Source organism: Lithobates pipiens, unplaced genomic scaffold (assembly GCF_037356315.1).
Source record: "Lithobates pipiens isolate NorthernLeopardFrog02 unplaced genomic scaffold, aLitPip1_a1.2 Scaffold_18, whole genome shotgun sequence".
NCBI classification, from domain to species: domain Eukaryota; kingdom Metazoa; phylum Chordata; class Amphibia; order Anura; family Ranidae; genus Lithobates; species Lithobates pipiens.
In genome coordinates, this window is record NW_027507758.1 from 339,574,840 (window position 1) to 339,863,197 (window position 288,358).

General features: G+C 43.0%; 2 protein-coding genes across 2 annotated transcripts; both read right to left on the reverse strand.

Annotated features, from left to right (window-relative positions):
* Positions 1–20,349: 20,349 nt before the first annotated feature.
* On the reverse strand, positions 20,350–64,600 carry LOC143986713 (CD109 antigen-like). The gene is made up of 32 exons (XM_077485116.1): positions 64,527–64,600; positions 64,160–64,320; positions 60,358–60,476; positions 58,105–58,338; positions 56,805–56,844; positions 55,858–55,945; positions 54,854–54,947; positions 53,892–53,994; positions 53,690–53,799; positions 51,996–52,181; positions 51,557–51,652; positions 50,233–50,295; positions 49,871–50,053; positions 49,549–49,695; positions 47,634–47,663; positions 45,501–45,552; positions 43,904–44,000; positions 42,440–42,557; positions 42,029–42,142; positions 38,547–38,771; positions 36,815–36,965; positions 34,947–35,123; positions 34,206–34,287; positions 32,943–33,174; positions 32,507–32,678; positions 30,080–30,273; positions 28,837–28,992; positions 28,598–28,663; positions 26,427–26,563; positions 26,131–26,281; positions 25,057–25,159; positions 20,350–20,824 (listed from the first exon to the last, which is right to left on the reverse strand). The coding sequence occupies exons 1-32, from the start codon at positions 64,598–64,600 to the stop codon at positions 20,628–20,630; spliced, it is 4,152 nt and encodes a 1,383-aa protein (XP_077341242.1). The 3' UTR covers positions 20,350–20,627.
* A 20,148-nt stretch (positions 64,601–84,748) lies between these two features.
* On the reverse strand, positions 84,749–216,766 carry LOC143988098 (CD109 antigen-like). The gene is made up of 33 exons (XM_077487381.1): positions 216,650–216,766; positions 204,499–204,653; positions 199,819–199,847; positions 196,625–196,855; positions 194,786–194,911; positions 190,028–190,070; positions 189,593–189,680; positions 180,091–180,181; positions 170,352–170,454; positions 167,508–167,617; positions 151,689–151,913; positions 149,189–149,284; positions 147,562–147,624; positions 135,907–136,086; positions 135,624–135,776; positions 132,745–132,774; positions 128,665–128,734; positions 128,018–128,120; positions 122,467–122,584; positions 115,313–115,426; positions 114,979–115,197; positions 111,298–111,448; positions 109,822–109,998; positions 108,580–108,661; positions 104,497–104,728; positions 102,131–102,308; positions 96,932–97,122; positions 96,018–96,170; positions 93,919–93,984; positions 92,375–92,508; positions 87,834–87,984; positions 86,465–86,567; positions 84,749–85,476 (listed from the first exon to the last, which is right to left on the reverse strand). The coding sequence occupies exons 1-33, from the start codon at positions 216,721–216,723 to the stop codon at positions 85,271–85,273; spliced, it is 4,245 nt and encodes a 1,414-aa protein (XP_077343507.1). The 5' UTR covers positions 216,724–216,766; the 3' UTR covers positions 84,749–85,270.
* Between the last annotated feature and the right edge of the window lie 71,592 nt (positions 216,767–288,358).

The following is a 288,358-nucleotide window of genomic DNA, read 5'->3' on the forward strand; positions in this document are numbered from 1 at the left end:
TTCCTCTTGGAGGCCAGGAGGGAGAACAGTCCAATTGATAGAAAGGATGAACCACCGCTCCAAAGTAATCCTCGAGTACTGAAGCTCTGTCTCCTATTGATGAGCCCCAGGTGCCGACCATTACACACACCATGAGCAAACAAGCAGGACAAAACTCTGGATAGCCGCACACTGGAAAAAGACTTGAAATCCCATCTTTTATTGAAACAACGTGGGTCACATCACAGAATCAAAAAATCCACAGCAAATGAATAACAGGGTACAGGAAAATTCTGACGCGTGATAGCTATGAGTAAGCACTGATTACGGTGCGAACCGCGTCAACATTTTCCTGTACCTTGTTATTCTTTTGCTGTGGATCTTTTTATTTTGTTTTGATGTGACCCACCTTGTTTCAATTAAAGATGGGATTTCAAGTCTTTTTCCATTGTGCAGCTATCCAGAGTTTTGTCCTGCTTGTTTGCTCAGAGAGAACAGTCCAGTTGTCCCCGTCCATTGTTTCAGTCTAGTTGGGCATCCCATAAACCCTCTACCCCATCCAAGTTATCACTCCTAATAAAACAACAAAACCAAACTCAAAGACGGTTCCTTGTGTCTGGATGCGAATGGAAAATGCTTTTTGCCTGGCTGTGCAGGAATTTGAGATGTAGTCATCAGCAGCCCCTGCGGGGGTAGTGCTACATATGGTTTCCATGTTATTTGATTTGTCAATTTTTGACCAACATTAATATGTAATTTGCTTACCAGGTACTTCCTAACGTATCAGAATTTCCAAAGGCACTAAAGAACCATCATAGTGGAAACAAAGTAACTCCCTCTGGTAACCTGAATGTGTAGGAATACAAAGTGGTATTAGTATTAGGGCATATAAAAGGTGCTTATTTCAAAAGATTATGCAAACATCAGTAGCCTGGGACTGTAGAATCCCCCATAGACCAAAACATGTATACTGTATATATAATATTTTTTTATAAACTACAATCCAAGCAGATCTCAGCATGTATATTTGACCACGTCTTATTTCCATGTTAAACAGTGTATTTGTGGTAAAAAATTACTATTTTTCGCACGATATTTGTGCAACTGTTTAGTATATTTTCAGTATAAAAAATACAAAAATGTATTTTAATGCACACAAACATAATCTAAAACCCATTTTTTTGTCAGATAAACAGATTTGGTTGCCGTGAGTAATTGATACCAAATATAGGAAGCTTTAAAACTGTATGTGTCTGTGAAGTGGTGGGAACCAGTAAATACAGTATCCAGAAGTATCAATAGGTGATACTTTTTTTTTTACTTTTAGTAATGCAGGGCTGTAAATAGCCATTTATCAGGTTATTATGTATCATTACTGCTAGGTAAAACTGTGGCCATCAATTGCAGTCTCACTGTGCCCATTATGAGGGGTTCCCACAATTCCTGTACTGCGTTCCCGGGTTTGTACACCTGCTGTGCTCATTATGAGGGGTTCCCACCATCCCTGTGCCAAATTACAGGGTCTGTACACCTGTGGTGCCCGTTATGAGGGTTCCCACCATCCCTGTGCCAAGTTCCCAGGTCTGTAACCTGATATGCCTATTATGAGGGGTTCATTTTGTTTATTGAAAATCTTACAAACAACAACTTATATACAATAAAACCATAATAAATAAATAAAACATATTTACAAAATAATTGAATATAATTATAAAAAACAGAAAGAACAAGAACAAAATAAACAGTGCAAAACAAATTGCGCATTACATAATCCCTATGGGAGAGCCAGACTAAGGAACATCACCGTCACCATGCACGTAGCCTTTTATCAAAATTATATTGGATCTGAAAATCTAGGGGAGTAAAAGAAGAATACAAAGAAAGCCGCACACCCCGAGATCAACAGGCAGCAGCTACAGAGCCCTGATATTCCTCCACGCCTTTATCCAGGCCTCCTGCTGCCACCTGTCTTTCTTAAGACCCCGAATCTTCCCAACCTCAGGCAGAATGTTCTGCATCACCACTTACACAGGGAGGATTTTACTCCGTAAGGATACCTGACACCGTGCACTCCACATGAAATAACGGACTACTAAACTAACTAAAAAAAGTGTTTCCAAATCATAATCCCGACGAGTCTGGAAAGCCCCATACACCCACTCTGCATAACTCATGGGGGAGAAAGGGTATACTCAGAGCCCTCCCCACCCTCTTGTACACCTCTATATTAAAAGGGCACTGAAGTAGAAAGTGATCCATGGACTCCACCACTCCTCCACACTCCACTCTCGGGCAGCCCCGATCACTCATGGAAAGAAACTTCAAGTTGCCCTTCACATATAGTTTTCCATGAAAGGCAAGCCAAGCCTGATCCCTAAACTTCATTGGGATTCTCTCCAAATTAATCAACCGCAAACCCACCCCCAAAACCAGGCTTGGGCAATCCCTCAAGGCCAGTGGCTCGCAAAAAGCAGAGCTCATGATCCGCTTCTCAAGAAGTTTCCTTGGAAGAGATCTGACTTCTCCTGCCGTTACTTGCCACTGCCGAAGCTTTTTCAAACACGGGGCAACATAAGCTTATCATGCTTGACCCTCAGGCTTTTCACTGGCCCACCATTTTCCCAGTCTCGCAGAAAGGGCCTAAACCAGGACTGGAAAATACCAACCCACCCAGGCGGTCTCTCTGCCAACATGTTACCAAGATTGTACTTCACAAACATCAGAGAGAAAAAGACTACAGGGTTGATCATCCCTAGACCACCCTCCCGCCTAGAAAGGTAAGTCACATTCCTTTTGACAAGGTTTATTCTGTTCCCCCATAACAGCTGGAAGAAACAAGTAGAGACCCTGGTATAGAGAGAAGCTGGCAAAACGCAAACAAAACTGACATATAGAAAAATTGGAATCAGGTAAGTCTTGATCAGATCAACCTTTTCCCTCAAGGAAAGCTGCCAACCTTTCCAGCTTGCCACCTTGGCATCGGCATTCTCCAGCCTGTTCACCCAATTTGCATGACCATAGTCACCTGGGCCAAATTCAATGCCTAGAACTCTAATTTTTTGCTGGGGCTCCAGGAAGTCATCCGGGAGAACAAAGCTCTCACCTTCCACGCCCATCCAGAAAGCTTCACACTTGTCCTGGTTGACCTTTGAACCTGATGCCTCTGAATACTGCATTATCACTGAGACCACCTCCTGCGCCTCCCCAGTCCCAGAGACAAAAACAGAAACATCATCAGCATAGGCCACAACCTTCAAAGGAGGCTCACCAGCGATGCCGATAGGTACCCCACACAATGGCCCATTCTCCAGCCTTCTAATGAAGGGGTTGATTGTAAATGCATATAACAGAGGACTCAATGGGCACCCCTGACGCCCACCCAAGCCGACCACAAAGGGTTGCCCGACCCAACCATTAACCAGAGGAAAGCTTTCAGCCCCTTTGTACAAAATCTTGAGCCAATCAATGAAACCCCCCCCAAGGCCATATCTGCCAAGAAGGAACCATAAGTACTCATGATTAACCCTATCAAAGGCCTTAGCCTGATCCAATGTCAGCAAAAATTTACCCCAACCAGCAGCCCTACAACACTCCAAGGCCTCCCGGATGGCTAAAACTGCTGAGAAAGTGCTTCTACCTTGGACCGAACAGTGCTGGTGGTGGGATAACAAACTGCCTGCCACTGGCGATAATCGCCAAAAAAAATCTTTGCCAGTATCTTTCTATCGACATTAAGAAGGCTAATGGGGCGCCAATTCTCAATCATCGAAGGATCTTTACCCTTTGACAGAAGGATCACTGCAGATTGCCTCATGGAGGGAGGGAGAGAACCCTCCTGCAAACAGCTATTAAAAACCCCCGCAAGGTAGGGAGCCAGGATCGTCTTAAAACACTTTTTTAAAACTCAGCTATCAACCCATCTGGCCCTGGCGTTTTCTTGATGGCCAGTTTATCAATAGCCTGGACTACCTCAAACCCAACATCCTTGTCCGATCAAGGCTCCTTCCTCCCAGGAGATCGGCATAGTATGACCTAACCACCTCCAGGATCCCTGACCTAGACTTTGTCAGAGAGCCCGTACTGTCCTCAAGGCCATTGACCGTCTTAACGGCTACGCTCTGTTTACAGTTCTGGTAAGGGTCAGGCAAATGGTATTTCCCGTAATCCCTCTCCTGAACCAAAGAGGCGTGCCGGTCATATTGATGTCTCCTAAGGAGGAGCTTCACCTCAGAGATCACCCCAGAATCTCCTCCATTCGAAACAAGGCGGTCAAGTTTCCTCCGCAAACGCTGGTAGGTGATATACTTATCTTGCTGCTTCTTTCTTCCTATGGCCTTGAAAAGCCTAACAGTCTGCTGTTTTACAAGCTCCCACCATTCTGACTTGCTGTTGCAAAAGTCTAGGATCGTTACCCGTGCTTGAAAAAAATCCTCAAAGGATTTTCTTACTCTCTCGTCTTCCAGGAGGGCCGAATTCAATCTCCAGATACCCCTCCCCCTAGGTGGCATGTCTGAGGCATTCAGAGTCACAGATAAAATACAGTGGTCAGAAAACTCCACTGCCCGACACACAGGTGCCGAAAAAGCAGAGTCTCCCTTTAAAAAAAAAACTATCTATCCTACTCTGACTACTACCTCTCTGAAAAGTGAACCCTGTGCTGTCTGGGCAACGCTTAATGTGCGCATCCACCAGACCTGCTTCCCTAACTATCGCATTGAGAAAAAGGGTGTCATAGCCCAGCTTATCTCTGAAACCTCTCCTGTCTTTAGACCTAGTAATGCTGTTAAAATCACCTCCAAAGATAACCTGCTGGGCCGTAAAAAGAAAAGGTTTAATCTTTGTAAAGAGGCATTTCCTGTCCCACTTCGTCTGGGGACCATAGATGTTAATCAGGCGCAAGTCCTGCCCCCTTCCAGAGACGTCCAAGACCATGCATCTCCCAATCTCTACCTCAAATACCCGCCGGCATGACCCGCAGAGCTTGTTCCAGGTCCTTCAATTCAGGCCTCAGAGCTGGTCTCTTCTTGCTGAAGACTTTAGCACAAATCTGCTTTTTCTTTTTAAATTCAGATTTCAAAGTTACCAACTTCTCCTCTTCCTTCTCAATCCACTTCAGCGTTTCCACAATCCTCCGTCTAAAGGCAGACAGAGATTCATCCTTCCTTGGGCCAGGCCCAGAATCTTCCACATGCTGAGGCCTATCCACTGTTGTGTCCCCTTGACACAGTTCCCGGGTTTGTACACCTACTGTGCCCATTGTGAGGGGTTTCCACCATCCTTGTGCCAAGTTCCTGGGTCTGTAACTTGATGTGCCCATTATGGGGGTTCCCATTATCCCTGTGCTGAGTTCCCGGGTCTGTACACCTACTGTGCCTATTATGAGGGATTCCCACCATCCCTGTGCTACGTTCCTGGATCTGTAACCTGATGTGCCCATTATGGTGGGTTCCCACCACCCCTGTTCTAAGTTTCTGGGTCTGTACACTGATGTGCCCATTATGGGGGTTCCCACCATCCCTGTACTGAGTTCCCGGGTCTGTAATCTGTGCCCATTATGAGGATTCCCACCATCCATGTGCGGAGTTCCCGGGTCTGTAACCTGATGTGCCTATTATGATGGGTTCTCACCATCCCTGTGCCAAGTTCCTGGGTCTGTAACCTGATGTTCAAATTATGGGAGTTGCCACCATCCCTGTGCTGAGTTCCTGGGTCTGTAACCCGATGTGCCTATTATGAGGGTTTCCCACCATCCTTGTACAGAGTTCTTCTTTACAAGTGTGGTCTCAGATCTGGGCATTCCTCTTTAGGAGTCCAATCACTGACTGACACCCTTTCCTTCCCAGATTACTTTTTATCTCTTCCAGACTGTTGAGCAGCTCAGTACATTCTCTGCACTCATTTAAGGTGTAGATTATTCCTTTTTAATTTCATTCCTACGGCCACCTTAAATGAGTGCAGAGAATGTACTGAGCTGCTCAACAGTTTGGAAGAGATAAAAAGTAATGTGGGAAGGAAAGGGTGTCAGTCCGTGTTTGGAATGGTCAGATCTGAGACCGGAGGTTTCAGGATGTGAGCAGCGAAGATCTATGCAAACAGAAGATAGTGAAGGGGAGGGGGATTGGTGTGATAGGGAAGTAAAGTTGGAGATTAAAGAGGAGTTCCCCTTAAAAAAAAAAAATGAAAAGTCAGCAGCTACAAATACTGCAGCTGCTGACTTTTAATAATCGGACCCTTACCTGTTCCAGGGTCCAGCGTAGCAGGGGAAGGAAGCCCCGCTCATCCCCCCTCTGCTCGGCGGCACCGGCATTGCAACTGTGGGCACCCGAATGTGGCTTCACAGTTGGGAACCCACTGCGCATGCGTGAGCGGCGCCGTGCGTCGTGATTGGGCATGCAGTCATCTGGGACCTGTCATGTGTCCCAGATGACTGACAGGAGGGAGGGAGGGAGCAGAGCTGATCCCTTCCTGAATTCCGTCGGGAAAAAAAACATCTGAGATCTTTCAAACGGAAATTCCACTCGTGTGTACGTGGCACGAGAGCAGATTCTCTATTTTTTGGTCCTACTGTAGATATAGGCTACACTGGATGCAAAAGAGTGTATATATATATATATATATATATATATATACAGGTCCTTCTCAAAAAATTAGCATATTGTGATAAAGTTTATTATTTTCTGTAATGTACTGATAAACATTAGACTTTCATATATTTTAGATTCATTACACACAACTGAAGTAGTTCAAGCCTTTTCTTGTTTTAATATTGATGATTTTGGCATACAACTCATGAAAACCCCAAATTCCTATCTCAAAAAATTAGCATATCATGAAAAGGTTCTCTAAACAAGCTATTAACCTAATCATCTGAATCAACTAATTAACTCTAAACACCTGCAAAAGATTCCTGAGGCTTTTAAAAACTCCCAGCCTGGTTCATTACTCAAAACCGCAATCATGGGTAAGACTGCCGACCTGACTGCTGTCCAGAAGGCCATCATTGACACCCTCAAGCAAGAGGGTAAGACACAGAAAGAAATTTCTGAACGAATAGGCTGTTCCCAGAGTGCTGTATATAGGCACCTCAGTGGGAAGTCTGTGGGAAGGAAAAAGTGTGGCAGAAAACGCTGCACAACGAGAAGAGGTGACCGGACCCTGAAGAAGATTGTGGAGAAGGACCGATTCCAGACCTTGGAGGACCTGCGGAAGCAGTGGACTGAGTCTGGAGTAGAAACATCCAGAGCCACCGTGAACAGGCGTGTGCAGGAAATGGGCTACAGGTGCCGCATTCCCCAGGTCAAGCCACTTTTGAACCAGAAACAGCGGCAGAAGCGCCTGACCTGGGCTACAGAGAAGCAGCACTGGACTGTTGCTCAGTGGTCCAAAGTACTTTTTTCGGATGAAAGCAAATTTTGCATGTCATTCGGAAATCAAGGTGCCAGAGTCTGGAGGAAGACTGGGGAGAGGGAAATGCCAAAATGCCTGAGGTCCAGTGTCAAGTACCCACAGTCAGTGATGGTCTGGGGTGCCATGTCAGCTGCTGGTGTTGGTCCTCTGTGTTTTATCAAGGGCAGGGTCAATGCAGCTAGCTATCAGGAGATTTTGGAGCACTTCATGCTTCCATCTGCTGAAAAGCTTTATGGAGATGAAGATTTCATTTTTCAGCACGACCTGGCACCTGCTCACAGTGCCAAAACCACTGGTAAATGGTTTACTGACCATGGTATTACTGTGCTCAATTGGCCTGCCAACTCTCCTGACCTGAACCCCATAGAGAATCTGTGGGATATTGGGAAGAGAAAGTTGAGAGATGCAAGACCCAACACTCTGGATGAGCTTAAGGCCGCTATCGAAGCATCCTGGGCCTCCATAACACCTCAGCAGTGCCACAGGCTGGTTGCCTCCATGCCACGCCGCATTGAAGCAGTCATTTCTGCAAAAGGATTCCCGACCAAGTATTGAGTGCATAACTGAACATAATTATTTGAAGGTTGACTTTTTTTGTATTAAAAACACTTTTCTTTTATTGGTCGGATGAAATATGCAAATTTTTTGAGATAGGATTTTTGGGTTTTCAGGAGCTGTATGCCAAAATCATCAATATTAAAACAAGAAAAGGCTTGAACTACTTCAGTTGTGTGTAATGAATCTAAAATATATGAAAGTCTAATGTTTATCAGTACATTACAGAAAATAATGAACTTTATCACAATATGCAAATTTTTTGAGAAGGACCTGTATATATATATATATATATATATATATGCTAGACTTACTGTATATATATAAGAGGGCCAGTATGGTGGCCCGTAATTATGGGAGGAGCCCGGAGGGTATATAATCAGACCACCCACAACGGTCTGTGTCGGTTCCAGTGCAAGGTACTGCACATCAAGGGGCCGACTCTTGATGTGCAGTACCTACCCTCACAGTCGACTATCTGTGCGTCCAATCGCAGGTGCACTTCGGCTTCTTCATTCGTGGTCTTCGTCGGCGGTTGCCCCTCATGGTCGCAGATAAGTAGTATCCGAATCTTTTCATATCATGTGCAAACTTGCGACTTATCATGCTTACTATCCTGCACCCCTTTCGCAAAACCTACCTCTGAGTTGTTGACACTCATGTCCCGACATCTTTCGGCACAGGCATAGTACATTCGTAAATTCCTTCTACCAAACATACGATTCATTCATAGATCCAAGCCTCCGAGTCGCTGTCGGTCGTTCTCCAATATCACTCGCCATAGGCTTCACTAGTTATAAGATTCACTGTTCTCATCCTTTTTTGAGATAAACAGGTATTGTTTGTATGGGTTTCTGTGGCTGATTGAGGTGTAATTAAACCCACCTGATCTCTTTCCTGCACTTGACTAGCCTGGGGGGATGGGTGGTTGATAGGTGTTTGGTTTCACAGTAAGGAATGGCATACACTCTACAACCAATTCGTATCAGATACTCCTTACTGCCAATTTATATCAGATTCATCTCATACATTTTTTAAGCTGATTCGTGTCAAATGCATTGCACAGGCTGACTCTGCCAACTCACTGCGTGTCCACGTAGTTGTACCTTTGAGATCGGTCGTATATCTTCATCGATTGTCCCACGCTCGGACCGCTACACACTCGCTGTTGCAGGTAGGACTTTGTTGTTACCGCTCCTCTAAACTCTAGTAGTTACGTTATCATGTTCGTTTATCATGTTCGTTTTGCAAAAAGTCGCACTTACGCCACCGTAAGTCTTTCTATGTCATCTTTCATGCATTTCATGCTTTCTACCCAACGCGGGTTTACTCGAGCCGTTCACTTCACGGCGATGCGGTCAAATCCGACATTCAAGCCCCTTACTCACCTCGCGTCTACGGCCGATTCGAATCTAGACGCAACTTCGCTTCTATGTTTCGGATCCTTGGCAATCACAAAGCCCCTTCAACCGCCATCACCATTTAGTTGATTCGAACCCAGCCATATCATCGGCAATATGGTCAGATCTGTCATACGAGCCCCGTAGTCACCTCACATCTATGGCCGATTCGAATCTAGTCGCAACTTCGCTTCTATGTTTCGGATCCTCGGCAATCACAAGCCCCTTCAAACCACCATCACCATTTAGTCAATTTAAACCCAGCCATATCATCGGCAATACGGGCAGATCTGTCATACGAGCCCTGTAGTCACCTCGCATCTACGGCCGATTCGAATCTAGTCGCAACTTCGCTTCTATGTTTCGGATCATTGGCAATCACCAGCCCCTTCAACCACCATCACAATTCAATCAATCCGAACCCAGCCATATCCTTAGCGATACGGTCGGATCCCATATATGAGCCTCACAGTCGCATCTACGGAGGATTCGAGTCTAGTCACAGCATCGGCGCAACGATTCCAGTCCTAGCCAAACGCAACTCTAACAACCAAGCCGAATCCTGTTGCATCTCCAACTCAAATGAGTCAAATCTTTCACAGACTATTCCATAGCTATAACCCAGTTCAAACTAGTCACATCGACTGTACGAATTCAGCAGTACTTACGTTTGACTTTCTCAGTCTATCCATACATGATCATACACAATTCTCTCCACCAATTTGCTCAGTGTTGCGCACGGTCATTCCTACATAATCACATTTCCTCTATAAACCTTTTCTTTCGCCTTTCAACAAAGCTCCTTGCAATCGCTGCAAGCATCAATGCAATGGCTCAAATACGGCCACTCATCTCCAGTAGCAACACGGCTGCTCTCCTCATTCCTACACACTTATAATTTAATTTATAGATTCAAATAAAGCTGCTTTCTTGCAATCGCTGCAAGCATCTCTGCAATAGCTTAATACGGCCACTCATCTCCAGTAGCAACACAGCTGCTCACCTCATTCATCCATTCATTCATTCTCACCTCATAATTCAAATAAAGCCGCTTCCTTGCAATCGCTGCAAGCATTTCAGCAAGTGGCTCAAACTGCCACTCATCGTCTCCAGTAGCAACACGGCTGATCATCATTTTCTCTGTCGCTTTCCCCTTTTTAGGCCAGTTAGAACACCAGTCAGTCCACCCTGCACCAGGTTTGGACAGTATCTCCCAAAAAAAAACAAAAAACCCATTGTCGAGGGCTTGCATCTTCACCAGGGGGCCAGCTTTGCCCCAAAGAGCTCTTTGCAATCCCCCTTGTCAAAACGAAATTCTCATGTCACATTACTACAGGCTCCCGGTCAACTCAGTTCTCGACCCAACCAGTCAACTTCACAACTAGTGCATAAAGTCAGGTGTTTAGTTCAAGGGGATTCCCCCTTTCTCTTAAACACTCTTTCACTACATATTTTTACTTCGCATACAGAATTTGACCTGCTCCTGAGGCGTTAGCAACTGTCACATACTTCTGTGCACTTCACTCTGTTTTCGAAGCACAAGCCTTCAATACGCAGACAAGGTTGCCTAATCTTCATACTTGCTGGCAGTGCAAACATTAGTAGACCGAACCCACGTCAATTAACTACAGATCGCAACATTCCTACTTATTATACCAGACTTCAGCTACCCACACCAGTCCGCCCTGGGGCACTCTGGTTCATTAGTCTGTGCCGAGCACAGACTGACACCCGAGCTATCGGTTACCTAGCCAGTCACCTCCTGGCTCACCTCGGTTGTCACGCATTCTTTTGAGTTTTCTAAAGTCACACTCAACAGCGCTCGAGCGCAAACCAACTGTCACTATGGCTGTCGTTCCTTGTCCTATTCTTCTTGTTTCCTTCCGCCTTTCATCTTATCTACCCAACGCAACTATCCCCTCCTACCTTTGCAACTTACCTCAAACATACGCACCCCCCCTTGCTTTTTTTTTTTTTTAACAACACGGTTGGTTTTATTGAGAAGACAGAACATAGCAAGCAATATGCATACATCTCAGCAGACTGGTACAGCACAGAAGTAATCCAAAAATACTATAACATAACAAATGAGCCAGAACAGCAAAATTGCACATGAAAAAGAAAAAGGAGTGTGCCTATACAGCAAGCTCACATACAAACCCCCAACATACCCATTCCAAAAATACCAGTACGGAGGAAAAAGGGTGGGGGGTGGGGGGGGTGGGGGGGGGGTTAGGGGAGGCTCAACTTCAACATTTCAAGAAATCAAAACTGTTCCACCCAAGGTAACCATACCCGGTTAAACTTCTGCGGGCACCCTCTTACCAGGTAAGTCAATTTGTATAGGGGGAGGACAGCATTAACCGCAGCATCCCACAGTTCCACCGTAGGGGGAGAGGACGATATCCAATGCCGAAGGATCTCCCTCCGGGCGTAAAACACCAGGAGGGAGAGCAACAGCTTACTGTACCGGGGACGCTGTTCATCATCCTGAATCCCCAGGACGGCGAACTCAGGCGTCATAGGAATCGTCAGTTGCAGGCGAATGTTTATACAGTCAAAAACATCCCTCCAAAACCGAGCAATTCGGGGGCAGTCCCAAAACATATGCAGAAAAGTGCCTTCAGGGTAATGACACCTGGGGCATTCCGGGGACCGATGAGGATAAATTCTGTGCAGCCTCTGCGGCGTAAAGTATACGCGGTGTAAAAATTTCGTGTGTATCAACCGGTCCCTAGAGGAGACCAGCAGCCGGGACCCATCCTCGAAACACTCCTCCCAATCCTGCCTATCCAAACCAGGGATGTCCGCCCGCCACTTGTCCCAGAGGGTATTCATCCTAGGAGAATCGGAGCGCAACAGAACCTGATACAACGTGGTAAGGGTCTTTGTGAGAGATTCCTGCGCCAGGGCATCCTCTACGGGGTCCGCACACAGCACAATAGGCCCGGGAAACTGTGCCCTGGCCGCATGTCGCAATTGGTAGTAACGAAACATCATGAACCCAGGAAGCCCCGATCTTTCCACTAAACTCCTAAAGGGCAGTAAGGACCCCTCGGCATAAATATCCCTGAGGGTCCGAATATTGTATCGGGCCCACAGCTGTGGGTCCGGAATCGACTGGAAATGGGGGAGACTCGGATTACCCCACAACGGAATAAAGGGCGAGTATCGGTCTTCCCGAAGAAAACGCCTTCTAGCCACCGCCCAGGCCCGCAGGGTCGTCGCAGTAGCCGACGGGAGAGAACGATACGCCCTAGGACCCCTGTACACCAGATTCCCGAGCTCTCGCATAGAACCCAAGGCCGCCGCCTCCAGTCCCACCGCCGCATTATCCCCCGACTGTTCAAACCACCATCGCACCGACACTAAAATCGCCGCCCAATAATACACCTGCAAGTTCGGCAAAGCCAAGCCCCCGCACCTGACCGGCAGCTGCAGGGTAGCTCTAGCCAGTCTAGGGGCTCTGCCACCCCCCCCTTGCTTTTAGTTGATGCCATGTCGCAGGCAGACAGTGAGGACTTTGCCTCAGCCCTGCCATCACCCTTTACGGGCTCAGCAAGCGGCAGTTTACAGTCTCACAAGAGCTTGGACCAATAAAAAAAAAAACTCATAGCAGAACGGTGTCGCAGGAGTAAATCCTACCCTGCCGCAGCCAGGAAAACAAGCCTTTAGGCTACTGTTTCCACCGCCAGTGGCACCCCTTCCAGGCACCACTTCAGTCTATCTTCTTTGCGACTACTCAGCGGCACTCCTGGGTAACCACACTGTCAACAGCAGTCGCCGAAGTCCAAGCAGAGTGACAGCCCTGGAGGTACGCCCAGCCGTGCCCCTACCAGCTCCAGTCACCACCGTCATTCCCGTACCTTCACTTACAGATACACCCAACTTCTGCACCATCATCTTCCCTGCACACCTTGTCCTAGCAGGGCATCTAGGAGGACATCTTGGAGGACAACGATGTTAACTTAGCATCCCTCCTCATAGCAGTACACAACTTGGCCTAGAACAAGTCATATTCGCAGGGAGATGTCTCTGTCACCCTGAAGGCCAGAGACCCTTTATTTAATCGCAAGCTCACTGTCACAGAGTTTGTGCTGGCCTTGGGGACAGTCAGAGACATGTTAGGCAGAGCAACCCCAACAGGAGGGTAGAATTGGACCCGTATCTGCATGCAGCAGGTCACAAGTACGCAGGGTGCCCATCCTTTGACTATCACCGCTCATTTTCAGCCAAGGCAGCAGCCAGACTCAAGGGGATCCTTTACCTCCCATCTTTTAGTGTTTCTCTTCCAGGTAAAGACCCTGACTAAATCCTTAAATTAAGATGTGCCAGCTATAGCAGATCTGCCCATGGGAGTCGAATTTCTCACAAATTGGAATAGCATGCCAATGTGCATTCCCTCAGCATCTCTCTCTTCATCTCAGGTAGTCATGGTCACCACAGCCTCCACAGGTCCTCGCCTCAATTTTTGGCCAAATTGGGTTTATAGGGCCATGGCCGTCAGAAATCCTCTTGATTCCTGGGTTCAGTTAGTCCTCCTCTTTGTTCGACCTGTACCCCATTGTCGCAGCAGCTCAAGTCTGGTGCAACAACTTGTCAGGACAAACAGTGACGTTCGCCACAGACAACCAAGCCACAGCCAGCATTATGAATAAAGGAGGTCCTAGTAGCCTGCCATCGTGGCCTTCCTGCGCAGGCTGGTGCCACTATCCCCACAGCACCAATCTAATGTCCTCTGCGTCCACATCCCAGACTAACGCAATAATCTGGCCGACGCACTACCCGTTAACTTTGCTTCGTTATTTTTTGCAGGAACCTGGAACCGACCCGACCATGTCTCTTATCCCACACTGGTCGTAGCTAACCTCGGATTCAAACAACACTTTCACGACGCTACCTGCCTTATTAATCTTTCACTATCTCACAACACCCTGAAGGCCTACCGGGCAGCCTAGAGGTTCTATGTAAGGTTACTAGCCTCAAACCCCAGAGCAATACCAAGAGTTCTCCATCACATCCTGGTCTTCATATTATGCCACCACATACAGTTGGCATTGTCACACAATACCTTAGACCCCACTCAGCTGACATCCAGTATTTCATCCCTATATGAGATCCTAACAAACCGTCTTGTTTGCCGCCCATACGGTCAAGACCATGTTGTGTGGTATTCACAGGCAATGACCCCAAATCAGTATCAAACGGCTACCCGTCACCAGCGCCATATTCCGAGACGTGTCTTTCATCCTGTCACATTCCCCTTTGGCTAAATTCAGCCTGGTCGTTCAAGCAGCCATCTACCTGGCTTTCTACAGGCTTGGTTTCCTGGCTGCGGCAGGGTAGGATTTACTCCTGCGACATTGTTCTGCTATGAGTTTTTTTTATTTTTTATTGGTCCAAGCTCTTGTGAGACTGTAAACCGCCGCTTGCTGAGCCCGTAAAAGATGATGGCAGGGCTGATGCAAAGTCCTCACTGTCTGCCTGCGACATGGCGTCAACTAAAAGCAAGGGGGGGTGCGTATGTTTGAGGTAAGTTGCAAAGGTAGGAGGGGATAGTTGCGTTGGGTAGATAAGATGAAAGGCATAAGAAAACAAGAAGAATAGGACAAGGAACAACAGCCATAGTGACAGTTGGTTTGCGCTCGAGCGCTGTTGAGTGTGACTTTAGAAAACTCAAAAGAATGCGTGACAACCGAGGTGAGCCAGGAGGTGACTGGCTAGGTAACCGATAGCTCGGGTGTCAGTCTGTGTTCGGCACAGACTAATGAACCAGAGCGCCCCAGGGCGGACTGGGGTGGGTAGCTGAAGTCTGGTATACTAAGTAGGAATGTTGCGATCTGTAGTTAATTGACGTGGGTTCGGTCTACTAATGCTTGCACTGCCAGCAAGTATGGAGATTAGGCGACCTTGTCTGCGTATTGAAGGCTTGTGCTTCGAAAACAGAGTGAAGTGCACAGAAGTATGTGACAGTTGCTAACGCCTCAGGAGCAGGTCAAATTTTGTATGTGAAGTAAAAATATGTAGTGAAAGAGTGTTTAAGAGAAAGGGGGAATCCCATTGAACTAAACACCTGACTTTATGCACTAGTTGTGAAGTCGACTGGTTGGGGTCGAGTACTGAGTTGACCGGGAGCCTGTAGTAAGGTGACATGAGAATTTCGTTTTGACAAGGGGGATTGCAAAGAGCTCTTTGGGGCAAAGCTGGCCCCCTGGTGAAGATGCAAGCCCTCGACAATGTTTTTTTTTTTTTTTTTTGGGAGATACTGTTCAAACCTGGTGCAGGGTGGACTAACTGGTGTTCTAACTGGCCTAAAAAGGGGAAAGCGACAGAGAAAATGATGAGCAGCCGTGTTGCTACTGGAGACGATGAGTGGCAGTTTGAGCCACTTGCTGAAATGCTTGCAGCGATTGCAAGGAAGCGGCTTTATTTGAATTATGAGGTGAGAATGAATGAATGGATGAATGAGGTGAGCAGCTGTGTTGCTACTGGAGATGAGTGGCCGTATTAAGCTATTCCAGAGATGCTTGCAGCGATTGCAAGAAAGCAGCTTTATTTGAATCTATAAATTAAATTATAAGTGTGTAGGAATGAGGAGAGCAGCCGTGTTGCTACTGGAGATGAGTGGCTGTATTTGAGCCATTGCATTGATGCTTGCAGCGATTGCAAGGAGCTTTGTTGAAAGGCGAAAGAAAAGGTTTATAGAGGAAATGTGATTATGTAGGAATGACCGTGCGCAACACTGAGCAAATTGGTGGAGAGAATTGTGTATGATCATGTATGGATAGACTGAGAAAGTCAAACGTAAGTACTGCTGAATTCGTACAGTTGATGTGACTAGTTTGAACTGGGTTATAGCTATGGAATAGTCTGCGAAAGATTTGACTCATTTGAGTCAGAGATGCAACAGGATTCGGCTTGGTTGTTAGAGTTGCGTTTGGCTAGGACTGGAATCGTTGCGCCGATGCTGCGACTAGACTCGAATCCTCCGTAGATGCGACTGTGAGGCTCATATATGGGATCAGACCGTATCGCTAAGGATATGGCTGGGTTCGGATTGATTGAATTGTGATGGTGGTTGAAGGGGCTGGTGATTGCCAATGATCCGAAACATAGAAGCGAAGTTGCGACTAGATTTGAATCGGCCGTAGATGCGAGGTGACTACAGGGCTAGTATGACAGATCTGACCGTATTGCCGATGATATGGCTGGGTTCGAATCAACTAAATGGTGACGGCGGTTGAAGGGGCTTTGTGATTGCCAAGGATCCGAAACATAGAAGCGAAGTTGTGACTAGATTCGAATCGGCCGTAGACGCGAGGTGAGTAAGGGGCTTGAATGTCGGATTTGACCGCATTGCCGTGAAGTGAACGGCTCGAGTAAACCCGCGTTGGGTAGAAAGCATGAAATACATGAAAGATGACATAGAAAGACTTACGGTGGCGTAAGTGCGACTTTTTGCAAAACGAACATGATAAACGAACATGATAACGTAACTACTAGAGTTTAGAGGAGCTGTAACAACAAAGTCCTACCTGCAACAGCGAGTGTGTAGCGGTCCGAGCGTGGGACAATCGATGAAGATATACGACCGATCTCAAAGGTACAACTACGTGGACACGCAGTGAGTTGGCAGAGTCAGCCTGTGCAATGCATTTGACACGAATCAGCTTAAAAAATGTATGAGATGAATCTGATATAAATTGGCAGTAAGGAGTATCTGATACGAATTGGTTGTAGAGTGTATGCCATTCCTTACTGTGAAACCAAACACCTATCAACCACCCATCCCCCCAGGCTAGTCAAGTGCAGGAAAGAGATCAGGTGGGTTTAATTACACCTCAATCAGCCACAGAAACCCATACAAACAATACCTGTTTATCTCAAAAAAGGATGAGAACAGTGAATCTTATAACTAGTGAAGCCTATGGCGAGTGATATTGGAGAACGACCGACAGCGACTCGGAGGCTTGGATCTATGAATGAATCTTATGTTTGGTAGAAGGAATTTACGAATGTACTATGCCTGTGCCGAAAGATGTCAGGACATGAGTGTCAACAACTCAGAGGTAGGTTTTGCGAAAGGGGTGCAGGATAGTAAGCATGATAAGCCGCAAGTTTGCACATGATATGAAAAGATTTGGATACTACTTATCTGCGACCATGAGCGGGAACCGCCGATGAAGACCACGAATGAAGAAGCCGAAGTGCACCTGTGATTGGACGCACAGATAGTCGACTGTGAGGGAGCTGAGAAGAGTCGGCCCCTTGATGTGCAGTACCTTGCACTGGAACCGACACAGACCGTTGTGGGTGGTCTGATTATATACCCTCCGGGCTCCTCCCATAATTACGGGCCACCATACTGGCCCTCTTATATATATATATATATATATCAAATACACTGCCACTAACTGAATAACCTACCTGCTTAATCTAAATCACACTGTGTAGGCAGCGTTATATAGTGTGGGGCGTGGACTTAGTCCCCCTGAGCCATGATTGGCCAAAGCTGCTTTTGGCCAATTAATTCTCTCTTAGCAGAGGGCGCTGGGATTGGTCAAAGCATGCAGGTTAGGTGCATGTTTTGGCTAATTATCAAACAGCAAAGCACTGCGATCTAGCATTGCATTATGGGGTATTCCACGGGCACTCGAATTTCCCGCGAGCGCCCCATAATGTTCGTTCTTTGACAAACACTCGATGTTCAAGTCGAACTTATGTTCGACCCAAACATAAAGCTCATCCCTACTGTCACTACAAGGTAAACCCTCCCACAACATCTATCACATGATTGAATAATTCAAGTGAAGCACTTTCACTGGATTGAACAGGGGAGGAAGCCCTGGGTGTACAGGGTATGTCCAAAGTATTTAGTCCAAGCGTTTTTAGAGGTACACGACATTTCCAAAGTCTTTAACTAGCTAAAAAGTTATATGTCCAAGCATATATTTTTCTAGTTTGATTGTGTTACCTATTTTCCTATTTTAACCACTTGCTTACTGGGCACCTAAACCCCCTTCCTGCCCAGACCAATTTTCAGCTTTTAGCGCTGTCACTCTTTGAATGACAATTGCACAGTCATACAACACTGTACCCAAATTACATTTTTATTAATTTTTTCCCACAAATAGAGCTTTCTTTTGGTGGTATTTGATCACCTCTGAGTTTTTGTTAAAGAAAATTAAAAAGCCTGAAAAATGTTTAAAAAAAAAAATACAAAACCGTTTTATATTTTGTTAATAAATTTTGCAAACAGGTAATTCTTGTCCTTCATTGATGTACGCTGATGAGGCTGCACTGATAGGCACTGATAGGCTGCACTGATGGGCCTCGATAGGCTGCATTTATGGTCACTAATAGGCGGCACTGGTCGGCACTGATGAGGTGGCACTGGTGGGCACTGATAGGTTGTATTGGTGGGCACTGAGAGGTGGCACTGATGGGCGGCACTGAAGGGCATTGATAGGTAGCTCTGAAGGGCACTAATAGGTGGCACTGATAGCTGGCACTGATGGTCACTGATGGGTGGCAGTGATGGGCACCGATGGGTGGCAGTGATGGGCACTGATAGGCACTGGTAGGTGACACCGATAGGCAGCACAGCTAGGTGGCACCGATGAGGCACTGATTGGCATCACTGGTGGGCATTGATAGGTGGCACTCGTGGGCATTGATAGGTGGCACTGATTGCTGGCACTGTTATGAACTGATGGGCATTGATTTGTGGCACTGTCAGGCAGTACTGGTTGGCACAGATAAGACGGCTTCTCCTCTTCGGGACAGATGTCCCTTGCACAGAAGCCGGTGATCAGCTTTTTACGGATCTTCTGTTTACATCACGTGATCAGCTGTCATCGGCTGACAGCTGATCATATGGTAAGGGGCCAAGATTGACCCCTTACTCCAAGCTGTGATCACCCGAGTCTCATTGACTCGGTCATCATAGCGCACACCACCCGTACCCTCCTGGTCCTGGTATCTCCCTGCTGTTTCTGGAGCGAGCGCTGCCGAAAAAGACCGAGCAGACTGTACTGTGTACTCAGCTTGGCTCGGCTTGCAGTCCCGCCCATATTGGGCGGGACTGCGAGCCGAGCCAAGCCGAATACACAGTAGAGTCGGCTCGGTCTATTTCGGCAGCGCTCGCTCCATAAACAGCAGGGAGGCGGAACTACGAGCGGAGCCGAGCAGACGGCTCGGCCTTTTTCGGTAGCGCTCGGTCTTTTTCGGCGGCGCTCGCTCGGTCTGTCTCGGCGGCGGGATATTTAAACATGGGCAAGGCTGCAAACGGCGCTGGGCAAACTGGAAATGACACTGACAAGCTGCAAATGACACTCTGCAAGGCTGCAAACAGCGCTGGGCAAGCTGCAAATGATGCTGGGCAAGCTGCAAATGACACTGATCATTCTGCAATGATGGACAAGGCTGCAGATGCACACTGATAAGGCTGCATTGACGGGCATTTAAATGTAAGTCAAACACTATAGACAGGATACAAGATAGGGTTAGAGGCTATGGGCATGGTACAGAAGATGATCAGAAACTACAGACAAGGTACAGGAGATGATCACAGACTGGGAACCTGGTACAGGAGATGGTCAGAGACTGCAAACATGATTTAAGAGATGGCCTGGGATTGTGAACATGCAACAGTTGAAATTCAGAGACCGTGGACATGCTAAAGGAGTTGTTGGAGACTGGGGAAATGCTTCAGGAATCATAGACTGGAGACTGGAGATATATTACATGAAACCACTAAAAATTATTGTTATAACAGGGCAATAGGGAAATAAAGACCAATCTCTGCAGGGGCACTGAGGACCACACAAAAAGTGCCAAAGAGCTGCATGTGATCCCTGGGCTGCAGGTTGGGCACCAGTGCCAAAGACAGTTAGATGTATGAAACAACAAGAAAATAAACAATCTGGCAATTTATTCATATTGTCGTTAGCAAACAAACATTACAGCAGATGAAAAATCATTATGATTTGCCTTTTGTCTCTGTTATTTAACATATAAAAATAAAAACACTTATCAAAAAGAACAATAAATACATACATAAAAACAAAATATGCTCTGTAAAATGCCCAGCATCCTTTTGGCTTAGAAGTAATTATAAGCTTAATTAGACAGTGAAAGAGACATCATATCCAGGGCATTGAGGTGTCATGGCTGGTACAGAATACAGCACTACCTATTTAGACTTATAGGAGTATATATAGGGGTATAAGTTCATACATGACCCAGTTAATGACTTGTCTAGTGTCAGTGTTTCATTGGTGATATTTACAGAACTTGGCACAGAAGAATCACAAAGAGCCAAAGGATGGACATTGCAGGTCTGTAAACATTACTTGTCGCTGTCTGAGGTTTCACAATCACTGGAACATTTGATCTGCACAGAGTACAACTTGATCCACAGTAGTCACAGGATGATATTTGACTCATGGTTAGGGAATTGTATGTTCTTGTTGCTGTCATTTCTAAAAGACAAAAAAAGAAATATTTTTAAGAAACACACACATTCAGGGACATGTAAACCCTAACTGAATGACATGTAGGGGGCTATTAGTCGATGCTTTACTCAAGAGTCACACATTTTTCAATTGGATTGTCTAAGGTGACAGTTGTTGCATATTGGTAAATAGATCCCTTAGTTCGCTAAAACACTATGGGGGCTATTTACGAAAGTCAGATCCACTTTGCACTACAAGTGCAAACTACAAGTGCAAAGTGCACTTGAAATTGCACTGAAAGTGCCCTTGGAAGTGTCGCTGTAAATCTGAGGGGTAGATCTGAAATCAGGGGAAGCTCTGCTGTTTTTATCATCCAATCATATGCAAGCTAAAATGCTGTTTTTTAATTTCCTTGCATGTCCCCCTCAGATCTACAGCGACTTTACTTCCAAGTGTACTTTCAGTGCAATATCAAGTGCACTTTGCATTTTTAGTTTGCACTTGTAGTGCAAAGTGGATTTGCCTTTCGAAAATAAACCCCTATATTTTAAACAATGATCACTGTTTTTCATTAGATACTTTTTTTAATTTTTTTATCAGCACTGCTGGTCTCCTGCAGTAACATTGGGTGCACCCCAATTGTAATGCTTTTATGTTGTAACAAAAATTATTGCAGATGATAGTCGTTCCTATATTCATTTAAAAACACTGAAGCTAGTTATAAAATCACACAATCCACAGTATTTCTGTGTTATATGATGCATTTCGCCTTGTGAAGTCCACAACAGTGGCTTTTTAAATAATGATTTCAGTTACAGGATCTAAACATGCGGACTATGAATAATCATTCAGTAATCTTTGGATTGATAGACAATTAAATTGATAGTTAGTGCAACTAAAAATGGCCAGATCATTTAGCTGTATAGGTATACCTTTTGATGACATTCATCTATGTAAGTTCTTTCATATAAATGATTCCCTATATTCAGTGAATGTTTGCTAGAAAATCACACCTTTCTTTAGACCACTACTCTATGCCTATGGGCAACTTAATCTATACAACAAGCAATGCTACCAAATTGGGATTGAAACACAAAAGAAAGCAGTTTAAAAACATTATACTGGTGGTACCTACAGTACCTCTTTTTAGTATCGACTTAAAACAGAATCTGTAGTGGGATTTTTATTAAACCCCCAATAATTATAAGTTAATGATCAGTGTACAAGCATTCACAGTATCTGAGAAGTGTCTGGAAATCTTGAAGAATGCTGTGGAAGGGCTACCTGATAAAACATAACACATTTACATGATTGGAAACCATCTAAACTGCTGGATAAACGCTTTTATATTTTCTATTGGCAGTGTTTGTTAGGCATGGAAGCAGTTCTGAGCGGCTGCTGACCACAAAATGCTGCAAAAGGCTGCAAAAAGTATACTAGCGAAAACGTGTTGTCCAAAGTATCACCTTCCAATTGTAATCTAGCAGCAAACAGAATGTGACTGGTTGTTCTGGGCCACAAGTAGGGTTGCCACCTGTATGGGATTCACCCCGGATAGTTCGAATTTTGAATCATGTGTCCAGGTTTCAGGCGGACTGAAACCCGGGCACATTATTGAATTCAGACCAGGCTGTGGCTCCCCAAGTAACTAAGATAGTCACACACAAATCTGTTGCCATCCGAGAGCTGCAGCGGCCATCTGGTGGCAGGTTTGGCATCACTAGAGGGCAATGTGATGATATCAGGAAGAGTAACCTGGCCACACCCACCATTCATTGCCCCACAATACTACTCTCCTTGGGGCACCGAAAGGTGTCCCAGGCCGCTAAAGTGTTCGGGTTTGGCTTGAAGAAAAGGTGGCAACCATAGCCACAAGAAATGTCCTTTTTCACTCTGGGCCACAAGAAATGTCTTTTTTCGCTCTGGGCCACAAGAACTGTTTGTTTGTTTTTCGCTCTGGGCCACAAGAATTTTTTTTTTCACTCTGGGTGACAAGAAATGTTCTTTTCCGCACACCTTTTTACATTGAAGTTCCTAAGTGACAACTTGAAAACGGATCTGCTTTGTTTATTATTATACATGATTTATATAGCGCCAACAGTTTACGCAGCACTTTACAATGTATAGGGGGGACAACAACACAATCACAGTACAGTTCAATACAAAAGGTACAGCAGGGCTCTTCTCGTAGAGCTTACATTCTAAAGGGAGGGGGTGGTGGTACAAAAGGTAATAGCTTCAGAGAATGATATGTTGGGGTGGCTCGGGGACAGTTAGGTGGGTGTGGGATAGGCTTCCCTGAATAAATGAGTTTTCAGGGATCTCCTAAAGGTAGACAGGGTGGGGGCTGATCGGACAGACTGGGGAAGGAAGTTCCAGAGGATGGGAGAGGCTCTGGAGAAGTCTTGAAGGGGAGCATGGGAGGAGGCAACAAGGGAGCTAGAAAGCAGGAGGTCCTGGGAGGAGCGGAGGGGACAATTTGGGCGATATCTGCAGATGAGGTTGGTGATGTAGATGGGGGCGATGTTGTGGATGGCTTTGTATGTTATGGTTAGCATTTTGAATTTTACACAGTGGGGTAGGGGAAGCCAGTGAAGGGATTGGCAGAGAGGGGCGGCAGTCATGGATCGATTAGTGAGGTGTATTAGTCTAGCAGCAGCATTCATAATAGACTGAAGAGGGATAGCCTGCTAAAAGGGTAGGCCCTTAAGGAGATAGTTGCAGTAGTCAAGGCGGCAAATAATCAAGGAGTGAACGAGTTGCTTTGTGGTGTCATTAGTCAAGAAGGGTCGAATTCTGGAGATATTGCGGAGGTGAAGACGGCAGGATTTAGCCAGTGATTGGATATGGGGGCTGAAGGAGAGGTCAGAGTCAAGGATTACACCCAGGACCCTGGCATGTGTGGGGGGACCAATGGTTGTGTTGTTGATATTAATGGTGAAGTTTACGGGGGGAACCGTGAAGGAGGAAATATAAAAAGCTCAGTTTTAGAAAGATTGAGTTTGAGGAAGTGGTGTGACATCCATACTGATATGTCATTCAGTAAGTTTGAGATCTGTGAGGAGATCGAGGGGGTGAGTTGAGGAGTGGAGAGATAGATCTGGGTGTCGTCGGCATAGAGGTGGTATTGGAAACCATGGGAGGTTATCAACTGGCCCAGGGAAGAGTTATAGAGCGAGAATAGGAGGGGCCCAAGGACAGAACCTTGGGTTATCCCAACAGAAAGAGGAAGGGGGGCGGAGGAGATGGAGTTGTAAGGGACACTGAAAGTGTTCTGAGATAGGTAGGAGGAGAACCAGGATAAAGCAGAATTGCGGAGGCCAAGGGAGTGTAATTTGCTGAGGAGGAGTAGGTGGTAAACTGTGTCAAAAGCAGCAGAGGTCTAAAAGTATGAGTATGGAGTAGTGGCCATTGGTTTTAGCAATTAGTAGGTCATTGGTGAGTTTTAGTAGGGCAGTTTCAGTAGAATGTTGTGGGAGGAAGCCAGACTGTAGGGGGTCGAGAAGGCTGTTGTTCATGAGGTAGAGACTCATTTGGTCATGGACAAGGTGTTCAATGAGCTTGGAGGCAAATGGGAGCATGGAGATGGGTCTTAAGTTATTCAAACAGGTGGGGTATAGTAAGTTTAGCTTAAAAAAGACTCCCGAAGAAAAAACATTAACTAGGACCTGCTTTTCTGTTTGTCAAAATTTTTGCAGCTTCTGTCTACCAAAAATCTGTGTGTGTTTTCTCTGTTTCCTTCTTATCTTTTTTTTTTCTAGCACACTGAAAGGCTAAGTCCACATTTTATTTTGTGATTTATGTTATACCCATATTTAGGGTTTAACATTAAACATGGTCAAATACAACAGCCCTAAAACCTTCCTTCTTATCTGAATTGAGAGGTGATTTTTTTTTTATTAATTTTTTTAATTTTTTATTAATACATGAAAATACTACAAGTCCTATATCCTACTGTGGCAGGTGGGGTATGTGTAGAAGGTGACAGCGATCCCTCCTGCCTCACCACTCTTTAGTTCAGCCTTACCTCTTCCAGCCAGGTCTGTAGCTCCTTATGGATTTGAGGCTGGAGGATAGCTTTGCAAGAACTGATCATGGGTACAATGCTCTGCGGATTTTAATCACTGCCAAATAATTATTAAACGCAAACCAATCATGAGATCAGTGTTGCTGCACTTACTGTGTTTTGTAAAAGGTGGGCCTTTAAAGTTTTAAAACAAATATATAATCTCAGAAATAATTAATTTGATAGCACCTACCTGGGCTGTAATAGTCATAAACTTTAATAACTGCATCTTTAGAACCCGCTACCATGGCCAAACGAACCATTGGAATTGATATACAAAGCTTATCATTGGTCAGCTGGAAAAAAAAATATAGAGAGAGGATTGAATTTATTTATACACAAGAATATTTTCAAATAAAGACATTCCATGGTAGTTTATCATGATCTACTAAAACGAGCACTGGTAGATTTTTCTCCACCAGAGCACATCTTCATACCATATAGCAGAAGAAGTACAGCCACCAAACCAGAGACCACAGATGTAATTTTAAAGGCTCTAACGGGCATTTGCCTTACCCCCTGCTTATTGTGTGCAACCAACATAGGTAAAAGTTTAACTAAATTATGTTAAACTATTTTTTCTAAAGCTGTAGTATTTTATGTTAAAAAGCATACTAGCTATATATACTTGTGGCCCTTAAAGTTTCAGCAATGGTACAGTCATTTTGAAAGAGTGAATTTATGACAAAAGAGAAATAACGTGATGGAGATAGTTAAAGTGGTTGTAAAGGCTGAATGTTTTTACCCTTGATGCATTCTCTGCATTAAGGTAAAAAACCTTCTATTGTCAGCCAAATACTTACCTTCCTAACAGCAGCAGCACTGCTCTCTCTCTCCCTTCTCACTGGACTCAGTGAAAGCAGGGGGAGCCATTGACTCCTTCTGCTGTCAATCAAATCCAGTGACAAGAAGGTGGAGGGCGGGGCTGAGCTGCACTGTGTGTGTCAATGGACAAACACAGAGTGGCTTCGGGATTGAACCCATAGAAGAAGTGGCTTCCTATGTTGGCACCAGGAGAAGAGGAGGAGCCTAGAGTGCCGACGGGGGACCCCAGAAGAGGAGGATTGGGGCTGCTCTGTGCAAAATCTTTGCACAGAACAGGTAATATTTATTATTATTTCAAAAAAAAATTTTTTAACTTTACAGTCACTTTTATGTATATAGAATAATGCTTTTTTTTATGTCCTGTATATACTGCATTTAACAGGCACTTCTGGCCATTTTCTGATTTAAATAAGATATATAATTAATTTATTTTTAAACTTACTGAGTCAAAATACAGATACACTCTGTCTTCTTTTGGCTCCACCAGTTTCAGAGATGTTGGTCTGGTAAAATCTTCAGTTTTCAGTGTGAATCCACTCAGGAAACCAACATCTAGAAGTGCCATACCACTCTCATTTCCCATTCCCTGGTAGCTGTGGGCAGATACAAATTTATATATTGTAAATAATAAAGCAGCATTAAAACTCACATAACCATGTATTAAGTAATTCATACAATAGGTCCAATTATGAGAAGCTCCATACATTTAAATTATAAAAAGTGGGTGATCTTCCCTACCTTGTACATATGTTCACAGAGAGTACATTAATGTTGTTTGTATTTTCTACCACATTTACATCTAATGTGAATGCTTCTGTCACTGGAGTGTTTCTTCTGCGCCTCGATAATGTCTTCCTGTTGTACAGTACATTAAACTGTAATAAAATATCAAGAAACATGTCAGGTACTGTAATATAATCACAACTTAAACAAAACAATATTTCAAAATGCATTCTCCTGTCAAAATATGTTTAATTATATGAGGCTCGATTCATAAAGCTTTATCGCTGGTTCACACTGCAGCGCTGTCCAACTGCAGTACAAATCACATGCGATCTCTGTGCGATGTGATTTCAGCCATATAGATAGTATGGCTGAATTTGCATCACATTCGGACCAAACTCACGCAGGACCCTTTTTTGGTCCACAGCAGAATCAGATTGCATGGGTGTTCACACCCATGCGATCCAATTCCTGTCCGAATTTGCAGTTCACACTGCGATACGCAAACTGATTTAATTAACTTTAAATTGACACTCCCAGCAGTTTGCATAGGGCAGTGTGAACTGATGCCGGGAGACATGCGATGCGGGAACCCGCAGTGGATTCGCAGGATTCCCACCTCACTGCAGTGTGAACCAGCACTTAAAGTGGAACTAATGTTTTTCCATCGCAAACTGCGAGCAGGCAGACTCTTTATTGCAGAAGATACATGATCGTAATGTTCTCTGGCATGTACTGTAAATTGGAGTTGTGAATTGAGCCTAATGTGTGTAAATTGCCAACAGTACAGAAATAACGTAAGAAGTTTGAAACATCCCTGAAGAGCCTAGCACCTACAAACAAAAATGCAGTCTGAGGGAGACAAGACTAAAGCCCCATACACACTATCAGATTTTCTGCTGATTTTTTCCTTCAGATTTACCAAAACCATGTAGTAGAAGGGCCTGTCTGATTGCATACACATTGAACCTCCTAAGGTTTGACCTCATATTATATGGTTTTGGTAAATCTGAAGGAAAAGATCTGCAGAAAATCTGATAGTGTGTATGGGGCTTTAAGGAATGCTTTTTCCTGCCTGCAGCAGACTGATCTCATCTCAATCTAGGCAAAATCTGGAATTTAAGGACTTATTTTTAATAGCAAGAGCTACAGTATTTTTGAAAAAGATATTGTGGCTGTAAGTGTGACATGTCGTCAATATACAGTGCCTTGAAAAAGTATTCATACCCCTTAAAATTTTCCACATTTTGTCATGTTACAACCAAAAACATAAATGTAATTTATTGGGATTTTATGTGATAGACCAACACAAAGTGGCATATAAAATTGTGTGGCCTGCATTTGTATTCTGCCAATTCAGTCAATACTTTGTAGAACCACCTTTCACTACAATTACAGCTGCAAGTCTTTTTGGGGATGCCCCTACCAACATCTAGGGTGACATTTTTGCCAATTATTCTTTGCAAAATAGCTCAAGCTCTGTCAGATTGGATGGAGAGCATCTGTGAACAGCAATTCTTGCCACAGATTCTCAATTGCATTTAGGTCTGGACTTTGACTGGGCCATTCTAACACATGAAAATTGGTCCCACTAGATTTTAGTTAGGGGTATCAGAGTAAAGGGGGCTGAATACAAATGCACGCCACACTTATCAGATATTAATTAGTAAAAAAAAAAATGAAAAACATTTATCATTTTCCTTCCACTTCACAATTATGTGCCACTTTGTGTTGGTCTATCACATAAAAGCCCAATAAAATACATTTAAGTTTTTGGTTGTAACATGACAAAATGTGGAAAATGTCAAGGGGTATGAATACTTTTTCAAGGCACTGTATTTATGCAGACTTCTAAAGGTCCACTTTAAGCTGGGTTCACATGTGTGGGTCTGGTTTCTGTGCATAGTATGGTATGGTTTCCATTCAGCGATTCAGGTGCGAATTTGACACCTAAATCGCCGGACTGAAAATCATACAGGACCCTTTTTTAATATGCACCGCAACCACCCTATATATATGCGAACTGGCCCCATTGAAAACCAGTATGCTTCACATGTTATGTTAATTGGATGTGGTTCAAAATGCATTCGATTCGCATTTATGTGAACCAAGTCTTAGCTGAAATGTTTAAATGCAGAAGAAGAAAAAAATACAAAAAATGGGCAACAAGTTACAAATGATTTTACCTGTACAATAGCTACTCCTCTTCCAACAGCAGTGGCATTGACTGACAAAGGTCCAGAGACTAAAATCTAATAGATAAGGAAAATACCAGAATATTATCTCACAAACAAAATAAATTAAGTTCCAGGGGACAAATGAACAGTCATGAGAGCACATTACACTAGTTGATCATTTAGAATGTATTAACATAATGTAGAAAAATCATAACATTCTATTTACTGTAATTAAAATTCATCCCTACCTGCTGTCTGTGTAGCAAAAGTAAATTGTCATTGGTGATATAAAATTGTTCTGGAATTTTCACAGTTGAATCAGAAATAGACACAGTAAGCGATGAATCCACAGGGGAAAATAGCTCCAAAGCCTTGCACAGAGCCTGCAGGGCCACAATTGTATCCTGTAAAGTCATAAGAATGAAATATTTAGCATATTATGAATAAAACATGTCTGGTTTTAATCTCGCACAACCAAATAAAGTGATTGTAAAGGATTTTTTTTTTTATTAAAAATATATATGTTATACTTACCTGCTCTGTGCAATGGTATTGCACAGAGTGGTCTCTTACCTCCACTTCTAAAGTCCCCCCGCAGGCACTCTCTGCTCCTCACAAGCTGTATGCTAAGGGGGTAGCTGTGTGTGTGCGCCCCCAAGCTAGGTTGTGTGCATCCATAGACACACACTGCACTGGTAAGCCACGCCCCCACCCCTCCTCACAGGAGCTGGACTGACAGCAGCAAGAGCCGCTGGCTTCCACTGCTGCTTGTGTCTCCTGTGAGACCAGGAAGAGGGAAGTGTGGTGCTGCAGCTAGGACAGCGCTGAATTGGTGAGACAACTTAGGTAATTGTTTATGAACTTGGATAGGAACAGGCAGAGGGTTTTTTTTTTACTTTGTTACCCTAACACTTCATATTCCTGATATGTGCCTGCTGTATTATGTACTTGTATGAGAAAGTATCCTGTTCTCTTTGTATTGCTTCCTTTATGTGAAATCCCTGGTGTTCCTGCTAGCCCCCCTGCTTTCCTATTTAAAAAAAAAACTGACCACACTTAGTAGGAGAGCACACCGTGATCAGTTCAATAGCTATGCTGGGAACTCAGCCTGCTCTCTGCCCAATGATCAGACTTGTGCTGACACCCGCCCACTGCACAGCCATTCACTAGGAAGCTAAGTGTGCTGCTACTTTTCCTCCCCCAGCTCTTATGCAGCTGGGGGAAGAGAACAGAAAGAATGTGATCACTTAGAAAAAAAGGAAAAGAAAGCTATTTATAACAGTATGCAACAGGGACGTACCGCACCCCTGCTGCGAGCCGCATCCGTTCGGAGGTGTGAACCCAGCCTCGAAGCAGTTTAGGAACAGTTTTTTTTTTTGTTATTTCAGGATAAAGTTTTTAACTAAATGAATACAAGTTGACAGACTGCATCATGAGATTTTTTTTCCCTTTTTTTTTAGACCTTAGTTTCAATTTAATTTACATTTTTACCTGAGTTGATCCATAGCCCCCAAGAGAGCTCTTTTGTTGGGTCAGCCATTTTAGCACAGGAAGAACATCTAAAAACCTCCTCTGTTCAATAAAGGAAAGCAAGGCATAAGCTGTAGTTTCAATATCTGTTGTTCTTGGCTTCCCGTAGTAATTGGTTGTTGTTGCAGATGGTGAAGACCAGAACTTCAGATCTCCTAAAGAGTGAAATAGTTTTGCACAATGTTAGTACTCTTTATATTTAATAATACATAGCTGGAGTAAAAGTGTTAAAACACACAAACATGCACACATTCAGGCATTTTGCATGGGCTGTGAATTTTATTCCGAGCTAACGTAATTCATTTAATTCTGAATACAGTAGTAAGGGATTTGAAACTCTGACAAGTTTTTATTACTTTCTTTTTACACATAGCGGAATTTTCTCCTAACATCTTATCACAGTTACAAATATTTTCTGACCTGGAAATGAGATGAAATCTCCCAGCAATAAAAGTCTGTCAGAGCTTTCCTTCCACACTTTAATAAAACGCTTCCCTTTAGAAAAGCTTTCTCTCACTTCCTGTCCTGGTGACTGAAGGGTATTCAGGAACTGAAAGACTCTACCAAAGAAAAAAGCATCCGGCGGGGCCCTGGGACGTTAATGTTAGTTCATATTAGGTAGTGAGAGGAGGAAACCTATTCAGAGATCTCACTGGCTAGGTTTAGGCTGCTCACAAGAGACAAGGATACCCTCTAGTGCAGTGATGGCGAACCTTGGCACCCCAGATGTTTTGGAACTACATTTCCCATGATTCTCAACTACACTGCAGAGTGCATGAGCATCATGTGAAATGTAGTTCCAAAACATCTGGGGTGCCAAGGTTCACCATCACTGCTCTAGTGGCTACCCAACAGGTTACTGGAAAAAAAAACATGTACCAATAGAAGGAGTGCTGGACCAAATGGTAGGAGAGTCAAATTTGGACCAAGTTTCCTGCTAATGGTACATGTGTTTTTTCCAGGACCTGTAAGATGACAGCAGATGGAAAAGTACATGAAAACCAGTGCTTGTATGAATTAAAAAGGAGCTCTGGTGTATTTATTTACTACAGGTACTTATATAGCGCTGTCAATTTGCACAACGCTTTACATCAATATTGTACATTCACACCAGTCCCTGCCCTCCTAACAAAATCATTCCAATAGTTTTTAATCGCAGAGTTCTTATATCTTAATATATATCCTGTTAAATTATTTTGTCTCACTGTCTGAATCTGGAAGGCTTGCTAATGAAATAAAAAAAAATGTAATCTTAAAAACTAAGCTACCATAAAATTTTGATGTTTGGGTTCACACTGGAATAAGGTCATTGGGGGTCTGAGTAAGCCATGTTTTTCCGTGCATACCAAGTAGATGTATTCTGAGGAAATCTGACCATGTTCTACAAGAAATGATTGTTGTTGGTATGGATGGCCCACAAAAATTCGATTTTTTTTCTTGTTTACAAATGTATATGTGGTGCATGTTTTTTACCAATTACTATATAAACAGGCCTTCACGTGTTCTATGTAAGTAGTCCACAAATGCAGTAAACACAGCTCTTATCTGTATGTTTATAATTCTCCTTATAGTAAATGTAGAGTTAAATAAGATTCCAACTATATAATGTGGACAGCAATCCATCAGAAATCAGTTTAGAGAGGACTGATGATACCAAATTTCTAATTACCTTCTATAGCTTACGGCACACAGCTGCCCTTTCAATCAGTCTGAGTGAGGAGGTGGCAACAACCATAATACATATAATGCAAGTGACATTTCTAATGGCTGATTTTGCTATTCTGTAACAAGGCAAGTATATAAAAAAAAAAAAAAAAGATTGCTAATGTATTCACTGCTGGAGGGTTGTTGTCCAATCAAAACTGAATACAATAATAAAAAAATACAGAGTAGAAACAAAAAAATTAGCAACCACCCTAATTGCAGCTTATTTTACTAAACACACATATATCCACCCAAAGGTCTTGTGATATTAAGCTGCCTTTCCATTCAGAATAAAGTAAAAAAAGACTTTGTATAATGTACTTATTTCAATACAATTTACTATGGGGGTTATTTACGAAAAGGCAAATCCACTTTGTACTGCAAGTGCCAACTACAGGTGCAAAGTGTACTTGAAATTGCACTGAAAGTGCACTTGGAAATTCAGTCGCTGTAAATCTAAGGGGTAGATCTCAAATGAGGGGAAGCTCTACTTATTTTATTATCCAATCATGTGGAAGCTAAAATGCTGTTTATTATTTTCCTTCCCCTCAGATCTACAGCAACTTTACTTCCAAGTGCACTTTCAGTGCAATTTCAAGTGCACTTTGCACTTGTAGTTTGCACTTTGCACTTGTAGTGCAAAGTGGATTTGCCTTTAGTACATAACCCCCTATATGTAATTACCTGCAGTGATCGCCATTGAATTAAGCTTGTCCAGGGCAGCCTCTGCTTTGGTGCTGTTAGCCAGTGATAAGGCATATGCAACAACTGACAATGTATAGGTAGTGGGAATTCCTTCATCAAATTTATTTTCAATATATTGAACAGCTTTCTGAATGTTTGTGTTGTAGAGTTGCTATAAGAAAACACAAAACAAGGAATTGTCACAATAAGAAAAATGTTTATCAATCTGTAACAGGGACGGTACTGTTACTTGCAACAAATCATTGTGAATAAATAATCTCAAACAGATGAAAATATAATAGGGTGATAATGCAATCCAGTGCATAAAAACAATCTAACAATAAAACTAAATGATGTCAAGATAACTTCATATGGGAATATATTTTTAATTTACCTATTAAAAGTACTTCCAAGCGTATGTGCATATAATACTTACTCTGTATTTGTCATCCTCCAAAAGTGAGGTCAGTATGTAGGCAGTCAGTGTGACTGGACTGTCCAATCCTCTTTGAAGTGCCTTGTGTATCACCTGCCCAGGCTCAACAAATACACCAGTGGTCATATCCTGGTACTGAACAAACCACCGTGCCATGTCATCTAAGACTGAGGGACTTATGTATATAAATTTCTGAGCCTGAAGGAAGCATCTAAACACAAAAGCTGAGAGCCTGGGGGAAAAAGAAAATACAGAGTGAAAATTAATAATATATTAATATATACTGTATAATGGAACAAAAATTATGTTAAAGAGGAGCTCCAATCAAATTTGTAAAAATGTAAAGTCAGCAGCTACAAAAACTAAAAGACTTTTAATAAACAGAAACTCACCTGTCCCAGGATCCAGCACTGTGCTCAACCGGGCCATTATCACCACCCGTCTTCAGTCCCCGGCATGTTAACTGTATGCACCCCCCTATGACAGCTTGTGGCTGCACGGCCGAGTGCCCACTGAGCATACACGATCTGCATTGCGCATTGTGAATGGTCCCAAAGTATTTTGGGAGCTGTGACATGTCCCAGAAGACATGGTGGGGAAAGGGAGGGGGGAGGATAACTCAGATCATTTGGTCCCCCCCTCCCCCCAAAAAAGTGCAATTTCTTAAAGAGGAACATGAGAGGAGGCCTTAAAGTGCAACTTCCCCGTTTGGGTAAAGCTGAGCTTTAAAAATACAGATGAATAAATTAAAGCAGAGCTATAGGCAAAACGTTTTTCTTTTCTTTTTTGGATGGAGCAAGGGAGGATTATAACCCCTGTCAGATTTTTTTGCCATCTAAATCCCATTGAGGAGATTTACCTTTATTTATTTATTCATAGCCAAAATAGGAAGTGAAAGGAAATCCCTGGAACTTAACGTAATCTCTTGGTGCACCCCAGGTCACCAGACTTAATGTGCAATTGGAAAATGTCCCCTCTATTACTTTTCTGGGGACGATCCTGAAATTTGGGGCTTTCACTTTCATTGATAATGGTAAATGAGACAAATCAAGAGGTACAACTCTCTAATGGGGACAAAGACAGCAATAAAAACTGTCAGGTGTTCTAAACCCTCTCCCCTCTATCCAAAACTAAAACAAAAAAAATGTTGTCTTTAGTTTTACTTTAAGAATAAGTTTACAATTAGCATAGTTTTAACTGTAAGTGCAGTATTATCACACATAGATTAAGACATTAAGATGCATAAATCATTGTACCACTCACCATGTGCTTCCAGAGGAGTCAGTATTTCCAAAAGCACTGAAAGATCCATCAGATCGCTTATATGTTAATTCCTTTTGGTAACCTGCAAAGAATACATCCATTGCTTTATTTTCCAGAAAATTTGTGTTATTACACAATTTAAATTGCTACTCCGGGAATTTACAATTTTCTTCCATGTAATCTAATCAAGAAACTGGTGTTTGAGAAAGTGTGCAATGTGCCATGGCTATTTTGTTGACAGTCTCTGCCAACTGATCCATCTTCCATTTTTGACAAAATATTCTAGATAATGATATCCACGCTTCATTTTCTTGTTTCTGATGATCATTGCAGTGTATTATTTTTTTCATAAACATCATAAGCACCATATAGTCCATTACTTCTGCATCCCCTGCCTCCCTGCTGGCTACAGACTGACAAACAAGAATGGCACCTGACCACTTTTTTGTGTGTTACATCACCAGTCACTGTAATTAAATAATAATTGTATGTTCATGCACTGGCATGTGCTTGTACTACCACACAGATAAGCTTTCTGTTCCCCTTAAGCACCAATATGTGCTTCAAATGTGTAGACTTCACTATGGCTAATTATATATGCCAGCTTCTATGATATGCTAGTGACCCCGACTTTCTCAGACTGTAACTTTTATATCCACTCAAAGTCACTGCTGACAATAAAATACAGTCATGGTATTTTACTCATCTACATTCATTTATTAAAGGCAATTGTGATTTTACCTGTATGCATGAAGTCTATGGATCTTGCTCTGATATCTTCAGTTATCTTTTTAGATGCAATTAAATATTGTAGAATATATATGTTTGGTGCAAAGTGGATCATGTTTTGCTCTCCACATCCATATGGCAGGTTGATAAGTGACTCGAGACCATTAATTGAAGACACAAGAGGATCCCCTGAGTAGAAGAAAACACAGAACTTGAATTTCATTATCCATAACTTATGCATATGGTCATCGGTTGCCTCATAGGACACACGAGAATGTGCTTTGCTTATTCTCTCAGGCAAATCATAGACTGTAAGCACTGAAAATTGTTCTTTCATGACAGAATCTCCTATCCCAGGTAACACTAAATGTTGCTTTTTATTATTAAATATTGATCAGAACTATATATCAGCAAAACATGTTCATTATTCAGCCTTATAAAAATCAACCATCATCAATAAACTATTTTACGGTGTTAAACTTATAAAACCAACCAATATCCCTGTAAAGCACTATTATGGCCCAGGCTGTATGGTTACCCTATGCACAAGTGATTTCTGCAATTGTTTTGTACAAACTCAACCCTTCACCAAAAGGATTACATATTTACTATACGAAAATGTACTACTAGGGTGGCATGTATAGAGCTCCTATTAGCCTATGAAGTGCACCAAGAAAGACCAAGGAATAGCAGATGAAATAATTATGGTATGTTCCATCCAGGGGCGGACTGACAACTCATGGGGCCCCCAGGCAATAGGAGATTATGGGGCCCCCAGGCAATCAGAGATTCTGGGGCCACACAGTAGACACAAACATACACACACAGTATACACAGACATATTTCTATTGGCTGAGAAGGTGCTGGAGAGGTGGGGCAGCTATAATCTCAGGATTTTTAGACCAAAAGGATGTCAGTAAGGGACATTTCAGAGACAGATGTAAAAAAAAAAAAGCACACATTTTTACATACTGTCCATGGTTTACTGAGGCTGGCAACCCTGATGGGGCCCCCTAGTGGCATGGGGCCCTCAGGCAGTGCCCGCATGGCCCAATGGTCAATCCGCCCCTGGTTCCATCCATGAAGAGTTTTTTCTTCATGGCTTTTTTCCCCTACATCTTTTCTACTATAGCTAGAAATGCGTTGGAGAGATGTAGCAGAGAAAAGGAAAGCAGTGCATGTTTTGCTTTGGAGATGCCCATTTTACTCTGCTGCCCATTCAGAAAGTCTTAAGGTGAATACGGCCCTTATTATTATTATTATTATATAGGATTTTAATAGTACCAACAGATTGCATAGCACTTTACAGAATAGAAGGAAACAGAACAGTTACAATGCAATTCAATACAAGTGGGATCTGAGGGCCTGAAGTCTAAAATAAAGGATCAAGTGATACAAATGGTAATAACTGTTTGGAATGAGTTGATGGAAAAAGTAAAAGTACAGTTTACTAGTGGGTGGGATAGGACTCTCTGATAAGGTGGATTTTAAGGGATTGCCAAAAGGCTGAAAGAGTAGAGATAGCCAGACAGGTTGGGGTAAGGTGTTCCAGACAATGGGAGAGGCTTTAGAGAAGTGCTTATTTTACAAAGAGGCATGTTCATAAAGAATTTTTAAATTCCTACTGAAAAGATGTTAAAAACAGTGTCAGAACTATGGATTGGTCTGGTTGCACATACATCAGCCTCACTTTTTGGTACTAAAAAGATCTATTGTCCTTTGAACATTTGCTGACTAACTAATTTCTTGATGTGTGCAAAAGTGCAAATCTTTCACTCAAATTTGGACAAATGTCCATCAAATCTGACTAATTCATCAAAAACACAGCTGACAAAATCATTCATCAAAAGGAGAAGCTAGTTTTAAAGAGCAAAACTTACCAACCACTGTAACAAATGCTTCCTCACTGCCTTGTACCACATCACTCGGAAAATTGAATGAGAAGTACTTTGATACTGTTTGAGTTACATTTCCAGAAGCTGCGAGGGGGAACAGTTCTGTCTGTGTATAAAAGTACTTCATTCCTTCAGCCTATAAAGAAAAAAATGTTAATATAACATGTTTAGTAGTAGTGGGAGGAGAAGCAGCGTTGCTGATACAGCATGTTTCAGACTTTGTAAAGGAAGGTTGCCCGTGCATCTTACATGGAGGGCTGCTTTGTGGAACAGTATTGGTTTGGGAAGGCTGGGGAACCCATGTTGAAACTAACTTTAACCTACAACCTGATTGACACACAATTTATACCAGCAATTATAACATCCATTTTTATTACTGCTCTGTTTGGAAAGAATGTTTCTAGGGGTTCCTTGAGCAATGAGCAATTTCTGCCTGTCAGATAAGTTTCCACTGAGACCATTGATCTTTTTAGCTGTCTGTAAGGGGGGGATTGTTCCCAATGACTATGAGTTGTAGATATATTAATCTTTAACAGGGTTCCTTAAAGTTATTTCAAGGGTTCCTCTGTGTTGAAAAGGTTGAGAAAGACTGTTCTAAATGGATGCTGCCATATCACAAGCGACTGTGTGAGTGCTGACATCCTTGAAGAGTCACCGCTGACATTTTCCATGTCTTTTGTTAAAAACCTTGCTAAGGTGAGTTGAATGTGTCTGTGTACATTTAAATAATCTGTGATACAATTTATTTATATGGTCCTGCTACTCTAAACAATGCAAACCCATAGCTCAGCTTTCATGTGACCTCTGCAGAAAATGTAAATGCAGTGACTGGTAACAGACAGTCACACAAATGTGGTGAGGGAGGGCCACAGAAAGGGTTGTGGTTATGGACCAAGGAGGTTGAACACGTTTATTTAACTACTTCAATACATGTCACTTTCACCCCCTTCCTGCCCAGGCCATTTTTCAGCTCTCAGTGCTGTTGTACATTGAATGACAATTGTGCATTCATGCAACACTGTGCACCCAATTGAATTTTTAATCATTTTCTTCACACAAATAGAGCTTTCTTTTGGTGGCATTTAATCACTGCGGGATTTTTATTTTCCACTAAAAAAAAGACTGTAAATTTGAAAAAAAAAGAAAAAGTTTTTCTTAGTTCCTGTCAGTAAATTTTGTAAATAAGTAATTTTTTTCCTTCACTGATGTGTACTGATGAGGCTGCACCGATGGGCACTGATAGGCTGCACTGATGGGCATTTATGAGGTGGCACTTATCGGCACTGATTAGGTGGCACCGATATCCGGCGCTGATGAGCACTGATAGGCAGCACTGATAGTTGCCACTGATGGGCACTGATATGCGACACTGGTGGGCACTGATAGGTGTCGTGGATGCCACTGATGTGTACTACTGATGGGCACTGAAAGGCAACACTGACTGGCATCACTAATGGGCACTGTTGGTGTCACTTATGGGCACTGATTGGTGGCACTGATGGGCACTGATTGGTGGCACTGATGGGCACTGGGTGGGTTCTAAATAATGGAGAACACATACAAATATATTCAGTGCATTCAGAATTTATAATATAATATTCAATGCATGCTTTACCAACTAAAAACAAACCATTGGATATGAACATATGCATAGGTATATTTATTTCAACTTGACGTTTACAGTACATTTCTAAGTTATATTCATGATGTTACATACCTTAACTAAAATACTCTGGGTTAAAACATCTGAAGCTGTTTTTGATTTTGCTTTAACTGTGAGGGTGATGTTACCAAGTTCCTTTGGCTCTACTGGAAACAGAACAGTTGTTACACCTTCTCTTGGAACTATTACATTCTGTTGGCCAGATACCATAGGTGAAGAATTATTATTATAAGGCGCAATTATATTGAAGGCGATGTTATTTTCCAAAGTTACTAGAACCTGTAAACACATGAAAAACATTTATTATTCACAATAAAAAATCCAACAATATATTTTTCACGTATTTGCCCTTTATGCTCTACATAATACACATATGCAATACAGATCGTAAACCAAGAATGAATATGTTTGTACATATTTTGTGATTTATTTATTTATTTATAGCTACTGTATGTTTTTCTCATGGTTGAAATATTAAATTAAAGCAGAACAGTTATGAATAAGTTGCTTGTGCAGTTTCTCTTATAAATGTATTTGAATTTTGCTCCTATTTACCAATGTTTATTGGTTTATGTAACTTCATAAGAATGACAGGAAAAGGGGAAAGGCAGTTTCTTGCACCCCCTTTTCCTCATGGGAGAGTGGCGGGAGTGTCAGTTTCAAATTCCCCCTGGGGAGCCTGATGCTCTCAGGGGGAACATTAGTAGGCTCACGTGGCTTAGGGAGGGGTACAGGTGACCTCTCCTAAGTCATGTGTAAATGCCCGGGAAAATCTAGTTTAAACCGGTCAGTACTAGGCTAGTTAGGGCTATAAAAGGGTGTTCCGTAGTTAAGCGGGCTCATTCGCCTCAGAAGAGGAGCTGTGGTGTTCTCTCCTGGAGTATTATTTACCCTGAACAAGCAGTCTTTTCTGAGGCCGGAAGATGAGTCTCCTACGGAGGCTAATAGAGCGGGCTGGTGAGGATGGCGGGGAAGCCTGGATCCGCCAGTGCTTAGACTTACCCCGCTCTTTGTGTCAAGAAGCTCCTGTGGGAGCCGCAACTAGCGGCAATGATCCTGGGCTAGCATCGGCCGCAGAAGAGCGGCAAGTCGTGAGAGCCCGGGAGCCCGCACAACACCAGGAGGAAGTTGATGCGGAGATCGCGGAGGAGGAGCCGGGCCGATGACATAGAGGAGCCACCCCCACTCGTTTGAGTGAAGCAGCGAAGAGGCGGCGCATTCTGCTCCGTGGTTACTCCCCTTTCACCCTCGCTCTGCTGTTTCAAAAAGAGCTGGTCCTTTTCAGGACCGTAGCAGAGGAGTGGCCGGCGACGCTAGAGGTGTGTCAGTCAGCAGGCCTAGAGACGTTCAAGGAAGAAGAGGAGCATCCAGAAGCAGCTCAGTAGGCGTGGCTAGGGGCAGTACTAGAGGCAGGATGGAGACCGGATCAGAATCATTAGAACTGGCTTTTTCACAGCAAGCACAGTCATCTCCAGGGCAACATATAGCGCCACCAGCAAGCGAAGCAGGGCCTGCAGTCAGGCCTGCTATAGTCTCACCTACGAATGAATCATCTGTTGATAGGAACGCCCAAAGGTCCACTTTGGGAACTTCTCAGCAGTAAGGTATGAGTGAGTCATCATCTAACCTCTTACTTTCTAACATAGCTGAGATGCTATCTAAATTACCAAAAGAACTAAATGCAGGAAATAGAAATGAAAATCAGCCTATACAAAATTGTGCTGTTTTGGCTAATGATATTTCAGCTCTTGGTGTTTGGTCGCCATCTAGTGGTATTTCTACTAATTGCGTTCAAGTTCCTCCAATTAATTCAGATTTAGGTTTTTCTTCTTATAATACTGCTAAATCGCAATATTTACCTGAGACTTGTTTTAAAGAGTCTATTCCATGTGAGGTTACCCCGCTAGGCTATCGTTTGTCAATTTTAATCAAAGAAAAAATTTGGCGGGCGGAGTTTATTGACATTCTTTCTTTACTTCCATCTACTAAAGATTTTATTAACAAAACAAACAAAAAAGATAATGATGATAGACGTAGACCTGTACAAAAATATTTTAACAAATGGTTACAGGCTTTTTGTATATTTTCAGGAGTTTTATGTGAAAAGTTTCCTAAAAAAAGTGCAGGATTGTTCCAACACCTCAACATTATTATTGAAGCTTTTAAAAACTTTGGTGGAGTTGCTTGGTATAATTATGACAAAGCATTTTGTCATAAATTATCCGTTCATCCTAATTTAAAATGGGGAGTTGAGGATGTTAGCCTTTGGCTAAATCTTTTTCTACCTCAAAGACCAATTTATACCAAACAAATCGTGAATCTGCAAGTCGCAAGCAATTCCGGATATAAAAAGGAATCTGGTTCAATTTTAATGACAGCCAGTGTAGATGGCCAAATTCATGCAAATACAGACATGAGTGTGCTTTCTGCGCCGGAACTCATTCAGTGTCCAAATGTTTTATAAAGATGTCCGCAGCAAATCAGCAGTCGGGGAGTTTTCAATAAAGCGTCAACGCCAGTGATTCTACAAAATATGCTCCCATGGCTCAAGCTATTTCCAGACCGGTTAAAGGCTCAGCTTCTCATTGAAGGCTTTAGGGATGTTTTTTTATTACCTATCTTTTCTGGACAGGGATGCAGTTGGGTTAGTAATTTGAAATCAGCAGAAGAATTTCACAGCATAGTTTTATCAAAAATGAATGTTGAAATTTCAGAAGGTAGGGTAGCAGGTCCATTTAGTTCCCCTCCTTTTAGTGATTTTAGGATTTCCCTGCTAGATATTGTTCCAAAAAAAGAAAAATATTCCTTTAGAAAAGATACATCATTTATATTTTTTGCTGCACTTAGAGTGTCTGAGCTGGTTTCTATAAAAACATCAGAAGTTCTTATTTCTAGTAGGTCACTTAGGATTTTGAGGATACTTGTCTGCTGGTATTTATTTATTTAAGTTTTAGTCAACATTTCCGGCCTGCTGTCCCATGATAAAACAGCTACAATTGATCTTCTGAAAATGCAGGTTTCCTGGGTATTATGCTGATGAGCCAGAACAAGTATGCAGGTCAGAATTTCAATTTATTACTGACTTCATTGCCTATTTATGTACTGAAGCAAAGGATCGGTATGACAGATCATTTGCTTTTTCAGAAAGATGTCAGCATACTTCATCACAGGTTTCATATACAGCTAAAACAAGTGATCTATGCCTTGCCTACTTTTCACTTTCCAATTTTCTACTTCTAGCATTTTCCTGTTTTATCCATTAATATGTAAAGTTGATAGAATTTTACATTTATTTCATGAAAATAATAATAGATTGAGTAATCCATCTGCACCAACAACTGCTATAAAGCATAAATAATTAGTCTTTTCACAATTTCTATCCTTTCCCTCTACCAGATGTCTGAAAAGTCTCATAATTCCATTCTGCATGGACATTTTGTTATTTATTTATATCTTTGTAAAATAAACCCAACAAGCATTAGGCAGGCAGGATTAAAGCAAATATTCAAAAAATAATACAAATGAGAACCCCATACCTGTAAGTCTTCATTTAAAGAATTTTTCAAGGTAACTTCCACAATAAACTGTTCCCCTCTTATGACAGAATAAGGCATATTCAATGAAACCACAAAAGGTTTGAATACTGATATCTGTAAAATCAAGGAGCAAAATATATATAAAAGTAAAAAAAAAACATGGGTGGTATGGTAATGAACAACATGTGGAAGGAAGTCAACCAGGGAACAGGACCCTCAGCACTACTACTGTATATGTCAGAGCTTTCTCAATAAGAACGATCCAATATTCAGTTATAATGATATTGACTGTAAGTTACAGCAGATGCCTGCACTTCATACTTTTTTTAAGTGTCAGTAAGCATGTCAATGGCAACTAATCGAAGCTGATCCCTTTTTTAAACATCATGAAACTGCAAAGAAAATAATTACCTCGGCAGGTTCCTCGGCTACTCCTAGTCCAAGATTTTCAGAAATAACAAAAGCAGTGGCCACATAAGTGGTATTCACATCAGGTACAGTTAGTAGAAAACTAGATTGCAAGCTTGAGCTGTAAAAAAAAAATTAAGTTAATTATCTAAAGCACAGTAAATGATTACTATATGTGTAACAAAGTAACACCTTAGAGCAGGGGTGCCCAACCTTTTGAAGAGCGAGGGCCACTTAAACGATTTGGTAACCGGTCGCGGGCCACAATGAGCAGAGCAGGTGTCTGACAGGTCCATGCAGAGCGGACACAGACACAACCCACTCTACTCTATGGGTCCTCCGATCCGCCCTAATGGAAGGGGATTGATCCCCTTCTGTTTTTTATTTTTTTAGCGAATCAGATTGGAGGTAGGCGGGTGTAAAAGGACACAAATCTGTTTACATTTGCCGTTTCATAGAGGTGAATGGAGGGCTTGATTGAGTCGGACCGATTGTGTGAAAGGGGTCTTTCACACTAATGCAGTGCAGTGCACCTGTGTCTTTGCTGCGGGTTAGCTACACTTTTCCCTAGACTTCTATTATATCCTACAAGTGTGGTGCACTTTCTGAAAGCTCACCAAACCCGCAGGTAATAACAGAAGTCTATGCCACAGTACAGGTAACCAGAAGGTGCTCTGCACCTGCGGATCAGTTTGAAAGCAGCCCAGTAACCACTGCGCAGATATGCCCATATATACACTGCAATTTTAGCAATAAACTGACCTTTAATAACAGTCTTCCATTCAGGTATCGCCTGCTGTTTCTGTCCCCGGCAGAGTGCATTTGGTATCACTCTGCCTGTGGCAAGAGACGGTGCTGTACAGGAAGCATCAGCTTATACAGCTCTGCTCCACAGCTGCTTGCTTTGCTGGCTTCATTAACAACACGGATGCTCTGGGATGGCAGGTCTGCAACCCATGATCTGGGCTTGCCAATCTGCCATCCCACAAAAGGAGATCGCGGGCCACATCAGAGGGTTCCGCGGGCCACATGTGGCCCCCGGGCCACTGGTTGGGCACCCCTGCCTTAGAGCAAGAAATATGTGGTGCATGTTGTTATCTTAATGAAGGAATGCCATGTTTGTGCACCCCAGTGATTTCTGATCCCCTACTAAATGCCCAGATTTCTCTAATTTGGGGGTAAGAGCTGTCCTCTTGGAGCTAAATCTGCCATTCAATAACAGTTCCTCTATAGCAATTAAAGATGCCCTTATTGCTTAGTGAATGGATGGATAGATAAGTGGCATTAGCTTGGAAGTAGGTTTCACTTCCAAGGCAAATATGTACAGGTCTTTAGTTAAAGACCTGGATTCATAGTGATAGGCAGAGGATTTGGTATTAAAGCTGTAGGCAAAACAAAGTTATTGATGTTACTCAAGAACTTTTATTGTAAAAGTTTACAAATAATGACAGGTTCACTCTAACATACCTTATGTTGGTCTCCAACCAAATCCAAATGATTGGAAATGCAGATTCATCTTGTCTTGGAGTAATCTTAGTCTCCCTTGCAGCTCCAGGAGCTAAAACTAAAATGAATAAAATGGTCTTTAAAAATATTTAGCTCTTTAGAAAGCTCAAAAAAATTTGAACTACATTAAATAAACATTACAGTAGTGTCACCCCATACCCACTGCTTGGTAAGTGGGATCTGACGAATCCATTTTCTTTATTAATACAGTAATTCAAATGCACCATTTGCTTTTATTTTGTTTCATGCTTTTGTCACATTTAGCATATACTGTGTTTTGGTCTCTTACATTATCCATAGAGACTAGATTGTGGTCAGACGTGTAGGCACATTCTGATCCCCCTCAGACACCTGAATATGTTGGCAGAGGCCTAAACTAGGGTTGCCATCTGTCCGGGATTCACCCAGATAGTCTGGGATTTGAATTGTGTGTCCAGGTTTCAGACCACCTGAAACCTGGACACAATATTCAGAATGGACTGTGGCCCCCCAGGTAACCAAGTACCACAATCGCTGAGTGCATAGGTGTGCACATGGGCCTCATCACCATACACAGACAGGAGAGGAGAGAGGGCTTGATCTGATCCTCCTCCTCTCACCCCTACTCCTCTGTCCGCCCACCCATACTCTAATTCCCGGTATTCTATGCCTTAGGAAAGGGATGTGTGGGCTGAAAGTTTGAAGCTCAGCAACTCAGCTCAGTTACATTGTGGATGAAAGGTGTTGATGCCTGAGCCTCCATCCTCAGATGAGTGAGTTCTCCATCTACTGTCTGTGAGTGAAGTCTACCCCCTTCCCTTACTTCTCTCTCCTGCCTCCAAGCGAGTGAGTACACTAAGGTAAACAGTGCCCTGTGGACTCTGATGTAAGGGGGACTTTGGGATTTCTAATATAAGGGGAAGGCTGGGAACTCTGATGAAAGTGGGAAGTTTGGTGGGCAGAAACTCCCTTACATCAGAGATCCCCTTTACACCAGAATTCATAGTGTTCCCCCTTAAAAATAAAATTGCAGTGCGCCACTAAAGTGTTCAGGTTTGGCTTGAAGAAAAGATGGCAACCATAGCCTAAACACACACAGCTTGGGTGACCTTTTTGTATTTAGCCTTTGCAGAAGGAAGTGGCAGGCACACTGAAGACACACCGTCACTAACATTTCAGGGGAAAATAACATTCACACAAGATGATCTTATTCCCTTAGATGCCCTGTCTGAAGTTGCCTGCAAGTACTTCACAGACATGAAAAGAAGGCGCAATAGATCTTAGATACATTTATATAAACACTACTCTGCTTGAAATATTATACGTATACAATATATAGTTATGCAGTTGTGATCAAGTTAATACAGACTAATACCCTTATGCTATGTGTGTCTTTCAGGTGGACTAAAAGACATGGGTATGAAGCCAACACAACATAAATCCATACATCTGTAGTAAGCATTTAAATGCACATTTACATTGTAAGCTGTAATTGAAATGCGTATATGTTCTAGAGGCAAAACCGAAATATTACATTTGCTTGCATATTCCTTATATTAAGTATTGAATAAAAACTTACAGGGTGGTCTTGGTCTATAAAGAAAAGCATCAGTCAAACCAAATGGAGCACCCTGTTAAGAAAAATGATAGAGTAGTAAACATACTGAATGGATCTATTATAATTATTAGGCCGTCTTCACAGTAAAATACTTATGGACCAGTACTTAGGACATAAGAGTAAGGGGGTAGCAATAAAATATAACACTTACAATTTAGCTTCAATTATTTTTGCATTACAACCTTTTTAGACTAATGTATAAAGCAGCAAAGATGAAGAGAGAGAGAAGGTTAAAGCTGATTTCACAAAGGAAAGAATTTGGAAGCAGTATGTTCTGTCGCATATTGTTTATACGATTTGTAATTCTGTTCAGTTTGTTTTTTCATCCAGGTACCTCTGACAGAAAGCACAGTCAGGTCTGTGGCCTCAACTCTTTTTAGGTGCTTTTACAGCCAAACGACTGCCTAGAAAGCTTGCTTGATTTAATTTGTGAATGAATAGAGTTGTGCACATTAACAGTCTGATTCAACATTTGGTTTGTGTGCCTGCCATGTTATTGAAGGCCCATAAGGAGTCAATCAGAATGAAGAACAAATACTTTTCAGACATGTATAAAGACATGCAACAGTCTGCCAAATGGCCTTTGAAGCTGGTTACAGGAAATAATCCAGGGGATTGATTTACTAAAGTAAAATAGGCTGTTTACTTTGCAGGAAAATTTGCACTTTGCAGGGGAATTGTCCCCAGATCTTATTAAATGTGGTGCAATTTCACTTTGCAAAGAGTTCCTAGTCATGTGCATGGAATTAAAAAACAGCATTCTACTTGTACATGATTGGATGCTGGAAGTCAACAGATCTTTGCCTTATTTACTAAACTCTAGTGGAAATCCCTTGAAAAGTGCACAGTCTTTTTGCCTTTGGTATATCAGCCCAAATAAGTTACCACAGGAAGGATAACCTCTGCACATCAACCATTTGAAACAGTGGCCTCACCAGAAACCATTACACATCCCTCTTCTTTATGCCAACTTGTTATTTTTTAAACTTTGAGGAAGGGTTCATTTCACTGTTACCAAGAGTTGCCAAGGCTTTCTGAAATGCCCAGTAGACACTAGGAAAACAGTGACTAAATGCCCTACAAACAGTGAAAATTCATTATCTACATTGTTAACACAGCATGAACATAGCATTTTCTGATTCACAATTAAAGTGTCATTAAACTCATTAAAAGCTGTCAGTACATGCTGCATTACATGCTATTCATACTTACTCACTATGAGATTTATTTCCTGTGTTCTGCAAAAAACCTGGTTGATCCTACTGTTCACTGTTCCTCCCTCCTTTTCTGCAGCCTGAGATGGTGTAGACCAGCCATTGCCACATTTACTGAGCATGTTTCAGTGTTAGTTCCCTTCTAAGCTGTTCATTTTCTCCTTTTTCTTATCTGTGCAACCCACACGACTATAGAATCACACATGTGGGCACAATGGTAAATGGCAGCTCAGTCCCTCCCTCCTCCTCAATACCCACCAAAAAGCTAAACGCTATTGGAGCAAAATATATGTCAATTAATGGAGGCATCACCTCCCTGTAATTCTAAGCAAATATAAAACGATATATACACAAGTTGTATGGGCATGAAACAGGCTGTGATTGGCAGAACCTCCCCCTAGATAGCACACACCATGTTTTTGAACAAAAATAATAAAGATTTGAGTTCAAATACATATTTTTATGACAATTTAAAACATTTAACATATTTATTCTGTATATTTTCTCTGTATTACATTTTTTTATATATGACCAGCAGCAGAGGGCAAGAAGCTCCTTTCTTTTTTAAATTAAAATAAATACAGTGCCATCTCCCATATCCATAAAGAGAAGTGATCATGTAAATTAAACAGTGTGTGTATTGTGTCACTTTAAGTGAATGGTCAGGGACCAAACCCTAACCTTCTGACCGGACAATAAAAGCAGCAGTGCACTGATCATGTTACACCAATGCTCATCTCCATAGTGTCAATCCAAAGCAATAGAACCCCAACTGAGCTCTGACTCTCCCTCTGTAATTAATTGCAGTTCATAGGATAATAGAATAGTAAAATGAAGAGTTAATGCTTGTAATGTTGATGTTAGTGTTTGTAGTACTCACCATATTATATGAATTTAGCTCCTGATAAACCTAAAAAAGAAAAACAGATTACAGATTAATGGTTTAGAGCAAGAATCTAAAACCTATTTGGGAAAAAAAAAATACAATCAATATACATATTTATATTTTTATATATATATATATATATATATATATATATATATATATATATATATATATATATATATATCACAAAAGTGAAACATCCCTCACATTTTTGGAGATATTTTATTATATCTTTTCATGTAATGACACTTTGCTACAATGTAAAGTAGTGAGTGTACAGCTTGTATAACAATTTAAATTTGCTGTCCCCTCAAAATAATCCACAACCATTAATGTCTAAACCGCTGGCAACAAAAGTGAGTACACCCCTAAATAGAAATGTCCACATTGGGCTCAAAGTGTCAATATTTTGTGTGACCACCATTATTTTTCAGCACTGCCTTAACCCTCTTGGGCATGGAGTTCACAGAGCTTCACAATCCATGTCCTTAGTCTGCTTGTCTTCATCAAATTGCGGGCTTTCTTGTGCATCATCTTTAGAAGAGGCTTCCTTCTGGGATGACAGCCATGTAGACCAATTTGATGCAGTGTGCGATGTATGGTCTAAGCACTGACAGGCTGACCCCTCACCCCTTCAACCTCTGCAGCAATGCTGGCAGCACTCATACATCTATTTCCCATAGATAACCTCTGGATATGATGCTGAGCATGTGCATTCTACTTCATTGGTCGACCACGGTGAAGCCTGTTCTGAGTGGAATCTGACTTGTTAAACCACTGTATGGTCTTGGCCAGCATGCTGCATCTCAGTTTCAGGGTCTTGGCAATCTTCTTATAGCCTATGCCATCTTTATGTAGAGCAACAATTCTTTTTTTCAGATCCTTAGAGTTCTTTGCCAAGAGGTGCCATGTTGAACTTCCAGTGACCAGTATGAGAGAGTGAGAGCTATAACATCAAATTTAACACACCTGCTCCCCATTCACACCTGAAACCTTGTAACAATAACAAGTCACATGACATCGGGGAGGGAAAATGGCTAATTGGGTCCAATTTGGACATATTCACTTAGGGGTGTACTCACTTTTGTTGCCAGCGGTTTAGACATTAATGGCTGTGTGCTGAGTTATTTTAAGGGGGCATCAAATGTACACTGTTATACAAGCTGTACACTCACTACTTTACATTGTAGCAAAGTGTAATTTCTTTAGTGTTGTCACATGAAAAGATATAATAAAATATTTACAAAAATGTGAGGGGTGTACTTTTGTGAGATACTGTATAAACACAGTGTATGTGTGTGTGTGTATATATATATATATATATATATATATATATATATATATATATATATATATATACATTCTTAAGCATTATTGTATTGTATGTTTAAAATACTATTTATACTAGTGCTAGCCCTATATAAGAAAAAATTATGAGATGTTGTAGAATAAAATAGTACTGGTTAGAGTTCTTTTTAGAAAAGCCAGCATCCCCTACAAGATGAGTGTCATGAAAGCCCCTTGTGTCAAATGTTTAATTGCTAAAGATAAAATAATTATATAACCATCAGTTATATTTTACAGTATATTTTAATGCTCATGATAACATGTCTAGATATTATACTTTCATGCTGGGTTGTTTTTTGTTTTTTTTATTTGGCTAGTGCTTTACTGTCACTCAATTAATTTGTTTCCTATATAGCTCATTTTCAGCAGGGGTGTGTATAGAACAGTATAAATAATCTATAGATACACATCTCAAAATATTGCAACATCTTACACAAAAAAGAAATAAAGAAAGAAATGTATTGACCTGTACTAAAACTTATATTCAAGCACACAGAAGCCATTATAAAAATGTCCTATTTTAATACTGTATATCAGCCCTGTTATGTTCCGTCATACTTACCCTACTTGTTGTTAAGTCATTTTGTCTTTTTGTGGAACTTTTGTCAGCAATGCACAGTCCCACCAAAGAGCGAGAATCTTCCACATTTGCAATCAATGATACCTGTTCCAGTGGTTTAGCTGTGCTTTTACTCCAAGATAGACCCAGCTAAAGGATGAACAGAAATAAAAATGTTTTATCAAAGTATCAACTACAAAGTGGATTTAAATCTTAAAACTTCATTTGATTAATAATATTTTAAGATTTGAAATAATATTTAACATTTAAATAATGTTTTACTATTTTAAGTTTTTTTTTTTGATATATTTTGCGTTCTAGTTACCTTTTGATTCAATGTCCCCTTGATATTGAGTGTTTTCGAAATCTGCATGATTTTATTATTGTCCTTTCCAACACTAATCATATACACCAACAGTTCAGCAGTGGGAGCCCAAGAGTTTTCTGGTGTGAGGCTAAACGTTGTCCTGTTTTTCCCAGCCACCACTACCAATCCTTTGGATACAACCTGCAAAGGAAAAAAGCATTTGGTAAATTTAAATATTAAGCAGCATTGGAATAGTTATATTATTTGATACATGATCATATGCATGAGGCATTTTTATATAAAGTATAATTTTTCAGCAGCAGTAGAAAGTATGTTGCCCTTCTAAGGACATTCTAAATAAGATTTGATCACATACTTACTGTGTAATAAATATACTGAACTTTCACCTGGACATCAACTTGTACTTCAAATGGTATTCCAACCTATATTAAAAATATACATATATTTACATTGGGAAGTATTGTGTTTTACCTTTACTTTCATGATAAACATACTATAAGGGCCAATTCATACCATAGAAACGCAGTCCAGATGCATCTTTGATGTGTTCTGGTGCAATTTTTTCCCTCTTTTTTTCTTCACCTTAACCTCCTTAGAGGTAATCCCAAGTGTAGCTCGGGGTGAATTTTCATTACCAAAAGCGGCAACCCTGAGCCACACTCGGGATTACATTGCAGGATCCAGGCAAACTTATTTACTCCCCCAGATCCTGCAATGTCTCCCCGCTGTGTATGCGGGCTGTGTCCTCCGCTTGATCTATCACTGCGCCATGTTTCGTTCCCTGCAAGCATCGCTAGGCATGGGGACGAAGCCGGGCGCCAAATTCAAAAAGTGCACAAAGCATAACACATACAGTACACTGTTCTTTCTGCCTGGAAACTTGAGAATGTCCATAGCAACCAAAAAGTGGCCCTTTACGTCAAAAGCAGTTTTAGACCAGAAATAAAACAGCGATAATAAATTAGAATCACTTGCAGAATTGAGCGATAGTGATTTGTGGGGAAATTCATCATCAAAACACTAAAACTAATGACAGCTACAATTCTGTAAATGAGCAAATTTCTGTGTTTTTGAGTTGATTACATTATTGAATAAATGTTATTCTTATATTATTAGTTGTTTTAATTATTTATAGTTATTTATTTGTGTTTCAAACTTTATCATACCCGGGATGTCTACCAGACTCTTGTTTGGACAGATTTAAGTGTGTTATTCTTAAGAATTACAGGCCTACAATATCAAACGCCATTGGCTCCCGCTGCTGCCAATCAAATCCAATGACGCGGCCACCGGGGGAGGCGGGGCAGAGTCCTGCATTCGGCATCTATGGATGCCAAATGTTGGACTCAGGAGCTCTCCCTCAAGGTAACCCCCTGGGAGAGTGCTTCTCCCAGGGGGTTATTTGATGCGGTGGGGAGCCGAGACAGTCACAAAGGAACCCCAGAAGAGCAGGATCAGGGCCACTGTGTGCAAAACAAGCTGCACAGTAGAGGTAAGTATAACATATTTGTTATTTTTAAAATAAATTACCTTTAGTGTCACTTTAAAGATTTTTATTTTCATTTCTAGTTTTGAGATTAGCTAGCAGATATCGATGCTTTTATAAGCTATAACAAAGCTTCTATTATTATGTAATTGTTTCAATGGTAGAGAAAAACAAATCAAACAAAAAAAAACTATTACCTTTAATGTTGAATCTGGTGTTTGAAGTCGTACAAGAGGATTGTAGGAAAATACATTATTTGTGGTGTAACTTGAGGTCGTATTCTGGTACTTAGCCTAAATAACAAAAAAAAAGAAAGTTTATAAATGATTTAAAACTGATACCATTCAGCTGCTATCTAATGACTAAGAACATGTACATTATTAAAGCTTATCTCCAGCCAAAATATATTTCATTTTAAGTAATATGGTGAATTGTTAGAAATCTTGTCAGTTTTTTGTTGCAGGATTTGTCCCTCATAGAAACATTTTCCTCACTCCCTTTCCTGTTTTTTCATGGATATTTATCCTAACTTAGAGGTCAGGTAATTATAGCATATATCATATAATATTAGGGAAAATAATTAGACCTAGAGATACTAACTTGAAAAATCTTTTTTGTTATTAGTTCTTTACTCACCTTAATATTTATATAATTTATTCCACGTACTGATAAGTAGACTGGAAACTGCACAGTGATAATTCCACTTTCTGGGATTACATATAGCCGTTGAACTGTCTCTGTATCAGAGGTTATGTTAACTGTTACCATTTCCTGCCTTTCCTGTTCAGTTAAGGATTTTTTGTCAATCCGTTGTATTTGAATCTGTAAGAAAAAGCATGTATATTTGTTAGTCCATGCATAAATTGTTTGCAAATGTGCTCCTAAATATGTGTTTGAAATATGTGGCTGCTCTTATAATTCCAATAGGCTCTGGGGGGAGATGGACGATTTTTAAAGTGGTTGTAAACCTCAGACATGAAATATGAATAAAGCATATCCCTCTATAGTGTGTACTTGTCTCTGTTCCTCTGAGCTGTGTGAAGGGAGTGTGTACCTTCCCACCAATCAGCTCTCAGAGCTCTCCTCACTAAGCTCTGCAGAGACTTCAGTTCTCCACCCCCCCCCCCCCTTTTTCTGAATTCTCAGACAAGCTTTAAATATTCAGCACTTTGAACAGATGTAGATAAGACTGCAGATAAACAGATACAGCTTATGTAGGAGGATTTGTTTCACCTCTGTGTATCACCTGAGGCCAGTCACTTCACTGGGTATATGTGAGGGTTTACAACCACTTTAAATAAAATATAACATTCCTACAGTCTGCCTAAGCATTTTGAATCAAAGTGCTCCTCCAGTTTTCAGATCAAACTGAAAATTATATAATGTGTAATATATATTGAGGATATTTATTGTGTAGTATTCATCCAGATTAAAAAGACCTGGCTATATTCTGAGACATGAGTGTGCAGATTCACTTTACATGATTCAATAATTTTATTGAATCGTCACACATTTTATTTAGTGAACATATTCAAATCCTTAAATAAATCCATCCTAATGTTTATATACCCAAATGCCTGCTATGTTTTCTAGGCTTCACATGGGCATTCAAGCATTTGAATGATATGCAGATTACAAAAAACGATTTTTTATTACAAAATGCTAAAAGAGTTTTCTAGTAATATATTAATCCCTTTAAGACATCAGTACGCATATATGCGGTGGCAGGGCAGATTGGTCTTAATGCCTGGCTGCCACATATATGTTGCTGTCTTGTTCTAGGATGGGCTTTATCAGTGCCCCAGGACTATAATCGAGCTGTCATGGACAGCTAAAGGTCCTACTATCAATGATCAGGAGCTGCTGGGAAAGGCTACTGAAGGCATCATCACTGTTTAGCTGATCACAGTGCTGCATTATGAATCCTCCCATTTGCCTCAGGTATAGCAGCTCATTTAAAATACCAACTTTCACCAGCATAAAGAGGTTAATAGGTACTTATGCTTAGGATAATGCGCATACAGGTTTATAAATATGCCATCAGTACCTATTTAACTATAAGAAGTACTGACCATTGGTAATATAGTGGATTTAGAAACAGTGTTTGTTAGCCAGCAATGATGCATGTTTATCACCTCCTTTTTGATACACTCTATTTTCACTGCTCAGCTTTGCCCTTCCCATTTCCTAGCCTAACTCATTGCAGCAATAGTCAGTTCATGTACAATCAGGTGAGCTAATATATTTTTCAGCCATTTGTCATGGCCAGTGTTGAAATTGTCAGTAGCAGTGCAAACATGAGACAGCACCTCGATTTTGTTTTAACCTACCTTAGCTGTGAAATTTCCGCCAGGCATGAATGCTGGATTTTGGTCAATGAAGTTCATTTCATACTCAAAATTTGTTACCCATATAAAGGATGATGTTTCTACTACAATACCTATATAAAAAAAATTAAATATTATAGAAGCATAATCATACTTTCAAGGCAATTGATTAAAAGAAATACATTTATATTTTTATTCAGTTTACCTGAGACTTGATCTGTTACTGAAGCTGTTATATTTATTCCTTGCAGATTTACAGCCTTTTCTATTTCGGTGTATGGAAAACTGAAGCTTAAAGATCCTGAGATCTATATATAGGAATACAAAAAAAAACAGAAATGTGACATTCTAAATTGTGGATCTTATTGACTTATGTAAACACTATGTCATTTTGTGCCCTCTATGCATAAAATGATATTTGCTGATTATAGTATAGGGTCGGTCAAAAAGTAATAGTCATAAACATAAAATGGATAGTTGTAATACACATTTCAGCAATAAATAGATTATAGGTGATTGAGATATACGAGTGCCTGAGCATTTCAGTTTGATAATCTCTAAATCAAAAAAATAATGCTATCACAAAAAAAAAAAAAAGATTCCTGCCTTTGTTATTACAAACCGATACTGAGCCTGGAGACTTCACTCTAACCTTGATTGAAAGTTACTTTTTCTTGTCTTTTCTTATTGACAACCTGATTATCAGTTTGAAGATTTTTCTGTGCTCATAAAACTGTTGTGTTATAGTTTTTTTTCTCCAGTTAAAATTTTTGATTTTAATTCGATTTTTCGATTTCAGCTTCCTCCATGGCATTCAGTCTTCTAGGAGAAAACTGTTAGCATCAGCATTGCAGGGGTCCACTGCTCACTGATTCTCTGGTCACTGGCCAGTATACCTGTTGTGGCAGGCTGATATAATTTGAGTTTGATAGCAACTCTCTCATTTATTTTTTAGCTAGTCATATTTAAAAAAAAAAGCCCTATTGTTATTCATGGATATACACTCTGTAAAATTTGGAAATAAAAACATAAACAGGCATATTTTAGTTTGCATGATACCTTTTGGCTTGTAGTGGGGTGTTATGTACTGCATATCCATATTTATATACTTAGGAAAAGGATAGGAATACTGATATTAAGTTAACAAATAGAAAACCATGAACATACCTGATATGTTTCCTTAACTTCACTTACATCTTGACCATATGAAGGCTTAACTGTTAACGTTAAATTTCCTTTTAGTGGTTTACTAGAGTAATACCTGAATGCAAAATACAAATGTGAATATATGAGATGCATTGGGATTAAAATAAGATACATGTTCTGTTTTCTTACATTTCAACAGATTCCTCTTTACCTCTAACATTGAGTAAGTAAATGTATTTAAGTAAACACTGACTTCTTTTATAGCAATATAAAATGCACACAAAAGGCCATATCACCCTCGAAACATGGAGGGAAAGAGAGGAACATATCCATAGCAAATATATAATCCGGGTCACCAAGAAAATGAAGAAACTGATCTTGTCACATCACTTAAAAAATAAACCAAGCAGCTGTTTGTTTACCTCTAGGATAGTAAACTGTTTTATCTTGTAAAATAACATTTTAGGTAGGGGCCCTAATTAGAGAACTGTTCCTAATATATTGGCTTGGTAAATCCTAAGAACCAAATAGCCAGTGTACCTAATTATTCTAACTGGAGCCTATGTATTTTACTGTATCCGCTTCATTTGGTCCTTGTTTTAGCACAGTTTTTTTTTGCCTCTGTTTTGGCACTTTGGCACATTGTATTCTCAAGCCAAAATGTTTGTCGTTGTTATATTCTGGAATGGATTTTTTATAGTACGATAAATTGTCCATATGATGTTTTTAAAGGTTTGCAATACAATATTCTGATGACTGTGGTTAATACATGTAAGGATATTATTCAGTATATGAATTCCTTTTTTATGTTACATGATTTTACCTTTATTTCTGCTGATCTGCAGGTAGAGGTGACAGTGACTGGGGTTGGGAAAAATGAAAACACTGCCAGGGGTTCTTCAATTCTATATAGCCCTACTGATCCCTGGCTACCAACTTGCGCTAATAACTATGAATGGCCCTGGTATAACCACACATCCAACAACTTAAATGAAAGGGACAGAGAGAGAGAGAGATTGGCTTACTTTGCTGTAACAGTACCAGTCAGGTTGAGCATCTTGGAAACAACATAAAATTGTGGAGCATCCAGTGTTACAATAAATTTTGGTAAGTCTGCAAAAACATGAGATATCAGATACTAGTTATTTATGATCTATTTAGTTAGCACAATAAATAAGAATTTTACCATTGTATAACAATTTGTAACTCTACATTGCACTGCCTATATAATTGTTTAGTTTACCGTATGTACAGCGTAATGAAAATATTTTTTGGCTCACATATATGCTGTGAGTGATGATGCAAAGAATAATCATTACATTACTACTACTGTTATGATTATGTTTGTATATTAAATAAAAAAAAAATGGTAAGTTGTGTGGACATGGCCAGATTATCAGTACTTATAGACCCAACATCCCATTGTATGGAAAACTGAGAGCAAAGGTAGAAGATGCAGGACTTTTTAGGTGCATAGACAGATAATTAATCCAAGCATTTTTAAAAACAACATTTATTTAATCACAAAAAAATTAAAAACATTTGTACAACCATATGTTGTCATCTATCAAATATGGAAAACATTTTTCTTAATCACGCTTATAATTCAACATGTTTCACCATTCCATCTTCTTCAGGAAAAAGCCTGGTGAAATTACTAGTGACTAATGGCAAAACATGTTGAATTATAAATGTGATGAAAGAAAATGTTTGCCATATTTGATGGGTGACAACATATGGTTGTACAAATGTTTTGAATCTATTTTCTGTGAATAAAAAGACAATGCCTCTTGGTCACCAGTCTAACATGGTTTAACCTAGCGTAGTTATTTTAAATAGTCCCAGGTTGTTACAAGAGCACACCCTAGCACCATATATATTTTACCCGAGAATTTAAACTATACAAATGTGCATTAATTACAAGTCAGAGGCATCGGAAATAAACGGAGCTCTAAAATAAAATGATACTTACCATAATCTTTGACAAAGAATGAAGTAGAGAACACATTGCTCTGCAATTTAGATAAAAAAAAGAAGAAAAAAAAACAGAATTAAGCCACAAATATAACTGCTTAATTTAAACCTCTTTAAAATCAAACATTGGGGCTGTATTGCCATAGGTAATGGTACCACTACTGGTATATTCTGTATGATTGTAAAAGTAGCTATTGGACGGTTTACCTTCTTTATTTTAATCAGAACTGCTTTTCAACCCCATACAAAGTAATAGGGATTTAAAAGCAGTTGGAAGAAGCTCAGCAAGGAGGCCAACGGTAAACCTCAATTTTCAAAAAGATCTCGGAAATGTCTTCAATTCCCTAAAAGCATGTGAATTTTGGTATCCTGAATTAACCAAATTTTGAACTCTATGACTACACATGTCTCTGAATATCATGTAAAAAATGTTTTGTTTACTGCATAGCCTTTATGTTTTTAAGCTTTCAAAAATGACCACTAGTGAGCATAGTAAGTAGGATGTTTCTGACGCATTGATATCAGTGAAGACAACTGATTTTATCTTTTTTGAAAAATTGCTGTGTAATGCAGCAAAGCAAAAGATCCTGAACAATTAAATCACTGCAAATTGTTAGTAAGCCATATAGATATGGCTATGAATCTATATCACAGTTGGATGATATTGCTAAAAAATTGATAAAAAAAACCCGTACAGGCATACCCCACTTTTAAGTACACAATGGGGTTTATTTACTAAAGCTGTAAAGTGCAAAATCAGGCTCACTTCTGCATAGAAACCAATGAGCTTCCAGGTTTTATTACCAAAGCTTAATTGAACAAGCTGAGGTTAGAAGCTTATTGGTTTCTACGCAGAAGTGAGCCTGATTTTGCACTTTCCAGCCCCATTGTGTACTTAAAAGTGGGGTATGCCTGTACTACTTTAGGACTCTTATCAATGTTCTGTTTTCCAAACACCAAAAGTGTTTCTTGATTATTTTAACATTCATGTTTATTGGGATTTTTCAGTTTAGTTGTATAGTGAATGAGATACAAGTGTCTACTTACATAAGATTTTGCTCGAATGGTCCAATTGCCCGGAAAAGGGGTCCTAGTCAGAAAGAAATCTGTAGATGAAACTCCCAGGTCTAATTTCATCTTTAACCATTGTTGCACAATATTGGTGTTGGGATCCTTTCATTATGTAAAGAAGAGCAAAAATCAATAAACCAAATGAATATACAGTATTTCTATGATGAAGTGTCTGCAGATTATATTTTTTTTAAAGCTGCATGTGATAGACAAGTAACAATGCCTACCTTTATCTCAAGGTCCACATCTCCATTGTAGGGCTTCAAGTCGCGACTTACAGAAATCACTCTAATATGGACAGTTTCTCCAGGACTGTAAACATCTTTGTCAGTTTGTATAAACATGGACATCTTCTTTGTTAAAATCCCTATTTGCTTTTGTTCTGTAAATACTAACGTACCCTCGACACATCCATTCACAAGCAGTAGATAATTATCTGAAGTAGAAGAATTTGCTGGAATCTGCAATACACAAATAAATATTGCACAATTTGAAATTTTGAGTTGGTCAAATATAGATCTTCTGTCACTGTGCTTTCCTTCATTAAAGCGGAGTTCCACCCAAAAGTGGAACTTATGCTTATTTGTCTCTTCCTCCCACCGGTGCCACATTTGGGGAAGGGGGAGCGAATACCTGTCTTTGACAGGTATCCTGTTCCCACTTCCGGGAGCCACAGTCATGGATGTTGACGTCACCGCTTGGCTCCCTTCTCCTTCCCCTGCCACCAGGCGAGTAGGAGAGAGAAGCTGAGCCTCGCGCATGCGCAGTAGGATTCCCGGCGTGAAGCCATAAGGCTACACTGCTGGGTTCCCTTACTCGCAATGGCGACGGCAGCACCCGACAGCTGATGAAAACATCAGCTACGGTGTCAACTTCGCTGGACTTCAGGACAGGTAAGTGTCCTATTATTAAAAGCCAGCAGCTGCAGTATGTATAGCTTTTGGCTTTTCATTTTTGCAGCAGTAGGCGGACCTCCGCTTTAAACTGACCATATGTGAGTCCATTTCTTTTCATTCAGCAAGTGGGTTGAATGAAAAAAAACTGACCCAATCCACATATTTAATGTGGATGTGGGAATCCTTCCCGCTGTATCATTGTATTCTGAGAGCGGGGAAGTCCCGCTGTCAGAATGAAATGATCAGAGCTGCAGCTGGTTGGCTGCAAGCACTGATTAAATGGAAATATTCCAGCTGGACAGTTAAGGATAAACAGGAATGGCCAAAGTTAGATCGAAATTCAGCCAGTGCCAATTGAATCAGACAAATTTCAGTCCATGTATAGCCAGCTTTACTCTCCAGCACCTGTGATGAAAGGACTGCATAGTCTTCTAATCTACTTGATTGGAGTGATACTAAACTCTGATTTAAAAAACAGACAATTTTATTAAAGTATGTTTTCTTAAGTCAAAAAAATTATAATTTTTTTGCTCTCACCCTCCTCCACTTGAAAAAACACTCAAAAAAGCTCAAATAAAGACTCTTTAAAATCCTTATGCTCCATTGTGAATGCAACCTAAGATAGGAAGTGTGTTACTGGCCGGATCACCAGGGGAAATATAGACAAAGAAACCTTAAAAAGAAAACGAATGCAGCCACCAAATCTAAGGCTGCATTCACATTTCACAACTCTGAATTGTGGGCAGAATAGCTGCAATTTTGCCCATGATTCCAAATCACACTGCAACTGTGGCAAAACGTAACACATGTGTTTAGGTGCCATTCATTTTTAATAGCGTCTCAAACGCGGTGCAGTTTATCGCAATCCACAAACCACAACGTGTGAAGCTTGTTCTCCAAAAAGGAGCAGGAGCTTCTTTGGTTGACAAGTTTCATGTGATGCAGCTTGCCGTATTTGCCCTGAGATTCTGCCGCAAAAAATCACAACAAAACTGCCCCAGTAAAAATGAATGCCACCTAAACATGTGTGTTGTGTTTTGCCACAATTGCAGTACAATTTGGAATCTCAAAATGCAGCCTAATATAATTTCTACTTGTCCTTTCTCAAGCTATGCCTACATAGATGATTTTTATTCGCAATTGGCTGACTAAATCTGATTATACACATTAAAACACGTTTGCACAATCAGTGCGAGAGACTATATTGGATATAATTTGAAGAACATAGAAAATATAATGGATATTTAACAGAAATGGAGTAATAAGATTGTAAAGTGAGTGGCTAGCTGTAGATTGTGCTGATTGTTTTTCTCACATTACAAAACTCACCACACACGTTGCCATCTAATTGTACAATTTCCTTTAGCTAAACCAGAAACTTTGTAATAAAAGTGCCTGCCTGATTGGATACAGTTTGGTTGGATATATTCAACTAGGTCCTCACATATTACATGGTTTTGGAAAATCTAAAGTAGATTGTACAAAGATTGTATGGTCAGATTGTACGGTATAAGGTGACCCCGAAAGATTGTCAACTGCTAAATTACAAAGTGATATTTCATGGTTTATTAGCAGTTAATTTACTCTATAGATTTGAATAGGCAATTGCTCATTCTTGAGACTGTTGGATGATTTTCCCAAATTGAAGTATACACCTGCAAGCTTAATCCTATAAAAGTCATACAAAATATCCTGCAATAGCACTAAAAAGAGATAATAGAACTCATTTACTAAGGAGTTGAGAATGTTCACACAAATTAAGAGTGACAATTATCTTCAATAATCTAATTGGTTTAGAAAGTTGAAGGGAATCTTTTTTTGTGTGTGAACATTCTCACCGCCTTTAGTAAATCAGCCTCTTTATCTCTATAAAACATTTAAAGGCTATATTATCATTGAAGCCCTAAGCCTTAATGTTACACTTTCTTGTAAATAGAAAAACCCTGTACACAACTGTTTATCATCTTATAAGTCTAACAAATACGTTAACAACCTAAAATACCCTTTTTATTCAGGCAATAATCCTTTCATGTTACTAACACAGTATGGAATTTGGTACTTACTGCTGGAATAGAGAGTAGGTCAATAGAGTCTGAAAAGAAAAAGAAAAACTGGCATCAGTGACTTTGTTAATGCAAAGTGCAATCACTAAATCCATTGTGTAGTAATCTGTATGATTCAATCACATTTCTAAAAAACAACTGTCATATGAAAAAAAATGATCAAAACTTAATTTATTATTATTCTATTATTAAATCTAATCGAGTAAGCCTGATGACTTTGGACCCAGCGTTAGATTTACCTGTCTACTACAATTAAATGTTTTAAGAGTCCACTCACCTGTGTTTCTTTACATTCCATAGCTGATTGTGTGTAAATGTGCACAAATGCTCCTCTCATCAACAATTAGTTCAGAGGAAACATGTCTTTAACCACTTGACCACTGGGCACTTAAACACCCTTAATAACCAGACCAATTTTCAGCTTTCGGTGCTCTCGCATTTTGAATGACAATTACTCAGTCATGCAACACTGGACCTATATGAAATTTTTGTCCTTTTTTTCACACAAATAGAGCTTTCTTTTGGTGGTATTTAATCACCGCTGGGTTTTTTTTTTTTTGTGCTATAAAAGAAAAAATACCGAAAATTCTGTAAAAAAACGAATTTTTCTTTGTTTCTGTTAGAAAATTTAGCAGATTAGAAATTTTTTCTTCATAAATTTTGGCCAAAATTTATACTACTACATATCTTTGGTAAAAATAAGTACAAATTGGTGGATATTATTTGGTCTTTGTGAAAGTTATAGAGTCCACAAGCTATGGTGCCAATATCTGAAAATTGATCACACCTGAAGGACTGACGGCCTATTTCAATTCTTGAGACCCTAACATGCCAGAAAAGTACAAATACCCCCCAAATGACCCCTTTTTGGAAAGAAGACATTCCAAGGTATTTAGTAAGAGGCATGATGAGTTTTTTGAAGTTGTCATTTTTTCCCACAATTCTTTGCAAAATCAAGATTCTTTTTACTTTTTTTTTTTTTTTCACAAAATTGTCATATTATCAGGTTATTTCTCACACACAGCATATGCATACCACAAATTACACCCCAAAACACATTCTGCTATTACTCCCGAGTATGGTGATACCACATGTGTGAGACTTTTACACAGCGTGGCCACATACAGAGGCCCAACATGCAGGGAGCGCCATCAGGCGTTCTGGAGCACCCAGGACAATTCTGACATTTCTCTCCTACATGTAAAAATCATCATTTATTTGCTAGAAAATTACATAGAACTCCAAAACATTATATATGTTTTTTTAGCAAACACCCTGGAGAATACAATGGTGGTCTTTGCAACTTTTTATCTCGCACGGTATTTGCGCAGTAATTTTTCGAATGCTTTTTTTTGGAAAAAAAACTGTTTTGTGCTTAAAAAAAAAAAAAACACAGTAAAGTTAGCCCAATTTTTGCATAATGTGAAAGATGAAGTTACGCTGAGTAAATAGATACCTAATATGTCACTCTTCAAAATTGCACACGCTCGTGGAATGGCGGCAAACGTCGCTACTTAAAAATCCCCATAGGCGACGATTTACATTTTTTTTACTGGTTATATGTTTTGAGTTACAGAGGAGGTCTAGGGCTAGAATTATTTCTCTCGCTCTAACGTTCGCAGCGATACCTCACATGTGTGGTTTGAACACCGTTTTCATATGTGGGCGGGACTTACGCATGCGTTCGCTTCTGCATGCGAGCACATGGGGACAGGGGCGCTTTAAAAAAAACATTTTTTTTTTATTGTTCATTTTACTTTATTTATTTTAGTTTGACATTTTTTTCCCCAAAAATAATTTTTTTGATCACTTTTATTCCTATTACAAGGAATGTAAACATCCCTTGTAATAGGAATATGGCATGACAGGTCCTCTTTACAGTGAGATGTGGGGTCAATAAGACCCACATCTCACCTCTAAGCTGGGAAGCCTGAAAAAAAAAAAGATTCTGGCTTTGATCGTATTAGCGATTCGGTAGAAGCACCGGAGGGCGGAGGGCGGCGGGAGATGTCTATGGCTGGGTATTGCAGGGTATCACCGACTATGGCTGGGTATCTCAGAGCATGGTGTTGCAGAGTACTGCGTTGCAGAGCATTGCAGGGTATTGGCGGGTGTTGCAGAGCATTGCAGAGTGTTGCAGGGTATTGGCGGGTGTTGCAGAGCATTGCAGAGTGTTGCAGGGTATCGGCGGGGGTTGCAGAGCATTGCAGAGTGTTGCAGGGTATCGGCGGGGGTTGCAGAGCATTGCAGAGTGTTGCAGGGTATCGGCGGGGGTTGCAGAGCATTGCAGAGTGTTGCAGGGTATTGGCGGGTGTTGCAGAGTGTTGCAGGGTATTGCAGAGCGTTGCGGAGTGTTGCAGGGCATTGCGGAGTGTTGCAGGGCATTGCGGAGTGTTGCAGGGCATTGCGGAGTGTTGCAGGGCAATGAAGAGTATTTGCAGGGAATTGCAGAGTATTTGCAGGGAATTGCAGAGTAATGCAGAGTATTTGCAGGGAATTGCAGAGTAATGCAGAGTATTTGCAGGGAATTGCAGAGTAATGCAGAGTATTTGCAGGGAATTGCAGGGAATTGCAGAGTAATGCAGAGTATTTGCAGGGAATTGCAGAGTAATGCAGAGTATTTGCAGGGAATTGCAGAGTAATGCAGAGTATTTGCAGGGAATTGCAGAGTAATGCAGAGTATTTGCAGGGAATTGCAGAGTAATGCAGAGTATTTGCAGGGAATTGCAGAGTAATGCAGAGTATTTGCAGGGATTTGAGGGGTTAATTTTCGGTGAGCAGCGATGTGGGCACTGCAGATGCAGCCCACATCGCTGCTGACACCGATCTCTTCCCCCTCCGCTGTACCGATCGGTACAGAGAGGGGGAGGGAGGAACCGGCGTCATAACATGACGCCGGCTTGTTTACAAGTGATCACTCCGTCATTTGACGGAGCGATCACGTGGTAAACGGCCGCGATGAGCGGCCGTTTACCGTGATTCGTGATGCGCCGGGTCCACTGGACCCAGCGGTCACGGATGCTCTCGTGTGCGCGCCCCAGGGGGCGCGCGAGAGCAGAATTCTAGGAGGCCGTTAATTAACGGCCTCTTAGAGTTAAACAACCGCCCTGATGCCGTTAATCGGCAATGGGCGGTTGTTAAGTGGTTAAAGAAAAGGACTGTGCTTAAAAGCGCACTTAAAATATTACAGAAACACGCATAAAAAAGAATATAAACACATAAAAATTGTGAAAGCGCATAAACTGCAGTCACGTTTTTATGTGCATTGTAGTGTGAATGGGCCCTAAAGAAAAATATGTTTTATAAAAGGTATTCCAACTCACCATTACTGATAATCTTGTATGCTTGGACAAGAACATTAAAACCAGCTGCAATTCCTGCAGTCACATTTATTTCAGAGTACTGCTCTCCAAACACGTGAACAGCAAGGGTTGTATTCACACCAGGAATAACATACTGAGGTGCAGTAATGTAATACGATGTCCTGCAAAATAAAATGGATTTCGATTTATGTTTTACTAACAAATATATTACAAGCATGTTGAATTTTAAATTGTACAATGCCTTTCCATTTAGATTTGAAAATTACCTACTGTTGTATTTCATTTTTTTTTTCTTAGTTCAAAGTGCAAAGCTAAACCACAGAGTATACAGGTAATTGTACAAATAAATCACATAGTCGTTACTTACCGTGCATTACAGGTGAGTAGATACAGTGACAAAAGGACAATGTGCCTCAAGATCTGAGGCCTTAGGTTGAACATCTTGCTCTTTCCACTAAAATGGCCAAGTCTGAAAATAAATGTGCTACAGAATGATGTGCTCTTAAATCCTAGAACCTTTTATATATCCTTGGTGGGAAGTTTAGCCTGGGGGCAGTACAGTACCACACTTCCTGCAAACAATTAACACAAGTACAGGGCCTCCAAGCTTTGTTGTCTATATTTCCTGACAGTTCTTTTAGCCAAGTGTCTAGCGAAACCTGGCTTCTCTATGAGGTGTTAAAGTGTTTCCTGTCTTTCCAAATTCAAAACAATGTTAGCCCCCAAAAGTGATTTAAAAATGTAAAGCTACCCATAATTTTAGAGTGTGTTAGACCATGTAACAATCAGGTTACTCACAGGACTAACACTAGGCATAAACTACCAATGGGGCGGGAAGGGGAGCAGGTAGCTTGATTCTGATAGCAGCTTATTAGTAGGGATAAGAAAAATAGCAAAATAGATTTTACTGATTTTGCCTTTGCAAAGGAACATGAAAGGTTTCTTCAAGCAAATGTCACTTATGCAGTCCAAATAGTTACATTTGAGGCTAATAAGGACAAATATTTTATTATATCTTTTCATGTGACAACACTGAAGAAATTACACTTTGCTACAATGTAAAGTAGTGAGTGTACAGCTTGTATAATAGTGTAAATTTGCTGTCCCCTCAAAATAACTCAACACTAGGGATGAGCCGAACACTCCCCAGTTCGGTTCGCACCAGAACTTTCGAACGGACCCCAAATTCGTACAAACTTTAGAACCCCATTGAAGTCTATGGGACTCGAACGTTCGAAATTAAAAGTGCTAATTTTAACGGCTAATATGCAAGATACTGTCCTAAAAAGGGTTTGGGGAACTGGCTCCTGCCCCAGGGGACATGGGTCAATGCCTAAAATGTTTTTAAAAATGGCTGTTTTGGCAGGAGCACTGATTTTAATGACGATTAAAGTGAAAAAAAAAGTGAAATATTCCTTTAAATATGGTGCCTGGGGGGTGTCTGTAGTATGCCTGTGAAGTGCCACGTGTTTCCCGTGTTTAGAACAGTCCCTGCACAAAATGACATTAAACGGAAATAACATCATTTAAAACTGCTTGCAGTTTTAATGTTATATCTGGTTCCTGCAATATAGTTGAAAATCATTGCAAAAAATGGCATGGGTAGCCCTCCCTGCCCATTACCAGCCCCTTTGGGTCTTGTACGCATATTAAGGGGAACCCAGTACCCATATTAAAAAAAGGAAATGTGTGTGGCCCCCAGGCCCTATATACTCAGAACAGCAGTATACAGGCGGTGCAAACAAGACAGGGACTGTGTAGGTTTGTTGTGTTAAGTTGAATCTGTTTGTAATTTTCAACTGGTACAAGTGTAGCTCCAGTCAAAAAAACTATTTTTAAGCTTTTTGGAAAACATAGGGAAGGGTTATTACCCCTGTATAATTTGTTTTGTCGTACATCTTTTTTCATCTCACTTGCTGTTGTCTCCTTCCGTTTGCAAGTAGGAGATGTTTGTAAGTTGGATGTTTGAAAGTAGGGGCCTGCCCTATATGCTCTGCAGAAATGGCGGAACAAGGTGTTGGTTTTGCCACAACATTGTAAGCCCTCAAAGTGACTCTTGGTGGGCGCTAGAGCGCCCTGCTGTGAACGATTATATTAAGAATTGTGATTACATGCCATTGTTGAACAGTGGTAGAAAAATTGACCTTTGGTGGTTGTGGTGCTGGTGCCACAACACTATAAGTCCGCACAGTTACTCTGGGTGGGCACAGAAACGGGCCCTCCTGTGAAATATTATATCAAGAATTGTAATTACATGTCCCTGTTAAACAGGGGCAGAAAAATTGGGCCTTAGGCACTGGTGCTGGTGCCACCACACTGCAACCTCTCCCATATACTCTAGTTTTATTGCAGGAATTAGCCCTGCTGCAAAGCATTGCATCAAAAATTGTAATTAAACGCCCCTGTTAAACAGGGGCAGAAAAATTGGGCCTTAGGCACTGGTGCTGGTGCCACCACACTGCAACCTCTCCCATATACTCTATTTTTATTGCAGGAATTAGCCCTGCTGCAAAGCATTGCATCAAAAATTGTAATTAAACGCCCCTGTTAAACAGGGGCAGAAAAATTGGGCTGATGGCATCACCCAAAACCAGAAATGTTCTTCCAACATATCAGCGAAGGAGGAAGAGGATAGACAATCAACATAACAGGACAGTCACTCAGCATCAGCATAGGCAGTCTTGAAGGGATGTGATATTTCAAAAAAAATTATTTGGTTACATCAGCTTCAGGTGCTTGGTAGCTGTGGGTGATCCAAGACTGATTCATCTTGATGAAGGTCAGTCGATCAACTGATTCGGTGGACAGGCGCACCCTGTGATCGGTAACAAAGCCACCAGCAGCACTGAAGGTGCGTTCCGAAAGAACGCTGGATGCAGGACAGGCCAGTAGCTCAATTGCATACTGTGCAAGCTCTGGCCAGTGATCCATCCTCAAGACCCAGTAAGCCAGAGGATTTTTGGTGGGAAAGGTGTCCAAGTCTGACCTTGCCCCTAGCTATTCCTGCACCATGTAAATCAGACGCTGGCGATGGTTGCTGGAACCGATCATACCTTGGGGCTGCGGACTAAAAAATTGTCTGAAAGCATCAGTCAGACGGCCACCTTCTCCACCGCTCCTTCTGACCGATGCCTCAGCAACACGTTGTCCAGGACCAGGAGTTTGTAACCTCCCAGTCTCTGGGAACGCGTTGCACAGACCTTTCTGCAAGGCCTCCCGGAGATGTCTCATCCTCTGCTCCCTCTGCGATGGCAAGATAAGGTCGGCAACCTTACCCTTGTACCGTGGATCAAGGAGAGTGGCCAGCCAGTAATGGTCCCTCTCCTTGATCCGAAGAATACGAGGATCCTTCAGCAGGCTTTGCAGGATCAGGGAGGCCATGCAGCGTAGGTAAGCTGAGGCATTCGGTCCGGACAACATGATCCGCAGCTACCTCCTCCCAGCCACGTACAAGTCCACGTGTTTCTTGGGACTGTAAATCATCCCTACAAGACTGCTGTTGCTGATGCTGAGTGCCAGCCTCCACCTCCATGCTGACACAATCATCCTCCTCCTCCTCTTCCTCCTCCTCATCCTCTTCCTGTGTGATGGGTGGCACAGCAGGAACACTGCCTGGATAAAGGGGGCCTTGAGAGGCAAGGAAGTCCTCCTCTTCCTGCCTCTGTTCTGCCTCAAGTGCCCTGTCCATTATTCCACGCAGCGTATGCTCCAAGAGGTGGACAAGAGGTACACTGTCACTGATGCATGCACTGTCACTGTTCACCATCCTTGTGGCCTCCTCAAACGGTGACAGGACAGTACATGCATCCCTGATCATGCCCCACTGGCATGGTGAGAAAAAACCAAGCTCCCCTGACCCTGTCCTGGTGCCGTAGTCGCACAGATACTCATTGATGGCCCTCTGCTGCGTGTGCAGCCGCTGCAGCATGGCCAACGTTGAGTTCCACCTGGTGGGCATGTCACATATAAGGTGGTTCTTGGGCAGGTTCAACTCCTTTTGGAGCTCAGCCAGCCGAGCACAGGCATTAAATGATCGGCGGAAATGCACACAGACTTTCCTGGCCTGCTTCAGGACATCATGTAAGCCGGGGTACCTGCCCAAGAACCGCTGCACCACCAGGTTAAGGACGTGAGCTACACAGGGCACATGGGTCAGTTGTCCCTGTCGGTGGGCGGAGAGGAGGTTGGTGCCATTGTCGCAAACCACCATTCCTGGCTTAAGCTGGCGTGGCGTCAACCACCTCTCGGCCTGCCCCTGCAGAGCTGACAAAACATCCGCCCCAGTGTGGCTCCTGTCCCCCAAACAAACCAGCGCAAGCACGGCATGGCATCGTTTTGCCTGCGTACTTGCGTAGCCCCTGGAACGCCTACGGAGCACCGCTGGTTCTGAGGACAGAGCACTGGAAGAGGCCATGGAGGAAGAAGAAGAGGAGGGGGTGGAGGAGAGAGGTGTGTCACAACCAATAGTAGCATTTTAAAGGTGTGGTGGCGGAACAACCTCCAACACTACTGCACCTTGTCCTGCATCCTTCCCAGCTGCCAGAAGAGTGACCCAATGGGCTGTGAAAGACAGGTAACGTCCCTGTCCATTCCTGCTGGACCATGAGGCAGCGGTAATATGCACCTTACCGCTGACTGCCCTGTCAAGCGAGGCAAGGACATTGCCTTCCACATGCCGGTAGAGAGCCGGAATCGCCTTCCGTGAGAAAAAGTGGCGTTTGGGGACCTGCCACTGAGGAACCGCACATTGTACAAACTCACGGAAGGGGGCCGAGTCTACCAACTGAAAAGGCAGCAGTTGAAGTGCTAGCAATTTAGCCAAGCTAGCATTCAACCGCTGGGCATGTGGATGGCTGGGAGTGAACTTCTTTCGCCGGTCTAGCAGCTGGGGCAGGGACATTTGCCTGCTATAATCGGACGTGGGTGTACTGCTAGCAGAGTGCCCGGAAGCACTTGGCTGTGACACACCTAATTCTACACCTTCATTCCTCTCAGAGCAGGTTTCAGAGAGGACTGAAGGTCTAGTGGGGTTGGAGATGCCAGCTGATGAGGAGCAAGGAGAGGTCCGCTTTGTTCTTTGGTGTGGGTCATTGAGGTACGCTTGCCAACGAGCTGCATGGTAGGTCAACATGTCTGGTCAAGCATGTGTTGCTCAAGCGGCTGATGTTTTGGCCACGCGAGATACGCTTGAGACATATGTTGCAAATAGCAGCGGTGCGATCTAATGCACACGTCTCAAAAAAGGCCCACACCAAAGAACTTTTAGAATAACGCGCAGAGGCAGCGCCCTGCACAGGCGGAGCTCTGCGGTGTGATTCAGTCGGTGTTCTGCCCCTAAGCTGGCCCCCGGAGGGCATCCTGCCTCGTTGGACATGTGCCTCCTCCTCCTCCTCCTCTCTCCTACCAGGCACCCACGTGGAATCAGTGCCCTCATCATCCCCTCCTTCTTCATCACTGTAGCAAACCTGGCAATATGCTGCAGCTTGTGGAACATGACTGCCAGATTGCTGTCCTTCTTGAGCATCCCCTCTCTCTGCATTCACGCTACTGCCTTCCTCTAGCTGAGTGTCATCATCAGAGCCTACAAAACACTGGGCATCCTCCTGGAGCATGTACCCAACACTGTGCTCAAAGAGTTCAGGAGATTCCTCAGGAGGACGTGGTGGTTCTAGGGAAGGAGTCACTGATGATGACATTGAGACGAGGGAAGACGATGCGTTGGCAGCTGCTTTGCTAGTACCCTGAGACTGGGTGAGAGAGGATGAGGAGGATGAAGAGGGCTTGGTCATCCACTCTACCAAGTCGTTGGCATGTTGCGGTTTAACATGTCCAGCTACCGAAAAGAAGGACAAGCGTGTCCCATGGCCACGTGCTGATGACAATGCACCACATCCACGACCAGCACTGTTGTCTCTAGACACAGAGCCTGCTTGCCCTCTTTTATCGGCTCGCGCCTGTCTGCCTCTCCTTGCTGGCCTCATGGTAATGGCCTGAAGGGAGTTGGGTAGTGTATATTGTGCTGGAGGCACACAACACCCACTAACTCCTGCAGATGCCTTTATTATAGAACACCAGAGATAAAGGGGTATACTGTAATGGAGTCACACAACACCCACTAAGCCCTGCAGATGGCTCTATTAGAGAACAGCAATAAAGGGTAGATACAGGTGTATATTGTGCTGGAGGCACAAAACACCCACTAACTCCTGCAGATGCCTTTATTATAGAACACCAGAGATAAAGGGGTATATACAGATGTATACTGTGCTGTGCTGGAGGCACACAAAACTTCCAATAACTCCTGCAGATGGCAAGTGGGCTCAAATAGAGAAGAGCTATGTAGGTGGATATAGCGGTGTGTACTGGGTACAGAGCACACAGACAGCACGCACAAGCTCCTAACACTACTGACTGCAAGCTCTATTATAAAAGATAGATCACTAGCTATATAGGTGAGGTGAATATAGCGGTGTATACTGCGGTCAGGGCAAGCAGACAACAACCACTACAGAAGAGCAAGATCGAAAATCGACCGATAACGATCGGTGTATACTGTGTTGAAGGTACACAGAACACCCACTAACTGCTTCAGACGCCAACACACTACACAAGGCCGCCGCGCTGGCGGCCTTATATAGTGTGGGGCGTGTACTACACAGCCTGAGCTATGATTGGCCACAGGCATCCTGCCTGTGGCCAATCATGGCTCTCCTCGCTGCTGGCGCTGTGATTGGCCAAGCATGCGGGGTCACAGTGCATGCTTGGCCAATCATGAGCCAGCAATGCACTGCGATGACGCAGTGCATTGTGGGCCGTGAGCGCCACACGAATTTGGCGCGAACGACCAATAACGTTCGTAATTCGCTGTATGGGCGAACAGCCGATGTTCGAGTCGAACGTATGTTCGACTCGAACACGAAGCTCATCCCTACTCAACACACAGCCATTAATGTCTAAACCGCTGGCAACAAAAGTGAGTACACCCCTAAGTAAAAATGTCCAAATTGGGCCCAATTAGCCAATTTTCCTCCCCGCTGTCATTTGACTCGTTAGTGTTACAAGGTCTCAGGTGTGAATGGGGAGCAGGTGTGTTAAATTTGTTGTTATCGCTCTCACTCTCTCAAACTGGTCACTGGAAGTTCAACATGGCACCTCATGACAAAGAACTCTCTGAGAATCTGAAAAAAAGAATTGTTGCTCTACATAAAAATGGCATAGGCTATAAGAAGATTTCCAAGACCCTGAAAGTGAGATTCAGCATGCTGGCCAAGAGCATACAGTGGTTTAACAGGACAGGTTCCACTCAGAACAGGCTTCGCCATGGTCCACCAAAGAAGTCGAATGCACATGCTCAGCGTCATATCCAGAGGTTGTCTATGGGAAATAGATGTTTGAGTTCTGCCAGCATTGCTGCAGAGGTTGAAGGAGTGAGGGGTCAGCCTGTCAGTGCTCAGACCATACGTCGCACACTGCATCAAATTAGTCTGCATGGCTGTCATCCCAGAAGGAAGCCTCTTCTAAAGATGATACACAAGAAAGCCCGCAATTTGCTGAAGACTAGCAGACTAAGGACATGGATTACTGGAACCATGTCCTGTGGTCTGATGAGACCAAGATAAACTTATTTGGTTCAGATGGTGTTAAGTGTGTGTGGCGGCAACCAGGTGAGGAGTACAAAGACAAGTGTGTCTTGCCTACAGTCAAGCATCGTGGTGGGAGTGCCGGCATTGGGGAGCTACAGTTCATTGAGGGAACCATGAATGCCAACATGTACAGTGACATACTGAAGCAGAGCATGATCCCCTCCCTTCAGAGTCTGGGCCGCAGGGCAGTATTTCAACATGATAACGACCCCAAACACACCTCCAAGACGACCACCCCCTTGCTAAAGAAGCTAAGGGTAAAGGTGATGGACTGGTCAAGTATGACTCCAGACCTAAACCTTTTTGAGCATCTGTGGGATATCCTCAAAAGGAAGGTGGAAGAGTGCAAGGTCCCTAACATCCACCAGCTCCAGGATGTCGTCATGGAGGAGTCGAATAGGACTCCAGCGGCAACCTGTGAAGCTTTGGTGAACTCCATGCCGAATGGGATCAATGCAGTGCTGGAAAATAATGGTGACCACACAAAATATTGACACTTCCTTCCCAATTTGGACATTTTCACTTCACTTAGACATTAAAGTGGTTGTAAACCCTTACAACACACTTTGACCTACAGGTAAGCCTAGATTAAGGCTTACCTGTGGGTCCAAGAAATATCTCCTAAACCTACACGGAGATATATGCCAAAAAACAGGCACCGCTGTCTACGGCGCACTGAGCGCGCCGTGGTCAACGGCGATATGCCGCGAGTGGCGGCTCCCGTACGCATGTGCAGGAGTGACGTCATCGCGGCTTCGCCGAACGACAGCGACGGAGCAGCGAGACCCACCGAGAAGATGGATGCGGCGGACTACAGGGGACAGCGGTGACTTCGCTGGCTCAGGTGTCAGGTAAGTGACACATAATGGACTATGGACTATGTGATGCATAGTAGTCCATTATGCTTTACCTTTGCAGGGAATGAAAGAGGAAGTAAACTCAACAGGGTTTACTTCCTCTTTAATGGCTGTGTGTTGAGTTATTTTGAAGGGACAGCAAATTTACACTTTTATACAAGCTGTACACTCACTACTTTACATTGTAGCAAAGTGTAATTTCTTCAGTGTTGTCACATGAAAAGATATAATAAAATATTTACAAAAATGTGAGGGGTGCACTCACTTTTGTGAGACTGTACATATTTTTAGATGTATGGAGGGTGCTGAGTTTGATATTAACGGACACGGCCTAAAGTGTTTCCGTGGCTAAGGCCCCGTTCACACCTGAGCAATTTTCTGCTTGAAGCTTGCAGCACTAAAACGCTCAACAAGCCAAATCCCTTTAATTTCAATGGCCCCCTGTTTACATTTGAGTGTTCTGTCATCTGAAGCAGAACACATGAAGATCAAAAAAGTACACAAGCTTTGTTTTGGCAGATTACAAGCATTTTTGGCCCCAATAGATGCCTGATTTGAGAGTTTTACGAGCGTTTTCTACTCAAATAGCAGCTCTCCACCCCTAATTTCCTCTCCCTATCCTCCCCCTAGTGCTTTCTATTGGCTAAACAAAAATGTCTGAAGCTGTAAAACGCCTTTAATTCCAAAAGTGTGTACCCCTCTGAAGACCTGTTCGTGCCCACAAAAGATTAATTATATGCCTTTAATATTTATGGTTATGCCATTTTTTTAAATACAGGCAAAATAATGCCCCCACACTTCCTGTTTAAACTTTCAGTTGGGAGGGTAATGCATCCTGTATTTGTGTTCTAGCTTGGCACATCTTATGCCAGTCACATCACTTCCTCCTGAGATAATCCAGAACTTAAGTGGGTTGGCACTGGCCAGAAATGCAGAGTGTTCCCTTCTGTGACATCATGCAAAGGATTGTTTTTAATGGAGTTGTGCTTTTGGACATGATAAGGCTGCTCTGAGGATGTCTGTATTATGGTGAAACAAAGGATAAACACCTTGTTCTCTTTAATATGAATCCTACATCCCGTTTTATACCTCATAGAGTGGGATTGGGATTTGTTGTACAGTTGCTCTTTGGCTGACTAGTGGCTCTTACACTCCATGTCTCTTACATAATACATATTTAATGGCACAGCACTATTCTAGTTGCAAGGTGGGTAACCTTGTTCCAATTCTTCTGATTGAACTGCATCAATGTGAAGCTTGGAGGCTGTATACATTACATGTTCCACTATAGTATATAAAGCCTCATTCAAGGTAATATAGAGATAGGGGTGGGTACCATGGTCCTAATTATGGATATTGGAAAATAGGGAAGTGCTTGGAGCTGCTCCAAACATACTCTATAGCAGTGTTGAAGACTATCTCGGTAGCCAAGGATTGAACCAGTTAAAAATAAAAATTTGAACAAGTTATTAGAAAATAGACAAAATGTTAAAAACAGTTGGTACATCGGTACATACACTGTGCACATAGTACCGTGCACAGTAGTGAGAACAAGTAGTGGACACGTAGGTCCAGGTACAAGAAGGCTTAGATGTATATCCTGACGGAGTCCTCTACATGTTTTCGCGGTTTCTACTGCTTCTTCAGGAGGGGCCAGTCAAAAACATCTACATCAGTAAATAAAGTTTCATAATTGAACAGTTATACAAATTTCAATATTAATGAGTTTGAATGTAACAAACTCATGAGTAACAATACATAGTAGATTAATATTGTTCCACTATATAGATATAGCAGCTCTGAAGGTTATTTATTGTCAATATAATGCATGGTATATTGCAAAGCTGGCAATTGCAGTTATCATATGGAATTGGATTATTTATTATACCAAGCTGTGATGCATATTTATATATGCATGCATGCTGGACTCGTTGGCAGCTAGTTTGCATACACAGGACTTGTTTTACCTTCAAGCATCAGCCTGCGTATCTGGTTGGTTGCAGCTTTACTGATAGCCATTTGGCAACATCCCACAGAATAATGCCACATGATGAATTATAGTTCCTTTTGAAGTTTCTATCTGCTCGGTTGGGATTGATATATACTGTTTTTCTACAGTCTTGAATGAGAACTGAAAGCTGTATTTGTATTCATACAGTGTTCTCTTTGAATGTTATTTTCAATATCACCAATTTACTTTATGCATTGATTTTGGGACATTTGTCTTTGATGACATGAACCTTTCACATATAGTCAACAAAATTTTCTTGCAAAATTTTTAACTCTACTGATACAATATATTTCATGGATATGTAGTTGGGTTGTTGAATAATAGCTGATGATAATGTTCTTAATTATAGTGTAAACTGGCATATATTTTATTTCTTTTTCATAAGTCTTCAGTTCCCTTTTTAGATGCACATATTAATATGAATATGACTTATCTTTCATAGGCTTCTATTGTTGTCTATGTCCCATTTGGAAAAACATGAAATAGGAGGAGATGGGAAATTCCACTTCGTACAACTGTCACTAGAACAGGGGTTCCCATAATGTTTTGATTACAGCTGTAATATTTTTGAATTCCCCCCATTTTCTGTTCCTAATGGGGACACAAACATCAATATAAATCTACCTAAAACTAACTTATTTATAAGGCAGTGGCGGCCCATCCATAGGGGGGGCATGGGTTGCCCCCCCCCCAGGCCGTCAAAAAAATAAAATAAAATAAATAAATAATTTTTTTTAATCTGGCCCTTTAAAAAAAAATACAAAAAAAGGTCCTTAAGTAAACTGTGCTCAACGCCGGACACAGTGCACTTATGGGAAGTGCCACGTTTATGCAATCACGAGATTGCAGACACGGCGCTTCATTTGTGAAGTTAAGAGTAGCTTTCGCCCGGCGCTTGTAGTATCTATTACTACGGCCGGGTGGTTTGATTGATGTCCGAGTTTGATGTCACTTCCTGTTTTCTCCCTCCCATTGCGCCCGGGAGAGAGGAAACAGGAAGTATGAGGAGGGGGAATCGCCGCTGCCAGTGGAAGGAGACATTGCAGGACACAGGATGGGTGCATTTCATGGGACACAGGCTGGACACAGGGACACAGGCTAGCTGCATTTGGTGGGGCACAGGCTGGACACAGGGGCACAGGCTGGCTGCATTTCATGTGACACAGGCTGGACACAGGCTGGCTGCATTTTATGTGATGCAGGCTGGACACAGGGACACAGGCTGGCTGCATTTGATGTGACACAGGCTGGACACAGGGACACGGGCTGGCTGCATTTCATGTGAAACAGGGACACAGGCTGGCTGCATTTTATGTGACACAGGCTGGACACAGGCTGGCTGCATTTCATGTGAAACAGGCTGGACACAGGCTGGCTTCATTTCATGTGACGAAGGCTGGACACAGGGACACAGGCTGGCTGCATTTGATGTGACACAGGCTGGACACAGGGACACAGGCTGGCTACATTTTATGTGACACAGGGACACAGGCTGGCTACATTTCATGTGACACAGGCTGGACACAGGCTGGCTGCATTTCATGTACCACAGGCTGGAAACAGGGACACAGGCTGGCTGCATTTCATGTGACACAGGCTGGCTGCATTTTGTGGGACACAGGCTGCATTTTATGTGACACAAGCTAAATTTGATGTGGCACAAGCTGAATTTGATGTGACACAAGCTGAATTTGATGTGACACAGGCTGCATTTAAGGAGGGACTCTGCTGAGGGGCACCTGATGTAAGGACGGACTCCACTGGGGACATCTGGTGGCAGGCGACGTGGATAGTGACACGCTCAGGGAAATTCTGCTCCCACTGATTCTGCATTATGGTGAGTTGAATGATTTAATTTTATATTACAATGTAATACTATAAATAATGCACTTCAATCATCCTGACACCAAAACAACCGTGGTGCCAGGATGATTAAAGTGATTAAAGTGCTAACACCAGGTGTTTTGAGTATCTTTATCTGCTGATTGTTAAACTTTCTAGAAAACACATATTTCTATTGTTGTGTAGGATCTGGGCCTGCTGTCTCTCCCTCTCCCCCTCGCTAACCACACCACCTAAGAGCCGTGCCCACTATATTGCTGAAACCATGCCCATTTTCACCAAGTGGAATGGGTCAAAAAGGAAGGGTGGGGTCTGGTGCCCCCCCCCCCATCCTAAAACGTCACCAGCTGCCACTGCTATAAGGTATGACATTTTTAAACAAGAAGTATAGCCAAAGCTATTTTGCTCACTGAAGGCTAAGAACTGAACGGTCAGCAGTCTTTGATCACTCAGTCTTCTTAGTCTTAGAAACAGCGGGGGACAAATGCAGCATCGGATGGATGCTGCATCCTCCTGCAACCCATACTTCTCTTTTAATATGCAGCAGGTAGCAGGTGCACTCAGTGGGACTTAGAAGCAAGAATTTCCTTTTTTTTTTTTGTATGTCAACATTTCAGCAGGGTGCAATCCAACTTTGTGAAGATAAATTCAATAGTGACGCACACAGGTTTAAATTCTTTCACCATCCCCCAAGTATTATATCACTAAAATGAAGAAAGTGTATGAAAAATCATTTTAAAAACATTTAAAAAGCAACTAGAACTAGAGATCTCTACTATAAATGATTGCAGGTCACATGCAATATTGTGAAAATAAACAAAGACGGAAGAGTCAAAAGTAAAATGGTGGCAATCAAAGCATGGAATGCTAGCAAATGGTAAAATGGCAAAAGTGCAGTGTTGCAATATACAAGTTATCAGTGATGGAAGTTAACTTCCACTTTAACACACTGTTCGGTCCACAGCATTATCCGGAGGCCTGCATGGGATGGTACAAAGGGCAGATTTCCTTGGTCGGCTCTTCTCTTTCTTTTGACAGGTGGCTTTTGGAGAAATCTCCCCCAGCAACAAGCTGCCAAATGGACCGTTTTTGCAGTTTGGTTTTTGCACCCTACGTTCGCCTATAAAAAACGGAGTGCACCTCACGCTAAAGCTACCTGAAGAGGACCATGACCGCACTTCCACCCTCCTCCCCCTTTTTTCTTGTTATATTGTTTGTAATGTCAAGGTGTTATTTAGTGTGAGTTTGTCTTCCAGTCCAAAGTCTGGAATAACATGGTTATCGTATCGATATCTGATATTTGATCATTCTGTTGAGTTTAAAGTGGTAGTAAACTCAGCCAGCAGGAATTTAAAAAACATAAGAGCAATTGGTTAAGTGATAACAATGCCAATCACTACATCATGAGAAGAAAAATCTTGTATTAAAAGTGTTTTTTCCCTTATTGTCATTTTGTAATTTCTTGGCTGAAGCCTGCGTCATCTTCCGTCCCCTCTCTATGAAGACAGCCGTAATCTCACGCATGCACAGTATGAATTAGCCAAGTTATGCTCTCTCACGCTACTCTTGGCTTGTCCCGTGATCAGAGACAATGTTTACACCCCTTTGTGACGTAATAAGTCACTTGGGGTGCTGATGGGCTCTTGCAGGATAGAATGCCTCTGACAATGGATGACGTAGACACTGCATTGTTCAGAAGGGATGGATGGCACAAAGATCATGCTGTAAGTCGTGGCTATAATGTGCATGCGCCGGTGACGTCATTAGATTGAAGATCCTGCGATATGGTGGAAGGGTATGGGTAAGACAGATAGTGAAGGCAACACCTACTAGTTTGTTTACTAACTATTTCAAGGGATTAAAGTAGAAATCATGAGTTTACTACCAATTTAAAGTTTGATGTGCTGAGAGATGGATTTTTAGTTATTTTGATTGTTAAATTTTTGGTAACCCCTTAAATAAACACTGTGGCCATATTATGCCACTTAAAACATATATTGGTGTCCGTTTCCTTATTTTGTATTGCTGCTTTGTGCTGTCCCATGCACAATGGTAAATGAGCCCTAAAGATTTGTGTGTTCACACTAAATATGAAAAAGCGATCTATACAATTTAAATAAAAATTGTAGCACAAAAGTAAAACATTCTATGCACGTACCATTGAGATGACACTGCATGCAGCAAACTATGCACATGCAATCTCCTGGGTGAATGTAAACCTAACATTTAATAGGTAACATATTTATTTTGGTTTTGGATAGAGTGGAGAGGGATTATAACACCTTTCATGTTTTTTTTGTTTTGTTTTTTTGTGTGTTCTGTGCCTCTGTACGGGATATTCACCCTGTCTATTGGTCACACTTACCATTATCAGTGAAAGTGAAAAAATCCCAAATTATGTGTTGTCGCCAGTACAATAAAACAGGGGAATCTTCCAATAGTGACACTAGTTATAGTAACCCTGGTGACAACCAGAGATTTCGTTTAATTTCTTGTTATGAGATAGAAAGTGAAGGAAATCTCCACAATGGGACTCAGATATCAAAAAACCTGAAAGGATTTGCAACCCTCCCTTATTCCACACAAAATTAAAAAAGTGTTTCATTATAACATTTATTTTACTAATGTACTTGTTTTTCCACATGAAAGGTTTTGTTGTGTGTATCCTGTATATTACACAATGCTAGAGACATGTTAGTGTCAAGGCAAAAGTGAACAGCACATGAATAGTTGCAAATGCTTGTGTTTTGTTGATTATTGTCTACAGAAAATAAATATGATAACATGGTGGAACCACGGTAGGTGTAAGTTTTTATTGTATTCTGAACATAGCTTCATTGACAAAGAGTATGCGAAAGAGAAATGCAGGTTGTACCGGAGAGACCTGTTTATTAACACTTGAAAGAGCTGTTAATGGTGGAAAGTGTAAGAGAAAATCCCTCCATCACAGTAAGTAAATACTTTTAAAGGATGCTGGCAACTTGAAGACATAAATGTTTATAACATATGAAAGCAATAAACTGTTTTAAAAAAAAAAAATCTGCAAAAATACATTCTAATCATTGAACCCTGCGCATTACTATTATCACAGTACAGACAGCTTTTTTGACACACTAATTTACATATCAACTTGGAATTTTATTTTCCAAATACATTGGCAAATGTTTTTGTGAACTAGAACCAATCATTCACTAAGGCTACAGCTACATGGGCAATTTTAATCTCTTGCTTTTGAAAGATATAGCTACTTGCCGAAAAAAAATGCCTGATACATAGGGGTTGATTTACTAAAGGCAAATAGACTGTGCACTTTGCAAAGTGCAGTTGCATTCTTCAAGTGCAGTTGCTCCAGAGCTTGGTAAATGAGCAGAAGCTCTGCTGATTTCCATCATCCAATCATGTGCAAAAATGCTTATTTTTTTTTTTCATTTTCCCTGCATGTGATTGGGTATTCTTTGCAAAGTGAAGATTTATCTCATTTACTAATCTCTGGAGCAACTTCACTTGCAGAGTGCACCGTCTATTTGCCTTTAGTAAATCAACCCCATAGAGTTACATTGGAGATTTTTAGTAGCTCAGTTCTACTACTAAAATTGCTAGCAAATAACTGCTTGGAGTAGCAATTAATTATCTAACAGGTGGAACAAACACCCCCTACTGAATGGGCTACATAAGTAAGTAGTAGCAGTAGTATCTTGCAGTGATCACACCATTGGAGAGTTTTGTGAACATGTGCGGTTGATCACAACTACATACTACCACATGCGACTTGTATAGCTTACTCCATAGGGAGCCACTTGTTCCATCTGCTTAGAGCTCAATTGTTACTTGCAGAAATAAATTAATATCAATTTTGGAAACATGACTACATTAACCACTTCAGCTCCGGACCAATAAACACCTTAAGGACCAGAGGTCTTTTTGCAATTTCGCACTGCGCTGCTTTAACTGGTAATTGCGCGGTCATGCAATATTGCACCCAAACGAAATTTGCGTCCTTTTCTTCCCACAAATAGAGCTTTCTTTTGATGGTATTTGATTGCCTCTGCGATTTTTTTTTTTTGCGATATAAATGGAAAAAGAGCGAAAATTTTGAAAAAAAAAGATATTTTCTTCTTTTTGTTATAAGAAAAATCGAATAAACTAAATTTTAGTCATACATTGAGGGCAAAATTTATTCAGCCACATGTCTTTAGTAAAAAAAATGTCAATAAGCGTATATTTTTTGGTTTGCGCAAAAGTTATAGCGTCTACAAACTAGAGTACATTTTCTGGAATTTACACAGCTTTTAATTTATGACTGCCGATCTCATTTCTTGAGGTGCTAAAATGGCAGGGCAGTACAAATCCCCCCCAAATGACCCCATTTTGGAAAGTAGACACCCCAAGGAAATTGCTGATGGGTATGTTGAGCCCATTGAATATTTATTTTTTTTGTCCTAAGGGATTGAATAATGACAAAAAAAAAAAAAAAAAAATTTTTTTTACAAAAAGTTGTCACTAAATGATATATTGCTCATACATGCCATGGTTATATGTGGAATTGCACCCCAAAATATATTCCGCTACTTCTCCCGAGTATGGCGATACCACGTGTGTGGGACTTTTTGGGAGTCTAGTCGCGCACGGCACCCCGAAAACCAATCACCACCTTCAGGATTTCTAAGGGTGCAAATTTTTGATTTAACTCCTCACTACCTATCACAGTTTCGAAGGCCATAAAATGCCAAAATAGCACAAAACCCCCCAAAATGACCCCATTTTGGAAAGTAGACACCCCAAGCTATTTACTGAGAGGCATGTTGAGTCCATGGAATATTTTATATTTTGCCAAAAGTTGCGGGAATATTACAAACTTTTTTTTTTTTGCACAAAGTTGTCACTAAATGATATATTGCTCACACATGCTATGGGCAGAAGTCAAATTACACCCCAAAATAAATTCTGCTGCTTCTCCCGAGTACGGGGATACCACATGTGGGGGACTTTTTGGGAGCCTAGCCACGTACGGGACCCCGAAAACCAAGCACTGCCTTCCGGATTTGAATATAAAATGCTATAAAAAACAAACTAACCAGAGTCACCCGTAACACTTATACGGTGATCAGTGGTGAAAGGGTTAACTAGGGGCAATCAGGGGGTTCAAATTTTTATTAGGTAGTATATGGGGGTCCCTGGCGCTATATAAAAACCTGACGGGGAACCTAAATAACTAACTGGCTAACCAGCGTCACCAGTGACACTTATACTGTGATCGCTGGTGAAAGGGGGTGAAAGGGTTAACTAGCAGCAATCAGGGGGTTAAAACCATTATTGGGTAGTATATCGGGGTACCTAGCGCTATAAAAACCTGGCGGTGAACCTAAAAAAATAACTAGCTACCTAGCGACACTAGCGACACTGATGCAGCATTCAGAAAAATTATCGCTTAGTGACACTGGCAAAAGGGGGTGAAAGGGTTAACTAGCGGAAATCAGGGGGTTAAAACCATTATTGGGTAGTATATCGGGGTACCTAGCGCTATAAAAACCTGGCGGTGAACCTAAAAAAATAACTAGCTACCTAGCGACTGTAGCGACACTAATGCAGCGATCAGAAAAACGATCGCTTAGTGACACTGGCAAAAGGGGGTGAAAGGGTTAACTAGCGGCAATCAGGGGGTTAAAAACATTATTGGGTAGTATATCGGGGTACCTAGCGATATAAAAACCTGGCGGTGAACCTAAAAAAATAACTAGCTACCTAGCGACACATGCAGCGATCAGAAAAATGATCGCTTAGTGACACTGGCAAAAGGGGGTGAAAGGGTTAACTAGCGGCAATCAGGGGGTTAAAAACATTATTGGGTAGTATATCGGGGTACCTAGCGCTATAAAAACCTGACGGTGAACCTAAAAAAATAACTAGCTACCTAGCGACTGTAGCGACACTAATGCAGCGATCAGAAAAACGATCGCTTAGTGACACTGGCAAAAGGGGGTGAAAGGGTTAACTAGCGGCAATCAGGGGGTTAAAAACATTATTGGGTAGTATATCGGGGTACCTAGCAATATAAAAACCTGGCGGTGAACCTAAAAAAATAACTAGCTACCTAGCGACACTAGCGACACATGCAGCGATCAGAAAAATGATCGCTTAGTGACACTGGCAAAAGGGGGTGAAAGGGTTAACTCTAGGGGCAATCAGGGGGTTAAATCTTTATTGGGGGGTGATAGGGGGCTACCCTGGACCTAACACTAACTGTCCTGACAGTTTTTACTGTCACAACTGACACTGAATGCATTGATCAGTAAAGAAATGATCAATGCAATCAGTGACACTGTGACTGGGGGGGGAGGGGGGGCGGGGGGGGGATCGGGGGGCGATCGGGGGGGGGGATCGGGGGGGGTTTGTGTGCCTGTGTGTACCTACATGTCAGTGTAGTGTTGGTGCACACTTACTTTTACTCTTCTCCTCGTAGTCCGGTCAAAAAGACCGCCCCGAGGAGAATGACATCACTTCCTCCTTCCTGTGTAAACAATACACAGGGGAGGAAGCTTCTCATTGGCCAGGAGCGATCCAGAGGGGGTGGCCGAAAACCAACGGCCATCCCCTCATCACGGAGCGCTCCTGGACCGAATCGGACCGCCGTAACCAGCGGGAGGGGGTCCGATCGGACCCCCCACCCGCTGGAAGGCAATCACGTAGATGTACGTGATTGTGCCTGCCTGTGCCATTGTGCTGACGTACAATGGCAATACGGCGGTCCTCAAGTGGTTAAGCTACTAGAAGCCTGTAGTTAATTCTCTCAGTAGCAAAAGGTTAAAATCACCTGTGTAGCTTAGCACTTAGTGTTAAGTTAAACAGGTTAACATCAGTAATGAATAATTGCTGGACTTGTGGTTTTGTTGAAGAGTACACAAGCAATCTTAGATACCTATCTGCCATTGAGCCCTGGTCCACACTGAGTGCGGGAATGAAATTGGGCACGTTCAGCTGTACTCGCCATGATTTCAGTCCCGCATGTCGATCCTGATTTCGGGGGGGAGATTTCAGGGAAATCTGTGTTGGTTCTTGCACAGATGTCAATGGAAATCGCACCCCAAAATCGCCAAAAGTAGTACAGAAACGACTTTTGGAAATCGGTGTGGAATCGCACTGATTAGGACGGTGCCATTGCTGACAATTGTTGCTGATTTGGCATGCGATTTGACATGTCAAATTGCATACCAAATTGCACCAATATGAACCAGGGCTTAAGGTTTTAACACCCAGTTAGAAAATGATCACACTTCATTCCATGCCCCGTGATAAGTGAATGTCTTTTACCATAGCATGATTGTAACTGTCTGTGTTGCTTAGCCCTTACATTTATCTTACCCTACTTCGTGAAGATAAAAAAGTTCATTTGTAATAAAAATATTATTAATATTTTATTAATGTATCTTATATTGTATTGCTATAGGTCTGGCACATTTTCCTACAGCACTGAACCATTCACATCAGTTTCTGTCCCACAAAGGAGCTCATACTTTAAAGTCTCTACTACTACACACATACATATACACTACAGAGAAGGTTTTTGGGTGGAAGCTAATTTATTTACTTAAAGGATAAGTTCACCTTTTAAAAATAAAATAATAAATGTGCATCTTTTGCAGTTAAAAAAATGTGCATTTATTATTTTTTTACTTGGAGTCTGTAAAGCATTGCAGCAGATCGTGGGTGCCAAGCAAGACTCCTGCAGACATGTCAGTGTATTTGTCTGCTCGTACCTTGTACGGGCAGGCCACACAGACACACACTTACAAGAAGAGGCAATGAACTACCAGAGCACTCAACAGCGTCATGGTAGTTCATTGAGAACTACAAGCCAACAGCCACAAAGGCCTTATTTACAAACAGTGACAGCATGTACCCAGAGAAAATGCCTGCTCGCTGTCACTGGGCAGCAGGGTGGGGGAGAGACTGCAGCTGCTGGAAAATGTTAAATGTTCCACCATAAATAAGGGTGGAACATCTAACATGTTCCAAAAGGTGAACTTATCCTTTAAAGCAGTATTAAACCCAAAAGCAAACATTTATTTTATTGCAGCTTACACATTCTTAGCTGTACTGGCTGCATTTGTTTTATTTTTTAGGCTTTATTACTTCTATTTTAATCTAGTGATCCAGCTAGCAAATTGGTTGTTCTTTAAAAGAACAAGCTCTCCAGCAGAACATATACATTTACATGTATTACACTTAATACTGGAAAGGTGGTTAAAATGATCAGCCTTTATTTATTCATGCAAAGTCTTTATCCCAAACGGAAAAAAAATACTTTTGCTGCAAATGATTCTAAAGCGTTTGGCTTAAATTTGTTATTGTGTTCAAATCTGCTAATACATTTAACACTACCCCGCCCCAGACTGACAATGCTGCTGCCTACTGTGAATCCTGTGCTTATTCATCCAGAGCTGTGTCTCACTAATACAGGTAGTGTGTTACTGGCCAGATCACCAGGTAAAAACGGAGGGAAAAAACAATAAAAGGAAACTGATGCAGCCACCACATCTAATGATTGATAAGCTGCAATACATTACATTTTTGGTTTTGGGCTTAATACCCCTTTAATCTTATCTTTGTATTGCAAGATGAAACCAGAGCACCAAGAGAAAACCCACACATACAAACTTCATGCGCATAGTGTCCTTGGTGGAAATTAAACCCAAGAAGACTAACAACCATAGGTGCTAATTACTAGGCACAGAGCTAAGACTTTCCATGTTTCTATTGTCTAAAAAAGATAAGGAAGAAAAAACATAGAAATGCAAAGCAGGAAAAATGTAGGTGTGTGGGCACTGTTGGCTGGTGGTCTGACTGGCGGGTTGGTTTGTTTTACTTCCACATTTGATCTACATTGAGTGCAGTTGGGTGCACAGAAATCACAAACTGATATCTTTTTCATTGTGGCCGAGTTATATGTTCGAGTTACAGTGTTCCCTGTAAAGATAAGGAAAATCAGATTATGAAAAAGAAGATGAAGAGCTCATTAGTCCTAGCTTCCTAGCTTACTCCATATTTCCAAAACATTGCTTAAGTATGCAAGTTGGTCTTACAATCCAGGCTTTCTAAGTACAGGGTACATACAAACTCGTTCATATTTTGCTTTGATAGCTGAGCATCACTATGCACTACTATAATGTCTCAGGAATCTCAAGACATTTCATAGCTAGTAGCAATCACATTCATTATTTGGATGTAATTAATTCCTACTGACTATATCATGACTTGGATAAATCTGCACATACATAGAAGACATTTCATAAATCTGCCAATCTTCCTGGGGCTTGTGGGCTGCCATAGATGCATATTCACCTTAGCTACCTTAACTTTTTCATATAAGAGACAACCAAACATGGTGCTCCTTATGCCGCGTACACACGTATCAGACTATCTGGCGGACTTAGTCTGGTGGACAAACTGCCGGACTGGCTGCCGGACTTTATGAACGAGCTACCTGCCCACACACGGTACTTTTGCGGCGGACTAGGTATGGCGGACTAAGTCCGCCGGACTATCCGCCGCTCTGCCGGACTATCCGCTGTGCTTTTGAAATGAACGGGCTCGCCCACACACACGGAGGAAAGTCCGTTCATTTTGTTGATGAGGACAAGGGCCTCTTCCCGACAACCCTGGCCGTTGGTTGTCGGGGTCTGCCTAACCCTAAAATCACACTCCATATCCTAACAAATGACCTAAAGCTTCATTGGTATTGAACTCAAATTCTGCGAGGTACTACACAGTGTATAACTGCACATAGTTACAGTATCTTTCGATTGTCATGCCTACCAACCAACAATAGCTTCATAATAATATGTCCACTTATAACAAAACACACATTTCGATGATACTTCATGACATCCATTTTGCTTCAATCTAATAAGACCATGCTCTTAATATTTACAATGTTGCAAATTTGAGCACTTACTTGGGCTGTAATATTCAGTCATTTTAACTGCGGCATCTTGACTCCCAGCAACACTGGCAAAACGGACCATTGGAACAGACACAGTGAAGGTATCTCTGGTCAGCTAAACAGAAAAAATACAAATTTATGGTGAATTGTTTTCATACTTGATAAAATTGGTAAGTGGTAGTGGATTTTAGACTGCTAGTGGTTTCATCTTTGTATTATTCTTTCTTGTCTCTAAGAGGCCTAAATATATTGCAGGTAACACAAAAAAAAAAAAAAGCATTATTCATAATTCCTTTACTAATAGGTAAAATTACTGCTCAGATTATGTGCAACTTTGCAGATAAGTCAACAATCAGGTATGTGGCCTTTAAAAAAAGATATGGTTTCTCACAACTAACATAGATCAGATGTTCAGCTTCTAGGTCTCATTTCTATATTGTGCTGTAGTCAAGCTGTGTTATGATATCTACATTAGCAAGTAGTATTTTTACTTAGTAAGCAGATATAAATCAACAGTAGAAATTATTTCTACATTTACTGAGGCAAATATTTAAAACCCAGGCACAAATGGTTTATCACTAAACACTTAGCATTTATGGCAATAATTGGCTCCTTTGTAAAGTTCAGTATTAAATCTATATTGTTACTATCACTGTTAAAGTGAATCTAAATCTGCCTAAAATGTTTCTTAGGCGATAACAGTGGTGAAGCGTAGACACCCTGCAGTGTCTGTAAATACCTGTATTAGGCAGGCCATACATTATAAAAAAAAATAGTTTAACCACCACGTTGAACAAGAAAAAATGTGCTGAATCCCTCACTGTGATGTGGACGGGGGAATCACTCCTTCAGTGCTATTGTGTTTTGGCAATGGGGGAACTTTCCCTGCTGGCAGAATACAATCATCAGTGTTGTTAGCTATAGCCAAAAAAAAAACAGGTGGGTTGTTCAGAGGTCGACTGAGAGGTGAACTTCTGTACAATCAGCCTGCCCATAGACGGATCGAAATTTGGCCAGTCCCTGCTGAACCGACTGAATTTTGATCCATCTATGGCCGACTTAAGTCTTCAACATCGACCTCTGTATGGCTGTGTAAACCCTTGGACCTTAGTTGCAGGCTTTACATAAGACCTTAATTTCAGCCTAGATCGAGATAAAACCCACTCTCCAGTATTGAGGCACATTCCTTGCAATTCAACTGTCAAAGGGCAGTGCTTCTACAGACCACTGATGTCCTAGCGTTTGATAGTTGATTGACTTGGGATGTTAAAGATGACATTCATATTGTGTAGGGTATAATAAACTTTACTTTAGAAATACTGCTGTTAGTGGTAAACTATATCCTTTATTATTACTATTCTTTCATGTAGTTGTAACTTACCGAATTTAAATACAGGTTAACTTTATTGTCTTTAGGTTCCACAAGTCCAATTTTTTCAGTTGTAGGGATACCTTGGTTGCTTAGTTGGAATCCATTCAGGAATTCAACCTCTAGAATCACCATACCAGTTTCATTACCTTCTCCCTGGTAACTATGAAGAAAAATATTATTATAAGTGATCTGCGCACAAGCATTTAGAGTTAGATAATCAAATCCACTGGGTGAAAATCAGACACTGATGTCACCGATTTCAGTGTGATAACTGCATGAACAGCCTGTCCACCTTAAAAGAGAAGTATGGGTTTCATTTTTTTTGCTTACATCTATTCTATGTGAGCTGTTGAAATCTAGAAATCTTCCTAGCTCTCTCAGAAGTGCCTCCATTCTGTTAAAATCAAGCTACAGACTTTCATACAGTGTAATACCAACAATGATCTGGCTCTGGAGTCTGGATCCACCCACTTCCTTTCATCTTGCTTGATTAATGTCGGCTCTCTGCTCGTTCATCGGACTTCACAAAGCATAGCTGCCCCTACCTCCTCCTTCCTCCTCTGCAGCATGTTCCGATCCTCAGACAAATCCAGCAGAGATAAGAGGTAAGAGCACTTCAGTCAGTGACTAAGGTAGGAGAAGTCACTGATAGTAATATGTAAAGGAGAGGTACATACACAGCACTATCTACCAGAGTACCAGAGTGAAAACAATATATTTGTAAAGCAGAATACACATATGGATGTGACAGCACACAGGCATTCCATGCATTACTGGCATAGTAAAATTAAATAAAATCAGAGATAACATTGTGAATTAATTATTTCATTGACTATCTGGATATTTATATGAGACAATAAAACCTTCCATTCATATCTACTTGTATTTTCATACTGAAGCACAGAGCTCCTCAGACATGGACAGAGCTTTGCTCCCCCATAATTGGTGTATTACCTAGTACCCCTATATCAGTAATGTTCCCTTCATTGTAAATAGAATATTACAGGATCACATACCATACAGTGCCATCACATACCGTACAGAGTCATCACATGCCATACAGTGTTATTAAATGTTGTACAGTGCCATAATATGCTGTACAGTGGTCATCACATGCCATACAGTGTCATTACATGTTGTACAGTGCCATTGCATGCCATACGGGGATGGGTATGATAGGATTGTATAGGAGTACAGGGGATGAGGATGATGGGACTGTACCCCCATCAAATAATTCCCTGCATCTATTACCTTTTGTACCACCACCCCTTCCCTTTAGAATGTAAGCTCTATGAGCAGGGCCCTCCTGTCCCTTCTGTATTGAACTGTACTGTAATTGTCCTGTCCCTCCTCTACATTGTAAAGTTCTGCGTAAACTGTGGATGCTATATAAATCGTGTATAATAATCATCAAAGCTCAGGGGAGAGGAGAGCTTGCTGATAACAGCCAGGGAAAGGTGAAGATTCCACTGCTTGTATCACACTGTCTCTCTGCTTCTGGGTTTTAGCTGGGGACATGGTACCATAGAAACAGAGGCATGTGAAGGACGTGCTCGTTCTAGATAGCAGCCTGGGTGTGCACTTCATCACCAAACACACCCACATGTCCTCCAGAGGGAGGGAGTGAAAGAGAGGCTGGATTGTGAAGCTGTAACCACCCCCTAGAAACTCTTGAACTGAAAAAAAACTGTTAGAGGCTGATTCTGGACACTTCAAAAGATTATTCTCCAAAAACTAAGGGGCTGAGGAAAGAAAGAAAGGCAATGCAGGTATGAAGGTAGCATGCACTACCTATTTTTTGCATTCTCATACTTCCCCTTTAACCTCAAACGAAAGCAGTCCCATGCAGCAGGTGTGCAGGCTGGTATTGCAATTGGGAGAAGGTAACAAGCATGTGGACCCTTGCTTTGTGAATACTAGACCAAAAGCCCTTCTGAATCATGCAGATGCTTTAGAGATGGGGCCTCAAAATACATTCCTGCTGCAAACAGGAGTGGGGCTCTTCTCTACTAGAAGTATTTCAGAAATGTTTGCAGGAATAAGATGCAGTCCCTGTCAGTACCAATTTGATGTCCCCCCTCCTATTCAATGTAGACTTCCCCTCAGTGCTTAAAGAGTAATTCCATTTTTCTTGAAAAAAAAATACATTCTTCTCTGGGTGATCTATGTATATTACAAGGATTTTAACAAACGGTATTGCAAATTCCTACCTCTTGTTATGCTGAAGGAAATCCCTGTGTGTTTGTCTGTGTCCATGTAGATAATTAATCTAATAGTCGTTTCATAACTATCAATCACCTGCAGCACCTGCAGGGCTCTAATGGGGAAAATACTGGGCTTGCATTCCTTTAGTCGTGATTTCCTATTAGGAGTATTTCACCAAAAATTAAATTTTTGTTACAGAAGATGCCTGGTATCTTAGTGCGGACTTCTGGGAAAATTAGTAAGCCAATCACACAAGCAGGAAATGATGGGCTTTCTGTAAATATTCAGTTACAGAAGACCTCCAGGTAGTCATATTGCATTGCATTTTACAGAACATTACAGAGCTGCAGATTGAAAAGGAAAGGCCATTTTGTAATAGCATTACAATATGACTTGAGTCACAATTGTATATGTTATATTATTTTTTCTTTATTTGCTATTTTTTTCACAATGAAAGTGGAGTTACCTTTTAAGGTAACTTATTTTATTTTATTTGTTTGGGCTAATATAGCATAACACAATGGGTGAGGGAAATTTTTTTAACCACCTGTGCAAATGCATACAGCCTGATATTTAAATGGCAGTGGACCTGCACAACTGCAATTATATCACTATGGCAGGGCTTGACAAATTTGCTTGGAATGTAGGAGCCAGCTAAAAAAGTTAGGAGCCAGGTCCATGATGGCGATCCGGACCTGTCCCTGGCCTGACATGGAGACCAGTGAGGAGAAGATAGCGCCCCCCCCCCCACCCCCCCCACACACACACACACACACACACACACACACACACACACACACACACACACACACACCAGGTCATTGCCCATAGCTCTTAGAGGGACTCTTAGAGGGACTTTTTTTTTTTTTTTCAAATGACGATTTTTTTTTTCAATTGCATTTTAGTGTAAATATGAGATGTGAGGTCTCTCTGACCCCAGATCTCATATTTAAGAGGACCTGTCATGCTTTTTTCTATTACAAGGGATTTTTACATTCCTTGTAATAGGAATAAAAGTGACACATTTTTTTTTTTTAAAAGAACAGTGAAAAAAATAAAAATAGAAGTTAAAATAAGAAAAAAAAAATAATTTTAAACGCGGCCTGTCCCACTCGCATATGAAAGCGGTGTTCAAACCACACATGTGAGGTATCGCCGTGATAGGTAGAGCGAGAGCAATAATTCTAGCCCTAGATCTCCTCTGTAACTCAAAACGTGCAACCTGTAGAATTTTTTAAACGTCGCCTATGGAGATTTTAAAGGGTAAAAGTTTGTCGCCATTCCATGAGCGGGGCTCAATTTTGAAGCGTGACATGTTGGGTATCGATTTACATTAACTTTCACAATATGAAAAAAATTGGGCTAACTTTACCGTTGTCTTATTTTTTTTATTAAATTAATTATTTTTCCCCAAAAAAGTCCACTGCACAAATATGGTGTGACAGGCAGTATTGCAACGACCACCATTTTATTCTCTAGGGTGTTAGAATAAAAAATATATATAATGTTTAGGGGTTCTAAGTAAAGGGAAGGAGATAGGCAGGCAGGGGAAGCTCCATTAGCATTGCTGGTTGTCATACCAATGGCCACCTCAATTACCGCCGCCGGCAGCATGGCCCGACGCGATCATGCCGGGGGGGTCCACGGAGACAGGATACCCCCAGCTGTGCTGCCCCAGGCGCCAGGTCGCTAATTCTAGTCGCAAATTTGACCTGGCGCCCGGGTTTTGTTGAGCCCTGCACTATGGGGTTACCAGCCCATTTCCTTTTTGAGCCAGGCTGGTTTGATGGTAGTGGTATAATTAAGTGCCAGTACATTTAAACTTCAACACATTTCACATACCTCCCAGATATATGAATATATCACTTATTTGTATCTTTTGCCAAATATTTTTTATATTTAGGATTAGCTTTTGGCAGAAAATGTGTATTCTAATTCTTATTATTATGGCCATTTTACAAATTCTGAGATTAAGGGTAGATTCACACCAGAATGCGTTGCGGGAAAGGCATGTTCCATATGAGTTTCCTACACAATATTCAAAAGGCACTGTCTTTGCAATGTGCTGCAGATGCCAATACATTGTTAACTGCACCCCAGACGCAGATTGGAAACGCAGATTGCATGGTACCGCAGTACAATGTGATTTGGCGCAACAAGTTTTATGCACTGTTTTTTGTGCGTTCCGGTGTGATTTGCAGACTATTAAAATGAATGGGTGTCCAAATTGCACTGTAGGGGAGCACACAGGTATGAGGACAAAGGCTTTAAAGTTTAACATGTGCAGTAATTTTACAAACCTAGAAGTGTAGAATTAACATGGATCTACAATTGAAGTCTCTTACCTCATGCTTACATCTACTGTCAGTTTGTAAATATCATTTGCACTTTCCTTTACTTTCAGATCTAATTTGAATGCTTCTGGCACAGTATCTCTCCTGCGCCTTGATGGTGCCTTCCTGTTATATGCTACATTAAGCTGCAAAGTAATAAATGTATTAATGAATAAAATAAATGTTATTTCAAACTGTCAGTATCTCTGTTTAAACAATATTTTTATACAGCTGTCTTCATTAGCAAGGATGTGTTAAATGTTAAAGATGTAGGGCTGGAAGGCACTACATTGCTAACTTTGTTACTCATAATTGTAACCAAATCTTCCTGCAATGTGTTAAAGCAACTTTAACCACTTTCAGACCAGACCAATTTGCTGGTCAAAGACCAGACCACTTTTTGCGATTCGGCACTGCGTCGCTTTAACTGACAATTGCGCGGTCGTGCGACGTGGCTCCCAAACAAAATTAACGTCCTTTTTTTCCCACAAATAGAGCTTTCTTTTGGTGGTATTTGATCACCCCTGCGGTTTTTATTTTTTGCGCTATAAACAAAAATAGAGCGATAATTTTGAAAAAAACGCATAATTTTTTACTTTTTGTAATAATAAATATCCCCCAAAAATATATAAAAAAACATTTTTTTCCCTCAGTTTAGGCCGATACGTATTCTTCTACATATTTTTGGTAAAAAAAATCGCAATAAGCGATTATTGATTGGTTTGCGCAAAAGTTATAGCGTTTACAAAATAGGGATAGTTTTATAGCATTTTTATTAATAATTTTTTATTATTTATTTTTTTACTAGTAATGGCGGCGATCTGCGATTTTTATTGTGACTGCGACATTGTGGGGGACCCATCGGACATTTTTGACACATTTTTGGGACCATTGTCATTTATACAATAATCACTGCTATATAAATGCAGTGATTCCTGTGTAAATGACACTGGCAGTGAAAGGGTTAACCAGTGGGTGGCAGTGTAGGGGTTAAGTGTTCCTAGGGGTGTGTTACTAACTGTGGGGGGGTTGGGCTTTCATTTAGTGTACACTGATCTCTGCTCCAATCACATGGAGCAGAGATCAGCGTCACTAGTTGCTAGGCAGAATGGAAAAATGTTGTTTAAACAGCATTTCCTCCATTCGGCCGCTCCGTGAGGATGCCCGCGGCGATCGAGTCCGCGGGTCCCGCGACCGGACTCACGGGGGTCCCGACCAGCGCGGGAGCGCGCCGCCGCCGGCGCGCTCCCGATGGCACGGCGGCAACGAATATTGGACGTACATGTACGCCAATATGCCTGCCCGTGCCATTCTGTCGACGTACATCGTCGTGCGCTGGTCGGGAAGTGGTTAATTATCTTGAAGGGCCTGATTCATTTCAAACTGTAATATTGAGATAAATCTACTCTATTAAACCCACCATTTTAGGGGCTTTGTAAAAAAAAACTTCATGTAGGTCCTGCATTATATTATTTCCTGTTTAAACAAAACTTTTGTAAAAATACATTCACTAATGGAAATTAAAACAAACATGGGATACTACATTTAATTCATACCTGAACAAGAGCTAATCCGTATCCAACAGCAGTGGCAGTGACTGATAGTGGTTGGAAGATTTCAATCTGACAGTGAAAAAAGATTATTAGTTAGAAAATTGATCGACTCCCTTGTTTTGGTGTGTGAATTGCCATCATCCCTTAACAAACTGACAGAAGAAAAAACTCGAAAGTGGGATTTTTTTGTCAATTTAAACAAAAAATATATATAGAAAATATAATTTTATTAATACAAAATGTATAAAATTCTTATGGAAGGAACCACAAGAAAACCATATGTAAACATATTACAATAAAATATACAATAGTGAACAGAAGTAGCAAAACAATATTTTTTATGATATTAGGATTTGTTGCTACTTCTGTTCACTATTGTATATGTTATTGTAATATATGTACATATGGTTTTCTTGAGGTTCCTTCCATAACCATTTTATACATTTTGTATTAATAAAATTATATTTTATATATATATTTTTTGTTTAAATTGACAAAAAAAATCCCACTTTCGAGGTTATTCTTTTGTCAAAAGATTATTAGTTTGTTAGAATACCTCAAGAATGGGACTTTATCGGCAATATAAACCAAAAAATAATAATTATCTTTTTATAGATATACAAAAATGTTTATTAATACATAGTCATAAAAACATTATAATAGTGATTGTACAAAGAAACAATCTATATAGTGCAATATGTGAGTTGTAAAACAACGAAGAGCGGCTTATTCCAACGCGTTTCGAATGATACATACGTTTTTTTCTTCTTCAGGGAAGCCACTCTCTGAAAACATGAATATCAAAAAATACATTTGTTCAAAAATACCATTTAACTAAAAATACCATTTAACTAAAAATACATATATACAAAAATGAAAAATATTTTATGCTGAATAACTCACATCTCCACCCCCTATAGATTGTTTCTTTGTACAATCACTATTATAATGTTTTTATGACTATGTATTAATAAACATTTTTGTATATCTATAAAAAGATAATTATTATTTTTTGGTTTATATTGCCGATAAAGTCCCATTCTTGAGGTATTCTAACATGTTGATGTATCAAGGGATTATGGCAATGACATGCTATTTCATATGAGTCTATGTAATTTCTAAAAGATTATTAGTTTACCTTTTTCAGGTTTCTAAAGAAAGCCAAATTTGAAGGCTATCACTGCTGACTTCTCTTTATGAAAATGTCAGGGGCATTTTTACTCTTATGTTTTTATAGTGTGTTGCGCTATAAGCATCGCTTTATTGTAAGTGTACATTTGGCAGAGTGGGAATAAAGTATATATTTTTTTACAAAACAGTATAAGCACTATTGTTTGGCAATTTTTCATCACTTTATGAAAATGGATGAATGACATCTGGATTGAGTATACCCATACATTGGAGCATAGAGGAGGGGTGAAGGATCCCATCTATGGAGACATCTACCTTGGTCCCAAAAGGACAAAAGTGCTTTCTGACCAAACTTAATTGTGAGAGTACACCCGGTGGAGGGGGAGCACCATAAGCACATGATTAGGAGCACAGCACAAAATAATTAAAAGAAGATATAGAAGAAATAATCATGAAGATTTTTGAGCACTTGTTTTCTTGTGTTTTTTTTTATATTGGACTGCGCATATTTTTTAAGGACTATATTTGTTTATGTCTATGGACATCATTATATGATTTTTTTTGGGGGGGGGGGGATTAATTGTGATTGCCAACTAGAGATTTACGGATTATAGTATTCCTAGTACTTAATGTTAGGAGGATTTCTGATTTAATTTGGGTATTCAATTGGCAAAGTGTGGCTCACATATAATTTAATTACATTTGTAATATGTGCGATTAGTGATATAGCACAGATATCACAGCAACTTCACTTCCCACCATAAAACTGTTTGCATCTCATTCTGATAGCAATGATTTTTCAATCAGATCTGAATATATACCAATTAATTGTTTCCTTGTTTTGTGAACTGACTGGAAGTTTGTCTAATTTTTGATGGATCAGATAAAAAAAATAAAAAATCATCTTGTCTTTAGCCAGCCTTACAAGCTTTATTGTGTATGAAATCTATTTGAAATGTTTTTGTATTTACCTGCTTGCTTTGTAATGCTAGGAGGTTGGAGTTGACTTGGAAATTTTTTGTTACAAATGAACCTGGTCCAGTAACAGTTACAGCAAGAGATGTTTCACCTGATCGCAGAGCTGCAGCAAACTGGGATAGAGCCTGCAGAGCCATTACAGTGTCCTTGGAGAAAACAAAAATTCCATAATTAAAGCATATGGAATTTGCTGAAAGTTAGCAGCATACAGAATCGAACTATAAATAATTAGTATCATTTACATTATAAAGGTAATATCCAATGTTTATCTGAACAATAAACTTTTTTTTACAAAGTGAAAAAAAAATGCCTATAAACTAATATAACCAAAATACAAATAACATTTAAAAAGATATCACCTCGACCCATGATGGCAATGTTGCCCAAGGTTCAAAGCAAACCTGAATTTTTAAATACTTGCCTAAACAGGCACTGTCAGCTCATAACAGGTATGTCAAGTTGATTGTTAATCTATGCACCTCAGAGTCCTCAGAAGTGAAGATCATATGATATGGGTACTGGGGAATGAGTGGCATTTTTGAGCATGCCTAGAGTGAGTGACAGTTCAAGGACAGAGACCCCACTGACAATGGAATGTGCATAGCCCAGGGGAAGGTTCCTGGCGAGCAGGATAAGCACCTGTCTTGAGGAAACATAACAGTATCTAGGCCAGCAACACAAGGCTCTTCCCAGCAGCACTATAGTGCCATCCTGGTACACAGAAAATGATCACCACTCCAGTGGATGCCGTCCTCTGTTAATACAGGCTCAAGCCTGGTGACTCTATAAATACCAACTGCTATATTGCCTTATATTAGTGCCTCCAAAACCTTTTTTTTTTTCTTTACCACTATCCTATATACAATATACAAAATAAATAACAACATCAATAATTGTGTGAGTGTACCTGGGTAGAAACATAACCACCAAGTTGGTTTCTCTGCTGGCTAAGCCACTTCATGACAGGGATACCATCTGCAATTTGGTTCTGTCGCTGGAAGGAGAGCAGTGCATAAGCTGCTGTCTCAATATCTGTAGTCCTTGGCTGGTAGTAGAAGTTGGCTGATTCAGAAGGTGCAGACCAGTACTTTATGCTTCCTGTGTAAATAATGCATAAATTGTACTATAAATAGATCTAGAAAATGAGTTACTTTGAAGTCAATGTTGTAAACAGAATGATGCAGTGCAAGTTACAATTATGTAATTATGAATATATATATATATATATATATATATATATATATATATATATATAAAATCTATTTGCATAGCTGTATGCCTGTAATCTATGTGCATGTAGTACAAAGTACCATATTTATCAGTGTATAACACGCACAGGCGTATAACTCGCACCCCAATTTTAGAAGGGAAGTTTAAGGAAAAACCTACATTTTAAATAAAGAACTTTGAAGCAAAATTAGGGTCACAGCTCATCAATACACCCTGCTCAGTGCCCATCTGCAGCCATTAAATTGACGAACAATGCAGCCTGTTCAGTGCCCATTTGCAGCCTCACCTTTCCCATCATTGCAGCCTCGCGGGATGTTGGATTATCCATGCTGCCCTTGAGGGAAGAGGAGGAGCGAGTGCCGCTGAATTACACAAAGCCACGATCTCCTGTGTACCCGGCGCTCCGTCACTCACAGTCACGCTTCCTGGCTCTGCTCATATGATAGACAGAACAGTGGCCCAATGCGGGGCCAGGAGGCGTGGCTGTGAGTGACGGAGCACCAGGTACACAGGAGATTGTGGTTCTATGTAATTCAGCGGCACTCGTTCCTCTTCCCTCAGAGACAGCAGGGATTGGTGTATAACACGCACCCACGTTTTCCCCCTAATTTTAAAGAGAAAAAAGTGCGTGTTATACATCAATAAATACAGTAAATTATATCTGAGTGCTTCAAAGCATACAGTATGTGATAGTCTACTTGGTGGGATGACTTTAGCTTGAAAATTTTATTACTTTGCAGTTACCAAAATTTGTTATGCATTAGTGACATTTCCATTTTTAATTCTGGACGAAAGCTGACTTACTAAAAGGGACAGAGCTCAGTGTAACTCTTCAGGGCAGTGTTGCCAACCTACCAGATTGAAACTTACTCACACGACACCTAAATTTACTGGCACAGACAAGTTTTTACTGCCATTTTCAAAAGTTAGTTTTAAGTGCAAATTTCAGTATTTAGGCTACAAACAAATACAATATGCAATTAGCGATGTTATTTAAGGTAGATATTAACCTCCCTGGCGGTATGATTATTTAAGATTTTAGGTGCTGAAAGCGATACAATTATTTTGCATGAAAATTTGGTGTTTTATATTGTAGTCCTGTAATTCTTAGGAATAACTCACTTAAATCTGTCCAAACCAGAGTCTAGCAGACATCCTGGGTATGATAAAGTTTGAAAAATAAAATCATAAATTATAATATAATAAATAATTATACCAAATAATAATATAGTAATAATAAAAATGATTCAATAATGTAATCAAATCAAAAACACTGAAATTTGCTCAGCTGCAGAATTGTCACTGTCATTACTTTTCAGTATTTGATGACGGATCTCCCCACAAATCGCTATCCCTCAATTCTGCAAGTGATTCTAATTTATTATCGCTGTTTTCTAGCTGGTCTAAAACCATTTTTGATGTACAGGGACAGTTTTGGTTGCTATGGACAATCTCCAGTTTCCAGGCATAAAGAACAGTTTTTATATTATATAACTGCATACAGGACACTGGGCAGACCACTAGGGACAAAGGGAATGTGAAATTATGAATAAAAATGGTGCTGCGCTACTGCCGTGAAGGTGAGAGCTCAGAAGGATCCGAAGATCAACTCTGGCATAAATTCAATTGAATATATATATATATATATATATATATATATATATATATATATATATAAAATCAAAATACCAAAATACACAATAACTATAGTAGAAATAAACACACAGGTGATAAAGAAATAAAATATATAAAACTAGAAATACCAGGAATCAATATTAAACAATTCATATAAAGCGCAATAGTGAATAAATAAAAAAAAGAATTGTGAATATGTATTGTGGTATATAAGTGGTGTAGTGGGTAGTCACCTAGCAGTAAAAAGGGTTGCTGGTTCGAATCCCAACCAGGACACTACCTGCCTGGAGTTTTCATGTTCTCTCTGTGCCTGCGTGGGTTTCCTCTGGGGACTCCGGTTTCCTCCCACACTCCAAAAGACATGCAGGTAGGTTAATTGGCTTCTGTCCAAAATTGGCCCTAGTATATGAATGGGGACCTTGGATTGTGGGCTTTTTGAGGGTAGGGACCGATGTGAGTGTGTGATGTTAAGGGAAGGGATAGGGACAATTGTAGACACTCACTCAGGTTGAACTGGATGGACTGATGTCTTTATTCAACCTTACTAACTATGTAACTATGTAAAGTGCAAAAAAACACAGTGTCACATAAGGTGCAAAAAAATATTATATAGCAATCAATGAAAAGTCCTCTAATTATTGATAGAAGTTATTCATCTGTGCCAAACCAAGTGATTACTGCCAAAAACATCTAGGGTGTTCACCAACCAGTGTGTGAATTCAACAATCACCTTACAGCTGTAAGGTTAAACAGCGTAAACAATAACTCCTGGAATGGATGGAGAGAAGGGAACACACAATCCAGCAATGTCCAGTTCCTCTAATCATGACACACAATCTCCGTGGTGAGAGTACTCAGAAGACAGACAGGGAGCCGGCCATAGTGTAGTATTTTTTTAAACCCAAATAGTTTATTAAAAAACACAGGCTACTCACAAGTTAAAAGAAGTAATTGCACATGAAAACAAGCGCTGAGCGGCCCGCACGTGCGTACTACGTCACTTCCGGTGTCCTACGCGTTACGTCATGTGCCTTGTGACTTCAACTGGGATCTGAAACTGGGATGTGAAATTATTACATACAGCAATGTAATCTTACAGATTACATTATACTGTATGTAATGTGTGTGTTTCACTTTTTGAATTTGGAGCCGTTCTCCATCCCCGTGTGTCGCAACACTCGCAGGGAAAGGAGATCGGCTCTATGATACATCAAGCGGAGGACGAGCTGCTCACACAGCGGTGGGACATCGCTGTGTGATTCTCCAGGGGAGAAGGCAAGTAAACCCTCCCTGCATTCAGCGATGTGGTCCTGACTGGCTTGGGGTTTTCGCTTTTGGTACAAAATCTCCAACCTGAGCCAGACTTGGGAATACCGCCAGGGGGGTTAAGGCAAAAAACAGATTTCCTATTTTATTTTCAATACAGTACACAAGTAGCTCAGGAATAGGAGGGCAAGAAATTTGAATGGGAAGGAACATGAAACTGACTCTCACAGTGACACTGACAGCAGACGATGATGACACTTCACCGACACAACATGTCCCCTCCTGAGTCACAGTGAGTCCCTCTCCATGCCAGGTGATCCCTTCAGTCCACTCCAGTCCAAACAGCACCGACAGACATGCTCCCGGCTAGCCTTGCTCCCGTCCCGCAGACACCCTCATGAGGCTCCGGCCTCTCCGCTCGGCCACCTTGCACGATGACATCACACGACATACTCAGGCACTGCTTCTGCTAGACCTGCTCCCCGCCAGTGTCACCCAAACACACTGTAGCAGGCACTCGACTGGTCTCGGACGACTCCATACCATAACTGTGCATGTGCAGTTCCAAGCCAAACGTCACAGCGTATTTGTTACTGGCAAACTTTTCCTGTCACTGCCATTTATTGGCAGGAGAAAAGTGCCTGTTTTTTACTGACTGCCAATAAAAATATGGTTGGCAAAACTGCTTCAGGGGACCTTTGGATCAGTTTCGGTTTCAAGTGTTCCGAGGCTTGAACTTGAAACCCAGGACTTATGGTACTTTCAAAATACACACACAGGCAAAGGGAGCAGCTCCTACCCCCAAGACAAAGCTCTGCGTCATATAGATAGGCCCATTCCAACAACTTCACATTTCTAAACACAAAAACCCATTAGGTTCCAAGTTACTGGGTAAAGTGCCCACAGCTCATTCATCATGGACACAAGGTCAATACTAGAGTTCAGTTTCATTATCATTCCCTCCTTCCTATGCTTGGCACTTATAACTCATTGTCCAGCCCTAATAACAGAATGTCCATTTCGGTTTGGCAATCTTCTTAAACAGAAATTAAAGTTTACTTTTGCTAAAAAGAAGTCGGGGGCCATTTTTCCAATAATAAAACAAGGGTTATCTATTTCTGTGCAAAGCCTTCATTCAACGGGGTAAATGTTTATCTCTGTTATTAAAATCAGTGCCCAAATAGTCTAAATAAGAGTAAATAATTTAGCCCTATTCATTCCCAACATGGGCTTCCTTCTCCCTACAGTTTTTTTTCTTCAAAGTTTATTTAAACAAGCTGAACTTAGATGATTGGCTACCATGGACAGATTCACCAGATTTTGCACTCCCAAGTTTTATTAAATTAACCACTTTGTGTTTCAGCAAACCGAATGTTATTCAATTTGGGATTATACCTAAAATAAAAATGTTTGCATAGTCATTGATAAAATTGCTGTTCCTTCCTGCCTGCCTCCTAGCCAACCCTGTGTAAATCTCAGGTATAAGGGCTCACAGAAAATCCAGCCATTCAAGATAAAGGAGTGTATTTCACATCTTTACATTTGTATACAGTATCCCATGCTGTAGGGACTACCTGGGGTGTGCTTAAAGTTAGCTTTTATATATAAACAGAACCAGCAAACATTTAAGCAATAGTGCACTGTGGTCTATTCATTTTGCAGCACAGTGCAATGCACAACTGTGTACAGTGTATTTAAAAGAAAGGTCAGGTGTGGTTTGCGCCTGCACTGGGGTGCAATGGCAGCCTATTTAGCACAGCACACCTTTACATGCCACTTAATGCGTTTGCATTACTTCTGTACGTAGAAGTACACTTGGCTATATGCTAGCCTTGTTCTTATTTATACAAGAAATCGCAGCTCTGTAAAAAGCCATTCAACCTAGATGAAGTCATAAATGGCTACATATATGGCTACATTTATTACAATTATCATCTTATCCTAAAAGATTCATCTTACCAAACCATTTACTTACCATTAACTTGATTGGTTGCCCTGGAATTAAGCAGGGTTAGAGCAGCTTGAGCTTTTGTGCTGTTAGCAAGTGATAATGCATATGTAACAATTGACAAGGTGTAATTGCTGGTAATTCCTTCGTCATACTTGCCCTCTAAATAGTTCACAGCTTTCTGAACATTGACCTCATAAAGATTCTGAAAATATGAATATACCAAAAAATAATAATAATTTCCTATAATCTTTTGGAGAATTTGAAACATTTATTTGCCCTTCTAAAATATTGTATTCTTACAAAATAGGATTCTGCTGTATGTGGTACCATTTTATAAGTTTTTAATTCACTCTTCAGCAAAGCACATAGTACAGTACAACAGAAAGTAGTGTGCCAAACATGGCGGATCAATATCAGTTATAAGGTACATAACAGTAAGAGCAATAAAAAACATTAAAGCGGGGTTCCACCCTAAAAAATTTTTACATATTCACAGACCTTTGATAACATAAAGAAACATTTTGAGAATTTGTTTTCTTTATACTTTCCAGAAACCCCCTGTTGCTATGTAGTGCTCCTAATCTGCCACTTCCTGGTCCGCGGAGCTCCTCGTCACTTCCTCCTTCGCATGTGCTCCTGGGAAATGCGAGTCATCATTTTCCAGGAGTCTGTGGGCAGTACTTCGTGTTATTCATCGACAGGAAATCATGCGATTAAAGGAGGTTGCCATAACAATGGGACGGGTCCTTCCTCTGTCATCGCCCGTTGTTATGGTGACTTTCCCAACAATCTGCGCTATGGCCACCAGAGAATCACACATGCGTGAGATCGAGAGGTGCATGCTGATTACTCAGTATGCCACTCTCCATCACTATTCCCAGAAGAGGTATCAACTGGGCTTCACATGCCCACAATCATCATGGCAATGGCCAGAATACGATTTACTAAATTGCGAGTTTAAAACAAATATATTATCAACATCCACAATCCACAATTGTTTTTAATGTTAATAATGCATTATGCTCATATATCAGAAAAAAAGAAATGTGTCCGGAACTCCGCTTTAATGCGCATTTGGAACCAGGTAATTTTATATCTGAATACAAGGAATACTCTAGTGCAAAACAAGGCCCCTAGAACATTTAATTCCTAACCACACCGAAGGGGAAAGGGTGGGGATAGAAGGTACAGGGACTGGTGCTCATCTAGAAAGCTGTGGTAACATTTTTTAACGTAGAATAAAGAATACTGTCAACTTTGCAAATAATTTATAGTGCCTTATTTGTTATATTAAGCTTTTATTGTTTTTTTAGATGCCTATCATGTCCAATGTCTACAGTCATCAGTTAAAGTGTATCTGTAGTTCAGACTTTCTTTGGCTACAGTCGGGACCAGTTAAAGCCCCTGTCAATTTTATTTGCTGTCTGTGTACACTAAGGCTGGGTTCACACTAGTGCAAATTGGATTCTGATTCCCCGCATCCAATTCTCAATAGCAGGAGATTGTGACCGTGTCTCTATGGAGCCGGTTCACTTATCTCCACAGCAGCTCCGGTGCAATTTGCACAGGAAAGCTCTGTGTCTTTTGGTCCATGTCAGGTCTGAATTCAGACAAAAATTTGGGCTTAAATCAGAACTGAAACGGTGAACGAGGACGCTCGGGACTCCTGCTGTGAGCCGCAGCATGCTCATATGTGAACCCAGCCTTAGGGAGATTTTCTTCAATCCTGTTCTGGTGACAATGCTAGTGGCAGGAAGCACATTTTGCCTAGTGATACACTCTAGCTGTAATCTAACATAAGTATATTGTTATAAAAAGTAGTATATTTTAAATCTGAGTACAATGAATAATGTGCAGCTTATGCAGACTAAGGTCGGCTGAGCAAATATCTTTTCTGTGGTTGCAGGAAAGAATTTTCTTGATTCCCCCATCAACAGAGAAAGTGCTGACAGGGGAATCCCTCCTGCTGGGCCATTGTCTTCTCCCAGAGGGGGAAGCCGTCCCTCCTGGGAGAAGACCATGATTATTGCTAGTGGCTATAGCAGTCAATAGTGATAATTGCAAGTGAGTCCGGCATGCTAGTTGTACCCAAGTTGATCGATTGATCAACTTGGTACATTCAACCTGCCCATACACAGTTCGAATCTCAGCCGGTTCCCGTGTATGACCTGCCTTAAACAGTAAAAATGGAACATATTTTCACAAAGCCCTGCCTTTCAGTATGGATTTTGCATTAGTTACTTAAGCAAGGTTACATCAATGAATATCGGTTATGCATTGATTTGTTGCCTTGTATTGAAATGTTAAAATGTTATCTTTAAACTTAGTTAATATATTTACAGAGATGACAAGAAAGCCATTTTATTTTATATTTTAATGTGCTTGCTTACCCTGTAATACGGATCTGTTAACAGTGAGGTTAGAATGTAAGCAGTGAGGGTGATGGGACCATTGAGCCCACCCTGGAGTTCTCTGTGTATTACTCGCCCGGGTTCAGAGAATATACCGCTGTTCATATCCTGATGCTGTATTAAAAAATTTGCTGCATTTTCTAAGATGTTCGAATCTATGTATATAAAAGGCCGAGCTTGAAGGAAACATCTGAATACAAATGACGTGAGCCTGCAAAAAAGAACATCATTTATATTGGGTCAAAAAGTGAGGCAGAAAATGACTTGGACTTTATACACACACGCACACGTATTTGGAAAGATAATATTTAAATATCTACAGCTGTTTTTGAAGACCGTGGACTCATTCACACCAGAGGTTATGCCTGGCATACCACCCTTTTTCCTTTGGGGGGGGGGGGGGGTTTATTTAAATGTTTGGGACAGTTAAAAAAAGTTCTATTGGCCACAGTATGGTGTGATGTGGTGGATTGGGTCGCTGTGCTGGTAAAAAGTATGCTGTATGTAGTATGCACAGTAGTATAAACTGACATGATGGGGGAAAAGGCTTTTTTGCCTTGTCTTGCATTGGCAGTCTCAATGCACTTGATATGAATGGACCCCGAGAGATCTTGAATTTTGAAATATTTTAAAAAGCATAGAAAACTTGAACAACAGAGATTAAAAATACTTATTTGAAAAATATAGACAAAGCTTAGCACAGATCTTCCTTTCTTTCCATTTTACCAAAACAAGGATTTTGTGAAGCTCTATTTTTGTTTAGAAAAATAATTAAAACAATGCTCTTACACCTTAAAATGGTACCAATAACTGGGAATGCCCCCTGTAAAACGTATGAAACAAACATATAGGCACATTATAATAATATATTTATCCTGTGAATAATGTATCACTGTTTCTGTACCAATGGAATGTAATTACTGGGTATTGACCTGTGCAATCTCAATTTCTTGCAATGCTATTGTGTAAATAATTCTCTCTAGGTCAGTCAAGAAAACTAAAGCTGGCCATAAACTAGCAGATTCTCAAATAAATGTTCGTGCAAAATTACTTAGTATAGTCAATGACTTTGTGCATGTCATTTGAAAGTACTTTATAATTTTGTTTGCATTTAACATTCGATTATGGAATAAATGTTATTTCCCGAATTAAGTCATTTGTTCAAGAAAAAATTTCCATTCAGCTCCTTTGATTTTTTTTGTAACTGCAGATGAAAATGATTGGAGGAGATTTCACCATCACTAATCTAACAGACTTTCTAAAATGAAAAATTCCCAACAAAATTCCACTAGTTTATGGCCAGTTTAAGAATGGTAAAACTTTAATTTTGTTAATAGTGTAATCCAATTTTACTTACAGAGCACTACAAAATTAAATATTATTTTATGAGAGTTTAAAGAGGAAGTAAACTTTGCCCCTCAGGTGCCGTTTTTATAATAAACCAGTATAATAAAGTATTTCAGGCCTGCGTGCTGGAAATTTATCGTCCCCACCTACAAATCACACACTGCTCAGCGCTTGAGGATTTAGTTTTAAAAGAAAAATGTAGCAATCTTTAGACTAATCCTTATGATTACTAAATGATTCAATCAAATAAATAAATAATTAATAATAGTAGCTGCTGCTTGTTAAAAATTGCACTTCATATAAAATATATACATAAAAAATAGATAAAACTTCAAAGAGTCCACAATTTAAATATATATATATAGCAGCGCTCAATATACAAAATCTTATTCAGATGTTTATTTATTCAGATATACATTTGTGAGATCGTATTTATTGTATGTTATTTAGCTACACATCGGGTCCAGTAATTTTGCTTTATGGTGACTGCAGAGCGACGAGAAATCCAGATCACAATAGGTTAGTCTGGGCGGGTTTTGGCCCTTGTCACTCTCAGTGAATACCCGCTTTCATTGGTTCCCGGTGTGTATATTTATCATCTTCCGGCGTGGTGTGTTACTCCCTCGAGACGAAGTCGGAAATGACGAAACGCGTCAGGGCGTAACACACACCGGAAGTTTCGTGTGCGTTCCAGTGACTCGATCGTGAACTAACCAAGGTACCAGGAAGTAAGCCGAACGTACAGAGCGGTCGTTCGCGGTAACCGAAGGGGCTCACCACGAGTAACACAGGCACAGTACACTTATCCTATGCGATTTGTTTGAATATATTTGGTATGCCTATTTTGTATGGGGGGTCTATAAATAAAGGTTTTTAAACAGTATCACGCTATGTCAGTATGATCTTGTTTCCTTTATGAGTTTTGGACCACCCTATTATGGTGACATCAAGCGACCAAAGAATTTAAAGTTTTGAAGGCTCCCATATCTTTGATTTCCCACGACTAAAGAACTCAGTGATTTGGTATATTGAAGGCTCATATATCCTTGATTTTCTGGTGAGTGCATCCCCTTGGGGGGTTTGTATTTGAGAGCACATAAGGTGGAAAAACGCCAGGTGGAAAGTGGTTTTGATCTCTTTTCTTCTCTTCACGCGTTGGACTCTATCACCATTCTTTCAAGAGCACATATGAACAAACATCTGAATAAGATTTTGTATATTGAGCGCTGCTATATATATATATATTTAAATTGTGGACTCTTTGAAGTTTTATCTATTTTTTATGTATATATTTTATATGCAGTATAATAAAGTATTACAACATAATCTACAGTATAATAACCCCCATTCGGGTTATTTACTTTTTTCCAAGCAGTTTTAGAATCTGTGCTTCCTGGTATAAGCCAGCATCCATTTTAAGTATGGTTTTCCGAGTTTGCATCGTAATATACTTCTGCCCTCTCTTCTATTCCTAGCTGTAACCTCGCACATGCTCAATGCTTCCTTAGCCAAGCCTCGTTCTAGCTCCGGGATTGCTATGGCAACCGTGCCCCGCTAACACAGCAGACCTGTTCTGACAATCCAGGTCACATGGGTATCAGACAGGTCTGAATGGGGCTAAAATCTTGTGGTATCTTGGCGCAGTGCCGCAGAGAGGGGAAATGAAGGAGACAGATACATATTAATGGACTAATGGCACAAACAGCATCCCGTTAATCAGGGAGAATATGCGTAAGCGCAAGTGACTTCAGTAAATAGAACAGGATCAATAACAAGCAAACGGAGGAGGTATAGTGACATCTACACACAGCGATTTGCAACTTTTTCACTGATGATTACGGTAATATGGGCTAAAGTTATGTAGAAGGGCTTACAACCACTTTAATTATGTTTTAGGTTTGTATGTTTAGTACCCTCTAGTATGCTGGGTCAGGGTTACTGCAAGTCAGGCTGGATGGCTTCACAGAGGCAAGTCTCTGGTAACTCCCCTTGGATCTAGAAGGTTGGAGAAACTTTTGGATGTTAGCAAGCAGAGGCTGTTCTGCATACTTGGCCAATCCCCAGGCAGAATGTCCTAGCAGGGTGGCCTAAAGAGCATCAGGGAGCACAGAGAACCGAGTGAGTACATCAGCACACCCAAGGATTCACAAGGGGAGAGACTGCCACATGTAGCAAGCCTTTCAGGAGGTCAGCGCTGTGCTTAACCCTTCCTATCCCTTGCCTTAGGATATTTCAGAGCAGCCAGGGGGGCTGGTGGACAAGTAGCCAGAAGGGCTGGCAGTTCCTGCAGGCAGTGGAGCTGGAAGAAGTTCTGTAGAGAAGAGGAGAGAATCCTAAATTCAACTTACAATATATTGTGCTATTTTTTAGGAGCTGAGATCTCCTAGTCCTCAAGGGACTTTTTGCTTTTGATCATTAAGGACTGTTTGAGGCCAGGATTTTGTACATAGGAAGGAAGTTGTCCCCATCCATTGTTTCAGTCTAGTTGGGCATCCCATTACCCCTTAACCCCACCCAAGTTATCATTCCTAATAAAACAACAAAATCAAACTCAAAGACTATTCCTTGTGTCAGGATGCGAGTGGAAAATGCTTGTTGCCTGGCTGTGCAGGGATAGGAGATTGAGTCATCAGCAGCCCCTGAGGGGGGAGTGCTACATATGGTTTCCATGTTATTTGTCAATTTGTGACCAATAGTAATATGCAATTTGCTTACCAAGTACTTCCTACTATATCAGAATTTCCAAAGGCACTAAAAGAACCATCATAATGGAGATAAAGTAACTCCCTCTGGTAACCTGAATGTGTAGGAATACAAAGTGGTATTAGTATTAGGGCATATAAAAGGTGCGTATTTCAAAAGATTATGCAAACATCAGTAGCCTGGGACTGCAGAATCCTCCATAAACCAATACATGTATACTGTATATATAATATTTTTTATAAACTACAATCCAAGCAGATCTCAGCATGTATATTTGACCACGTCTTCTCATTTTCATGTTAAACAGTGTGTTTGTGGTAAAAAAAATTACTATTTGCCGTACGATATTTGTGCAACTGTTTAGTATATTTTCAGTATAAAAATTACAAAAATCTATTTTAATGCACACAAACATAACATAAAACCCATTTTTTGTGAAATACACAGATTTGGTTGCACTGAGTAATTGATACCAAATATATCAAGCCTTAAAACTGTGCATGCCTGTGAAATGGTGAGCACCAGTAAATACAGTATCCAGGACTATCAATAGGTGCTACTTTAAAAGCCTTTACAGGTCATCAGTTTAGAGTTAAAGCACAGCCATACACTTCAATTCTTTACATCCAAGGAATGTGGCATTGTAGCCCTTTTTTTATCTGAAGTTAACACAATATTACACATGTAATCAGGGATGTGCTTGCTCTGCGGTGCACCCAGCATTTCAGACAGGATTTTGACAGCTCTAAAAACTTAGCTGAGCTCTTTCAGATTCAGTGATCAAGAGCAGATCTGGGAGCAAATGTTCTCTGGTCTGCTTCTGCTCTCCATTCTGTCAGAACTTTCATTGGATTAGGCTCCCCAGAGGAGGGAGAGTGCCCTGGAACCACGCTGGCTGGCGTAGCAGTGGGAAAGGGGAAGGGATACATTTGCTTTTACATGGAAGCTGAAAGAAGCCCGTGCCATACGAGGGACATTGGACCATAAAAGAAGAGGTAAGTATTGCTGACTTACCTCTCCACTTTAATACTACTGACTACTGAGGAAAAACGTTTTTTTTTGCATCATATGCACTAGAATTGTGACAGGTTTTACTACACGGAACCTCTATTTTCTGAAAGTGTTGGGTGAGAGCAAAGACTGGGCATCATTAGAAATAACCCAAACAGAGAATGACTGTTGTATTCACAGCATACTTCAAACTTTTACTTTGTTTTACTTTTTTTGCGTTCTAATTACCAATTGTCATATTACCTTGTTCCATGAATTTTATAGACGTTTCCCTTATATTTTCATTGATTTGATTAGTTGCTATTAAGTACAGAAGAATATATATATTTGGTGCAAAAACAATCATGTTTTGCTCTCCACAGCCATATGGCATAGTTATAAGTTTGTCAAGACCGTTTATTGAAGGTCCAAGAAGATCTCCTGTTGAAACACAAACAAATATTTGGATTAATACCAGTATTATCTCAGTCCCAATTTCAGTTTCTATATAATGTACTTCAGTGAGTAATTAAAGCAACATACAGATTGGCTCCTTTCATCTGTGTCAAGCCAAGCTGGCCATAAAAGTAACATTTTTCTGTGCAATCAAATGAGGATATGGCTAAACAAACAAGTAAACATCAAAACCATGATTTTGAAAGGTCTGTGTCCAGAGGTGATCATCTGCTATCACTGAACCACCTATTATATGCAAACACCACAAAAAGCTGCTTGTATTGTTAACCTCCTCTAGCTTTGAATGGGGCTTCACACCAGCAGCTAATCACAGGGAACCTGGCTGAGTCTCCCGTGGATAATCACAAAGGGCCCCACTAGCAAGCGTGAATAAGTCCCAATGATCGGGAGCCAAAAGAACCAATGAATGGACCAGTGCCTGTATTGTTTCTCCTTTGCAAGGGAAAAAGGCACCTTGCATATTTTTCTCCTTGCTAGAGGGAAGTCTGTAAAAAAATAAAAATAAATAAAGATAGATTGACTAGATTAGGGCTTGATCTAGGTTAGAATTAGTGTAAGTGCTGGCGTTAGGACCAGTGTCAATGTTAGTGTCAGAGTTGGTCTTAATGTGTTTTGGTTAGGATAAATTATTGTTTGGTTGCATTTACCTTATTTGGGGTCACATGATTAGTGTTATACCAGCCACCTGCGAGTGGGAAGAGTTTGGGTACCATCAGGCATCCCCCAAAGGGTATATAGATGGCAGACTATGCAGGACTAAGATTTGCCTCTGAGGAAGAGCCCCCCCAAAACACGTCAGCATTTTGAGTGTCTTCTTGTGGTCGGGACTCGCACAGTGGACCAGGTCATGCAGGACATGGTTTTATTACTTTGATAAAAGGCATCACAAAAGGTAATGCGCAAGGCTGTTGCACCCTCTGTTCTTGTCTTTTCAATTTGTTTTTTGGGCTTCCTTAGTCCTCGGTTACCAATATTTGAGTAGCTGAAGATCAGTGTTTCACTATTGCCGAAACATGTAAAACACAGAACCTCCACAGAGATGCCTACCTAATAAAATGGTGGGAAATAAATATGGTCACTTACTTGCTCCTTTTACAATAACATAAGACAGCCTGAACTATGTGACAGATGTGCAAAATTTTTAATAAAGGAAACAAATTCAAGAAATGAAACAACTGTTTATGCAGTCAGATGCAGTCAGCTACTAAAAGCAGCAAACATCCTAAAAAATTTTGATGAATCGAAAAAACAAGGAATTCTTACCAACGACTGTGATAAATGCTTCTTCACTACCTTGTACCAAATCACTGGGGAAAGCAAATGAAAAGTTCTTTGATACTGTACTAGGTGCATTGGCACTACCACGAACATCAAAAAGTGCAGCTTCTGAATAATAATTCTTCACACCTTCAGCCTTTGAAAAATAAAATATACAAAAAAAGAAGCATTATTTCAGGAGGCATGGTTAACATGTTTGTACATATCAGATGTTTTTAAAGCGGTTGTATACCACTGGACTTTTTTTTTCTTCCTGCAAGGTAAAGTCATAATGTGCAAGTATGCATTGCATACTTGCACATTATGTGAAACTTACCTTAAAACGAAGCTGTTCCAGCATCACAATGTCAGCGCTGTTGCCTCTTCCATTTTCACCCGTCTTGCTTCCAGGTTTGCAGGCTTTGGCTCTGTTCTGTTCATGGCACAGGGCTTGAAAGGAATGGCACTGGTGGCCGTTACTTCAGAGAGCATGCACCAGTGATGTCACTGGCTGCGTGTAATGTAAATATCTCCAAAACGGTACACGTTTGGGAGATATTTATACTACCTATAGGTATGCCTTATTATAGGCTTACCTATAGGTAAATGTCAGCATGTGAGTTTTTTCCTATGATTTTTACCTACTTATCCTTGGATTTGTGGAACTACTGCAGTTATCAGAGGATTATTTCCCCAGATGCTAATCAAGTGGGATGGGCCGAATGTCAGGAGTCATTGACTGGTTAAAAAAAAAATGTCAGACATTTCGCCCGTGTGTATGTTAGCAGGTCTGACAGTCAGAAGAGCATGCTGGAGAACCAGTAGCTGACCGACTCCCGACTGGCCAATGGCTGAGAGAGCTTACTGGAGTGTTCTAGCGGACTGCCATCCCTTGTCAGAACACAACAGCTCAGAGTGGGGATCGCTGTACTAACGTTGGATCATTGATAAGGAGGCTCCCACCTGAGCTGTAATTTTGTTTTTTGTTCAACCCCCTGGGTTGAACGAAAAAAGACTTGGTGTGTACCAGGCTTAAGGCTGTAAAAGCTATAAAAAAATATATGTGACCTATCACAACTGTGGTTAAAGCAGTGACATGTCTCCATCAATAGTATATAGCATGTGAAAAGGGGAGAGAGGGGACTTTGCATGAGGCATATCAATGTGTATGATACTTAGTGAATTGATATATCTATCTGTAAATTGATTAGTGTACCAGTCCCATAGGGTAGTCCATGATTTGTAATAAACATAATATATCAGTAATAATCATAACAATATAATGCAATCGAAAAAGATGAACATATCGAACATGTAATATAATATAATAAGGTGTTGAAAACAAATATTTAGTGGACATAACTGCTACAGTCAATACAGAATGAATAGTTGATTCACGTAAAATACAAAGCATATAAATAGAATTCACATGATATATGTACAGGCAGTAGGTAATATTGATAAATAATATCATTTGGGCGAGCATGTCCCGGCACCCTTGTTTCGAAACACAACGCCTTTCATGGCATTATAGCCAATCACCAGGAGTGAGATGCACAGTATATGATAGTCAAAGCCCATAGGCTATACTCAGCCTTTACGATGTATTTAGGTGGTAGCCTGGGATGAGCTGTCTCACTCTGGGTTGAGGCGGAGGACCCCCCCCCCATGAGAACGAAAAAAAGGACCAAGAGGGGGAGCAGCCAAGAAGCAGGCCAGATCATCCACAGCATGATCCCATGTGCTATGTGTGCAAATTGACATGTACCAAAACTGAGTGATGTATGTATGAAGTGATGGAAGTCCTTCCTCGTGATGAGATCATGTGCTGTAAAAGCTATGTTTGCCTAACCTGCAATAGGATAGGCATGCACTTCTGGGGAGTGCACTTCCTTAAGTGTGGTGAAAGGAATACTGTTGGAGAAAAAGTCTGATTGATAGAAGATTCATTGGGTGTTTTTTGCGATCTGGGACATGTTTTCTTTATATATACAGTTTTACAGAACTTTTATTGGGACTGTTTAAATATTTTGTTATTTATATGAACACATGATTTTTATGTTTTATGCATTTATATAATATTTAATTTGTAGTTTTACACCAACATTTTTTTTTGCATTTTGTGTTTAATTGTTGATAGATGAGTGCACACAGTTTTCACTGATTACTAGTTATGTACCTGTAGGGGATTTTGGGTTCCCACTGTCTGCATACAGGTTCATATTTTTGGGGGGTGATTTTAGTATAGCAGCTGGTTGTGTTGTATCAATGTTTTGAATATTTTTTTTTTTTTTACACTGTAGAGTAGAAGGGTTGATTATTATTAATCCACAACCATTAAGTTCCTTTCACACAATGGGTCTGATCAGGTCAGTTTTTCAGTTAGACCTGTTCGGACGGTCTAGTCACCCCTATAGACTGGCGGGTGTAAACGGACTGCAACAGAACAGCCTGCAGTGAAGGTGCCCTAAAGGAAACATGAATACATATGCTGCCCTTGGTGATATCGTTTTTTAATGGTCAGGCTCCAGGGCTGTATATCCAGCTTCACTTGCCAGTCAATTTTTGACTTGTAACAAGGATACAGGATAGGAGTCCAGAGATTTCAGACTTAGTTGGCTGCATGCATGTTCTAAGTCAATAGCTTTATAGGTAGTGAAGCCAGAATGATGATGATGACCGTTCAAAAGTCTACATTTTTAAAGTCAGTAAAGTCAGCTCCTATATACCTATCTATAGATGAGTGACTAATGGAAGATCTAATAGACCAATAGAATAAATGGCAGAAATGTTTACTTTTCCCAGGATAATAGTACAGTGGAACCTTGGATTACGAGCATAATCCGTTCCAGGAGAATGCTTGTAATTTAAAGCACTCGCATATCAAGGCGAGTTTCCCCATAGAAGTCAATGGAAACAAAGATAATTTGTTCTGCATTGACTTCTATCGCATGCAATACTGCATGTGGCCAGAGGTGTGGGGGGGGCAGAGAGCCTCGGAAATACTCGAGGACAACTCGGCTGAACTTGGAAAGGCTCGGAAACACTCGGGAACGGAGTATTTCTGAGTATTTCTGAGTGATTCCGAACATCGCTCTGAGTGTCACTGGCGCCCCCACATCTCTGGCCAAATGCAGTACTGCACTCCACATTAGCTTGAATTCTGCTCGTTTTGCAAGACAAGATTCGCAAACCGAGTCAGGATTTAAAAAAAAAAAAGTTGCTCGTCTTTCAAAACGCTTGTTAACCGTGTCACTCATTAACCAAGGTTCCACTGTAAACTAGTATGATAAAGGTCCAAAGAACCACGTATCAGTTCACTATATTGCAGAGTGGTAGAAGTCTATCAAAAACAGGTACGCCCTCTGTGGCAGTACTGCCCCAATAGGGAAGTGCTACACTTTCTTTTAAGGATAGTGCTTAACAAAGGAATTTGGTATTTAGGTATCATTATAAGGGTCAAACTGTAATTAAGAGAGAATCTTGGATCATAGGAAGACAATTTATGTTTTTTTCCCGTATTATAGGTAACAACCATGGGTATTAATGGAAGTCTCAAAGAAATGATAAATCTTTATTACAATGCAATACTAAGCATATCAGCCACACAGTGTACAATATATAAAGTCGCATAAACTATATTCAAGGATATTCAAGGTTCTTTTTAATACCAGGATTATGACTTACCCTTACTACAAAATATCGGGTCAAAGTAACAGTTGCTGCTTTTGAAGTTGCTGTAACAGTTATTGTAATATTGCCCAGTACTTTTGGCTTTATAGGAAAGAAAACAATAGTTCCATTCCTTTTGAGGATGGTCACATTGCGTTGTCCTGCTACAAAGCCTGTGTTATTATTGGCTACAATTATGTCAAATGAATTGCCAGATGCCAGTGCAATTACAACCTGAAACACATTAATAAATTGGGTTAATATACTTCATAATTAATATGACCCTGCATTATTAACATAGCTAAAAAGCAACTTGTCACAAATGTCAAAAATGTAAATAAAAACTAACCTGCACATCTTCTGTTAAGGAATTTGACAACATTATTTCCAGGATAAACTCTTCGCCTCTTGTTAACATTTTTGGCATATTAAGTGTCATGATAAGAGGTTTCACCACAGACAGCTAGGTATAAAAAATAAAGTAATTAAAATATTGCTTCAGCATAAAAAAAAAAAATTAATAAACAGAAAACCTATAGCTTACTTGCATGAACTACAGAAGACAATAAATAAAAAATGATAAGAATACAAAACATTTTTAGCACGGCAAGTCCACTCAGTGCAGACATTTCAGTTTTGGATAAATGCTGGTTCATGGAGCCCCTGAGCCAAGGTCTCTGCACCCGAGTTCTCAGGTCTAAGCTTAAAGGTTTATCTCCCCTGCGCATTTTAGCAACTATACAGTTGCAGAGTAAAGCTGGTTATAAACTTTTTTTTTTCATTCAGCGAACACAAACAAGGTAGAAACAAGCTGGATGGAGAAATTTACCCCCACCAGGACAGTGTGCTCTGACAGATGCAGCCGCTGATAAAGAAAAAAAATTCCCAACATGTCACATTAGCATAATTCAATGGAACGATCAACATCAAGGAGGGGCGCCTCACACACTGCTCAAAATTTAGCTGGTCCCTGCTGAACTGGCCAAATTTGGATCGGTGTAAGGCCAACTTGTAAAATTCCCATCCTCCTAGGTCCACTTCCTTTTGCCACCCACCTCCTACCACAGTTGAATGGTTAGCCTTGTTATCCAATGAAATGGTCAAACATTATAATAACTCATAAAATATCAATATTTTCCTGCTCAGTGTCTGTAGCTAAGGCTAGAAGAAACAAAAAGGCAATGTGTTGCCTTAAGCCTCGTACACACGATCCAATTGTTGGCCAACCGAGCGTCAGATTTTTGTCTTAAGGGCATGTACCAGGATTTTGTCTTGCATACTACCGGTACACAATTTCCGTGCAACAAACACGAACATAGTGACGTACTACGAGGAATCTCAGCTCCTGGGCGCCACCCTTTGGGCCCCTTCTGCTAATTTTGTGTTTGGTGAGCATTGATTCCGAGCATGCGTGTTTGTACTTTCAACTTTTGCGTGACAGACTTGTGTACTGACCATCAGAAAATCTGACAACTGACCGTTGTCCGCCGAAAATTTACTAGCATGTCAGCCAACATTTGTTGACGGAAAGTTGCCTGATGGAGCGTACTAACGGTTGCATTTTAGACAGTCTGTCATCACACAATTCTCTGCCGAAAATCCGATTGTGTGTACAAGGCTTTATTTTGCTAGTAGCTCATTTCTAGATGTAAGAGCCCAGAGTGGATGAGCAGTAAGTGCACAGCACACTATCATGAAAATTGCATAAACTGTGCAGTGGCAAAAACAACGAGCATTCACCCAGATGGCAATGGCAGGCAGAATAGTAATCTCAACTTTTTGTTGTACACAGTAAAGTGTCGCTGACAGGCAGCATCATGATATATAGGTGTGCTGCCCAAGATTAGGGTCACTGCTGGCTAAGTAGAAACCCAGCCTGAATTTATATTATGGGAAATGCAATGGGGAAAACAATACTTTTTGCAAAAAAGAGTAGAATTGGGGACAATTTTTAGCTGATTTAAGAAGCCAACAAGTAATTCAGTCTATCTACAGCTAAAACATATATTTTGTATGCAACTTTTTTAAGAATCAGAGTTAAAGCTGAGCCCTGGTCAAACAGCATTTGAAATGCATACAAGAGAGATGTTTTGCTTGCCAAATGATTTGAATTTCTGTCCATTTACTCTTGAGATTTGCACATCCTTGCCAGACAGCAGAGTAAGCCTGGGTATCAGACGTTCCTGTACTGTAGTTAAATATCACTTGTCCCTCCCCCAGCCTGTGACAAGACAATAAAGGAGATGCGGACTAATGAGCTCATCTCTGTCACTCTGCTCTCATCCTGTCGGCATGTTTCTTGTTAGCATATGACAGGGATGTCCAAACTTTTTTCAAAGAGGGCCAGATTTGATGAAGTGAACATGCGTGAGGGCCGACCATTTTGCCTGACATTCTTTGAACCATTAAAATTCGGTCTTTGTGTGTTCGCACTAATACACTGCCCAACAAGAATTCTCTTGCGTTTGTGGCTGTGTGTGGTAAAGAGATGAACTCAAGTGTATTATTTGGATACACCGTATTTATTGGCGTATAACACGCACCTTCACTTTAAGAGGGAAGCTTCAGGAAAAAAAAAATTCTAATTTGAAATAAAGAACTGTGAAGCAAAATAAGGGTCAGTGCCCATCTGCAGACCCACAATTGCCAGGAACGCAGCGCCCACCATTGCCAGGAATGCACTCACCATTGCCAGGAATGCAGCCCCACTATTGCTAGGAATGCAGCCCCATCATTTCCGGGAATGCAGCCCCACCATTGCCGGGAATGCAGCCCCACCATTGCCGGGAATGCAGCCCCACTATTGCCGGGAATGCACCCCCACCATTGCCAGGAATTCACTCACCATTGCCAGGAATGCAGCCCCACTATTGCCAGGAATGCAGCCCCACCATTGCCGGAAATGCAGCCCCACCATTGCCGGAAATGCACCCCCACCATTTCCAGAAATGCACCCCCACCATTTCCGGGAATGCACCCCCACCATTTCTGGGAATGCACCCCCACCATTGCCAGGAATGCACCCACCATTGCCGGGAATGCACCCACCATTGCCAGGAATTCACCCATCATTGCCAGGAATGCAGCCACCATTGCCAGGAATGCAGCCACCATTGCCAGGAATGAACTCACCATTGCCAGGAATGCACCCACCATTGCCAGGAATGCAGCCACCATTGCCAGGAATGAACTCACCATTGCCAGGAATGCACCCACCATTGCCAGGAATGCACCCACCATTGCCAGGAATTCACTCACCATTGCCAGGAATGCAGCCCCACAATTGCAATTGCCAGGAATGCAGCCACCATTACCATCAGTGCAGCCATGGAGGGCAGGACGAGTGCCAAAGATATCCTACAGGAGAATTTCCTGTTTACACAGCGGCGTCTTTAAGAGAAAGTCCCACCTCCTCTGATGGACAGAACAGTCGTCCAATGGCAGAGATGGGACTTCCTATTACAGCTGCCCCACCATTGCCGGAAATGCACCCCCACCATTTCCAGAAATGCACCCCCACCATTTCCGGGAATGCACCCCCACCATTTCTGGGAATGCACCCCCACCATTGCCAGGAATGCACCCACCATTGCCGGGAATGCACCCACCATTGCCAGGAATTCACCCATCATTGCCAGGAATGCAGCCACCATTGCCAGGAATGCAGCCACCATTGCCAGGAATGAACTCACCATTGCCAGGAATGCACCCACCATTGCCAGGAATGCAGCCACCATTGCCAGGAATGAACTCACCATTGCCAGGAATGCACCCACCATTGCCAGGAATGCACCCACCATTGCCAGGAATTCACTCACCATTGCCAGGAATGCAGCCCCACAATTGCAATTGCCAGGAATGCAGCCACCATTACCATCAGTGCAGCCATGGAGGGCAGGACGAGTGCCAAAGATATCCTACAGGAGAATTTCCTGTTTACACAGCGGCGTCTTTAAGAGAAAGTCCCACCTCCTCTGATGGACAGAACAGTCGTCCAATGGCAGAGATGGGACTTCCTATTACAGCTGCCGTGTAAACAGGAAATTCTCCTCCTGTGTGCACCGCATTCGTCCCGCCTCCTCCCTCCGAGGTAGCCAGACTATATATCTTTTGTGACCCCGGCGCTGGGAGATCGCCGGGGGCCACAAAAGATGTATATGTTTAAATAACCAGGCGGACCATTCAAAACCGGACCGCGGGCCGCGATTGGCCCGTGGGCCGGACTTTGAACATACCTGGCATATGAGCACTGTAAAACAGCTCCTTGTGATGTTTTCCTACTTCCCAGTCTGAGCTATGCTGTACAGACAAATGCAGGAAGTTAATACCAAATCAAAATCAGACAGCTTTTACAAATCAAAAGTTGACATGATTGAATTTGTATTTTAATATGCCTGAAGTTCAACTTTAACAAAGTAAAGCTGACAAATCAAGTAATAAAATAATCATTCAGCTTACAAAGAAAATATCAATTTGTTTTAATCTGATTGGATTTTGTGCCAGCGCCAACATTAGATGGATTGTTAGGTATATGGCCAGCATAAGGGCATCCACCTTCTCCTTCATTTGTATTGAATAAACAGGGAAGATAGTGGCTATTATTTTTCCACACTGTAACTGGCATCCTAATTTGTTTTAAAAATCGGTGTGTTCACTGTGACTGTTTTATAATCTCAAGTAATGTTTAAAAAAAATGTTATTAATAAGATATTAATTTTAACACTAAATATATATTATACACCACTGTGCAAGAGTTTTAGGCAGGTGCTGAAAATATTTTGTAAATTAAGAATGCTTTCAGAAATAGAAGTGTTAATGTTAATACCGTAGTTTATTTCTATAAATTAAAAAAATGTAAAGTAAAACGAACACAAGAGAAATCCAAATCAAATCAATATTTGGTGCTTTGCCTTCAAAACAGCATCAATTCTTCTAGGTACACCTGCACACAGTTTTTGAAGGAGCTCTGCGGATAGGTTGTTCCAAACATCTTGGATAACTAATGTAGCACTAACCCCCGAAGGAGCTGCTGGTTTAATTGGGCTTACCGTTACCTTCTTCACATCAATTTGTGTGTCTAGGAGTTCCCGTGGTAGATGGCCCAGAAACTTTAGAAACTGGCGACAGATCCACTTAAAGGGATTTTTATTTGCAAAAACGTAGTTAACGAACGTCTCTCAGTATAAGATCAGAGGGTTAGGAAGAAAGTTCAGGTACTCTTAGTGTTAAAGTCAATAATAAAGAACTTGTTTACTTTGACTGAATCCAGTGAATAGCCATTCACAGCTGGATGTTCACTCTAGTTGGATAGTCCCTCTCACACTAGGCCTAGCAGCCAACAAGGTGCTTAACTCAGGAACAAGTCTCTGCCACAGACTTTGTTGTAAAACACGTAGGAATAAGTCTCTGCCACAGACTTTGGTGTAGAACATGAACAAGGAAACTTGAATACTTATAGAACACTCGTGTGGTACCAGTATCTTTCAGCTAGTTTGGTGATACCCACGAAATTGGATTCACTTAGGTCCTTTAGCCCTACCAGGCTCTTGCTAATAAGCCAACGCATGCATGGCCTTCTTCTGAAGAGTCCTCCCCTGGATAGTTACGAAGTTGCTGGGCCTCTCCACAACTGGAGATGGCACCGGACCACCTCCGAATCCTTTCCTTAGTTTCCTTGCCTCAGGCTAGCCAGCCCCAAGACATAAAGTCAGGTGGATCCACACCCCAGGCCATAGCCTTCCTGGGGGCTGGTCAGGAGGACTAGGACCATGAAGTCAGAACATACTTCTGGACCGGAACCCCTAACCACGTGACTTCCACATCTTAAGTACCCTCTCCCAGAAAGCACAGCAAGAGTGACACTCCCACTGGGCTGGCTCAGAGAGAAAGTAACCTTTTAAGCACCCAACCAGACTGTGTTTCCATGCCTGCCAGAAGAGATAGTGCCCCCTATGGCCAGGCTGACCACCCTATAGTCCAGTCAGACTGATGCTGAGGTCAAAATTTGGAATAATTGTACCTAAACCAAACTGCAGTTCACGTGTAACATTACATTTCAAAAACATAGCGCGTGCTCTTCAGGAGCTGGCTCTACACTAACCACAGATCTTGTGTGGATGTAGGTTGCCTCAAATCCTTCTGTCTCTTCATGTAGTCCCAGACAGACTTGATGTTAAGATCAGGACTCTGAGTACCAAACCATCACTTCCAGGACTCCTTGTTGTTCTTTACACTGAAGATAGTTCTTAATGACATTGGCTGTATGTTTGGGATTGTTGTCCTACTGCAGAATACATTTGGGGCCAATCACACCTGATAGTATGGCATGATGCAAAAGTATCTGTCTGTATTTCACAACATTGAGGACACCTATGATCCTGACTAAATCTCCAACTCCATTTGCAGACATGCAGTGCCAAACTTTCAAGGAATCTCTAGCATGCTTCGCTGTTGCCTGAAGACACTCATTATTATACCACTCTCCAGCATTCAAACTGCCTCCTGCTACAGCCAACATTTAAATTTTTACTCATCAGTCCAAAACACCTGCTGCCATTTTTATGCACCTCAGTACCTATGTTTTTGTGCATACTTGAGTTGCTTAGCCTAGTTTCCATGTTAAAGGTATGGCCTTTTGGCTGAAATCCTTTCATAAAGACCACTTTTGGCCAGACTTCTCCAGACAGTAGATGGGTGTACCTGGGTCGCACTAGTTTCCGCCATGCTCTGTGCTGATGGCACTGCTGGACATATTCCGATATTGTAGGGAATGAAGCATGATGAGTTTTTCATCTGCTGCATTAAATTTTATTAGCCGACCACTGCATCTAGGGTAGTCAACATTGATAGCTTGAAAAACACATAATGAAACCCCAGTCTGCTTTGAAATCTTTGCCTGGGACAGGCTTTGCTTATGCAGTAACTACCTTGTTTCTTGTTACTGTGCTCAGTCTTGCCATGGTGTATGACCTGTGACATGTATCTGGCTTCCACAACCTCATGTTAGTAGCAGAGTTTGGCTGTTCCTCACTCCGTTTTAAGCCTTCTACAAAGCTCTTTCTGTTTCAGTTATTGGCTTTGGTTCAACCTACATATGACATTGATGATCATTAGCACCCTCTGTTATATTTAGTAATGATGAAACTCACTTTAATCCTACAAAATCTGTGATTTGTGCAAGTGTACAAAGTGTGCAAGTGTAAGAACTGATGCTGGTTTGAAGCCAAAGGGTAGTCACACCAAATATTCATTTGATTTCGTTTTTTTTTTCTGTTCTCTTTCTTTGCACTCCAAAATATCCTGCTCAGGATATAAATCTCTTTATTTTGAATGCATAATATTTACAAAGCTGCAGTTTACAGAGCTGCAAAACCCTTACAAGCCTTCCGGCTCTTCCCCAGGTGCATTATTATTAATCCCAACTTTACTACCTCTCTATAGTTAAGGATCCACATGATTCTGATCCTACAAACTTACTTAAAAATAAAGAAAACTCAAAATTACCTCAATAGGCACATCAGTAATCCCCAGGCCAAGTCCCTCAGACATAACAAATGCAGTGGCCACCCAAGTAGTATTTTTGTCTGGCACAGTTACTTGAAGATTTCTTGATAAACTCGAGCTGTTGAAAAAACATGGTATTGAATCACTACTTTACATTGCTTTAGTATTCTTGAAAACACATCAACTGTTTTCTGTAACTATTCTACATGTGCAGATGGCCTTACAAGGAGACCTAGATGCCATTTCTCAAGTCTATTCTTGACTGTTTAACAGGGAGATAGAAGCACATAACAAAGCAGTAAAGTGGTTTGATCAGGGCATATCACCAAAAAGAAACTCTTCCAATGGATAACTAGGTCTGCCAATCAAATGCTAAGGACACCTTCACTTGGCTGTTGGCATCAGGAGAGATGTGAGCAGGAATGGTATGGTCTGCAGTGAAGGCTGCAAAACCATGGGGTGAATATGTACCTAGCAGTCCCTAAAGTGTAGTGGAATGAACAAACTTCAACCCTGGAGCAGAGTACTTCCACTAGCATGTTTCGGAGCTCATGCCCTTCATTAGAGCGAATGATAAGGTACTAAGAGAGCCTTTAAAAAAAAGTAAGAGAGGACATTAATTTGGTACCCAAAGGAGCTGCTTGACATCTGGACACATTAAGCCAGATGTGACTCAGGACGAGGCTGTCAGAGATTTTTAGTGCAGTTCATGAAAAGCTGGCTGTATATAAATTATGAGCTGTAAAAATCTCAGCAGTTTAGCAAAGGCCAGAAGCAGCTTCTCATGTCCTCACCTACCTGAGCAGGGCAAAGAAGTAAAAAAGACACACTATAAAAAGCAACCCATGCTTGCAAAAAGACTTGTAGAATGAACATATGTATAAATGAACAAATAAGTATAACAGACAAAAATGAAAAACTAATATAAAATGACAGAATAATAAGTTATAAATGCACTGGTATATGAGAAATATGATAAAAAAATGTTTTAAACAAACGTAAGATCTAAACACAGGTTGCAGGAAACATAAAAATAAACACATACATAAACCTTGGGTAAATAATGACCCATGTGAACATGCACTGTATATACTGTAAATGTGTAAAAATTTAATAATCTGTACTGACCACTAGGTGTCATCAGAATTCACACAAATAATAAAAGAAGTGCTCAATAGAATAAGATTCATGGTAACGAAATAGGTTGTGCAACAAATTGGGGGTTATTTACTAAAGGAAAATCCACTTTGCACTGCAAGTGCACTTGGAAGTAAAGTCGCTGTAGATCCGAGGGGGACATGCAAGGAGAATTAAAAACAGCATTTTAGCTTGCACATGCTTGGATGATAAAATCAGCAGAGCTTCCCCTCGTTTCAGATCTACCCCTTAGATTTAGAGCGACTGCACTTCCAAGTGCACTTGCAGTGTAAAGTGGATTTGCCTTTCGTAAATAACCCCCATTGCGTATGAATAGAGTACCTGGAGTAACCCAATTAGTGCTGGCAGGGAATAATTATATAGAGACCATAATTACAAAAAAAAAAACACAATAAAAATAGCAAAAATTATATTCATCAAATCTGGTTTTGCAGTGTTGCCTAAGTGCTGCAGACTCACTGCAAAGTCATGTCAAACATTAGATAACATAAGACGATAAGTAGTATATAAATTTACATCTATCCTTTTTAGTAAAAGAGTCTTTCTTGTGCCCCATAAAATAACATGCACAGCAGTTACATTTCCAACAGTTACATGACCCAAAGATGTTAGAAAATGAAGAATAAGGTGCTAGTGGGGAAGCTGATGTTTTTTGGAGCTGGGCCCAGAAACATGCAGTGTAGCTACTCTACTGCTCCAAGGTTGAAGTCTGGTCCCCCCTGCTTCTATGTACAGTATGTGATCAGAGCATATTTTTAAATTGCTCAGATCATACCATCCCTGCTCACATCACTCCTGATAGTGGCTACCTAGCTAGACTGTCCTTAGCATTGGTTTGTATAACCTGGTTTTTCATTGGAGGTGTTGCTCCCTGGTGATACGCAAGCCGTTTTATTGCACGTGCAATTTCATTCATTGTATTCATTAAAAGGTGATTTTATTTGCACCATCCAATGCACTCTGTTTTTTTCTTCAATTTCTGTGCTTCTTTGAAAATATATAGCTTGCAAGGACCAGCAGATTGCTCTTGGTACCAGTGAAGCATGATACATTTGAAAATTTTCTTATTTGGCAGGGAGAGCTGCCACTGATTTGTTCAATTAAACACTCTCCTGTGCATAAAACATTATTATTTCTTATTGCATTTTTACATTGACAGAGAAATAGACCCAAATAGGCAACATGCCAGTACTAATATTTGTCAGAAAACTGAGTGTAAATGAGAGTGTTCTGTACAAATACTGACTTTCATAAAATTGGTTTGTGTATAGGTTTTGTGCCTCTGTGGACAAAGGGGGGCTCCTGCACTACTTAAATAATGGGGGTTTCCTAGAATCCCTTGGCCTGCTGGGAGATCCTATATATTCGGGTGGAGTCAGGTGATCTATGTTCTGTGCCAGCTGGACGGCTGTCTGGGTGGACATGTGTTGTACTGCCCGGGTTGCTAGGCCGGACATGGGGCCTATTCTGGACACATCTGGCTGCTGAGCTGCCTGAGAGCCTATCCAGAAGCAAGAGAGCAGCGCAGGGTTGGGACTGTAGCTTGCAGTCCAACCAAAAGTGGCAGTTCTGCCGGCCGTAGAATCTGTCGTGTTTGGAGGTAGAGGGGAGGCTGTCGCCAGTAAAGGACTCTCCGCCTAATTACCAGAAACCACAGGGAGTAACTGAAGCAAGTACCGGAGCAGCATTCTCACCAACAAGGGATGGTGAAGAATTGAAAAACTTCGGTGGGTATTAAGCCAGTGACCCAGCCAGCGGAGGTGAAACTTGCAGAGCAGCCTTGTGTGTCAAGCCAGGGACCAAGCAGGCCAGTGGGGTAAAGTTTGAATGGTATTTTGAGGGCCAAGCTAGGGACCCAGCATAAAGGCGGGGGTGACGCTTGAGGAAGATACCACCATGAAGATTGGAGGAGCCATAGAGATTTAGAGGCAGTGAATCAGGGTGTCTAGTGAGAGATCGGGAGCTCAGTGTGCTGAAGAACTACAAGGAGCGATTGTAGTGAAAGTGAAAGAACTTACGCTTTTTGCTAGGAACTGTTAAAAGACATAGGAGACAGCAGACCTGCACATGCAGATGTGGCATCTTGTTGGATGCCTTTCCCTGCATGGCTGTCCTCTTATTAAAGTCTCAGAGTCTGTCAATTAATCTTGCAAATACCTAAGGGTCCTAACCCTCTCTCCCCTAAAAAAGTTTGTTAAGAGAAATAAACTTTCTTTTGCATTCAAGAAGTGTCCGGAGCCCAATAACTTTAACTACTCTTCACGCACCATGCCTCACAACCCACTACATACAGAAGGATGTCAGCTATCCCTGGCCCTGGAGGTTCTCATTTGATCAAAGGAGGCCTGGAACAATGCTACATAAATAAGCATCTGGGCCAAAACTTTATTTTCCTACATCAGGTAAACAGAAAAGGTGTTTCACTTTAGTATATATATATATATATATATATATATATATAAAAATAAAAAAAAGTCCTGCTTTTTAGACAACTCCCAGCCTGATCTGTGAACCTTGCAAATTACACAGCAAACAAACTGCAGTTCACTATTCACAGAGTTTTTCTTTTCAGTTTTCTTTATCACAGCCCCTTTCCTCTGATTCCCATTTCTTTTAACAAGCCAAGTATTCTGGCAGGTAGACTTGTGGCCAGGGTGACCAGGCCCTCGGGCCCACTCAATTATTTTCTGCAGCTTGAACTTCAGGTCCAACAGAGGTTTCCTAGGATCATCATTTTAAAGGGAGACTGATCTAGTTTCCTCACTAGTGATAACCTTGGGCATGTTCTGATCCTAGTCTGTACTGAGCCAATCATCTGCAGCCGGGGCATTCCCTGCCCCGCAGACACAAGTATACAATGGCCATGTATACATGTGACTGCAGGAGAGGAAATGCCTCAGCCACATATGATTGGCCCAGTATAGTGACAGCGGGCTCACTCAGGTGGGGTCGGACAAGGATCTGACAGGCCAGAGCTCATGGGTTTGGACTAGGATTCAAACACACCAGAGCGCCAGTCTTCTCTGGAGCACACAACCATCTCAGACTGCATTCTAGGTGAAAAATATCTCCCATCTACCACCCTGTAGTTAATTGTAGCCTAGCACCTGTCACATATATATATAATATATGTGTGTGTATATGTATATATATATATATATATAAAATATATGTATATATATATATATATATATATATATATATATATATATAAATGTTATATATTGAGAACTAACATATTTATAGCTGCTCAGGGTTTTCTATATTCAATCACTCATGTACGATCTCTCTTTGTCTTCAAGTTGTTAATATATAATAATATATGTGTGTGTATATGTATATATATATATATATATATATATATATATATATATATATATATATAAAATATATATATATATATATATATATATATATATATATATATATATATATATAATGTTATATATTGAGAACTAACATATTTATTTATTTTATATATATATATATATATATATATATATATATATATATAAAATATATGTATATATATATATATATATATATATATATATATATATATATATATATATAAATGTTATATATTGAGAACTAACATATTTATAGCTGCTCAGGGTTTTCTATATTCAATCACTCATGTACGATCTCTCTTTGTCTTCAAGTTGTTAATTTAATCAAACTTAGAATTTATTATATAAAAACCCCACAGAGCAATAAGTGAGTATGAATCTTGTGCACAATACAAAATATCCCTCAACGTTCTGCTATTATTACTGTTGTTTTACCTTTACATATGACAACCTTATAGTTTGACAATGACAACTGTTTACTACTGTGTTTTGCATGACAGATAATTTATGCCTGTCCCTTCTTTGTGGAACATTTATGAGCCCCTTCTAAAGGTATGTACGGTACACACTTGTGCACACACTTGCAAAGCATTTTCTATAGCATGGTGACCATTCTGTAACTGTTTTCTACCACCTTCTAAAGGTATGTACTGTACACACTTGTGCACACACTTGCAAAGCATTTTCTATAGCATGGTGACCATTCTGTAACTCTTTTCTACCACCTTCTACGCTCTCCGAAGAGGATCCCCACCTCCTGCAATACTGCCCTCTTTTCCCTTTCACCTCCATCATTCCCTTCCAACAGTTTCTACTGTTCTTCTATCATGCTGTAACCTGGTAAACTGGTCTCCATTACCCGAGGCCCCTTCTATATTATCACCCTGTATCACCACCATCTTTGCACCCTGCTCCCCACCCCCTGTCACCCTGCAACCCACCCCCCTGCCCCCTTCCCTCAACTGAGGAAGCTAGGGTGTGCTTTTGCATCTTTGTCTTGGGTGCTAAAGAGCCTTTTTTCCCCGCAATTTGGTGTAGGATACCTTATATTAGTTTCTAGCCAAATCCAGGTATCTTTAAACTCTGGCATGCTTTGTAGGAATTGTGGTATTCCAATTTCTTCATTCAAAGAAGAACTAGGCCTTTCTAAAAAAAAAAAAAAAAAAAAAAAGTTACTGAATCTGGTGGACAAAATAAAATGATAATGAAGACAGACATTAGTATTGGTAGCAAACTCATGAAACTACTGAAAATAAATTATTGTTTTAGAAAATAATATATATATACAAAAACCCAACTTCGTTGAAGCCCAGGGCCTTCTAAAGTAAAACATGTGTTGGCTTTATAGTTGCCTTATCTTTTCAAATATATTCCAAAAAATTACATTAAAAAAATTTACTAACAAAAATCATAAGGATATAATTAACGCAATTTGTATGCACACTGCAATAATGATTTGACCATTGCTTTTTTGCTATTATAATTAGAAACAGACATTTACACGCCATAAAATGTCAGCAAAAATTAACATATACTGTATATTTTTTCAATGTGGTGGAAAATGTAGGTATTTCAAAATATTTTACAAAAATAGAGAAAAACAAACTTGTCTAAATGAATTAATCATGGCTACGGTATTTACTTTTGGAAGGCAACAGCAAGTACAATAGTCAGTCCATTTCATACTTACCGGTTAATTCATATTTCATATCACCATATGTTTCAGAGATTACGGCATCAGTCAGACTTATTAGAAGCCTCTATTAATATAAAAAAGTATGAATACTTTTTTAAAGTTATTTTAAAACTATTTGCTAACATGAATAACACAATGAAAAGGAAACCTTGCAAAACAGTAATGAGATTTGGAACATAGAGAACTGTGCATGTGTTTTTTACTACATGAAGAAGCAGTTCACTCAACTCCTATTTATCCTAATGTGGTCAGTTCATGCCTAAGCACTGAATGTTATTCAGCAAGTAAAAATTAGGACACACTGCATTTTTGTGCATTAACGAGCATTAAGCGGGCCTTATTTAATAATGATAAATACAGTATTAACCACTTAAGCGCCCGGACCATTTTGCAGGCCAAAGACCAGAGCACTTTTTGCGATTCGGCACTGCGTTGTTTTAACTGACAATTGTGCGGTCGTGCGACATGGCTCTCACACAAAATTTACGTCCTTTTTTTCCCACAAATAGAGGTTTCTTTTGGTGGTATTTGATCACCCCTGTGGTTTTTATTTTTTGCGCTATAAACAAAAAAAGAGCATCAATTTAAAAAAAACGCATTATTTTTTTAATTTTGCTATAATAAATATTCCCTAAAAATATATAAAAAAATTTTTTTTCCTCAGTTTAGGCCTATACGTATTCCTCTGCATATTTTTGGTAAAAAAAATTGCAATAAGCAATTATTCATTGGTTTCGCAAAAGTTATAGCGTTTACAATATAGGAGATAGTTTTATGGCATTTTTATTAATTTTTTTTTTACTAGTAATGACGGCGATCGCCGATTTTTATCGTGACTGAGACATTATGGCGGACACATCAGACATTTTTGACACATTTTTGGAACCATTGTCATTTATACAGGAATCAACGCTATACAAATGCACTGTTTCCTGTGTAAATGACACTGTCAGTGAAGGGGTTAACCACTAGGTGTCAGTGTAGGGGTTAAGTGAGCCCTGTGGAGTGTTTCTAACTGTGGGGGGGGGGGGGCGAGGCTGTGTATGACATGTCACTGATCTCTGCTCCGATCACAGTGAGCAGAGGGGACACTGTCACTAGGCAAAATGGTAAGATGCTTGTTTACTTCCACGTTCTTCCTCCCAGTGAGACAATTGTGGGTATGCCCATGGCGATCAGACTCACAGAAGTCCCGTCCGGCGCGTGTGCGCCAACGGTGGCGTGCAAGTGATGGCACAGCGGCAAATTCAAAGGGATGTACCTGTACGTCTATTTGCCTGTCCGTGCCATTCTGCCGACGTATATCAGCGTGCGCCAGTCGTCATGTGGTTAACTAAACTTTTATATGAATGTTACTATCCTTACATTATATAGTGAATGAACAAAGAACACAAACCTAAAATGCAAATAAATACACATAAATTCACAAACAAAAAACACCTGTTACTGCAAATATAGTGAACAAGTGTGAATATATTCTATAGCCAGAAATATGGGTTATACTGCTTTTGCATGTGGAACTACTGCATACACAGCACTATGTCAAATAGAAAATGACCAGAGAGTAATCATCATATTGAAATTAAAACATGTTTAAAAAAAAGAAAAGAAAATATGTACCGTATATACTCGAGTATAGGCCGACCCGAATATAAGCCGAGGCCCCCAATTTACCCCCAAAAAACTGGGAAACTTATTGACTCGTGTATAAGCCGAGGGTGAGACATGCCTGTCCATCCCTGTGTGTCCGTCCATCCCTGTGTGTCCATCCATCCCTGTGTGTGTGTCCATCCATCCCTGTGTGTGTGTCCATCCATCCCTGTGTGTGTGTCCATCCATCCCTGTGTGTGTGTCCATCCATCCCTGTGTCTGTGTCCATCCATCCCTGTGTCTGTGTCCATCCATCCCTGTGTGTGTGTCCATCCATCCCTGTGTGTGTGTCCGTCCATCCCTGTGTGTGCAGCCTTGTGTGTCCAGCCTACCTGTGTCCCGAGCCTGCGTCCCGAGCCTGCGTCCCGCCTCCGTCCCGAGCCTGCGTCCCGAGCCTGTGTGATTCTGCCATGCCAGGATCGCCGCTCTTCTCGTCTGACAGACGGCGTCGGCGCCTCGGCGGCCATTCCACTGTTCAAAAGCAGCGCCTCCGTCTGTGATAGGCGGAACACTCAATTTCCCAGCAGTCTGTGTTCCGCCTATCACGGACATCCTCTCATCCTCGTCCGTAGTATGAGGATGAGCGGATGTCCGTGATAGGCGGACCACTGACTGCTGGGAAATTGAGTGTTCCGCCTATCACAGACAGGGAGGCGCGGCTTTTGAATAGTAGAATGGCCGCCGTCTGTCTGTTCGACACGCTGATCGGGCAGGCAGACGGCGATGACTCGAGTATAAGCCGAGGGGGGCACTTTCAGCCTCAAAAAAGAGGCTGAAAATCTTGGCTTATACTCGAGTATATACGGTATTACTAATGAATATTTAGCCTGTTTTTCATTGTGAACTAGAATCCACTATTAACGCCAGGTAAAGCCAGAGCAATTGACTGCATACAGCCTGAACAATTGAACAGACTTGCCATATGTCCAGAATGAAATAAGGAGCGTGATAACATTATGGGGTTGATTTACTAAAACTGTCGAGTGCAAAATCTGGTGCAGCTCTGCATAGAAACCAATCAGCTTTCAGGTTTTATTGTCAAAGCTTAATTGAACAAGATGAAGTTAGAAGTTGATTGGCTACCATGCACAGCTTCACCAGATTTTGAAAGCTACGGTTTTAGGTAATCAACCCCGTTGTATCATATTGGGATGTGAATACTGCCTATCACAAAGTGTTTGTGTGTGAAGTGGAAATCCTACTTTGTGGCAGGAGATCCTACAATGAACTTTTGTCTGGACTGGAGTTGAAGCTGGATGGAAGACTTGCTTTATGTCCAGAGTAAATTAGGGAATGTAATGACATTTTCTATCAGATCAAGATGTAACTACTGATTATCCTAAGGCGTTTGTGTGTGAAGTGGAAATCCTGTGATTACTATTATTAAAGCTGACAAGTATTAAAACAGGGATCAGGAATGTTTCTCCCTTGAGAAGTACTTTAGCTTACTCTAAAAAGTCTTGGCAGTCTTAATATTATTTATGAAAATTTATAGATTTGTGCCAAAAGTTGTGTCCACTGACCCTGTAGAAAGTGTGCCCAGCTACGATCATGTGAAACACACCCAAAAAAGTGCACACACAAAGAGTGAAACACAAAACGTGCAATGGGTGTTACACTGTCCTCCACATGGAAGGACCTTACCCTGATCCCCTGAGGTGTTAGGCTCCAGACGGGGACTGAGGTACTTCACTTGGTCCATCTGGCCGAAACCAGACAGACCCCTTTCTCTAGAGGGTCTACCAAAATATACCCACCAAAGTACTCGGTGGGGCTTCCCCGAAGGGAAACCCCATGAGAGAAGAACTAAGCCAAAAGGCCATGTCCACCTCCATCCCAAGACTTTCAGGGTTGGCCCGAGGACCCACACCCTATTCATCACACAGTGACAAAAGTGTAACACAACAAAAAAATACAAAAACGTGACAACACAGGGGTAAAATAAATAGGAAAGTGGGGAGAAGGAAGTGGGAAAGTGAAAGAGTGACCATTGTGCAATACAATGGCCAAGCCCTTCAGCCAGGAATAAAAATTTCCTCTGGTCCTAGCCAAAAGGCTCAGCCCTAGAGGCTGGTGTAAAAAAAGCGTGTATGGTGAAGTGGCCATGGTGCCGTACTATCACTGAAATAATCACTGGCTGTGTGAACAGTCATGAATATCTGCGACCATCAATAGCCTGTCATTGCACTGCATGGGTGCAACTGACCTAGCTATTAGCAAACATCTATAAATTCACGGCTCAGCCGTTTTTAATATTTTGAATAGAAGGCATAGGTTAGGCATTTCTTTGATGTGTGTGATCTTGCTGGTGGGATGCATCTCTCATACAGGTGAGCACCATCTTCAAGACCAAAAATTGAGGGGAACTACAAAATGTCCCCACAGAAAAGTGTTAAGGAAAATCATCATTCTATGCAGACTTACCTGAGAATACGTTAAAAAGTTGTTATTGATCTAGAAAACAAAAGAACACTTATCAGGGGGCATCAGAAAAATATTTAATTATTTCAATAAATACTTCCTAAAATTAGCACCAATGCAGTGAAAGCAGGGCCAGTTACATATACCAGATCTCATAACATTGGAATCAAGAGCTTTCTAATGTAAACTCCCTTATGTAGAAGATTATTTTCCCTCCTAGATTGTGAGCTTTAACAAGCAGGAGGGCCCTCTGATTCCTCCTGTATTGATTTGTATTGTAAGTGTACTGTCTGTGCTCATGTTGTAAAGCGCTGCACAAACTGTTGGCGCTATATAAATCCTGTATAATAATAGTATAATAATAATTAGGTACAGATTAGCACATTCATGTCAGCCAAAGAAGGTAAAAACTACTCAATAAGGTTTGGATGTGTGCCAGTCCTTAAAGTGGTATTAAACTCAAAAACAAACATTTTATACATTCCTGCTTACTAATTCCTAGATGTGGCATGTATTAGTTTTCTTTGTAACTGTTTTTTGGTCAGTAAGTCCAAGTCATCCAGCAAAGTGAGAAAAAAACAAAGTTCCAGGATGCAGGATCAGTAAGAAGTACAGCTTTATTTCAAACAAAGCATATCTGCACATTTAAAACTACTCGTTCCAGGGGTCCTGCCCCCTTTTTCAGCCCCTGAAATGCATAGTGGTGCCTGCTATCTCCGTTAGTGTCTGCTGCATAAGCAGAGGAAGCTGACAGATGCTGCTGCTTTCCATTCTGTTTGGTGGGTCCAGCTTTACATTTTCAGCTTAGGGACTTGTGGTGGTTTGAAATAAAGTCTTACCTCCCCTACTCTTGCACCCCAGAACTTTGTTTTTTTTTTACTTTTGCTGGCCAGCTTGGTCTGTTTTTTCTTTTTGTCATGTGTCACTGGACCATCCCAAGGTCTGTTTTCACCAGACCTTGCTCTTCTACAATTCACACAGCAAGAAATAGTGCTCTGATCGGATGGCAGGCGGACACATCTCTGCTGACATCCGTCTATCCATAGGAGTCAATGGAGTCAATGGATGGTCCGCCTGACAAAGCGGACAGGCAGATCTGAGCGGGCTTGTCATGTGAAAGGGGCCTAATGCCCCGGAAATAATATATTGGGGTCAGGACCACCTCTGCAGCAAAGGTAAGTAAAAAATACAATGTAATAAGTAGTAATAGCGCCACAGATGTGTACTCAAACGAACAGCTGCTATTTCCATGATCGTGAAAAAAACTATTAGTGAACTGTATAAAGTGATAAGAATAGCGCTGATCCTCACAAAAAAAAAAAAATCACAATCTGAAATGGTGAACACTACAAATTATAATCAATATTCATGGTCTATAAAGTGCTAGTGCTAGTGCATAATACAAACTCTATGCAACATGCTATAAAGTTGCTGAGATAAGGTGCAGAAAAGGTAAAAAAATATGCAACAATGAATATCAATATTGAAAAAAATATGGATATATCAACTGGAGGAACACACTCTCCAGAAATGGTCATCACAGTTTTTCTCTCAACGAATTCAGCATATCATGGCAAAGACAAAGAAAAAAGAAGGTTTCCATAGCGCAAAAAAGATCTCACATGCTGGTTAAAAACTATTTTCATTCCACTCACATTTGAAGAGTGCCTGCCTGACACTAGAGAGTAACAAGCTCAGCTACGTATAGCAGTTCACTTTCAGACCTGTCATGGACTGCAAGTGTAAACTGGCAATCGCAATGTCCTCAGCGTCCTGGCCCTGCTCTACGTCTGTTTTGTCGTGTAATTCTTCAAGGAGCAGCAGCAGTCTCTCCTTATGTGATAATCACATAAGGAGAGACTGTTCACTCATTTGGCATATTTTGTAATTTTTGTTTATTTTTTCAATATTGATATTCATATTTTTTGATCTTTTCTGCACCTTATCTCTGCAACTTTATTGCATGTTGCATAGAGTTGGTATTATGCGCTAGCACTTTATAGGCATTGCATATTGAATTTAACACATATATATGTGCACATGTAAATGTTGAATAATTGGGTTAAACGCATACATACACATGTTAAAATTTGTAGTATTCACAATTTTTTTGGGGTGTGGATTAGCGCTATTCTTATCACTTTACAAAGTAAAAAATACAAACTGAAGTTTTGCTTTAAGTGTGACACAAGAACTGAAACACCTCAGTAATTCTACACGGTTGCAGCTGTAATGGTAGAACTACACATTTGAAGTATTAGGTATCATTTCATTTGTCATAGAATAGATCGCATATGCCCCTTTCTAGGAAGCCCTCCTCGCTTTTATGAACATATTATATATTTTATAAAAAAGAAGTAAACAGGGTCAGTTTTCCCAGCGCTTAGGTGCAAAAATAGTTTTAATTAAAACGAAGCAGCTGCTATTTTAGTACAAAACATTATAAAGGGTAAGCAAAAAAGGTCTGATGAATAGTCTTTCAAGCTTAAGCAGCGCTACTAGTGCTGCTTAAGCTTGAAAGACTATTCATCAGACCTTTTTTGCTTACCCTTTATAATATTATATATTTTATTATACAATTATTGAGTACAGGATGCTTCCTCAAAAATAGAATGCATCTGGTGTAAGTGTCACTATTTTTTGCCATAATGAGGGGAATTTACTAAAACTGGAGAGTAGTGCACAATCTGGTGCAGCTCTGCATAGAAACCAGCTTTCATTTTTTATTTTTTTTGTCAAAACTTAATTGAACAAGCTGACGTTAGAAACTGATAGGCTACCAGGCACAGCTGCACCAGATTCCGAGTGCTTCAATTTTAGTAAATCCCCTCTACTGTGCCTATATTTGGTTCATGTGATAGCGTCTATTTAGCTATACTTACTCTGCTGGAGGTTAAATCATTTGCTTCCCCAAAAAGCATGGAACCTTTTTCAACAATTCGCAGTCCCACTAAGGATCGAGATTCCTTCACATTGACAGACAGGGTGACATTTTCTAATGGTTTAGCACTGTTTTTACTCCATGATAAAGTCACCTATAAGACAGATATCAAATTGAACACCTAACGCAATAAAACTTTCATGGAACATCACAATGACATGAATAAAACTTAAATTGTCTAGTGCTTGGAAAGCATGGTGTCTTCAGTGATGCATTTATTTTACCTGGTTCTTTAGTGCACCTGTGATAGGAAGTATCTGAGTGGTTTGGATTATACCAAAGCTGTTGTTCTGATTGAGAAAATAAACTAAAATTTGAGCAGTGGGAGTCCAGGATTGTTCAGGAGTGAGACTAAAACTGGTTTTATTCTTGCCTGCGGCCAATACCTTTCCATTTGCAGAAACCTTTAAATAAAGGAAAAATGCATTCAAAATTAATCTTAAAGGGTTTGTAAAGGCAGTATACATTTTTAACCCCCTGAACCTCCCTCTTCCTATCTAAAGCATGTCTGAGATTTTATAAATAACCTTGTTCCTGTGACACCATGACCAGTTCTGTAAAGTTCTTGCAGGGGCAGTTCCTACTGACATAGGCAGGCAGAACTACATCCTTTTAATAAGCACAGTGTTTGGGTAGGCTCTTTAGAATTTAGTCAATGGCGTTGTTTTGCTGGGAAAGAAATTGATGCAAGCAAGTGTGTAGACGGGGCCCGAATTAGGTACAGTACCTTGTACTGGGAGGAAATACTCCCACATAGTTTATAGCATACTGATATTTTTTATATAAATCTTGCACAGTTTGTTTGCAGAAGCAGATAAACTGATCTTTAGTACTGATCTGAGCATTCCAGAGAATATACAATATCATTGTTTACAAGATATGTTGCCAGTAGGGATGAGCTTCGTGTTCGAGTCGAACGTACGTTCGACTCGAACATTGGCTGTTCGTCCGTTCGGCGAATTCGGAACACTTGGTCCGTTCGCATCAAAATTCGTGTGGCGCTCACGGCCCACAATGCACTGCGATGGCGCAGTGCATTGCTGGCTCATGATTGGCCAAGCATGCACTGTGACCCCGCATGCTTGGCCAATCGCAGCGCCAGCAGCGAGGAGAGCCATGATTGGCCACAGGCAGGATGCCTGTGGCCAATCATAGCTCAGGCTGTGTAGTGCACGCCCCACACTATATAAGGCCGCCATTGAGGCGGCCTCGTGTAGTATGTTGGCATCTGAAGCAGTGGGTGTTCTGTGTACCTTCAACACAGTACACACCGATCGTTTTTGGCTGATTTCCTATCTTGCTGTTGTGTAGTGGTTATTGTCTGTGCCCTGACCGCAGTATACACCACTATATTCACCTCACCTATATAGCTAGTGATCTATCTTTAATAATAGAGCTTGCAGTCAGTAGTGTTAGGAGATAGTGCGTGTACATACCGCTATAATCCACCTACATAGCTGTTCTCTATTTGAGCCCAATTGCCATCTGCAGGAGTTATTGGAAGTTGTGTGTGCCTCCAGCACAGCACAGTATACATCTGTATATACCCCTTTATCTCTGCTGTTTTCTGGTTATTGTCTGCGTGCCCTGACCGCAGTATACACCGCAATTTTCACCTCACCTATATAGCTAGTGATCTATCTTTAATAATAGAGCTTGCAGTCAGTAGTGTTAGGAGATAGTGCGTGTACATACCGCTATAATCCACCTACATAGCTGTTCTCTATTTGAGCCCAATTGCCATCTGCAGGAGTTATTGGAAGTTGTGTGTGCCTCCAGCACAGCACAGTATACATCTGTATATACCCCTTTATCTCTGGTGTTCTATAAAAAAGGCATCTGCAGGAGTTAGTGGGTGTTGTGTACCTCCAGCACAATATAAACTGCTGTTTTACCCAACTCCCTTCAGGCCATTACCATGTCTGGAAGGCCAGTAAGGAGAGGCAGACAGGCGCAAGCCGATAAAAGAGGGCAAGCAGGCTCTGTGTCTAGAGACAACAGTGCTGGTCGTGGACGCGGTGCATTGTCATCAGCACGTGGCCATGGGACATGCTTGTCCTTCTTTTCGGCAGCTGGACATGTTGAACCGCAACATGCCAACAACTTGGTAGAGTGGATGACCAAGCCCTCTTCATCCTCCTCATCCTCTCTCACCCAGTCTCAGGGTAGTAGCAAAGCAGCTGCCAACGCATCGTCTTCCCTCCTCTCAATGTCATCATCAGTGACTCCTTCCCTAGACCCACCACGTCCTCCTGAGGAGTCTCCTGAACTCTTTGAGCACAGTGTTGGGTACATGCTCCAGGAGGATGCCCAGTGTTTGGTGGGCTCTGATGATGACACTCAGCTAGAGGAAGGCAGTAGCGTGAGCGCAGAGAGAGGGGATGCTCAAGAAGGACAGCAATCTGGCAGTCATGTTCCACAAGCTGCAGCATACTGCCAGGTTTGCTACAGCGATGAAGAGGGAGGGGATGATGAGGGCACTGACTCCACGTGGGTGCCTGGAAGGAGGGAGGAGGAGGAGGAGGAGGCACATGTCCAACGAGGCAGGATGCCCTCCGGGGGCCAGCTTAGGGGCAGCACACCGACTGAATCACACCGCAGAGCTCCGCTGCTATTTGCAACATATGTCTCAAGCGTATCTCACGTGGCCAAAACATCAGCCACTTGGGCACCACATGCTTGACCAGACATATGTTGACCTGCCATGCAGCTCGTTGGCAAGCGTACCTCAAAGACCCACACCAAAGAACAAAGCGGACCTCTCCTTGCTCCTCATCAGCTGGCATCTCCAACCCCACTAGACCTTCAGTCCTCTCTGAAACCTGCTCTGGGAGGAATGAAGGTGTAGAATTAGGTGTGTCACAGCCAAGTGCTTCCGGGAACTCTGCTAGTGGTACACCCACGTCCGATTATAGCAGGCAAATGTCCCTGCCCCAGCTGCTGGACCAGCGGAAGAAGTTTACTCCCATCCACATGCCCAGCGGTTGAATGCTAGCTTGGCTAAATTGCTAGCACTTCAACTGCTGCCTTTTTCAGTTGGTAGACTCGGCCCCCTTCCGTGAGTTTGTACAATGTGCGGTTCCTCAGTGGCAGGTCCCCAAACGCCACTTTTTCTCACGGAAGGCGATTCCGGCTCTCTACCGGCATGTGGAAGGCAATGTCCTTGCCTCGTTGGACAGGGCGGTCAGCGGTAAGGTGCATATTACCGCTGACTCATGGTCCAGCAGGCATGGACAGGGACGTTACCTGTCTTTCACGGCCCATTGGGTCACTCTTCTGGCTGCTGGGAAGGATGCAGGACAAGGTGCAGTAGTGTTGGAGGTTGTTCCGCCACCACGCCTCCAAAATGCTACTATTGGTTGTGACACACCTCTCTCCTCCACCCCTTCCTCTTCTTCTTCCTCCATGGCCTCTTCCAGTGCTCTGTCCTCAGAACCAGCGGTGCTCCGTAGGTGTTCCAGGGGCTACGCAAGTACGCAGGCAAAACGATGCCATGCCGTGCTTGCGCTGGTTTGTTTGGGGGACAGGAGCCACACTGGGGCGGATGTTTTGTCAGCTCTGCAGGGGCAGGCCGAGAGGTGGTTGACGCCACGCCAGCTTAAACCAGGAATGGTGGTTTGCGACAATGGCACCAACCTCCTCTCCGCCCACCGACAGGGACAACTGACCCATGTGCCCTGTGTAGCTCACGTCCTTAACCTGGTGGTGCAGCGGTTCTTGGGCAGGTACCCCGGCTTACAGGATGTCCTGAAGCAGGCCAGGAAAGTCTGTGTGCATTTCCGCCGATCATTTAATGCCTGTGCTCGGCTGGCTGAGCTCCAAAAGGAGTTGAACCTGCCCAAGAACCGCCTTATATGTGACATGCCCACCAGATGGAACTCAACATTGGCCATGCTGCAGCGGCTGCACACGCAGCAGAGGGCCATCAATGAGTACCTGTGCGACTACGGCACCAGGACAGGGTCAGGAGAGCTTGGTTTTTTCTCACCACGCCAGTGGGGCATGATCAGGGATGCATGCACTGTCCTGTCACCATTTGAGGAGGCCACAAGGATGGTGAGCAGTGACAGTGCATGCATCAGTGACACTGTACCTCTTGTCCACCTCTTGGAGCATACGCTGCGTGGAATAATGGACAGGGCACTTAAGGCAGAACAGAGGCAGGAAGAGGAGGACTTCCTTGCCTCTCAAGGCCCCCTTTATCCAGACAGTGTTCCTGCTGTGCCACCCATCACACAGGAAGAGGATGAGGAGGAGGAAGAGGAGGAGGAGGATGATTGTGTCAGCATGGAGGTGGAGGCTGGCACTCAGCATCAGCATCAGCAGCAGCAGTCTTATAGGGATGATTTAAAGTCCCAAGAAACACGTGGACTTGTACGTGGCTGGGAGGAGGTAGCTGCGGATCATGTTGTCCTTAGTGACCCAGAGAACTCCGGACCGAATGCCTCAGCTAACCTACGCTGCATGGCCTCCCTGATCCTGCAAAGCCTGCGGAAGGATCCTCGTATTCTTCGGATCAAGGAGAGGGACCATTACTGGCTGGCCACTCTCCTTGATCCACGGTACAAGGGTAAGGTTGCCGACCTTATCTTGCCATCGCAGAGGGAGCAGAGGATGAGACATCTCCGGGAGGCCTTGCAGAAAGGTCTGTGCAACGCGTTCCCAGAGACTGGGAGGTTACAAACTCCTGGTCCTGGACAACGTGTTGCTGAGGCATCGGTCAGAAGGAGCGGTGGAGAAGGTGGCCGTCTGACTGATGCTTTCAGACAATTTTTTAGTCCGCAGCCCCAAGGTATGATTGGTTCCAGCACCCATCGCCAGCGTCTGATTTACATGGTGCAGGAATACCTAGGGGCAAGGTCAGACTTGGACACCTTTCCCACTGAAAATCCTCTGGCTTACTGGGTCTTGAGGATGGATCACTGGCCAGAGCTTGCACAGTATGCAATTGAGCTACTAGCCTGTCCTGCATCCAGCGTTCTTTCGGAACGCACCTTCAGTGCTGCTGGTGGCTTTGTTACCGATCACAGGGTGCGCCTGTCCACCGAATCAGTTGATCGACTGACCTTCATCAAGATGAATCAGTCTTGGATCACCCACAGCTACCAAGCACCTAAAGCTGATGTAACCGAATAATTTTTTTTGAAATACCACATCCCTTAAAGACTGCCTATGCTGATGCTGAGTGACTGTCCTGTTATGTTGATTGTCTATCCTCTTCCTCCTCCGCTGATATGTTGGAAGAACATTTTTGGTTCTGGGTGATGCCAGCAGCCCAATTTTTCTGCCCCTGTTTAACAGGGGCGCTTAAGTACAATTTTTGATGCAATGCTTTGCAGTAGGGCTAATTCCTGCAATAAAACTAGAGTATATGGGAGAGGTTGCAGTGTGGTGGCACCAGCACCAGTGCCTAAGGCCCAATTTTTCTGCCCCTGTTTAACAGGGGCGTTTAAGTACAATTTTTGATGCAATGCTTTGCAGCAGGGCTAATTCCTGCAATAAAACTAGAGTATATGGCAGAGGTTGCAGTGTGGTGGCACCAGCACCAGTGCCTAAGGCCCAATTTTTCTGCCCCTGTTTAACAGGGGTGTTTAAGCACAATTTTTGATGCAATGCTTTGCAGCAGGGCTAATTCCTGCAATAAAACTAGAGTATATGGCAGAGGTTGCAGTGTGGTGGCACCAGCACCAGTGCCTAAGGCCCAATTTTTCTGCCCCTGTTTAACAGGGGCGTTTAAGTACAATTTTTGATGCAATGCTTTGCAGCAGGGCTAATTCCTGCAATAAAACTAGAGTATATGGCAGAGGTTGCAGTGTGGTGGCACCAGTACCAGTGCCTAAGGCCCAATTTTTCTGCCCCTGTTTAACAGGGGCGTTTAAGTACAATTTTTGATGCAATGCTTTGCAGCAGGGCTAATTCCTGCAATAAAACTAGAGTATATGGCAGAGGTTGCAGTGTGGTGGCACCAGCACCAGTGCCTAAGGCCCAATTTTTCTGCCCCTGTTTAACAGGGACATGTAATTACAATTCTTGATATAATATTTCACAGGAGGGCCCCTTCCTGTGCCCACCCAGAGTAACGGTGAGGACTTATAGTGTTGTGGCACCAGCACCACAACCACCAAAGGTCAATTTTTCTACCACTGTTCAACAATGGCATGTAATTACAATTCTTGATATAATCGTTCACAGCAGGGCGCTCCAGCGCCCACCAAGAGTCACTTTGAGGGCTTACAATGTTGTGGCAAAACCAACACCTTGTTCCGCCATTTCTGCAGAGCATATAGGGCAGGCCCCTACTTTCAAACATCCAACTTACAAACATCTCCTACTTGCAAACGCAAGGAGACAGCAGCAAGTGAGATGAAAAAAGATGGACGAGAAAACAAATTATACAGGGGTGATAACCCTTCCCTATGTTTTCCAAAAAGCTTAAAAATAGTTTTTTTGACTGGAGCTACACTTTAAAAATGTACCAGTTGAAAATTACAAACAGATTCAACTTAACACAACAAACTCACACAGTCCCTGTCTTGTTTGCACCGCCTGTATACTGCTGTTCTGAGTATATAGGGCCTGGGGGCCACACGCATTTCCTTTTTTTAATATGGGTACAGGGTTCCCCTTAATATGCGTACAAGACCCAAATAGGCTGGTAATGGGCAGGGAGGGCTACCCATGCCATTTTTCTCAATGATTTTCAACCATATTGCAGGAACCAGATATAACATTAAAACCGCAAGCAGTTTTAAATGGTGTTATTTCCGTTTAATGTCATTTTGTGCAGGGACTGTTCTAAACACGAGAAACACGTGGCACTTCACAGGCATACTACAGACACCCCCCAAGCACCATATTTAAAGGAATATTTCACTTTTTTTTTCACTTTAATCGTCAGTAAAATCAGTGCTCCTGCCAAAACGGACATTTTTAAAAACATTTTAGGCATTGACACATGTCCCCTGGGGCAGGAGCCAGGTCCCCAAACCTTTTTAGGACAGTATCTTGCATGTTAGCCGTTAAAATTAGCACTTTCCATTTCGAACGTTCGAGTCCCATAGACTTCAATGGGGTTCTAACGTTCGTAATGAACGTGGGGTCCGTTCGAAAGTTCTGGTGCGAACCGAACCGGGGGGTGTTCGGCTCATCCCTAGTTGCCAGATAACGGCTTTGGTTACCAGAAGTATTGTCTCTTTTAGAGGATGTTTCTGTAGTTTGCACTGGCTCCACACCTCCACAATGTATACCAGAGTGTATGAATGGAAGAAGGAGCCTTCCCTGAGCTATCTCTTCTCACGTGGAACCTGACTCTGTGCTAAGCATTGTTCCTTGCAAGCAGGTTCCTTTTACTTACCAACCGAAGCATGCCAGAATGACATAGGGTATCTTATTTCAAATCTTCTCCTCACCTAAGATGCCCGCTAAAATCTCTCAAGAGTTTGGTGTCCAATCAAACTACCTTCCTCTCTCAAGGCTCTATACAGAATCTCAATGGGACTAATTCCTTTACAAGGCTCCCCTTCCCTTTCCATGCAATAATGCCACTAGGCCAGCTACAGGTGGGAAGACTAAGTACACCTGCCTACACCCTGCCCCCTTAAAAGATGCCATCTTCTTCATATAATGGACAACAGAAAAATTATATATTGGTAATTATGATTAAACAGCAAAAGTTATAACACATAGTCAACGTATTTAACAGGCATTACTCATGGGATCAACTTCTTACAATGATGTCCTTCACTATTACTCCTTGCATCAACACATAGGCTGTCTGCAACATTCAGTTTCTCTTCCCCCGAAACCAAGGAAGGTGGTCAATTCTGACACTCCATCTGTACCCATTCAGACAATCCTGGGGAGTAGAAATTCCGGCAGGCAAAAGTTTCAGTCCCATTTACCCTAAAATGTCCAATTGTTCCATGTATGACTTGTCAGATCATGAGGGCTGTGGAGTCACATGTTGGAAGATGTCTCCTTTTTCTGTCAGAATACGGGCCCTCTGTTACCACAATCCACTTCTAACCTCTTCAAAACCAGACCAATTTTGACATGTGTATGTACACCTGGCAGTCAAGAAAATGCCTCACTGCCTATGACTGGCGGTGTGCAGTGATGGCTTCCTGGCGGGTTTGATCCAAACATTCCCGAGCCCATAACTAGTAAGGAGCGTCTGTTCCTTCTACTGTTCATAGTAAATGTGATCTGACCAGTCCCATCAGTATCGGGCTCCCCTACGGGACAGGAGAGCCTGGTAAAAGAGGGGAGGTGGGGGGGGGGGCCTTCTGCCATCTGTAAAAGTGATCAAGCTGCAGTAAAGCTGCTCAGATCACTTTTACAAGAAAGAGTGGCTGAAAAAAAAAGTACAGGGATGATGGTTGTGGCTGCAACCATGATCCTGGTAAAACCACCTCAATATGTCAGTTTATATATGTACAGAGGTATTGAGTTAGCTAATCCTCAGGTGAACGCACTATCAAAGTAATTGTCTAACTGTGGCTAAAAATCCCTGGAGAGAAACCTCCATGTCTTTGCAATGTCAGGATACTGTTGCTGCAGGGTCACTCATTCATCAAGGGAATGTTTCTCAGCCACGAACTGGAACTCCTGTCTATGCTGTATGAGGGCAACTTCAGATTAATTTAGACTCTAGTCTATGTCCTTGGCCTTGATTCTTGACAACTGCAATCAATGTATACCCGGACATATTTAGAGTAGCTGGCATACGCCAGGAAGGGAGCAGTTACTATCTGCTCTTTAAGCATTTCATATTTATTTTTTAGTGTTTTGCCACTGAGTTTGTATGGAAGGGGATAGCTTGCCCTTTTGTTGAGAATGTCCACAAAGTAGCTGTGTAAGGGGTGCGGCAATTCGCAAGAATTGAGGAATAAACTTCTGATAGTACCCCACCAGTCCCAAGAAAGAGCAAAGCTCAGTAACTGACTTTGGTATCAGCCAGTCTCTCATAGCCTGAACTTTGGTTGAGTCCAGTGACATTCCTTCAACCTCCACAACTAGAACCAGATTTTGGCTGTAAGCCTGCATGAGATTACATTTGGTAGGTTATAGTTTCCGTCCATAATGTGCCAATTGGGTGAAGATTTGGTCTAGGAGTTTATTATGTTCCTCAAAGCTCTTGAAGAAAATAATAATGTTATCCAGATATACAAGAACAATATCAAAGTTGAGCACCCAAACATCTCTACATCAACTTTTAGAACATACTGAGTGATTTTGTTAGGGCAGAGAGGTGGGAGGGACATGCACAGTTCTGTAGCTCAGCAACAGGTAGACCTGATAAAATTTCTTGGGATTTTAGTGCAGCAGAGGCTCTGTGTTTTCAGCCCAAACATGTCAAAACCCAAAACCAAGGCAAAACCCTGGCAGATCAGTTATTTTTCTGTGCTTGCCGTGCCTTTAAAGTGGAAGTCTGCAATCTGCCATTTGCGAGTCACCTGTTGACCGCCGACAAGTGACGGGTAGATTGCAAACACTTCCCAGTGTTGCTGACCTAGTCTTTTCCCCAGAGCGGCGCAAGCGCACACTCACCCCATCCTAAGCTGCAGAGGCAGCCTCCTCCTGACACCTCAGACCTCCTGATGCATCAGCACAATGCTCTCCTGACACCCAGCCCTCCTAATGCCCCAGCGCGATGCCCTCCTGACACCCCAGCCCCCTGATGCCCCAGCATCATGACCTCCTGACACCACAATATTATTCCCTTCAGACTTCCTAACACTATACCCTCCTGACCTCTAGCACCATGCCCTCCTGACCCTCCTCTACTATTCCCTCCTGACCCTCCATCCTGACACCACAGCCCCCCTGACCCCCACCCCAATACCATACTCTCCTGTCCTCCTCGTGCCATGTTCTCTTGACACCCCAACCTTTCCTGATCCCTCCTGTACTGTCCCCTCCTAATCTCCCAGTACCATACCCTCTAGTACCATTCCCTCCTGACCCCCCTGCATCATGCCTTTCTGATCCCCCAGTACCATGCCCCCCTGACCCCCCTATACCTTGTCCTCCTGACCTCAGCCCTACATACTAACGACCTCTGTACCCTGACCTACATCCTACTGACCCCTGTACACTGCTCTACATCCTACTGACCTCTGCACACTGCCCTACATATTACTGACCTGTTTATACTGCCCTACATCCTACTGATCCCTGCACGTTTCCCTACCTACTACTGATCTTTGTACACTACCCTACATCCTATTGATCTCTGTACACTGCCCTACATCCTACTGACCTCTGTACTCTGCCCTACTTACTACTGAGCCCTGGACACTGCCCTGTATACTACTTACACTGGCTAGAAATCAGAGCAGATAACCTGGCCTGAAACTAGTAAAATCAGCCTATAGTACCAGATGTTCTGCTTTCATAATGAACTCAGGCATCAGACTTGTGGAGTGACCAATTACTCCCCAGAAATGAAAAGAATTGTGCATGAAGGGGAATGCTGAGTTTCTCACTGAAGCTAACGTTAAGACCCCTTTCACACTGTCAGCGTTTTTCAGGCGCTACAGCGCTAAAAATAGTGCCTGTATAGCGCCTGAATAAAGCCGCTCCATTCACTCCAGTGTGAAAGCCCGAGGGCTTTCACACTGGTGCGGTGCACTGGCAGGGCGTCACAAAAAGTCATGCCAGCAGCTTCTCTGGAGTGGTGAAGGAGCGGTGAACTCCACCGCTGCTTCCCATTGAAATCAATAGGGCAGTGCTGCGATACCGCTGGCAAAACACCGCTCTGGGCATATTTAACCCCCACCTCTATTCCGACGATAAAGTGGAGCTAAAAATAGCGCCGCTTTACCGCCGACGCCTGGTGAGGCTTAGTGTGAAAGCCCTCTTAAGGTAGGCTGAGTTTATATTTTATAGTGACATTAGCTTTAGTTGATTTTTCCAGGCTGTCTTCATTTTCATGCCATCTTTTTATTGGAGGCTTGCTAGTTAAAGTGGTTTTAAACCTCAGTCATGAAATCTGAACAAAGCACACATATCTGTAGTGTTTACTTATCTCTCTCCAAAGTGTCATTTCTCTCTTGTGCTTCGTTCCTCTGTTATCAGCATGTATCACTCCTAAGAAGTTTTCATGACACATGAGATACATTTGTGACGGGGGAGGGAGCTCCACACACAGCTTGTTTATTCAGAACACAGCTCTATATCCTTCCTTCGCTCCTGTGTGCTGTGTAAAGGGGGTGTGTGACTTTCCTCCAATCAGCTCTCACACACTGTAACTGCAGCTCTCCGCCCCCTTTAACATGATTCTGCACTTTTGAAGAGATGTAGGGAATAGAAGATTGCAGATAAACAAGTAAAAATGATGTAGGAGGATTTGTTTCATCTCTGCATATCATCTGAGGCTATTCACTTCACTGGGTATATGGAAGGGTTTACAACCACTTTAACTTATTTTTTAAAAAGGGGGGGTGCTGCACCCCAGTGATCTTTGATTTCTTCCCTGCTTTAAGGGAATAAAACACAGAAAAAATGCATGTATTGCAACGATGTACTGAATATGTTTTTCTATTATTATTTTTTTTGCCCAGCCATGCATTTTAAAACATCTAATACCACTAAAGCTCAAACAGCACATTTCTGTACTATTGATAACCTTAGCTCATTCAGAAGGCGTAGAACACCACAAGGAAGTGTCAATTCCACTTTGCTATGCTGTTTGATTCAAAGCTATTATCATGAAAACATGGAAGAAAACTCCTGCTGTATAACATAGTTATAACAATTTAATTGGGCTAGATCAAGAGATGTCACAATCTGAAAAATGTTTGCACATTTTAATAACCAAAGCCACTGAAACCAGGAAAAAACATAATTTGGCCAAAATATTCAAAAAATGTACATACCACATAAAAAACACCTTCAGCTTTTGGATATGTATTAGCTTGTAAATGAAAAGGCGTCCCAACCTGTATGAAAAAAAAGTGATTTAGAAAGTGCTGAAATCAGTGATTTAACATAGCAGCCAAGCAACTAGCATTTCAAAAGAAGACCAACAAAAGCAGCATCAGACTTCTCATGATGTGTTTACTTTAAAATCGAGTCTATCTTTAAGGGGGTAATCGTGACGTTAACTTTAGACAGAGCGGAGAGCGACGGAGAGAGAGCGGGTAACCGCGGCTCGGGGAGGGGATTACCTCCCCTCACTTTCGTGACATTATCTAATGGTTTCACTGCTCCGCATTGTCGCAAATCCTTTGGAACGCATGGAGCAAGTGTTTGGAACGCATCGCGCATGCGCAGTGCTACATTTCTGCCCGCAACGTCACTTCCTGAGCATTCTACGATGGGGAGCAAAATATGACACTACACCCATTCACACTAGGAATTCTCACCTGACTGCTTTTATAATCCCTCCTCTAGCATGGCTCCACCCTAGCTCCTATCAGAGAACTCTATATTAACCTGTGCACTACAGGCCAACCCTGCCGATCAACCTTTGTGTGTTTGGCTTCCTGTTACCTGCGTTCCGTGTGCTCTACATTTGTTTCTGTTACCGACCTTGGCGTGTTCTCAACTATTCTTGTCTGCTCGTGTCCCCGACCTTTTGGCGTGTCCCTGACTATCCCTGTTTGCCTGTGACCCTGAACCTTTGGTGTGAACTCGGTTGTCCATGTCTGCTTGTGGCCCCGACCTTGGCTTTTTCCCTTACTATCCCTATCCTCCTGTTGCCTACTGTGGGCGTGAGCTGGGGGACCCTGGGGGTCGCGACCTGGAGCCAGTTGCAGCCCAGTCCATCCTCACCACTAGAGGCTCTGGTGAACACCTGCTGGCTCTTAGACTCCGCACCCTAGGCAATCTCATGCTCTAACCCCGGTTTGAACCATCTTGGTGTTCCAGCGGCCCTGCCTTCCTTACCACCTTGACTCCCATCCGTAGCAGTCAGCCATAGGGTCCACTACCTTGCGGTGCACTCCTGATCCCTACGGTGTGCATCTGTCACCTAGCCTCAAGGTGACCTGACAAGAGAGTGGTGACTGTCAATCACCACTCACTGCTCTGGCCCTCCAGCGCTCACTGCAGTGCCAGTCTGGGGATGGGGAGGGAGAGACTGGCTCAAACTCTCAGCGAGACACTGAAAGAATAAACCAGCTGCCAGTCAGGCACCTGAGTGGATGCTGACCTTAAAGTCAAGATCCTATTAGAGCCTAGAGTGGCTTTATGACTTCTTGGTCACAGAAGTGCAAAAATAAGTAAACTCCTGTGACCCAGAAGAGAAGGATGGCCAAAAAAACATTGGCCATACTTCTTTTTAAAAAATATATTTTTCCTGTGTAATCAATGCCTAACTACATGAATCGCTGTTTTTACATCTGCATATGTGTTCAGCTTTCAAGAAGTAACTTTTACACCAAACAGGTCTGCACAGCTAGAACTAAGCGTATTGCTTTAATAAATCAATTATGTCCAAATTCTTCAACTAAAGTAAAGAAATTATTTTTGCAATTGTTTTGATGTGAATTTTTCTTGTACCTTTAATGACGATTCTGATATGTTTATCTGAATAAAAGGAGTCACTTCGTTTGGTATTTCTAAGTAGAATGACTGAGTGGCATTCTGGTATTTAACCTACAACAGAAAAAAAAGAATTTTAGAGCAATAATTTTACTGGCAACAATCTCAGAAAACATTTTAAAGGAGGAAGGAAGGAAGGAAGGTTATAGGCAACCATTAAAGTGGGGTGCCCCTAAAAAAAAAAAAAAAAATTTAAAGTCAGCAGCTACAAATACTGCAGCTGCCGACTTTTAATAATCGGACACTTACCTGTCCCAGGGTCCAGCGATGCGGGGGAACGAAGCCCCCCCTCGTTCCCCGCTACACTCGCAGTGCCGTCATTCGTACTGTGGGCACCTGGCTGTGGCTTCACAGCCGGGCACCCGCTGCGCATGCGCGAGCGGCGCAGGCCACCGTGATACGCCGCACAGTCACCTGGGACACGTGACAGGTCCCAGATGACTGTGCGGCGCGAGGGGAAGTGATGTCACCAGCCCGGACAAGGAAGAAGGCAGACTACGAGGGACCCCCTAGCAACAGGTATTTAGAGGTGAGTAAAAAAAATGTTTTTCCAATAATTTTTTTATTTTTTATTTTTTAAGAATTTTAAACAATTTTTTATTTTTTGGTGGCAACACCACCTTCGTCACTATTTTTAAAATTAGTGTTAAGCTGGGTTCACGCTTATGCAAATTGGATGTGGATTTCCCCAGATCCAATTTGCAGGACAGAAGACTGTGACCGGCTCTCAATGGAGCCAGTTCACACATCTCTGGGGCAGCTGCGAAGCAGATTTCACAAGGGTCCTGTGCGTCTTTGGCTCTGTTTCAGGTCCGAATTCAGGCAAAAATTTGGGCCTGATTCGTCCCTGAAACAGAGAACAAGGACGTACCGGACCCCTGCTGTGAACTGCATCCGAATTAAGTGTGAACCCAGCCTGAATGTATAAAAATTTTCACCCCAGTTATGTAAAAAAAAGGAAAATTAACACCATTGCATAGTTCTAAATTTGAACAACAAACAAGATATAACAGCTAATGTACAAGCAATTGGTATAACCAATCCTCACTTACATTTTTTGTATGTACATTTTTGTACCGATATACAAGTAGCATCACGTCACAACTGAGTATAAAACAGAAAAGAGGCACCTTTAAGTGTAGCAATATGGTTAAATTTAATGAAGGTACAACATTTGGAAACTCACAAGGTTGAGGATTAAAACAGGCACATCCAAGTATGCAGGCTTCTGGGATAAAGCTGTCCACATAGACCATCCTTCGCACCGCCATTGATGTCATCCCATCCATGCTGCGTTCCACAAGTGCTTCAAGCCTCGCTTTCAGAATGCACTACTGCAGGGTAGTCTTCCTGGTCACGACTGCAGACTGACATCAATGAGAGCCAGTGGTGCGGAGGATGGTCTTTGTGGAGAGCTTTACTCCGGACACCTGCATGCTTAGATGTGCCTCTTTTAATCATCAACCATGTGAGTTTCTAAATGTTGTACCTTCATTAAATGTAACCATATTGCTACACTTAGAGGTGCCTCACTTCTCTTTTATACTCTGTAGCTCCTGCTGGATTTTTATTCTAATCTCCTTGTGGAGGCTTCCATTTGTGGATAGAGATTTTATGGTTACACAACCTGGTCACATTGCTATCATGTTTTTATATGGACTATAAACTGAATGAATTATGAATAAATGGTTGTGGAATGAATCATCTGAGTTTCCATTATTTCTTATGGGGAAATTTGCTTTAATATACGAGTGCTTTAGATTACAAGCATGTTTCGGGAACAAATTATTTTCTTGTAATCCAAGGTTTTCCTGTATTTATGTAGCCCTGACATATTACCCAGAGCTTTACACGCACAGAACAAACCACATCAATCCTTGCCGCTAAAACATGCTACAATATAGAGTGCCTTCTACATTTTTATAAACACACACACTGTAGGACTAGCTTGGCTGGACAGTAATTATCTAATCAATGTGCCGGTCAGTGGAAATAAGAGTACTTGGAGGAAAACCGCACAGAACAGGATCATACACACTTCATGCATATTAATTGCAAGAAAAAAAAATGGTGGCTTTGTTTAACTAAAAGGAAAGTTTGATCCACCCACTGTCTTGCATAGAATGTTTAGTCAATGTTTAGGTATTTTGCTAAGGCGCCCCTGAAAACGCCTGAAGGCATCCCAGGGCACCTCGGTTGAAAAAGGTTGCAATATAACATACTATTTGACTGTATAGCCAACACAGTAAAGGAAGTTGAATCTGAACTTTTTCTATTTATGGACAGTAAACATATAGCATAAAAACTGGACTCAGTTTAATACAAAAGAGTTGGAGATCAATAATTAACATTAGGCTGCCTTTTGCACACTGTGGCAATGTTGGCATCATATACTCTCTAGTAAAGATTGATGTTGTTTCAGATGTTTAGATTCTTTCATATATATTTTGGTACTCACCTCCAGTTGTATACTTGGAAGTGACTGAGGAATAGGAAATTCTAGACTGACAATTCCAGACTCTGAAAGGGTATAGTTTTGCCAGGAGACATTAGAAGTTGCAGTGCTTATTGGCATGATGTCCATGATGGCGAATTCCATTATGCTTTGAGTTATTTTGACAGAAACTTTTTTTTCTCTTTCCTCTTTGGTTAAGGGTGTATTGTCACTCCTTTGTACTTGAATCTGGAAAAAAAAAAAAGCATTTACTTTATCCTAATAATTTTGCAAGGGGTTTTGGGATGCTATGTTCATTCAATATTAAGGAGCTCTACAGCTCCATTGCATTGTAACAAATCCCATTTTTATTATATTAAAAATGTTGTGAGTATTTTGTATATACAGTCGAACTCCGAAATTCACGGGGTTACGTTCATAGAGCACTCGCGAATTGTGAAAAAACGCAAATTTTGGATGTGGTTAAAAAATGCCTATTTTTAAACTTCTTCTGGCGCTTAGGTTAATTGCCAAAAGCCTTAGAAGGTGCAGGGCGTTTGAGCGGCATCGTAGGGCTTTAAGAAGAAAAACATGAAAAAACTTGAGAACGCTCAGCGAAACACTCAACATAGTTACAAGAGGTAAACTGTTATGATGTGGGAATGCAAGGCTGTATCTACCAGAGAGAAAAATCAGCGAAGCACTGAGGCTGCGAACTCTGAACCTTGACTTTGCGTGGTCGACTGTATGTCAATTATATAACCATGAAGAAAATGGACATAAGACTGATACCATTTTTATTGAGTAGGATGTAAGGTTTTTAACAGAATAGCGTTGTGAATGGTTAAAGGGTAATTCCACTTTAGTGGCGAAAAATTTTTCCAATAATAATATAGCGTATACAATTGCGACCCAAGTCATATTGTAATTCAGCCCTGGTTCATACTGACAGCAGGAATGCAATTGAGTGTAGTTTAGCTGAACTCGCATGATTTCATTCCGACGTGTCAATCCTGACTTCGGGGGCGATTTCAGAGACATCTGTGCGGGTTGCTGCACAGATGTGAACGGAAATTGCACCTGGAATCGCCAAAAGTAGTACAGAAACTACTTTTGGGAATTGGTGTGGCGCGGAAAATGCGGCGTCGCACCAATTCGGATGGTGCCATTACCGGCAATTGCCACCAATTTGGCATGTGATTTGACATGTCAAATTACATGCCAAGTCACTCCAATGTGAACCAGGGCTGAATGTTATTAAAAATTACTTTTCCTTTTCAATCTGCTGCTGCTGTATTTTCTGTAAAATGCAATGCAATATGGCTCCCTGGAGGTGTTCTGTACACAGAAAGTGTACAGAATGCCCACCAGAAATATACTTTCCAGCTTGTGTGATTGGCTCACTGATTTTCCCTGAAGTCTGTCCTAAGTTACAAGTCAGATTTCAGGCATCCCTTGCAACAAAAATATAATTTTTGGTGAGATACCCCCAAAGGGAAATCTCATCTACAGGAATGCAGACCCTGACACTTTTCTCATTGGAGCCCTACCACTCCCATTAGATTCACTTCAGATATGGACATAGATCAATAGTGATTTCTTCAGAATAACAAAAGGTAGTAATCTGCAACAAAGTTTTTTAAAATCCTTGCAATGTACATAGATCACACAGAGAGGAATGTTTTTCTCAACAGTGGAGTTACTCTTTAACATCAATGGTGGATTTTGTTTCTTGAATTTGTGTTCATCATACAGTGTATGAGATGTCAGAATAATTTGTACAAAAGAACAGTCGAGGGGCGTGGCCTGGCGCGCGGGAGTAATGGACGTCTGAAGACAGAGCTCCGGAGCAGAGTGTCAGTTCTCCCAGCCTAAACGATCACCTTTACACAGTATGGGCAGGCTCTCCAGAGGGGGATCCCCCCACAATCACCCCCGGGATCATCTAAACATAAAGCGATCCTCGAGATATTCCTGTCACAGGGACAGGGGAGGAGAGGCTCAGCAGAAGACAACATGGCGCGCTCTAGCACGAGGGAGGAGGAGGAGGATTTTGACTCGGAATCCCTAACGACCTCAGAGGATCTGGTAAAGAGCTCATTACCACCCGATCAACCCCTCACACATGCTGCAATGATGGATATTGCAGCAGATATAAAATCCTCCCTCTCTAAAGCAATCACAGATCTTAAAGCTGATATCCTAATGTTAACTGAACAAATGGCGGCAGGGGAAAGAGCGGGCAGACAAAGAGATAAGGCTATTCTAAGGCTGGAGGAGGTCTCACACCATCACTCACAACATCTGATTAATGTCAATAGATATTTAGAAGATTTAGATAACAGGGGCAGAAGGTGCAACATAAGAGTCAGAGGAATTCCAGAGGCAATCCCTGCAGATCAGATCAGACATGTGTTATGCTCAGTGTTTAATAAACTACTGGAAAGAGAAGCACGGATTAAGAATGCAATGATATAAGGAGTGCTGGACATGACAGTGTGGATGAGGGACACAGAGGGTTAAGCTTTATGGGTGGAGATGAGGAAAAAGGTTTGCAGGAAGCAAACTTAGTGTAGGGGAGGGGTCATATAAAAGGGAGGGGTGTGGCTTTAAGGGATCATTCGGAGCCCAGCGTGACACAGAGGAGGCAGTTTTTCCCGCCCTCCCGCCCTAATGTTATGTGTTTGTTTGTTGTGTCGTTTGTTGCTGGTCTTTTCTTCTTTTGCAGGTTTTGTCGGTTGTCACGGCAGCTGAAGGTTTTGATGTGTTGGCGGTGTGTTTTCTGGTGGTTTCTGACGGTAGACAGGTACTCAGAAGGGATCTGAGGGTGTGGGGGGCTCATCTAACGATCGGCCCCTCTGGGTATTCCTGAACGTTGGAGGGAATACGGTTATGTTCACTGGCGGAAGTTGTCTCCGACCGGTCACAGGTGGAGGCCTTTGGGAAGTTGGTCAGGTGTACCGCAGTGATTTGGTATTGGCTTAAGTGGGGTCACCGTCAGAGATCACCAGAATGGGCAGTTAATGTTATTTAATGTGGTTTAAAGTTAATAAAGTTATTTATATTTATATATTTATATATTTTCATATTTACAAGTTATTGGAGTGAATTTTGAGTTATGTTTAATAAAGGCTGTTGTGGCCAGTTTACTCCAACCTATGGTGTGGTCTCGTTTCTAATAGGGGAAGGTATGGGTAAGGAATAATATAAGGGGAACATTCAGACTACACTAGTCAAGACCACAGGAATCTCCCATTGAATTTGACAGGGCTCATAGAGCACTTAGATCCAGAGCTCCTGAGCTCCAGATCCAGCCTTCCCGCAAGATATCATCTGCTGCCTTACCAGCTTTGCCCTAAAGGAAGAAATTCTACAGAAGGCAAGACAAAATGATCAAATTCTCTTTAATGAGAACACCATTCAACTATATCAGGACCTTTCTCCCATCATCCTCAGAAATAGAAGAGCACTTAAGCCTCTTCTATATGCCCTCAGGGAGAAGGGAAAACCCTACAGGTGGAAATTCCCTTTTGCTGTACAAGCGACATACAACGGGAAACAACACCTTCTGCGCACCCCTGATGAGCTGCCGAACTTCTGTAATAATCTACAGATCGAGCAGATTGAGTTACCCGATTGGTATCAAGAGTTCCACCTTCCACCGCCGGTAAATACCACATCCTCACCAACACGCATATCACCATGCAAGTCGCCTTATGTCAAGGGAGTAGGAGGGAAAAAACAGAAATTATACGATAATTACAATCCTTCCACCCCACCGCACAAATCAAGTAAAATGAAGGACAGCCGTTAATCCATCCATATGAAATCAGCCTGATTGAGGCTATTTGCTGACTTTAAGATGCTATAGAGCTACTACAGAGACATAACAGCTCTATTTCTCACAGTTACCTAAAGTTTTTCAAGGGCACCGCATTCCTTCTACCACTAGATGGCAATGACTGACAACTAATTGTTCTCTAGATACTACACACCACTTTTTACAAAAGACTGCAAAGCTATATTGGTGTTTTTTTTTTCTTTCTCCTGTTTTGTTTTTGGTTCACATTCTCATATGCTTTGTTATTCTACTGAGGATCTACTTTCAGCTTCATAACTCAACGGTTAGATAGAACCCCGGTTAGATAGAACCCCTCAGATTTCATCATCCCAAGCAGAAGACTTCTTTGATTACCTCATTTATCAAGGAAGATACCTTTCTGGAGCCAAAACCTATTTCAAGGTCAAGAGGGTAACATATGCTAACCACCCAATTTTTGCAGGCTCTCCTATAACTGGTCTATGGGAATTGTTGACTTATACAAACTCTGGCCATAAAGACAATTGGTCTGATCTTCCATATAATACAATTCAATGTCCGTCTAAAGGACAGAGGTGACCAAACCTTACTCTGGTAATCGCAAAGACTATTGATCTTTTTCTTTTTTTTTTCATGTATTTTCTAAGAATGATGAAATGCTGCATACACACTAGGACCAGACGCCACAGGGGGGAGGTAGAGGGGATGGGGGGGAACACTTCTCGATCTATAGGGGATACAGGCTTTTTGTCACCCTAAAGTTATATGACTTACAAACCTATATTCTCGCAAGGATAAATTTAATGGAGTTTAATTGATATCAAAAGACTGTATACAATGATTTGAGTACTCCCCCTATCTTACTCCAGAAGAAGGGCCAATTATCTGGAAACAGGATGTAGTAATTGTGTCCCTAGCTTCCACTATGGGGGATCCTGTGGCGGCTGATACAATATAAGTTCATGATAGAGCTTGATTTATGGCAATAGTCTTGTCTCTTCACTTCGGGCAGTAGCAATTTTACTATGTTACAACACAAAAAATTGTGACATTTTACTTAAATATTATACTTGGGGAATTATTAGATAGCTATGAAGGAGGAGTAGAATACTCAGTCTCAATGAACCCCCTTAATGACTCCCTATTGGATGGGTTATTAAGCAGAGGTGGGAATCTACCTGCCTTGCTGGGGCTAATAGTAAAATGTATCTACGCCCACAAAATAGTAATTCAGGCAATGTAGTATGCTCTTTATGGCACTGTGATGGGTTAAGTGCCAAGTTGTTCAGTTGGTTTAAGAACTATAGTTGATCGTTGTTAGACTTTTACTATAGAGAACATTACATATCAGAGAACTTTCACTCCTCCTAATTCATGGTTTAGTTTGTTTATCTCTTAAACGTTAATATTCAATTTTTGTTGTTTTATTCTGTGATAGATTGCGAAGTTGCTTCCGGGGTAGTCACGCTACGCACCCACCCAGAACCTACTTCGCTTACTAGAAATTTTTTTCATTACATTTTCTAACAACAGCACTGACGTAGGGGATAGCCCCCTACGAAAGTTTTTGGATATATACTTACATCCTTTTTTTTTTTTTTCTCCTCTCCCTCCCTCTATCTCCCTCACCCCCCCCCCCCCCCCCCTTTTTTTTTCTTCCCTCCTCTCCCCTCTTTCCTACCCATTACTCTATCTCCCTTTTCAAATTCAACACTTATACACAATGGCATACGCTGGTTTAGGCAAATCACCTACAATTATCTCACATAATGTTAATGGCCTAAACACACCAGCAAAAATACATAAATTACTTAATGAACTTAAGAAGAGTAATCCACAAATTGTTTATTTACAAGAAACACATTTCAAAGGTACACAAATCCCCAAATTGACAAATAACCTCTTTACGCAGGCCTTTCATGCCTCGAACACACACGCCAAAACAAAAGGAGTTTCCATCCTTTTCAACAAAAAGTCAACATTTGATGTCAAACATCAAATAGTTGACCTAGATGGCAGGTATATATTCTTAAAGGGTTCTATGCACGGAAAGCCGGTAACTTTGGCAAATGTTTATTTTCCAAACAAGTCGCACGTATCTTTTTTGTCAATTGATTGTTGATGAATTAAAAAGCTTCGCTGAAGGATGTATCATCCTCGGTGGTGACTTTAATGTCCCCCTTGAACCTCATCAAGACACCTCCACTGGCAAATCCAGCATTGCGTACAACATCCTAAAATTTTTTTAAAAATGACTGAAATCTCTCACCCTTTTAGACACATGGCGAACACTACATCCAACTGACAGGGATTTTACCTTTTTCTCTCCCACACACAACAGATACGCAAGAATAGATCACTTATTTATCACACAAAGGGACATACAAGATCTGGCTAAACCCGAGATAGGTTCTATAAACCTGTCAGATCACGCACCTATAGCAATTCAGCTTCATGTAAATACCAAACAAATACGCCCCTTTTGCTGGAGACTCAACGCCTCTCTCTTGGCAGACCCAAACATACAAGCACACATACACAAAGCACTCTCAGATTATTTTTCTGATAACACCACAGATGTCTCCCCCTTGACATTGTGGGAAGCTCACAAAAGCGTAATCAGAGGCGAGCTGATTAAATGGGGCACCAGAAAGAAGAGGGAGAAAGAAAAATCCCTTAATGAGTTAGCACAAAAAATTGCGAAACTAGAATTGATACATAAAAGATCACCTGTCCAAACAAATATTAGCGAACTTACAAAAGCAAGGAAAGAATTCCGGGATTTATTAGATAACAAAACTAAGAGACTATTATTCTTCCAAAAATCTATCTACTGTGAACATGGGGACAAGGGAGGTAAATTACTATCCAGGGCTCTTAAAGATACACTATTTTCGAATAACATACACGGGATTCGCACCAAAAACGGCTCTATGACATATGACTCCTCAAAAATTGCAGACACTTTCCACGCCTACTATTCTTCCCTATACAACATTCCCCCACAAACTAGAAAACAAACAAATTCAGGGACTCGAGATTAAGCAATCTCCACATATTTAATTAATTGCTCAATGCCTTCACTAACAAAAGATGACACAGACCTAGAACTTCCAATCTCCAAACGAGAAGTTACCAAAGCCATTCAAGACTTAGCTAATGGGGGACTTCCGGCCGGATGTGATTGAGGCAGCAGCGTGTCTCCACAGCTCCGCACCTCCGGACCATTATCCGTTAGTTTTTGGAGCTGCCATCCGCTCCCGAGCACCACCATCGGTTAGGGGAAGGTGAGCTGAAGCCGGGGATGCCCTCTTCTGCCGCCCGGAAAGGGGCTAGAGCGCGCAGGGACCAGCGCCATTCGCACTCCGCGGGAGTCACGGAGCTTAGCCCTGCCCCCGCCATCTTGTCTTCTCCACCATCCTCGCAGCGCGCCGGACATACAGGAGAGGGGATGGAGCAGCCTAGGGAGAAGGAGGGAGGTGAGCCCCTGCCAGATATGGCCTCAGCGGTGGATACTGCAGCAATTACCAGGCCAATATTGGAGGCAATCAGCGCAAGTAAGGCTGAACTGGTGAGTCGCATAGATCATCTCTCATCAGAATGCAATCTGATCAGGCACGACCTGGACAAGATTAGGGGCCGCCTTACGACTGTGGAAACGAGAGTCTCAGAGGTGGAGGACACTTCACACAGTTATGGTGCTCAGTTAGCAGAACTCAGGGAACAGGTCAGAGCGCTGCAACACAAATCTATTGATGCTGAGGACAGACAGAGGCGTAATAATATTCGTGTGGTGGGGCTACCGGAGGGAACTGAAGGTGACCATCCTGCGCAATTTGCAGAGCAATTCTTTAAGCAACTGTTGTCTCTTACTGATGTGCCGCCCACATATGTGGTGGAACGGGCGCACAGAGTCCCTACGGGTCACCGGCCTCCAGGAGCCTTCCCTCGGCCGTTCCTGGTCCGGTTTCTGAATTTCCGTGACCGGGACTTGATCCTGACACACGCCAGAAAAGTCCCAGAACTGCGCCATGGTAATGAATGGATCATGCTCTTTCCGGATTTCTCTGCGGCCACGCAACAGAAAAGGAGATCTTTCACTGAGGTGCGCCGTCGTCTGCGGGACAAGGAGATAAAGTACAGTATGCTCTATCCCAGTAAGCTCCGGGTACAACACAAGGGCGCTGTTAAGTTCTGCGACCATCCTGAGGAGGCCAGCTACTGGATGGACAAGGAATTGTGAGTGGATCTCTCTTCGGCTGGTGAGGCAGTTTTTTCCCTCGGTACTGTTATGTCCTGGTGGTGATTTCCTATTCGAGTGCACGGTAGCACGCAATCATGGTGCCCTAAGCTACTACTAATCCTTTTACCTTGTTTTTACTCCTTTTTTCGTTTCCTTTTTATTTCCCCCCTTTTTTTTTATTTTTGTAACATGCCACAGGCCCCTTGACTTGCTTATTTGTGGTTATGGGCCGGAATCCGGTTGGAGGACTTTTTTTTTTTTTGGGGGGAATTTTTTTGGGGCCTGGCCCTGGGGACACTAACTTTGCGGCTGCACGTGTTTTTCTCCTGCTGTTTTGTAGCTGGGCCAGCTTTGATCAACTTACTTATCCTGCCCAGGAGAAGCTCCAGGGTATGAGGGCCCGCCTGACATTGGGGGAGGGAGTAGCTCACGTGCCCTGCATCTGACAGAGGTTTTCCTTGTGAGGGTGGCAACTGTTTGCGGGCCGGGGTGGTGGCTCACTATACCCTGATACATGGCTCCTATCTGTGAGGGAGCGTCAACGTGGAGTGGAGGACGACTGACTTTAGTGCTGCAGGACTATCGATCACTGCGGCGTGGCGGTGCCACGGCCACACAGGTTTTTTTGGTGGTGTTTTTGGGGTTTGGGATGAAGCTGAATACCGGACTAGTTGGGGTGGTTGCAGGTATGCAGGCAGGGGTGGGTTCTCAAGGAGTCACAGCTCGACTGGGTAAATTTTCTATGAGGTATCATTGTAAGCTTTGTATGTTTCATGTCTGGATTCCGTTTATCCTAATTCTTGGCAGGTGCCCTGATATATGTATGAACTACGTGTTTAATGGCGGATGATGTAAAAATTGTCTCCTGGAATGTACGTGGGTTGGGTCATCAGATAAAAAGGGCTGCTGTGTTTAAATTTCTCAGACTGTCCAAGCCACACATCATCCTCCTGCAGGAGACTCATCTTGATGGTAGTAGGGTCTTAGCTTTACGCAAACCATGGATTCAAAGAGCATTGCACTCAACGTACTCCACGTTCGCCAGGGGCGTCTCGATTTTGATTAATAGGAATGTTCCTTATAAAATCCATCAGGTTATCTCTGACCCAGGAGGCAGATTTGTGGCTGTGGTTCTAGATGTCTTTTACAAACGTATGGTATTGATTAATGTGTATGTCCCACCACCTTTTCAGGTCAAGGTGTTGTACGATCTCTTGGCCAGGCTTGCACCATATGCTCACCTCCCTGTGATATGGTTGGGGGATTTCAATGCCGTTCTTGATGCGGCTTTGGATACCACCAACCCGCGCAGGGGGGTATCACCTGATTTGCTCGGCTGGTGCTCGGTGGCAGAACTTGTGGAATTATGGAGGTGGAAACATCCACTGGAGAGAGGGTATTCGCATGTGTCGTCGACCCACAAGTCGGCGGCGAGAATTGATTTAGCATTTGGGAACCAGTTAATGCTGCAATATGTAACTAGGGTGACTTATCAAGCGGGGGGATTGACGGACCACAACCCTCTTGAGGTTATCTTGACACTTCCATCTGGGGGGGAGGAGGGGGGGCTGGAGACTTTCCCCGGGTTGGGTTCAAAACGACTTGGTCCGGGACCAGGTGACAGGAGAGATGCAAGTATACTGGTCTGTAAACGCTGACACAGCTGACCCTAGGGTGGTATGGGATGCGTTTAAAGTGGTGACGAGAGGGCACTTTATTTCGGCCATAAAAATGGCCAGGGTGACTGATGGGAAAGAGATGGACGACTTACTGCAACATGTCAACCAGGAAACCAGGGCGCACGCGGACTCTCCATCGGGTGCAACATATGAGGCCCTGCTGGAGGCGAGGCGCGCGCTCTCGCTGCATTTTACGAACCAATCCCGCGCGGACACAATTAAACAAGCTCAGACGGTCTTTGCAGAGGGTGACAAAAATGGGAAACTCTTGGCAATGCTGGTGGCTGATCATGGCTCTCTCACCTGTGTTCTGGTTCTTCGGGAGCAGGGTGGGGGTCTGATTAGGGATCCGGGGGCTATAATGCGGGAGTTTGTCAACTACTATTCTGCATTGTACTCCCCCATACCTCCATATGACCAGTTAGCAATGAATTCACTACTGGGTGGCTTACCTATTCCTAGACTTTCTGATGGGGACCGGGACCTGCTGGAAGCCAAGATAACACTTGCGGAGGTGCAGACTGCGATTTTCGCATTCCCCCCGGGTAAAGCCCCTGGCCCGGACGGGTTCCCAGCAGACTTCTACAAGGCTAATGTGGACCTGGTGGCCCCCCATCTTCATGCCCTTCTGGGACACTGTCTCGAGCAGGGCTCCCTCCCGAATTCCATGATGGAGGCATACATGGTCCTCTTATTGAAGCCGGGAAAGGACCCCCTGGAGTGTGTGTCCTACCGGCCAATTGCCTTGCTTAATATGGACTTAAAAATTCTCACTAAGATACTGGCCAGACGTTTAGCTGAGGTGCTTCCCTCGATAGTTAATATTGACCAAACTGGCTTTATGCCGGGTAAGTCGACAGACACGAATTTACGACGACTTTTCACTCATCTACAGATTAGACAGGAGGGGGCCGCGTCCAGGGTGGTGGTCTCCATAGACTTTGAAAAGGCTTTCGACTCTGTGGATTGGATGTACATGAACAAAGTGTTGGAGGTCATGGGGTTCGGTCCACAGTTTCGACGATGGATTGCGATGTTATATACCCAGCCGAGGGCAGCGATTAAACTGGGTTCGGCCACGTCTGATTTCTTTGCGGTGGGCAGGGGGACGAGACAGGGTTGTCCTCTCTCGCCCTTCCTGTTCTCCTTGGCTCTGGAGCCGCTTGCTATAGCGTTACGGTCCTCGGGTGACATTGGCCATATTAGAGTGGGAACAATTGACGAGACTCTTGCATTATACGCGGACGACATGTTATTATTCTTAAATGACCCTGGGGAATCCTTGACAGTGGCCTTGGGGATTATAGATCATTTTGCTCAGTTTTCCGGGCTAAGGGTGAACTGGGGGAAGTCCTCTATTTTGCCCATCGATGCGGCGGCAAAGGATGGTGCGGTCCCCAGGATGGCTTTACAGTGGGTTGAGTCCCTCAAATATTTGGGGGTACAGGTTACGGCGAAGGTGGAAGACTATATGGCCCTTAATCTGCTACCTCTGCTACAGCTCCTTAAGAAGAAAACACAGGCATGGATTAAACTACCGTTGTCATTGATGGGAAGGATTAGCTTGCTGAAGATGAAATTTCTCCCAGTAGTGTTATATTTTCTTAGGCATGCCCCGGTTTGGGTACCAAGGTCCTATTTCCGTAAACTGGACAGCATAATTTCATCGTTTCTTTGGGCCCCAGGGTCACCCAGAGTGGGGATTAAAGTACTGCAGGAACCCAGGGAAAGGGGTGGTCTAGCTCTACCCGATTGGTATAAATACTATCTCGCCGGCCAGCTGGTGTTTGCACGCAGGTGGTTGACGGCTGACGATGGGGATTCGGCTACAGTGTTGGAGGCGGCTCTTCTGGGGGCGTATGACAGTTTGCGTTTTGCCCTGTTTAGAGGTACAAAATCGGAGCTACCATTGACGCTGTCCATGAAGGCTACTATAAGGGCGTGGGGGGTAGCGGTCAAATTAACGTGTCCTAGTTTTAGAGGGGTGTCCCCTTCCACGCCTTTGTGGATGAACCCGACTTTGCCGCACTTCTACAATCTCCCGGATCCCATGGTGTGGGCGGTGCAGGGTATCAAGACTGTGGGGGATATCACTAGTTTCGGGGAATTGCAGACCTTTCCTCAATTGCAAACCAGACATGACCTGCCAAATAGCTATTTATTCCGGTTTCTACAAATTAGGCATGCCTTTCAGACACAGTTCTGCGACCTGAGGGTGGAGTCTATGCCTTCGGCCTTGGAAAGATTGTTGGTGAGGGAGGACCTGGGTAAACCCCTTTCGGTGGCCTACAAGGAAATGTTCCAACTCACACCTCAGGCCATTGCAAAGTGTAGAGAGAGGTGGGCAACGGAGGTCCCTGCTGCCCAGGGGGAGGACTGGGATGCTCTGTGGATCAAGCCATTCCAACATCTGGTGTCCGCTAGGGATAGATTGATCCAGTTCAAATTTTTGCACAGGAGCTATTATACTGCGGCCCGGTTGGGCAAGATTTTCCCTGGCATCTCATCGGAATGCTGGAGGTGCTCTCACACCCCGGCGGATGCCAATCACATTTTTTGGGACTGCGCACTTGTGCAGGATTTTTGGGAAGACATAACTTTGTGCATCTTTGAACTGATTCAAGTACCTATTCCGAAAACTATTAGTGTATGCCTGTTTGGCCTTGTTGACGAGGTGGTGCCTTCACGGGCACTGCGAACAATGCTGAGTATCCTGTTGTTTTACGGTAGAAAATCCATTCTTCTGCATTGGAAAAAAACAAGGGCCCCGACGGTTTCCTTTTGGAAAAATCTGGTAAACATGATGCTGCCATATTACAAACGCACATATGAGGCCAGAGGTTGTATGAAAAAATGTGATAAGGTCTGGCACTCCTGGCTTAATTCCAGCACCACTGTAGGATGAATCGGTGGGGAGTGTGGTCGGGTTGAGAGTAACAGAGATACTTGCTGATGTGAACCACGGCTGATACATGACAGCATGGGGAAGAGTCCTGTGAGTACCCTGTTAATACTACTCTATAGTAGGATTCAGACACTGAATGCATAAGGGAAAGAAGATATGTTTGGTTCAAGGGTTCCGGTCGAGCTGTGACTTTGGGTTTGGGGGTTTTTGGTTGGATTAGCCAGTTGTTGATGTTAGTTAGTAATGGCCTAAGGCCTGTGGATGCGTCCTCATGATGCGTCCACTGTTTGTATGTTTTGCATAAAATCAATAAACAGAATTAAAAAAAAAAAAAAGACTTAGCTAATGGGAAAAGTCCAGGCCCAGATGGACTGACTTCACAATACTATAAATCATATGAAACCATCTTGGCAGAACCTATGACTAATGCATTCAATGCTATAACACAAGGACATAAAGCCTTTGAGGAATTTCTCATGGCACATATCACTGTACTACCCAAAACAAACAAAGACCCCTCAGAATGTACAAACTATAGGCCTATCTCGCTTCTCAACTTAGATTTAAAAATTCTAGCAAAGATAGTTTCTAATAGACTGAGACCCCTGCTGGAAAAAATTATAGGTCCCAAACAGGTTGGTTTTATGCCAAACCATGAAGCAAAAGACAACACCACCAAAACTCTCACCTTAATTCATCAGATAACGCAGGATAGGGTCGAGGGCCTTCTACTGTCAACTGATGCCGAGAAGGCCTTCGACCGGGTCGCGTGGGACTACATGTTTAAAGTGTGTGAACACGTGGGCTTTGGAACCAACCTGATGAAATGGATTCAATGAATTTATGCTAAACCAAGCGCCAAAATTAAATGGGACTTTTTCCAAACAGGTAACAATCAACAATGGAACGAGACAGGGGTGCCCCCTGTCACTACTTCTCTTCATCATGTCCATCAAACCACTAATTAGAACAATCAATTACCAAAAAGCAATCCAAGGTTTCGATATAAAGGGGAGAGAATTTAAGATAGCTGCATATTCAGACGATTTACTTTTCTATATCACACAGCCTCATATCTCAATTCCGAACCTCATAAAAGCCCTCCAGGATTTCCACTACCTATCTAACTTTAAAATTAATCAAAAGAAATGTGAAGCACTAGGACTGAACCTCACTAAAACAACAGAACAATTGACCAGATCTAATTGTCCATTTAAATGGGAACAGAACTCCTTAACCTACTTAGGGGTACACCTTTCCCAAAATTTAAATTCCTTGTACACACTTAATTTTCACCCTTTACTGAAAAACAAAGAAGCAGATCTAAAGAGGTGGGAGAAGGGGAGGTTCTCTTGGTTCGGCAGGGCTGCCATATTGAAGATGGCGGTACTGCCGAGGCTATTGTACCTATTTCACACACTTCCCATAGACGTCCCTGACTCCTTTTTCTCACACTTAACACAAATCCTTTGGACAAATAAGAAACCCTGCATCCAACTGAAGTACTTACAGAAACCCAAACAGAAAGGGGGGATCGGTTTGCCAGACTTTAGAAAATACTATTTTGTTTTGCAGCTTTCAAGAATTACAGATTGGCATTGTCATGCATATTGCAAAGATTGGGTCAGCATTGAAAAAGCTTATTCCGGCCTGGACATCACACATCTTCCCTGGACGAACTACTCAGCCCTTCCACTTATTATCAAAAGTCATCCCATTATCAACACCAAATTGCAAATATTTCATAAGATAGCAGCGACCTATGAGATTTCCACGACCCCTGGACCATTAACGTCATTAGCTAACAACCCTGACTTTATCCCGGGACTGAATAACAAAAAAAGTTCTCATCCTATCCTACTAAACCACTATTGATAACACACTGTGTGCAAAATAACAAATGAAAAACATTACAGGAACTGAATAAAGAGATTACGTCCTCTCCCCTGACTGATTGGTCTTACTTACAAATACATGATTATATCTCCAACAATAAAAACAAAGAAGAGACTCTCAGACCACTAACTGCCTTTGAACTTATATGCACACGAAAAGAGCCCATTAGGAAAACCACATCCATGATATATAAATGGTTAATACAAACTGAGAAAGACGGGCCAGATAGCCATAAACAAAGGTGGGAGAGAGACCTTCAAATACAAATTTCAACAGCACAATGGGAAAAAGCGAGTGTTTTCACTCACAAATGCTCATTGAGTACACGCATGCAGGAAATCTCTTATAAAATTCGCACACAATGGTACATCACACCGCTTAAGAAAAATCGCTGGGCCCCAAAGGAATCCAAGACATGCTGGAGATGCGGTTCAGAGGTGGGCTCTTTTTTACACATATGGTGAAGCTGTTCAAAATTGTTAACATTTTGGAATCAGGTAAAACATTGGACGAAGCACATATCCGGCCTGAATAAAACTCTTGATGCAGCTTGGTGTCTTTTACACATTAACAACTTATCATACAGCACATATAAGAGATCCCTTGTTAGACATCTACTCAATGCTGCTAAAAATTTAATCCCCCTACTTTGGAATTCTAAGACTGTACCATCCACTAGAGAGTGGCTCATAAAAGTGCATTCTATCTTTGAAATGGAAGAAACCATAGCCATTAAAAGGGGAAACATAGAGCAGTTTCTGCAGAGATGGCGTACTTTTACTAAATCAGAGGCTTATTAAGTTTTAATAGCCTAAATTCTGGGAAGTCTCAGTATTGCATCTGACATGATATATATAGTCTTACCCTGTAATGTCTACTCGGATTACCTAATCCTTACTTTTACTCGATAAGCTACAACCTTACACATAATCCATTAATACGTTTAACGTTACTAGAAATTATAGGTCTACAAATTGCTCCTATAACACACGGTTAATAAAATAACAGCAGCGACTCACAATCTACACACTCTGTTAGTTTGATTTAACTACTTTTTTTTTTTTTTCATGGACTCTCTTCTGTATCACGACAAGTTCAAGCAATGTTTTCTGTATATTGAATTCATCTGTTATGTCATTACTATGTAAGCATACAATTTATAGCAATAAACCTTATTGTGAAAAAAAAAAAAAGAACAGTCAACTTCCTTGAGCAGTTAACATTTAAGTACCTTCGCATAAGTTAATAAATATTAGCAAATACATTAAAATAGGCCCAGGTTCCAGAGAAAGTTTATTACCTGAACTGTATACTTCAGACTTTGTTCAAACATTGGTTTCTGGCTAATGATGTTTAGCCTGTATCTTGAATCTTCTTTTATTACGTACAAGAATGTTTCTACTGCAATACCTATCAAAGGTAATTTTAAAATTTAAAATTCTTTACAATTCAACGATTAATGTCACACAATCACATTAAATGTTGTTAAAAATGTATTAACATTTGTATGGTAAATGCCATTTAGTACAATTTTCAGATAATTACTATACAGCTTATCTTATATGATTCTAATTGATAGTTCCTTTTTAGCAACTTTCATCCTTTTGATCTGATTACATAGAAAACTAGAGGAAGCTTCATCTGCCACTGAACATATTAAAGTATCTAGTAATTTAGACTTAAAACTATCAAGCAGCTACTTAAAAGTGACTTTTAACTAGTGTTTTTTTGACAAAAATAAAAAAACTGCAGGCACCTAGTGTTTAAAGTACCCATGCCACTTGAAGCTCCCTGCCACCCCATACATCCTAATGGCCTATAACAATGAAAATGTAAATGCTGAATGCATTTGAAAATCAGGGCTAGATATGGTTTTGGGCATTTTCTCTGAACTCATGTCTATTTGAACATCAAAATCTCACTTTTTTCACTCCAATCATCTGCAGACCAGATAATTTCCGACCCCACCCCACAGCCCACATAAATAATAGTGAGTTGCTGGTGATGTCATTCTCCTTATATGGACACATGACCATATTTTGTCAATGTCTTTGGCCAAATATGGGCATGTGTCCATATAAAGACACTGATGTTACCATCATCTCCCCCCCACATTTGAAATGGAATGACCTAGCCCATAGCTGATTAAAGTTAAAATGAAAAAAAAAGTAGAGATGAGTTTGGAGGATACCCAAGCTTGTCTCTTTTTAGGGCCTGTGTCAATGGCATTGATTTTATACATTAGATTGAGATGCTTTTAAAATCATTCAGAATTCATACACAGGTGCATTTGACCTGTAGTTGCCCTTCTTCTGACCTGTTACAGGTGGGTTTTGCATGCAAAGGAATGCAATGTATAGGACTACAAAACCCATCTGACATGAACAAAAGCCTGTCGGCACAGGCTGTAGCCATAGCCCTAATGCTGCGTACACACGATCGGAAATTTTGGTTGGAAAAAGCTCTGATGGTTCTTTCAACGGAATTCCGACGGGATTCCGCTCAAGCTGTCTTGCATACATGCGGTCACACAAAAGTTCTCTGAACTTTCGACCGTCAAGAACACAGTAACATACAACACTACGACAAGCCGAAAAAATTAAGTTCAATGCTTCCAAACATTCATCAAATTGTTTCCGTGTCGGAATTTGTACAGACGATCGGAACTTTTTCCAACTGAAAAATTGAGAACATGCTCTCAATCTTTTGCTGGCCGAAATTCCGCCAGCAAAAGTTAGATGGAGCATACACACAATCGCATTTTCTGACCAAAAGCTCTCATCTGACTTTTGCTGGAGGAATTTCCGATTGTGTGTACGGGGCAAAAGAGTGTCAGAAATTCTTTGTGCTTTTCAGTGCACTAGTATATTGCGTATATTGTTGATTCAACTGCATTGATGCATTTATATAGGTCTCAAAAAAGCATGATGGCTTTCTAAACTCCCTTCGTTCTGAGGAAAGGACTTGCAAAAATTTACTCTAAGCAAATTGAGAAAAATCCTATACATTTTTGGGGCACATATAAACAGTAAAAAAGCAATACAATTCAGTGCACATTATGCCATCACATTGAATGGTAGATAGGACAGAGTAGCATCGCTGACAAAATTAGCATTTTTCAGGTGAGGTAGAGGTTTACAGAAAGGAGGGAGAAGAATAATCCTTGTAACGAGTCTAATATATGTATTTCCTTTCATCGCCAGCTCTATTTGGTGGCCATAATACAGTATTTTCATATTTCATGCAGTATTTCAGGAAAATTTCAATAACATGGTTTTAATAAAAATAACAATTAAACAATATTATAACCATGACTATGAATTGTTCAAAGGTTAAAGAGGAACTGCAGTCTGCAATAAAAACATATTTGCCATTCTGAAGCTTCCCTCCAACCACATTATATATTATTTTATATATACTAAGATTCTGTACTTGCCAAATATGCTGCAGAAATCTCAATTGTATAGTAAGTGTGTAATGTACAAGGGTCAAAAGTTTATAGAGCTGTCCCCTCAGCCACTCCTATCAGCAGGAAAGCCTCCTTACAGAAAAATGTGACTGCCTGGGAGCTACATTTTTCACAGCTTCAAAAAAACTGAATTTGAGAAGCAGTAGGTACAGGACCCTAGGCACCAGGCAAGATATGTGGGGCCCATACCCTGGGTGCCTGGCCCAGCACCCATGCAGTAGATGAGCTGTTTTACCCACCAACGTTTTTGTATTTCTGTCTTTTCATTCTGGAAGTTTGTACAAACCTACCACACAACACAAACAACCTGGAGAATTGACAGTTCTCTATTGTAGTTAGGAAATACAACTACCATCCTACAACTGTTGACTAAACAATGAAGTAGAAGCAGCCGACTAATAAGCTAATTTTTCTGCCATTGTGTTCTATTCTCTTGTTAGCATGTCCCTTGTTAGCTCCAGCACTGTGCCACAACTGTTTGGGCTCATTGTGCTGTTTCTCCCTCTAATAATCTAAAATTTCTAGTTTAGGGGTTTGCAAGGAACTGATATCAAGACAAATTAGGTACTTACACTAGTTACTTTAAAAAATACACAAAATAATTTTTTAATAACTGCATACAGTAGTGTTTTTATATATTAAAGTATTTTATACAATAGGAGCTTAATAAATTACCGGTCAGTTCTTCATATACTGTGGCTGTTAGGTTTATTCCTCCCCAGTAAATTGCATTATATATTTCTGTATATGTAAAGCTGAAGTTCACAGACCCCGATATCTGAAAGCAACATTGCACCTTATAAGTAAATGATAATAAATAAAATAGCACACGTTTTAATTAACACTGATTTAACAAAAATCAGACTATGATGTGCTGTTACATTGTCCTTAGAATCTGTTCATTTGGGGGCCTGGTGTAGGCCAAAAGACATAAATGGGATACATCACTGCTGCAAAACAATAATGCTGATTTCTTAAAAATGCCTTTCACTTTGACCTGTGCTCACTAAATCAGGAGTGGGGGGAAAAAAAATCCTACGGCCTGAATGATCAATTGAAGTGAACACAGGTTACACTGAATAATACTCTATTAGTAAATCAAATACTTGTCAGGAAAAAAACTCTATTAGAACACATGCTAATATGAATTTAGTTCCATGGGTAGGATAGGATGTTTGGTTTTTTAATAGTATTTGTGTAATTTTTTTGAAAAAAAAAAAAGAATTCCTGAGGAACTCTTGTCAATAAAGTCACTAAAAGAAATGCAAATTCCATAGTGCCCACCTTTCTTACTGGGCTCGAAACATGACCTTTCATTAAATGGTATCTTCACTTTCAATTGAAAAAATATATCAAATAAAAAAAAGTATTTTAGCACATTAAATAGGCACGAGCCATATAGTAAACTGTTGGTATTAAAAGTTACCTTTTCATTGCAATCTGCAGCAATGCGATTTTCTGTAAAATTTAATGAAATATGGCATGGTTGGTGTATAGAACAACCCCAATGACATTATCAGTTCTGTTTAATGAAAGGTCATGTTTCAGGCCTACAAGAAAGGGGGCACTGAATATGGATGTGCTTATTATAATCAGCAGGTGCACTTTTAGTGTTCTGATGGGAGAAGTTGCAATGTCTGCATCCCTTTAGTAAGTAATTAACCCTTAGGGAGTATCTCACCAAAAATGAAATGCCTGAAATCTATAATGAGCACAAACTTTCCTATTCATATTCAGTATCCAAAAGGACATGTTCAAACAAACAGCAATTTAATCTGAACAGTCAGGGCCAGATTAAGAACATCATGGGCCTGGTGCTGAGGATTTTGGTGGGCCTTTTATAAACAATACATAAATAAAAATTCAAACTATTTTTTGTTATAACAAACTAAATTAAAGAGAGAGAGGGAGGATGAGGGAGAGAGAAAGAAAGAGAGAGAGAAAGGGGATGAAAGAGGTGTGAGGGGTAAGGGAGGGAGGATGAGAGAGAAAGGGGGGGATGAGAGAAAGAGGATGTGTGGGAATGACATCAACACAGCCTGGCCAAGACAAGTGACCGAAGACACTATATATAACCCAGAAGGAAGACCGGGTAAAGATGGAAGTGCCCGGGCCCCGCCGGATTGATCACAGCACAGCACTGGAGGGCTCAGTCTGACAATTTAAGTGTGCCCTAATGTGCTAATATGCTGTGCATACTTGTACATTATGGCATAACCTACCCCAGGGCCTCTAAAAAGTAGTAATGTTAGCAACCTTTACTACCGCTTTAATATCACAGGAGCCTCTCATGGGGCGCCCTACTGACCCTGTGGCCCTTGGGCAGTGCCATAGTTGTCAACATTTCAAAAATATTTTCAGGGACGCTTTTTTTTACAAGTGCTATATTTACAGTAGCTGACATCCCCTATGTTCCTCTATACATCACAATAGTAATTACAAAATTAAATACTAATAATGGGGCAGAACAAATATGAGGACTGTGAGATTTCCTTTAGTTGAACTGACAAAAGTGTGCCCATTCTACACCTGGTAACATTGAGGATATTCAGTATAATTTTAAAGAACAGTTTTTGTGGGTAAGGGGCATAGGGGAGGAGTATGGATGGTATAAAAGTGTGACGTATGTGCAGGTGAGGGAGAAGAATGTGGAGGGTCTAACAGTGGGCACTATGTACATGAGAGGAGTGCAGAGGGTATAGCAGAAGGCACTATGTACAGGAGAGGAGTGTGAAGGGTATGACAGTGGGCAGTATGCACAGCAGAGGAGTGTAGAGTGTATGACATTGGGCACTATGTATAAGATAAGAGTGTGGAGGGTATGACAGTGAGCAATATGTACAGGAGTGTGGAGGGTATGACAGTGGGCACTATGTACAGGAGAGGAGTATGGAGGGTATGACAGTGAGTAGTATGTACAGGAGAGGAGTGTGGAGGGTATGACAGTGGACATTATATATAGGAGAGAAGTGTGGAGGGTATGACAGTGGGCACGATGTATAGGAGGGGAGTATGGAGGGTATGACAGTGAGTAGTATGTACAGGAGAGGAGTATGGAGGGTATGACGGTGGGCACTATATATAGGAGAGGAGTGTGGAGGGTACGACAGTGGGCACTATGTACAGGAGAGGAGTGTATGGCAGCGGGCACTATGTACAAGAGAGGGGTGTGTAGGATATGACAGCGGCATTATGTACAGGAGAGAAGTGTGGAGAGTATGACAGTAGGCACTATGTATAGGAGAGAAGTGTGGAGAGTATGACAGTGGGCACTATGTATAGGAGAGGAGGATGAAGTCATCTGGGAAGGAAAAATGTAAAGGTTTGTGGAAGGATGTTTAGGGACTGCGTAGTGGTTAAGCGGGCCATACATGGATTGAAATTACACTAATTAAGCAGAGACCAGCTATAGTCAATCTATGTATGGGCTAGCTGGTTTTACACAAGTCAACCTATTAACCGACTTGAGTACAACCAGTCTGTCAGGTTTTCCCCAAAACAATCAGTGCTGCCAGCTATAGTTAGCAACACTAATCATTGTATTCACTGGCAGAACACAATAACACTGCGGGAGTGATTGCCCCATTCACAGGTCAGCAGGTGAGAGGGTGTGTGGGGACAGGCTGGGGAGAGATACTAGTCAGTCCCCAGGTAGGCACTGGTTAGTATCAGAGCCAGATACACACAGGTTACATAGAGCGAGAGCAATAATTCTAGCACTAGACCTCCTCTGTAACTCTAAACATGTAAAAAAATTTAAAGCATCGCTTAGTACAACAAAAAAATCGTGCTAACTTTAGTGTTTTTTTTATGAATGAAACAGTTTCTTTCCAAAAAAAAGTTTGAAAAATTGCTGCGCAAATATCGTGTAACATAAAAAGTTGCAAAGACCACCATTTTGTCTGCTAAAACAATATATAATGTTTGAGGGTTCTGAGTAATTTTCTAGCATAAAAAAATGATGATTTTTACATGTAGGAGAGAAGTCCCAGAATGGGCCTGGGTGACAAGGGGTTCATTATCATAAGTAATATACAAATAATTATTATAAGCACTGTGAGGTCATCCTCTCAGTCTGCTGCAGAGTGTTCCAGCTTGTATTTAAACTGGCCGCTCTGTATGTAGCTTCTGACAGGCTGCGCAAGCAGCCCTGTATCTCCGGAACCATAGATGATAGCAGCCCCATATATTAACCAGTGCTGGAGTGGGTCTTTAGCTACCTACCCCCCAAATGTAGGGTCTCTGTGACTCCTGATCGCTACAATCCTCGAAGTCGATTATTATTATTATTTTTTTGGCAAATGGGCCTATCTTATGAAAGGGGCCTGGAGCTGCAGCTCTAATAGCCCCTATGTTAATCCGGCCCTGTGAACAGTTGTAGGTAACAAAATGTGTTAAAATCCCTGCAATGTACTATATATCGATCACCCAGAGGTGATTTTTTTTTGTTTTTGTTTTTTCTCAACAAAAGTTGAGTTACTCTTTAAAACAGCTTGCAATACCAGTGAATAGTATCCACTATGAGAAAAAAAAACTCCCAATCTCCTACATGCTCTCCTTGCTTGGCAAGTGTTGGGAATACTATTTTAAATGTGTAATGCTTTCCTCAAGATTTAACGCCCTCGTTGTAGATTTTCTAACCCTATCATCTATCACAAACACGTATAACTGTACAATACATTGATGGTAGGGGAGAAGCTCCAATGCTCATTCCTAATTTTCCATTATTTTCAATAGAATCATTCTTCTGGCAGCTTATAGCCTTGTGTTAAAGCATCCCGAAGACACTAAAATCTCATATAATCATACAGGTTTTATCTAATAGAACAAGGACCATGTGGGAGATGCACTTCTACACCTCACTGGCCACACAAAAATACAAATGTAAACAGAAAACCAGGGCCACTCGGCAGATTGTTCATACTGTTCCATGCTCCATGCACTGTTTCACATAGAAATGATAGGTACGATTTACGTAATAATGCACATTATCCTCATTGAATGGTAAATTGTCCCTGGCAATGTAAAGTAATGTGTCCTTGTATAGGTGCCTTAGGCCGCATACACACGGGCGGACTGTCTGCCCAACTTAGTCCGCCGAAACACATTTGAGCGGACAGTCCGCTCGTCTGTGGGCTTCAGCGGACTTTTTCAGCGGACAGTCTGACGAACAAAGTCTTACGGAATTTCCGTAAGATTGTCCGTCCAAACTTGGTTTGAGCGGACAGTCCGCCCGTGTGTGTGCCAGTCCGCTGTACTTTCGAAATGAGCGGACTTTTCCCGCCCGGAGAAAAGTCCGCTCATTTCGAGCGGGTATCCAGGTAGGCGGAGCACGCGACGGAGACGTCGCGGGCCCTGCCGCCTGGCATGGACTTAAAGGGGAACCCCAACGCCGAAAAAAAATCTGCGTGGGGGTGCCCCCCAAGTCCACAACAGACCCTTGTTCGAGCACGCTACCCGGCCGGCCAGGAAAGGGGGGCGAGCGAGCGCCCCCCCCCCCCTCCTGAGCCGTACCAGGCCGCGTTCCCTCAACATGGGGGGTGCCTTGGGGAAGGGGGGGCCGCGCGGCCCCCCCACCCCAAAGCACCTTGTCCCCATGTTGATGAGGACAAGGGCCTCTTCCCGACAACCCTGGCCGTTGGTTGTCGGGGTCTGCGGGCGGGGGGCTTATCGGAATCCGGGAGCCCCCTTTAATAAGGGGGCCCCCGGATACCGGCCCCCCACCCTATGTGAATGAGTATGGGGTACAATGTACCCCTACCCATTCACCTGTAAAATAAAAGTACCAAAAAAAAACACAACACACGAGATAAAATATTTTATTGCACAGCTCCGGGGGTCTTCCGTCTTCGGGGGTCTTCTCGCCGGACTCCTCCGCTATCTTCTTGTAGCTCTTTTGCTAGCGGAGGAGTCCGGCTTTCTTCCTCCCCGCCGCCGGCCTCTTCTCCCGACTTCGGGGGTCTTGTCCCCCTCTTCGGTTCTTCTGCCGGGCCACCGCGCCTTCTTATAGCTCTTTTACAGGCGGTGGCCCGGTCTTCTGTCGCCGCTGTCGCCGCCGCCTTCCATTCTTCTTCTTCTTCTTCTTCTTCTTCTTCTCCAGGAGATGTTGCCTCGACGATCTCTCCGGCCGGAATGCCAGAGCCGCGCTGCGCGGCCACTTATATAGTGACAATGGGGCGGTGTCACATGGTATATGTCACATGGGTTGGTCACATGGGTTGATGTCACATGGGGACTATGACATCGTAAGGGGGCGGGGTCACCATGTGACACCAACCCATGTGACATATACCATGTGACACCGCCCCATTGTCACTATATAAGTGGCCGCGCAGCGCGGCTCTGGCATTCCGGCCGGAGAGATCGTCGAGGCAACATCTCCTGGAGAAGAAGAAGAAGAAGAAGAAGAAGAACGGAAGGCGGCGGCGACAGCGGCGACAGAAGACCGGGCCACCGCCTGTAAAAGAGCTATAAGAAGGCGCGGTGGCCCGGCAGAAGAACCGAAGAGGGGGACAAGACCCCCGAAGTCGGGAGAAGAGGCCGGCGGCGGGGAGGAAGAAAGCCGGACTCCTCCGCTAGCAAAAGAGCTACAAGAAGATAGCGGAGGAGTCCGGCGAGAAGACCCCTGAAGACGGAAGACCCCCGGAGCTGTGCAATAAAATATTTTATCTCGTGTGTTGTGTTTTATTTTGGTACTTTTATTTTACAGGTGAATGGGTAGGGGTACATTGTACCCCATACTCATTCACATAGGGTGGGGGGCCGGTATCCGGGGGCCCCCTTATTAAAGGGGGCTCCCGGATTCCGATAAGCCCCCCGCCCGCAGACCCCGACAACCAACGGCCAGGGTTGTCGGGAAGAGGCCCTTGTCCTCATCAACATGGGGACAAGGTGCTTTGGGGTGGGGGGGCCGCACGGCCCCCCCTTCCCCAAGGCACCCCCCATGTTGAGGGCACGTGGCCTGGTACGGCTCAGGAGGGGGGGCGCTCGCCCGCCCCCCTTTCCTGGCCGGCCGGGTAGCGTGCTCGGACAAGGGTCTGTTGTGGACTTGGGGGGCACCCCCACGCCGATTTTTTTCGGCGTTGGGGTTCCCCTTTAAGTCCATTCCAGGCGGCGGGGCCAGCGACGTCTCCTTCGCGGGCCCCGCCTACCTGGAGACGCGCTCGAAATGAGCGGACTTTCCTCCGCGTGTGTGGGCGAGTCCGTTCATTTCAAAAGTAGAGCGGATTGTATGGCGGACTTAGTCCGCCGTATTAGTCCGCTCAAAAAGTGCCGTGTGTGGGCAAGTCCGTTCATTCAAAAGTTTGGACGGACTGTCTGTCGGATTGTCTGACGAACTTAGTTGGCCAGACAATCTGCCCGTGTGCACGCGGCCTTACAGTGACCTGTGCCCAGACTCTGCACACCCAATTTACTTATTTTGAAGCAATAAAATCACTATAGTGATAGTTAGGGTAGTGGCAGATACTCTTTATGGAGAGATCTGGAGTCTATTAGACCCCTGATCTCTCTTCTGCTCTTCAAAGCAGTCGATCAAACATTAAATTGGTGTTTTATGTATACAAGTCCATGTTACCTGCATTAAATGTGTGCATAGTAAAGGCATTTGTTACAGCTGTACTCTAAAGTCTGCATAGCCTTGGAGAATTGATAATATACATGTACCATTTTTAAAGAAAATATGAGTGAGCAGGCAAAACAGGTTTCTTTTTTTTTTGTTATGGGATTCATATTCAACTCTAGGTTATAACAGAATGGCACCATCATAAATCAAAACACGGCAATAAGTAAACAAATGAAATGACCCTTGTTCAAAAATCTGCATACCCTAATGCCCTGTACACAGGGTTGGAAATTCTGATGGAAAAAGTCTGATCGGATTATGTTGTCCGAAAATCCGATCGTGTGTGGGCTCTGACTTTTTCTGTCAGATTTTCTGACACACAAAGTTTAAGAGCAGGATCTAAAATTTTTCGACAACAAAATCCGATCACATAAATTCCGACGAACAAAGTGCCACGCATGCTCAGAATAAACTAAGAGACAAAAGCTATTGGCTACTGGCCTGTTTATAGTCCCAACGTACGTGTTTGACGTCACCTCATTCAGAACGATCAGATTTTCCGACAAGTTTGTGCGACCGTGTGAATGCATCACAAGTTTCGAACAAAATCCGTCAGAAAAAGGATTTTGTGGTCGGAATGTCCGACCATGTGTACAAGGCATTCGATTTTAATTCTGTGTATTGTCCCCTTTAGTAATAATGTCAACGTGCAGTTTTTTGCAGTAGATGTCTAGGAGGACACAAATTCCTGCCGATTCATCTTGGCAAAATGCCTCCCGGTTATGCAAAGTATCTTCCCAGAATGGCTCAGTGATAGGAATGAATAGCCAGGAGACTGTGATGGCCACTCCATAACCTTCACCTTTTTCTGCTGTAACCAGTGGAGGATTAACTTGGCCATGTGCTTATTGAGTGTGAACATGCTGCATTCATCTCGCCAGACCGCCATATTCTGGTATTCTTGCCGCTATAGGCCTTGTTGAGTCCTCTCCAAACATGGCACTTATGGTTGTGACTATAAAGCTCTAATTTGGTCTCGTCACTCCAGATTACAGTGTGCCAAAAGCTGTGAGGCGTGTCAAGGTTTCATTGAGCATATTGTAACCAGGCTTTTTTGTGGCATTGGTATAGTAAAGGCTTCTTTCTGGCAACTCAACAATGCAGCTCATTTTTGTTCAAGTATCGTCCTATCGTGCTTCTTGAAATAGCCACACCTTTTTTTTTTTCAGAGCAGCCTGTATTTCTGCTGAGGTTACCTGTGTTTTTTCTTTATATCCTGAAAAAAATCTTCTGGCAGTTGTAGCTGAAATCTTTCTTGGTCTACCTGACCTTGGCTTGGGATCAAGAGATCCCCAAATGTTCTAGTTCCTAATAAGTGATTGAACAGTACTGACTGGCATATTCAAGACTTTGGCTATCTTTTCATATCCTTTTCCATCTTTATAAAATTCCTTTATCTTGTTAAATGCAGGTCTTTTGACAGTTCTTTTCTGCTCCTCATGGCTCAACATCTAGCCTGCTCAGTGCATCCACCTGAGAGCTACCATACTCATTAACTATTTATACACAGACACTAATTGCAATTTAAATAACCTGAGGTGTGGGAAATGAGCCTTTAATTGCCATTTTAACCTGTGTGTGCCACCTTCTCTGTCTCTACCAAGGTCAAACATTCCAGGGTATGTAACCTATGATTTAAAAAGGAGCCAAACAACTATGTGATAATAAATGGCTTCATATGATCCCTATCCTTAAAGGGATACTAAACACACACTGTTTAATTTACATTGTCTCTTCTATTTCCGTATATGGATGATGGCACTTTAATTATTCTAATTGAAAAATGTACCTTTTTCTTAATTGAGATACAGCTGTCACATGACCCAGCTTTTTCCCAGCCTGTCTGCAGGGAAACTTAAGCAGGAGGAGCCGCTAGTCCTCTGCTGCTGGTTACATGTTTAAAATAAAAAAAAGCCTTTGGAATACAGAGTAAAAATAAATAAATATCAATAAACTTTTATAATTGTCATACAAATATATATTTGAAATCAAATCTTTATTATTTTGTGGAAATAACATGGTGTGGAAGGATTTCTGCGAGCCACAGGCTGTGTTACGCCCCTCCAGCCTGTGTCTTAGAATAAGAGGGAGGTGAAGCCTCCATTAATCTACATAATATCCTCTCCCCATTGTATTTAGCTAGTAGCTGGTTTGTGGCCATTGAGGAGGGGGCCTAATAACATGATCTGAGGAAGGGGTAAGCCCTCGAAACATGTTATCATGGTGACCGGTTTCTCTCCTTTGGTTTGAGTGCTCTTCAAGACTTCCAGTTTGCCCTCACCAGATGATGTTCGGCATTAGATTCCGTGACTCCCCGTGCACGCTCCATCTCAGTGACTCTGATGGCTGTAATCCACACACTTCTCCCACTGTCCTGAGCGATGTAACCTACTGTTTGGTCCAGGATCATGTGTCATTCTTTAGCTTTTGGGATTATGTGCTTCTCCTCTCCACTGGCTTGGTGATAAATAACTCCTGCATGCCATGCTTTTTAACTTTACATTAAAGTGAATTTTGATTTAATCTATTCCTGGGCTTGTGGCTCTATTGACTTCCACATGGCTGGGATCAGTTATTGATTGATTGCTTTTTATGATGTGGGTTTAGTGACACTTTAAATAAAAGATTCTTTTGGCATGATCAATCATATTTTCAATATCAATGCTAAAATTTCACGATTGCTGCCAGGGTATGCAAACTTTTGAGCACAACTACAATTACAGTACTTTACAATTATTAATGGTAAATGGTCAAATAATGCATTGAACAATAAATGTAAATAAAATTTACCTGATATGCCTTGCTTATTTGCGTATTTACTTCAGTGTGTGTCGTTATTGTTATTGTTACATTGCCTTTTACAGGTTTACCATAGCGATAACTATAAAACAAAGCATTTAAAAAATCGGATTGTTATTTTTGAACATGCTCTAGCTTTAATCATGTGTATTTAAAACATATTACCAAAAATGTCCTGATTACCAGTTTTTTACCTTAAACTGAATTTTAAAACATCAACTGCAGTCATATTTGACTTCCAACAGCACGCCTATGACCTATAGGGAAAACCCAGCCAACCTTGCTTAGGATGGACTTCTCCTTAAAGCGTAACTTCACTTATGTTTAGGAAAAAAATGTTCCCCTCTGGGTAATCTCCTTAGTGAAACTGCTGCTCTCCCAGTCCAGTATGTGTTGCTAACATGTGTGGGATGGCCTCAGCCTTACACCACTCCACAAGCAATGTCCACTGATGCGTTTTGCCCCACACATTGGTGCATAATAATAGAAGTAAAGGGCAGAGGCAGGACAGAAGAACGTATGCATCACTGACGGTGAAAATTAAAAGATAAACATGTCCAAGTAATTGAGGTGATGAAGTAAATGGGGAATTGGAGTCCATCACTAATGAAAAAACTGACAATGTGTGATCAACTAAGATCAATATTTCTTAATTGGTCACCATTCAGTCCCTCCTGGGCCCTACTGGGTGCATCCATTGACAAACACAGCATAGCTCGGCTCTGCCCCGCTTTCTGTTTACAGGACTTGATTGGCTTCCGCTGCTGCCTTTCTGTCCTGTGAGACAGGAGGAGAGAGCCTCTGTAAATGGGCATGACTCTGGATCAAGTGAGGACTCAGGTAAGGATTTTGTCAGGATGGGCATGCCAGTAGATGAAGCTGGTTCCTCTGGGCGGACTTCTGTGCATCGTCCCAGGTTAATCCACATTCCTTCTCGTGGATGTAGAAATTGGACACATGCTCCTCTGCGCACGTACACATGCGTATCGGTGTGCTCACATGCACCCGTGACAGATCAAGGTGCCAAATTTGATGCCTCAAATTTTTTACCATAATGCAAGGAATGCATTAACCTGTTAAGGACCTACCCATGCAGATATAATGAGGCAGGGCGGGCCTCCTGCGCAAAACCTACCTGTACGTGATCTTGTGCACTGGGTCTGGGGCACACGCGCGATTGGACACATCGGCAGCCAATCAGCAAGTCCGGCAGACACAATGTCTCACCGGAAACCAACAGTCATTCTCAGAAGAGGCAGGACGCCATTCTATGAGAGAGGAAGATGGAGATCTTGTGTTTCTGCTGAGCAGAAACATGGATCTCTGTCTTCCTCCAGTCAAAAGCACCCCCTCCCCACCACCACCACCACACACAGTTAGAAAGCATTCCTACCTTTGATTGCCTCTGATGTTAACCCCTTCCCTGTCAGTGTCATTAGTAAAGTGACAGTGTATTTTTTTTAGCACTGATCACTGTATTAGTGACACTGGTCCCAAAAAGTGTCAAAAGTGTCAGTTAAGTGTCTGTTTTATCAGGTGCAATGTCAAAGTTCCACTAACAATCACTGATCGCCGACATTACTAGTAAAAAAAAAAAAAAATAATTACATACATTTATCCCCTAGTTTATAGACTCTATAACTTTTGTGTAAACCAATAAACATGCACTGATTGGGATTTTTTTTTACCAAAAATATGTAGCAGAATACATATTGGCCTAAATTGATGAATACATTTGATTATTGGGTATGTTCTATAGCATAAATTAAAAAAACATTTTTTTTTCAAAATTGTCAGTCTTTTTTCTTTATAGCTCAAAAAATTAAAACCGCAGAGGTGATCAAATAACACCAAAAGAAAGCTCTATTTGTTGGAAAAAAAGGACATCAGTTTTATTTGGGTACAGTGTCACATGACCACGCAATCGTCAGTTAAAGCAATGCAGTGCTGCATCACAAAAAATTGCCTGGTCCTGAAGGGGGGTAAACATTTCGGGGCTGAAATGGTTATGATAAAAAATGTTTTGGCTTTAGAACTACTTCAAGGAAGATGACAAGCAGAGACAATGGTCAAAAGAAGGTATAAAATACAGAACAGGAACACGAAAAAAGAAACCGCCATATGGATAAAAAGCCCTTTAAGCGATACTTGCATCTAATTTAGTCTAATCATGTCTTTTATCTAACTAACATCACTCTGGTGTAGTTCCTAAAAAACCGCAACCCTTCCTGTATAACAAGAACACAATTGTAGTGATTAAGAGTGGCTCTGGGCTATGAAAATCAATGGGAAAGCTGTCTACGCCTCTCTTTCACCTCTGTAATGGGAAGCGGATTTGTGTTGCATCTGAGGTCTGTGATGTCATTTCTTTTTGTATGGGGGTGGGGGAAAGCACTTACACTTTTTTTACAGCTCCATACCTGTAATCAATACCCCTTACTTGTCAAAAGATGATCACAGGCTGTTTAGAAAATCTTTTCTGCTCACCTCTGTTTTAAAGACTTAGGCAGCTTCCGGTCCCAGGTCTGGTTGTGGTCGTGCCATTAGTGGTACATAGTTGCCAACATTGTAAAAAAGAATCCGGGACACTTTTTTGGCTGTAGGCAGAGTTCTATTATAATTAGGGGCGGGGCATGCGGTTATAGCCGTGGCATAGGAAAAGGTGAAAATGCAACGCGCAGAGCGCCACAGCGAAATATGGACGTGGTTTACGTAAAATAATGGGCGTGGCGTACATGGGCTTGGCTCAAAGGGTGTGGTTAGAGTCTGAGATGAATGCGGGATGGAGAGGGAAAGGGGGGAGGGATGGAGGGACAGCAGCCCCAGATCCTACACCACAATAGCAATATTTGTTTTCCAGAGTTTGACAATCAGCAGATAAAGATACTCGAAATACCTGGTGTTAGCGATTCAATCATCCCGGCGCCATGATTGTTATGGTGTCAGGATGATTAAAGCGCATTATTTCTATTATTACATTGTACTATAAAATGAAATCATTCAACTCACCATAACGCAGAATCAGTGAGAGCCATGAGCGCGTCACTAGCCATGTTTCCTGCCACCAGATGCCATCAGGTGCCCCCAGCAGAGTCCCTCCGTACATCAGGTGCCCCATCAGAGCAGCCTTCCTCAAATCTGTGTCTCCATCAGCGGAGCCCCTCCTTACATCTGGTGTCCCCATCAGTCCTCCTTACATCTGGTGTCCCCATCAGTCCTCCATACATCTGGTGTCCCCATCAGTCCTCCTTACATCTGTGTTCCCATCAGTCCTCCTTACATCTGTTGTCCCCATCAGTCCTCCTTACATCTGGTGTCCCCATCAGTCCTCCTTACATCTGGTGTCCCCATCAGTCCTCCTTACATCTGGTGTCCCCATCAGTCCTCCTTACATCTGGTGTCCCCATCAGTCCTCCTAACATCTGGTGTCCCCATCAGTCCTCCTTACATCTGGTGTCCCCATCAGTCCTCCGTACATCTGGTGCCCCTCTGACATCCAGACTGCCCCCTCTGACATCCAGACTGGCCCCCCTCTGACATCCAGACTGGCCCCCCTCTGACATCCAGACTAGCCCCCCTCTGACATCCAGACTGGCCCCCGACATCCAGACTGTCCCCCCTCTGACATCCAGACTGTCCCCCCTCTGACATCCAGACTGCCCCCAGACATCCAGACTGGCCCCCAAAATCCAGACTGCCCCCTCTGACATCCAGACTGGCCCCCCGACATCTAGACTGCCCCCCAACATCCAGACTAGACCCCCTCTGACATCCAAACTGGCCCCCCTCTGACATCCAGACTGGCCCCCCTCTGACATCCAGACTGCCCCTTCTTACATCCAGACTGGCCCCCCAACATCCATACTAGCCCTCCTCTGACATCCAGACTAGCCCCCCTCTGACATCCAGACTAGCCCCCCTCTGACATCCAGACTGGCCCTCCTCTGACATCCAGACTGGCCTCCGACATCCAGACTGCCCCCTTTGACATCCAGACTGTTGTTGCTGCGCGGAAAGAGATTGAGCTGCGGCGCCGCCCACCTTACGCCCCTTTCCATTACAGTTCACAGACACTGGCAGCGGGGTGGGGTGGGCCGCAGCACCTCTATTGTAGCCATATGCATGCCTTCTGGTCTTCTTTAAAATGGCGGCCGGCAGAGAAAAAACGTGACTACCTCTCACAGCAAACTGTGTGCAAACAACAAGTGGTGGTGCACTACGATCGTGGTGGATCCAAAGTGTGCCTCAACTCTCACCCACTCCGTGATCACCGTTCATTGAGAAGGTATACGAGTCCCGAGCAGTCTAACATCCACTTCAACCAGTTACGACCTGCTCCGACCGTTTCCGAACCACTCTGATCGGTACCGTTCGATATCAATGAAATCTATGTCCGTGTGGTCACGCCCCCGACATGTTTTGTCATACCAATTTATTCCTAGGGATTGGCCACACGGACGCCAACTTTCCCTTATATGCATTTCCTCCCAGAAGTCGCACCTGCGTACATTCCAACCAACCGATTGCTTCCGTCTATGCTTTTTGCCCACACTAGTTGGTCCACGTCATGGTGCACGCCTGCGTACATTCCATCCGAACGATCGCTTCCGTCTATACTTTTTGCCCACACTGGTTAACCTGCGCTTGCGCACACAGCTCCCCACCACGACCATATAGCACCAACCTATGTGACGGGAAGATGTACTACATATCCCCTCAATACCATTAAATACAAGATAAATATTACAATGTTTTGCATTCTAAAACAGAACATTATGAGCCTAGTGTCAATCTAGCTTTAAAAACTGACAGTGGATGACCTGGATGCCAGATTCACGGACACAGAGCTATGAAGGGACAGCGCGTGTATACCGTCCCTTCAGAGTGCATGCGCCGGTGACATCACTGGCTGCATGCAATGTGAATATCTCCTAAACCATGCAGGTTTAGGAGATATTCACTGTACCTACAGGTAAGCCTTATTAAAGGCTTACCTGTAGGTACAAGTAAAAAATAAGAGTTTATTCCACCATATTTTCATAAACCACTCCATGATGATAAACATTCCTTGTGACAGCTTCTAAAGACATTTAAAAAAAGTTTTGGTTTCAGGTGTGTAAAGCAATTACTGGATCTGGCAGATGAAGTTTATTACAGTAGTATTTGATACAATAGACCAGCATTTTTCAACCAGGGTGCCTTCAGGTTTACTTAGGGGTGCCTGGGCAAAATGCTTAAAAATTGCCCAACAGATGCATACAAGCCAGTGGGTGGATTAAGCCTGCATTAAAGTGTCTGTAAACCTAAAAATATTTTTTTAATGAAGACTTCTACCTGGTAGAGTAGAGGATGTCAAGTCATCTGTGCCCAGTCTTGACACAAAGAGTTAATCCATCTCTGAGCAATCCTCTAGTCTTTTTGTAGTAAGATAAAAAAAGACACACAGATAAGTTTGTGTCCCCACATCCCCCACTGCTGTGACTGACATGTGATTTCTTTAAATCATGAACGGCATGAGAGCAGAGAGAGTATATTACAATTCCAGCTTCCCATCCCCCCTCCTTCTTTCTCCAGCTCTCCCAGGATTGGCTGCTCCACACCTCATCATGATTGGGCATGCTGACGTCATGTGGTGCCTTTCCTGAGTTTTGAGTGGATGTTACTCAAAGCTCAGAAATAGGAGAGTAGGAGAGTGTAGAGGTGGGCGGGGAGTTTTGTGACATCATGACTCCGCCCACCGAGCACCAGCAAAGAGACTCACACACCAATTTCAGAGTTTTGCAGGGCTCCTACTGCTGAAGGGGGTGACATTTGCAAGGTAGGGATACATGCAGGGGGCTTGCATGTATACAGTACATACATGCATACTGTGTCATTAGTTTATACTGGGTGAGTGGTGGGTTTACATCCACTTTAAGTTACACAAAGCCACATGTTTTCATTGGGCATCAGTAAAACCTTCTAACCACCAGTGTCCCAACAACCAATGATGTTGATTGATAAGGAGATTGTCGGGTGCCAGCACAGCATCATAGTTTGCCCCTTCCCTTCCCTTTTCTGTCAGTACTGGGGTCACGTTAACTGAGTGAGGGAGAGCAACAGTGGAGAAGAGAAACATTGGAATACTAGTCAGTGCAAGTATGCAAAGGTGTATTTGCTTTGGAAGAATAAATAACCTCTAAAGTTTGGTGTCCCACGTCTGGATGTTGCTGTGTTATGTTAAACTTTTAGTTTTGTTTTTTTACAATTTAGAATGGGGCGCCTCAAGATTGTGCAGAATTTCAAAGGATGCCTTTACCAAAAAAAAGGTTGAGAAACACTGCAATAGACTTGCTGACAAAGTTGTAACAGTTTAATGATTACAGTTAAACTACAGCAGCATGCAAGGATGCATCATATTCTTACTGATTAACCTGCCATCCAAAAAGGTTGACCATAGATGGCTTGTTTGTTTATTCAATCAGCCAGCAAGTTGATTAAAAAAACAAAAACAAATGGATTCCTTCATCCGCCCTAGCAAGGCAGATAGAGGAATCTTCCCCATTGAGACATTGATCAGTGGTTTATCGAGAACATTTTTCCAACATTTCTGTTTAGAAAAAAGTTGATCGTCTTTCAAAATTTATCCGGTCCCTGCCAGCTTTAGATATACACTCATATGGATTAAAGTGCATTGCTAAAGTATTCAGACCCCCTTCACTTTTTTCAATTTTGTTATGTTGCAACCCGATACTACAGTTGTTTAAATTAATTTATTTCTCATTAATCTATACTTAGTATCTCATAATGACAACGTGAAAACAGCATTTTAGAAATACCTGTGAATTTATTAAAAAGGAAAAACTTTAAATATCATATGTACTCGGGTATTCAGATCCTTTAGGCTGGCCATACCTTATACAATTTTTGTACAATTTTCTTTTAGATTTACCAAAACCATATAATATGAGGTCAAACCTTAACACTTTCAATTTGTATGCAGTCAGGCAGGCCCTTGCACTACACAATTGAAGGTAAATATAAAGAAAATCGAACAAGAAAATTGCATAATGTATGGCCAGCCTTACTCAGTACTTTGTTAAAGCACCTTAGGCAGCAATTAAAATCTCTTATAATCCAAATAAAAATTCAAGTCTTTTTGAGTATGGCGTAACAAGCTTTGCACACCTGGATTGAAGGATTTTCTGCCATTCTTCTTTGCAAATCCTCTCAAGCTTTGTCAGGTTGGAAGGGGGCATACATTTTCAGGTCTCTCCAAAGATATTCAATGGGGTTCAAGTCAGGGTCTGGCTGGGCCACTCTAGCACATTAACAGAGTTGTCCCTAAGCCACTTCTGTTGTCTTGGCTGTGTGCTTAGGATCGCTGTCATGTTGGAAGGTGAACCTTTGGCCCATTCTGAGGTCCTAAGCACTGTGGAACAGGTTTTCATGGAGGTTATCTCTGTACTTTGCTCCATTCAGCTTTCCTTCAACCCTAACCAGTCTCCCAAACACCCCCACAGCATTATGCTGCCACCACCATACTTCACGTTTGGGATGGTATTGGGTAGGTGATGAGCGGTGCCTGGAGATTTCCTCCAGACAAAACATTTATAATTGAGGCCAAATAGTTTAATCTTGGTTTCATCAGACGCTCACAGTCTGAGCGTTCTACATGTGCTCTTTTGCAAACTCCAAGCAGACTTTCATGTGTTTTGCACTGGGGAGAGGCTTCAGTCAAACCACTCTGCCATTAAGCCCAATTTGGGGGAGGGCTGCAGTGATGGTTGTCCTTCTGGAACTTTGTCCCATCTCCACACAGAATCTCTGGAGCTCAGTCAGAGTGACCATCCGGGTTCTTGATCACCTCTCTTACTAAGGTCCTTCTCCCCCGATTGCTCAGTTTGGTGGGTTGACCAGCTCTTGGAAGAGACCTGGTTATGCCAAACTTTTTCCATTTGTGAATTATGAAGGCCACTGGGCTTTTGGGACCCTTCAGTGCAGCAGAATTTTTTTGTGGCCTTCCCCAGATTTATGCCTGGTAATTATCCTGTCTCTGAGCTCTGCAGACAGTTGCATTGCTTTGCAGTGGCTTTTGCTCTGATACAGTATGCATTGTCAGCTGTGAGGCCTTTTATAGAGAGGTGTGTGCTTTTACAAATCATGTTCAATCAATTTATGTAGTTTACCATAGGTGGACTCCAATCAAGGTGTAGACACATCTCAGCAACAATCAAGAGAAATGGGGGCACCTGAGCTAAATTTCAAATGTTGTTGCAAAGGGTCTGAATACTTGTGCCAATGTGAAATTTCAGTTTCTCCTTTTTCATACATTTGGAAACATTTGTAAAATTCTGTTTTCTTTTTGTCATTATGAGGTATTGAGTGTAGATTAATGAAAAAAAAGTTATTTAAACAAACGATAGTATCAGAAAAGCGAAGGGGGTCTGAATACTTTATAAATTTTAGAGTGCAGGGCCTATTTTTATATGAAATATAATTTATATGAAAGTTCTGAATTCAGCAAAAATCTCTATGATATTTAAAGACAATTCCAGAAAAAAAGGTTAAAGGATAGGTTCACATCTTGGTACATGTTATACACATATTTTCATATTACATATTTAGGGTGTAACATGCTTCAGTACCTCTCCCCAATCCCCCCTACCTGTGACAGCAGGTGGGGGTTCTCTCCCCACACCTGCTGCCACATTTGAAAATGGCACGGCTGTGCAGGGCTCTGCCTGCACAGCCTTGTCATTCATTCACAAGAACACAAATGGCAGATTGTTTGTGCATTAATGCTGCATACACACGACCGGTTTTCCCATCGGAATAAACTCTGAAGGTTTTTCCGACGGAGTTCCGCTGAAACTGTCTTGCCTACACACGATCACACCAAAGTCCGATCGTCAAAAGCATAGAGACGTACAGCACATACTACGGGACTAGAAAAAGGAAGTTCAATAGCCAGTAGCCAATAGCTTCCATCTCATACTAGCTTCAGAGCATGCGTCGTTTTTGGTCCGTCAGAACAGCATACAGACAAGCAATTTTCTCAATAGCAATTGGTTCCATCGGAAATATTTAAAACATCTTCTATTTCTAGGTCCATCAGAATTTAAAAAAAAAAGTCTGATGTGGTATACACGCGATCAGAATATACGATAAAAAGATTCTGTCTGACTTTTTCTGTCAGACATTCCGCTCGTGTGTACACAGCATTACATGTCCTCCAGCTTTCCAACAGAAAGCCTGTGCAGAGGCATAGTTAAGAAAGCTGAGGGATATTTCGTCAGGAGCCCGATATTGAGCCTGTGATCCACGGATTGCTCATACAATGCTCTGCAGGTTCCAGCGAAAAATAAATATTAAATGCACAGTTTTTCCCTACATAAATATGTGCAATTGCTACTTTTTTCACAAGGGTGAACTTTAAGTTTGTGAATGAAGTTAGGTGCTTGCTCACTGAGCACTGCCTACTGTGTTCCATGTTGTGGGAGCTATAACTTACTTTGCGGTCACTGTACCAGTAAAGTTCTTCATATCTGAGGCAATGAAGAAAGATGGTGCATCTAGCTTTACATCAAACTTTTGAAAAACTGGAAATAAATATTTAAAAAAAGATGAGGGAAAAAAAAAAAGAAATATAAGTCAAACAGACAATAGTGCAAATTCTCTAGCTCATGTGACCACTAACATTAGCATATGTTATTTCACCATGATACACTCAAAATGTAATTGTATTTATTATTGTGTTTATTTACTCATTCACTTTGATATGTTTGCTGCTATCAAAGGATCTTAACTGTTATAAAACATTTCATAGTTGTGAATGTCATAAAATGGCATAAAATGTCAAAATCTCATAATAACCAGGATAACATAAAGTGTTCACGATGAAAGGTGCAAGCAATTGCTGAATATATAATATATAATAGACACATACCATTTTCAGCAACAATAAAGGAAACAAAACTCTGAGTTGTATCCTAAAATTAAAATAAAATTGGAAAACATTATGGTTCAGCAAAATAAGTATAATGAAGTTACAGCAATAGAAAAAAAATATATAAATTATATTTGTAGCAGGGTGGCATAGTGTGGGCTGGCTTCATAATAGAGTTAGAGCTCAGAGCTTAAGGGACAGCAGTGTGTCTGAGGGTGAGATACAGCCGTGCATCAAGGTCAGATTGGGACAGTAGAAGGTCCAAGCTTGAGAAGAAGTCCATGTGGGATGGGAACAGACAGGAGGCTGTAGAGAAAGTCCAGTAGGGACAAGCTGGGAAGCTGCAAGGAAAGACGCAGTGTCTGTGCATAACTCTGGGATGTGTTTGATAGTCAAGAAGAGCAAAAGGTGTTTGGCGGTCAGGAAGACCCTATAGAGGTACTCAGAGCAGTCATAGGTGTGCGCAGTCTATTGCATTAGGGTGTGCACCCCAAAGCTCAAACACACTACTCACTACTACTCACATTACTCACTATGTTCATTTAGAAAAGGAAGTGGCTGACAAATACATATTTACCGGCCCCTTCCCTCACCCATCCTAAAACATCTCCGCAGCACCATGGAGAGGAGAGGAGGGAAGCCAGAAGTGCTGCAGAGGGAACGAGTGGGGAGCCAGGTCAGTAGGAAGAATCTGTGCTGCACAGGGTGATTGTTAGAGAAATTAAGTATTATACCTCTAAATGTCAACTATGAATATGCATAGAAATATAGCTTTATCTTCATTAAGTTTAAAATGCTTAGAAATATATGTTTTATATAACCCTATTATACTTCAATATGCTGAATAATCATATGACTATGAAAATGCTTACATTAGCAGGAATTTAAAAACACATAGCTCAGAACAATGAAATGTTTAGAATCACGTGTATAGAACATCCTGTGGCAGGGTGTTGCCTGTATTCCCTTCTTCCTGCTTCACGTTCAGAATAAAGGTTGAAATCATACATGTGCTCGGGACATTAAAAGCAGGAAGGGGGAAGGTTTAAGGGTGATAAAAAGGAGCATGTAATCCTATGACAATCAGAAATTGATTTTTGAAGCCTGAACGTACATGTAACCATTTCTCTTGCATATGCAAATAAAATTTCTTAACTTGAATCGAGAGATGGTCTGAGAATACAGATTGTTCTCTAACAGTGATTAGGGTGTGCCTGGGCACACCCGGCACACCCTGTGCACACGCCTATGGGAGCAGTATAGATGTCACAAGAGAGCCAGGAGGCTAAACGTTATGTCTTTGCAGTGATGGGGAGAACCCCCTGTATGGGAAGAGCTATCTGTATGAACTTTGGACTTGCTTTTAAATAAAGTGGGCTGCCATACCCTAAAACTGTTTTGAACTGTAAACGTTCATCCACACCGAAAATATTAAGTACAAAGGGGTTGCAGCATGAAGTGCCAAGTGCTTTTACTGCTAAAAAGCTATTCCTAGTTTCAGGCCACCCTGCCCATCCCCAAGCTAAATTAACAGTATACATGGTGCTAAGAAGATAGTCTGTCACTGTTAAAGATGCAATTTTGCAGCAAACCCATGCTTGAAACTTAGGATCTGGTAGACAGTTTGTGTGTGTGTATTTCTCCATAGAGGGGGATCTGTACAGACTGGAATTCTGACTGGAAACCCATGAAACACTGTCTGGAAGCTAGCCAAGTAGGTAGATTGAGTCGTCTGATAAGAGTGACCAGATGACAAAAAACATAGTAAGGAAGCTGGTCGCTCAGTTTACTTTATTTTTCATGGGAAACATCTTTGTTGTTTTCACACAATAAACAGGCAAGACACCCTTAGTTAATGGACTGATTCCTACCAATGTTCTGCAACTGATGCTGATTTCTTTCTGGTGAGTTAGACATGAAGGAGTTCAAAATTGTATCTGTCTAGCTATCTTCTATTCTGTTCATTTTCAGATGATCCCTTAAAATTCATCTTTTCAGGGAAGTCTATCCCTCCTCCATCTAATAAACTGTACTTTTACTTTCTCCTTCAGCTCATTCCTCATAGTTACTACCTTTTGTATCACCCCCCCTTTTGGATTATAAAAGCTATCGCAAGAAGGGCCCTCTGTAACTTCTTGTACGGAATAGTATTTTACCTGTATACATGTCCCTTTATTTTGTGCAAACTGTTGGTGCTATAGAAATCCTCTATAATAATAAGTGTTTTAAACAGAAATAAAGAACTTTTAACCACTACAATACAGGGCGCTTTCACCCCCTTCCTTCCCAGGCCAATTTTCAGCTTTCAGCGCTCTCACACTTTCAATGACAATTGCGCGGTCCTGCTACACTGTACCCAAATGAAATTTTTATCATTTTGTTTTCACAAATATAGCTTTATTTTGGTGGTATTTATTTGCGACTCTGTTTTAAATTTTTGGCGATATAAGCGGAAAAATGCGTAAATTTGGGGAAAAAAAATATATTTTCTTCTTTCTATTTTAAAAGAAATCCAATAAAATTGAATTTTGTCATGAATTTAAGCCAAAATGTATTCTGCTACATGTCTTTGGTAAAAAAAAATCTGTTAAGTGTATAATAATTGGTTTGTGTGATCACAGACATATGTATGCAAATGATCATGTACAGATGTGTGCAGGTGATCACGGACATATGTGTGCAGATAATCATTGGGACATGTGGTTTTAGTGGGACATATATGGGGACATGTATTTTTATTATTGGGGACATGTGTGTTTTTTATTTGGGGATATGTGTGTTTTGGGGACATTGTGTTTTACACTAGGTTGGTGATCAGTGAGTAAAAAGATGTAAAAAACAGCTTATACTCACTGATCACCAGCCGTCTGCAGCGATCCGCCCTCCTCTCCTCAGCGACGACTTCTGTGTGAAAAGAGTAGAGCCGATTGCCTAGCAACCGGCTATTTTGTTTACATCGCATGATGGCTGTGATTGGACATGGCCGTCATGTGATCAGGACGGCCAACCACAGAGCCCTCCTGCCGATCCAAGATGCGCCATGTCCGGGTGACACGAGCACATCGGGATTGCGCCGCTGAGCGGGTGCGCGCGATCCCCCTACTTCTGAAGGACGTTCAGGAACGTCCAGTCAGAAGTAGAAGGCTCCCACCCGGCCGTATATGTACATTGGCCAGGTGGAAAGTAGTTAAAGATAAAAAAATGAAAACTGTTTAAAAAATAACAAGAAACTGTTTAAATACCATCACTATTACCCAGCAATCATGGAATGCTCACTAAACTAAATTACTGAACTCAGTTAAGCTGATTGGGGAGACTTCTGCCTGTCTTCTGTTAAGCCTAGTACACACGGGCCGAATGCCGGGCAACATCAGCCGAATTAAAAAAAACAGCTGATATTCGGCCGTGTGTATGGAAGCAGGTCCGACAGAAGACAACCATTCAGCTGGCTTCTGTTGGACAAGCAAGCTGGAAAACCAGCAGCCGACTGGCTCCGGCTCAGTGCTCTCAGCCAATCTCAGCCAATCTACGATCATCTACCATGTCAAGCCCATATAACAATGCAATGTTTGGTGTATATATGGCTGTGAAAAAAATTGTTATTGATTACTGACATTTGTATCCTCCATTGAAGCTGTTCTCTCTACAAGAATTATGTGTATACCTAATGTTCAAGTTTGCAGAGCAATCCTGCAAAACGAAGACTCTGAATGTAGGCCCTCACCCAATCACTGAAAACAGGTTTTTACTTACAGTTCCAGAACACTCTAAGCACTTGTACACACGGTCAGAGATTCCGACAACCAAATCCGACGGATTCTGTCCGTCGGATTTTGTCTGACGGATCTTGTCCGAAACTGTTGCATACACACGGTCGGACGAAGTTGTCGGAAAATCCAATCGTTCAGAACGTGATGACGTTATTTCGTTATGACGGGACTACGTTCAGGCTAGTAGCCAATAGCTTTGGTGTAGGAATTTGATCTGAGCATGTGTGGCACTTTGTCCGATCAGAATTCTCTACACATGATCGGAGTATGTCCGATCGGACCAGTTTGTCGGAAAATATTTCCAGCAAGTTGGAAAATTTGGTCCGACTGATATTCCGACGGAAACAGTCCGATGCATACCACACACAGTCGGATTATCCGACAAAACGGTCCGATAGGACACATTCCGATGGATTCTCCGACCGTGTGTACAAGGGCTTAGCCCACGTACACACGGTCGGAGATTTTGCCAACCAAATCCGTCGGATTTTGCCCGTCGGATTTAGTCCGACGGATTGTGTCCGAAACTGTTGCATACACACGGTTGGGCCAAGTTGGCGAAAAATCAGATCTTTCAGAACGTGATGACGTAATTTCGTTACGATGGGACTACATTCAGGCTAGTAGCCAATAGCTTTGATGTAGGAATTTGATCTGAGCATGTGTGACACTTGGTCCGATCAAAATGCTCTACACATGATCGGATTAGGTCCGTCCGGCCCAGTTGGTCGGGAAATATTTCCATGTTGGAAAATTGGGTCGGACGGAGATTCGGACGGAATCAGCCCAATGCATACCACACACAGTCGGATTATCTGACGACACGGTCCGATAAGACTCATTCCGACAGATTCTCCGACCGTGTGTACAAGGGCTAAGACTGCACATACCTAGTTATGCTCTATTAAACGACAACTGACAGACAACTTACTAACATTTTCAGTAAACATTGTTCACAGTATGATGCAATATTTAAATAAATACTTACCTTTAATGTTGCTGAAATGCCCCAAACACCCAACATAGGGCTGTCAGAAAGCTGGAACCGAGTTGAAATTACACCCAAGTCCGATGTCATGTTTAGGTGCTGCTGGATAATATTATTTCTGGGATCCTATTATTTCAAAATAAGACAGGGTTGTCAAGTTGGACAAAATTGTGCTGAAATTAGACAAAAAACTGACGGTGCCTTAATTAGACTAATGTTGGAATGCAATTGACTAAAAAAGTTAAAGAATAACTCCACTTTTGTTGAGAAAAAAACATTCCCCCCCTGGGTGATCTATGTACATTGCAAGGATTATAACAACATTTTTTGCAGATTTCTATCTTTTGTTATTCTGAAGAAATCTATGAGTGTTTGGCCTCTTTCACGCAGGGCGGATCAGTAAAGATCCGCCCTGTGATGATCCGCTCGCTCAGCGGGGATCGCTCCGTTGTCCCCGCTGAGCCGGCTGCGGACAGGGCGGTCTCCGCACACTGTGCGGGGACCGCCCTGTCAGCTCTCCGCTCTCCTCTATGGGGATCGGACGAGCACGGACCGTCTGTCCGTGTTCATCCGATCCGCTCTGCAGACGGACAGAAAAATAGGATTTTCCTCCGTCTGCAGAATCGGACATTTGCGGAGGCGGACAATAGCGGGTGTCTGCGGATGCTCATCCGCAGACACCCGCTATCCCATAGGGATGAATGTATGGCCCGTATTTCATCCGCAAACGGATGGATGAAATACAGACATACCATCCGCATGTGTGAAAGGGGCCTTTGTCTGTGCCTCTGTTCCAAGGGAGTGGTTTCATAATTTAGTCAGGTGTGGAGCTGAAGGGCACTAATGAGGAAATCTGCTGGGCCTGCATCCCTTTACACGTGTTCCTATTGAAAGTATCTCTCAAAAAATCTTAGACAGACTTCTGAGAAAATTGGTGAGCCAATTAGAAAAGCAGGCCAGTATGCATTCTGTGTATAGAACAGCTCCAGGTAGCCATGCTGCAATGTATTCTCATAAAATTACATTGACTGCAGATTGAAAAGGAAAGGTAATTTTTAATAACATTCAATTACAATATGATTAGTGTTGCAATTATGCGCTATATTATTTTTTCTTTATTTGCTATTTTTTTCCCCACGAAAGTGGATTTACCATTTAAACATATTTATGAAGATGAGTTCCAGACAAAATGTTATGTTAGGTTTTTTTACTCATATTAATTTTCTCTTGGTAATACTTCCACTCATTTAATTGTTCCAGCGGTGATATGACTACACAGGAAGTTATGTGAAATCTACCTTAAGGGGGGGTCGGGTACATATACATTAATAAAAGTGCTTACAAAAACACATGGGGGAGATTTACTAAAGCTGTTGCAAACAGAATCTGGTTCAGCTGCGCACAGTAACCAATCAGCTTCTAACTTCAGTTTTTTCAATTATGCTTTGACAATAAAACCTAGTATCTGATTGGTTGCCATGCAAAGCTGCACCAGATTTTGTGTACACCAGTTTTAATAAATCTCCCCCATATATTGATGCGGCTGTTATTAACCACTTCCCAACCACCCGCCGTTGTTATACGGTGACAGTATGGCACTCCTGCGCAAATTGCCTTGCCCTCGGGTCGGGCGGACTCTATCTCTGCTTGTGACCTGCGATTGCCTTGTTCACAGGCAGAACGGGGAACTGCCTATGTAAACAAGGCATTTCCCCGTTCTGTCTAGTGACATGTCAGAGATCTACTGTTCCCAATGATCGGTAACAGTGATCCCTGTCATTTCCCCGGCAGTGTACTAAGTGTACTAATCTAAAAAACGTCTAGACAAGTAATACCCACCCTTATAACAAGATTCACATCTCCGGTATTTGGCTTCATATCATAACTTATAGAAATGATTCGAATCTGGACAGTCTCTCCAGGCCTGTACAAGGTTTTGTCAGTTTGGGTAAATGTTGCTGTGTTTTTCATTTGCATTGGTATATTAAATGTATCTGAGAAAACGGATGCATTCTGAGTCGATCCATTGACAGCCAGGTTAAATATACCAAAACTGGTGTTTTTTGCTATCTGTAGGAAAAAAAAGTTAACATTCCTGGCAAAATTGGTTAAACGACAGAACAGAACACATAAACAGACACTGCTTTACTGATCCTGGATTTCTCCTATTAATTAGAGGTAACATAAATTGCTTTTCCTGTAGTTCCTCTTGACATTCCTCTGTTGGGTTAAAATCTAATGGCCCATCAACATTAATACACCCACAATTATTTAAAAAAATGAAAAACTATACAGTAAATCCTACTGGTGTGTTACTGGGAGGAAACCAGGGCTATAGTAGCAAACATGAACAAACATGTGCGACAGCTCAAAAACCATGACTGTATTGTCCTCACTGCATGACACCCCTTTGTTACCCCCATATACAGTATTTCTACTTTACCTGCACCACTACCTGTACAGTTTTGTTTATATTTGGTGACCCATTTATGGTACTGCATAGAGGGAAAGTTTTTGTATCCTTTTTAGATTAAAGTGGAAAGTTAGATAAATATTACCGTTACCTTGGCTCAATTATTAGATCTGTGGTGCAGGACATAATTAATCGATGAACAAACCAAAAATTTATTGAACAGCCAGGAGATCGCATCACAATAAAAAGTCCCTTCAAAACTGATATTTCATCTACTGGTAAATGGAGGAAATTAAAATTCCCCAATGATTTCCAATTTCTGTGCCCTGGAGTTAAGATTTATGTAAAACCAGCCTGCTCATACAGGGATCGAAATCCAGCTGGTCATTGCTGTGGAATTTCAATCCATGTACGGCCAGATTAAGCCTTATCTAAAAGGTTAGGAGTTTAGGCCTTAATGCATGTGAGCTCTAGAAACAGAAGCAGATTCAAGACTACCGGCCATGTTTAAAGTGGTTGTAAACCTCAGGCATTCAAAATGAACAAAGAATATCCCTCTATAGTGTTTCAATTAAGAGCACTAAGTATCAGTTCTGTCTGCTACTTCCTTCCTCTGCTATCTGCATAAGTCACTTTTGACAAGATTTCCTGACACCAAGAGAAAAAGGTTGGCAGGGGAGGGAGCTCCAGCCTATTGACAGACTCAGCTCTGTTCCTGTGGGCTGTGTGAAAGGGGGGGGGGTTGTCCGTTCCCTCCAATCAACTCTCAGGACTCCCCTCCCTGAGCTCTGCAGAGTGTAACTTCTGCTCTCTGCCCCATTTTTCCTGACAGCTTAGACGAGCTTTATAAATTATGTACTTTAACCACTTCCCGACCAGCGCACGACGATGTACGTCGACAGAATGGCACGGGCAGGCATATTGGAGTACATGTACGTCCAATATTCGTTGCCGCCGTGCCATCGGGAGCGTGCCGCCGGCGGCGCGCTCCCGCGCTGGTCGGGACCCCCGTGAGTCCGGTCGCGGGACCCGCGGACTCGATCGCCGCGGGCATCCCCGCGATCGTCTCACGGAGCGGCCGAATGGAGGAAATGCTGTATAAACAACATTTTTCCATTCTGCCTAGCAACTAGTGACGCTGATCTCTGCTCCATGTGATTGGAGCAGAGATCAGTGTACACTAAATGAAAGCTCAACCCCCCCACAGTTAGTAACACACCCCTAGGAACACTTAACCCCTACACTGCCACCCACTGGTTAACCCTTTCACTGCCAGTGTCATTTACACAGGAATCACTGCATTTATATAGCAGTGATTACTGTATAAATGACAATGGTCCCAAAAATGTGTCAAAAATGTCCGATGGGTCCCCCACAATGTCGCAGTCACAATAAAAATCGCAGATCGCCGCCATTACTAGTAAAAAAAAAAATAATAAAAAATTATTAATAAAAATGCTATAAAACTATCCCTATTTTGTAAACGCTATAACTTTTGCGCAAACCAACCAATAATCGCTTATTGCGATTTTTTTTACCAAAAATATGTAGAAGAATACGTATCGGCCTAAACTGAGGGAAAAAAATGTTTTTTTATATATTTTTGGGGGATATTTATTATTACAAAAAGTAAAAAATAATGCGTTTTTTTCAAAATTATCGCTCTATTTTTGTTTATAGCGCAAAAAATAAAAACCGCAGGGGTGATCAAATACCACCAAAAGAAAGCTCTATTTGTGGGAAAAAAAAGGACGTTAATTTTGTTTGGGAGCCACGTCGCACGACCGCGCAATTGTCAGTTAAAGCGACGCAGTGCCGAATCGCAAAAAGTGGTCTGGTCTTTGACCAGCAAATTGGTCCGGTCTGAAAGTGGTTAAAGAGGGATTCCACCAAAAAAAAAAATATTAAAAGCCAGCAGCTATAAATACTACAGCTGCTGACTTTTAATAAATGGACACTCACCTGTCCCGGGTTCCAGCGATGCCGGCAGCCAAGGCCGATCGATCGCTCAGCCCTCGGCTGCTGCCGCCACCATTCTAGGTGAGGGAATCAGGAAGTGAAGCGAATCGGCTTCACTTCCCGGTTCCCTACTGCGCATGCGCGAGTCGCGCAGCGCAATAGGAATTCTCCAAGCTGTCTCTGAGACCCGTGTGTCCCAACAGACAGCGCGGCAGGACAGGAAATGGCGTAGACTCCCATGGGAGTCTATGCCCGGAAGTGGGTGTAAATACCTGTCTTTGACAGGTATCTCCGCCCCCCTCCCCCCTGAAAGGTGCCAATTGTGACACCGGAGGGGGGGAGGGATCCGATCAGCGGAGGTTCCACTTTAGGGTGGAATCCCGCTTTAAATGGCTGTAGAGAAGAGAAGACTGCAGATAAACAGGTACAATTTATGTCAGAGATTTTGTTTAATCTCTGTGTATCACCTGAGGATAGTCGCTTCACTGGGTATATGTAAGGGTTTACAACCACTTTAAAGGGCTGTACTGATAGAAGAACAACAAAAGTGAACTCAATGCTGCCCTAGGTATGTCCTCAACACTGCATTTAATATTCTGTAGAGCAAAAAATGATGAGGACAGTAAGTGCTTGTGTTTATCAAGTGTGATAATGAACTTACCCCTGGGAGAGTGAGAACTTCAATAGAATCTGAAAAGCAGAAGTAGAGCAGATTTATATATGAGTAATAAACAAGAAAAACAGGGTAGTTATTCTGTGGCATGGTTTTGTAAAGACTTTATACTAAGCTGCTGAAAGTGTATCTATAGCCAAAACGTTTACTTAATTCTGGAAACACATGGGAAGGATTTTTCTCCTATTCATACTATGTTGGCACACCTCCTAATAGTCCCGGGTTCTGCACACCTCCCAAAAGAATTCCTCCAGAATTTATTGGTGAAGTGTAGGGGTGGGGCAGGGCATCCTGTGTTGGCACTGGCTGTTGCTCATTTTATTCTGGAGCCGCTGACAGCAAGCTGCTTTCTACATGTCAGGCAAAGGTCAGAATGCTGACTGCCATGTAACCTGGCTAGGAAAGGTGTCATTGGTACAGAGTGGCTATCACTATCTTGAAAATTTGCCATTGCTATTTATTTAAAAAGGCAAAAAGTCACTTTCAATGGGACTTCCTGACATACCAACTACTTACCCATCCTGCTCTGCTGATTGGTGCTGATGGTTTCCTCTTGAAAATTCTCACCTTCCCACACATGTGTGCTTAAGGTATTCTCGCTGGTATTGTCCCAATTATTGTCACTGTTGTCATTGACGTTTATTGTCGCAATTACCAGTTTGTTGCGCAACATATTGTCAAGATAGTCCATTTGCTCCACTGGTATAGTCACGATTGCCCGTTTTGTTATCTGTTTTTTCTCATGACTGCTGGCTTGTTGCCTACATAATGTCACAATTTTCTATTTGTTGCTCTTATCTAAAAAAACAAACGCACACCACTCCGGTGCTCTTTGATCTCTCCATTATGTTCAGATTGATATCCAGGGTTGATACAGAATTAACCACAGGAGAATGCCTCCAGACTAGTTTTATTACACAGGAATTTTGCCACATAAAAAAAGCCTTTAACCCATCAGCAGCCACAACAGGTGTCAAAGTAATCAGGAGATAGGGCAGTGTCAAATTATGTTTTCTAAATATTTTATGCCACGTGTGTTTTCAGTGTAATTGGTGTCTATCACTGTATTCTTGGAAAGAGCTGTTGAATTACCGTACTGTACAAAAAAATTGTACAGACTAAGGCCTCGGGCACAGAGGGCATTAAAAACAAAGCTGTTAGAGGCATTTCACATTTCTTTTTTCTTCCTCTATTCTTGCACACATAGGCGTTTACAGGAGTTTAGAGGCAGGAGAGCTTAGAAGCAGAAAAAAAATAAAAATCAAAGCATTTAGTATAGGAATGTTTCAGCAGAAAAAGGTTAGATGCACCTAAATGCCTGTAATTGCATCTAATGCTTTACCAATCATTACTTTTATTGGCCCAGGGGCGTAGATAATGGGGGAGTCAGGGGTGTTCAAACCCCCTCAGTGCATCCTGGCAAAATGCACAGACAGTGTCCCTGCTGTTTAGCCTCAGCATCAGCACAGTAGAAGCAATCAGAGTTTTGGAGTGCAGTAGCCAGACTTGTTTTTATTGTGCGCCACCCCATCAGTTTAATAAGGGGTCGCCCTGAAAAGCATGAAATTACTGCGAGGTCTCAGGTGCAGGCAATTGACAGTGCACAGTTGAGGGAACTCCTAGACTCCTCCTCGAGGTATCATATGACACAGCTGAAGGGAGACTGGGGATGCAGACGTTTTTCTACGTCTGTGCCAAGCTGAATCTGAGGTCTGATAAGTGGGGAGGCATTCATTTTCTGTTTTGGGAAGGAGGAAGTGAGAATTCCAGCCTCGGGGAGTTTCTTTTGGTGGAGGGTTAAGGAAAGGGGGGAAGGTTTGCTTTTGGAGAATGGGGGAGTTTCTTCTAGAGAAGTTTACAAGGGGTGGTTAATGGCAGGGATTTGCTTCTTGGAGGGAGTTTGATTGGATGAAGGGAGATTTTCTTCACAATCAAGAATCTTTGCTGGGGGAGAGGGTGTTGACTGTGGGAGATATTTTTGCTTTGGGGGCCGGGGGGCGACAGGGGGGTTTAATTTTTGGGGGATATTTGAGGGAGGGAGATATTTTACAGTGGGAATCTTTGCTTGGGGATGGAGAGTTATTAGGAGGGAGAGGGGGATTTTTTTTTCCTTTAAAAGAGATTTTTTTTTTTTAATTATACTTACCCAGGCCAGGCTTTGTGCTCGGATAAGGGTCTGGTAGGGACCTTGGGGGGACCCCCATGCCGTTTTTTTCGGCGTAGGGGGGTTCCCCTTAAAATCCATACCAGACCTAAGGGCCTGGTATGCTTCCGGAGGGGGAACCCACGCCGGATTTTTTAAATAAATTTGGCGTGGAGTTCCCTCTCGAGAGCCAATTATTCTGTGAGAGTCGCCTCAATATAGATGGAGATCTGACTTGGAGGCGACTTCCATTGAAATCAATGGGTACCAGACGCCTAGAAGTTGGATAGAAGTAGTACAGGAACCTTTTCTGAAGTCGGAGCGACTTCAGAAGTGTGCATTAAGATAGCTCTCCTTCACTTACATTGATTTTTACATGTAGCGCGACTTGAGGCGACTAGGGGCGACCTGAAGTCGGATCCTGAGTTGCCCCTGTGTGAACGGGCTCTAAGCGTACATTGATTAGTTTGCACAAAAGTTATATCGTCTACAAAATAAGGGATATATTTATGGCATTTTTATTATGATTTTTTTTCTAGTAATGGAGGTAATCTGTGATTTTTAGTGGGACTGTTACATTGCGGCAGACAGATCAGACACTTTTGACACTTTTTTGGGACCATTGACATTTATACAGCGATCAGAGCTAAAAATAGCCATTGATTACTGTATAAATGTCACTGGCAGGGAAGCGGATAACACTAGGGGGTGATCAAGGGGTTAAATGTGTGTCCTAGGAAGTGTTTCTTACTGTGGGGGAATGGGCCTGCTTCGAGGAGGAGACATATCACTGTTCATAACCAATATGAACAGCAGATCTGTCTCCTCTCTCCTGACAGAATGCAGATCTGTCCATTAACATGGACAGATCTCCGTTCTTTCTTTCTCAGGAGCGATCGTGGGTGCCTGGCGGACATTGCGGCCACCAGGCACATGCAACGGCTCCATTGCCGCGCCCCCTAGTGGTCTTAAAGTGGCTGATGTACAGCTACAGCGATTTGCCCAGGGGAGCCACAGTAGCTCAGTGCTATGCTCTCATCATGACACATTCCCTAAACTGGATATGTTTGAATTACGAATGCACACCTAACACCTATTAATTTCACTAGTTAGATGGACAGTGTCACATAAGAGTGGTTGATGTGTTAATAAGTTTTGTCACCAAAAAAGAAAGCATTTCTGGCAGTTAAAAATCTATATTTACTGTTTCCTAGGGTAGGCCTAAACGACACACCCGAATTGAGGGGTTGGGATTGAGATGTCTATGATAACAGCAATTTATATTTGAATATACTTGTTCAAAATGTTCATTTTCAGTAAAGAAATGTAATAATGACTTACAATATGATTGCTGCATACTAATACTAAAACATGACATAAGAAAATGCAAATGATATACAACTAGAAAATGCATTTGCTGGAGAAAATGCGTGGGAATGCTGAATAGCATCAAAACTGCCCCATCATATTGCCCCCATCAAAACTGCCCCATCGAAATTGCCCCATCATATTGTCACCATCAAAATGGCCCCATCAAAACTGCCCCATCATATTGCCCCCATTAAAACTGCCCCCATCAAATTTGCCCCCATCAAAATTGCCCACCATCAAAACTGCCCCCATCAAAATTGCCACCATCAAAACTGCCCCCATCATTTTGCCCCCATCAAAACTGTCCCATCAGAATTGCCCCATCAAAACTGCCCCCATCATATTGCCACCATCAAACTGCCCCCATCATATTGTCTCCATCAAAACTGCCCCATCATATTGCCACCATCAAAACTGACCCCATCAAAACTGCCCCATCATATTGCCACCATCAAAACTGCCCCCATCATATTGCCACCATCAAAACTGTCCCATCAGAATTGCCCCATCAAAACTGCCCCATCATATTGCCACCATCCAAACTGCCCCATCAAAACTTCCATCGTATTGCCACCATCAAAACTGCCCCATCAGAAATGCCCCATCAAAACTGCCCCATCATATTCCTCTATTATAAATCAGTACAAGGTGTGTCTGTGCTCTCCCCCACCACCCATCACTGTGTATAAGAAGCTTTGGTAACAATGGCAACAAAAGCCTTTAAAATGAAATTTCCTGAAATGATCACTAAACTTAAAGAGCTTTTTCACAAAAACTGTAAAAGATATCAAACTGAAAATATAAAGCCAGATAGCTGAATATTTTGTGAACATTTTAAAGTTTTGCGTCTGTAGGTGAAAGTATGAAGGAGCTGAAACTTTTGGGAGCAGAAGGAGATTTTAAGGATTTGAAGCATGCTCTTATTCACTTCAATGTTAAAAAGGGTTCAAAAGCTTAATATTTGAAAAAGTATAAATAGTAGAAAAAAGTTGAAGAAATCCCATCATTAGCTGAAAGAGCTAAACATTTTAAAAGTTAAATGGCTTTAATAACTGAAAGTATGCAGAGCCAAAAACTTACAGAATAAAATGAATGAATAAAAATGAACAACAATAGTGGGACTACTGAAGCATTCCCACTAAATATATATTTACCTTTTTTGATCACTTTAGTCACATTTGATAAAAGTCGAATACTATCTCCAATTCCAACAGTTACAGTTAGGTCAGAGTCCCCAAACCAGTGCACAGCAAAAGACATATCAACACCATTGATAATATTACCAGGTGCAATAATGTAATAAGAAGGCCTGTAAAATAAAATGTTACATTTCTTTAATGGCTCATACTGAACCTTTTCAAATACTTTTAGACATACAGTTTATGGGAAAATGATAAGCAAGTGTATTCATTATCAACATATTTACGTGAAAAATGGTTTGGTGCTACCCAAGGGTGAGGAGATTGCTCTAACCTTGTTTTAATGCGCAATACACTCTATGCAGGTGGAATTTTTCTGTGAGTGGTGACTTTGCAGTATAGGAAAGTTTATAAGATACGTTATAACACCATGGGGGCCTCTCGTTGGGCCGGGCACGGGCCCCTACTGGCTCTGGGCCCTCGGGCAGCGACCGATTCACCGATGGGTCAGTCCGCCCCTGCCATGGGCGGTTCTTTATTATTTGTGCCATTGAGAGTGCCGCCGTCAATTGTTGGAGAACAAGAAAAGTTATTTAAAGAGTCCTGCACCTCTATGGAAGAGTAGAGTTTTACCTGTGGGCATTAGGTTCAAGCTCTACCGGACCTGCATGAGAGGATGGGATTGATTTAAAGGTAGCTATAACACGGTATTGGTGGACTAGTGAATATATAATCACCACTATCATAAGAATTCCTGAATGGTGTCAACCAGTGGACATTAGTACTATTACTGAACTGTGGCTTGTTATGTATTATATGATCTCTGCATTATTTTGTATCAGTGGGATTGTGTTTAGCATGTTTCAATTGCAACACTGGTATTGTGGTTTCAATATTTATATATTTTTTTCATGTCTTACTTTTTATTTTATTTTTTATTTATACTTTTTTTGTGTGTGAGTATAGATTTGCTATTTAAAATAGAAAAAACACAGAGATGGTTATTTTCATGAAAAGTTTAAAAAAAAAATGTATATGCAGCTTTGTGGGATTTTCGCTATTGGGTAGCACCACACCATTTATTGGGTAGCACCACACCTCCGGCTTTCACACTGGAGTGAAAGGGGCCCAGTGTGAAAGGGGCTTAAGCAAATGGGAGTTAGGCTGCTTTCAGACTAATGCTGTGTGCTTTGACTGCCCCGCAGGTGCAGTGCAGCTTACCTGCTTGTTTGGGGCGGGTTAGCTAGGCTTTCCCGTAGAGGTATATTGTGTCCCATGGTTTTCAGAAAGAGCACCAACTGCATATTGCATCTTTGGTTACCTTTCATAAAGCGCACCAAATACACAAGACATATTATAAAACTCTATGGGAAACCACACCTACCCCTCTCTAAACATACGAGTAAGCTGAGCTGCACCTGCGATGCAGTCAAATTGCACTGCATCAGTCTAAAAGCAGCCTAATTCCGTCTTAGTAGTACAGCACAGTGTGCTTCACTGCCTTTCTCTTTTATGTGGAAATGTACAGGTCAGTCCTTATCTGTTTACAGACAATAGAATCTTTATAAAATTGTAACCTTATCTCAATCCCTAATTTACACATGACCACTAGAGAGGGCATTTGAACAATTCTAAGTAATTAAACCATGAAACCGTTGGTAAAATGTTAGTTGTTTTAAAAAGTGCTATCAGATATGGAAAATTATTAGTTAAAAACACATACTAAAATATACTTGACTTCAAATATCAGAACCCTGAAAGGTAAACCAGATTCCCAGCACCAGAAAAACAGTGCAAGCTTGTGCTCATATTTGTGTGCGTGTGCATTGCTCACTTCTCACTGCTCACTTTTACGTTTAGGCAAAGAGGCAATAGATGTACTATTCCAGTTCATCGTGCTTGCTTTTGTGAGCACACTTGTGCATACAAATTAGCATATGCACTTGGCATCCAGTGGCCTATTTTAACTGGCCTGTCACCATGAGCAGTTGCTGAATATTTTTCAGCTTGTAACTGTGACCTGATCAGTTAAACCTGCTTACCTGTGTGTTACCCAGCTTTCTCCTAGACTTTGCCTTTGCTCCTGCATTAACCCTGTTCATCTGATCTCTCTGACCTTGGCCTGCTTACTGGATTCATCTTTGCCTGCTAATTCTGTACTGAGCTGCATGGCTGTTACTGACCTTGGCCTGCTTCCTGGACTTGCCCTGCCTGTTGACTTGGTCCCTTGTTGCCTGGCTGCTGCTGGTCGCTGCCTGCATACCAGCTCTGCTATCATCTCCTGCTCTGGTGCCAAACTGCTTCAGTATCCTGCTCTTAGGACTACATCCCCCAGCTTCATCCACCTATGAGCAGACTCCACCAGCCAGATACTCCAGTACTTGTGCCACCCCGTGCCCTCACACTCTGTCTCCGCCTTCAGGAGTGTTGGGTAGGAAGTGCAAGAGAGACCTCCACACCATTCCAGTCACTAGGTACATGATAGACAAAATAGCAGCGCAGAATGTACATAAGTGTGAATTATTTTTGCAATGAAGATGCATATTTCCCCTACTATTTACTTTAATGTAGTGTCAATTGAGAATAGCTGAGGGTAACTATAGGAGATGCAAACAGAGAAAAGTCCCCTGAAAATATGAAAGCAATGTGGCTAAGCATGATCTGGAAATAAACAGTCCAATCCCCAAATCAATGGCATAATGTGATAAGTGGTTGAGGAATAGATTAACTAAAACTATCCTAGGGGATAGTTATGTGTGGTTTTGGCTTTGCAGGTACTTGTGATCACTCACTAATTGTATCCAAATTTTAGAAAATATCTGTTCCGGGGACAAATGCTTCATTCTCATTAATTGAGAAGAGGAAAATAAATCGTAGGCAGCAGCTGAACTGTTATAAATGATGCTCCATGACCTACCAAACTGTTTGAGAATGGGCATGTCTTATCACCTATACCTCCTGAAACTACAGTTTTAGAGTTTTCATCAGAAAAGATAAAAAAAAAAAAAAAAAACCTTTTCTGTGACTTCTAGTAATTTTTTGGCAAATCTAGGAATATAGATGAAGTTGCAGATCGCAGCTCAACTGTTTTGTTGAACACTCATAAAGGCTTGTATCAGCCAACAAACAATCCCTGGAATTAATAGGAGCATCTGTAAGCATTTGTAAGAGTCTTGTGGCGTTTTTAAGCTTTACAGAAGCATTTTTAGTGTGCTTTTTTCCCTACCATTACCTAAAATATGACATATAAAAAAGATTTGCGTACCAACTAACCATTCAGGAAAACCTGAAAAGATTTCTGAATATTATGAGAAAGAGTAGGAGACACTTGCTGAACTTGAACTTGAGCATCCATTACAATCCAGCTTTCACTTTCTGTTAAGTAGACCTTTGGATTGACTCACATATGTATAAATATTTATCCATATTTTTGAGAATATTTTTGAGAATGTTTCAAAAACAGGAAATTTTAAATTTTGGCTAGCGTAAGGGAGGGTTATAAAACCTGTCAGTTTTTTTTTTTTTTGCCATCTATGTCTCATTGGGGAGATTTTCCTTCACTTCCTATCCCATAGTCAAAACAGGAAGTGAGAGGAAATCTCTGCAAATTGAGAGAATACTGATGTGTCTCCAGGGTCACTAGAACTAGTGTCCCCATTAAAAAATGTCCCCTTTACACTCAGCCACTCTGTTCCTTCCCGAACCTCCATGGAGGAATTCAGGAAATATAGTGTCCTGTGTCCCTTCCAATTTTAAAATTAATTTTCACAAATTAGAAGCCCTGAACATAAATATTTGGCAGGCAACACTGAACGCACTTAAATCACACTTCACCTTCAAATGGGCCCACCATCAGGTCAAATATATGGGTATTTATCTGACACCTTCTCTTAAAGAGATTTTTGCTGCTAATTTCCAACCACTTTTAACTAGATTCCACCAAGACCTCAGGAAGTTGTATACCAAATACTTTTCATGGTTCGGCAGGAATAATGTTCTCAAAATGAACATTCTTCCAAGACTGCTTTATTTGCTTCACACCTTACAGGTCAGAATCTCCAAAGCATTTCTTAAAGTGATTGTAAACTATTATTATTATTATTATACAGGATTTATATAGCGCCAACATTTTGCGCAGCGCTTTACAACATGAAGGCAGACAGTACAGTTACAATACAATTCATACAGGAGGGATCAGAGGGCCCTTCTCATTAGAGCTTACAATCTAGAAGGAAAGGTCAAGTGAAGCAAAAGGTAGGTAATAACTGTGGGGGTGAGCTGATGGAGAAAATAGACATACAGTTGTTAGATGTGGGTAGGATAGGCTTCTCTGAATAGGAGAGTTTTCAAGTGGATGAGTCTGGCAGCAGCATTCATGATGGATTGAAGGGGGGATAGACTATGTAGAGGTAAGCCAGTAAGAAGGGAGTTGCAGTAGTTGAGGCAAGAGATGACCAGGGAGTGAATTAAGAGTTTTTTTGTGGCATTGGTTAGAAGAGGCATATTTGGGAGATGGTGAGGTGGCAAGTTTTGGACAGAGATTGTATGTGGGGCTTAAAGGAGAGTTCAGAGTCCAGGACTACACCTAGGTCCTTGGCATGTGGGGATGGGGTTATAGTTGTGCCATCAATTTTGACAGAGAGATCAAGTGAGGGGGCATGTAGGGGAGGAAAAATTATAAGTTCGGTTTTGGATAGATTGAGTTTGAGGAAGTGGTGTGACATCCAGACTGACATATCTGTTAGTAAATTAGTGATACATGAGAAGACTGAGGAATTGAGCTGAGGGGTAGAGAAATAGATTTGGGTGTCGTCAGGGTAGAGATGGTATTGGAAGCCATGGGAGGCTATCAGCTGACCCAGGGAGGAGGTGTAGATTGAAAATAGGAGAGGTCCAAGAACAGAACCTTGGGGGACCCCAACAGAGAAAGGAAGAGGAGAGGAGGAAGTAGAATTGTAAGTAAACGCTAAAGGTGCAGTTGGATAAGTAGGTAGAGAACCAGCGAAGAGTAGAGTCACAGAGACCAAATGTGTGGAGTTTTTTGTGGAGGAAGGGGTGGTCATCCATATCAAAGGCAGCAGGTCCAGGAGTAGGAGTACAGAATAGTGTCCAATGTTTTGGCAGTTGGAGGGAGAGGGGTGGAGGAGAGGGAAAGAGTGAAACTAATAAGGTAGTTATCAGAGAGAGGGAATGGATAGCTGGAGAGGTTGCACAGAGTGCTTAGGTGGGAGAAAACAAGGTCAAGGGTATTGTCTTCAGAATGAGTAGAAGCATGTATCCATTGCTTCAGGTCAAAAGGAGGAGGTTAGACTGAGAAATTCGGAAGTAGCAGGAGTGTTAGTATTAATAGGGATGTTGAAGTCACCAAGAGTGATTGTGGGGATATCAGAAAAGAGAAAGTAGGGTAGTCAGGCAGAGAAGTCATCAAGAAAGGTTGATCCCAGTTCAGAGGGTCGATAGATCACAGTTATCCTTAGAGAAACCGGAGAGAAAAAAACGAATGCAGTGTGCCTCGAACGAGGAGAGTGACAGAGAGGGCAGTGGGTGAAGTACCTGAAATGCGCTATGTGGGGCTAGAATGATTCCTAAACCCCCTCTCTTACAGCCCTTTTAATTTAAAATAGAAATGAAAGGCAAAGTATTTGTGTATAGATATATATATAAAAAAAAAAGAGAAGATGATTTATACTTTTTTTTGCCTTTTTATAAGTGATTACATTCCCTCTGTTCTCAGCTGCATAAAAGCTGGGGTGAGGAAAAGCAAGAGTACACTGATCTTCCAAGTGAAAAGCTGTGCGGGGAGGGGGTGGAGGGGGGTGCATCAGGACAAGACTGATTATCAGAAGGGGAGCACACTGAGTTCCCAGCACAGTTGACCACAGTGTGTTCTCGTGCTTAGTGTGTTCAGTTTTTAATAGGAAAGCAGAGGGGCTGGAAGGAACACCAGGGATTTCACACAAAGGAAGGAATACAAAGAGAACCGGATACTTTTTCATACAAGTCCATGGAACAGCAGGCACATGTCAGGAATATGAAATGTTGGGGTAACAAACACTTTAAACAAGTTTGAGGAGAATTTACTTCTTTGGGCTCATAAATCACATAGACTGGCGTACACACACAGACAACAAACACTGGATCTACAGTATCTAGAAGAGGCCTCTCTTGGCATCCCGCTACAAGGTACTCCCTGGCTCAGGAACACAATTCCCTCTTTTGTGACATCACATCCACCAGTGGGACACACAGCCAAAATACTCTCTGCTGCAAGAGGATATTTTCCATGAACGTTATCCCTCCCATCTAACACCAGTGATAGGCCATCCCAAGTTTGCTCCTTGCCTGACAAGTCAGCACTTCCAATCCTTGATTGAAATGAACCAATCTCTCCTAAGGATTTTCTCACCCCAACAGATCTAGTGCAGATCCAGAGTATGACTGAACCCCTGAACACACACACACACACACACACTTTTCTGGAGTGCATTACAATTGCGACTTCTTTTTATCAAGCCTAGGCCAACAGGTTGCTCAACCTTCCACCCAACTATCAACATCCGCTCTACATCATCAAGTGTGGGACGGACCTGGGCATTAGCTTTTGAGATCAAAAGAAAGACCACAATTTACATTTTATAGATGTGGCATCCATCCTCAATTCTGTTCAGGAAACAGGCTTGAAACCCTGATATGATGGTACAAATTCCCCTCATCTCTCCACAAGATTTTCCCCCAAATCGAACCCACATGCTAGAGATGCCTCACTCAGGAAGGCACTTACATCCACATATTCTGTACCTGCCCGGTTCTGCAATCACTCTGAACACAGGTTCGTAACTTAGAATACAAATTTACCGATGCGCAATTGGGTCTGCTACATCTGGCTCCTTTGACATCTAAACACTATAAACCCTCCTTCACTTTGTATTTGCAAAATACAGCCAAAGCCTGAATCCCAATGGCAGCAGATGATTCCATCTCACAAGGGGGTCTGGCTACGTAAAGCCACAGAAATTTGTACTATGGAAGACATTTTTGAATCTGCCAATCAGAAAGAAGAACAATTTTGCAAAACCTGGTTCTACTGGCTTGACTATACCATCTCTGCAGACTACAATGCTGACCTGAATAGTTGAGTACACTTCTAGATTATAAATCCCTTTGGATCAGCTGTAGGGTCACCCTCGGTTTACGTCACTTTTTTGGTTTGTTTTTTAACCATGACTGTCAGTAGTCCTAAGGCATGCAACTAAGTTTGACACATTTACCCTGTCTTTCTGAATTTCAAAAGGAAGAATATTCCAACAGAGCATAGTGGATATCTGAGAATTTCCCCGTATGTATCACTGCCTCTGTACATTTCTAGATTATCATTTTCTTCTGTGTGTTTGTGTTTTATACACTAACTACTTTGGCCTGTTGTCCATTATTCTACGCTACCTGTTTTTTTGTTTTTTTGTTCTAGGAAAACATTAAATAAATAAAAAATCGCCTCTATTACTCTCATCGCAAAATCTGGAATTTTCTTGTATCTCCCTGATGGGGGCACAGGCAGCAATAAAAACTGACAGGTGTTATAATCCTTTTTAACTCTATCAAAAACAAGAAAAAAAGGTTTTGCCTTTCGTTAGACTTTAAGTTAGAATCGGTATGAGAGCATGTAGGATTAATGTATACATATTGTTCTTTCTGTGAATTGCTAAATAAATATCCTGAAAAGATTGGGAGTGGTTTGACTCATATAATGCACAAAAGTTGACTCTTGAAGGATCATTTTTCCACTAAGGAATAGATTTCACCTAACCACACCCTGTAAATCCCCACACCCTATCTTACATCAGCCTATTCAGTATTCAATGTACTGTACTAATCAGGTTTATTATGTCTACATACCCCTATGTGTTATTTATAGGAACCAATGAAACTAATATCAAGAAACATGGACCTTAGTTATCTGTGAGACACACCATTTTTATTTATGACAAGAAAGCTTAGTGCAAAGCATGTCAGAATAGAACCTGTTCCTGGTAGATACTTTGGTAAAGGAAGAATAATATTTTGAATCTCGGTATGGTGTTGCTGGTTCAATTGTTTGCTTTGGTGGAGACGAGCCAAGCCAGCACCTGACATGATGGTAGAGAGTGTGTCCTCTGTGTCGCTGAGGAAGTGGTCATGCACTAATGTGCTCTACAGACTTCTCTTATATAGGGTGTTCAACAGTTCCACTGGCTGATGGATGATTGTGCATTATGTGACTATACTTTAATGGAAAATGATCCTTAGATAGTTTTTAACCCCTTCCCGCCGAGCGTACGCAGATGTGCGTACTCGGCTTCCGGGGGGTATACCGGGATGATGCCCGCACCTGCAGGCATCATCCCGGTACCGTTTTTTTCAGCAGGCGATTGGCAATCCAGCCATAACAACCGATGCAGCTAAAAGCCGCTCGGCTGTTATGCTGGAGGAACGGGAAGGGACGTCCCCCCTCCCGCCGCCTCCCGCCGCTGTTACCGGTGCTCCCGCTCGATCGGGAGCACCGATTCCATGTCCGCTGCCTCTGGCTGCTGGGGAGGAACTGGAACAAAGCCGTAATTGGCTTCGTTCCAGTCTCCTCATAGTAAACACGGAAGCGACGTCATGACATCACTTCCCGTTTACTCGGCTGCCAAAGGCGCCGGTTTTAAAAATATATACGGTATTCAGAATCGCCGTTTTCGTGATCTGAATACATTGAAGTGTAAAGGAGGGATGGGGGGGTCTTTTAGACCCCCCATCCCTCCATAAAGAGTACCTGTCACCACCTATTACTGTCACAAGGGATGTTTACATTCCTTGTGACAGCAATAAAAGTGATCACATTTTATTTTTTTTTCAAAACAAATTAGTCATTTTAAAATAAATAAATAAATGTAAAAAAAATTTTTAAAGCGCCCGCCGTCCCCGCGAGCTCGCGAAGCAAAGAAAACGCATACTGAAGTCGCGCCCGCATATGTAAACAGTGTTCAAATCACACATGTGAGATATCGCCGCGATCGTCAGAGCGAGAGCAATAATTCTAGCACTAGACCTCCTCTGTGACGCTAATCTGGTAACCGCAAAAAAAGATTTTTAGGTACCGTACTTTGTCGTCAATCCACGAGTGCGTGCAATTATAAAGTGTGACATGTTTGGTATCTATTTACTCGGCGTAACATTATCTTTCACATTATGCAAAAAAATTGGGCTAATTTTACTGTTTTTTTTGTTTTTTTTTATTCATGAAAGTGTCCCTTTTCCCAAAAAGTTGCGTTTAAAACACTGCTGCGCAAATACCGTGTGACATAAAATATTGCAACAATCTCCGTTTTATTCTCTGAGTCTCTGCTAAAAAAAAAAATATATATATATATATATATATAATGTTTGGGGGTTCCAAGTAATTTTCTAGCAAAAAATATGGATTTTAACTTGTAAACACCAAATGACAAAAATAGGCTTAGTCATGAAAGGGTTAAATTGCAATATGTTTATGAACTGCATTAGTCTTAGAAATCATAATTTTGGTTTCCCTTGTCCTGATGAAGCTGGCTTGACCTGAGAAATCGAAAGACACACAGGACTCCAAATCATTGTCCTAATACTGTGATTTTTCTATACTAAGCTGGCTGGACAGTCAAACACTTTTCTATGTGGAGCCTGATCTTACCTGCAGCAGTATGTGAAATATTTGGCAGAGAATATGTGTGGTTAATGTATCTCTGAAGGTTCTGATTTATTCAGGCCATGGTATAGCTAGTGGTAGATCGCCACATGCAACTGGACTATTGTTTTGTTTGTTTAACAAATATTTATTGCACAATGTAACAATAAAACACAAAACATAATTACAGTTTTAGCTTAGGGCCGGTTCACACAGCGAGGCGAGGCGAGGCGACACGGCTCGCCTCGCCTCGCTCCCGCAAGTCGCCCCCATTCAGTACTATGGAACCGTTCTGAGAGGAGCGACTCGAGTCGCTCCGACTCAGAAAAAAGGTTCCTGTACTACTTCGGGGCGACTTCGGGGGCAACTTGCATTGACTTCTATACAGAAGTCCTCGACTTGCAGAGGACTTCTGTATAGAAGTCAATGCAAGTCGCCCCCGAAGTCGCCCCGAAGTAGTACAGGAACCTTTTTTCTGAGTCGGAGCGACTCGAGTCGCTCCTCTCAGAACGGTTCCATAGTACTGAATGGGGGCGACTTGCGGGAGCGAGGCGAGGCGAGCCGTGTCGCCTCGCCTCGCCTCGCTGTGTAAAGATTACAGGATATGAGATGCAACATGAATATCCAATCAAAACAAAAGAACAAAGGTCCATGAGGTCAAGTAATGTAAGAGAACCAGTAAGAGCCAATGTACAATTGCATGGACCTGAGTACTCACACATAAAGCAATGGCAAGAATGCCTCAAGAAAAAGGATGCTAAGAAAGCAAAGTATATATACAGAGAAGAAGAAACAGATGGGAGAGGGAGTGGAGGGAGACAAGGTGAGAGGGCAAAGGGAAGGGGAATACCGATAACATCTACACAAAAATAGTGTGAAAAATATTACTAATACACATCTGCTGTGCTAGATAATGGACTTGGTTTTTAAGTTTTTGGATGCTTATCCAAGTAATGCTTATAAGAAGGACAAGCCACCACTTTGACTCTACCACCTATAGAAACAAACCCAGTGTATCTAATACCAAATCCAGATTTAAAAATAATAATAATAACGCTTAAGTATTATTATTATAATTATTCTTTAATTATTGTAGTTTTGTTCATAGTATTTATTAAAGAAGCCCGTGAAAACTTTTTAGAATGTGAACAAAAGAACAAAAGCTACAACTGTCTGAACATTGGTTGAGTCTTTTCCCCCCAAAGTAGCTGCTTCAGAATCCCAGCAATAATTACATAAGGTACAGATTAAGATTACTTGTTATCATTTCTTAATCATACTCCTTTGTCTATTCTGATTAAGGAAAAAAAATATCTTTGGCGCTGGGTTGTTCTTCTCTTTAGGCTCATATGTTCATTATATAATTAATGCTAAGAGTGATATGCTACCTTTACTGTGCTGCCTAATATAATAAGGCTGAATACAAAAAAACAAAAAAAAGATTATGCTGTAAAACTGTCCTTTCTTAAAGGTTAAATCTGCTGCCAGTTAGACTGCTCAAAAAAGGTACAGAGACAGTTATTGCACTGGAAGGCCAAACAGATATAGGTCCATGCAATCATTGCAAGATAACTGCATTTATGACAATATATTAATGTAATTTAAAGGAAAACCCAAGTTTTGATAATGAAAAAAAATGATTAAAAAAAAATATGGGCAATGGCCTAAAGTGACTTTACCAAAGGGCCTAACATAATATTCTATATTCTACAGAATGCTACCAGAATTTTTAAACATGCAGCAGAAGTTGGTCCGAGACTACAGATACTTGAGGTTTCTGGCCAAAAATGAGTGTACAGTAGTTTTATGACTACGATATAGGAAAAGAAGCTTGTGTCCATTTCATAACAGTCAGGATGATGCTCACTTTATTTTATATACTCTGGCTGGTTCCAAATATATGATAGTAGTGTTCTTTGGAGTATGCTATCTCAGAACTTGTTTTGTAAAAACGGTGGGATCTCTGAAACCTTCTACCTTGCTATGAAAAGCCAGTAGAATTGACAAATGCCTGATACATACGGAAAGTTTGGGATATTTGTAATATTCCTCGGTTAGAGCAACAGTACTTTCCACACACAACCACAATGGATGGTGCACATTCTCTAATGATACTTAAACCAAATCGATAATGGGACCAGATGACATATAAGAGGCAAAATTAAATGCATAGAATCTATAGATGGAGATTTTATTGCATGTCTCCAACACAATGTCAAGCTGCTCTTAATAAAATTGGCATAAAACATTGTTTTTTGTTTTGTTTTGTTTTTTTGCTGTTAGATGTAGACATTTATTTCTACACTGTTAAAGAATATTACAATTAAATGTGTTGTATACAATATGGTTTCTATTGCCGTGTGCTGTCATGGTAGTATTGTTATCCTATATACATGATTGTATTGCTGCACAACAGCAGGTGAAATATTCATATGGCATGACAGCTTGTCGATGTGTAAAAAAAACAATATGATGTTTCTCACTTACCTTGCACTGCAGACAAGTATATATAGTGAAAGGAGGACAGCATGCCTCATAGACGGAGGCCATAGTGTGTACATATCTGATGATATCTCTGTAATGATAGGAAGTGTGTAGGCTTCAAATGCTACAATAGACTGAAGTTTTCTCTCTCACCTACTGCATTTTAAATGTGTCTTAGTGTCACACCCTACCCTACAGAACCTGACACGGTTACACATGTGTTAAACAAGGTATTACAAAGACACTGGGAAAATCCCTGTTTTCATCTTGTTATCTTATTGTCTATTCCTTAATTTACACTCATAGCAAAATTACTCATCCAGGAACTCAGAATCGTTTGATTGTCAACTACTTGTCACATTTAGTTACCTAAACACGGAGTGCACTTTTTTTATTTGCATATATGATGCCAAGCAAGGGTGAAGGAATGGCGAAGCTTAAGCATCACAAAAAATGGAAATATTAATTTAACAGATGGGAGTATACATTTGATATATTTTGACAGGCTAATTGCTAAATACAAAGTTGAATTACACAGATGTACATACATGTCAACTGATCAGTAATTCTCATAAGTCAGTATTAATTCTATTAAGCCAGTTTTGTGATTTAAAGCAGTATTAGACCCAAAAGCAAACATTTATTATATTGCAGCTTACACATTCTTAGCCCTTGTACACACGGTCGGAGATTCCAACAACCAAATCCGTCAGATTTTGTCCGTCAGATTTTGTCAGACGGATCTTGTCTGAAACTGTTGCATACACACGGTCGAATAAAGTTGTTGGAAAATCCGATCTGTCAGAACGTGATGACGTCATTTTGTTACGATGGGACTACCATCAGGCTAGTAGCCAATAGCTTTGCTGTAGGAATTTGATCTGAGCATGCGTGGCACTTTGTCCGATCGGAATTCTCTACACATGATCGGAGTATGTCCGATTGGAGCAGTTTGTCAGAAAATATTTCCAGCAAGTTGGAAAATTTGGTCCGACGGATATTCCGACGGAAACAGTCTGATGCAGACCACACATAGTCGGAATATCCGACAAACCGCTCCGATCGGACACATTCCGACGGAATCTCCGACCGTGTGTACAAGGGCTTAGATTTGGTGGGTGCATTGGATTCCTTTTTTAGTCATTTCTTCTATTTTCATCCTGTAGTCCAGCCAGTAAGTTTGCTGTTTTCAAAAACACAAGCTCTCCAGCAGAAAATATCAGTTTACATAGTTTACATGGTTGAGACAAACCACTTAAAACTGGCAGATGTGAATAAAATTATTAGCTTTTATTTATTCATGCAAAACCAAAAAGGAAAAAAAAATGTTTACTGTAACTGATTATCAAGTGTGTGCTGGCATTTGGTCTCAATTTGTTAGTGTATTTAAATCTAAACCCTTGTACACACGGTCGGACATTCCGACGGAAAATGTCCGATCGGACCGTGTTGTCGGATAATCCGACCGTGTGTGGTCTCCATTGGACTGTTTCCGTCGGAATATCCGATGGACCAAGTTTTCCAGCTGGGCTATAAAATTTTCCGACAACATGATCCGATCGGACCTTGTCCGATCATATGTAGAGAATTCCGATCGGACAAAGTCCCACGCATGCTCAGATCAAATTCCTACACCAAAGCTATTGGCTACTAGCCTGATGGTAGTCCCATCGTAACGAAATTACGTCATCACGTTCTGAACGATCGGATTTTCCGACAACTTTGTCCGACCGTGTGTATGCAACAGTTTCGGACAAAATCCGTCTGACAAAATCTGACGGATTTGGTTGTCGGAATGTCCGACCGTGTGTACAAGGGCTTAGTTATAGCGTCTACAAAATAGGGAATAGATTTATGGCATTTTTATTTTATTTTTTTTCATTTTTTTTTACTAGTAATAGCAGCGATCTGTGATTTTTAGCAGGACTACAACATTGTGGACAGATCAGACCCTTTTGACACTTTTTTGGGACCAGTGACATTTATACAGCTATAAAAATGCACTGATTACAGTATATATGACACTGGCAGGGAAGGGGTTATCACTAGTGGGTAATCAAGGGGTTAAGTGTGTCCTAGGGAGGTGTTTCAAACTGTGGGGAGAGTGGACTGACTGGGAGTACAGAGAGATCTCTGTTACTAATCACTAGGAACAAATGATTACACTGTACTTCCCTGACAGAACGGGGATCTGCTTTGTTTACACTGGCATATCCTCGTTCTGCTTCTGTGTGTTGATCGCGGGTGGCCAGCGGACATTGCAGCCGCCAGCCAAGTGCATCCGTTTCAGTGCCACGCTGTGGGCGAGCCCCCGACCTCATACACGTGCCCATTGTATTCACGGAATAGAGCCGCCCTGCCGCCATATAACTAGTCGGCAAGTGGTTAAACACCCTATAATGCAGAAAAAGAGAAGTGAAGCTGCGCTACGGATTTATATGACCCAGAAGGTGCCTTTTTATATACTATGGGATTGGAGCTGCCTCTACAATTGGCGAAATTGGCGAAGAAATGGCGCTGTCCCCTATTATCTTAAAGTGGGAGCGGATGACGTCTTGATGACGAAACACGTAGGGTATGGCCATAGGACGTACACACTCTCTCTCTTTCGGTTAGAACCACGGCAACCAGCGGCTGCTGTAACGAACATTGCCTGTCAGTTTTTAATGAATGTGAGTACATTTCTTTATAAATAAATCACAGTTCACAAACAGTATTGCGCTATGAAATACTCCTCTTGTCCATATGGACAAAATGAGCGAGATGGCTGATACCTGCTGAGAAATTGAAGATCCCAGAACAGTACCACACAGCGACACAGGGGCTTACACTGTGGAGGCGCTACTGCCCCCGTAGTGAGACAAGGCATCTGGTGAGTGCAAAATCACCACTATTTGCACGGATAAGCGCACCGGCACCTTCCTTCCAGCATTTAAAGGACTAGCCACAGCACTTGCTACATTGGGCATGAGTCACTTTTCACGTGTTTATGGACTTTAATTTTACTTTTTAACATATTTAATATATATTCATTTGTCTATCTATTTATTTATTAGTACTATATTTTTATATTAAAGTACATCTATATATTTTTTTTTCCCAGGGGGTCTAACACTCAACACAGTTTTTATTTTACTTAGATTTTTATTCTTTAAGTAAAATATATACTATTAAGTAAACACTTAGAGTCACATCAATTAATTCAAAAAAACTTTAGGTATACACCACATAGGCCTCTTCAAGACCCAACAGAGGGTCAAGCACAAAAACATCCCTTTAAATTTAAAAACCTTTACTTTCTCTATCACAACTTATTGTGAGAAGCTGGTGACACATTCTTCACTTTAAAATTACTAAAGGGAAGCACTATTTTAATTTCAAATGCTATTTGGTTTCAACTTTACTTAGCATTTGCATTTTTTTTTTGAAGAAAAATGTTTTTACTAGTATGATCATAATCACTTCACAGTTTATGGTAAGTACGACTGTCTATATTATGCAGATAATTTTTTGGCTTAATTCACCGGAGGGTTTCCTGTTTTCCAACACCCGGCAGAGAGTCTAACACAAGTTTTTATTTTATTTTTTATTATTATTATTTTTTATATATTAATTTCTGGATTCACCTCAAAAAAGTGCTTTTGAACAGCACATCTTCCACTTTAAGATAATAGGGGGCAGCGCCATTTCTACTTTCCTTTTCATTTCCACATCTCTATAATGCACCATAAGACATCAGATGGCAACCCTAATGAGTTACTGTGCTTTCCATGTCACCTTCTCTGCTTATGGGCAAATTAACCACTTGAGTACCAACTTGTAATACCTCTTCATTACCAGGCTGTTTTTTCAGTTTTTAACTCTGTGATAGTTTGACTGAGAATTACTCTGTCATGCACCACTACACCCAAATGGATTTTGAATAGTTTTTTGAGACAGATAGAGCTTTCTTTTGGTGGTATTTAATGCCTCCGAATTGTTTATTTTTACTACAAAGGATTACAAAAAAAAAAATGTTCTCCTATTTTCTTTTTTAATTTTTTGCCACAATTTTTGGGAAATAAAGAAACATGCCTGTACTGAGCAGGTTAACTCTATTCAAGTTTTTTTTTTTTTAAATAACAAACATGTTCTACTTACCTGCTCTGTGTAATGGTTTGCACAGAGCAGCCCCGATCCTCTCCTTCTCAGGTGCCGCACTGGTGCTTCTGGCTTCTTCTTGACCAGTGCCCCCAAAAGCAAGCTGATTGCTAAGAGGGCACTGTTGTGTGCTCGCTCCCAAGCCCCACTCTATGCATCCATAAGACACATAGAGCCCTGGCTTGGCCCCACCCCCACTCTCTCCTTATTGGCTCACTGGCTGGGATTGACAGTAGTGGGAGCCAATGGTTCCCACTGCTGTCTCGGCCAATGAGGAGAAAGAGACCCGCAACAGCCGAGGCTCCCATCCACATAGCTGAATCAAGAGGGGGTGCAGGTGAGTATTAGGTAGGGCTGTGGGGGGGGGATCAGCGCACGGAAGGTTTTTACCTTCATACATAGAATGCATGAAGGTAAAAAACCTTCAGCCTTTACAACCACTTTAAACATGAAGCTTGAGAATAGTGCACTAGATACATTACAGATACACTAGATACATTAGAGAGGTGAATGTAGTGATCGCATACAGTGGCAGGATGGAGGTGAAGGGGTTACTGTTCAGATGGGCAGGAAAAGGGAGGTTGAGGGGTAATTTACAGGTCACTAGAATCAGTTTTGTATATAACTATGTTTGCGAGAGCTAATATTTAATGAACAAATATGACTATACACATATACATGTTTATTTAGTAAGCATGCCCCAAACAAGTTCTTTGGTTTGTGGATACAGATGGGCCAAACACCCCTCAGTTCAGTTCACACCAGAACTCTCGAACATCGGACGCGAACGACGAACCTCATTCAAGTCTATGGGACCTGACCAGGAAAAATCCCCATTTTGAAGGCGTATATGCAAGTTATTGACGATAAAAAGGGTATGAGGACCTGGGTACTGCCCTGCAGGACATGTATCAATGCAAAAAAAAACTTTTAAAAAAGATTTTAAAGGAGCAGTGATTTTAATGATGCTTAAAGTAAAAGAATAAAAATGTAAAATTATTTTAAATATAATGCCTGCGGGGTCTCCTTAGTCTGACTGTAAAGTGGCACACCTGTACCGTGTATAGAACCTGCTGCAGCAAAACTCACATTTATAAAGAAAAAAATGACATTTAAATTGATTTTCCCTGCAAGCTTTCTTTATTTAGTAAACAATGGTAGGGGAGCCAGTCGTTATGATAAGGCCACATTTTAGTGCACTCTGCAAGCTCATTTTAGTGCACTCTGTATATGTGCAAGCTGGCAGCCCTGGACACCGAGGACTAAAAAAATGTTGAAATGCATCAGTGAGGTAGCCCCCTTTTCCACCACTCCTCTTTTGACCAACAGAAGCCTCAAAAGTAGCTTTTCCACGAGACTGTAAGCTACCAGAGTCTGGAAAGGCGTTACATAAACTCCTCTTTAACCACTTGAGGACCGCCCGCCACAGCTGTACTGCGGCAGGTTGGCTGCCCTGCACGAATTGCCTTCATTGTACGTTGGCTCGCACAGACGCAGTTGCAGGCAGATGCAAGAGCGCCCACGGGTCAGGCGGCCTCGATGCCTGCCGGTGACCCGCGATCGCCTAGTACAAACGCAGAATGGGGATCTGCCTTTGCAAACAAGATGGATCCTCATTCTGGCAGATAACATGACAGAGATCTACTGTTCCCAGTCATCGGGAACAGTAATCTCTTTCATGTCCCAGGCAGTCCATCCCCCTACAGTTAGAACACACCTAGGGAACACAGTTAACCCCTTAGTGTTAACCCCTTCCCTGCTTGTGTCATTTTTACATTGATCCATGCATTTTTATAGCACTGATCAATGTAATAATGTCACTGGTTCCCAAAAAGTGATTTTTCGTGGTTCCGCGAAACTATCCCATAGTTTGTAGAAAAGATAACTTTTGTGCAAACCAATCAATTTATGCTTATTGCGATTTTTATTTAATTTTTTACCAAAAATATGTAAAAGAATACATCGGCCTAAACTGATGAATACATTTGTTTATATATATATATATATATATATATATATATATATATATATATATATATATTTTTTTTTTTTTTTTTTTTTTTTTGGATATGTATTATAGCAAAGTAAAAAAAAAAAGTTTTTTCTTCCAAATTGTTGCTCTTTGTTTATAGCGCCAAAAATAATAACTGCAGAGGTGATCACATACCACCAAAAGAAAGCTCTACTTGTGGGTAAAAAAGGATGTCAATTTTGTTTGGGTACAGCGTCGCACAATCGCACAATTTCCAGTTAAAATGACGCAGTGCGTATTACAAAAAATGGCCTGGCCATTAAGGGGGCAAATCCTTCCGGGCCTTAAGTGGTTAAGCTGTTCTCAAGATATTTCCTCCTCTTCTCCCTCTGTGAGGACGGGATGAATTTCGAGACTTTCCTCTTGTAACGGTGGTCAAGGAGGGTTGCCAACCAATAATGATCCTTATCCTTGATGCCACAAATTCTCTGGTTCTTTTACAGGCTTTGTAGAATAAGGGAGCCCATGCACCACAAGTTTGCCGAGGCATGAGAAGGGTTAGGGTTACTAAGAATTACAGTATCTAGAACTGCCTCCTCCCAGCCATGTACTACTCCCAATGTTTCTGGGGACTGAAAACCATCTCTTAAGGTTTGACGTATGTCTTCCTCTGCTTCAATGCCTCCAAAACTGTTACAATCCTCTTCCTCCCTCTCCACTTGTGTGCTCTGTGGCATCGAAAGAATGGCGTCTGCATAAGATGGGCCTTGAGAGAAAAGGAAGTCCACTTCTTCCTCCTGCTGCTCTACCTACAGTACCCTGTCTATAATGCCATGCAGAGCCTGCTCCAGCAGTACCACAAGAGGGCTTGGGCCACTGATACTTGCATTGTCACGGCATACCATCTTTGTCGCCTCCTCAAATGGTTATAGTACAGTGCATGCATCCTTTATCAGCAGCCATTGGCGTGGTGAAAAAAATCTGAGGTGCCCTGAGCCTGTCCTTGTGCCATACTCACACAGGTACTAGTTGATGGCCCTCGGCTGCATGTGCAGCTGCCTTCCAAAGTTGAGTTTCACCTGGTGGGCATGTCACAAATCAGGCGGTTTACAGGCAGGTGGAATTCCCGCTGAATTTCAGCTAACCGAACATTGGCTGTGTATGACCACCTGAAATCGATACAGACACTTGCAAACCTGGTTACCTGTTTAAGAAATGTTGCATCACCAAATTGAGGACATGTGCCAGGCATGTCAACTTTCCCTCTCAAAGGGAGGGCAGAAGGTTGGTGCCATTATTGCACACCATCATTCCTGGCTCAAGCTTCCATGACGTGAACCAACTCTGGGCCCACCCCTGCAGAGCTGAAAGAATCTCTGCTCTGGTCCTTTAGACAGACCAGCTGAAGCACTGCATGGCATCTTTTAGCCCGACTCGTTGAATGGCCCCTTGGAGGTTTAGGGGGTACTGATGGTTCATAGGACAATCAAGCAGAGGAGGGCGAGGAGGAGGGAGTGGAGCTGACAAAACTCTCATCACCACCAGCTGTATGGAGATGTGGCGGCAAAACAAGCTCCAGCACTGAGCCCTGTCCTAGATCCCTCCTAGTTGCAGGCAGATCGAACCTGCTGTGAACTAAAAATATCATCCCTGATCATGCTTGCTGGACCACGAGTCAGCAGTAAGGTGGAACTTGGCTAACTGTCTTGCCCAATGATGTCAAAACATTGCCTTCCATGTAATGGTACAGATCTGGAATGGCCTTACATTAAATTAAATAGTGACTGGGAACCTGCCCTTGTGGTACAGCACATTCTGCAAATTCACGTAAGGGGGTCAGAATCCACCAGATGGAAAGGCGGGAGTTGTAAAGCCAGCAATTTTGACAAGTTTGAATTTAACAGTGTTTTTACTCATGATTGGCACTGATTGGCACTGTGATGGGCACTGATTGGCACTGATATGGGCAGTGATTGGCACTGATATGGGCCTAACATCCGTTTCTGATGGAGAACTGACTGGCAGCTGATGGGCACTTATTGGCAGCTGTGGTGGCACATCTGATGGAGCTGTGCTGATAATAAATGTGCTGATTATCAACACAGGACCCCCCCCCCCCCCCGACATAGAGAGCCACCGATTGGCTCTCCCTGTAAGCGCAAACCGAGGAATGTGTTTACCGGCACTTCCTGGTTCACACAATGATCAGATGCGATTGGCCATACCACAATCGGAGATGCAGTGTGTCAGACTGACACACAGTACCTCTGATCGCCGCGATGCTCGCCCCCATGGGTACGTGCCGGCATTTTTTTCCTGCTGGACGTCAAATGATGCCCAGTCAGGATAACACAACCACTGCCCGCCCGTCATTCTGCTGTAGGCCAGACGGCAAGTGGTTAAACAATGCAATGTTTCACTGGTGCAAAGATAATGAGAATAACACATATAAGCAGATTGTAGTCAGATGAAAAGTTTAAGCCCACGTTCACACTGAGGGTGAGTTTGAAATCATGCGAGTTCAGCTGAAAGTGTCATTCAACAAACATCAATTAAAATGCTGTTTGCTTTTAATATTCAATTTTGAAGTGAATATACTTTCCTGAAAACGGCCTCTCATTCATTCCAGTGTGCCTTGCAGGACGGAAAAAAAAAGTCCTGTAAGAAGCATCTTTGGGGCGGGTTGGAATGAATGATATATTGGAATGAATGGGCAGCGATTTCAAAGCGCCTTAAAAGCGCTGCAAAACTGGAGTTTTTAAGGGGGTTAAAAGTGGCCCACTAGCATCCAAAAAGCAGCGCAAAAGCGCCTCTTAAACAGCAGTAAAGCGCCGCTAAAACGAGCAGCGCTTTACCGTAAACACGGCCTCAGTGTGAAAGGTGACTTAACCTTGTTTATCCAAATTAGCACAATGGCTCGTGGGACAGGATGGGGTGAGACTTTATCATGGGGTTTATTAGTATTAGGTCCTAGTTTAGAGGGTAGGCTAGGTTAGCTTTAGGACATAGGGCTCATGTCCCCGACTCTCCTCCTGTATAAAAAAAAATTCATGCAATGCCCACAACCATCACACTCTTTTGCTGCCTGCTACCATTCCCCTTCACCGCCACGATTATCACCAGGTCCTCCTTTGCCCTGTGCTGGTTCTTTTCTTGGTTCAATCACACCTAGCCATAATCTACCAACTTCCTGTGAGCCCAGAGCATCATGGTCACAGCCTCTGGAGCCTGCATCATCATGCAGGCTTGGGCTTAAAGCGGAGTTCCACACATTTAAAAGTCAGCAGCTACAAAAAGTACTGCAACTGTACATTGTCTGTGTTTGCAGATAGTCCCCATTCACTTGGGATGTGTTCTGTGTGCATTAAGCCTGCCCAAAAATAACATGATTGCTATGATTCCTGCTGTGGTGGCAAAACAAACATTCACTGCTCCAGCAAGTGTACACCCAAGGCCACTGCCGCTGCAGGCAAAGGGGAAGTGGCTGGGGGGAAGTAAAAGCACGACTCAATGGTGGGGTTATATCATCTCTCAACCTCACATGAATGGAACCCTTAGACAAACAACCAAGTAAAAATGAACCATTAGACTTCGTTCACAGTGTATATCAATGTGTACCCTGTGCCAGGGCTGTGTTTGCAGTGCAGGCAGACCCATGCATGTCAGTTTGTGGCTACATGGACAGATCACTGCTCCCAATTTTACATCCATGTGGGTGCATGGCCCTGAACCCACATGGCTGTCAAATTGGGAGCAGTGGCTGTGTTCATGCATCTGGTGCTACCCAATAGACATGAATGGGACTGCATGCACAGCAAACACCCCCCCCCCCCCCCCCCCCCCCCCGAACAAGGCCTTAGACCTCATTTACACTTGCATTGCTCTATGGAGAGCCATCAGTGTTTAGATCACTCTTCAGAGAGCATTTGACAGGCAGTAGGAAGGTGTTGTATCACCTCCTCACAGCTTGCTTTTAACCCCTAAATTCCAGATTGGAAAAAATAATGTGGAGTTCCCCTTTAATATCTATAACAGACACTCATCCATCATTAGAGACTGATATAAATATAAAGACGAATTCCGACACAAAAAAATGGGAGAGTTCCCCCCTAGTATCCATACCAGAAACTCATGCATCATTAGGGTATGATATGAATATCAAGAGGAAAGCCACAGCAAAAATAAATAAAGTGTAGGCTTCTCCTTTAATATCCATACCAGAAACCCATCTATCAATAAGGTCTAAAATGAATATAAAGGAGAACTCTGCCGCAATAATAAAGAAAAGTGTTATCCTCTATAATATAGTATATATAACAGACACTCATCCATCAGTAGGATCTGATATGAATATAAAGGGGAATTCTGCCACAAAAATAAACATGTGGGAGTCCCCCTTAACCACTGGAAGGTTTTAAACAACTAATGACCAGGCCCTATTTTGCGAGCCTTTAACTGACAATTGAACAGTCATGTGACGCTGTACCCAAATTAAATTGATGTCCTTTGTTTCCCACAAATAGAGCTTTTCTTGGTGGTATTTGATCACCTCTGGTTTTATTTTTTTGCGCTAAAAACAAAAAGATAGCGTCAATTTTGAAAAAAAAAAAACAATACTTTTTACATTGGCGGCAAAACGCTTTTACCCCCCACTAGCGGCCAAGAAAGTGTTAAAACCACTGCAAAGCGCTGCTATCGCAGCGCTATGCCGGCAGTATAGCCACGCTACCCTGTTAATTTCAATGGGCAGGAGCGGTGAAGGAACGGCATACACACTGCTCCTTCACTGCTCCAAAGATGCTGCTAGCAGGACTTTTTTAGCATTCTGCCAGCGCACCACTCCAGTGTGAAAGCCTTCGTGGCTTTCACATTGAAGAGACAACAGCGGCTCTTTCAGGGCACTTTGCAAGCGCTATTTTTTAGCATTATAGCGCCTGCAAAGAGCCCCATTGTGAAAGGGGTCTTACTGTTATAAAACACATCCAAAAAAAAAAAATGTAAAAAATCGAATTTCTTCATCAATTTAGGCCAATAAGTATTCTGCTACATATTTTTGGTAAAAAAATGCCAATAAGCATATATTTATTGGTTTTCACAAAAGTTATCATGTCTACAAACTATAAGATATTTTGATGGCATTTCTTTTTTTTTTTAATAGCAATGGTGGCGATCAGCGATTTTTAGCAGGACTGCAACATTGTGGCGGACAAATTGGAGACTAACTAACTAACCTAACTTACACTTTTGACACTTTTTTGGGAACCAGTGACATTATTACAGTGGTCAGTGCTAAAAGTATGCACTGTTACTGTACTTATGACACTGTCAGGGAATGGGTTAACCAGGGGCAATCAAAGGGTTAAGTGTGTCCCTAGGGGGTGCTTTCTAACTGTGTGGAGGTTGCTCTGATTGGATAAAGACAGAGATCTGTGTTCCGGCTTAGCAAAAACACAAGACCTCTATCTTCTCCCCTGTCAGAACAGCGATCTGCCTTGTTTACATAGGTAGATCGCTGTTCTACCTTGCTCGAGAACGATCGCGGCAGGCCAATGGACATCGGGTCCACCAGACGCGCTGATTGGCTCCCCTTCCGTCCAATCAGTGCATAACCATGCCTCCGGTGGCGTGTGCGTGCCCCCCAGTGTCTATTGCACGAAATGACATACAGGTACGTGATTTCGTGCCATAGAGCCGACTTGATGCAGTACGTTGTGCGGTCGGCTAGTGGTTAATATCCATACCAGAAATTCCTCCATCTTTAGGGTCTGATATCAATATAAAGGGAAACTTTGGCACAAAAATAAACATGTGGGGTTCCTATTTAACATTTCTCACAGACACTCATCCATCATTGGGGTCTGATATGAATATAAAGGGGAATTCTGTTGCAAATAGATGAATAGGTAGGGTTCCCCCCGTTAATATCCATACCAGAAACTCATCCAACATTAGGACCCAATATCAATATAAACGGGAACTCCTGTATTAAGAGAGGTATGGACTCCAGAGAGAGAGATATCATTTTGCCCCTGTTCAAATCATTAATAAGTCCTCATCTGGAATATGTAGTTCAGTTTTGGGCACCAGTTCTCAAAAAGGATATGGGGGAACTGGAGAAAGTGCAGAGAAGGGCAACCAAACTGATAAGAGGCATGGAGGAACTCAGCTATGAGGAAAGATTAGAGGAACTGAATTTATTCACTCTTGATAAGAGGAGATTAAGGGGGGGATATGATCAACATGTACAAATATATAAGGGGTCCATATAGTGAACTTGGTGTCGAGTTATTCACTTTACAGTCAAAGAGGACAAGGGGGCACTCTTTACGTTGTAATGTTCGGGGGACCAGGTAGATCGCAGGACACAGGCTTTTCATACAACAAAGGGTTTATTAACTTAAATAGCTTTACAGCAGCCAAAAACAAAGGGAAAAAGGTTTGTAGTCTCACCGACTTGCAAAGTCCAGAACAGCTGTCCTTATCAAAACAGAGCTTGATCTTGATGGCAGGTAGCTTCCCCTGCCAGGAGCCTTCCAAACAGGACACTGCTGTCCACTTCAGTTGCTGCAGTCCAAAATAAACACCATCCACCATGTCTTCTCCACTCCTCCACACCCATCTACCACTTCCTGTCTTGTTTTTTAAAGACACTTCCTTAACAGGTGGGTTAATCAATTTTTATTCCCTTAAAGAGACCACAACCCAAACAGAGGGGAAATATAGCGTCCTTCCAGGACCCAGCCACGGCGTCCTGTACATATCCCCCCCTCTGTGCCCCAACGCCAAGGAGGTGGAGGCAACAGTGGAGCTCAAACAATGGACTCGGGAGAGGGCATCTGCATTTTGATGCAGTCTCCCGGGCCTATTGTCACGACCGTCCTGGCATCCCGATCGTTCTTGGGAGATCTACTCACAGAGGTCCCATGTTGAGAACCCGTTGTTCCCCTTTAGCGCGGGCCAACGCGAACGGACGCACACGGTTACGTCCCGGTACGACCGGGCGCACGCGGGTGCGCGACGTGGCAAACGAGCGCACGCGGGAGCGCGGGGTCACGAACGGGCGCACGACCTCCCACGGGGGCACGCAGACCCGTCGTGCGACCGCTTTGGCGCCCTAAAGGCTTCTTAAGGACTCGGTGTCCACTCTCCCCTCGCTGTCCAGTCTACAGCGTGTTCGGAGATTCTGTTTACCTGTTACCTGCTAGTTTGATTCCTGTGACCCGGCTTGTTCTTGACCACGTTTGCCTGCTGCCTGCCACCGACTACCTGCCTGCCTGACCACGTCTCTGCCTCTGCCCTTGTACTGTGTTGCCCGCCTGCTGCCGACCCTGCCTGTACCTGACTACTCTGCTGTCTACTGATCCATCCGGATCTGCTTGTGCCTGCTGTTCCTGTCTTGACCTGCCAGTGTCCGCTGTCTCCACTGACAACCACCATCTTGCCAGTCCATCAGTCTGTTCCTGCTGTCTCCTGCCGACTGCTATCCGTGTTGCTGTTGTCGCCCGGACCTACCAACACCTGCCAGGCACTTGTGCCCCCTGAACTTTCGAATCTCTGTTACCACCTCCAGGGGTTCTTGAGCCAGGGGCTACGAGGGGCCGCTCCCTGCACTCCAGGCTCGTCCACCAGGTACGTGACACCTATGCTCCACTACAAATTTAAATTCCTGGAGTGCCAGGAACCACCGGGTAACCCTGGCATTAGTCCCATTTCCCTGCCTCAGCCATGTTAAAGGGGCATGGTCAGAAATCAACCTAAACTTCCTCCCCAAAAGGTAATATCTGAGGGATTCCAGAGCCCACTTAATGGCCAGACACTCTCGTTCAATTATGGCATAGTTTTTCTCCGCTGGTGTTAACTTCCTGCTGAGGAAGACTATTGGGTGTTCCTCGCCATGAATAACCTGTGACAACACCGCTCCCAATCCTACATCGGAAGCATCAGTCTGGACAACAAACTCTTTTGAAAAATTGGGTGCTACCAGGACAGGGTGTTGGCACAGCGCTGACTTGAGCTCCAAAAAAGCCTTCTCAGCGTCTGCATTCCACTCCACCATGACCGATTTCCGACCCTTAGTCAGATCGGTCAACGGAGCCGCCAATGTGGCAAAGTTGGGTACAAACCTCCTGTAGTATCCCACCATGCCCAGGAATGCACGTACCTGCTTTTTTGTGAGGGGGCGGGGCCAATTCTGTATAGCCTCTATCTTGTTGACCTGAGGTTTCACTACCCCTCTACCCACGATATAACCCAGGTATTTCACCTCCTCCATTCCCAAAGCACATTTTTCAGGTTTATTGTTTATTGTAAACCCCTCCTTCCAAAGAGAGTCCAGCACTGCCTGCACTTTGGGCAAATGTGATTCCCAGTCTTTGCTAAAAATGACTATATCGTCCAAGTACACTGAGGCATACTTCCGGTGAGGTCGTAAAATCCTATCCATTGCTCTCTGGAACGTGGCTGGAGCAGTTTGCAATCCAAAAGGCATCCTTTTGTACTGAAAACTCCCCTCTGGGGTAGAAAAAGCAGTTTTCTCTCTAGCGGCCGTAGTCAACGGTATTTGCCAATACCCCTTGGTAAGGTCTAACGTAGTGATATACCTGGCTGGACCTAGTCTCTCGATAAGCTCATCTACCCAGGGCATGGGGTAGGCATCAAACCGGGAAACTTCATTAAGTTTCCGGAAATCATTGCAAAATCGCAGAGTCCCGTTGGGCTTCGGTACCAACACAATCGGGCTCGACCACTCACTCTGCGATTCCTCAATAATCCCTAGGTCTAACATCTTTTTAACTTCCTCTGAAACTGCCTTCCTTTGAGCCTCTGGGATGCGGTAGGGCCGGACAAAAACTTTGACTCCTGGTTCTGTGACAATATCATGCTCTATGACACTAGTGAGCCCTGGCAAGTCTGAAAATGTTTCTTTATTTCTCTGCAAGAACTCCTTTGCCTGCTGACTTTGGGTTTTAGACAGGGTATTTGCTACTTGGAAACTCTCCACCCCAACCCGAGGCTCAAGTTTTGTACTAGCCAGGGAGGTCACTGGTTCCCTGTCTGTCCAGGGCTTTAACAAGTTTACATGATATATCTGGAAGGGTTTCCTCTTGCCTGGCTGGTGGACTCTATAATTTACCTCTCCCACTTTTTCTACAACCTCGAAAGGGCCTTGCCATCTGGCCAAGAACTTACTTTCCACAGTGGGAATCAACACTGCTACTCGATCCCCCACTTGGAAGTTCCTAATTTTGGCTGCCCTATTATAGACCCGTCGTTGAGCCTCCTGGGCTTTTTGTAAATGTTCCTTAACTAGCGGCATCACAGTTCGGATCCTCTCCTGCATTTGAGAGACATATTCAAGAACACTTTTATGCTGAATTGGTTCACTTTCCCATTCTTCTTTAACAAAGTCCAGTAATCCACGAGGTCTCCGCCCATATACCAATTCAAAAAGCGAAAACCCAGTGGAGGCCTGGGGCACTTCTCGGATAGCAAACAGGAGGGCTGGTAACAGGCAGTCCCAGTCTTTCCCATCCCTTTGTACCACTCTCTTGAGCATAGACTTAAGGGTCTTATTAAAACGTTCTACCAATCCATCTGTTTGGGGATGGTAGACCGATGTGCGCAGCTGTTTAATCCGGAACAGTTTGCATACATCAGCCATAACCTTCGACATAAACGGGGTGCCCTGGTCTGTGAGAATTTCCTTGGGAAAACCTGTCCGTGTAAACAACTGGAATAACTCCCGTGCAATAGCCTTAGAGGAGGTATTCTGCAGGGGTAGCGCCTCAGGATATCGAGTGGCATAGTCGAGGATCACCAGTATGTAAGAATGACCTCGAGCCGACTTTACCAAGGGACCCACTATATCCATGGCTATCCTCTCGAATGGGACCTCAATTATGGGCAGAGGGACCAACGGGCTCCGGAAATGGGTCGCCGGAGCGGTCAACTGACAGGTGGGACAAGAGGTACAGTATCTTCTTACCTCTGCTTTCAAGCCTGGCCAGTAAAACCGGTCGGCGATCCGTGCCTCCGTCTTTTCAACTCCCAGGTGTCCCCCTAAAACATCATCATGGGCCAGTTCCAGGACCTTGCGTCTATACTGTTGGGGTACCAATAATTGTTCTACCACATTTTCTCTCACTTTAGTAACCCGATAAAGCAATTCATTACATATTGAAAAATGTGGCCACCGCTCATTAGCACCTGGCTCTTGGGGCTCCCCATTTATAACTACAACCTGTTCCCGTGCCCTGGCCAAAGTGGGGTCCTGCATCTGGGCAGTACCAAATGCCCCCTGGGGAACACCCAAATCTGGCAAGTCAGGGGTAGAGGCCATTTCCTCATCCTCTTCCCCCAGCATTACCTGAAGCGGGGAAGGTTCCCCCCCTCAGTGTTCAGGTAGGTCTGAGAACCCCACAATTTGACATCCTTAACAGTATCAGCACTATTTTCATCATTATTAACCAAAAACAGCAGCCAAAAACAAAAGGAAAAAGATTTGTAGTCTCACCAACTTCAAAGTCCAGAACAGCTGTCCTTATCAAAACAGAGCTTGATCTTGATGGCAGGTAGCTTCCCCTGCCAGGAGCCTTCCAAACAGGACACTGCTGTCCACTTCAGTTGCTGCAGTCCAAAATAAACACCATCCACCATCCACCATCCACCATCCACCATCCACCATCCACCATCCACCATGTCTTCTCCACTCCTCCACACCCATCTACCACTTCCTGTCTTGTTTTTTAAAGACACTTCCTTAACAGGTGGGTTAATCAATTTTTATTCCCTTAAAGAGACCACAACCCAAACAGAGGGGAAATATAGCGTCCTTCCAGGACCCAGCCACGGCGTCCTGTACAACGTCTAGAGGAAAAGAGATTTAATCTTCAAATACGGAAAGATTTCTTCACAGTAAGAGCTGTGAAAATGTGGAATAGACTCCCTGCAGAGGTGGTTCTGGCCAGCTCAGTGGATTGCTTTAAGAAGGGCCTGGATTATTTCTTAAGTGTACATAATATAACTGGGTACTAACATTTATAGGTAAATTGATCTGGGGAAAATCCAATTGCCTCTCGGGGGATCAGGAAGGAATTTTTTCCCCGGCTTTAGCAAATTGGATCATGCTCTGCTGGGGTTTTTTGCCTTCCTCTGGATCAACTGTGGGTATAGAATTGGGTATATGGGATTGTATGATATTATTATTATTATTATTATTTATTTATTTTTGTGGTTGAACTGGATGGACTTGTGTCTTTTTTTCAACCTGATTAACTATGTAACTATGTAACTCTGCAACATAAATAAACATGTGTAGTTCCCCTTTATTACCCATACCATAAACTCATCCAGCATTAGGGTCTGACATTAATGTAAAGGGGAACTTTACCACAAATATAAATAAGCATGTGGGGTTCCTCTTTAATATCTATACCAAAACCTCCACCAGCATTAGGGTCCTGATATAAAAATAAAAAGGAAACTTTGCAGGTAGAAGAAAGAAAAGTGTTGTTCACCCCTTAATATCTATACCAGACCCTCATCCATCAACAGGGTCTGATATGACTATAAAGAGGAACTCCACAATAAATATAAATACACGTGTGGGTTCCTGTTTGTTATCCATAGCAGAAATGCATCCATCATTAGGGTCTGATACCAATATAAGGTTGCACACTGACCAGCACTGTATATAGAGGCACACATCACAGATTATGCTTTCAATTATTAAAATAAAATAAGACCATTTGCTGTTTCACTGTTAAAAATAATGAAAAGACCAAAATCAGAGCAGAAAAAAATGAGCCGTGATCAGTCTTTTATTTTTGTGCCTTTTATGTCTGTGATTGCCCATATTTTGCCCTGGGATAAGCTGTGTTCCTTACCTACTGTTGTGGGCGGTGACCACCATTACATCCCTGTCACCACCCACATGAATGTCCAAAAAGGCCCACAATCCTCCAAAGACCCACTCACATCAACTCCCAGAACTGGCGTGAGCCTGTTTCATCAGATTAGGTGACCCGTCAGAATTTGTAATGGAAGTGACATTTCATCACCGCCATCTTGCTACACCCTGCACTCCTCCACAGTAAGGATACACTGAGAAGGGGGCAAGCAGACAGCTTGTTACACCCACCAGAGTTTTGCATTTTACACTTTTTTTTCTAACGGTAAACTGAGTTTATATAGTGAAATACAGTACTTAGAACTCCATGGGAATGTTTACATGTTGAATTTTAAAAGCAGAGATCTTCTGTCCGATTAGCAAACCTGTGAGATCTGCAGGCTTGCCACTGCTTTTAAATTCAACATCAAAACAGTCAGACAGAGTTCTAAGTACTGTATTTCACTATATAAACTCAGTTTACTGTTAAAAATAAGTGTAAAATGTAAAACTCCGGTGGGTGTAACAAGCAAGATGTCAGCTTGCCCCCTTCTCAGTGTATCCTTATTAGGGATATGCCAAACACTCCCCGGTTCGGTTCGCACCAAAACCTGCGAACAGAGCTAAAATTGGAGTGAACTTTAGAACCCTATTAAAGTATATGGGTCACGAACTTTTGAAATCAAAAGTGCCCTTTTTTTAAAGGCTAATATGCAAGTTATTGTCCTAAAAAGGGTTTGGGGGTTTGGGTGTCAATGCAAAAAAAAACTTAAAAATTTCAGTTTTTTCAGGAGCAATGATTTTAATAATGCTTAAAGTGAAACAATAAAAGTGTAATATTCATTTAAATTTCATACCTGGGGTGTGTGTATAGTATGCCTGTAAAGGTGTGCATGTTTCCCATGCTTAGAACTGTCCCTGCACAAAGTGTCATTTCTGCAGGAAAAAAAGTAATTTAAAAGGACTCGCAGCTATGATGAATTTTCGGGTCACCCATAATACAGAGAACAGTCATTGAAAGTGTAGCACTGACCCCCGAAGGAGCGGCTGATTTAATTGGGCTTACCGTTACCTTCTTGACCTTGTGTGCGCCTAGGGGTTTCCCGAGGTAGATGGCCCAAGAACTGTAGAGACTGACATCAGATCCCCTTAAGGGATTTTTATTTTCAAAAAGAATAAACGATCACAGTCTCTCAAAGTAAGGTTAGAGGGTTTAGGTAGGAAAAGTCCAGGTACTCCTGGGACTAAGTCAAATAGAAAAATGAGTCTCTCACATTAAGAAATCCAGAGAATAGCCATTCACAGCTGGATCCTCACCCTTATCGGATAGTTCTTCTCTCATCAGGCCTAGCAGCCAATAGGGTGTTTAAATCAAACAAAGTATCTGCCACAGACTTGTTGTAGAACACTTGAATAAAGTCTCTGCCACAGACGTGTTGTGGAACATTTGAATAAAGTCTCTGCCACAGACTTGTTGTAGAACACTTGAATAACTGAAAGATGTAGACAACTTAGAGAACTCTCGTACGGTACCAGTATCTTGCAGCCGGTCCGGCGATACCACATGAGAGTAAATTCGCTTGGGGTCTTTCAACTTAGCCTCCAGACTCCTGCTGGCAACTTTTGCGTGGCTTTCTCCCGAAGAGTCCTCCCCTGGATGCTTCTACAGTTGCTGGGCCTCTCCACAAACCGAGATGGCACTGGACCACCTTCGAATCCGTTCAGTTTCTTTGCCTCGGGCGAGCCAGCCCCGAGACTTGGAGTCGGGTGGATCCGCACCCCAGGCCATGAGAGCCCTGGGGGCTGGTCAGGAGGACCAGGACCAAACCATCATAAAGCACTTCTGGACCGGAACCCCGAAGCACGTGACGTCCGCACCTTGAGTACCCTCTCCCAGAATGAGTGAGACTCCTACTGGGCTGGTTCCGAGAGAGAACTGGCACTTAATGTACCCAACTGGACTTCGTTCTAGCACCTGCCGGGGATGACAACGCCACCTATGGTCAAGCAGAACACAATGCAATCCAGCCAGACTGGAATTGAGGCCAAAATTTTGAGTAATTAAACCCAAAACCAAACTACGGTTCCAGGAATATTAAATGGCAAAAACACATAACGCGTGCTCTTCAGGAGCCGGCGCTACAGAAAGTCATTGATAAAACAAAATGCGTGGGGTTCCCCCCAAATTCAATTACCAGGCTCTTCAGGTCTGGTATGGATATTAAGGGGAACCCCGCATCAATTATTATTTTTTAAATGACGTGGGGTTCCCCCTAATATCCATACCAGACCTGTATGGATTTTAAGGGGAACTCCACGTCAAATTTTAAAAAAATGACGTGGAGTTCCCCCCAAGAATCCATACCAGACCCTTTATCTGAGCACGCAACCTGGCAGGCCACAGGAAAAGAGGGGGGGACGAGAGAGCTCCCCCCTCCTGAATCGTACCAGGCCACATGCCCTCAACAATGGGAGGATGCTTTGGGGGTCTGTGACCCCTCAAAGCACCATGTTCCCATGTTGATGGGGGACAAGGGCCTCATCCCCACAACCCTGTCCGGTGGTTTTGGGGTTCTGCTGGCGGGGGGCTTATCAGAATCTCGAAGCCCCCTTAACAAGGGGACCCCCATATCCCAGCCCCCCCCTGTTTGAAATGGTAACGGGTACATTGTACCCCTACCATTTCACAAAGAAAGTGTAAAAAGTGTAAAAAATTGTTAAAAAGACACAGACACCGTTGGGATAAGCCCTTTATTAAAAATATTTTTTTTTAAAAAGATTCCAGCGGTGGTAATCCACTCTTCGTATCCTGCGATGGCTGATCATCTCTCCATGGTCCAGTGATGGGTGATCTCTCCAGATGATGTCCAGCGTGCGCATCCTGTCTCCACCGGAGACTCCGCGGGAATCCCAGCAGCCTGACACGTCTTAGCTAAGGAGGACGAGGCCACCCATCACCTCACCCCGCCCCCTCTGACGCAAGGGTAAACCCGGGTTTCCCCAGCGATGTACGGTGACCCCGACCCCCCTCTGATGTAACGCAGGTTTCCGTTACATCAGAGGAGGGCGGGATCACCCGCACGTCACTGGGGAAGCCCGGGTTTCCCCTTGCTTCATACGGGCGGGGTCAGGTGACGGGTGGCCCTGTCCTCCTCAGCTAAGACCTGTCAGGCTGCCGGGATTCCCATGGTGTCTCCATTGGAGACAGGACGCGCTGCGCTGGGAGAGATCACCCATCGCTGGACCCCAGAGAAGAGATCACTCATCGCTGGATACCAAGAGTGGATTACCACCGCTGGAATCTCTTTTTTATTTACATTTTTTTAACAATTTTGTACACTTTCTTTGTGAAATGGTAGGGGTACAATGTACCCGTTACCATTTCAAATGGGGGGGCTGGGATCTGGGGGTCCCCAGATGGGGGGTCTGGTATGGATTTTTGGGGGGAACTCCACACCATTTTTTTTTTTTTTTGGCGTGGAGTTCCCCTTAAAATCCATACCAGACCTGAATGGTCTGGTATTGATATTTGGGAGGAACCCCATGTTTTTTTTTTTTAACTTTGATGCGGAGTTCCCCTTAATATTCATACCAGAACTGAAGGGCCTGGTAATTGAATTTGGGGGGAACCTCATGCATTTTTTTTTTTTATCAATGACTTTCAATGACTGTTCTCTGTATTTCGGGGAGCCGACAATTCATTATAGCCACGAGTGCTTTTAAATTACTTTTTTTTTCTGCAGAAATGACAGTTTGTGCAGGGACAGTTCTAAGCACGGGAAACATGCGCCCCTTTACAGGCATACTATACACACCCCCCAGGTATGAAATTTAAAGGAATATTACACTTTTATTGTTTCACTTTAAGCATTATTAAAATCACTGCTCCCGAAAAAACTTCAGTTTTTAAAACTTTTTTTTGCATTGATACATGTCCCCTGGGGCAGGACCCAGGTCCCCAAACACTTTTTATGACAATAACTTTCATATAAGCCTTTAAAATTAGCACTTTAGATTTTTCCCATAGACTTTTACAGGGTGTTCCGCGGCTTTTGAATTTGCTGCAAACACCCAAAATTCAAGTTACTTCTCCCACTTCACCCCACTGGCCTGCTCGGTCCCTAGATTGACACATAAGGCTGCTCTGCAAGCATCACCTTCGCTGGCTGGGTCCCTGGCTTGATACCCACTAAAGTTTCCTGATTCTTCACCTTCCTCGGTTGGTGAGTATATTGCTTCAGTACTTGCTTCAGTTACTCAATGTGGTCCCTGGTAACAAGGTGGTTCATCCCTTAGTGGCCACAGCTTCCTCTCTACCTCCAACTTCGACAGGTTCTCCGACCGGCAGAAACGTCAATTCTGGTAGGAGTGCAAGCCGCAATCCCAACACTGCGCTGCTCCATTGCTTATGGATAGACCCTCTGACAGCCTAGCAGCCAGATGTGCCCAGGACAGGCCCAATCTCCAGCCTAGCAGCCCGGGCAATACAACACACGTCAAATTGAATAGGAAATCCCTCAGGGGATTTTTTAGCAGCAAAATTATATTCAAGGCAAATGACAATAGTCTTTTAAAAATTTGTAGTTATTTATTTGTATCATAGTATCAAAAAGAGGATATAAGGCATGGATACATGGGAGTCGTAAAAAGCAATTCTGATCTTGACATAAAAGGCATATATCGTCAACATGGGAAAACCACACATGAACTCAATTTATATATAGAGACATAAAACTTGTGTAGAGTTTCACATGATATTCCTATGTGTTTCAACCTGTATATGTAAAGGTCTTCTTCAGAGGGATTTATTCTATGCGAGAAAGAGAAAGTTTGAGTTAGAGTTATACTGTCTATAAATAAATCAATTATTTTACATGATCATTTTTTACTATTATAATAGAGTTGAATATGCATATTTACCACTTCTTGACGAGAGAACTACATTCCATAATCAGATGAATTGCTGTTTCTCTAAAAGCACCTCCAGCCCAGGCGATCCCGATATGTCCTCATGGTATTCTCCTGTCCTCGACAGAGGCAAACCCCCCCCCCAACATCCACACAACTGCAAGGGGGGTCGGCACAGCGGCACCCTCAATTTTCTATATCACAGAATTAAAAAAGATTTTATTTCAATTACAATAAACTCAAGGAGTGTCACAGACAGATCATTTCTGGCCCACTAATTCATGTACTGTAAATGGCAATGTCATGTCTAATTGACTTGAGTTATTTAATGATTGTTTAGCCAATAGGTGTATATGCACACACCCATATGGTCAAACAATAATACATGTAAATATGTTAAAAATAATCATCTTTTCATTTGGTCATAATCCGTTGATCGGCTTAAGGCCAAGTTGTGCGCAATAAATCCTCTTAATTGGCTTATTAGTGGTAGTAGACTAATTAGTGAACAAATATATAATTACATTTTTGCGACACCAGTGCGGGTGCCAGTACAGGTCGCACGGCTGACCCCACAACCGTAAACAAGGAACGAGACACTGCTTCGGCCTTCCTGTCCGTGGGATCCTCGAATGCAGGAGTCCCCTTAACCGGGAACGTGGTTACTTTATTTAACCTAGATACTGGGGGGTCCACGACCGGAGGATCTGACCACTTTTTGAGAAGGCTTTCCTCAAAGGGGTAGCGCACCGCCAAGTTTTTGGGGACCAAAAAGGTCCGTTGCGGGCGACCCCATTTCCTGTAGATGAATACGGGAAAACTTTAGGTGAACGTGCTGGCTTGTGGGACCCAAAAGGGACTGGTACATCAGCAGAGGAATCCGCTTGCTCCTGAATCTTCAGGGTATCATGCACAGCTGTGATAAGTGCTCCAACAAGTGCCTTGTCGCGCCCGGACCCGGACGGGGAATCATCCTCACTGTCCGAACGGTCCTGGTCAGTCACGTCTGATAGGTCAGAGCAGGGGTCTCCAGCCGCAGCAGGGCCCGAGTCTGCATCAGAGCTTTCCCCAGAGGACGGGGGGGCAGGGGCCTCTTACGTGCACCTTTCCTGCCACGTGCCACCTCTATCTTAGCTACATAGGAGTCCAGGAACGCTGTCAGGGTGTCCATGCGCACCGTACTAACCGCAGATGACCCGGTTGCTATAGCCTGGATTTCGGGGGAAGAAACACCATGCTGACCCTATCCTGTCTGCCACCTGCAAGGGGACTTAGGACAGTGAAGGTCCCACCCTCCTGCTGCCGCCGCGTGGGGGAAGTGGGGGTGCTTAGCGCTAGACTCACCACCCTGGGGTGTTCTGTGAATGGTTCCCAGATGCAGAGAGGAGAAAAAACTGTGTCAGCAGCAGCAGCTCTAACAGCGGTGCAACGGTCTGCAGAACAGCTTCAGCGTTCCAAACAAGGCCATCCAATGTCCCTCACACACAGGGAATACAGGAAGCGACAAGAGAAAGCACATTGCAAGCTGTCACAAGAGGCCAGCGGTGAAGAAAGCATTTTGGCTTTCACAAAATGGCTGCCAATGTAATCCATAGGAATCCCAGGGAAAATGGCTACTGAAGTTCCCCAGGGGAATCTATAGCTTTCCCAAATCCAAGATGGCTGCCGGAACGGCGCCATGAGGTGAAAAAAGCAAAAAATAAAAACGAACTGCCTGCTGACACACAGACATCCTCCACAAAAACTGCCTTTTTTGGACCCCCAGACCTGGACCAGGACTGAACAGCAACCGCACAGAGCCCCACAGGTGAGAAACAGTGACCCACACACACACACACACTGCCCGCAGCGCATGCAGACACCCCTCTCAGAGGGGGAAGGAGGGGCGATAGGGACTTGGGAGAGAAGATAAGGAGGTGAGGTGGCCCCCGAATCGATCCCCCAGGGAATGCCCAGCTGTTCCCCCCACCGAAGGAGGGAGAGCCATACTTACCAGTCCTGAAGAGCTGGGAGACATTCCGTGGCTACCTGGAGTCACATTCAAAGTGAACAGACTTTACTCCATGTGTGGGCAAGTCCGTTCATTTGAAAAGTCCGGCGGACCTCCGCCAAAAGTCCGCCGGATAGTCCGATCATGTGCACGCGGCATCAGTCATTGATAATTGGCCATGACCTGCTAGCTTACAAGCCACCCAGCTTTTGAAACTACTACTGCCAGTTTATCAAGCGCTATTCTTCACTGGTGGCACCAATCACAACTCTGACCTCTAAAGGTGCCGATCCTAAGAACTGGTCTTCTGAAGCAAAGGAAGCCTTTGATGCTCTAAAACAAGCTTTTACAACCGGACCACCTTTGCACCATCCTGATATTACCAAACCTTCTATTTTGGAAATCGACACATCCACCATAGGTGTTGGGCATGTATTGCTAAAGAAGATAGGTGGCATGAAGTGCCCTGCATCTTATTCTCAAAGAAATGTTCACCAAAAGAAAGGAATTAATGCATAGGAGTTACTGGCCATTAAGTAGCTGGTTCTGGTCATTAAGTTGCTGATTCCTACAGGGCTGATGTTCTCTTTCATTCCTTGACCCCAATAACCTTGAGACCACTTACAAAACAAAGCCCATCAATCCTCCTGCTCAGATTCTGCATGTTAATTCCCTCACAAAGACTCCTAGCAGCTAGAAAGAGAGAAGCAGATTTGGGGTTGAATCTGGGTAATGCCTGGACATACTTAACAGGAGAGATATAGGTCACATATCCTTACTTTCTTGTTTTTGTAAGTAAACACTCCGGAATGGTAAGCAGTGTGGGGTTTATATCATATTTTTGGTTTTGTGGGCAATGTTAACATTCTGCACACCACAGAAATTATTTACAATACTGCACGAACATGCAAATTCATGTGTAAGACTTCTTGGCATTGCAGCAACAAAGATACTCCCATACTATGCAAACAAATGTCATCATTGTTCAACACCTGCTTTAAAAAACACATTTATTTCTTCACTTTCTAGAAAACATTGCAAAACTGCACTGCTTGGGTATGTTGTAATATATTTATGAGGATTTTGCAAGCTCTAACTAGCCATAACTTTGTGTCCATTTATGGACCTAATAATTTTGTTTCCGTAAATGCTGTTCTATATGGCAAGTGATTAATTAAGGCAGCTTGTGATGCCCCATCAAGCTGCTTGCTGTGGAGGCACTCAATAGGAGGGAGGGGCCAAGAGCACAGAATCTGAGACCCGAGAAGAGGGGGATAACCTGTGCAAAACCATTGAATAGAGCAGGTAAGTATGACATGTTTGTTATTTTTAACAACAAAACAAGACTTTAGTACCACTTTCAAGCACTTAGCAGGTGAGGCAGCCATCTTGCAGATTGCATTGGCTGGGAATCAAATCTTGATCAGCTGCTTGGAAGGTACTCACCACTACACCACCAATGCACTGAATTGAGCCAAGTAACCTATCATCGTGTCTTTGAAGTATGGGTGGGAACCCACACAAACACAGGGAGAACTTGCAATCGACATGCAGGTAGTTCCTGGTCAGGATTTGAACGGGTGACCCCAGTGCTGCAAGGCAGAAGTGCTAACCATTAATCCTCTCTGCTGCCCATATATAGCATATGTTCTCCAAGGCCCACCCCCTCTGAGCAGGGTAAATCAGTTATGTCCACTCAACATGCTTAGGGGGTGAGGCAGCCATTGTAGGCGCACAGAATGGAGCCAAATAACCTACCAGCATGTCTTTGGAGAGTAGGAAGCAACCAGAGTACCATGGGGAAACCCAGACAAGACAACAAAACAATAATCTCCTGCGCTATGGTGTTTTTGCTATACACAAATGGTGCAATCCACTCTTTGGTTTATAGTTTATAGTAAAGTCTCTGATCTTGCAGCCCTCCTCAGAACAATGGGTGTTCATAGATCTAAAGGAAAAGAAGAAAAGAAGGAGGGCGCACCAACCTAGTGCATTACCACTATAAAAGTTTTAATTAAAATGTATAAAAAGCAATGGTACTACTCACAAAACGAGCATATAAAAAGGCTTTTCTTATAGGTCAAACTTCATCTCTTAGGCCGCGTACACACGGGCGGACTGTTCGTCCAACTTTGTCCGCTGAACAGTGTTTCAGCAGACAGTCCGCTCGTGTGTGGGCTTCAGCGGGCAGTTTCATCGGACAGTCTGACGAACAAAGTTTTTTGGAATTTCCGTAAGACTGTCCGCTGAAACTTGGTTTGAGCGGACAGTCCGCTCATGTGTAGGCTTGTTCGTCAAACTAAGTTCCGCGCATGCTCAGAAAGGATTTACACGCCGAAGGTTCGTCGTGTGTGGTCAAGTCCGTTCATGCTAATTTTGAACGGACTGTTTGTCAAACTGTTTGACGAACCTAGTTGGGCGGACAGTCCACCCGTGTGTACGCGGCTTGAGTAGCTACAGACAGAACCTGATGATAGGAAGATCGGATGGTACCCCAAATGACTGAACGGCTGAAATTTTTCAGGGGCGCACCCCTTTACTCAGAGCCTAGGCAGTCAGTCTGTCTGTCTGGCGCAGCACGATATTGGCTGCATTACCTGCTATTCACTTACACTTCTTTCTACGGGGATTCTCAGGGAGAATCTGAGGGGCCCATTGCTTATACTGCTAGCAGAGACTAGCAGAACAGAACATCAACTGCACCTCTCACATGTGACATCTACACTAGCCTTACACAGCACCTCTACCAGACCTATAGGACACTTATACTAACCCTATACTGCGGTTCTACTAAATTGTCATCGTTTTTGACCTGCATCTACTCAACTCTATGCTGATTTGAATAGCAAGTTTCATCCCACTCTGTTTCTTTTTGGTAATTATCTTGCATACCCAAGTGTATAATTGCTGTCATTGCTCACTTGATCTTTTTATCTTTGTATTTCATTGTTTACTTTATCGTATGGCAATATATTAAATTTTTTTCTTCTGACTTGGTGCATGTGTGCTTTGAAACCATATTTGTGTTGGGTTCTCAGTGCTGCTATCAGTGATTTCTTGCAATACTTTGGGTTTGTATATTCAGCTTGGTGTGTCAGAAGGGCTGATGTCTGAGAAGGTCAAGGCCAGGAACAGAAGGACCCATCTTTACCACCTCAAGACTGGACACTTTCACACCTTCCTGCCCAGGCCATTTTTTAGTTTTCAGTGCTGTCACATTTTGATTGAAAATTACTCGGTCACACAACATTGTACTCAATTGTACTCAAATGAATGGAATGTATTATCATTTTTTTGTTTTGTTTTTTTGAAGCTGTCATTTCTTTTATCACTTTTGTTAATAAAATGAATTAAATAAAATTTTCTTTTATTCACAAAGTTGTAATATTACCAAGGAATTTCTTACACACAGCATAAGCATTCTTATAATTACACCCAAAAACACAATCTGTTATGCCTCTTATAGGGGTCCAGAATCTATGGAGCACCTTTAGGCTTTCAAGGAGCATAACTTATATATCTAATTTCCTGACTACCTATCACATTTTTGGAGGCCTTGAAGCACTAGGACAGTGGAAACACCAATACGACTTCATTGTGGAATGCAAACACTCCAAGGCATTTTTTTGGTATAAGTTTTTGTAAAAAGCAAGAAAGAAAATGAAAATGTATTTTTTTACAGATATTTCTAACACCCATTACAGACATACTTAATAATACAGTGCCTTGCGAAAGTATTCGGCCCCCTTGAACTTTTCAACCTTTTGCCACATTTCAGGCTTCAAACATAAAGATATAAAATTAAATTTTTTTGTGAAGAATCACCAACAAGTGGGACACAATTGTGAAGTGGAACGAAATCTATTGGATATTTTAAACTTTTTTAGCAAATAAAAAACTGAAAAGTGGTGCGTGCAAAATTATTCGGCCCCTTTACTTTCGGTGCAGCAAACTCACTCCAGGAGTTCAGCGAGGATCTCTGAATGATCCAATGTTGTCCTAAATGACTGATGGTGATAAATAGAATCCACCTGTGTGTAATCAAGTCTTTGTATAAATGCACCCGCTCTGTGATAGTCTCAGGGTTCTGTTGAAAGCGCAGAGAGCATCATGAAGACCAAGGAACACACCAGGCAGGTCCGTAATACTGTTGTGGAGAAGTTTAAAGCCGGATTTGGATACAAAAAGATTTCCCAAGCTTTAAACATCCCAAGGAGCACTGTGCAAGTGATCATTTTGAAATGGAAGGAGTATCAGACCACTGCAAATCTACCAAAACCTGGCTGTCCCTCTAAATTTTCAGCTCAGACAAGGAGAAGACTGATTAGAGATGCAGCCAAGAGGCCCATGATCACTCTGGATGAACTGCAGAGAACTACAGCTGAGGTGGGAGAGTCTGTCCATAGGACAACAATCAGTCGTACACTGCACAAATCTGGCCTTTATGGAAGAGTGGCAAGAAGAAAGCCATTTCTCAAAGATATCTATAAAAGGTCTCGTCTAAAGTTTGCCACAAGCCACCTGGGAGACACACCAAACATGTGGAAGAAGGTGCTCTGGCCAGATGAAACCAAAATCTAACTTTTTGCCCACAATGCAAAACGATATGTTTGGCGTAAAAGCAACACAGCTCATCACCCTCAACACACCATCCCCACTGTCAAACATGGTGGTGGCAGCATCATGGTTTGGGCCTGCTTTTCTTCAGCAGGGACAGGGAAGATGGTTAAAATTGAGGGGAAGATGGATTCAGCCAAATACAGGACCATTCTGGATGAAAACCTGTTGGAGTCTGCAAAAGACCTGAAACTGGGACGGAGATTTATCTTCCAACAAGACAATGATCCCAAACATACAGCAAAATCTACAAAGGAATGGTTCACAAATAAATGTATCCAGGTGTTAGAATGGCCAAGTCAAAGTCCAGACCTGAATCCAATCGAGAATCTGTGGAAAGAGCTGAAAACTGCTGTTCACAAACGCTCTCCATCCAACCTCACTGAGCTCGAGCTGTTTTGCAAGAAAGAATGGGCAAGAATTTCAGTCTCTCGATGTGCAAAACTGATAGAGACATACCCCAAGTGACTTGCAGCTGTAATCGCAGCAAAAGGTGGCTCTACAAAGTATTAACGTAAAGGGGCCGAATAATTTTGCACGCCCCACTTTTCATTTTTTTATTAGTTAAAAAAGTTTCAAAAATCCAATAGATTTCGTTCCACTTCACAATTGTGTTCCACTTGTTGGTGATTCTTCACAAAAAATAAAATTTTTATATCTTTATGTTTGAAGCCTGAAATGTGGCAAAAGGTTGAAAAGTTCAAGGGGGCTGAATACTTTCGCAAGGCACTGTACACCCCAAAATACATTCTGCTACTGAAAATGGTGACACCATATGTGTGAGATATTTTCACAGCCTGGCCATATAGATGGGCCCAAAATCCAAGGAGCATATATTATGCATCTAATTTCCTGACTACCTAATACCCATCACATTTTTGGAGGCCCTTGAGATCCACAACAGTGGAACCACCAACAAAATCACCATATTTTGTAAAGCAAGGTATATTTAAGAGGCATGGTGAATCTTTTAAATACTTTGTTTTGCCACAAGTTTTTGGAAAAAGCAGAAAAAAAATATTTTTCATTTTTAAGGTTTTTAAGCTTTTAAAGTTGTAAATTAAATCTTATATTTCACATGCACAGCATATTCATACTTAGAATTGCATCCGAAAAGACATTCTACTTCTCCTTCCTCCTGAGAATGAGGATACCACAATATTTGTACTGATAATATACTGGACATTGTATCTTGGGCATCACACAAATCAACCAATTGTATCAAAAGCAATGTACTATAATGGTCACCTCTAGAGTGTTTAGGGAATATAGCTTAGTGTGGCATCACATATACTAGCCCCAGTTCCTATAAGCCAAGCAAGCTTAGGCTACTGGCACATGGCTGCCCCCAGGAATGCCATGTTCAGTGGCCAGGAAGTACAAAAGGCTGAAGAAGGACAGAACAAAAAAGTTCCTGTGGTTTCAGGATTGCAGTTGTCTGCAGGGGATGGCAGAGACTAGTGTCTCACAGGAACATAGTCAGATGTGCAGATGGGTCAATTCAGGCGGCATGCAGAGACATGGTTAGCAAGCAGGAGAGTAGTCCAGGCAACAGGCAGAAACGTGATCATAAAAACAGACCAGTGTTAGTACAGGTGACAGGCAGAGGCAACACTGCACTTGTGTGGGGGTGATTAGGAACACTGTTGTTGGCTTACACTGCTCTGGTGACACTGGGACTGGTGTGGTGAGAATCAAGGACACCATTGCTGGCTTACACTTGTGTGGTGACACTGTAAATGGTGTGGAGGTGATCAATATGACTCCCTTCCTTCTTACAAATTAATTCCCTAAATAATATTTACATTTTTTTGAACCAATCCATTCTGATCCAAACCGGGTTGTTATGTAACTGGTACAATAATTGGGGCATCCAAATCATTTTGATCAAGTTAATTCTGCCGGCAGCTGAAAGGGGGAGACAGCTCCAGATATCGCACTTATGTCTAAACCTGAGTAAGAGAGGGGCAAAACTCTCCTCTATATATTGATTTGGGTCTTTTGTTAACCATATTCCCAAGTATTTCATCCTGTCCAACACCCTTAATTGCCCAACTGAGGATAATGGAGAATTTATTATATCTACAGGCATCAGGACAGATTTATCCCAAATAATTATCAATCTCGAATACTGCCCAAAATCCTCTATAATCTTCATAGCTGTTATAAGGGATGCGTCCATATCCCCCAAGAAAAGGATATCATCTGCATATAATGCAATTCTTTCTTCTCCCATCTCTCTTTTAAATCCCTGCGTCCCCCCTGCAGATCTAATCGCAATTGCTAATGGCTCTATTGCCAAGGCGAATAACAGGGGAGACAGGGGACATCCCTGTCGTGTTCCCCTCTCGAGTTGAATCCGATCAGTATTATTGATCCTTATCCTAGCACTTGGTGCCCTATAAAGAGCTTTTATCCAGCTTAGAAAAATGTGACCAAACCCAAAAACCTCCAGAGCCCGCCACAGATATTCCCACTCCAGGCTATGGAATGCCTTAGCGGCATCTAAGGTGACTATAGCTCGTAAGCCCCTTCCTATCGTCGGGATCTGGAGGTTCAAATTTACCCGCCTTATGTTGATACTAGTGGCTCTGTTGGGGTTAAACCCCGATCGGGATGTATAATATTTTGTATATATTTATTCACCCAGGCCGCAAGTACTCTTGCCAATATTTTGGCATCAGAACATAATAATGATATTGGTCTATAAGATGAAGTATCAAATTGATCTTTCCCTTCTTTGGGGAGGACTATAATGGTAGCCTCTAATCAAGGAGGACATCCTCCTCCCTGCAGCCACCTCCTCTAACATCCGTAACAATTCTGGGAGCAGCACTTCACCATATCACCTATAGATTTCTGTAGGAAGCACATCTGGGCCGGGAGCCTTCTGGTTAGCCATCCCAACCACTGCAGACTGTAATTCCTCTAGAGTTATGGGGAAGTCTAATTCATCTTTTTCCCGTTCTAAGAGAACAGGTACCTCAATCCCCTCAAAAAAGAGATCCATTTCTCAAGTCTTTTCTCCAGACCTAGATCTATATAAATTTGCATAATACTGTCTGAAAGAATTCAGTATTTCAGGAGTCCGAGAGGTCCTTTTTCCTCCTGGCATCCTGATCGCAGCGATCACTGATGGGGAGTTATTGGTCCTTACCAACCGGGCAAGTATGAAATCCAACGGATTTGATTGTCAGAATGTCCGACCGTGTGTACAAGGGCTTAAAAGTGTTAGGTTGCATCCAAAGGGACGTAGACTGGGAGCGAGAGAGTTGTACCCCTTTCTTAATGAAAAAACATACCATATTATTTTGAACCTTTCACCCTTTACGATACCCATAAATATGTCAATAACCTGTGTTTGTTCTTTAAAAAAGTGTATTACTGTGAATGTCCTATTGTATATTAACCCACCACATACTTTATTTGTGTTATTGTACATTATCTTTATATCATTTTCCACATTCTGTATGTATGTTTGCATGCGTAGTAATGTGCCCCCCCTCCCAGCTCCCGCCCCCCTACCTCCCTTCTCACCTCCCCCCCCCCCCCTTCCCCTCTGTACCTGCCTATCTATGTTTTCCCCTGGGGTTTTATATGTGACCAATGCCTGCTCTCCTCCCACTTCCACCCACTCATACCCCTTGTGTATTATACAATATTTAGTTTTTTTACAGTTCCACCCCCTTCCACCATCTTCAAAACCATCAAAAACATTCCCACAAGTATCCTATCTGTGACATCCATTACAACTCTACCACACATATGCCTCCCTCCTCCCCTACTGATCCCCTTGTACAAGTTCTTTTGGTTTTCTTCAAGCCATCTTGCTGCGTCGGTCAGTGAATAAAAAAAGTGTGTCCCCAGGTGTCGTTACTCGCAGGCGTGCTGGGTACAATAAACCATATTTAATTTTATATTTCTGCAGAGAATGTTTAATCCCTACAAATTATGCTCTCCGCTTTTATACTGTTGTAGAGTAATCTGGGTAAAATTATATCCTAACTCCTTTGAATAGAATGTTCCCCATCTCCCTGGCTCTTCTTATAAGGATAAAGAATCCCTTCTAATTAAGGTATTTAAAAAGGATTGACCAGGGGTGTCCGCCCGATGGCAGAGCCCTGGCCGGGACTCGTTGGGCTTTCTCTATTGCAAATAAAGTAGTAAGTATTTTCCCCAAATGTCTCCTTGATCAATCCCTCCAAGAATTCCACAAGGTGGGAGCCTTCACACATTTCTGGGAATCCCACTGCTCGGACATTGCTCCTACATGCCCTATTTTCGAACTCGTCCAGTTTTAAGGCCTGAAGGCCCAATAAATCTCTCAATTTTGTAATTTGCTGTTTTAAAGGGGAAAGGTCATCTTCAACTTGGCTCAGTCTCTTCTTTAGGGCTCTTGTCCTTTCCCCAATCTTTTTCAAGTCCTGGCCCATCACAAGCAGTTCTTCCTTAATTCCCCCTATTTGTTCACATAAGCTATTCAATGAGCATTTATATGCGTTTACAGCAATAAATATGTCCTTTAAGGTTGGTTCTTCCTGCAGTACTGGAACATTGTAAAGGGCTGCTTCAGCCCCCCGGTTAACTGCCATTTTTGTGTCTGTTAATGTCGTGGCTTTTTGGCCTCTTTCTATCCTGGGAGGGACCGGATTGAGGCTTTACACTCGATTGCGTGGCCCCTTTATTAGGTGACTCCCGGGATTATGAGCGAACCTCTCCAATTTTGTGGCAGCCGCAGCCTGGTTCTCCTTTTCTTTTTCCTTTACTGAACAAGTCGCCACCGGACCAGTATTCTCCTGGTGTGTATGCTGAGTCTGCTCCTTTCCCTTCTTTCTAGTCATATTGCTGCTCCTAGAGCACAAACCAGCAATGGGCCTGGACCCGTAACTTTATCAGGGCCCCACCAGCAGAGAGAAAAGGGAGAATAAACATGAAAAAGTGAAGAGAGGAAACCTCAAGAGCCGGTGAGTGAAAAATGAATAAAAGATCAGTTCACGCATACACTCAGGGCTCAATAGTGGTCGGTTACACCAACCAGCACAAACAAGATTGCAAGATGCACTGGTGCAAATATAGTCTCTGTATCTGTCATTTGAGAACACAACCAGGCACTGCAACGGGTCCAGTTTACATATTAGTGTTATTTCCCAATCAGCATCCCAATTGTAGAAACATATGCAGCTCTGAATAATGAAAAAATTAAGGGAAGTGCTGTGATTTTTCTGTAAGGGATTAGGTCTCCAGAGCAACATAGACCTGGCGTCAGGGGGTCACCCAATATTGGTAACAAGTTCATACATGTATTATAAATGTAGAAAACTCACTCACCAATCGGGTCCCCCAATCGATCCTATCATGTCACTCATACCCTTGCATATCCTTAATTTCTCCAGCTTTTCTTCCCTGATGTATCAATAACAGACCTGATTTCTGGCTTCACACAGGGGATTCCCTCACATCGCATCAGAGCTCTGACTGTGCTCCTGGTTCTTCTCACTTTCCCATCCTGTTGCTCCGTCTGCAATGTTGCTCCATCAGAACACCAGCATGCCAGGGTCTCCACAGGGAGATCTAATCAGCATTGTGTCAGATAGATAGCACGTCTGTCATCCCCCGCGTCTCCCATAGTACACAGCTCAGGTGATTGTTATCTGTCAGACGCCGGTGTCTTGTCAAATAACGTCCTCCATCGGATAGTGTCCGCTGTGTACTGCGCATGCGCAGTACACAGCAACACAGATTCCGAAAATTGCAGAGGATGAACGGCACCTGCGTCATGAGTCCAGGTTCAATCCCCACTATCCAAGTGGACATAGAGTAGGAATAAAAAAGAGCCGAGCGCAGCGAGGCCGCGCTTGAAGCATGGCGAGCAAAGCTCACCCGCGAGGGGTCCTCTAATATACACAACCCTATGTCCGCTTGGATGGTGGGGCTACCACCTCCACTCACGGCGCAGGCGCCGTTCAGCTTCGGAGATTTTCCGAAGCTTCGTCTGCTCCGTACTGCGCATGCGCAGTACGGTCCGGACACTATTTGATGGCCGGACATTATAAGGCAGAACACCGGCCGGCACCGCCGTGACAGGTGGGTATAGGAGAGACAGAGGAGAGGCACACATGTCCTCCTCTCCTCATACCACACGCGCTCTCACATCCGGTCAATGGTCACTCCCTAGATCTATTGTTTCTAAAGGCTTTGTTTTCACCTGGTGATCTGGCCAGTAACACAAGGTGGGGGGTGAAGATTTAATGGACTTAGCTCATAGAAAGTGATTTATATGATATGCACGTCCTTTAACCTGGAAGAAAAGGATCAGTGAGTTTGAGCCTAGGTTCACATTGGAGTGATTTGGCATGAAATTTGACAAGTCAACAATGGCACCGTCTGAATCGCTGCGTAGTTTCTGTACTACTTTTGGCAACTTCGGGGTGCAATTTACATAGATATCTGTGCAGCAACCCACACAGATGTCTCTGAAATTGCCCCCCAAGTTGGGACTGACATGCGGAAATGAAATTGTGTGCATTCAGCTGAACTTGCATGATTTAATTCCTGCTGCTAGTGTGAACCTGGGATGAAGGGCAGGGGCAGAGATTTGGTGAATTCATTTTTTTTGTGTTCAGATGCTCCCGAATGATCCAGTTTTTGTTCAAAAGCCCAAACTGGAATTGGCCTTTATTTTCCAGTGTAACTGCATTATTTGGCAGGCAGTTTGCCAGTATCTAACTGCAGTGCTTGAAGACCTCGACTCGTCTGTCTATGTAAAGAATAATCACTTTTTAATAAGCTGCATGGTGTCACTTAAAAGTAACAGCTGATAAGCTGTCTTTGTTCCTTTTTTGTTTCTATGTTTTTATTCTGTTGTACTTTATAGTGACTCATCCACCTACACTGTAGTTAAGTAATGGCCCGAAGCATAAAGTGCAACTGGGAGGAGGGCCAGCATGACTGGGTCGGGCAGTGAGGCAGAGAAAGAGCTGGGGGGTAGGGGGAGGTATTATGGCACTTACCAGGATTGATGGTCCAGAGTGTCTGTGAGTGTTGTTTAGGGAGGCAGAGGGGTGTTCTTTTCACCAGTGGTCAATCGGAGCTTGTTTGCCGCAGAGGAAGGGTTTTTGTTTCCTGGCATTTGAAAAAGACATTAGGGGCATAGTTAGTATGGGGGATCTTGAGGCCCTGCTGTCCCAGCTCCGAGCTGAGGCGGTTTCCAGAGACGCTGGCTGGCTACAGGCCACAGTTGCAGAATTGATCCAGGAGCCTAGCCAGGCCTCCTTCGAGGCACCTGCTGGCCCCCCTCCTCATGGTCGCCCACATGCTAGGAGGTCCTTGCCTCCTGAGCGTTTCAGCCCAGAGGTGACACATGGCACCCAAGACCATTTTGGGAGCCCTTTCCAGGACCCTTCAATGCAATCAGCCAAGCGAGATGACGTCTGATGAAGTCAGTGGAATGCGCCCGGCACAGGGACAGATCATTGTGGCCTACTCATTCAGAGCATGGGGAGGCTGAGGAGAGATTGCAGGATGGCATGTCGGAAGGGGAGATCATGGAGGGGAGTGCGAGATCCAGGAGGCTGCACGTGGAGTGGGATTTGCGGATGGATGTCCTGAGGGGCAGCGTCAGCCAGGTAAGAACCTTGCTTCTGTCCTTTCCTTTTCTTCTCCTCTCTCTGGCTTGGGGGGCTCAGTGAGCGGTGTGGGGGGTGCTGGGGGGCCTGTGGTACGGGGGGGTTGGTGGCCAGTTTAGGTAGTGGTACAGGTTCCCCTCTTCTGGTTTTATCAGCGGCGCAGGAGGATGGGGTGGTGCACACTTTGTTGGCTGGCCTGCAGGAGATTCTGGCACACTGCGAGGCTGGTGCGCTGTTGGTGGCAGGCTCTTCCCTGGCGGTGGCGCGGGCTGGGGCCTGCGCTTCCGCCACCCAGTGCACAACTCAGTCGATGCCCGTCCCGGTCCCGCCTGACAGGGTTTCTGGGGCAGTGGGGGGTGGCCTAAGTACTGCTGGGTTGGGGCGAACAATTCCCTTGTTCCGCTAATGACAGCGGTGGTGGGAGCCAGCTCAGTGGCTGTGGTTTCAGAAACCACTAAGGCTGTAAAAAGTACTGTTGGGACGGATGGGGTGCGTTTGGTGGATGCCACCAAATGTGAAGTCTACGTCTGTTTTGAGGGTCCTTTGGGCACTCATTTAAAGTCGGAAGTGAAGGAACGCATCTGGAAGGGGAAATACATTGACATTTTTTCTTTGTTGCCCTTGGGAGAAGTTTAACTTGGACAAAGTTAAACCAGACAAGAGTAAAAAAGAGGAGGAGGAAAAGCGTCGGCACCGGCTGATTCCCCGCACATTTGCAAACTGGTTGCAAGCGTTTGCGATTTTGGCGAGCATTATTGGGGAAAAGGCCTTGTGTACAGGGAATTGCTTGGCTGCGCTATGATGAGCAATTCCGCCAACAGAAGGAGGTCTGCCCTTCTCTGTGTGGGACCATAAGGACATCAGTCACTGGACGAAGCTGATGTCCTCTCCAAGAAGTACGGTGGCTCCCTTTCAGGGTAGGGTCGAGAAGGGGGGGGGGGACAGCCTCCGCTGTGCAACCGGCCGGTAGTCGCATGGGTTTCTGCTGGCAATTTAATGCCGGTACTTGCAAATTCGGAGCCAAGTGTCATTTCCAGCACGAGTGTTTTCCGGCTGTGGGGGATCTCATCCACAGTCTCTGTGTTTTAAACAGGGATGAAGAAAAGGGAAGACTTTGGAAAAAGGGGAGACTCTGGTGAGGGCAAGAAGCATGGCTCCTTTTCTAAGATGTTATGCTAATCAGGAAGCAGCTGTGTTACTAGAGTTGGGTTTTTCTGGAGGGTTTTACAGTCATTTACAGGTGGTCCCACCTATGACCGACAACTTGCAGTTGTCTAGAGCGTATCCGGAGGTTGTTATGGAAAAATTATTTAAGAAAGATTCGTTGGTTTGCATGGCTGGCCCCTTTGAGTCGCCGCCAGTGCCCAATCTGGTTGTCTCTCCTTTGGGTGTTGTCCCTAAGAAGGAGCTGAACAAACTTCGGCTCATTCATCATTTGTCCCATCCATGGGGGGGTCTATCAATGATTCCATTGATGCAGACCTTTGTACAGTATCATACACCTCTTTCGATACGGCAGTGGCTTGGGTGTGCCGGTAAGGTCAGGGGGGGGGGGGGCTGTTGACTAAAACTGACATCGAGGCAGCTTTTCGTCTTTTGCCGATGCATCCCAGTTGCTGCCATTTGTTGGGCTGTCAATGACAGGGACAGTTTTTTGTTGATGGGCGTTTACCCATGGGGTGCGCTATTTCCTGTTCCCTGTTTGAGCAGTTTATTTCCTTTCTGGAATGGGTGGTTCGGGATGTTTCGGGCCTGTCCTCAGTCATTCACTATCTGGATGACTTCTTGTGTATAGGGTCGGCAGAGAGTTCTGTCTGTGCTTCCTTGTTGGCTATGGTTCAACAGGTCTTCGAATCCTTTGGGATTCCCTTGGCCACCAACAAGACCAAGGGTCTGGCCACAGAATAGATAGATTCATAGATACCTTGGCTATGGTGTGCCATTTGCCTTTGGACAAACTTGAGGATCTGAGGATGAAAATTCGGCTTTGGGACTTACAATATCTCTTGGGCAAGTTGAACTTTGCCTGCCGCATTATGCCTATGGGGCTAATTTCCTGTAGGTGACTGGCGGCGGCCATGGCCAGCGCCAGGGCACCACATCATTACATCAGATTGGTGCAGGATCATCGGGAGGATTTGAAAGTGTGGGATTCCTATTTGGCTTCCTATAATGGCTGCTCTCTTTGGTTGGAACAGGTGGTTTCAAATTTTGACATGGAACTTTTTACCAACGCAGCAGGTTCAGCTGGGTTTGTGGCTTGTTGCCAGGGTCGGTGGAGTGCCGGGGAGTGGCCGGCAGTGTATCTGGAGGTTGGTTTAGAGCACAATCTGGCAGCTTTGGAGTTGTTTCCCATCATGCTGGCTGTTGAGTTGCCACTTCCCAGTTCTTGATCCGTAAAGTCAGTCTCTGTGGCTACCTGGATGGCATACAACAAGGTTTGGCAGGAATGGGGGGACCTGGTAAGTGAGGGGTGCTACCATGATGAGGGTAGGGTTCATCTGTTGCTTTATTTCATTGGTAGGAATTTTGAATGCAGGGTCTCGGCTTCCTATATGTTGCGGAAATTAGCTGGGTAGGCTTTTATTGTTCGGCGTGCTATGCAGGGATACTGCATTGGTCGCTCTGCAACTGACACGAGACACCCTGTTTCTTTCTCAGTCCTTGGTAACGTGGTAGGACAGTTGGGTAAGGTTTGTGTGTCTGAGTATGAGAGGGCTCTTGTCACTTACCTGGTGGAGATCGAGCTGTAGAGGGGGCTTCTCTTGCACCTCCTGTGCCAACACCCCTGGTAGTAATGACAGGGAGTGGAGGACACAGAGAGGCATGAGGGCCGATGTAGCAGATGACTCTGGTTGTAATTTGGCAGGGACCAGGTGATTTGAGAGCGCTGGGCCGGAACTGAAGATAGGAGCTCTGTGGTGCTGAATCAGCAGCTGGAAGCGTAGCCAGAATTTAAACCAAGGGTTCATCAACAGCTGGGCAGAGCAGGTACCGAGACATGAGGCAGAGGGAAAGACGGGACACAGGCCGGGTTCAGTACACAGTCAGGCAATGAGGCACAGGAACATCAGGCAGAAGTGGAGTCTAACACAAGCCTGGGTCACAAGTAGGCAGGCAGAGGTCAAGAGGTAGGTCAGACAAGCCGGGTCAGGATACCGGAAACTGGTTCAGATCGGGTAAGCAGACACTAGCTGAAAAGACCACTCAGCATGTCACTGGCAGGTTTAAATAGGCAGACTTGCGCCAATATGCACACACGCACCAACGCGCACACTATTGCGCTCCGGCATGCGCTCGTGCGTGTGCCAGTACATATCTTTTCTTATGCATCTTCGGGAATGTCCACGCTTGAGCACCACTGTGTGCTTGTTGTCCGGGCTTTCCTTACAGCTCTATTCCAGGCCGATTTTAGTTTGGACTTTTTCGGGGGCCTATCAGGTAGGAAAACTGGTAAATCGGAATAAGTGGGGTGAGGGCGGCTTGGGAGGCCAGGATGTGTGGGTACGGAGAGATACCTTGGGGGTATTTCTTCGGCAATCCAAGATGGACCAGTTGGGTAGGGGAGCCTGGGTCGAGTTGAAGTTGGTCCCCTTCTCTGCGGTATGTCCAGCCTTGGCTGTTGGAAATTTCTCTCAGATTAGGCCCGATGGCTCAGGGGTGTTCTTCATGCATGAGGATGGGACTGCTCTGTCCCGCTTTCAATTTCAGGCGATGTTTAACAAATGTCTAGTGGCAGCGGGGTTGCAGGCGAATAATTATTCTTCCCATTCTTTCCGCATTGGAGTGGCTATTGAAGCAGTCCGCTGGGGTCTGGATGATAAGGTGGTGCAAAGCATTGGGCATTGGGAGTCTGCTCGATTCAGATCGTATGTCATCCCTCATTTATTGTAAGTCTGTGAGGGAGGGGGGGTTTCCTAATGGCTCCTCTCTCTCCTAATTTTCACATACCGTATATACTCGAGTATAGGCCGACCCGAATATAAGCCGAGGCCCCCAATTTACCCCCAAAAAACTGGAAAACTTATTGACTCGTGTATAAGCCGAGGGTGAGACATGGCTGTCCATCCCTGTGTGTCCGTCCATCCCTGTGTGTGTGTCCGTCCATCCATCCCTGTGTGTGTGTCCATCCATCCATCCATCCATCCATCCATCCCTGTGTGTGTGTCCGTCCATCCATCCCTGTGTGTGTATCCATCCATCCATCCATCCCTGTGTGTGTGTGTGTGTGTGTGTGTGTGTATCCATCCATCCATCCATCCCTGTGTGTGTGTGTGTGTGTGTGTGTATTCATCCATCCATCCATCCCTGTGTGTGTGTGTGTGTGTGTGTGTATCCATCCATCCATCCATCCATCCCTGTGTGTATGTGTGTGTGTGTGTGTGTGTGTGTGTGTGTGTGTGTGTGTGTGTGTGTGTCCGTGCAGCCTTGTGTGTGTGTCCAGCCTACCTGTGTCCCATGCCTCCGTCCCGAGCCGCCGTCGTCCCGAGCCTCCTCTGTCCCGTGCCTCCTCTGTCCCGTGCCTCCTCTGTCCCGTGCCTCCTCCGTTCCGTGCCTCCTCCGTCCCGTGTCGTGCCGATGGATCGCCGCTCTTCTCGGCGGCCATTCTACAATTCAAAAGCCGCGCCTCCGTCCTCCGCCTGTGATAGGCGGAACACTCAATTTCCCAGCAGCCTGTGTTCCGCCTATCACGGACATCCTCTCATACTCGTCCGTAGTATGAGAATGAACGGATGTCCGTGATAGGCGGAACACTGACTGCTGGGAAATTCAGTGTTCCGCCTATCACAGGCGGAGGCGGAGAAGGAGGCGCGGCTTTTGAATTTTAATGTCCGCCGTCTGTCTGCTCGATACGCTGATCGAGCAGTCAGACAGCGGTGACTCGAGTATAAGCCGAGGGGGCACTTTCAGCCTCAAAAAAGAGGCTGAAAATCTCGGCTTATACTCGAGTATATACGGTATCCCTGTTTGTTACTGGGGGGTCTTGGGTTTCTTTGGGGGTGCTATATTCCCCCCTTTTTTCTTTTCTTTCAGATTCAGAGGCCGGCCTGGTGTGGATCCTGGGGCACTCATGTGTTTTGGGGTGCCAGGAGGGCTGATGTCCGGGAGGGAGGCAGGCTGCTGGGTTTCTCTGGGGGTGAGGTCATGGTATGTTGGCTTGGGGTTCCAGGCATGCTATGGTCCAGGGTCGAGCCTGAAATGCACAGGTAAGCTCGCTTGGATCGGCCCCCTGATGTGGTTCTGTTACATGTGGGGGTTAATGACCCTGGTTTGCGTTGCTCCCTTGAACTGATCAGGGACATTAAATTTGATTTATTGCGACTCCAGTCTTTTTTCCCGGATACCATTTTTGTATGGTGCGATATAGTGGCCAGGTCTGCTGGGCATTTGGTTCGCTCTGTTGTAGGTGTTAACAGAGCCAGGGTCAAGGTCAACAAAGCGGTAGCCAAGTTTTTTGTATGTAATGGGGGCTTGGCTGTTCGTCATCAGGTTTTGGAGGAGGAGACGTGGCCTTTTTTTATACGTCCGGATGGTGTTTACCTAAATGCCACCGGAGGTATGGATGTCCCTTCCCTTACTAACAATACAATGGTAATAATGGTTTGTAGTTGGTTGTATCTGGAAGGAAGTAATTGGTAATTGCCCCTGAGCTGGCGTAATACACAGCATGGGGCCTTTATGGGGTGTACAGATACAACTAGTTGGTCGAGAAAAATTGCCCTTCAAAGACCTCTAGACCGGGCAGTTTAAACTGAGTTTTATTTGGTTTAATGGTTATGTAAAAATGTATTATATATTGTATGTTGAGAGTTTTTTGTATTTAATTTTGTTGTATTAATTTTGTTGTAATAAAAAGACTGCTATGGCCATTTGACTCCAAAAAGGAATGTGTAGTCTGGTCAATCATTGGGTTTAAGGAATACGGGGGTTGCTAGCTTTGTAGCAAACAATAGCCTCAGTAAGCTGCACATCCCTTAGTCATGAAATAATATCCAAAGCGGACAGCATTCATGTTTCAGTCATGTCGAATGATAACTAGGATCAGTCACAGATGAATTCCTGAATCACTAAGAACAACGTTGATTGTTCTACTCTTTTGGGTGGGGTGAGAAACAACATTTTAATGAGGTCATGACATCTAAACAATTACCAAATTCCTTACAGGAAGAGAACATCTACATAATTAGAACTTGAAATTACTTACACAAACAAATGTTCTGCTTTGTACTTGGTTCCCTGAAGCGTTTAAACATTCCTAATGAAGGACAGGTTGTTAAAGTGGTTCTAAAGACTATCTTTTTTTGACCTTTAAAGTGGTGTTGCCACCAAAAAAAATAAAAAATTGCTGAAAATTCATACAAAAAAAAATTATTGGAAAAAATAATTTTTTTACTCACCTCTAAATGCCTGTTTCTAGGGGACCCCTCGTAGTCCGCCTTCTTCCTTGCCCGGGCTGGTGACATCACTTCCCCTTGCGCCGCACAGTCATCTGGGACCTGTCATGTGTCCCAGATGACTGTGCGGCATATCACGGCGCCTGGCGCCACTCGCGCATGCGCAGTGGGTGCCTGACTATGAAGCCACAGCCGGGTGCCCACAGTAAGAATGCAGAGTGGAGCGGGGAACGAGGGGGGGCTTTGTTCCCCCGCATCGCTGGACCCTGAGACAGGTAAGTGTCTGATTATTAAAAGTCAGCAGCTGCAGTATTTGTAGCTGCTGACTTAAAAAAAATTTTTTAGGGGGCACCCCACTTTAAATGGTTGAAAACCTCAGACATGAAATCTGAACAATGTATATCCCTCTATAGTGTGTACTTATCTCAATCCAGAGCAATAAGTGTCTTTTCTGTGTGCTGCTTCATTTCTCTGCTGTAAATAGGACCATCAATATATGGCAAGGTGGGTCAAGTGGGGAAGCTAAATAATCAATGGATTTATTGTTCTTGTCAAAAGGTAAAAGTAATTAAAAACCTATACGATACCATGCCGGTGGTTGTGGATAGGCTAATCCCTGCTGGGTCCGGTGCCAGGAAATGGAAAGGTGTCTTGTAGTGGGATACGGTGTAACGCTGTGTAAGGGACAAAGTCGTAAGAGAGCCTGTCCGGGATCTGTCCAGGATCCATCGGTACTCTCGAATGATGTCACCATGGCTACAAAGGTGGAAGTCCGGAACCAAGGATGGACGCCACTTAAACCAGCATGGAGTGCTAACAGGATGTGTTGCTGTGACGATGTGTTTCATGCACATGCGTTTTGTCAAGTCATGGGTTGAACCGCACCCAGCGAATCTAGCCCACCAACACCGGCATGGTATTATACAGGCTTTAATCTTTTAACAACAATAAAATCATTCATTATTTAGCTTCTGCACTTGGCTCACCGTGGAATATATTTATGGTCCTGTTTACAGCATACCAGATCGGTGAGCGCTGTCCTTGTGTTCTTTGGACATGTTCCTGTTGACATTCCCTGACAGCTGCATCTGGTTCTTGAGCAATGTACAGGCTGTATTTTGACAGGGTCCAGCACTTGGGAAAAATTGCTGCTTCATTTCTCTGCTATCAGCACGAGTCACTTCTCACAAGTTTTCCTGACACCAAGAGAAAAAAGTTGACAGGGGAGGGACCTCCAGCTGATTGACAGCCTCAGCTCTGTGTCTATGTGAAGGGGGTGCATCCCTTCCCTCCAAACAGCTCTGCAGAGTATAATTCAGCTCTCCACCCCCTTTTTTCTGATATCTCAGACAAGCTGTTTAAATTCTAGACAAATGTAAAAAAGAGAGGACCGCAGATAAACAGGTACAAAGTATGTAGGAGGATTCTCTGTGTATCACCTGAGGCCAGTCACTTCACTGGGTGTATGTAAGGGTTTACAATCACTTTATTGTATTCCCTGCATTAACAGTAAAAACACCCACCCCATATTCTTTTTGGGCCCCCACCTCCCTAATTCCTAAACATTTACCTGCCTCCACTCACAATCGAGCCCTGTGTAAGGATACATCTCTTCTCCCTTCATTTTTTGGTCTCACAGAACAGTCAGGCAGCAGCAGAAGACATTGGCATCTGATGTTGTCAGTCAAATCCTGTGAAGAGGGAGCGGGGATGTGGTTGAACCGCACTGTGTCTATGCACAGGTAGGATTCTTGACATTCAGCATAAGGATCGGATGTGCACACCACAAAGCTGTTATTAATGTGCATTGATCGCTTTTGCTTCCCAAGCCGACATAGGGAACCAGATTTGACAGCTGTCAAAAAGCCGCCAATGCCCGGCATCCTACAGTGATATCTACTGCCTCGTGGCAATCCCTACATGATACTGAAAGGAGAGGGCAGAGTGTGTGGGGGGGGGGGGGGGGGCGGTAACGCTTTTCAAAGGAACAATCCTTCTTTGTCAAAAAACAGCCCCTATAGCTGACAAGTGGGTTTATAAGGAGACAGCTCAGTCAGGAGATTTAATTGGTGCTGTGTGTTACTTCTGTTGGCTTTTACAGTGACTTTTTTTTGGTCTCTGTAAGACCCCTTTCACTCTGAGGAGTTTTTCAGGTGCTAAAGGGCTAAAAATAACGCATGTAAAGTGCCTGAAAAACGCCTCCCCTGAAGACCCATCGTGAAAACCTGAGTGCTTTCACACTCAGGTGGTGCGCTTGTAGGACGTTAGAAAAATTTCTGCCAGCAGCATCTTTGGAGCGGTTTAGGAGCGGTGTATACACCACTCCTCCACCGCCCCTTCCATTGAAATGAACGGGCACCGCTGCCAAATCGTCTGCAAAGCGCTTCGGCAGCAGAGCTTTTTGGGAGTATTTAACCGTTTCTTCTTCCACTAGCGGGGGTTAAAAGCACCCAGCTAGTGGCCAAAAAGCGCTGCTAAAACTACGGTAAAGTGCTGCTAATGCAACCAAGCTGTGAGTGTGAAGGAGGTCTAAGGGCTGGTTCACACTGGTGGGATGTCAGAGATCGGATGTGATTTGCAACGCACTGCAGTGAAAATCATATGCGATCTCTGTGCAATGTGATTTCAGCCATAAAGATCGTATGGCTGAATTTGCATCAAACCCACACAGGATCCTTTTTTTTTGTCTGCAGCAGAATCGGATCGCATGGGTGTTCACACTCATGTGATCCAATTCCTGTCAGAGTTTGCAGATCGCACTGCGATATGCGAACTGATCATTAACTTTTACCTGACACTTCCAGCATTTTCCATAGGGCATTGTGAATTGCTGCCAGGAAACATGCAGTGCGGGAACCCGCAGTGGATTTGCAGGGTTCCCGCATCGCAGCAGTGTGAACCGGCCCTAAAAGCAAGCAGAAGGTAAATCTGTAACTTTTTTTTGTTCACAGAAGATTATAATAAAGTTGCTAAAATTCACCATGTAGTAGCAAAACATATTTTCTTGATCATACATCACGGGACACAGGAGCTTCATTACATAGTGGGTTATATAGGCACCTCTGGTGATTGGATACTGGTTAACCCAAATTAAGGAGAATTCCTCCCCTATATAACCCCTTCCATATGGGAGGCACCTCAGTTTTTTCGCCAGTGTCTATGGTGGTTGGTCACGTAAAACTTTAGCTCTGTGCAGGTCCCTGCGGGACCTAAGGGCTACAACAAACCGGATCCATACCTCGAGCCGATATTTGACTCCCAAGATGGTATGGTACCCAGGCCTCGTCAGCCGAAGAAACGAGGTTTGGCCTGTAAGTCCTCTCCTATTGGAAGACTGGGCTCTGGGAAAACCAGACTTGGTGTACTGTTTACACAGAGCGCACAAAAGTTTCTGGCAGAGTCTTTTACATGGTCCAGGTAGGAGGCTTTTCCGAGAAAGAGCCCCAGATAAACCTGAAGGTTGGCTAACACTGCCCGCCGTGATGGGTGAAGGCTGGAATTTGTCTGTTTCAGCAATTCCTGCGGCAAGGACAGGTAAGGGAAGTTAATCCTATATATATATAATTATATGATGGATTTCTTCATTGTGAGTAGTTGTATGTCTTACCTGGTTTCCACCACTAGAGGGAGTAAGAGCAGCCTGATGCATACTTACATGCCTTTCAGTACACACGCTCAGTGAAGCCTGGTTCTCCAGCTGTCTCACGTCTCCACTGCAGTCCCTGCCACAACAAGGTAATACAGGGGTCCCACGTAGTCTGGGGGTCCCACGCAGCTCCGGTGGAGTTCTCCTTTCCCCCCCTGGATTCCGCGGTCCTCGTGCATGCGCGCCGGGCCCGGCCTAATGGAGGAGGGGGGAGTGTGGTTGTGAGCCGTGCATGTCAGTGTACACAGCGCTGTACTGCCCAGGCGCCAGGCGGCAGTTTTTAAAAGCCCAGAGCGTCAGGGGGCTGTAAGTGGAGACACAGGAGCTGTGGGCAGTAAGCATTCATGGGGATTGGATCCAGGAAAACCTTAGACACCTACTCAGCATCAGGTTGTGCAGTTTAAGCATATATATTTATTGTGAGACTTTAAGCACAACAGTGATTGCACTTGTACTAGTACCTCTGCTTTGTAGCTTAGGACTATGTCTCCTCGTAAGAGGGTCTCAGGGGGAGGTAGCAAGGGCACTGGTAAATCACCGCCTAGGTCCAGGGGTTCTAAAAGTGCCTGTAAGTTACCATCCCCCCCTGCAAGACTGGAGCCAGCCTCTCAAGACGAGTCAGTGCTCCTGTCAGGTTTTGCAGCCTCTCCTAATGTCCCAGCCCCGGTTTATGTCACTGAGGACTCCCTTAGGGCTACATTGGAGGGTTTTGAAGGGAGAATAATGAATTTTATTTCTGCTTCCCTGAAAGATAGCAGGAAAAGGGGTAGATCCCCTCCCTCTGCTGAAATTCCTCTCTCAGATGACTCTTCTGAAAATGAGGACAGATCCTTGTCTTTGGACAAGGATCATGAGCAGTCGGATGAATCAGAGGACAAGGTGAGAGTTCCCTCCTCCCAGGCGCTCAGAAAACAGGTGCAGTATTATACTGAATTGGTGCGTACCACATTCAGAATGCCTGCTGCTGAAGTCGCTACGTCCTCTGTTTCTTCCCTGGGAGTCAGGAAAGCCCCACAGACTGCCTATTCCTTTCCAATTCATCCCTTAATGGATGAATTGTTGTATGAGGATTGGGGACATCCCAATAAACTGTTTGCTCCTCCTAAAAGGTTTTCTATGCATTATCCTCTGGAGGAGAGTTTCACCAAGAAGTGGGGGGTCCCATCTGTTGATGCCGCTGTTTCTTGCGTGAATAAAAACCTGACTTGTCCCTTGGATAATGCGCAGGTATTTAAAGATCCAACTGATAAGAAGCTGGAAACCTTTTTAAAAGCCTCCTTTTCAATGACTAGCGCTGTAGTGCAACCTAAAGTCGCAGCCGTGGGGTTGTGCCGGTTCCTCAAGGAACAGGTTAAGCAGATGCTTGGGCTCCTTCCCAGCGAGGAAGTAGAGAAGTATGCAGAAATGCCTCATATTCTGTGTTTCATGATTGATGCGATTTTGGATTCTGTCCAACAAGCATCACGTTTGTCTCTCATGTTGGTACACATGCGAAGGGCCCTATGGCTAAAGAATTGGGCAGCTGAGCTGTCATGCAAGAAGCATTTGATTGGGTTCCCGTTTAAAGGGGAACGTTTGTTTGGAGAAGAATTAGACAAATTCATCCAAAAAATTTCAGGAGGTAAATCTACTCTCCTTCCAGTCAAAAGGAGCAAGCGTCCTTCATTCAGGCGTGCTCTCTCTCCCGGAGCATCAAGCTCTAAGCAGTGGCGACGGCCTTCTCAACCCTCCTCTACAGGAAAGGCTCAGGGCCGAGCCCGGGGGCAGAAAAAGACTTGGGGGTGAAAGCCTGCCAAGCAGAGCCCAAAAGCTTCCTTGTGAAGGGGCGCCCCCACTCGGCCGAGTGGGGGGAAGGCTCCTGCAGTTTGCAGGAGCCTGCCGGGAAGAGATCCGGGACAAGTGGGTGATCTCTTCGGTATCTCTGGGCTACAAGCTAGAGTTTTAAGAGATTCCACCTTCTCGTTTTCTAATGTCAAGGATCCCCAGGGATCCAGTAAAGCAAAAACCGCTATTTCTGGCCTTAGATCACTTACTATCCCAGGGGGTGATAGTAGAAGTGGACCCAAAAGAACAGGGTTCAGGGTTTTACTCGAATCTCTTCACCGTTCCGAAGCCAAATGGAAGTGTCAGACCTATCCTTGATCTGAAGGATCTGAACCTGTTTTTACGCATCCGGTCATTCCGAATGCAGTCAATCCGTACTGTGGTCGCCTCCCTGCAAGGGGGGGAGTTTATGGCATCAATAGACATCAAAGATGCATATCTCCATGTGCCAATTTTTCCCGCACACCAAAGATTTCTAAGGTTCGCGGTAGAGCGGCACCATTTTCAATTTATGGCCTTGCCGTTCGGGCTTGCTACGGCCCCTCGAGTCTTCACAAAGATTCTGGAACCTCTCTTGGCAAACCTAAGAGCTCAGGGTATAGCCATCATGGCTTATCTAGATGATTTGCTTCTCATGGAGAAAACAATAGCGTTCCTGAACCACAGCATTACCAGAATGCTAGAACACCTGAAACGCCTAGGTTGGATTATAAACCTAGAAAAGTCGTCCCTACAGCCTGCCACCAGGTTGGAATACCTGGGTATGATCATCGACACCGCTCAGGGCAAGGTGTTTCTTCCAGGGCCAAAAGCCTTGGCCATTGGGGATCTGGTGCGCCTAATTCTGGGCAGGAGATCATCCCCCATTCGATTGTGCATGAGGCTGTTAGGCCTTCGAGGCCGTCCCATTTGCCCAGTTCCACGCAAGGCCTCTGCAAAGATGCATCCTTGCGGCTTGGAACAGGAAGCCCCAATCCTTGGATCTTCCTATGCGTCTATCCCCAGGGACACGCAAGAGTCTCGTCTGGTGGTTACAAACCAAGAATATGCTGAAGGGCAAAACCTTTCTTCCTCTTCCATGGAAGATTATCACGACAGATGCCAGCCTGACAGGCTGGGGAGCAGTGTTGGAGGAGACGTGCTCGCAGGGGAAATGGTCTGCGATCGAGAGGCTATTGCCCATAAATATCTTGGAGATCCGGGCAGTTTATATGGCTCTCATAAAGTGGTCTTGCAGACCACGAGGTCTCCCTGTTCGGGTTCAGTCCGACAATGCCACAGCAGTGGCTTATATCAATCACCAGGGCGGTACCAGGAGTCTGGTTGCGCAAAAAGAGGTGAATCGCATACTTGTCTGGGCAGAAAAGCATGTTCCGTGTCTTTCTGCAGTCTTCATTCCAGGAGTGGAAAATTGGCAGGTGGATTTTCTGAGCCGCCAGCAGTTGTGCCCAGGAGAATGGGCTCTGTCCTCGATGTGTTTCGGAACATATGTCACAGGTGGGGTACTCCAGACGTAGATCTGTTTGCATCCAGGTTCAACAGGAAACTGCACAATTTTGTGTCAAGGACAAGAGATACACTTGCTCAGGGGTCAGATGCTCTGACAGTTCCCTGGGATCGGTACAATCTGATCTATGCCTTCCCCCCCGAGTCCGCTTCTGTCGCGGTTCCTGGGAAGAGTCAAGAGAGAGACAAAATCGGTCCTTTTGGTAGCCCCGGCTTGGCCCAGGTGACCGTGGTAAGCAGAGATCATGAAGTTGGCAGTAGGCAGGCCATGGATCCTCCCTCTTTGGCCAGATCTGCTCTCACAGGGTCCAATTTACCATCCTGCTTTACACAGTCTAAATTTGACGGTTTGGCTGCTGAGACCCACATTCTGAGAGACCGTGGCCTTTCGGTGCCAGTCCTTTCTACTCTGGTCAATGCCAGAAAGCTGGCCTCCAGGCTTATTTATTACAAAATCTGGAGGGCATATGTTTCCTGGTGTGAACTCAGGAAATGGCATCCTAGAAAGAATGTCATTAGTAGGATCTTGGCCTTTCTTCAGTCAGGCCTAGAAATGAATTTGGCCATAAGCACTATCAAGGTGCAGATTTCGGCCCTGTCAGTGTTTTTTCAGAAGCCACTTGCATCGCATTCCCTGGTACGGGCTTTCATCCAGGGGGCCATGCGGATAAGACCGCCAGTCAAACCTCCGGTATGCCCATGGGATCTGAATTTGGTTCTCTCAGCTTTGCAGGGGCAACCATTTGAACCTTTGCATCTGGTTTCATTAGTTCTCCTGACTAAAAAATTGGTTTTCTTGGTAGCCATATCCACGGCTAGAAGAGTATCAGAGCTATCAGCTCTTTCCAGGAGCCGTATCTAATTATTCATAAGGACCGGGTGGTCATGCATCCCAACAGGTCCTTTCTACCTAAGGTGGTTTCGGGATTCCATTTGAATCAAGACGTAATCCTACCATCCTTTTTTCCGGCCCCACAGTCCGCAGAAGAAAAATCTTTGCACACTTTTGATGTGGTTAGAGCAATCAATATATATCTTCAAGCAACTGCTCAGATAAGGAAAACTGATTTCTTGTTTATTTTGCCGGAAGGCCCTAGGAAGAGCCAGGCGGCGTCAAAATCCACTCTCTCAAGGAAAATCCCTCCTTTTCGGGTGAAAGCGCACTCTACTAGGGCTGTAAGTGCTTCTTGTGCAGTGCATCACCAGGCTTCCCTGTCTCAGATCTGTAAGGCTGCAACTTGGTCATCAGTCCACACATTCACCAGATTCTATCAGGTGGATGTCAGAGGGCAAGAGGATATCGCCTTCGGGCGCAGTGTACTGCAGGCTGCAGTTTAGGTCCTCAGGTCCCTGGCGGTCTATAATTATGATCTGTGTCTCCCTCCCCTCAATCTGAGCATTGCTTTGGGACATCCCACTATGTAATGAAGCTCCTGTGTCCCGTGATGTATCATCAAGAAAATGGGATTTTTATATACAGCTTACCTGTAAAATCCTTTTCTTGAGAGTACATCACGGGACACAGGGCGCCCGCCCCTCTTGGGTTTTACGTGGTTTCTTATTGCTTTGCTACAAAACTGAGGTTCCTCCCATATGGGAGGGGTTATATAGGGGAGGAATTCTCCTTAATTGGGGTTAACCAGTGTCCAATCACCAGAGGTGCCTATATAACCCACTATGTAATGAAGCTCCTGTGTCCCGTGATGTACTCTCAAGAAAAGGATTTTACAGGTAAGCTGTATATAAAAATCCCATTATTTTTACCAGTCTCCTTTATTTTGGGTCACACTATACTGAGGGAGCCTGTGGCAAGCATATCAGTGATAAGGTAGTAGAAGAAACTAGTTATGACAGTGGCAGTGCTGGCGGTCCATCTATTCAGTATTAGTGCCTGGAACACACTGATTCGAATTTGATGTGTTACAAAAAGCCTAGATTTGCATGTCATCCAAAAACACATTGTTATCAATGATGGGTGTTCACATGTATGTGTTGCGATTGCTATGCGAATGTGATGCAGCAAAAAAAAAAAAGGGTCCTGTGAGAATTTACTGCGTTGCAGTGGGATTTTCCTCTCCATAGCCATCAATGGAAACTGACATGAAATCGCATCTTGTGTTCAGATGTGTGCTGCACCGAATCCCATCCAAAAAGCATTAAATTTGCATTATAATCGCACTGTCTTTAGCACAAATCGCAACACAAAATTGCGCTGAACACCAACAAAAATCAGCATGAGAATCACACCCATTCGCATAGCATAAGTGTAAACCCAGAATTAGAGGTGGCTCAAAACTGTAGATCAAGGACTGGTTCATTTTGAATAATGTTCATCTCTATTGCCGTGTACAGAAGATCGGAATTTCGGCCAGCAAAAGACTGATGAGAACTTTCCAGCGGAAAATGCAACTGCGTGTATGCTCCATCGGAATTTAGCTGGCTGTATTCCCGCCAGCAAAAATATGAGAGCATGTTCTTAATTTTTCTATCGGAAATTCCGTTTGTGTGTATGCAATTCTGACAAGCAAAAACTCACGCATGCTCAGATTCAACTACGAGATGGAAGCTATTGGCTACTGGCTATTGAACATCCTTTTTCCAGTCCCGTCGTACATGTTGTACGTCACCGCGTTCTTGATGGTCGGAATTTGGTGTGACCGCGAGTAAGCAAGACAGCTTGAGTGAAATCCCGTAGGGGAAACCATCAGAGCTTTTTCCGACCAAAATTCCGATCGTGTGTACGCGGCATATGGCTAGTTCCGTGATGCATTTTAACAGGACATTGGATACCAGGGAAACGCATAAACTGTGCATACTCAACCAGTGGTTTAGATTGTAAAAGTAGTATTTTCTTGGAATAAAATGTAGATATTTTAAGACTTAAAGTAGTGTAAGTACACCATGACCTTCTTTTTCAGAAGCTAATTATGGCTGTTGTTTAAAGACCTCAGTGGGTGACGCTCCTTATTGTGGGATGAAAAATGAACACAAGCCTGCTTGATAACTAATGTACTCACTGACAGTTTTCCAGTGCTTCCAGTGTGTTCCAGCAGTGTATAATGCCACTGCATGGAAATGTGGATTTAATATTAAAGAAAGATCTAAGACGGGTTCTCTCCCTGGCCATATATACTGGCTAGCAATAAAAACCTGGCTGCACTATCTGGCCCTAGGATGTTACTGGTTATAAGATGGAAGTGTTGCTGTTATATGGAGCTTTTCACTGATGTTCCCTACTAATGGTGCTCTAGGTTTTAATGGCTTTTATATTATCTACTTGGAAAAGCAATGTTTCCCTCCCAAATAGAGTCCTCCACATAACAGAACTGGTGTAAGTGGGCTTACGCCAACTACCTGGACTCTTTATCGAAATAATAGACAGTCCAACTTTGTTACTTGTTGCCTTATGCGTACCAATGTTGCTGTGCATGTAACATTAGAAAATTACTATTGTTGCTATATTTTGTATTTCTTCTTATATCTTGGAAAGGAAAACTTAATAAAAATGATTGAAACAGAAAAATCCTGGCTGCACATTGAACCTGTTGTTGGATTTCAAAGGTAAACTGCAGGAAAAGCCTCATAAGAAAAATAGCGTTAGCTTGGTGTCTGCATTGGGGATCATGGACTCCACGCATTTCAAAAAGTAACTGAAGTACAATAAATTATGTTTAATCCCTGTTGAGTCAATAAATTATAAAGGCAGTTGCTGCCCCACTAGCATCTTGGTTAAATGAACATTTGTGGACAATCAAATTGCTGGACAAGTATTTTTGTTCCTATTCAGACACTCAACTTAAAGGGGTTGTAAAGGTTCGTGTTTTTTCACCTTAATGCATTAATTGATTGCATTACTTAATTAATGAACTTAATTAAATAATGCATTAAGGTGAAAAAACACCTGTCAGTGACCGGCCCCTCCAGCTCCACCCCCCCCCCCCCCCCCATTTTACCTACCTGAACCCTCGAGCTTGTCCCACGGGGATGTGCCGCGTCTCTGCTAGGGGGTTCTCGGCTGTTGTTTGGATAGATTTATAGCAACGCAGCCATTGGCTCCCGCTGCTGTCAATCAAATCCAATGATGCAGCCGCAGAGGAGCGGGGCTGAATCCTGCATTCGGCGTATATGAACGCTGGAATCGGGAGCGTGCCTGCAAGGTAACCCCCCCAGGTGGTTATCTGTTGTGGGGAGGAGCCAAGAGAGCCTCCGAGGGACCCCAGAAGAGCAGGTTTGGGGCCACTCTGTGCAAAACAAGCTGCACAGTAGAGGTAAATATGATATGTTTGTTATTTAAATAAATAAATAAATAAATAAATAAAAGCACTTGTTTGCTCCCCACATTGCTATTGTTTCTATTTTTATTTTTATGTATCACGTGATTTTATATTTTAAGTTCTGTCTATCAGAATTTTTTCAATAAACCATCATTGGTTGTATTTCACCATGCGAGGCGCTTTTTATGCTTTGTCCCTTTTATGGTGAACCCTCACGAGACTTCTGGCACCAAGCTCTACAGTAGTTTATGGTACAGAAACCCTACTCATCTTCCCCATCTGGATACCGCAAGGAACCCTGAGAGGAAAATAACATCTGGTCGGCGCACTGGGGTGAGTGGCTGGAGCCCCCCCATAAGCTCGCAAGACACACTACTATACGGTGGATGTGTCCAACCCATCTGGTAAGAGTATCTACTTTCTCTACTTGCCTATAACCCATTTTCAATAGCCCTTGAAGTCTGAGAACGTCACAAGATATTTAACCTTGATTGCCATCTGAGGACTTTTAACTAAGCTCTAGATGCACCAGAGTGATTAATTTTGGGACTGTTCTTAAATATTTCATGGACTTTCCATTCACTTGTTTGTTTGTCAGATATGCACAATTTTTTTCACCTATTTAAATAGGTGCCTTTAAGCGCAGCACTAATTTTATATATAATAAATAAAATGAACCTTTAGTGTCACTTTCACCCCTTTCCACCCTCCCACCATCATTATACGGCAGCTGTCTGAAGGGGAATACTTTTGTTATGGCAGAAGCTAGCTGCCATAATCCCTGTATCCTCTTCAAGAGCGGGCAGTCAGCTTTCAGATAAAAGTGGTCTCAGTGGCGGATTCACTGCAAGATCAATTTTATCGGGGGCGGGAGAGGGCTCCCCCTCCTGCCATGCTCCAGTCATCTCTGCAGCTTACTGGAACCATTGGTAGTGGCGGAGGCGATCAGGTCCTCTTCCCTTACAGGCAGGATGCCGAGTGAGGAAACCTCACCATCACCATCACCATACCATCACTTCCGCCCAATAGTCTTAAAGGGGAAATTTTTTTGTAAATTACTTTTTTTTTAAAGTTATTTACTGCATTTTTGTGTAAATGTGAGATCTGAGGTCTTTTTGACCCCAGATCTCAAATTAAAGAGGTACTGTCATGCTTTTTTTTCTATTACAAGGGATGTTTACATTCCTTGTAATAGGAATAAAAGTGACCCAATTTTTTATTTTTTTTAATGACAGTGTTAAAAAAAAGAAAAAAAAGAGTGCTTCATCTGGCCGAGCTCACGCGCAGAAGCAAACTCATACGCAAGTCGCGCCCGCATATGAGAACGGTGTTCAAACACACATGTGAGGCATTACTGCAAACGCTAGAGTGAGAGCAATAATTCTAGCACTAGACCTCCTCTGTAACTCACAAACTGGCAACCTGTAGACATTTTTAAACATCGCCTATGGAGATTTTTAAGGGTCAAAGTTTGTCGCCATTCCACGAGCACGTGCAATTTTGAAGCGTGACATGTTGTGTATTAAATTTACTCGACATAACATTATCTTTCACAATATAAAATCAAAATTGGGCTAACTTTACTGTTGTCTTATTTTGTGACCGCTGCGCAAATACGGTGTGAGATAAAGTATTGCAACAACCACCATTTTATTCTTTAGGGTGTCAGAAAAAAATATATATAATGTTTGGGATTCTAAGTAATTTTCTAGCAAAAAAAAAAGATTTTAACTTGTAAACAAAATCTCAAAAAGAGGCTCGGTCCTTAAGTGGTTAAACAGCATGCAATTCCTGATGTGCAGCCAACAGTTAACAATGTTACAATAAGCACTGACATTTATCTTCACTATAGACAGTTCGTTGATTAATTATTCATTAACCGGTTCCCGACCGGCGCACGCTGATGTACGTCGGCAGAATGGCACGGGCAGGCATATTGGCGTACAGGTACGTCCAATCTTTAATGCCGCCCTGCCATCGCGAGCGTGCCGGTCGGGACCCCCGTGAGTCCGGTTGTGGGTCCCCGCGGGCTCGATCGCAGTGGGCATACCCGGAATCGTCTCACGGGGCGGCTGAACGGAGAAATGCCATTGTAAACAGCATTTCCCCATTCTGCCTAGCAACTAGTGATGCTGATCTCTGCTCCATGTGATTGGAGCAGAGATCAGTGTTCACTAAATGAAAGCCCAGCTTAACCCCTACACTGCCGTGCAGTGATTGCTGTATAAATGACAATGGTCCCAAAAATGTGTCAAAAATGTCCAATGTGTCCACCACAATGTCGCAGTCACAATAAAAATCGCTGATCGCCGCCATTACTAGTAAAAAAAAAAAAATTATTAATAAAAATGCCGTAAAACTATCCCCTATTTTGTAAACGCTATAACTTTTACACAAAACCAATCAATAATCGCTTATTGCGATTTTTTTTACCAAAAATATGTAGAAGAATACGTATCGGCCTAAACTGAGGGAAAAAATATTTTTTTATATATTTTTGGGGGATATTTATTATAACAAAAGTAAAAAAAATGTGTTTTTTTCAAAATTGTCGCTCTATTTTTGTTTATAGCGCAAAAAATAAAAACCGCAGAGGTGATCAAATACCACCAAAAGAAAGCTCTATTTGTGGGAAAAAAAGGACGTCAATTTTGTTTGGGAGCCACATCACATGACCGCGCAATTGTCAGTTAAAGCGAAGCAGTGCCGAATCACAAAAAGTGGTCTGGTCTTCGACCAGCAAAATGGTTCAGGGCTGAAGTGGTTAAAGAGGCTGTCCCCCCCCCCCCCCATGAAAAGTTAAAAGTCAGCAGCTACAAATGCTACAGCTCCTGACTTACCTGTCCAGTGAGCCTGCGATGTCAGCACCCCAGCTGATCTTCGGATCGGATGTTGGGTGCAGCCGCTGCCATTCCTGGTAAGGGAACCCGGCTGTGAAGGTTCCCCTACTGCGCATGCGCGAAGCACTCTGTGCTTTCTAATTGGTCTGGCAGCGGAGGAAGGAGGAGGGGGCTGAACTTCCTAGAGAAAGAGCCGCGGCCCCGTCTCCCGAAAGTAGGGGCAGGTACCTGTACCACCCCCCCCCGCCAAGGAAGCTGCCATCTTTGCTTCTGTTTAATCCACAACTGCACATGTGATCAATTATGACACCAGCCATTGGATGGGTTAACAGTTTGGTTGAGAGCACAACCAATGGGAGTGCTACATTTCCGGCATGTGCCGTAAATGAAACTGTTACATGGATGGGTTTACTTCCACTTTAAGTATCTCTGCATGCATGCATCTGCCTGCATTCATCTGCCTGCATTAAACTGAGAACAGCTGCAGTAAAATAAATGTCTTTTGAGAAGTTAAAGCTGTTCTTTCAAGTTAATAAGGAATACATGGGTGATACATTTTGTTGGGAGGAGTATTTCCGATTTATTTATTTTTTAAATGTAAAGGATTTGTATTCTGGTTATTTTGCCACAGCTTCACTGTTCTTCCTCTAAGGTCCTTATACACTTGAGGTAGGCAACCTTGTATCAATAACTTGTAATGTACTACTACTAGGGATGAACCGAACACCCCCCGGTTCGGTTCGCACCAGAACTTTCGAACGGACCCAAAATTTGTACGAACTTTAGAACTCCATTGAAGTCTATGGGACTCCAACATTCAAAATTAAAAGTGCTAATTTTAATGGCTAATATGCAAGATACTGTCCTAAAAAGGGTTTGGGGACCTGGCTCCTGCCCCAGGGGAGATGGCTCAACGCTTAAAATGTTTTTAAAAAGGGCCGTTTTGGCGGGAGCACCGATTTTAATGACGATTAAAGTGAAAAAAAAAGTGAAATATTCCTTTAAATATCGTGCCTGGGGGGTGTCTATAGTATGCCTGCGAAGTGCCATGTGTTTCCCGTGTTTAGAACAGTCCCTGCACAAAATGACATTTAACGGAAATAACGTCATTTAAAACTGCTTGCGGTTTTAATGTTATATCTGGTTCTGGCAATATGGATGAAAATCATTGAGAAAAATGGCATGGGTAGCCCCCCCTGCCCATTACCAGCCCCTTTGGGTCTTGTACAGATATTAAGGGGAACCCCGTACCCATATTAAAAAAGGAAATACGTGTGGCCCCCACTCAGAACAGCAGTATACAGGTGGTGCAAACAAGACAGGGACTGTGTAGGTTTGTTGTGTTAAGTAGAATCTGTTTGTAATTTTCAACTGGTACATTTTTAAAGTGTAGCTCCAGTCAAAAAATCTATTTTTAAGCTTTTTGGAAAACATAGGGAAGGGTTATCACCCCTGTATAATTGAAGTCTGTGGGACTCCAACATTCAAAATTAAAAGTGCTAATTTTAATGGCTAGTATGCAAGATACTGTCCTAAAAAGGGTTTGGGGACCTGGCTCCTGCCCCAGGGGAGATGGCTCAACGCTTAAAATGTTTTTAAAAAGGGCCGTTTTGGCGGGAGCACCGATTTTAATGACGATTAAAGTGAAAAAAAAGTGAAATATTCCTTTAAATATCGTGCCTGGGGGGTGTCTATAGTATGCCTGCGAAGTGCCATGTGTTTCCCGTGTTTAGAACAGTCCCTGCACAAAATGACATTTAACGGAAATAACGTCATTTAAAACTGCTTGCGGTTTTAATGTTATATCTGGTTCTGGCAATATGGATGAAAATCATTGAGAAAAATGGCATGGGTAGCCCCCCCTGCCCATTACCAGCCCCTTTGGGTCTTGTACAGATATTAAGGGGAACCCCGTACCCATATTAAAAAAGGAAATACGTGTGGCCCCCACTCAGAACAGCAGTATACAGGTGGTGCAAACAAGACAGGGACTGTGTAGGTTTGTTGTGTTAAGTAGAATCTGTTTGTAATTTTCAACTGGTACATTTTTAAAGTGTAGCTCCAGTCAAAAAATCTATTTTTAAGCTTTTTGGAAAACATAGGGAAGGGTTATCACCCCTGTATAATTTGTTTTGCCGTCCGTCTTTTTTCATCTCACTTCCTGTTGTCTCCTTCCGTTTGCAAGTAGTAGACGTTTGTAAGTTGGATGTTTGAAAGTAGGTGCCTGCCTATATGCTCTGCAGAAATGGCGGAACAAGGTGTTGGTGTTGCCACAACATTGTAAGCCCTCAAAGTGACTCTTGGTGGGCGCTGGAGCGCCCTGCTGTGAACGATTATATCAAGAATTGTAATTACATGCCATTGTTGAACAGTGGTAGAAAAATTGGGCCTTTGGTGGTTGTGGTGCTGGTGCTGGTGCCACAATATTATAAGTCCTCACAGTTACTCTCGGTGGGCACAGAAACGGGCACTGCTGTGAAATATTATATCAAGAATTGTAATTACATGCCCCTGTTAAACAAGGGCTGAAAAATTGGGCCTTAGGCACTGGTGTTGGTGCCACGACACTGCAACCTCTCCCATATACTCTAGTTGTAGTGCAGGAATGAGTCCGGCTGCAAAGTATTGCATCAAAAATTGTAATTAAACGCCCCTGTTAAACAGGGGCTGAAAAATTGGGCCTTAGGCACTGGTGCTGGTGCCACGACACTGCAACCTCTCCCATATACTCTAGTTGTAGTGCAGGAATGAGCCCGGCCGCAAAGCATTGCATCAAAAATTGTAATTAAACGCCCCTGTTAAACAGGGGCTGAAAAATTGGGCCTTAGGCACTGGTGCTGGTGCCACGACACTGCAACCTCTCCCATGTACTCTAGTTGTAGTGCAGGAATGAGCCCGGCTGCAAAGCATTGCATCAAAAATTGTAATTAAACTGCTGTGTTGGAAGAAACCCGAACCTCCTACGGTTTTTTATTGGAAAGGTTTAATTAATAAAGCTTTACCGTTATACAAAGCCACCTATCTTAGCAGAGGGTGCCCTAACAAATTTGAGAGAGTGTGGCGGTGCTGGCTTGATGCCGCAGATACTGTGAATTAACCGCTAGGCGGGTGGTGTTCTCCTTGAGTGTCGGGTGAGGGGCGGGGCAGGGAGGTGCTATCCCTTGGGTTGGCTTACATCCCCATTTCAGGTAGTTAAGTACTCAGCTACGGTACAAGCTATGTGTTTCTTATATGTGTGGTACTGTCGGTGATCATAGACTGAGCTTAAGAGGAAGAATGGAGGGCTGCACAGGAGGGAGTTTTGTTGGGTGGGGGGAGGGAGAGTGTGGGAAGGGTGGGGGGGGTCCAGGGGTTTTTGGGACCGTTTGGTATGTTTGTATGTTATTAATGTGTTGAAAATTTTCAATAAAAATAAATTTCTAAAAAAAAAAAAAATTGCAATTAAACGCCCCTGTTAAACAAGGGCTGGGGGCGTGGCCTGGACAGCAATGGAGTAGGACGTCTGTGGTGAGTCCTCCGTTTGCCCACTGTATCCTGCCGCATATCCTGCTGAAGTTCTCCCTGCTTCCACAGCCAGAGACCTTGCCACTTTCCCTGGGCAGCCATCCAGCCACCCAGCACTCGAAAGCTCCACCCACGGCCGCCGCCGAAGCTCTCCTCTTCCATCCGGGCTTGCTGTGCAGGAAAGACTGGGGACTCGGCCTACCTCCTGGAGCAGCGGCCATCTTGGTTCACCCGGCAGCTCTATCTCCCTTTCCGGGCAGCCCTGAGCCTGCTTATTGCCCCCTATGCCCACCGGATGATCTGGGGTATATGCTGAGGCAGTTGTTTGGTCGGTGGAGGCCTGAGGGACGGTCCGGCGGGCTCGACCTAGCTCCCGGCGGCCATCTTGCTACACCCTGTGACTGCCCTGTTGAGGAATCACAGATCTCCTGTATTGCTTCCCTTCTTTTTAGTGCCACTGGACCTTGTCACTGATTGTCTGGCCCCTGGACTGGGTAGGAGGGGGATATTAAAGATCCTGCCTGGTGAACAGCGGCCATCTTGGTACACCCGGGAATTCTCCTGCTCTTCTCCTGCAGTATGTCTCCACCAAAAAAGAGCTTTGAAGCCGCTGACAAACTTGCCAAGTACCGCAGGCTTGGAGAAGACCTGTGGGATAAAGACGGCGCAGGCGCATCCTCGGATATGGAACGCTCCGAAGCGGCCACTAACAAGGTCCTAGATGCCATTGCCATGTGCCAGAGCACGCTTACCACCAAAATCAAGGAGGTCAAAATTGATGTTTCTCTTATCAGACAGGACCTTTCTGCCCTGCGGGATCGTGTGGAGGAGGCGGAGACCCGCATCGGCAGAGCGGAAGATATTTTACACCCCCTGCAACATACTACTGATGAGGTGCGTCGTCAGCTACAGCAGCTTAGTGCAAAGCAGGACGACATGGAAAATCGCCTTCGGAGATGTAACCTCCGCTTTATCGGCCTCCATGAGCATGCTGAGGGCAACGACCCGGCAAGCTTCCTTGAGAACTTCCTTACAACCAATTTTGGTAGAGAGGCATTCTCTGTGATGTTTGCAGTTGAGAGAGCTCACCGCATCCCTGCCCGGCCTCCTCCCCAAGGAGCTCCGCCGCGTCCTCTGATAGCGAAATTCTTAAATTTCAAAGATCGCGACAAGATCCTCCGCCTGACTAGAGAGAAGGGGAATATCCCCCATGCCAACGTTCATGTGGCCGTCTTCCCGGACTTCTCCAATGAGGTGCAGCGACAACGGTCCAGGTTCCAGGAAGTTAAACGTCGCCTCCGCACTCTACACCTCAAATATGCCATGTTATATCCTGCGAAGCTCCGTGTGGAGTGCGACGGCCGAACCCATTTCTTCGAGGACCCCGAACTGGCATCCACCTGGATTGATCAGAGGGATCGCCGGGCCTGAACGCGCCATTCTGTCTGAAAGCTGTGAGTGCTCTAACCCCCCCTTCCGCTCCTCTCCTATTCCCGCAATGCTGTTTGACTTTAATCTACGGTCTATCCCCTTAATGAATACAGTGCGGATGTGTGTATTCTAGCGGAGCGGGGGGACAGTAATGGCAACCCCTCCCCCCCTTTTTTTCTTTCCTTTTTATAAATACCACCCCGGATCTTGCAATATTCCGGCCGCATTCGGGTGATTTTGATCCATTATCCTCGCTTTCTCCGCGCCTGAAAGAGACTGGCTGAAGACAACGTGCTGACCGATGTTGTGGATTCCTGCTATACCTTGACTATTGCTCCGTTGGCAAACGGGACCTCTCCCTGTACGACTGTAATGGTGCCACACTGTTGTGGCTCCTACACCCCATGCACTTCTCAGAGAAGGAGTCGCCCCCCTAGGATTTTTGTGAACTTTGTCCGTTTGCCGGACTGTTTTCTGTTCCTCTTCTTTTTTTTTCTTTTTATAATGGGTATCTATGCTCCCTTAAAATTAAGTCCCTTGCCTCCAATGGGCCTTGCCCGTTGGATGTCCCCCGTTGATACCTGGTTGTGGGATACTATGTCCGTGTCGAGTTGGGGAGGCAGTGGACTGGGAGGGATGGGAAATGTTGTGGGTATTTGTTTTTCTATGCCAACCTATCTACAAATGTTTTGTTATGCTATAGGTACTATGTTGTTGTCACATGTGCACTATCGATATTGGCTGATACAGAGGTTTCCACCAATGGCTCTGTCCATGTCTGCTCGGCTGGTCCTAGTCCATCTGCGGTTTATTATGCACGCCCTATATCCGCCATGAGCTCCCTAAAATTTCTGACGTGGAATGTCAGGGGCATGCGCAATAAGATTAAGCGCACCGCCGTTCTGACATTCCTTAAATTTCAGCGTGCTGATGTCATCGCACTGGTTGAGACTCATGTTACGGGTCACTTACAATCCTCTTTGAAAAAGCCTTGGATAGGCTGGGCCTATCATGCTACTCACACCTCGTATTCCAGAGGGGTCTCAGTCCTGGTTGCAAAAAGGGTCCCATTTGATTTAATGTCACTTCAGACGGACCAGCAGGGCAGATATGTGTTTATACATGCCACCATTAATGGATCCCCCATCCTGATACTAGCTTGCTATGTCCCCCCCCCGTACAATTCACTTGTCATTAGTGAGGGTCTTGCCTTTATGACTCAATATCCCTCCGTACCAGCGGTGTGGATGGGAGACTCAATATGACTCTCACTCCTACCCTGGACCATATGGGTGCACCTGACTCTCCCTCTGACTCGCAAGCCCACACTAGGCTATACCGCATGCTGACCGACTTTGCTATTGTTGATACTTGGCGCCACAGACACCCACACGCTAAAGCCTTCTCATGCTTCTCGGCCAGTCACAACACTATGTCGCGTATAGATTTTATTTTAATTTCAAGGTCCCTAACACCGAAACTAGGGGATGTGGGCTTTGCTCCGAGAATACTTTCGGATCACACTCCATACTAGATTGCGCTCCAGCTCCTGAGCGTCTCACCTGCTCCTCCTTGGCGGCTCAACCCGTTTTGGCTGACGGCCCTGAGGGACCAGGAAGACATGCCCACTGAACTACAATATTACTTCACGGCTAACGGGCACTCAGCTGCTTATGACATGGTCTGGGGGATGTTTAAACTGCATGCCCCGCTCCCTCCTTTCCACGCGCATCAATAGAGTCAAAAGGTCATCTAAATTTATTCTGCAACAGGCTGCGGAACATCTACAGGTGCTGGAGGAGGTGTTTCATCGGGACCCTTCACCCAGCACAGCCAATAATCTTAGGGTTTCTGACGTGACAGGTTTCCCAGTTGCACATTGAGAAAGCTAAGCAGCGCATCTTCTTTTGTAGACAGAGGGTGTTTGAGTACGGTGAGCGATTGGGCAAACTACTTGCATACCTGGCCCATCTGGATGCGCGTCCCCTGTGGTAGTGTCGTTGTTAGATCCGCGGGGGAACGATATCACTGATCCGCAACTAGTGGCGGAGGAATTTGGGAAGTTCTACCGTGCACTTTACACCTCCCGGGTCACCCACTCTCCCCAAGACACCAGGGACTACCTGGCGGGAGTTGCATTTCCCAGACTGGCTGATGAACAGCTTGAACTGTTAGAAGCTCCTATTACTATAGAAGATATCTCTGTGGCTATCTCCTGCCTGGCAGCGTCCAAGGCCCCAGGATTAGATGGCTTACCACTTGAATTCTACGCCACTTACTCTGAAATTCTTATCCCTAAACTTTATGACTTATACAAATTTATGTTTGATACAGGTACCCTACCCCCCTCTATGAGAGAGGCCCAAATTGTAGTAATCCCCAAGCCTGGCAAGGACCCTAAATACCCAGAATCGTATAGACCTATCTCCCTGCTCCAAGTTGATATTAAGATATTAGCTAAGATCCTAGCCTCCCGCCTCAACCAGGTCATTCTGTCCCTAGTCCACCCAGATCAGACAGGCTTTGTGCCAGGGAAAAATACAGCAATGAACATTCGTCGTCTATTTATGAATATTCAGGGATCCCACGATGATATCGGGTCGAGGGTCGTGGTGGCTCTGGATGCCGATAAGGCCTTCGACTCTGTGGAGTGGAACTACTTATGGGAGTGCCTTTCGAGATTTGGATTTGGCCCCAATTTTATTCGTTGGGTTCAACTCCTATACCAATCCCCCAAGGCCAGGATGTTTGTGAATGGTTGGTTATCGGACCAATTTCCCCTTGAGAGGGGGACCCGACAAGGCTGTCCTCTTTCCTCTATGCTGTATGCACTGGCGGTGGAGCCGTTGGCCATCATGATTCGGGCAGATGCTAATATCCGCGGCCTTAAGATTGGTAACCTGGAAGAGAAGATCGGGATGTATGCCGATGATACCCTTCTGTACCTGGCAGACTCGGGTCCTTCCCTGTGCTCTGCCCTTCATTCTATAGAATGTATCGGTGGCCATTCGGGTTTGGGTATTAACTGGTCCAAATCTCAGATCCTTCCCATTGACCATTTCCACCCTCCGTTCACGTCTCCACCTCTGAGTCTCCCAAGGGTCTCCTCGATTAAGTACCTTGGGGTGCAGGTGACCAGATCGCTCACAGACTACACATTCCTTAACATTGAACCCCTATGTACCCTGATCAAGACTAAGACACAGAATTGGGCCAGACTACCACTGGGGGTTGTGGGACGCATTAATTTGGTTAAAATGATACTTTTACCAAAGATACTCTATCTCGTGTGGCATTCCCCCCTATATATACCACAAAAAATTTTCAAAACGATTGAGTCTATTCTTAACACATTTATATGGGGGCACAGCAGACATAAATTATCCTGGAAGCTCCTGAAAAACCCGGCGACGCTGGGAAGAGCTGCTCTTCCAGACTTTCAGGAGTACTACCTTGCCTCACAATTATCCCCTTTTTATTATTTTGATAAAAGTGAACTACTACGATATCAGGCACTAATCTGTGGGCATCCTGACAATCCAGCCCACACCCCCCTTCAGGCAGTCCTCAGGGCCCCCTTGACGGGTTGCTCCCCCCGCCATAACGCAGACATGCTGACACATCACCAGAGGGTGTGGGAGGTGGCACTGAAAAAACTTGGGATCCCACGGGTCCACTCCCACACGCCTCTCTGGTTCAACATGCACCTACCTGAACTGCTGTCCATTCCAGATCCTGCAGTGTGGATATGCCACGGGATCTTATATATTTATCAGGTCATGACTAATATGGGAATAAAAACGTTTCAAATGCTCAAGGATGAATTTTCCCTCCCTAACTGTCTCCTTTTTAGATACCTGCAGCTCCGCCATGCCATACAAACCCAATTTATTAGCTCTAACCCATCCTTGGCAGTCCCCTCTTTAGTAGATACAGTTACGGGTAATGAGCCAGCTAAATTAATCTCCACCTTGTACTCCGCTATCCGTCTCCCTGGTGTCATGGCCTTGGCCTATGCTGCTAAGACAAGATGGGAGGTGGACATTGGGCTTATTGTGGATGAGGATTGGGATGACAGTCTGGGGGATGTGAAATATGTATCCCCCCGGCTGTCAGATTGCCTCACGCAGCTGTATATCATACACAGGACATATCTAACTCCCCAGAAGATAGCACGTTTCAAGCCCATGTACAATCCGGGATGCCGTCAATGTGGTCATACCTCGGGCTCCCTTTATCACCTTCTATGGACCTGTCCAGCTATTCAGGCATACTGGATGCAAGTGATACGATTCCTGCACGACCAGATGGGTTCAACTGCTACCCTAGACCCCAAAATGTGCCTGCTCGGTCTGATGCCTAGCTTAGAAGCTGATAAATCTCTTCGCACCTTTTTGCATGAGACCCTATTCCTGGCAAGGAAAGCGGTGGCTAGAAGGTGGATGCAGGCCCTGCCCCCCACAATCCAGTGTTGGAAAAAAGAGGTAAATGATACTCTTCCATATAAGAAGCTGATTTATGTGCATAGGGGGTGTTCACCTAAATACGAAAAGGTCTGGGGTAGATGGTTGGCAGATGGTGAAACGTGTACTTGATATACTCACCCTTCACCTTCCCCTTTCCCTCCCCCTTTTTTTTTTCTTTTTTTCTCCTCTCCCCTCCCTCTCCGTCTCTCCCCCTTTCCTTTGTCTCTTTTTATGCATACATATATACTATGTGATGGCTCTACCTCTTGTGGGTAGTTTGCTTTATGCTACACGGTTACTGTAATGTGTCTATATATGTGCTATCGTTTTGGCCATGTTGGCCTCCGTCGATTTATGTACCAAGCATTCGTACTTCAATAAAGTTGGCTTTTTTCAATTAAAAACAAGGGCTGAAAAATTGGGCCTTAGGCACTGGTGCCACGACACTGCAACCTCTCCCATATACTCTATTTGTAGTGCAGGAATGAGCCCAGCTGCAAAGCATTACATCAAAAATTGTAATTAAACACCCCTGTTAAACAGGGGCTGAAAAATTGGGCTGGTGGCATCACCCAGAACCAAAAATGTTCTTCCCACATATCAGGGGAGGAGGAAGAGGATAGACAATCAACATAACAGGACAGTCACTCAGCATCAGCATAGGCAGTCTTGAAGGGATGTGATATTTCAAAAAAAAATATTTGGTTACATCAGCTTCAGGTGCTTGGTAGCTGTGGGTGATCCAAGACTGATTCATCTTGATGAAGGTCAGTCGATCAACTGAGTCGGTGGACAGGCACACTCTGTGATCGGTAACAAAGCCACCAGCAGCACTGAAGGTGCGTTCCGAAAGAACGCTGGATGCAGGACAGGCCAGTAGCTCAATTGCATACTGTGCAAGCTCTGGCCAGTGATCCATCCTCAAGACCCAGTAAGCCAGAGGATTTTCGGTGGGGAAGGTGTCCAAGTCTGACCTTGCCCCTAGGTATTCCTGCACCATGTAAATCAGACACTGGCGATGGTTGCTGGAACCAATCATACCTTAGGGCTGCGGACTAAAAAATTGTCTGAACACATCGGTCAGACGGCAACACGTTGTCCAGGACCAGGAGTTTGTAACCTCCCAGTCTCTGGGAACGCGTTGCACAGACCTTTCTGCAAGGCCTCCCGGAGATGTCTCATCCTCTGCTCCCTCTGCGATGGCAAGATAAGGTCAGCAACCTTACCCTTGTACCGTGGATCAAGGAGAGTGGCCAGCCAGTAATGGTCCCTCTCCTTGATCCGAAGAATACGAGGATCCTTCCGCAGGCTTTGCAGGATCAGGGAGGCCATGCAGCGTAGGTTAGCTGAGGCATTCGGGCCGGAGTCCTCTGGGTCACTAAGGACAACATGATCCGCAGCTACCTCCTCCCAGCCACGTACAAGTCCACGGGTTTCTTGGGACTGTAAATCATCCCTACAAGACTGCTGCTGCTGCTGATGCTGAGTGCCAGCCTCCACCTCCATGCTGACACAATCATCCTCCTCCTCCTCCTCCTCATCCTTTTCCTGTGTGATGGGTGGCATAGCAGGAACACTGTCTGGATAAAGGGGGCCTTGAGAGGCAAGGAAGTCCTCCTCTGCCTCTGTTCTGCCTCAAGTGCCCTGTCCATTATTCCCCACAGCGTATGCTCCAAGAGGTGGACAAGAGGTACAGGGTCACTGATGCATGCACTGTCACTGCTCACCATCCTTGTGGCCTCCTCAAACGGTGACAGGACAGTGCATGCATCCCTGATCATGCCCCACTGGTGTGATGAGAAAAAAACCGAGCTCCCCTGACCCTGTCCTGGTGCACAGGTACTCATTGATGGCCCTCTGCTGCGTGTGCAGCTGCTGCAGCATGGCCAACGTCGAGTTCCACCTGGTGGGCATGTCACATATAAGGCGGTTCTTGGGCAGGTTCAACTCCTTTTGGAGCTCAGCCAGCCGAGCACAGGCATTAAATGATTGGCGGAAATGCACACAGACTTTCCTGGCCTGCTTCAGGACATCCTGTAAGCCCGGGTACCTGCCCAAGAACCGCTGTACCACCAGGTTAAGGACGTGAGCCACACAGGGCACATGGGTCAGTTGTCCCTGTCGGAGGGCGGAGAGGAGGTTGGTGCCATTGTCGCAAACCACCATTCCTGGCTTAAGCTGGCGTGGCGTCAACCACCTCTCGGCCTGCTCTGCAGAGCTGACAAAACATCTGCCCCAGTGTGGCTCCTGTCCCCCAAACAAACCAGCGCAAGCACGGCATGGCATTGTTTTGCCTGCGTACTTGCGTAGCCCCTGGAACGCCTATGGAGCACCGCTGGTTCTGAGGACAGGGCACTGGAAGAGGCCATGGAGGAAGAAGAAGAGGAGGGGGTGGAGGAGAGAGGTGTGTCACAACCAATAGTAGCATTTTGGAGGCGTGGTGGCGGAACAACCTCCAACACTACTGCACCTTGTCCTGTATCCTTCCCAGCTGCCAGAAGAGTGACCCAATGGGCCGTGAAAGACAGGTAACGTCCCTGTCCATGCCTGCTGGACCATGAGTCAGCGGTAATATGCACCTTACCGCTGACTGCCCTGTTCAGCGAGGCAAGGACATTGCCTTCCACATGCCGGTAGAGAGCCGGAATCGCCTTCCGTGAGAAAAAGTGGCGTTTCGGGACCTGCCACTGAGGAACCGCACATTGTACAAACTCACGGAAGGGGGCCGAATCTACCAACTGAAAAGGCAGCAATTGAAGTGCTAGCAATTTAGCCAAGCTAGCATTCAACCGCTGAGCATGTGGATGGCTGGGACTGAACTTATTTCGGCGGTCCAGCGGCCGGGGCCGGGACATTTGCCTGCTATAATCGGACGTGGGTGTACTGCTAGCAGAGTGCCTGGAAGCACTTGGCTGTGACACACCTAATTCTACACCTTCATTCCTCTCAAAGCAGGTTTCAGAGAGGACTGAAGGTCTAGTGGGGTTGGAGATCCCAGCTGATGAGGAGCAAGGAGAGGTCTGCTTTGTTCTTTGGTGTGGGTCTTTGAGGTACGTTTGCCAACGAGCTGCATGGCAGGTCAACATATGTCTGGTCAAACATGTGGTGCCCAAGCGGCTGATGTTTTGGCCAGGCGAGATACGCTTGAGACATATGTTGCAAATAGCAGCGGTGCGATCTGATGCACTCATCTCAAAAAAGGCCCACACCAAAGAACTTTTAGAATAACGCGCAGAGGCAGCGCCCTGCACAGGCGGAGCTCTGCGGTGTGATTCAGTCGGTGTGCTGCCCCTAAGCTGAACCCCGGAGGGCATCCTGCCTCGTTGGAGATGTGCCTCCTCCTCCTCCCTCCTACCAGGCACCCACCTGGAGTCAGTGACCTCATCATCCCCTCCCTCTTCATCACTGGAGCAAACCTGGCAGTATGCTGCAGCTTGTGGAACATGACTGCCAGATTGCTGTCCTTCTTGAGCATCCCCTCTCTCTGCGCTCACGCTACTGCCTTCCTCTAGCTGAGTATCATCATTAGAGCCTACAAAACATTGGGCATCCTCCTGGAGCATGTACCCAACAGTGTGCTCAAAGAGTTCAGGAGACTCCTCAGGAGGACGTGGTGGGTCTAGGGAAGGAGTCACTGATGATGACATTGAGAGGAGGGAAGACGATGCGTTGGCAGCTACTTTGCTAGTACCCTGAGCCTGGGTGAGACAGGATGAGGAGGATGAAGAGGGCTTGGTCATCCACTCTACCAAGTCTTCAGCATGTTGCTCAACATGTCCAGCTGCCGAAAAGAAGGACAAGCGTGTCCCATGGCCACGTGCTGATGATGACGATGCACCGTGTCCACGACCAGCACTGTTGTCTCTAGACACAGAGCCTGCTTGCCATCTTTTATCGGCGCGCGCCTGTCTACCTCTCCTTGCTGGCCTTCCAGACATGGTAATGGCCTGAAGGGAGATGGGAAAACCAGCAATTGGGTAGTGTATATTGTGCTGGAGGCACACACAATACCCACTCGTGCAGATGGCTCAGGGCATGCAGACAGCACGCACAATCTCCTACAGCTGACTGCAAGCTCTATTTAAAAAGAGCAATATAGCTAGCTATATAGGTGGATATATCGGTGTATTCTGCGGTCAGGGCACGCAGACAGCATGCACAATCTCCTACAGCTGACTGCAAGCTCTATTTAAAAAGAGCAATATAGCTAGCTATATAGGTGGATATAACGGTGTATTCTGCGGTCAGGGCACACAGACAGCACGCACAATCTCCTACAACTGACTGCGAGCTCTATTTAAAAAGAGCAATATAGCTAGCTATATAGGTGGATATAGCGGTGTATTCTGTGGTCAGGGCATGCAGACAGCACGCACAATCTCCTACAGCTGACTGCAAGCTCTATTTAAAAAGAGCAATATAGCTAGCTATATAGGTGGATATAGCGGTGTATTCTGCGGTCAGGGCACGCAGACAGCATGCACAATCTCCTACAGCTGACTGCAAGCTCTATTTAAAAAGAGCAATATAGCTAGCTATATAGGTGGATATAGCGGTGTATTCTGCGGTCAGGGCACGCAGACAGCACACACAATCTCCTACAGCTGACTGCAAGCTCTATTTAAAAAGAGCAATATAGATAGCTATATAGGTGGATATAGCGGTGTATTCTGTGGTCAGGGCACGC

Bases quoted from the DNA above. Each gene is read 5' to 3' on its own strand.
- LOC143986713 (XM_077485116.1), bottom strand. From the start codon at position 64,600: ATGTTCAACCTAAGGCCTCAGATCTTGAGGCACATTGTCCTTTTGTCA. The intron at 53,800-53,891 runs GTAAACTGAATA...TTTTTTATATAG, and splicing joins AGTAACAGATCAAGTCTCAG to GTATTGTAGTAGAAACATCA. The intron at 45,553-47,633 runs GTGAGTACTACA...TTTTCTTAACAG, and splicing joins AGCTAAATTCATATAATATG to GGTGCTCCATTTGGTTTGAC.
- LOC143988098 (XM_077487381.1), bottom strand. From the start codon at position 216,723: ATGTACACACTATGGCCTCCGTCTATGAGGCATGCTGTCCTCCTTTCA. The intron at 102,309-104,496 runs GTAAGCAAGCAC...TCATATTTTCAG, and splicing joins TAACAGATCCGTATTACAGG to AATCTTTATGAGGTCAATGT. The intron at 96,171-96,931 runs GTACACTCACAC...GTTTTCTCCAAG, and splicing joins GTGGTTATGTTTCTACCCAG to GACACTGTAATGGCTCTGCA.